The sequence below is a fragment of the Loxodonta africana genome, unplaced genomic scaffold (assembly GCF_030014295.1).
Source record: "Loxodonta africana isolate mLoxAfr1 unplaced genomic scaffold, mLoxAfr1.hap2 scaffold_67, whole genome shotgun sequence".
Taxonomy (NCBI): Eukaryota; Metazoa; Chordata; class Mammalia; order Proboscidea; family Elephantidae; genus Loxodonta; species Loxodonta africana.
In genome coordinates this window covers 6,066-249,858 of record NW_026975400.1, presented here as the reverse complement: position 1 = coordinate 249,858, position 243,793 = coordinate 6,066, and the positions used below count along the sequence as shown (strand labels likewise).

Here is a 243,793-nt window from a genome sequence, read left to right as displayed (position 1 = left end):
TAGTGTTCAACATGTCAAATCTATTCTTGAGATGGTCTCTAAATTCAGTTGGGACATACTCAAGGTCATACTTTGGCTCTCATACACTTGTTCTGATTTTCTTCGGCTTCAAGTGGAACTTGCATATGTGTAGTTGACTGTTCTGTAGTTGGTCCCGGCCATGTTCTGACTGATGGTATTGAGCTTTTCCATCATCTCTTTCCACACAGGTAGTCAGTTTGATTCCTGTGTATTCCATCCGGTGAGGCCCACACTTATAAAAAAAAAAAAAAAAACTTGCTGTTTATGTTGTGGAAAAAGTTATTTGCAATGAAGAAGTCGTTTGTCTTGCAAAATTCTATCATGTGATCTCTGGTATCATTTCTATCACCAAGGGCATATTTTCAACTACTGATCCTTCTTTGTTTCCAATTTCTCATTCCAGTAACGAGTAGTTATCAATGCATCCTGATTGCACATTCCATAAATTTCAGACTGTAGTAGTTGGTAAAAATCTTCAATTTCTTCATCTTTCTCCTTAGTGGTTGGTGTGTAAATTTGAATAGATTGTATTAACTGGTATTCCTTGTAGGCGTATGAATATTATGCCATCACTGGCAGTGTTGTACTTCTGGATAGATCTTGAAATGCTCTTTTTAGTGATTAGTGCACAGCTATATTCATTGCAACACTGTTTACAAAAGCAAAAAGATGGAAACAACCAAGATGCCCATCAACAGATGAGTGGACAGATTATGGTATATTCACATAATGGAATATTACACAGTGATAAAGAACAACGATGAATCCATGAAACATCTCATAACATGGAGGAATCTGGAAGGCTTTATACTGAGGGAAATTAGTCACAGAAGGACAAATATTGTATGAGACCATTTTTATAAGAACTCAAGAAAAGATTTAAACACAGTAGAAAACACTCTTCGATGGTTGCCAGTGTGGGAAGGGATGGAGAGGGTTTTCACTAATTAGATAGTAGATAGAATTATTTTAGGTGAAGGGAAGGACAACACACAATGGAGGGGAAGTCAGCACAATAGGACTTATCCAAAAGCTAAGAAGTTTCCAGGATACAACCAAACATTTTGAGGGACAGAGTAGCAGGGCGGAGGTCTGGGGACCATGGTTTCAGGGGACATCTAGGTGAATTGGCATAACAAAGCATATTAAGAAAACGTTGTGCATCTCACTTTGTTGAGTGGCATCTGGGGTCTTAAAAGCTAGCAAACTGCCATATGAGATGCATCAATTGCTCTCAAGCCATCTGGAGCAAAGGAGAATGGAAAACACCAAAGACACAAGGAAAATATTAGCCCAAGAGAAAGAAAGGGCTACATAAAGCAGAGACTCCATCAGCCTGAGACCAGAAGAACCAGATGGTGCCTGGCTACCACCAATAACTGCACTGAAACGGAACATGGCAGAGAATCCCTGATGAAGCAGGAGAAAAGTGGGATGCAGACCTCAAATTCCAGTAAAAAGACCAGACATAATGGTCTGAGATGGAGGTACCCCAGAGGTCATGACCCCCAGACTGTCTGTCAGCCAAAACTAAAACCCATTCTTGAAACCAACTCTTCAGACAAAGATTAGACTATAGGACCTAAAATGATACTGGTGAGGAGTGTGATTCTTAGCTTAAGTAGACACATGAGACTATATGGGCAGCTCCTATCTGGAGTCAAGGTGAGGAGGGAGAGGAGAACAGGAGCTGGTTGAATGGACACAGGAAACACAGGTGGAGAGAAGGAGTGTGCTGTCACATTGTAGTGAGAGCAACTAGGGTCACATAACAATGTGTACATAAGTTTTTGTATGAGAAACTGACTTGGATTGTAACTTTTCACTTAAAGCACAATAAAAAAAAATAAAAGAAAATCTAGTATAGACTCATGAACAACTTTTATGACCTTTGGGAGATGATGCTTTTCTTCTAAATTTATATCCTAAGATTTGCTGAAGCAGTGCATCAGCTCCCATTGAGGAGCTGTATTTCTTCCTTGGGTGTTCTGTGCACAATAATGCCAAAGCAAACTTTCTTGAAGTCAGGTATCATTACCTGGATCTTCTCCTCAGAAATCCACGATGAATTACCATTGTCAATTACTAGCTACACAAAGTTATTTTAATTCACATATATATACATATATACATATATCTTCAGTTTCTCTGCTATGCATTCCTTTCTACCCCCTCATCCAATTTCCAAAGTTCTAGTTAACCAGACCTTTTACTGGAGTGTCTATATGACATGGTCATTGTAGCTGCCATGACTCTGCTCAAGCTTTGCGCAAAGAAGAAGTGCATTCTGTCACTCTGGTTCCCTGATGCCCGGCTGACACAAAGTATTGCACAGCGGCGCCTTCTCTTACTCATTTCTCTTTTTTTGAATTTTTTTTTTGTATTTAAAACTCAAGTTATATGATAATTAAGTAATAGAAATGTTATAAATTTAAAAAGAAAAAGTATAGAGAGTATAAAGAGATTAAGAATGAGAGCATGAGATGAGACAGTGAAAGATTTCAGGCCCTTCCCGCCTCCCTGTCACAGCTGGCAACCCCCAATAATCTTTGGTTTGTATAAATTTGCTTATTTCATATAAGTAAGATCATACAGTAGTTGTCTTTTTGTGACTAACTTTCTTCAATCAGCATGATGTTTTCAAAGCCTAGCAAGAAAGAATTTTCAAATTCCAACTATAGCTAACCTCAGTTTCTGCTATCATTCCCAGTTCTCCATCCTTTCTCCAACTAGTGTACCCCCTTTGTCTCTTCTGTTGCTGCCCCATTCTGCCTTTCAGTGGCTGAGCCCTGCTTTCTGCTCTCTCCTTGGTCTCTGTATCCCTCTTACACACTGCTGGCAGGTTCCGTCTCTGGATCTTGTCTCTGGAGCTTTCCCTCCATCCAACACACACGACCTAGCTCTATCTCTTTCTGGATCCTGAAGTCTACAGTCCTTCCCACATATTCACAAACATACACAGACCTTTAGGTTGACATAGGCAACCCACCCAGACACAACCAGTCAAGGTGGTTGTGTGCTGTCTATCTGAGGTTTCTGGCATCAGGTTCTCAGATACGGACATCTCTTTCTGCCTCACGCTGAAGGAGTTTCTCTAATAAGGACAAGGGCTTCTATTCTGAGAAAAGCAATTTTAATCCCCTACTGTAGCTTGGTTAAGAAGGGTACAAGAAAGAGGTATGCATGTAAGAGTCTTAACTAAATATACGCATTCTTCTCTTTAAGTATAACTTCTCCGTAAAACAGCCTTTCAGTAAAAGAGGTTGAAAAGAGATGAGCATTGCTCTCGTTTGAGTGCTTACACCCCAAATTTACTAAGAAAATCACCCTTATAGAAAACTTCTTTCAATGACGTCACACATTTATTATGAAGTTATAGGGGAATGAGGTCATTTCTAAGTTCCAAAGGAACAAGTTCATTGGAATTCAATAAATGTGGAATTAAAGAAAAATAACTTCTTAAAAAATGAACTACCATAAACAGTGCCACTTTACAATGGAGATTTTGTCTTCCACAGCAGTGCCCCCAAAAGGTGGTGGGTCTTTGGGGAAGAAGAAAGAAACCATGGGGTCTGCAGAGGTGGAGGATGTGGTGATGGAGAGGCCTCCAGGGGTCCCTATGACCAAAGCTTTGGGCTCACAGGTGAGAATAAGTACCCTGAAAGCTCAACTAAATCTACTCTCTATTCTCAGAGGTCTCTACCAGAGGAAAATGCCCAAGAGTCAACAACATCCCAAACAAAAAGTCAAAGCTCCAGGCACAGGAAGATTCCAAAACAATCCGAGAGCTCTTTTCCTTCATCTTCCACCAAGCAGACCTCTCACTCCTCTAGCTACGGGGCTACTTCAGAGAAGCAATGGGTCAGGTGTGCACATTTCACCCAGGTGCACACAGTCAAGGGGGTGGCGGTCGCCTGGCAGACCAAAACCTCCTTTGCCCCCGTGGGCAAGATGCCCCAGGTCTTTGAGGCCGAGCTCTCTGAGGAGAGCACCATCGGCTCTGCCCCCAGACTGGCCAACACTGAGTCCCTGGTCAGCAACCTGGAGCCCTGGCAGGAGGGGCCCCAGACCTGTACCCAGGAGCCCACCGACCAAGAGAAGGAGCATTGGGAGAGCCCCCGCGCAGCCACCCCGGAGTGGCTGGTGACCCGTGAGCACGGCTTCCGCTGCGTGGCCTGCTGTCACGTGTTCGAGTCCCAGGAGGCCCTGGTTGCGCACGCGGCGCATGCTGTGAGCCAGGGCTTCAGCTGCCAGGTCTTCTTTGAAGAGCTGCTGGAGAGGCGGCTGCCAAGCTCAGTCCAGCGCAGGCCCCAACGCTGCCACCAGCTGGCCAGGCGTTACCTGATGGCCTCCAAGAAGAGGGAGGTGAGGGAGAAGAGAGCGGTCTGCAGGCACCTGGAGGAGCAGCTGGAGAAGCAGAGAGAAGAACTGAAGAGGCTGAGGCACCAGCTGGACAGGCTGCAGAGGCAGGCCAGGCTGCAGAAGGCACAGCACCAAGGCCAGAGGGGGAAGCACCTAAAGACCTGCTAGCACCCTGGGACTAGGAGGAGCAGGGCCTTTGGGCTGGAAACCTAGGCCCTTCAGGAGAGACCTCCATTCAGGTTCGTTTAACCCAGCTTCCCTGGAAGATCCTACCCTCCTTCCCCTCTGATCACCAGTCTTCCACCCCAAGGGCACAAAGAGCTCCAGCCCTAAGGGGGATCTGGATGGAAGAAGCCCCACATAGCTGACCGCAGACACCAGGTCCCCTCAGAGGCTCCCCTGGCCCAGAAGAGGACAGGACAGGCCTCATCTTGATGGTGAGATCTTGGGACCCTAAGGATGAGCACAGCATAAGTAGGGAAAGGGAAATGGGATTTCAGTGGGACTTGGGAGGCTAAGGGGGACCCTGTTGAGGTGTGATGGTGAAGGGGGTATCACTGAGTTCTTTGGAGGAGAAGGAATCAGAGAGATGGCAGGGTGTCAGGAAACCTGCCTGCAGGTGAGCAGTGGGCATAAAGCCCTAAACCAAGGACTCTGGGTCCCTTCCCAGCAGCATACAGGCAGAGAAAGAGGTAGGGCTTGGCAGGAGGAGTGGAGGGCCCGATGAAGGAAAATGAATTCACCCCAGCCATGTCTTCTGGTCTCCCAGGGTGAATTTGGGGTTATGATTAGGAAGCATTGTTGTTGCCTCATTAGGGGAATGTAACTGGGAGGTGGTGTAAAAAAATCCCCCTGGGTGTTAAGAGTTGATCCAGCGCTTGCAGGGTATTTCTTGTAGAGTATGTCCTCGGGTAAGGGGTAGAGCTTTGGAACTTTTTCATCTCCTTTAAATAAAGCTGTACATTCTGGTTCTTGACACGTCAATAAATGTTGTTAATTTTTTTTTTTTCCTGTGGTCAAATCTGACCTGTCCCGAGGTCAAAGAAATGGAAGAAAAAGGCCCTCTGAGGTGAAAGAAGCAAAAGAAAGGAGAGGCTTCTGAACCTGGGGAGAACAGCGAGAACACAGGTGACCAGAGGTATGGATGGAAGAGGCAAATTCAGGCCCAGACTCAACAGTGGACAAAAAAGACCAAGTCTCAGTCACAACATCAAATCCCAGGTGTGGGGAAGCCCTGGACATGACAGGGATGCATCCATCTCTCTGGGCCATGAGACCACAGAGGGCAGAGGAAAAGGAGGGCAGGGCCTCTAGGATGGGCACCTCCATCCACAGTCTGTCCTGTGTGTATGCCTCAGAGTGACAGAGACAGCTCCTGTGAGGGAGAGGGTCACAGGCAGAGAAAAGCCAAGGTGTTCAGGCCAGGTAAATTCTGCAGTCTCCTAAGGATCCAAAACAAAAATCAGAGATTCTCAGAGGTATCAGGGTGGGAGGGGTTGGCATTCCCAGGCTGGGGAGAGGCTGGCTGGGGAGGTACTGCTTTCTGAAATCTTTTCATCAACATCTTCTTAAAAGCTACCTTCCCAGTTGATGTCCTCTTTTATGCTCTAGGCTCAGACCTCAAAGGGCCTCGAATGCACAAAGGCGGGTTATACAGTGGGTCAAGGCAGGGAGGAGGTGGTACCAGCACATCCAGGAAAGAGAATTTTCTGGAGCGCCATGAGTTACCTAGTGAATCGCACATGGTGTCCAGCCTTCTACATTTAGCTGTAGACATGTGCTTGCAAACGTGTTTGGGGGTTAATTCTACTGAGTTCCCAAAATTATTTTTGGTCATTTCCAGTTATAGAGACCAGAAGAGCTCACTGGTTCCAGGAACAAGAAATCCACTGGATCTGATTATTACTGTCTGTGGTGTGCTCTCCTTCCAGTGATTAAAATCTTTTGTCTGTCATTATAGAAAATTTTCACCTATTTAAAATATCTAACGAAACACATTAAAATATACATGTATCTATAATGTTTATCAATTTCCAAAGTTCTGAAATTATTTTTTATTTTCAAGATTACAGATTTGTATGACAAAAAAGTTATGTCAGGGTCCCACCCTCATATGTAATTTGCTCCCGCTCCCACAAGGTATCCAATGTTAATAGACACATGTGTCCTTTCCTACACCTCTCTGCAGGGACACATACACACAGTCACAGGTACACAAGTACATCTGCTGGGGTGTTTGCTTTTATGGAGACTTCGTCTCACTCTACCCACATTGCTCTCGCCCCTTCTTTCACTTGACATTCTACCTTGATTCTCTGTAAGTCATTAGATATGGCACTAACACTATATTTTGGGGTCTTCAACTTACATGAATAATTTAAATAGATGGTATCAACTCAGTACACTTTATCTGGACTTATATATGTTGTTGTTAAAAGCTATCAAGTCAGTTCTGAGTCACAGTGACCCTAGGCACCACAGAACAAAACTCGGTCCGGTCATTGCAATCCTAATAATCGTTGCTATATTTGAGCACACTGTTGCAGCCACTGTATCAATCTCATTGAGGGTCTTCCTCTTTTTCCCTGGACCTCTGCTTTACTAAGCATGATGTTCTTTTCCAGGAACTGGTCCCTCTTGATAAGATCTCCAAAGCCATCCTTACTTCTAAGGAATATTCTGGCTTTCTCTGCTCAAGACAGATTTATTTGTCCATACACAACACTACTAATACAGAAGCATTATCATCCATGCTTTTTAAGTCCACTCTTCCTGCATGTTCTAATTCTCCTCCCCCTGTTCTTTCCCACAAGTGAATCCAAGGTAATTCAGGTTAACAATGTGGTAAGTCGTTTCTCCTATCCTTGCTTAAACAAGCACACACAGACATACATGTATCCTCATCTTCTCACTTATACACACACATAAACATCAACAGGTATTCAAGCATATTCAAACAATTGATATTGTTTAACCCAGATGTGCTCATTTTATATACACTTCTCTGCACCTTGATTGTTTCAGTAATACTTCCATAATACTTCATAGAGATTTCTCCCACTCAACTACTACAACTCTTTTTCATTCTAAGGACTCCCTGTTTTATTGAGGATGTAGCTTTACCATAAGTTCTCTATCATTCCACCATCAATGGACAAAGTTTCCTCATATTAATAATAACTATCCTTTCTATACTATAGGATTTGTTTCTGTGGAATAGACTCCACAGAGTGAGATTTTCAATTCAAAGGATGTTAAAAGTACAGAGCCACGGCCATGTCTTTCCCCTAGAGGCTGCCATAATGCACCTCTCCAGCCACGTCTCAGGGCATCCTTCTCCCCACAGCCCAGCCAGCCATAGGTGGTGCTGATTTTCCAATTCTGCCAGTTTCACTGGCAGTTTGATATTTTCTTAACTTGGACTATGTTTACTGGGCATGTGGATTTGCTCTGAATGAACTGTTTGAATTCACTGCTCATTGTTCAAGTGCTTAACTTTTATCCTTCTGTGTAAAATGGAAATTGTTATTAAGCCTTGTCATCTCCATTTCACATGATTTTCCAAATCTATCATTTGTGTATCACATTTTTGCAAGTTTGGCCCCCAGAACAATCACTTGAGTCAGCACCATTTATTAAATAAATATAATTTTCTTGAAATGCTACCTTTGTAAGTTATTGTGACTTCTTAACAGATTTTCTGTTTCATTGGTCGACTTGTCAGCTTCTATGCTATATAATATCAATTTGTTCTGTTACCCGAAGAGATAGACACCTGTTACTATCCTGCTTTTTCATGTTTTACTTTGGTAAAACCGCCCTGGTTTTGCAGCGATTAAGTGCTCAACTGCTAATCCAAAGAAAGTTTGGCAGGTCGGACCCACCAGGTGGCTCCAAGGGAGAAAGACCTGGTGTTCTGCTCCCGTAATGATTACGACCTAGAAAACCCTATGGGGCAGTCAGATGGGATCGCTTTGAGTCAAAAATCGTCTCCAAGTCTCATAACAACAGGAATATTCTTTGTTATCTACTGTACTATTTGTAGCATATGATTACTGTATACAGTTCAAAACAACTATCTTAATATTCCGGCTAGAAATGCATTCCACTTATATATTAGTTTTAGGGACCTCCATTTAATTGACAAGACATTCCATTTGAAAATATGGCATATTTTTGCATATATTCAGGTTTCATTTTATGTACTTTAATACATTGTCTTCCCTCATAGAGGTCCTTTGCTGCTCTGGTTAAAACAATGTTTTGCTAAATATTTTACAGTTTTGGACACAGTGTGATACAGTCAAGTAGTAGGGGAAAGAGAAGGGTCTGCCCTTCCCACCCTTGCCAATTTTAGACCCTTATTCTATACTGGAGAGAAACCATTGATTTTGATGCATTTGTCTTTTATGCAGGTATGTAATTATATCATCATTATTTTAAATATCTTTTAATACCTGTACTAGTTATTTAAATTTTCTAGTTCATTCCTTCACCTAAAAACTATGTTGAGTGATACCAAAATTTTTGTCTACTTCCAAATTTATCGGAATGGGTTTAATATTTTTCCATTTATCTCACACCTGATAAGTTTGGGGATTTGTTATGCGCCAATAGATAACTAATACTCTGAGCTACTGACCTTTATGGTAATCTACACACAACTTGTTTGTGACAGTTAAGTACTTCCACCTGGCCTCTGTTCAGCTGGGATACCATGATTTACATTGCTACTAGGCTGCCCAGCCTCCACTAAAACCTGAGCCTATAGAGAATTGTTCTTGTTAGCTGTCATCGAGTCCTTTCTGACTCATGACCACCCCATGTGGGCATAGTAGAAGTGTTCAGTAGGGTTTTCAAGGCTGTGATCCTTTAAAAGCAGATCGTCAGGACTGTCTTCTGAGGTGCCTTTGAGTAGGTTCAAACCACCAAACTTTCAGCTAGTATAGAACACTTAACTGTTTGTGGCATCCAGGGACCCCCTGCAAAGGTACATATTGGTAAGCTCCATGTTGCTGGTGCTCCCCTCAGCTCTACATTCCTTATTCTTTTAATGAAATGGGTGTCCTTCAGGACCTCCAAGAAATGGTCTTATAGAAGACTAACTCAGACATGCCCACATATTGGAGGCTTTTATTCCCTCTTCCAACACCTGACACAGTAGGTCTGGTATTTCGATTTCATAGAATGTGGGCCGCTGCCTTTTCCAAACTTCCAAAAGCAATCCCACAGCATATTAAACCCATTTCCAGAACCCTTGCTATGGCAATAAATCCTTGTCAACAAACAAAGTCTACATAAGAATTAGAGTGTTTCCTTGAATGGACAACATTTTACATGCCTCCATAAAGAAAATGCCTCAAGGGCAAAGTTTAAGAGTAAACCAAGGCATTTCCCATCACTCCTTACCTGAGAGGCTCTTCGTGAGGATTTCCTGACACACATGGCAAAGGACGTAGTAGACACTGCCTTCTTTTTTACCTCTTCCCTCCTAAACAAACAGAAACCTTTGCTAAGATGTCAGGTGTCAATTCCCAACTCCTCTTCTTATCCTGTATGTAAGTTCTGTAATGAGACCAGGACCCAGGCAGTATTTCCCATCTTTCAAAGTTTGGAGGTCCAGTGAAATCCTGTTACAAGTCACTAGAGCAGCCCAGGAGCTGGAAGACTGAAATTCCTGGTCCTCTGACAAGTGGGAAGGGCAGGGTGGGATTGGGCAGAGCCTCCTTGACCATCACTTGCCCCAACAGACTCTGGAGGCTGCTTCATGTTATAAGTCAAAGGCCCTTCCAGCCCAGTCGCATAAGAGCAGGGAAAGGCTTTTTCCATTGAAAGAAAAGATGGGCTCAGGAGCAGCAGGTTTGAGGCCATTCAGCTTCGGTCAGCTTTGCGGCTTCAGGACATCCTGGCCGCTGGTCACCTTCACAGCTGGGCCTTTATACCTTTTCACCTCTCTCCCATTTTTCTCCCAGTACCATGGGCTGTGGCTTCTGCTAGTTTCAAAGATTTCAGTGTTTCTGTAGCTCCTCGTCCCGCTCAGAGGAGGCAGGTTTGCAGGGTGTGAGGGACAAACCCATAGTGCTGCTTAGGTGTCCTTCAACAGAAACCCTCCTGAGGTGACAAACTGTCCTGACTGATCCTGACACCAAGACAGAGAGAAACTCAGTGAAAGGGTCATTGGCTTCTGCAAGTGTCAGCGCTCTCAGGGTCATGTCCTGGGGTCATGCCCAATTGCAGGAAAAATGAACTGACTCTGAACCAGTACACAGGCCCCGGAAGCCTCAGGAGGATTCTGTCTTAGTCTAACTCAGCACTGGGGAAATCCTCATGGGGTGGGAGCAGTGATATTCCTGGGATCTTTATTCTAAATTTTCAGAGCAGTTGATACAGTCTTGAGGTAGGAAAAGAGAAAGCTTGGGACCACAGGAGGGTGGCAAAAGAAGGAGCCTCTTATCACTCACTCCCTCTGGGGTCTTGTTCAGGTTTTTTTTTTTAATGCAACTTGGGCTCCAGGCAGGCACTTATTTCTAAAGTTGTATTTCTCTGTTTTAATTTATGATATCTAAGTCAAATCTGGAGTCTGGAGCTCATTTTGATAATTCGTCTTTAGTCTGTGCAGACAAGAGTCCGCTCACACCCATAATGAGAGCAGAGGAAATAAATTCCTCTTGCTCCTCAAACTAAGAGTACCACACTTGGGGAGCTCTCCTAGGGCAGCGCAGGCGGTGAGTCCACTCTGGGGCCCTGGGAGGGGGATGGGGTGGGTGCCAGGCAGTGTGGCTTCTGTGGCTTCACCTTCTTCTCCGGGAAGTGCATCTCGAAGGCCTCCACATTCGGATCCTGACGCTAACCACAAGTTCCCACCCTTCTGTGTCCACTGTCTGGACCCAAGTCCTCACATGCCTCCTCTGCCCTCCTATCCCATCATATGCGCTGTGATCAGGCTCAAGTGTGTACCCTGGGTCTCGCCCTCTATGGCCTTATGCTTCCCCTAGTTCTGTTGGGACCTGCCAGCCTGGTGGGTCTGAGGTCCAGGTGGGGCTGGGTGGGCTGGGACTGTCACAAAAGGCTCCTGAAGCCAGCTCTTTCCTGCTCCCCGCCAGCTTGTGGCAGGGCTGCCTGGGACCTCGCGCCTCCCCTGGGTGCCCCTCTCTGAGCATCCCTGCCGCCCCCTCCCCTAGTTCTTGAGGCGCCTTCTCTTGATGCACAGGTGCAACTGGGCACCCCACCGCACTGAACCCGAAGTCAGTTCTCAGCTAGATTATACACCTGAACCTGAAATGCACAACCTTAAAACCACTAGAACCAATAACTTGTTGTCATCTAATCCATTCCAACTCATAGGAACCATAAAGGGCAGAGTAGAACTGCCCTATAGGGTTCCCAAGGAGCGCTCGGTGGACTTGAACTGCCAACCTTTTAGTTAGCAGCTGTAGCTTTTAACCACTACTCCACAAGGTTTCTTAAAACTGCTAGATAGGTGTGAAATGAAAAAAGGAAAATTAAAAAAATTAAGAAAAAAAAAAATTACAGAATATGTAAAAGAAAAAAATAACAAAAGAAAAAAACAACTACAAAAAAATCACATAATATGAGACTGTAACCTCACATTATGGACTCAAGGAGGCTGGGTTGTATCTTTCTTTGCAAATAAGTCTTAGATAAGGGAATTGGTACCAGGAGTAGATACACACTCTCACTTCAGGAAAATGGAAAATCTGGGATTAATTGACCTGGATCAGGTGGAAAACAGTGATAACCACATAATATTTAAAGATGAAATCCTAACAGCCTAAAACATGCAGTGGAAATTTTTCTAAGGAAAGTAGCATCAGAAGAGGCCTTTAATCACTACACAAAATGGGTCAGTAGTTCGAGATCTCCCTACAAAGATGGAATCAACTCGATGGCCAACTGGTTTTGGGTTTGGTAGATCACTTTTAGGCAGGTTCCAGCAAACATGCAAAAAACAGATCATTTCAACCTTGTACACAGTCAATAAAGAAGAGAAAGCTATGAGATGCTCCCCAACTTGTTCCCTAAGGCTACTTTAATATTGATACCAAATTAGAAAAGGAAGGTATAAGAAGAGTTACAGGACAAGCACACTAAGCAACTGAGATGCAAAAATCTACATAAAATGCTGGCAAAGAAATCCAGCAAAGTATAAAGCACGTAATATGCGAGCATCAAGGGGGTTTATTGTCAGCATACAAGCTTGAGTGAACTTTAAAGATTTAATAATTTAATTCACCACATGTGTAGGTTAAGGAAGAAAAGACATAGGTTCACCTCAAGAGACGGTGAAAAAGCAGTGATAAAATCCAACCACACTGAGACATAAGAACTCTGAGCAAACATGGAACAGAAAAGGAGTTCCCGAATGTGGAAAACTACAACTAGCATGATAGTTCCTGGTGAAATGTGGGACATTCTCTTTAAAATTAATTAGAAATAAAATCAGGATGCTTTCTCTCATTATTTCTATTAAATATTTAACACTGGAGTACAAAAAGAAAAACATATAACTCTTATTATTCATAGATTATAGGAATGTCTCCACAGAAAAATTTAAAAACCATAGAAAATATTGGAATTAATATTAGTAAATCATAAATTTTTTTTTTTTTATAAATACGAAGTAAAAAATAAAGTGAATGTCTATGCAGCAGCATCAAGGCAACTCTGTCATAGCTCTCAGTGAAAGCAGAGGGCACTGACAGGGAAACAGCAGGATTCAGGTGGGCTAGACCAAGGAGGGGAGAGCACTATTTTACACTGGGCTGGATTTATAAGGACCGGTATGTGTGTTAGTTACCTAGTGCTGCCGAAAGAAAAAAAAAAAAAAAAAAAACACAATTGGGTGGCTTTAAAGAACAGAAATTTATTTTCTCACAGTTCAGGAGCCTACCTGTCTGAATTCAGGGCATGGCTTACGTCTACATCAGCTTCTAAAAGCTTCCAGCCACCCTTTGTGTTCCTGGTCTTGTAGATGCATCTGCTCCGTTGTCTGTCTTCCTCTGCCACTGAGTGTGTCTGTGTCTATTCTGCTCTTTGTATAACTCAGAAGGGACTAGGTTTAGGACGCAACCTACGCTAGTATGGCCTCATTAATATAATTTTAAAATCCCCTATATCCAAATCAGGTCACATTTACTGGTACAGTGGTTAGGATTTCAACATACCTTTTGGGGTTACACAATTCAGTCCATAATAGTGCCCTCACCAGATACTCTGGACTGAGAATACTACCATGAGCAGTTGAGAGTGGTTCTATTTTTTTTTCTGCATTAGTTGTTTGTAACTTGTCTCAGTGGTCACTCATATGAACTTTGGAGCAACTTTTATGAAGACCCTGACCAACCTTTTGTACCCATGTCCATTGTGTGGAAAAACACACAGACTCCCATCACTGAAGCCTTGGGAAATTCATTGATAAGTGTGGGGAATGGAGTTGGGACCAGAATTGTTTTGTGGCCTTGATAACATGGCATAGCTGTTAGATACCCACATGGAAATATCAGGTAATAATACTAACAGCTAACACTTACTGAGTACATGCAGTGGTGCCAGGATTCTTGTAAGGGCTTCTCCTTTCCTAAGATATTTGTTCTGCATGATAGCCCTATGCGGAATGTATCATTATAATGCACATTTTATACATGAAGAGGCCGATACAGAGATTTAAGCTGATATTTGAGTATAAGTCTGGACCCAGGAGGAGTTGAAATGGCTGGAGGTGTAAATCTCACATCCTCAGCTACAGACCGATGGCTGTGGACTCACTGAGGTATCTCAGAGAGAGGGTGTCAACACAGAGAGAGGACTAAACACCGAGCCCTAGGGCACCCTGACGCCTACAAGCTGGCCAGGTGAACCACAGCCAACAAAGCTCTCTGAAGGCCAGTGTGGTTCCTGGAAGGTGGTCTGTCCTTTCTCTAGGCCGAATTTCCCCACTGTCCTTCCCACCTGCACTGCCTTGTCCCCTTCCTAATGGCAGGGACAGTGTGTAACTTTCACCACTGCCCAAGATTCCAAGGTTACAATAACATTGGTATGGAAAGCAGAATGATGGAGTCAGGAAGCCTGGTGGTCACATGCAACCAGTTGGAAACAGAAAAGAGCAAATAAAGACGGGGAGAAGACCGTGAGCCAGAGGAGTAGGAGAAATGAATATTTCCTGAGTGCTAAGTAAGGCTGGGCGTCTGCTAGTGGCATGTAGTTCCTCATTTAAACTTCAGAGGGACACAATTAGTGGAATAGACATTGCTATCCACTTTCATCATGCAAACATTTTATTATCTTTAATTTTAACAGTAACTTCTTACAAAAACAAATGAGAAAATAGAAAAGAGTATAATAAAAGAATAAAAAAAGAAAACATCTCATCAATTCAGTACTATCATTTTGCCTCAGCAGCTACACATTTTTGTTGTTGATGTAAATATAACACACAACCTTTGCCAAGTGAACGAGTTGTATAGGTGTATACATTACTGACAGGAATTACATTAATCGGCTGTGCAACCCTACCCTTAATCTGTGTGATTTTTCCATAATTGTAAACAGAAGCTCAGTTTCCATATGCAATAAAAAAAAAAATACAATAACACCCCTTTATTCCCTCCCTCCTGTCCCTGGGAACCCCTATGAACTTTCATCTCTATACATTTGCCTGTTTTTGTAAAAGGCATGCTTTTTAATTTGAAAGTTCATGACAAGCTACAAGGGTGAATTCATGTGGAAGCAGAAGTTATTTGCAATACATACATCCTACTACAAACTTGGTTCTAAAATATACAAAGGATGATTCATAAAGAAAAAAAAGAATTCAATAGAAAGACAAGTAAATATTTGAACGCTCTCTAAAAGATTTCTGTATGGCCAACATCCATATGGAAAGGGACTACATCAGTTATCAGAGGAATTCTAATAAAAGCTCACAATGTGATCCTAATCCTGCACACCAGAATGGCTAAAATAAAAAAATAAAAAAAAAATGGAAATACCAACTATTTGGTAGAACATGGAGCAACTGGAATTCTAATCTACTGCTAGTGAAAGTGCAATTTGGTACAACCACTTTAAAAATGCTTTGGCCATATCTACTAAAGCTGTGAACATCCATATATTCTATGACCCAGCAATTCTACTTCTAGATACATACCCGATAGAAATGGGTACATATGTTCACCAAAACACATAAGTCTAACCATCTGCTAAGGAATGAACACCCTCCTTCTGAATGCCTAACTTTTGTTTTTAATTGTTCTTTAGATGAAGGTTTACAGAGCAAACTAGCTTCTCATTAAACAGTTAGGACGTATATTGTTTTATGACATTGGTTACCAACTCTAAGACATGTCAACACTCTCTCTTCTTGACCTTGGGTCCCCTATTACCAGCTTTCCTGTCCTCTCCTGCCTTCTAGTCCTTGTTCCTGGGCTGGTATGCCCCTGGAGTCTCATTTTGTTTTATGGGCCTGTCTAATCTTTGGTTAAGGGTGAACCTCAGGAGTGACTTCTTTATTGAGCTAAAAGGATGTCTGGGGGTCATATTCTCAGGGTTTCTCCAGTCTCTGTCAACCTAGAATTCTGGGGTTTTTTTTTTTTTTTTGAATTAGGATTTTGTTCTATATTTTTCTCCAGTTCTGTCCTGAATGCCTCACTTAAAAAGCACTATTCTCGTCTGTTCTAAGGTGATGGCCATATATAATGATAAGCTTATAAAGAAAAGTCTAGAGCTTTCTGTGAAATGCAGCAGCAAATCTCTAGAGGCTCATGTTCTTATAGCTTCTGTTCCCTCTGGAGCTACTGCTTCTGTCTGTCCTTCTGCTGGGCTGCACCACATGGAACCAGTTATAAAATTCAACCTCATCTTATAAATTCACAGGAGTCCTACTCACACAAAATTTTTATTAGCTATGAGAACAGGTGTGTAGAGGAGGTATAGAAGGGATTTCTATTGTAGCAAAGCAAAACCTTAAAATGAAATGGCTGGGAATGGCGGGCCTCCTTCTGTAAAAATGCTTTTCTACATGGAATATGGGAAAATGCAGTTAAGATATGGCTTATGCAGAAAGGCAAAACGGAGTGCTTGCAGCAATTTGGTAATCATTTAGATCACCTGTAAAAATATTTTCATCCTTTTTCTCATAGCTTACAGGAAATGAAATTCCAAAAGGATCGCATATTTAAAAGTAAAATACGTCACCATACAAATTTCAGAAGAAACTATGAGAGGTTTTGTTTTGCTTTTTGTTGGTAAAAGAGAAAGATTTTCTAAAAATCCCAAAGCTGTGAAGGCTCAAACTGGTAAGATACAGATATAGATGTTTGGCATATGAAAAACTATATGAAGAAAGCAAAAATACAGGCAAAAATCTGAAGAAAAATTCATAGGTTAAGGATTTGGAAGATATAGAAATGGTCAATAATCACATGATAAGAAGATCAACCTCATTAGTCATTAGGGAAATGCGAATCAAAACCAAAACGCACTATTATTTCAAAACCACTGAGATGGCTCAAATCAACAGGATGGACAACACAAGTGGTGAGGATGTGGAGAAACTGGAACCCTCATACATTGCTGGTGGACATGAAACATGATCCAATCGCTTTGGAAAACAGTTAGGTGCTTGCTCAGAAAGGTAAACATAGAGTTAGCATGCAACATAGCAATCCCACTCCTAGGTATGCATCCAGGACAACTGAAGCACGTTCACATAATAACTTACAAAAGAATTTTCATAGTAGAATTATTTATAAATAGCGAAAATGTGGAGAGAATCCGAAAGTCATGAACTGATAAACTGTGGTATACTCGTAAAATGGAATATTACTCAGCCATTAAAAGGCATCAGGTACTAATACATGGCACTATATGGACAAACCTTGAGAACGTTATGCTAAGTGAAAGAAGCCAAACAGAAATGACTGCGTGGTACATGATTCCATTTACATGAAATATCCAGAACAGACAAACCAACACAGACAGGAAGTAGATTAGCAGTTGCTATGTCTTGGAGGAAAGGAGTAATGAGATGACTACTAATATGTAGGGCGTTTATTTACAGGGTACTGAAAATATCCTGAAGCTAGACAGTGGTGATTGTTGCACAACTCTGTCCATATACTAGCAACCACAGAATTGTGCACATTATAAAAGGCAATGTTATGGCCGGTGAATTATATCTCAATAGAAATATTTGTGACTCCCGAAAGACTAACATTTCAGTTAAATATATAGAACCCATAAATCAGTAGGCGAAAAGAACCCATTTTACCATATCTCTCTCCAGCCAAAGTGAAGGGGGTACATTCTATTAATACATCTTATTTTTTTATCTCTTCATTAACAAGTTCTGTTCTCATTATACATAACTAGTCTCCATTTCTAATCATACATAACTAGTCTCCATTTCCTTATGTCAGTTTTCACTATTGTAACTACATAAACAGAGCACTTCCATAGTTTTTATAAAAACCCACCCACTCATTCAATCAGACATATCATTTTTGGAAGCTTCTTAGGTGCCAGAAACTAGGATACTCTGACCAACACAGCAGACAAGGTCCTGCCTGCATGGGCCTTCTATTTTTGTGGAGCACTCAGATGATAAACCAGCCAAACAGTATGTAATGTTACCTAACATCAGGAGGGAGGCGTATAATTTTGGAGGTGTCCCAACCTGTGTCTCTCTCATGAAGAGTTCCCTCTTGCCTCTGAACCCAGTGGAAAGTAAACACTTTGAAGGAACTGTGAGGTCAGTAAGTGTGAAAAAAGACATTTCATTTCAGTTTCATTTTGTTGGTATTACCTGCTACGCTGTCCACATTTTTTTAAACACTATCCTGCAGCTGACATCAACCAACCCCCCAAAAAACAAAAACAAAACCCGATGCCATGCAGTCGATTCCGACTCACAGCGACCCTGTAGGACACAGTAGGGTCTCCAAGGAGTTCCTCGTCTTAGGACACAAATAATTCCTGCTTATGAGAATCTGAAATTTGTTCACTGTGGATGTGTGAGGGACTCAGTAACACTTGCAGAGATTCCATGTGGGTGTGGTGCTCAAGTGTGAGCATTGGGAGGAATGGACCCCATGTGCACTTTGCATCCTTCTGGAGATTATGATACAACAAACATTCCCTCTTCATTGTCCTGCATCTTGTAAGAGAACAGAGGGAATTGTTAGGCAGAACCATTTGAAAATGCATGGCAAGAAATTTTATTGAAACATTAAATTCAAAATAAAATCTTCCTATGTTTTTCAACCTTCCCTACCTCATTTCAAGAGGTAACTGGACTCACAGAGTTAAAGCCCTGAAACTTCGAGACTCTGAAGAGTCTGTTGGAAGAGTCTCAGCTCATTGCAGTAATCACATTGAGTGAACTGGAAACCAAGGGAAGAGTGGGAGTCAGACAGCAGAGACCTACACATTGGGAAGGGGTGAGGCCTGCTTCTTGATAATGCCCTAGGCTAGGTGGCAGCACCTCAAAGGGTAATGCAGGCACACAAGTAGACAAACCACATTATGGTGTTCCCAGCCCTGCCAAGGTTCTCATGCTCCATCTGGGAATGGAAGCAGCAGAGACAATGCTTCTAGAGAGATCACCCACATAGGCTGAGGCGATGGGTGTGTTAAAGATCTCTAAACCTTGGTCCTTCTTTAGACCCCGGGGTACCTAGAAAATAAACCAACACCAAATATACCCCTACAAAGAAGTAAGGTTAAAATTTTACCCCAATTTTGTAAGCCGAGAGCTCTGAGTTGGAATTCAGTTTATTTAAAGAAATATCAAGTTTTCTTGCACACATGAATTTGTGCTGATTCACTTACAATTCATATTATTCATTCATCCACGAAGTCAGCAAACATTAACACTATAACAGCTACATGTGAGACCCTATGGCAGTTGCTCTTGATGATGAAATGACTCAGAGAATTTCCCTCAATGCCTGGTGAGAGAAACAGCCAAGTTAACAGTTGTATCAGTCATGTATTGCTGTGTAACAAATGACCCCAAATTGTCGTGTCTTAAAAGAGCAACAATTTACCAGCTCACAATTTTTCAAGTTGTCAGTTTGGAGCTCTTCTGATCTGGGTCAGCCTCAGTGGCTCACAACACGGCTTCCTCATGTGTCTACAATTTGCTTCCAGGTAGCTGGGAGCCAGTTCATAACATCAAGTCAGTGAAACCGCTGGATCCTCCCTCCATTGGTCTTCCATCATCTAGCAGGCTGGCCTGAGGGTGTTCCCATGAGTTCTCAGGGTTTAAGAGCAACAAAAGGGAAGTCTCAACGTAAAGTCTTTCAACTCTCTCATTTTATCAGGTTTTCTACCATCCCAATGTCCAAAACAATAACGTCAGCCCCAACTGAGGGATGGAGAAAGACTCCTACTGCTAATGAAAGGCGCTCCAGAGTCTCATAGAAGGCATGGGCACAGAGAGAGGATAAATGTGTAGACATTTCTTACATCAACCACAAAAAGTAAATGCAATTGTGTTTTATGCTGTGGTAAAGGGTTTTGCAGGTACAATGGAGTAGGGAGCAAGAAGTGAACAAATCTACCAGGAGGATATTTAGGGAAGTGATGTCTGAACCAAGTTGAGAATATGATTGGATAGTTAAGGTGTGAAAAAAGCCCCGGGTCCAGGAAGCCCCATGTCTTCTCCAGAGAGAAGTCTGAGGAGACAGGCTGAAGCCACTTAGGCATTTGGTACATTTGTGACCAGATGCAGATCATCTTTTGTTCTACTGTTTTCCAACCACTCGTCCCTATTTATAGTTTGGAGTCATACAAGAGTAGACCCTAGCATTTCCCTGTTGAAAATTTATTTTCCTCTGAGAAGTCATCACCACCCCAATGTTCTTAATTGCTTCCTCAAATGCTGTCTCCATTTAGCAGCTCCTTTTCTAAATGGGCTCCAGAGTGAAAGCAGAGCCTGGAAGATGCACAGGTCATGGACTTTCCCCAAGTCAACTCCTAAACCTCCCATTCTGGCTGGCCACAAATTCCTGAGTCTTAGCATTTTATGGTGAGCTCATAAGCCCAATCTGTTCCAATGGGGTCAGTTCTCTTAACCACCATGCTTCACCAGAGAGTAGGCCATCAGATGGGATGGGAGAGAAAATCTAGTCACGGGGAAGAGCCTGTGTGAAGCCTCAGAGGCTAAGGAGACCTGAGAGGTGTTCAGAGTGGACATTGTATGACCAGGGCTGGAGAGACATGATTCCAAGAGAGTCAAATGAGAAGTTTTGGACAAATCAACTCCTGGTCACACTGTAACGATTCCCTGTACTCTCTCTCTCCCCACCAAGGGATAGTAACGACATGGAGTGCAGAGAAAAGTTGCAATTCCTTTTTTATATCTAAGCCCCCTTTTCCCAGTCTGGGACTGGCAGTATTCAAGCTCCTACTTGAACAGTTCCATATTTTTCTTTTTGCTGTGTTTCTATTTAAAGTGGACCCATGGAACTGAGCAATGTCAGGAATGATGTCGCACAGGGTTATGGAAGCCATGCCATTCATGCTGATCTCACCTACTCTTTTGGAGAGGGTGTCGATCTGAGATCCTGTGGGAGAGCACCTGGAACTACTCTATCACAGAAATTCTGGACTAAACCGGAGTCCCCAAGTCACCAAACGGTCATGCATCATGAAGAACTGGGAAAAGGGATAAAGATCCTTCAGAACATCATTATGATTGGACATCTTCACCCGGAGAGGATGAAACAGTGATATACAAGGAAGAGGCCTTTCTCTAAGACTCTAGATAAGGGTGAGAGGAAAAATTGTCCCAGATTGATGTGTGTTATGGAACAAAGGGTCTGGTTTCCACCAGAAAAGACAGCCATGATAGGACAAGATGAAGGAATTGGGAATGGATAAGGTCATAAGGAGGAGCGTCCTGAGAAAGCATTTCCTGTCATTTGGTTGGCAATTAAGCAAATTCTTATATCAATAAGAAATGTAGGAATAAGTGAGGGATCAAGCTACAGAATTCATTGGGAGTTCGAGAGCTTTCCAGGCACTCTGTTGTTTAGGATCTGTACCTGGTGGAAAGGAAGGAAGCCAGTGCATAACTAGGGCAGAGAGTATAGGATGGGGGAAAGGGTGGTTAGAGAGAAGCATACTTATTATATTTTCTAATGACATGATATTAATGTACTATGTGAAGAATTAAGAAAATATCTCAGGAGGTTCTGGCAGTGAGAAGTTGAAGGAGCCCAGAGCCCACATCATTGAGGGCAGAAGATGGCTTGCAGACTCCTCCCCTAGATTCAGGAACTCCCCTTCTCCTCCTATGTCTTCTCCCCACATCTCCCGAAGGGCCTAAAAAACCCTCACAGCAAAGAGAGCTATAGGATAGAATTTTTTTACATTCCTTCTTTTCTGAACCTGAATTTTGTCTAGAATCTTTAATTTGCCACTCCTTTCAGGGCAGTTTTGTTGCCCTCTCCACTACCATTATTTTTGCTGCCCCCCACCACTACTCCAGTGCTGCCCTCCACTGGCCCTATTTCCTTTTGCTTCCTAGGTTTCTAACTGGCCTCTAAAACCCTCTTGAGAGATCCCCTGCTGCAACTTCTGTCACGGAGTCTGCACTCCACTCCCAAGATGCTTCCATCTCTTTCTTCCTTAACTCGCCAATCCTACCTTCATACTCAGAAAAATACAGACCCTTATGTTGACATATACAACCCACCCACACACACAGTTGATGTGGTTGTGTCTTGGCTACTGAGATTTGTACCATCGGACTCTCAAATATGGACATCTCTTTCGGCCTCACACTGAAAGAGTATTTCTCATAATGACATGGTGAGAGCTTTCTGTTCAGGGAAAGGCAATCTTAAAGGAGAAGCTTTAAATTATACATAAATATACAAATTTTCCTCTAAGTATAATTCTTTGAATAACAGGTCTTCCCTTAATGGCCACGTAAACCAGAGACGCCATCAGCCTGAAACCAGAAGAACTAGGTGGCGTGCAGCTACAGTCAATAACTGCCCTGACAGAGGATACTAGCTAGTTATAAAAATGATGGTACCCTCAAATACAGCCCTTATACTGAAAGAAAAGACCAATATGAATGTCAGAGATACTCTGAAACTTGCTCTTGAACGTAAAGTAGCTAAAGGAAATGAAAGAAATGATGAAGTAGAAGAGCTGAAGAGAAGATTTACAAAGGGCGGCTTGAGAAGACAAAGTATGATAATGACATGTGCAAAGACTTGGCGTTAGAAAAACAAACGGGAAGAACATGCTTGGCATCTCTCAAGCTAAAGGAACTGAAGAAAAAAATCCAAGCCTCGAGATGCAGTAGTGAAGGATTGTACGGGCAAAATATTGAACAACACAGGAAGCATCAAAATAAGATGGAAAGAATACACAGGGTCACGGCACAGACACACACACACACACAAAAGCATGGGTCGATGTTCAACCATTTCAGGAGGCAGCATGTTATCAAGAACTGATGGTACTGAAGGAAGAACTCCGAGCTTCACTGAAGGCATTGGCAAAACAAGACTCCAAGAACTGACAGGTACCAATTGAGATGTTTCAACAAACAGATGCAGCACTGGCTGAATAATTTAGCCAACCGATTGGAAGAGATCCATGTTTGTGCACATTCCAAAGAAAGTGATTCAACAAAATTCAGAAACTATCAAACAATATCATTAATATCAAAACCCAGTACAATTTTGCTGAAGATCATTAAAAAGAAGTTGCAACAGGAATTCAAGTCAGATTCAGAAGAGGATATGGAATCAGGAATATCATTACTGATGTCTGATAGATCTGGGCTGAAAGCAGAGAATACCAGAATACCAGAAAGATGTTTCCATGCGTTTTATTGACTATGAAATGGCATTATACTGTGTCAATCATAATAAACTACGGGTAACACTTCAAAGAATGGAAATTCTAGAACACTTAAGTTTGCTCATGTGAAACCTGTACATAGACCACGAGGCAGTTTTTCAGAGAGAACAAGGGGCACTATGTGGTTTAAAATCAGGAATAGTTTGTGTCAGGGTTCTATCCTTTCATCACATTTATTCGATCTGTATGCTGAGCAAATAATCCAAAAAGCTGCACTCTATGAAGAAGAATGTGGCATTAGGTTTAGAGGAAGATTCATTAACAACCTACGATATGCAGATAACACAAACTTGGTGAAAGTGAAGAGGACCTGAAGCACTTAGTGGTGAATATCAAAGACTACAACCTTCAGTATGGGTTGCACCTCAACATAAAGAAAACAAAAATCTTCGCAACTGGACCAATAAGCAACATCATGATAAACAGAGAAAAGATTGAAGTTATCAAGGATCTCATTTTATTCGGTTCCCCAGTCCACGCTCATGGAAGCAGCAATCAAGGAATCAAATGATGTATTTCAAATCTGCTGCAAAAGAACTCTTTAAGCTGGTGACAAGCACAGATGTCACTCGGAAGGCTAAGGTGTGCCTGACACAAGCCATGACATTTTCAAACGCCTCATACGTATGTGAAAGCTGGACAATGAATAAGGGAAACCGAAGAAGAAGTGCTGCCTTTGAATTATGGTGTTGGTGAACAATATTGAATATACCATAGACTGCCAGAAGAACAAACAAATCTGTCTTGGAAGAAGTACAGCCAGAATATTCCTTACAAGCACAGATGGTGAGTGTTTGTCTCACATACTTTGGACATGTTATCAGGGGAGACCAGGCCCTGGAGAAGGACATTATGCTTGGTAAAGTAGAAAGTGAAAAAGAGGAAGACTCTCAGTGAGATGGATTGACACAGTGGCTGCAACAATGGGCTCTAGCATAATAACAAGTGTGAGGATGGCACAAGACTGGCCAGTGTTTTGTTCTGCTGTATATAGGGTCACGATAAATTAGAACTGACCTGATGACACCTAACAACAACAATACCCAGTTCGGCTCACTGCCTGTCTCTTAGTTTGCTGTACTGTGGTGGTTTGGATGTTGCTATGATGCTGGAAGCTAGGCCACCAGTATTTTAAATACCAACAGGGTTATCCATGGTGGACAGGTTTCAGTGGAGCTTCAAGACTAAGACACACTAGGAAGAAAGACCTGGAGATTTACTTCTGAAAATTGGACAATTAAACCCTTACAGATCACAAGAGAATACTGTCCAATTCACTTGCTTTGGACATGTCATCAGGAGAGATTAATCAGTCCTAGAGGAGAATATCATGGTTGGTGAAGAAGAAGGCCAACAAGGCTGTAGGAGACCCTTGGTGACATGGACTGGCACATTAGCCATAATGATGGAATCTAAATTGCTGGCACTTGTGAGGATGACACAGGACCTGGCAACCTTTAGTTCTGTGGTACCTAAGTTCACCATTAGTCGGAGTCACCTCAATGGCAGCTAGCAAAAAATTACTGTTTGAGAGGAGAACTGAGATATGAACTTGATACAATATACCAAATATTAAAATGTTCAAAGATCTCATGTTTACTATAAAAGAATAGGAATTGAAAATACAACTTTCAAATCGCTAGAAGGAAAAAGAAAGAGAAATTTCATCATTCCAATAAAAAAAGAAACAGGAAAAGCAGAATAATAATAATAAAAAAAAGAACAGTGAATATGAAGTATAATATTGGAATTATGTCTAAATGTATGAGTAATAGCAAGAAAAAGGGATTAATACCTAAGGAAAAAACATGTACACTCAGCTTAGACTTGCAAATCCACCCATATCTTACTTATAAAAGAAAGTTAAAACATAATGTTAGAAACTTTTAAATTATGTAAATGAAGAAATTTCTACTGTCTATGAACAACCCTCTGCCAGATACTGTTGATACAGAAATGATTAAGAAAAGATTCCTTGCAGTCTGGTGAGAGAAACAGCCCAGTTAACAAATCAGTTATCAATTGCTGTATAAGAAATGACCCAAAAATGAAGTGCCTTAAAAGAACAAGCAGTTACTTCGCTCACAGTTTTGCGGGTTGGCAGTTTGGGGTTCTTCTGGTCTGGGGCAGACTCAGCCGCTCTCGGCTGGGCTCCCTCATGTATCGGGAATCAGCCACGATGTCAGCTGGTGGGCAGCCTGAAATCTTCTCAGCTGGATTCTCTCTCTAATGGTCTCTTGTCATTTATTAGGGTGGCCTGGGATGTTCCCATGGGTTCTTAGTGTTTGAAGAGCAGCAAGAGGGCAAGGAGGAGCCCTGGTGGTGCAGTGATTAAGGGCTCAGTTGCTAAAGGAAAGGTAATCAGTTTGTACCCACCAGCTGCTCTGCAGAAGAAAGACATGGCACTCTCCTTCTGTAAAGATTACAGCCTTGGAAACCCTATGGGGCAGTTCTACTCTGTCCTTCAGGGTCACTATGAGTTAGAATATACTTGAGAGTGGTGGGTTTCGTTTTTGGTAAGAGAGCAAGTCACGATGTGTCTAATTATATTCGGTCTCTGCTTCTATTGGTCTTTGTACTGTCCCAAAGGCCAAAGCAATCATAGATCAGTCCAAATTCAAGGACTGGAGGAAGAATCTTGCTCTTGAGAAAGGGAGCTGTAGGTCATATAATATGTATGGATACATACATATTAGAACATGTGGCCATTTTTGCTATCCATCACAACATGTAAATGCAATCAAGTTTGTCCCTAGTTGTGGCAGAAGCGTTTCTTAAATACAATAGAGTGTGGAGCAGGGTGGGAAATTCTACCAGGTGTAGGGTTGGAAAGGCTTCCACCAGGAAGTGATGCTTGACCTAAATTTTGAAATACGAGTGGATGGTTAGGAGATTTTCTTTTTTTATATATTTCCAACCACTTGCCCACATTCTACCATCTGTCATCACACAAAGCGAGCCCTCTGCTCCCATGTTGACATCTTTCATTTTCCTTCAAATCCTCAGGCTCTCCTCTACCTACCAAGCACAACTTCCCAAACCCTGCTTAAAATGTTTCAACAATTTGCTTCTTCCTTTTCTAATTGCCCCCTGGACAAAAAAGGAGATCAAGCAGAGGACAGTGGACCTTTCCCCGAGGGCTCACCTAAGCCTCCCAGGCAGGTTGACCATAGACGTCGTCCGGAGTCTCAGTGCTTTTCTGTGTTGATGTAATCCTACCCTTTTTAGTGGCTCCAAGGGAGAAGCATGTGGACAGGCCAAGAGGCTTCACAGGGTTGAGAGTCAGGAGGTCAAGAGAGAGTGGCCTAGACACCACCACTGAGTGATGGTACCTCCAGGCAACAGACCAAAAACCCCATTCTGCACGGATGGCTACGAAGGGTGAGTCTTTTGAAAGAGTTTTCTTTTATTTAACCAATAGATATATATTGGGTATCTCCTATGGGTGGGGTTCTGTCTCACTTTCTGGGACTGCCAAATATGAGGCAGACCTTGTCTTTGTCCCCAAGTTATTTACAACACATTTGGAAGACACAAATTGGAAATTGAGCATCTCCTATGACTCAGTGCTATGATGGAGGATTACTAAAAGATTACTAGGTGCTCTGAATACATAAACCAGAAGCACAGACTGGGTACCTTGGAGGAGGAACCAGTCAACAGGAAGGGAGAGAATGTCTACTAGTCAGAGGGAACGGCCTGTGTGAAGCCTAAGTGGCAAAGGAGGCCTGAGAGGTGTTCAGAGTGGACATTGTGTTTCTAGGGCTGGAGAGATTTGATTCAGGGCCAGAGAAGAGGTTTGGGAGAAATAGCGACTCATTATACTCTTCTATTTCCTCAACTCACAGTTTCCTTCCTCTTAGATGTTGACTTCTTTAAGTGAACATTTCAATTCATTTTTAAGATATAATTTCCCTCCTCCCAGCCTCCTAGCCTCTCCCACAACAGTTGCCATATTTTTTCCTAGTGCGCTGTTTAGATTCAAACTGGGCCCTTGGAACTGAGCGATGTCAGCGATGATGTCACACAAGAGTTACTGGAAACCTTGGTGCTCACTCAGATCCCAACTGCTCTTTGTGGGTCTGAGGTCTCCTGTGGGAGAGCGACTTTGGATACCAAATTACAAACGGTTCTGCCTAAATCAAGGTCCCCAACTTGTGAGAGTTTGGGACATCATCTCTACGTGGGAGGAGGAGAAACAGCTTGCCGTTGACCATCCTTCGTGGTTCATCTTCACCCAGCCAGAATGGAGCGTCAATATATGAGGAAGAGGCCTTTCTCTAAGGCCCAAGGTAAGGGTGGGAGGAAAATTCAGTCTGTGCGATGGGTGCTGGGCAGCAAGGGGTTTGATTCACCCCGGAAACAAGGACCACAAGGGATCATCGAGGCTTTCACCTGAAAAAACTTCCTGTCAATTAGTAAACAGTAAGAAATTATAGTGTGAATAAATAAATGAAGGAATAACTATGTGAGTGAAATATAGAATTCTACTGTCATCTGAGGGGCTTTCCATAACCGTAGCAGACAAGTCAGATTTGTGAACTCTCCTGCTTTGTTAGCGGAAAGAACGCAGGTGGGCAACTGGGGCAGTGGGTATAGAACCAGGGAGAAGGGTGGTTACAGAGACTTGTACTTCATTTTTTCATGAGAATGAATTAATATATCATGCGAATAAAAAAAATATATCAAATTTATCAGGAGGTTTTGGGAGTGGGTGGTGTGATGGAGCACAGTACCACACGTTCATTCAGAGTTCCCAGTCAATGTAAGCTGCCACAGTCCTCAGCCTGGACGCAGGCAGAAGAAGGTCCAGGAAGGCCCTGCCCCTCTAGCTCTAGGGATTTCCCTTCTCCTCCAAGGTCTCCTGACCATCTTTACCGAAGGGTTTGACATTTCTTCTAGGTAAAGACAGCTATAGTATAGATCGTTTTTTATTCTCTTGTAATTGCAAAGTTTTATTTTTTTAATTGTGTTGAAAATATACATAAAACATAACTGAATAATTTCTAATGTATGAGTCAGTGATACTCATTACATTCTTCAAGTCATATAACCATTCTCAATACCTTTCTCCAAACTTTTCTACAACCATTAACATAACCTCAATGCCCCAATGGAAAAACTGCCCCTTCCCCCTGCCCACAACTGGCAACCACCAATAATCCTTGCTTTCTATATATTTGCTTATTTCATGTAAGTCAGATCGTACAGTATTTGCCCTATACTTAGGGCAAATACTAACTTATTCCATTTAGCATGATGTTTTCAAAGTCTAGCAGGAAAGAATTTTAAAATTCCAACTATAGCTAACCTCAGTTTCTGCTATCATTCTTAGTCATCCATTCTTTCACCGACTAGTGTGCCCCCGCCTTGTCTTCTTTGTTGCTGCCCCATTCTGCCCTTCAGTGGCTGAGCCCTGCTTTCTGCTCCCTCCTTGATCTCTGTATCCTTCTAACCAACTGCTGGCATGTTCCATCTCTGAATCTTGTCTCTCTCTCAAGCTTTCCCTCCATCCAACGCACCCGACCTAGCTCCATCTCTTTCTGCATCCTGAACTCTGCAGTCCTTCCCACAGATTCAGAAACATACACAGACCTTTAGGTTGACACAGACAACCCACTGAGACATACACAGCGGAGGAGGCTGTGTGTTCTCCATCTGAAGTTCTCACATCAAGGTTCTCAGATACGGCCATCTCTTTCTGCCTCACTTCATCTACTAAGGACTGGGCTTCTATTCCGAGAAAAACAATTTTCATCTTCTACTGTGGCTGGGTTAAGAAGGGTGCAAGGAAGAGGTACACATGTAAGAATCATAACTAAATATACACATTCTTCTCTTTACATATAACTCCTCTATAAAAAGCCTTTCAGTAAAAAGAGGATGAAAAGAGGTGACCATTGCTCTGGAGTGTTTACCCTCCAAATTTACTAAGAATATCACTCACATACAAAACATCAAGTCACACATTTATTATGAAGCTTCATGGGAATGAGGTCATTTCTAAGTTCCAAAGGAACAAATTCATTGGAATTCAATAAAGGTGGAATTAAAGAAAAATAACTTCTTAAAAAATGAACTACCATAAACAGTGCCACTTTACAATGGAGACTTTGTCTTCCACAGCAGTGCCCCCAAAGGGTGGTGGGTCTCTGGGGAAGAAGAAAGAAACCATGGGGTCTGCAGAGGTGGAGGATGTGGTGATGGAGAGGCCTCCAGGGGTCCCTATGACCAAAGCTTTGGGGTCACAGGTGAGAATAAGGACCCTGAAAGCTCAAGTAAATTAACTCTCTATTCTCAGAGGTCTCTATCCAAGAGGAAAATGTGCAACAGTCAACAACATCCCATGAAAAAAGTCGAAGCTCCAGGCCCAGGAAGATTCCAAAACAATCCGAGAACGCTTCTCCTTCCTCTTCCACCGAGCAGACCTCTCACTCCTCCAGCTACGGGGCTGCCCCAGGAAACCCATGGGTCAGGTGCGCATATTTCACCAAGGTGCGCACGGTCAAGGGGGTGGCGGTCTCCTGGCAGACCAAAACCTCCTTTGCCCCCGTGGGCAAGATGCCCCAGGTCTTTGAAGCCGAGCTCTCTGAGGAGAGCACCATCGGCTCTGCCCCAAGTCTGGCCAACACTGAGTCCCTGGTCAGCAACCTGGAGCCCTGGCAGGAGGGGCCCCAGACCTGTACCCAGGAGCCCACCGACCAAGGGGAGGAGCATGGGGAGAGACCCCGCGCAACCACCCCGGAGTGGCTGGTGACCCGTAAGCACGGCTTCCGCTGCGTGGCCTGCTGCCGCGTGTTCGAGTCCCGGGAGGCCCTGGTTGCGCACGCGGAGCATGGTGTGACTCAGGGCTTCAGCTGCCGGGTCTTCTTTGAAGAGCTGCTGGAGAGGCGGCTGCCACGCTCAGTCCAGCGAAGGCCCAGACGCTGCCACCAGCTGGCCAGGCGTTGCCTGATGGCCGCCAAGAAGAGGGAGGTGAGGGAGAAGAGAGCGGTCTGCAGACGCCTGGAGGAGCAGCTGGAGAAGCAGAGAGAAGAACTGAAGAGGCTGAGGCACCAGCTGGACAGGCTGAAGAGGCAGGAGACCAGCCTGCAGAAGGAGCAGGTGCACCACCGAGGCCAGAGGGGGAAGCGCCTGAAGACGTGCTAGAACCCCGGGACTAGGAGGAGCAGGGCCTTTGGGCTGAAAACGTGGGCCCTTCAGGAGAGACCTCCATTCAGGTTCGTTTAACCCAGCTCCCCTGGAAGATCATACCGTCCTTCCCCCTGTGACCCCAACCCTCCCAACCCAAGTGCACAGAGAACTCCAGCCCTAAGGGGGATCTGGATGGAAGAAGTCCCAGATAGCTGACCGCAGACACCAGGTCCCCTCAGAGGCTCCCCTGGCCCAGGAGAGGACAGGACAGGCCTCATCTGGATGGTGAGATCTTGGGACCCTAAGGATGAGCGCAGCATAAATAGGGAAAGGGAAATGGGATTTCAGTGGGACTTGGGAGGATTGGGGGGGGGCCCTGCTGAGGTGTGATGGTGAAGGGGGTGTCACTGAGTTCTTTGGAGGAGAAGGAATCAGAGAGATGGCAGGCTGTTGGGAAACATGTCTGCAGGTGAGCAGTGGACATAAAGCCCTAAACAAACAACTCTGGGTCCCTTCCCAGCAGTATAGAGGCAGAGAAAGAGACAGGGCTTGGTAGGAGGAGAGGAGGGCAGGTTGAAGGAAAATGAACTCACCCCAGCCATGTCTTCTGGTCTCCTAGGGTGAATTTGGGTTTATGATTGGGATGCATCCTTTCTGCCACATTAGGGGAATGTAAGTGGGAGGTGGTGTAGAAAAATCCCCCTGGGTGTTAACCATTTCTGGATAAGAGTTGATCCAGGGCTTGCAGGATATTTCCTGTAGAGCATGTTCTAGGGTAAGGGGTAGAGCTTTGGAACTTTTTCTTCTCCTAAATCAAGCTATACATTCCGGTTCTTGACATGTCAAACAAACATGCTAATTTTTTTTTGTTTTCCTGTGGTCAAATCTGACCTGTCCCGAGGTCAAAGAACTGGAAGAAAAAGGCCCTCTGAGGTGAAAGAACCAAAAGAGAGGACAGGCTTCAAACCCAGGGAGAACAGCGAGAACACAGGTGATCAGAGGTAATGGTGGGAAGGGGCAGATTCAGGCCCAGACTCAACAGTGGACAACAAAGCCCCAGTCTCAGTCACAACATCAAATCCCAAGTCTGGGGAAGCCCTGGACATGACAGGGGTGTATCCACCTCTCTAGGAAATGAGACCACAAGTATCACAGGGAACCCCCCAGGGGCAGAGGAATGGAGGGCAGGGCCTCTAGGATGGGCACCTCCATCCACAGTCTGTCCTGTGTGTATTCCTCAGAGTGACAGAGACGGCTCCTGCGAGGCAGAGGGTCACAGGCAGAAAAGAACCAAGGTGTTCAGACCAGGTAAATTCTGCAGTCTCCTAAGCATCCAAAACGAAAAATCAGAGATTCTCAGAGGTATCAGGGTGGGAGGGGTTGGTATTCCCAGGCTGGGGAGAGGCTGGCTGGGGAGGTGCTGCTTTCTGAAATCTTTTCATCAACATCTTTCTTCTTAAAAGCTACCTTCCCAGTTGATGTCCTCTATGATCTATGCTCAGACCTGAATGGGGCCTAAAATGCACAAAGGTGGGTTATCCAGTGGGGCTAGGCAGGGAGGAGGTGGAAGCAGCATATCCAGGAAAGAGAATCTTCTAGAGGCGCATGAGTTACCTAGTGAATTGCACATGGCGTCCAGCCTTCTACATTTAGCTGTAGACGTGTGCTTGCAAGACGTGTTTGAGGGGTAACTCTACTGATTTCCCAAAATTATTTTTGGTCATTTCCAGTTATAGAGACCAGAGGAACTCACTGGCTCCAAGAACAACAAGAAATCCACTGGATCTGATTATTACTTTCTGCGGTGTGCTCTCCTGCCAGTGATTCAAATCTTTTGTCTGTCATTCTGGAGAATTTTCACCTATTTTAAATATCTAACAAAACATGTTAAAATATACATATATCTATGATGTTTATGAATTTCCAAAGCTCTGAAATTGTTTTTTATCACATTTGCAAGATCACAGATTTGTATGACAAAAAAATTAATGTCAGGGTCCCACCCTCATATGTAATTTGGTCCTGCTCCCCCAGGGTATCCAATGTTAATAGACACATGTGTAACCTTCCCTACACCTCTCTGCAGGGACACATATACACAGTCACAGGCACACAGGTATATCTGCTGGGGTGTTTACTTTTATGAAAGCCTGGTCACACTCCACCCACATTGCTCTCGCCCCTTATTTCACTTGATATTCTACCTTGATTCTCTGTAAGTCATTAGATATGGCACTGCCACTATATTTTTTGATCTTTTAACTTACATGAATAATTTAAATAGATGATATCAATTCAGTACACTTTATCTGTACTTCTACATGTTCTTGTCAGAAGCTATCAAGTCAGTTCTGACTCACAGTGGCCCTTTGCACCACAGAACAAAACACCACCCGGTCATGTGCAATCCTAATAATCTTTGCTATATTTGAGCACACTGTTGAAGCCACTGTATCAATCTCATTGAGGGTCTTCCTCTTTTTCACTGGACCTCTGCTTTACCAAGCATGATGTCCTTTTCCAGGGACTGGTCCCTCCCTCTTGATAACATGGCCAAAGCCATCCTTGCTTCTAAGAAATATTCTGGCTTTCTCCCTTTAAGACAGATTTGTTCGTTCATACATAACACTACTAAAATGGAAACATTATCATCCATGCTTTTTAAGTCCACTCTTCCTGCGTGTTCTAGCTCTCCTCCCCCTGTTCTTTCCTGCAAGTGAATCCAAGATAATTCAGGTTAACAATGTGGTAAGTAGTCTCTCTTATCCTTGCTTAAACAAGGACACAGACTTATACACACACACAGAAGGATAAAAGTTAAGCACGTGAAAAATGAGCAGTGAATTCAAAAGGATCGTTTATGTGTATAACACTCATAAACATAAACAGGTATCCAAGCATATTCAAACAATTGATATTGTTTAACCCAGATGTGCTCATTTTATATACACTTCTCTGCACCTAGATTTTTTCAGTAATACTTCAATAATACTTCACAGATATTTTTCCCACTCAACTACTACAACTCATTTATTGATGATGTAGCTTTACCATAAGTTATCTATCATTCAACCGTCAATGTACAGTCAACGTTTGGTCAACACTAATAATAACTATCCGTTGTATACTACAGGATCTGTTTCTGTGCAATAGACTCCATAGAGTGAGATTTCCAGCTCAAAGTATGTTTTAAAAGTACAGAGCCATGACCATGTCTTTCCCCTAGAGGCTGTCCTAAAGCACCTTTCCAGCCATGTCTCAGGGTATCCTTCTCCCCACAGCCCAGCCAGCCATAGATGGTGTTGATTTTTAAATTGTGCCAGTTTCACTGGGACTTTGATATTTTCTTAACTACCAGTGTTTTTGAGCAACTTGGACTATGTTTATTGGGCATGTGGATTTCCTGTGAACGATCTTTTTGAATTCACTGCTCATTTTTCAAGTGCTTAACTTTTATCCTTCTGTGTAAAATGGAAATTGTTATTAAGCCTTGTCATCTCCATTTCACATGATTTTCCAAATCTATCATTTGTGTATCACATTTTTGCAAGCTTTGTCCCCCAGAACGGTCACTTGAGTCAGCACCGTTTATTAAATAAATATAATTTTCTCAAAATAGCGCCTTTATATCAATGTTTATTGTGACTTCTTAGCAGATTTTGTTTCATTGGTCGACTTGTCAGTTTCTATGCTATGTAATATCAATTTGTTCTGTTACCTGAAGAGGTAGACACCTGTCAGTATCCTGCTTTTTCATGTTTTTCTTCTCTATACCTTTTAAAGCAGCCGTAGTGTTGCAGTGATTAAGTGCTCATCTGCTAATCCAAAGAAGGTTTGGCAGGTCGAACCCACCAGGGGGCACTGAGGGGAAAGACCTGTTGTTCTGCTCCCATAATGATCACAGCCTAGAAAACCCTATGGGGCAGTGAAATGGGATCACTATGAGTCAGAAATGGACTCCAAGTCTCCTAACACCAGCAACATCCTCTGCTATCTACTGTACTATTTGTAGCATATGATCACTGTATACAATTCAAAAACAACTATCTTAATATTCCAACTGGAAATACATTCCACTTATATATTAGTTTTAGGGACCTCCATTTCATTGACAAGACTTCTCATTTGAAAATATGGCATATTTTTTGCATACATTCAGGTTTCATTTTATGTATTTTAGTACATTAGTTTTCGTCATAGAGGTCCTTTGATGCTCTGGTCAAAACAATGTTTTCCTAAATATTTTACAGTTTTGAACACAGTTTGATCCAGTCAAGTAGTAGGGGAAAGAGAACGGTCTGCCCTTCTCACCCTTGCCAATTTGAGACCCTCATGTCTATACTGGAGACAAACCATTGATTTTGATGTATTTGTCTTTTATTCAGGTATGCAATTATATCATCATTATTTGAAAAATCTCTTATTATACTTATACTAGTTATTTAAATTTTCTAGTTTATTCCTTCACCTGAAAACTATGTTGAGTGATACCAAAATTTTTGTCTAGTTCCAAATTTATCAGAATGAGTTGAATATTAATTTTCCATTTATCTCACACCTGCTAAGTTTGGGGAGAATCTATTATGCCCCAATAGATAACTACTACTGTGACCTGCTGACCATTATTGGAATCACACACAACTTGTTTCTGACAGTTAAGTACTTTCACCTGGCCTCTGTAGAGCTGGGATCCCATGATTTGCATTGCTACTAGGCAGCCCAGCTCCCACTAACAACCTGAGCCTATAGACAATTGTTGCTGTTAGTTGTCATCAAGTCATTTCTGACTCATGACCACCCCATGTGGGCATAGTAGAACTAACTGTTCAATAGTGTTTTTAAGGCTTTCATCCTTTAGTAGTTGATGGCCAGGACTGTCTTCCAAGGACCCTCTGAGTACGTTCAAACTGCCAGACTTTCAGATAATAGTCAAGCACTTAACTGTTTGTGGCGTCCAGGGACTCCCTACAAAGTATACATATTGGTAAGCTCTATCTTGCTGGTGCTCCCCTCATCTCCGCATTCCTTATTCTTTTGATGAAATGGGTATCCTTCAGGACCTCCAAGAAATGGTCTTATAGAAGACTAACTCAGACATGCCCACATATTGGAGGCTTTTAATCCCTCTTCCAACATCTGACCTAGCAGGTCTGGCATTTCCATTTCAGAGAATGTGGGCCATTGCCTTTTCTAAGCTTCCAAAAGCAATCCCACAGCATATTAAACCCATTTCCAGAACCCTTGCTACGGCAATAAATCCTTGTCAACAAACTATCCTTGACCCAACTTTATATTAAACTCCCCTTGACTCAGCACCTTCAGCACCCACTCCTCAGCACACCCCCGTCCTGCTCACACAAGGCAGCCAGGTCTTGCAGCTCCTTCAGTGTACAGTCTCTCCCCCCTCAACCACAACAGCACTGCCCCCGGTGGCTATGCTGGTATCTGACAACTAAGTATCTGGACAAATGCATGGGACACTATCTCAGGACTCTGCAAAGGAAAGTGTTGAAGGTGGATGGGGGCAGGGCAGAACCAGAACATAAAGTATGAACATTCTAGAGGCTGAAATTAAATGAGCCCAAATCTCACAGCTGCACACCCGTTGTGGACAGAAACAGCCCCGAGAGAAGCCCTCTCTCATATAAATGGGATAGAAGGTCCGTAAAGGAGAGAGACAGGCAGCTGGGCAGGTGGGCAGACACCTGAAACTCTGGCAGAGGAGAATCCTTCTCTCTGACCAGAGTATGGAAGAACCAAATATTGTAGAGAAAGCTCCATTACATTTTCTCTCTCTCTGCTGTTAACTGACACCTAGTCAATTCTGCCTCAAAGGGTGAGACTTTTCAAAAGCAGATCACCAGGTTTGTCTTCTGAGGCGCTTCTTGACACGTTCAAAGTGCCAGCCTTTTGGCTGGTTGTCCGGTGCTTTGGCCCCATAGGCAGAACCAGTCACTGATGTGCACAACAGAATGAGGAGATTAAAGCCCCGGCATTCCCGCCAGTGGGCCAGGAAAGCACTCCTTCTGAACTCAGAGAGCAGAAGAGAAAGAGGAGGCTGTGCAAGAAAGAGATTCTGCAGACTTGCTATGAACTCCTGGTTCACCCCCCAGGTGCGTATCCATTGCCCTGACCCTAAGAAGCATTATCAAATCCTTTAAGACCCGCACTATGGGTTAGAATGCCATCAAGGTTCCATACTGAGTGGCGCTCACATAGGTTAGACCTAAATACACCTGCAAACCCTTCAAAAATTGAACTAACATTTGAACCATAGAATACAAAAGATGGGACAGAACTTGGAGCCTGAACATAACTGGGTCAATCGACTGCTAAAAACAAAAAAATTCTCCATAAAATTTAAGCAGGACTTGTACTCTCAAAATCATAAGAAACAGATTTTGAAATGCTATTCTAATCCAAGAAATAACAGGGACACTTTTTAAATAAATGGAAAGATAATAGGTGCTATTTGCAAATGAAAATTTTACATGTTAAAAGTACAATCGTAGGAATAAAAAATTCAGTTGATATTTTCACAATAGCAGAATGGTGATGACAGAGAAAAAAACTAAATACTTGAAATAGATCAGTAGAAAATATCCATTCTGCAAACAGAGAGGAAAATATGGAAAAAAATGGACAGTGCCTCAAGAACTAGACAAAAAGCTTATTTATTGGAACTCCAGAAGAAGTGGACAAAATGTGTGGTGAAGAAAATAGTATTTGAAAAAATACTGGCTGAACACTTTCCAAATGTGGTGAAAGACATAAACTTACAGATTCAAGAAGTTCAGCAAACCACAGCAAGTTAAAGAATTCCATGCCCCAATACCGAATTTTCACAAAAATATTCTGTGGGTTATGGGTTTTTTGCCAACCCAGTGGGCCTTACCCCACATCCCAAGTATATTTGTAAGTACATTACTCTAATTTTTTTTTTTTTTTTTAACAGCAGCATGTAAAAAGAAAAAAACAGTATACTGTACTCAAAGACACACCCGGGAGGGGAAAAACAGTTCACACATATATATATATATATAGAACATGGGTTACTTGCATAAAAATACCATACATCATAATCAACTGCAGAATAACAAAGGTCAAGAAAATACTCAGGAAGGAGGTAGAGAGAAAACAACACATTTCACCTGAGAAAAATAATTTGAATGACTCTGTATTCACTATCAGAAGCCATGGAAGCCAAAAAAAAAAAAAGATTGTGAAACATCATTTTTTCAACCCTGAAAGATGGAAATATTAACCCAGAATTCTATGTCCAATCATTACCTTCAGGAGTAAAGCACAAATAATGCCATTCTTAGGGGAAAGAAAACTGAGAGAATTCATCACCACCAGACTTCTAAGTGAAACACTAAAGGAAGTACTTCAGGTGGTAGACTTGGAATTTCAGTTGTATTTATGGAAAGCAGAAAACGTGGAAACTATGTGGATAAATATACTATGTCAACACTGTAGTTACTGCACAACATGGCACTGAACAAGCCTCTTTGGAAAGTTTTTCCAGTCTCTTGGAAATGCTTGGAAATACATCCTGGCAAATCATTATTAGAGAATGGAATTAATTTTGACAATACCTGAGAGATGTCTGTAGTCAAGTCTAGTGAACAAACTGGAAAATAAATTTACTGACTGAAACTAAGGTGTGGTAACAAAACATGAGTCTCAGTTCCCGTGTGGCCATGAGCTGGTTCTGAAGGCCAACCTTCCCCAGAGAGGCACTTCAAGCACATGGGGGGCAACGGCTTCCTGTTGATATTGCTAGGTGCCATCGAGTGGGTTTCTGAGTCATTGTGGCCCAGTGTAAAAGGAGAACTTCCCCGATAGGGTTTCCTGGTTTGTAATCTTAACGGAAGCAGTTCGCCAGGTCTTTACTCCTTAGAGCCTTTTGGTGGGTTCAAAAAACTAACCTTCGGTTAACAGCCGAGTGCTCAAACTTGGCACCACCTGGGCTCCTTGGAGCAATGGCAGCACCACAGAATTTCGTAGAAACCTTCCCATAGGCCTTCTCTGAGAGGTAACCCCTTGCTTAAGGACCAAGTTTAGGTTTTATATATACTCATTCTACATAAAGTCTAGATAAGAACTACAGTGCTTCCTTGAGCGGACAACATTGTATATGCCCTCCATAAACAAAATGTGTCAAGGGCAAAGTTTAATATTAAACCAAGGCATTTCCCGTCAGTCCTTACCTGAGAAGGTCTTCGTGAGAATTTCCTGAGACTCTTGGAAAAGGATTTAGTAGACACTGCTTTCTTTTTACCTCTTCGCTCCTGAACAGAAACCTCTGCTAAGAGGTCATGCGTAAAGCTCCAAATGCCTCTTCTTATCCTGAATGTAAGCCGTGTAATAAGACCAGGAACTAGGCATTCAGCTGGGTGAAGAAACCCAGGAGTACTTCCTGTCTTCAACACCTTCCAGTTCCAGAGAAATCCTGTTACAAGTCACTAGATCAGCCCAGGAGCTGGAAGACTGAAATTCCTGGTCCTCTGACAAGTGGGAAGGGCAGGGTGGGGTTAGGCAGAGCCTCCTTGACCATCACTTGCCCCAAGAGGCTCTGGAGGCTGCTTCATGTTCTAAGTCAAAGGCCCTTCCAGCCCAGGCACATAAGAGCAGGGGAAGACTTTGTCCATTGAAAGAAGAGATGGGCACAGGAGTAGCAGGTTTTAGGGCACTCAGCATTGGTCAGCTTTGCGACTTCAGGACATCCTGGCCCATGATCACCTTCACAACTGAGCCTTTATAGCCTCTTCACCTCTCCGTCCTTCCCAGTTTTCTCCCAGCACCATGAGCTGTGGCTTCTGCTAGTTTCAATGATTTCAGTATTTCAGTAGCTCCTCACCCCACTCAGGGGAGGCAGTTTTGCAGACTGCAGGACACAAATCCACAGTGCGGTTTACGTGTCCTTCAGCAGAAACACTTCCGAGGGTACAAGTTGGCCTCAGAGATTCTGAGACCCATGCAGAGAGAAGCCCAGGGGGAGAGTCACTGGCTTCAGTAAGTGTCAGCACTCTCAGGGTCATGTCCCTGGGGTCATGCCCAACTACAGGAAAAACGAAGTGGGCTCTGAGGCTCCGTGTGCTGACCGTCCAGTACACAGGCCCTGGAAGCCTTGGAAGGATTCTGTCTTACTCTAACCCAGCACTGGGGAAATCCTCACAGGGTAACAGCAGTGATATGCCTGGGGATCTTTATTCTAAAAGTCTCAAAGCAGTTGATACAGTCTTGTGAGGTGGGAGATGAGAAAGCTTGGGACCACCGAGAGAGGGTGGCAAAAGAAGGAAGACTTTATCACTCCCTCTGTTCAAGTTTTTTTTTTTTTAATTCCAACTGGGGCTCCAAACAGGTCTTTGTTGTTAAAGTTGTATTTCTCTGTGTTAATTTATGATCCTTAACTCAAATCTAGAGTTTCGAGCTCATTTTGATAATTCCTCTTTAGTCTGTGGAGACAGGAGTCTGCCTTCAGCCAGTGGTGAGAGTGGAAGAAATAAAGTCCCTGGTCCAGACTGGGGCAGGCTCTGCTGCTCCGCAAACTAGGGGTGCGGTCCCTGAAGAGCCCTTCTGAGGACAGCACAGGAGGGGCGTCCCGCCTGGAGAAAGGGCGGAGGGGGGTGGGGGATTGCTGTGTGAGCAGTGTGGCCTCTGTGGCTTCCCCTTCTCCTCCTGGAAGTGCAACCTGGGGCCCTTCACGTGCGGAGCCAGAGTCCTAGAGTGACCACAACTCTCCCACCCTTTCTGGGTCACCCTCTGGACCCAAGTCCCCATACGCCTCCTCTGCCCTACTATCCCAGCATAAGCACTGTGACTGGGCTCAGGGGTGTACCCTGGGTCTTGACATCGGTAGCCTCAGGCTTCCCCTAGTTCTGGTGGGACCTGTGAGCCTAGCGGGTCTGAGTTCAGGCCAAGGCTGGGTGGGCTGGGACTCTCGTGAAAGGCTCCTGCAGCCAGCTCCTTCCTGATGCACGTGAGATTGTGGTGGGGCAGCCTCCGACCTGGCACCTCCCCTGGGCGTCCCTCTCCACACAGCCCTGCCCAGTTCCCTCCCCCGCCCCCGCAACCGCCCAACCACCTCCTCCTGCCTCCTAGTTCTAGAGGAGTGCTCTTTTGATGTCCATTTGCAACTAGCACCCCATGGCCCTGCACGGAGTCAATCCAGCTAATGACCTCAACCTTAACTGCACAACTTTGAAACTGCTAGATAGGTGGGAAATGAACAAAAAAAAAAAAAAAAAAAAGAGGAGAAACACTTAACAACAGTTACAAAAAAAGTTATATGGGACTGTATTCTCACATCATGGACTCAAAGATGCTGGGTTGTATTTTTGTTTGCAAACAAGTCTTAGATAAGGGAATTGCTGCCAGGAATAGAGGTAGAGTCTGACTTTGGAAAAATGAGGGAAAATCTGGGATTGATTAATTGACGTGGATGAGACTGAAAATCGTGATAACAACATAACATTTAAAGATGAAATCCTAGCAGCCTAGAACATGCAGTGGAAATTTTTCTAAGTAGCACCAGAAAAGACCTTTAATCACTACACAAAATGGGTCAGTAGTTCAAGATCTCCCTAAGAAAATAGGAGGCCGAGACCACTTTCATTCAGGTTGCAGCAAACAGGCAAGAAACAGAGCATTTTAATCTTGTGCAAAGTCAGAAAAGAAGAGAAAAAGATGAGATGCTCCTCTACTTCATCCCTAAGGCTAGTTTAATATTGACACCAAATTAGACAAGGATGATAGAAGAAGAGTTACAGGGCAAGCACACCAAGTAACTGGGATGCAAAAACCTACATAAAATACTGGCAAAGGAAATCCAGCAAAGTATAAACCATGTAATACGCCATCATCAAGGGGGTTTATCGTCAGCATGCAAGCTTGAGTGAACATTAAAGATTTAATAATTTAATTCACCATAAGCATAGATGGAAGAAGAAAAGACATGCTCACCTCAAGAGATGGGGACAAAGCAGTTGATAAAATCCAATCACACTGAGAGATAAGGACTCTGAGCAATCATGGACCAGAAAAGGAGTTCCTTAAGTTGGAAAAATACAACTGGCATGATAGTTCATGGGAAAATGTGGGACATTCTCTTTAAAATTAATTAGCATTAAAATAAGGATGCTTTCCCAATTTGAAGACTGGCGTCTGGCATCTTAAACATTAGAAAGCAGCCATCTTAGGTGCATCCATTGGTCTCAACCCACCTGGATCAAAGGAGAATGAAGAACACCAAGGACACGAGGTGATTACGAGCCCAAGAGACAGAAAGGGCCACGTGAATCAGCTACTACATCATCCTGAGACCAGAAGAACTAGATGGTGCCCGGCTACTACCAATGACTGCCCTGACAGGGAACACAACAGAGAAACCCTAAGGGAGCAGGAGAACAGTGGGATGCAGACCCCAAATTCTCATAAATTCATACTTAATGGTCTTACTGAGACTGGAAGGATCCCGGTGGTCATGGCCCCCAGACCTTCCGTTGCCCCAGGAAAGGAACCATTCCCGAAGCCAACTCTTCAGACATGGATTGGACTGGACAATGGGTTGGAGAGGGATGCTGGTGAGGAGTGAGCTTCTTGGATCAGGTGGACACTTGAGACTATGTTGGCATCTCCTGCCTGGAAGGGAGATGAGAGGGTGGAGGGGGTTTAGAAGCTGGCGAAAAGGACACGAAAAGAGAGAGTGGAGGGAGAGAGCAGGCTGTCTCATTAGGGGGAGAGTAATTGGGAGTGTGTAGCAAGGTGTATACACGTTTTTGTGTGAGAGACTGACTTGATTTGAAAACTTCCACTTAAAGCACACACAAAAATATTAAAAAAATAAGGATGCTTTCTATCATTATTTATATTAAATATTTAACACTGGAGGTCCAAGCTAGAACAAAATGACAACAAAAAGAAGGAAAAGCTGCAACTGCTATTACTCATAGATTACAGAAATGCCTCCACAGAAAAATTTACAAACCATTGAAATTAATGCTAGTCAATCATAAATATAAACTAAAAAATAAACTGCATTTCTATGCATCAGCATCAAGCCGACTCTGTTGTAGCTCTTAGTGAAGGCAGAGGACACTGATAAGGAAATAGCAGGATTCAGGTGGGCTAGACAAGGAGGGGAGAACGCTATTTTACACCAGGCTTCATGTATAGTCATGGGTATGTGTTAGTCATCTAGTGCTGCCATAAGAAAAAAATAACACAATTGGGTGGCTTTAAAGAACAGATATTTATTTTCTCACAGTTCGGGAGGCTAGAAGTAGGAATTCAGGGCATGGCTCGTGTCTACTTCAGCTTCTAGCAGCTTCCAGCCACCCTTTGCGTTCCTGGCCTTGTAGATTATCTTCCCCTTTGTCTGTCTCCCTCTTCCCCTGTTTGTGTCTGTGTCTATTCTGTTCTTTTTGTAACTCAGAAGGGATTAGGTTTAGGACTCACCCTACACTGGTATGGCCTCATTAAAATAATTTTAAAAATCCCCTATTTCCAAATCAGGTCACATTTATAGGTACAGTAGTTAGGATTTCAACGTACCTTTGGGGTTACACAATTCAGTCCATATAGTACCCTCACCAGATATTCTAGGCTGAGAGTACAAATATGAGCAGCTGAGAGTTCTATTTTTTGTCTATATTAGTTGGCTATCACTTGTCTGAGTCCACCCATATAAACTTTGGAGCAACTTATTATGAAGGACCAGGCCAACCTTTATTAGCCATGTCCATTATGTGGAAAAATGCACACATTCCCATCACTGAAGCCCTGAGAAATTCATCGATAAGGGTGGAACGGGGTTGGGACCAAGAATTGTTTCATGGCGTTGGTAACATGGCATAGCTGTCAGACATCTACGTGGAGATGGCAGGTAATAATACTGACAGCTAACACTTACTGGTGCCAGGACTCTTGTGAGGGCTTCTCCTCTCTTAAGATACTTGCTCTGCATGATACCCATGTGAGGAATGTATCATTATAAGGCACATTTTACAGATGAAGAACTCGGTACACAGAGTTACGCTGACATTTGAATAGAAGTCATGAACCAGGAGGAGTTGAAATGGATGGAGGTGTAAACATCACATCCTCAGCTACAGACAGACAGCCACCGACTCCCTGAGGCATCCTAGAGAGAGGGTGTCAATAGAGAGAGAGGACTAAGCACTGAGCCTGAGGGCACTCTGACATCTAGAAGCCGGACAGATGAACGGCAGCCAACAAAGCTCTCTGAAGTCCAGTGTGGTTCCTGGAGCATGGTCTGTCCTTTCTCTGGACTGCATTTTACCAGTCCCCCTCCCACCCGCACTGGGTGTCCCCTTCACAATGGCAGGGACAATGTGTACTTTCACCACTGCGTCCACATGATGTAGACTATTCCTGGCACGTGGAATCTTTATCTGAAATTCCACAGCACATCTCTAGAGGCTCATGTTCTCATAGCTTCTGTCGCCTCTGCAGCCCTTGCTTCTGTCTGTCCGTCTGCTGGGCTGCACCACACGGAACCAGTTATGAAATTCAAGCCCATCTTACACTCGCCAAGGTCCTACTCACACAAAATTTGTATTAGCTTAAAAGAAAAGGTGTGTAGATAAGATACACAAGGGATTTAATTGCAGAAAACAAACCTTAAAATGAAATGGCTGGGAATGGTGGCCTCCCTTTGTAAAAAGGCGTCTCTGTACAGACTACGGGAAAATGCAGTTAAGATATGGGTCACGGGAAAAGGAGCGTTTGTAGCAATCTGGTAATCACTCAGACCACCTGTAAAAATGTTTTCATCCTTTTTCTCATACCTTACACAAAACAAAATTCCAGATGGATCGAATATTTAAAATTAAAATATGCAACCATAAAAATTTTAGAAGTTTTTATTTTCTTTTTATTGATAAAAGAGAAAGACTTTTTAAAAATCCCAAAATATGAAGGCTAAAACTGTTAAGATCTATAGATCTTTGGCATATCAAAAAGTATATGAAGGGAGTAAAAATACAGGCAAAGAGCTGAAAAAAAGCTTGCAGGCTAAGGATTTGAATAGAGATTTCTCGAAATCAGATGTAGAAACTCTCAACAAGCACAGGAAAAGAAGCGTAACCTCATTAGTCATCAGGGAAATGCAAATCTAAACTAAAGTGCACTATTATTTCAAAACCACTAAGATGGCTAAACTCAACAGGATGGACAACAAGTGTCGGCGACGATGTGGAGAAGCTGGAATACCGCTGGTGGAAATGTAAAATGATCCAGTTGTTTTGGAAAATGGTTTGGCAATTCTGCAGACAGTTAAACACAGAATTCCCATACAACACTGCAATTGCACACCTAGGTCTGTACCCGGAGAATCAAAAGCATGTTCACACACAAACTCACACAGAGGATTCCTAGTAGTGTTATTCGTAACAGCCAAAATGTGGAGAGAACCCACATGTCATGACCTGATAGACAGGATGTGGTATATTCATAGACTGGAATATTACTCAGCCACAAAAAGGCACCAAGTACTGATACATGCCACAACATGGACGAACCTTGAGAACATTACGCTAAATGAAAGAAGCCAAACACAAATGACCGCATCGTGCATGATTCCATTTACATGAAATGTCCAGAACAGACAAACCAACACAGACAGAAGTAGATTAGTGGTTGCTACGGCTTGGAGGAAAGGAGTAATGAGGATGACTGTTAATACGCCTTTATTAACAAGGGCCTTTATTTACGGGGCACTGAAAATATTCTGAAGCTAGACAGTGGTGACTGTTGTGCCAAGTCTGTCCATATACTAAAAGCCACGGTATTGTGCATATTTTCAAAGGCAGTGTTACGGCAGGTGAATTGTATCTCAATAGAAGTATTTGTGATTCCTAAAAGACTAACTTTTCAATTAACATATAGAACCTATAAATCAGTAGGGAAAAAACAATCCAATTTTAAAACGTCTCCCTCCAAAGCAAAGGGAAGGGGGTACATTCCATCCGTACAGCTTATTTTTTTTATCTCTTCATTATTCAACTTCTATTCTCATCTTATGTAACTCTAAATTATACAAATAATTGTCTCCATTTTCCTTATCCCTGTTTTCACTATTTAACTAAATAAAGACAGCAACACAGTGTTTTTTATAAAAACCCACCCACATTCACTCAAATCATTTTTTAGCACTTCTTAGGTGCCAGTTACCAGGATGCTCTGACAAACACAACAGACAAGTTCCTCCCTGCATGGGCCTTCTATTTTTGTGAAGCAGGCAGATGATAAATCAGCCAACCAGCTCTTAATGTAACCTAACATTAAGGAGGGAAACATGTAATTTTGGAGCTATCTCAAGCTGTTGTCTCTCTCACAAAGATTTCTCCGAATCTAGTGAAAAGTAAACACGTCGAAGGAACTCTGTGGGGCCAATAAATGTGAAAAAGCCATTACATTTCAGTTTTGTTTTGTTGCTTTCACCTGCCACCCTGTCATTATTTTTTAATAACATGATTATGGAGCTGACATCAAACTCTCACCACTCGGCTGAAAGAAAAAACCAAACCCGTAGCCATCTAGTCAATTCTGACTCAGAGACCGTATAGGACAGAGTAGAACTGCCCCATAGGGTTTCCAGGGAGCAGCTGGTGTTAGGACACAATTCCCTCTTATAAGAAACTGAAAGCTGTTCACTGTGGATGTGGGAGGGACTCAGTAACACTTGCAGAGATTTCCACGTGGGTGGGGTGCTCTAGTGTGAGCATCGGGGGAATGGACCCCATGTGCACTTTGCAGCCTTCTGCAGATTATGACACAACAAACATTCACTCTTCATCGTCCTACATCTTGGAAGAGAACAGAGGGAATTGTTAGGCAGGACCCTTCGAAAATGCAGGGCAAGAAATTTTATTGCAACATTAAATGGAAAATAAAATCTTCCTACGTTTTTCCTCCTTCCCTACCTCATTTCAAGGAGATAGCTGGACTCACAGTGTTGAAGGCCTGAAACTTCAAGACTCTGAAGAGTCTGTGGTAAAAGCCTCAGCTCACTGAGGTGATCACACTGAGTGAACTGGAGCCCAGGGGAAGAGTGACAGTGAGATAGTAGGGTCCTAGACATTGGGAAGGGGTAGGACCTCCTTCTTGATAGTGCCCTGGAGGGGGTTACAGCACCTCAAAGGCTGATGCAGGCACATAAGTAGACAAACCCTATTATGCTGTTGACAGCCCCACCAAGGTTCTCATGATCCAGCTGAGAATGGAAACAGCAGAACGAATGCTTCTAGAGAGATCACCCACATACGCTGAGGCAATGGGTGTCTTCAAGGTCTTCTCCAAGCACTGGTCCTTCATTAGACCCTGGGAATCATTGCATATCTGGAGGAGGGAGTACCCTAAAAGTAAGTGAGGTTAAAAACTCCCCTCAATTTTGTAAGCAGGTAGTTCTGAGCCTCAATTCATTTTATTTTTTAAAAAATCATGCTTTTATTCATATATGATTTTGTGCAGACTCGCACATAAAATTCGTATTACTCATTCATGCATTAAGTCAACAAAGATTTCCTGTATAAACAGCTACATGTCAGACCCTAGGCCAGATGCTCTTGGTGATGAAATGACTTACAGAAGCTGCCTCACTGCCTGGCGAGAGAAACGGCCAAGTTAACAGGTGTATCAGTCACGTATTGCTGTGTAACAAATGACTCCAAAATGTAGTGTCTTAAAAAAACAACCATTTACTAAGCTCACAATTTTTCAGGTTGTCAATTTGGGGTTCTTCTGATCTGGGCCAGCCACAGCGGCTCACAGCAGGGCTTACTCATGTGTCTACAATTTGATTCCAGGTCACCTGCGAGCCAGTTTCATAAAATCAACTCAGGGAAACCGCTGGATCCTCTTTCCAATGGTCCCTCATCATTCAGCAGGCTGGCCTGGGGTCACTCCCACAGGTTCTCAGGGTTTAAGAGCAACAAAAGGGCAAGACTCAATGTAAAATCTTTTCAATTCTCTCCTTGTATCATCTCTGCTACTATTTCAATGGCTGAAGCAACCGTAAGGTCGGCCTTCAACAGGTAGAAGAAGACTCCTACTGCTAATGAAAGGTGCTCTGGAGTCTCATAGAAGGCGTGGGCACAGAGAGAGGAAGAATGTGTAGTAAATGCAATTGTGTTTTATGCTGCAGTAAAGGGTTTCCTGGGTACAATGGAGTACAGAGCAAGAAGTGGACTCATCTACCAGGAGAAGATTCAGGCAAGACTACAACCAGGAAGTGATGCCTGAACCAAGTTGGGAATATGACTGAATAGTTAAGGGGTGAAAAAAGGCCGAGCATCCAGGAAGCCTCAGGTATTTTCCAGAGGCTTCAGTAAAAGGGGAGGGATGGCTTGATGAGAAAAGTCTGAGGAAACAGGCTGAAAACACTGGGGCATTTGTTACATTTGTGAACAGGCACAGATTATCTTTTGTTCTATTGTTTCCCTACCATTCCTGCCTCTTCTCTCCTTTGGGGTCACACAAAACAAGCCCCTACCATCCCCATGTGGAAACTTTTATTTTCCTTGGAGAAGACTCCTCCTTCCTCATCACCACCCCAACCTTCTTAATTTCCTCCTCAAATGGTCTCCCCATTTGCTGCTTTCTCTTCTAAATGGCCTCCTAAACAAAAGCAGTTCCCCAAGTCAACTCCCAAACTTCCCATTCTGACTGACCACAAAACTCCTGAGTCTTAGGGCTTCTTGGTGAAGTCATGAGCCTAATCTTTCCAATGGGGACAGTTTTCTTCACCTTCACGCTTCACCAGGGAGAGTAGGCCAGCAGACGGGAAGGGAGAGAACATCTCCTAGTCAGAGAGCAGAGCCTGTGTGAAGCCTCAGAGGCTAAGGAGACCTAAGAGTGGCTCAGAGTGGACATTTTATAACCAGAGCTGGAGAGACATGATTCCAACAGAGTCAAATGAGAGGACTGGGAGAAAGCAGCTGCCCATTATACTGTTATCATTCCCTGTGCTCTCTTTACCCACCAGGGGATAGTAACCCCTTACACGGCACGGAAAAGTTGCAATTCATTTTTAGTATCTAATCTCCTTCTTCCCACATTGGCACTAGCACTTCTCAAGTGCCTACCTGACAGTTTCATGTTTTTCTGGTTGCCCTGTTTAGCTTCAAACTGGGCCCATGGAACTCAGCACTGTCAGCAATGATGTCACACAGGATTACGGAAGCCTTGGTGCTAACTCAGATCTCAGCTGCTTTTTGAAAAGGGTGCCGATCTCAGTTCTTGTGGGAGAGAAACCTTAGCTACTGAATCAAGGAAATTCAGGAGCAAGCCAGAGTCCCCAGGTTATCAAAGGGTCCTGCTGGGAGAAGGGATAAATGTCCTTCAGAGACCATTATGTTTGGACATCTTCACCCAGGCAGGATGAAACAGTGATACACGAGGAAAAGGCCTTTCTCTAAGACTGTAGATAAAGATGAGGAAAAATCGACCCAGATTGATGAGTGCTACAGAACAAAAGGTCTGACTTCCACCAGAAAAGAGAGCCATGGTAGGACAAGACGAAGGATTTGGGATGAATGGATAAGGTCATAAGGAAGATTCTCCTGAGAAAGCACTTTCTGTCATTTAGTAGATAATTAACCAAAGTTTATTTTGTCAATAAGAAATGTAGGAATAAATGAGGGATGAAACAAAAGAATTCAATTGTAAGTTTGAGAGCTTTCCAGAATAGCTGCAGACAAGGCACTCTTTTGTTCTGGATCTGAACATGATGGAAGGGAAGGAAGCCAGTGGGCAACTGGGGCAGAGAGTATAGGATGGTGGAAAGGGTGGGTAGGAAGAAGCGTACTTCATTATTATATTTTCTACTGAGATGGAATTAATATACCATGTGAAGAACTAAGGAAATTATTCAGGAGGTTCTGGGAGTAGTAGGTTGAACAGCCCAGAACCCATATCATTGAGGGCAGAAGAAGGGCTGTAGACTCCTCCCTAGATCCAGGAACTCCCCTTCCCCTCCTGTGTCTCCTGCCCACCTCCCTCAAGAGCCTAACAACCCCTAACCACAAACATGGCTACAGGATAGAATTTTTTATTTTCCTACTTTTCTCAACCTGAGCTTCATCTAGGATCAGTCATGTATCACTCTTTTCAGGCCAGTTTTGTTCCCCTCCCCACTACTATTACCTCTGCTGTCCTCCTCCACCCAGTGCTGCCCTCCACTGACCCTGCTTCCTGCTGCTTCCTGCTTTTCTGACTGGCCTCTAATACCCTTTGAGAGATCCCCCACCCCATCTTCTGTCTGTCACTGGAGCTTACATTCCCCTCCCAAACTCCTTCTCTTTCTTCCTTAACTCGCCAATCATTCCCTCATACTCAGAAAAATACTGACCCTTATGCTGACATATTCAAGCCCTGCCCCCCGCCCCCCCCCCCCCACCCACAGGAGGCATGGTTGTGATTTGGCTGCCCTCAGTCTAACCAACACTGAGTTCCTGGTCAGCATCCTGGAGTCCTGGCAAGAAGAGCCAGGTATCTCCAGGAGCATATGGAGGAGGAGACAGGGGCTGAAGAGGCTACCACACCTACTGGTGCTGCTACACATGTGGGAGACCTGGCTGCAGAGGGTGCAGGCATGGCCTCAAAGTCAAAGGAGAAAGCACATGAAGACATGCTAGGACTCTCAGACTGAGAGAAGCAGGATGTGTGGACTGCAAAATATGCACCCTTCAGGGAAGAACTTCATTCAGGCTTCTTAAACCCACCTCACCTGGAAGATCCATCCTTTTAGCCTTGTGCCCCTTCCACGCCCCCTCTAGTACATGGAGAGATCCAGCCCCAGAGCACCAGGGTGGAAGAAGCCCCAGGATAGCTGTCTGAAGACATGAGGTCCACTCAAAAGCCAAGGAGAGAAGAGGACAAGACTCACCTGCAGATAAGGTCTCGGGGCCCTGAGAATGAGCACAATGTTTGTAAGGGAAGAGAAATGGGATTTCAGTGGGACATGGAAGTCTGAGAAAGAGCCTCTGCAAAGGTAGCTCTAAGGGAGGTGTGATTGTGAAGGTGGGCTGGTCACTGAGTTCTTTGTAGTACAAGGTACCAGACAGAACCCAGACTCTGGGGGGAACCTGCCTGCCGGTGAGCAGTGGGCATAAAACCCTAAACCAATGAGAATCGAATCCCTTCCCAGCAGCTTCTGCACAGATCAGTGATGTTTGCTTGGTCTTTCTCTTTTCTGTGGTCTAACCTGATCTGTCCTGAGATCAGAGAGTTGGAATAGAAAAGCCTGACTGAAATGAAATGAGCAAAGAGAAGACAAGGCCTCCTAAATCTGGTGAAGACAGAACACAGATAACCAAAGGTGAGGATGGGAAGAAAGAGATTGAGTTCCAAGTCCCATCCACAGTATCCCAGGGCCTGGGAATCCCTGGAAGTGCCAGAGGTGTGTACTCCCTGGGAGATGTGACCCCAAGTGTCAGAGGAAGCCCTACGGAGCAAGGAAGGGAGGGCAGGGTCTCTAGGATGGGCACTTCCATACAGGCTGCCCATGTGAATTTCTCAGAGTGACCGTGACAGATCCTGAGAGGGACAGTTTGAGGCAAAGGAAAGTAAGTTTTCTGAAGAGGGGTGAATTCCACAGTCTCCTGATAATGAAACAGAAATCCTGTCCTGCTCAGAGGTACTGAGTAGGAGGGATTGTGAATTCCCATCCTGCACAGAGGCTGGCTGGGAAGTTTGACTGTCTAAAGACAATGTGGCCAAAGTCTTTTTTATCTTTCAAAGATATATCTTCAACTTCCTGCAAATTCAATCCTGGAAAAAAGCCTAGAATATACAAGTGTGGGTTTTTCAGGAGAGCAACAAGGGGAGAAGGTGATAGTGGCATATCAGAGAAGGAGAACAACAGTCTAATAGTCCCTGTGTTACTTAATGAATCACACATGGTGTCCAGCATTCTTCCTTATCTGTAGACATGTAAATGCAGTAGATGTTTTAGCAATAACTGAATTAATCCTCACAGAATTCGTTTTGGCCATTTCCAGGTACAGAGACCAGAAGAAGTCATTAGTTACAAGAGCAAGCAATAATTCGCTGGTCTGAATTTTGTTCAATTTCTGTGTTTGCCCTTCATAGATGGATAAAAGTCTCTGAATCTGGCATTGAAGACAGTGTTTTCTCTATTGTTATGGATTGAATAGTGTCCCCCCAAATGTGTGCCCACCTGGCCAGACCATGATTCCCAGTATTGTGTGGTTGTCCTGCATTTTGTGATCTGATGTAATTACTTATGTGTTGTAAATTCTAACCTCTGTGATGTTAATAAGGCGGGATTAGAGACAGTTAGGTTAATGAGGGAGGACACAATCTACAGGATTAGGGTGAGTCTTGAGTCAGTCTCTTTTGAGATACAAAGAGAAGAGTGAGCGGAAATGAGAGGGACCTCATACCACCAAGGAAGAAGTGTCTGGAGTGGAGCACGTCTTTTTGACCCAGTGTCCACACGCTGAGAATTTCCTAGGCCAGGGGAAGATAGATGACAAGGACCTTCCCCCAGAGCCACAAAGAGAGAAAGCTTTCTCCTAGACCTGGTGCCCTGACTTCAAACTTGTTGCTTCTTAAACTGTGAGAGAATAAGTTTCTGTTTGTTAAAGCCATCCACTTGTGGTATCTCTGCTATAGCCACACTAAAAAAAAAACTAGATAACTAAAAAACACATATATAAAATAGTAAAAAAAAAAAAAAAGTTTCAAATACACACACATACACGTATGATGTTATTAAACTTTAAAAGCTTTTACATTCTTATAACACATTTAACAATAGAGATTTGTATATAGAAGTTTTAATAAGAGCCATCCCCACATAAGTATATTGTACCTGCTCCCCTGAAGTGTCCAGTGTCCAAAGATACATATGTACCCTTTTACACACTTCTTTTTGCCGGGACACATGTAAGTACATTCATTTCTTTGTTTTTATGGAAATTAGGTCACACTCTACCCATGTTTTTCTCTGAATCACTCTTCACTTGGTCAATATCATGAGTCAGAATCAGGCCAGGGGCTGACTGCAGAACAGATGATCAGTTGCTCATATTCACGTTCAAGTTGAAGCTGAAGAAAATTAAAACAAGTCCATGAGTCAAAGTATGCCCTTGAGTATATCAAACCTGAATTTAGAGAGCATCTCAAGAATAGATTTGATGCACTGCACACTAATGATCGAAGACCAGATTAGTTGTGGGATGATAGCAAGGACATCATATATGAAAAAAACAGTCATTAGAAAGACAGGAAAGAAAGCAAACACCAAAGAGGATGTCACAAGAGACTCTGAATCTTGCTCTTGAATGTACAGTAGCTAAAGAGAATGGAAGGAAAAATAAAGTAAAAGAGCTCAATAGAATACCTGAAAGGGAAGCTGGAGAAGACAAAGTATGATAATATAATGTGAACAGATCTGGAGTTAGAAAACCAAAAGGGAAGAAAACACCTGGCATTTCTCAAGCTGAAAGAACTGAAGGAAATATTCAAGCCTCTAGGTGCAATACTGAAGGATTCTATGGGCAAAATATCGAACAACACAGGAAACATCAAAAGTAGATGGAAGGAATACACAGACTCAATACACCAAAAACAATTGGTCGACGTTCAACCATTTCAGGAGGTAGCATAGGATCAAGAGCTGATGGTACTGAAGGAAGAACTCCAAGCTGCACTGAAGCCATTGGCAAAAAACATGGCTCCAGGAATTGATGGCGTACCAAATGAGATGTTTCAACACACGGACGCAGTGCTGGAGGTGCTCACTTGTCTATTCCAATATATTTGGAAGACAGCTACCTGACCAAATGACTGAAAGAGATCTATATGTGTGCCCATTCCAAAGAGAGGTGGTCCAACGGAATGCGGAACTTATCGAGCAATGTCATTAACATTACATGCAAGAAAAATTTTGCTGAATATAATTTAAAAACAGTTGCAGCAGTACACAGACAGGGAACTACCAAAAATTCAAGCTGGATTCAGAGGAAGACATGGAACGTGGGTTATCATTTCTGATGTCTGATGGATCTTGGCTGAAAGTAGAGACTATCACTAAGATGTTTACCTATTTTTGTTTACTATACAAGCACACTCAACTGTGTGGCTCATGACAAATTGAATAGCTTACTAAAGAATGGGAATTCCAGAACACTTAACTGTAGTCATGCGGAATATCTACGTAGACCAAGAGGCAGTCATTTGAGTAGGGCAAGGGGATACCGTGTGGTTTAAAATCAGAAAGTTGTGTGTCATGGCGGTATCCTTTCACCATACTTACTCAATCTGTATGCTGAGCAAATAATCTGAGAAGCTGGTCTGTAAGAAGAAGAACATGGCATTAGTTTTGGAGAAAGATTCACTAACAACCTATGATATGGAGCTGATACGACCTTGCTTGCTGAAAGTAAAGAGGACTTGAAGCAGTTACTGATGAAGAGCAACCACTACAGCCTTCAGTATGGATTACACCTCAACATAAAGAAAACAAAAATTCTCACAACTGGACCAGTAAGCAACACCATGATAAATAGGGAAAATGCTGAAGTCATCAAGCATTTCATTTAACTTGAATCCATAATCAATGCCCACAGAAGCAGCAGTCAAGAATTCAAACAATGTATTGCATTGGGCAAATCTATTGCAAAAGACCTCCTTAAAGTGTTGTGAAGGAAAGATGTCACTTTGAGGACTAAGGTGTGCCTGAGCAAAGCCATGATATTTTCTATCACCTCACATGCTTGAGCAAGTTAGACAATGAATACGGAAAACCAAAGAACTGATTCATTTAAAATATGGTGTTGGCAAAGAATACTGAATATACCATGGACTGCCAGAAGAATAAACAAATCCATCTGGGAAGAAGTACACCCAGAATGCACCTTAGAAGCAAGGATGGCGAGACTTCGTCTCACGTGCCTTGGACATATTTTCAGGAGGGACCTGTCCCAGGAGAGGCTCATCATGCTTGGAAAAGCTGAGGGTCAGAAAAAAAGAGGAAGGCGCTCAACAACATGAACTGACACAATGGCTGCAAGAATGGGCTCAAACATGGCAATGATTGTGAGGATGGTTCAGGATCAGGCAGTGTTTCATTCTGTTTTACACAGGATCGATGGCCTCTAAGAGCCACAACTAACATATGTAAGCATATGTGTGTGTGTGTGTGTGTGTGTGTGTATACCCATTGCCGTCGAGTCGGTTCCAACTCATAGTGACCCTACAGGACAGAGCAGAACTGGCCCACAGAGTTCCCAAGGAGCGCCTGGTGGATTCGAAATGCTAACCTTTTGGTTAGCAGCTATAGCTATTAACCATTATGCGACTAGGGTTTCCATATAAAAAAAAAAAAATTTATATATATATATATATATACACACACGTATATATATACACACACTCTTTTTTTTTTTTCATATATATGTGTGTATATATATATTCTGTTCACCAGTTTTGCATCTCTAGAGATCCCAGGCTAAGATATTTGGTACCTACAGTGGTTCCAGAGGAACCAAATCTTAAGGACGAGTTTTCTGAATTGATTCTCAAGTCTGGCTAATCTTAAAGGCACTGATGACTGCCTCCAGTAGTAAACAGGCTATTGCTAATCCATGGTGGGAGGTGACAATAGAAATACGCAAAATACTACTACCACTGGATCAAATATTTGTGAGAGACAAGGCTCTGCCTGATTACATATTTGATACTTTTCTATAATTTTGTCAGAATAAGAATAATAAGGAAGCTGCTTGGTTGGTCCTGCTTTTGCTAGCCACACTGGTGAATGAAAGAAAAGGACTCAAAGCTCAAGCACCACATACAAGACCTGAAAGCTGCCACTTGTGCCCAGAAAGAAAACCGTATTTCTTATAGTAACAAGGCTAATGCTGCCAAAAATAAACTCAGATTCTTATCATAAGAGTGACTGAATTAAAGCGCCAGTTGAATATCCAACCTCAAATGGTTTCTGAAGTTAAAGTAAGGGCACTGATTGGGAAGAAATGGGATCCTGAAACTTGGGATGAGGACATATGGGCAGATAGTCAGGAAGTGGGGGACAATGAACCTCCAATTTCTGTTGAATCGCTCTTCCTAACAGAACCAGACCTCTTACTCCATCTGAAGAGATTCTCTAACTTTGCCTGCTAAGGCACCCTTCCCAGTAAAACAATTATCCCTTCCACCTCCATCTGATGAGATTACCCCAGCTGTGCCTGAAGTGTCTTGTTTGAGTTGTCTCCTGGGGTGGTGTCTGGGGCATTGCCTGGGGCATCACCTTAGGCAGATGCCTTATAAGACACGGCTGAACATCCCACTGCCACTGCCCATTTTTCCTTCTAGACCTATACCTAGGCTTCAGTCCCAACAAGCCCCAAAAGGTGAGCTATGAAGTGTGACCCAGGAAAAGCTATGCTAAACTCCAAAAGAACTGCTTGATTTTTCTAATATATACATACAGAAACCTGGTGAATATGTGTGGGAATGGCTATTATGGGTGTGGGATAACGGTGCAAGCAACATAAAGGTGGATTAGTCTGAGTTTATTGATATAGGCCCAGGAAGCATAGATTCTTCACTCAGTGTTTCAGCTTGAGAGGTTAGAAAAGGATCTCATAGTTTATTTGGCTGGTTTACTGAAGCATGGATTAAGTGGTGGCCTAAAATAAATCAAGTGGAAATGGCAGATCTGCCATTGTATACTGTAGGAGAAGGTATCCAAAGGCTGAGGGAAATTGGCATGTTAGAATGGATTTATTAGGCTGGACCCACAGACCCACACACGGAGTGCCCAGAGGGCTCTCTTTTTACCATAGCAGTAAGGTACAAATTTGGGAAGCAAGCCCCAGCATTATTGAAGACTTCTGTGGTTGCTATTTTATGTAAGTAAGAGTCCACAGTGAGAACTGCCCTAACTGAATTAAGACACCTGACTACAATGCAGTTGACTGGACCCCATGGTGGTAGCAGCCAAATGGTAGCACTCAATCAACAAAGACAAGGTGGGTGTGGTTACCATAACAGACAGTAGAGTCAAAGCAGTAATCAGAACAGTCTGCTCGCATGGATTTATGGCATTGGCTACTTAGTCATAGTGTCCCTGGGAGTGAAAGAGCTGGGAAATGTACATCTCCTGGTACCTAGCGTCTTAGATATCCAGTGCTCCTGTAACAGAAATACCACAAACGGATGACTTTAACAAAGAAAATTATTCCCTCACAGTCTAGAAGGCTATAAGTCCAAATTCAGGGTGCCAACTCCAGGGGAAGGCTTTTTCTCTCTGTCACTCCTAGGGGAAGGTCTTTGTCACCAATCTTCCCCTGGACAAGAAGGTTCTCAGCACAGGGATCCTAGGTCCAAAGGATGCACTGCTCCTGACACTTCTTTCTTGGTGGTACTGAGGTCCCCCTGTCTCTCTGCTCTTTTCTCTTTTATATCTCAAAAGAGATTGACTTAAAACACAACTTAATCTTGTAGACTGAGCCCTGCCTCCTTAACATAACTGCTTCAAATCCTCGATCATTAACATCATAGAGGTATGATTTACAATACATTGGAAAATCACATCAGCTGACAAAATGGTGGATAATCGCACAATACTGAGAAGCATGGCCTAGTCAAGCTGATATATACATTTTGGGAAGACAGAGTTTAATCCGTAACACCGAGTATGCAGCTATCGACCTGTTAATGCCTTTTTCTCCATACCTGTTTCAAAGTATCACCCGAAACAGTGTGCCTTCTCTCTGACCTAAGTATATAAGGACCAAATAATGTACAGGAATCTCTGTTACATTTTCTCCATCTTACCATTATTTGGCCTCATACGCAGACCCAGTCACTTAATTGCGCAGCAGAATGAAGAGATTAAAGCCCCAACATTCTTGCCAGTGGACCAGGAAGGTAGCTGCTCAGACATCAGAGAGCCTCAGAGAGACAGAGACCAGGCGGCTCAAGAGAGGGATACCATAAAGTTGTTTTTCATACCCCTCCCCACTCCCACAGTTGCATATGCTTTGCTCTGACCCTAAGAAGTAGATCAATCCTTTGAGAACTGCATTATGGGTTAGAACACCAACAAGGTCCCAGACTGAGTGACACTCCCATAGATTACATCCAAATATCACTGCAAAGTCTTCAAAATCTGAACTGACATCTGAGCCACAGCACACAGAAGTTGGGAAAGAACCTGCAGCCTGAACATAACTGGGTCAAGTGATTCCTAAAACAAACAACATCGACATTTTCTGTAAGATTGAAGTAAGACACAGTCTTGGAATCACAGACAAAAACTTTAAAAAGCTACTTTAACCATGCTCAAAGAAGTAACAGGCACAACTTAGAAAAATAGAAAAATACATAGAAACCATTCACAAATGAAAATTTTAGACAGGAAAAACAGAAAAATAGAGATAAAAAATTCACTTGATCAGCTCTACAGCGGAATGCTGTTGACAGACAAAAGGATCAGTGAGATGAAAACAGTTCAATTGAAAATATCCAATCTGAAAACAGAGAACAAATATTGAAAAAAAATGAACAGAGCCTCAAAAAAATTCAAAAATATCTAACATTTATTTATTGGAATTCCATACGGTGTAGAGAAAATATGTGGTGTAGAAAAAAGTATCTGAAGAAATACTGGCTCAACACTTTCCCAATTTGTTGAAAGACATAAACTTACAGATTCAAGAAGCTATGCAAACTCCAACAAGTTAAACTCACATAATTTTACGCCCAAATGCCTCATTGTCAATTGTGGAATAACAAGGACCAAGAAAATATCTTCAAAGAAGCTAGAGAGAAAACAACTCATCTCACACAGGAGAAACAATTGGAATGACTCTGTATTCATCATCAGAAGCCATGGAGGCCAAAAGGCTGTGAAAACAACATTTTTTCAACACTGAAAGAAAAGAAACATTAACCCAGTGTTCTATAGGCTGTTATTTCCTTCATGAGTAAAGGAAAAATATTGACATTCTCAGGTGAAAGACGCTTAAGAGAATTCATCGCCACCAGACTTGCTCTAAATGAAACACTAAAGGAAGTTCTTCAGGTGGCAGGCTTGGAATTTCAGGAATTATGGCAAGCAACAAAGTGGAAAGTATCTTCGGAAGTTCGCCCTCCACCAAAGATTAGACAGGTCTATAAAACAAACAATAACACACGTGAAGAAAGTGTTTCTTAGTTCAATCATGTGTATGAGACCAAAAGTACAAAACCAGCCCAAAAGCACTGAAAAGAGGGCAGGACGGAACAGGAATCATGGCGGATGGAAACGGGGAACTGGAGCACAGGAGAGGACAATATTGACACATCATGAATATTGCAACCAATGTTACAAAACAATTGTGTATAAACGGTTGAACAAGAAAGTAATTTGCTCTGTAAAGTTTCAAATAAAGCACAATAAAAAATAAAAAAAAGTGGTAGGTATCTGGGTAAACATATTATGCCAACCCTGCTGTCACTGCACAACATGGCGCAGGACTCCCCTCTTTGCAAAGACTTTCTAGCCTATTGGAAAAACTTTGGAATATACTCTTGGTGGCAAATTAGTATTAGAGAATGGGGTTAATTTTGAAAATATGAGATGTCTGTACTCATGCCTGGTGAATAAACTGGATAATAATATTTTCAGAGCGAAATGAGATGTTCTAACAGAAAAATAGGCCTGAATTCCCACGTGGGCCATGAGCCTACTACTCTGAAGGCCTTTCCCAGAGAGGCATTTCAGGCACTTCTAGAGCAGCAGGAGCGCTGGGGAATGCAGGTGTCAACCTCCCCCAGGGCCTTCTCTGAGGGGTAAGTACCTGCTTTAGTACTGAGCTTAGTGGTTCATAAATAGTCATTCTGCATAAGGTCTTCAGGTTCAAGTCTGTAATCCAGCTGGGACTCTGTGTGTGCTGCATCTCTGCATCAAAAGAACATGCTTCTAGAAGCAGAATGCCAGGAGAGAGGCGGTTGGGCAGTTGGCGTTGGGGGGTGCTGCGCAGACAGGGGTGCCCGAGGGAGGCACAATATAGTCATTCTGCAGGAGGTCTAGTCCTTCTGCACAAGAATTAGAATGCTTCTCAATGCACAATAGTTTACATGCAGGACATAAACAAAGTGACTGAAGGACAAAGTTGAATAGTAAACCAAGCCACTCCCTGTCAGTCCTTACCTGAGAGGGTCTTCATCAGGACTTCCGGGGATGGAGAAGGAAACAGTAAACGCTGATTTATTTTACCTCTTCCTTCCTCAAGAAACAGGAACTGGTGTTAAGATGTCAGGTGTCAAGCCCCAAACTCCTCTTCTGGTCTGTATTTAAGCTGTATAATAAAACTGGGAATCAGGCAATCAGCCATGAGCAGACAGACCCAGGAGTATTTCCAGTGCCCCACATCTTTGAGCTCCAGTGAGATCCAGTTCTTAGTCCCTAGATTAGGAGAGGAGCTGAAAGACTGAAATTCCGTGTTTTCAGGCAACTTGGGCTTCAAGCAGGCACTTATTGCTAAAGTCGTATTTCTCTGTGTTAATTTATGATCCTTAACTCAAATCCGGACTTTTAAGCTCATTTTGATAACTCCTCATTAGTCTGCCTAGACAAGAGTCTGCTCACAGTCAGTGATGACAATGGAGGAAACAAAGTCCCTAGCCCAGAGGAGGGACTGTTTCCCAGATTTGGGGCAATGCCCCTGGGGAGCATCGGCGAGGTGCACTGTGGCCTCTGTGGCTTTGCCTTGTGCTCCTGGAATTGCACCCTGGGGGGGCGTCCATATGCAGACGCAGAGTCCGTGGGTGACCACAACTCCTGCCCTTCTGGGTCATCGTCCGGACGCACGTTGCGATATGCTTCCTGCCCCCCTTCCCAGCATAAGTGCTGCGATCACACGTGGCAGAACCAGTTCCCAGGTCCAGACCCTAGGTCTTGCCCTCCTTGGCCTCAGGCTTCCCCTAGTCCTGGGGGAACCCGCAAGCCTGGCGGGTGCGAGGTTAGCACCCGGCTGGGCGGGCTAGGGCCTGTCTCAAAAGGCTCATGGCGCACGCAGGTTCCGCCCCCTTGGAGTCTGCAGGCTTGCAGTGGGCAGCCCGGCATCTCCTGCCTCCCTCGGACGCCCTCTCTGGGCAGCAGCTCCCCTCCCCCCGCCCCGCCAACCACCCAACAGTCCCACTGCCTGCTTACTGCTTCTAGAAGCGTGTTCTTTTGATGCACACATGCAGCACACACAGAATCCCAGCTGGATTACAGACTTGAACCTGAAACGCACAACTTTAAAACTACTAGACTGGGGGGGGGGCGGTATTGGCAGTGAAAAAAGGAAAAAAAAAATAAGAAAGAGAACAATTACAAAAAAAGTATTAGAAGACTGTAACCTCACGTTATGGACTCAAGAAGGCTGCGGATACACAACTGCGTAGATAGCATACTGTTGTCTCTTTCTTTGCAAATAAGTCTTAGATGAGGGAATTTGGTACCAGGAATCGTTGCAGGGCCTGACTTTGGGGAAATCTGGGATTGATTAATTGGCTTGCATGAGGCTACAAGCCCTGATAATCAATATTTAAAGATGAGATTCGAGCAATCTAGAACATGCATCAGAATTTTTTACAAGTAAATTAGCACCAGAAGAGGCCTTTAACCACTAAATAAAATGGGTCAGTAGTTCAAGATCTCCCTACAAAGAAAATGGCAGACCTAGATCGTTTCCAGTCAGGTTCCAGCAAACATGCAAGAAACAGTCATTTTAATCTAGTACATAGTCAACAGAGATTAGAAAACCATGAGACACTCCCCTAACTTGATCCTTATGGCTAGTTTAAAAATGATAACAAATTAGAGAAAGAAGGTAGAAGAAGAGTTAGAGGACAAGCACACTCAGTAACTGAGATGCAAAACCCTACACAAGATGCCAGCAAAGGAAATCCAGCAAAGGGTAAACCACGTAACATGCCATGATCAAGGCGGTTTATTGTAGGCATACAAATTTGAGTGAACATTAAAGATTTAGTAATTTCATTCACCACATGCATAGGTGAAAGAAGAGAAGACATATGCTCACCTCAAGAGATGGGGGCAAAGCAGGTTGATAAAATCCAATCACACGGAGAGATAAGGACTAGGAGTAAACATGGAACAGAAAAGGAGTTCCCGAACGTGGAAAACTACAACTAGCATGATAGTTCATGGTGACGTGTGGGACATTCTCTTTAAAATTAATAAACAATAAAATAAGGATGCTTCTATCATTATTTTTATTAAACATTTAACACTGGAAGTGTAAGCTAATACAAAAAAAGTATAACTGCTATTCATAGATTATAGGACTGTCTCCATTGAAAACCGTAGAAAATATTGGAATTAATAGTAATCATAAATAAAAAATAAATTGAAATTTCAATGCGTCAGCATCAAGCGGACTCTGTCATAGCTCTTAGGTGAAAGCAAAGGACACTGATAGGGAAAGAGCAGGTTCAGGTGGGCTAGACCAAGGAGGGAAGAAAACTGTTCTGCACTGGGCTGAACTTATAAGCACGGGTATGTGTGTTAGTTACCTAGTCCCTCCATAACAAAAAATAACACAACTGGATGGCTTTTAAAGGACAGAAATTTATTTTCTCACAGTTTAGCAGGCAGTAGTTCGAATTCAGGGCATGGCTGTAGTGGGAGGTCCTTCCTTGTCTACCTCAGCTTCTAGTAGATGCCAGCAATCATTTGTGTTCCTGGCCTTCTAGAAGCATCTGTCTTCTTTGTCTGTCTTCCTTTTCACCCGTTTGTGTCTGTGTGTATTCTGCTCCTTTTATAACTAAGAAGAGTTAGGCTTAGGACCCGCCCTACATTGGTATGACCTCATTCACATAATAAAAGCAGGCCCCTTATTTCCAAACAAGGTCAGAATTACAGGTACAGGGGTTAGGATTTCCACATACATTTTGGAGGGACACAATTCAATCCCTAACAGTCGACTTACCAGATATTCTGGATTGAGAGTAGTCACATGAACAGCTGAGAGTAGTTCCAATTCTTTGCTACATTCAGTGGCTGAAACTTGTCTCAATGGTCACCCATAGGAATGTTGGAGCAATTTATTGTGCAGGACCTGGCCTACCATTCCTAATCATGTCCATTGTGTGGAAAAACACACACTCCCATCACCGAAGCCTTGAGAAATTCATCGATAAGAACGGAATGGTGGTTGGAACCAAGAATTGTTTCATAGCCTAGATAACATGGTGCAGCTGTTAGATACCCACATGGAGATGTCAGGTAATAAAACTTCACCCCACACGGAGATGTCAAGAATAATACCAACAGCTAATGTTCATTGAGTACCTACACTGGTGCCAGGCACTCCTGTGCTTTCCTTTCATGTTTGCTTTTCATGATGGCCATATGAGGAATGTATCATTATAATGCATAAAGAGGTCATTACAGAGAGTTAGGCTGACATTTGAATATATGAGTCTGGACCCAGGAGGAGTTTGAATGGATGGAGGTATAAACCTCACGTCCTTAGCTACAAATAGACAGCAGTAAACTCACTGAGGCATCCTAGAGGGAGGGTGTCAATAGAGAGAGGAGTAGGCACCAAGCCCAAGGGTACTCGGGTATCTAGAAGCCTGCCAGGTGAACAGCAGCCAACAAGCCTCTCTGAAGTCCAGTGTGGTTCCTGGAGGGTTGTCTGTCCTTGCTCTCAGCTGCATTTCCCCAGTGCTCCTCCCACCTGCACTGGGTTGTCCCCTTCATGACGACAGGGACAGTGTGTACCTTTCACCACTGTATCTGCATAACATAGACTACTTCTGGCCCATGGAATACACTGACTGAATGAAAAATAAACAAACGATAAGGACGTAAAATCCTTCGTAGTTGATACCTTGAAATACATTAAGGGGCTTCATGAGTAAGAGGGAGAAAAATTGATCAGGGCTGCTTCTGAGACCATCCCTTAGGCGTAATGAGTGTTAAACAACACTTAAACAAAGAGATTTAATGGCAGAGATGTATGTTAAAAAGATGTAAGTATAGCTTAAAGATTACTAGAAACATGCACATTATTGCAACTATAGTCAAATCGCTAAAAAACATATACTACATGCACACAGAATATTATAAAGTAATTTAATGCCCTCATTAAAAAAAAACAAAAAAAATTACCATGAAAAGACTAATGTTGAATGAAAATATCAGGATATAATATCTGTGTTAATATACATAACTGTGTGTGCTAATACACACATAAAACCAGTTGCCACTGAGTCAGTTCTGATTCATGATGACACCAGTGTGCCAGAGTAGAACTGTACTCCATAGGGGTTCCAATGGCTGAGTTTTCGGAAGTAGGCTGCCAGACCTCTCTTTCATAGCAATTCTGGGTGGACCTGAACTCCAACTTTCTGTCAGCAGCTCAAGATATTAACCATTTGCATCAACCAGAGGCTCTAATACACATACATGCCAATATAAGCAAGAAAATAGACATATCGGAACGTTAATAATTTATTCTATGCATTACGTATGTTTTCTTGTTTTTTTTTTGCATACTTTCCCATTGCTTCCAAGTTTTTGAGGAATAGAATGTACTTCTGGAAAAATTCATGAGAGATTTTTAAGTAATGAAATAATTAACAGAAACAGAATGAGTAAATCTGTGGCAAGGCAGCCCAGGAACCCAAGATTACAGTAACACTGGTATGAAAAGCAGAATTGTGGAGCCCTGAAGCTCAGTGGTTCCATGCATCCATCAGGAAAGAGGGAAGAGCAAATAAACAAGGAGAAAATACAGTGAGCCAGAGGAGTGGGAGCCCTCTGTTGTGGGCACAGTTTTCTCATGAAACTTTAGATGGACACAGTGGGTGAGATTATCCACTTCCATCATACAAACATTTTTATTACCCTTGATTTTAACAGAACTATGTTATAAAAACAAATAATAAAATAAAGTATAATAAAAGAATAAATCTCATCAGTGGACTACTATCATTTTCCCCAGCCACTGAGGAGGGCAGGAGACACACAAGGGAAAGAAGATGGAGCAGTGTGAAAACTCATGCTAAGTGGGGAGGAGAGTGTTTCTGAGACAGGCCTTAGCTGCTACCACCTAGGGAAGTAGGCAGCCATGCACAACCAACTGGAAGAAATGGTACATTATTTCTGAGACCTACTCCAGCTCATAACAAATTATGGATAACATGGGGAAGAATGAGATTTCCAGGACACTTAACTGTTTTTATGAGAAACCTGTACATAGAACAAGAGGCAGTCATCTAAACAGAACAAGGAATACAGCATGGTTTAAAGTCAAGAAAGGTGTGCATCACCGTTGTATCCTTTCACCATATGTATTCAACCTGTATGCTGAGCAAATAATCTGAGAAGCTGGTCTGAAGAAGAAGGCATCAGAATTGGAGGAAGACTCATTAATAACCTGAGATATGCAGATGATACAATCTTGCTTGCTGAAAGTGAAGAGGCCTTAAAGCATTTACTGCTGAAGATCAAAGACTACAGACTAACAGCCTAACAACTGGACCAATAAGCAACATCATGATAAACGGAGAAAATGTTCACGTCATTAAGGGCTTCATTTTTACTTGGATCCACAATAAACACCCACGGAAGCAGCAGTCAAGAAATCAAACGACACATTGCATTGGGCAAATCTGCTGCCAGAGGCCTCTTAAAGTGTTCAAAAGTACAGATGTCACCTTGAAAACTAATGTGTGCCTGACTCAAGCCACGGTGCTTTCAGTCGTCTCATACGCACACGAAAGGTGGGCAATGAATAAGGAAGACCAAAGAAAAATTGAAGGCATTGAATTACGGTGTTTGCAAAGAATATTGAATATACCACGGACTGCCAAAAGAATGAACAAATCTGTCTTGAAAGAAGTACAGCCAGAATATTCCTTAGAAGCAAGAATGACGAGGCTTCATCCCACATATTTTGGACATGTTGTCAGGAGAGATCAGTCCCTGGAGAAGCAGGTCATACTTGGTAACAAGTGGCCACAACAATTGGCTCAAACATAACGACAACTGTGAAGGTGACGATAGGTAGTTTAACATACATTTTGACCCATATGAATTAAAATTTAAACAATTATTTCATGCCTTTTTGTAGGGGTTTTAGAATACACGATTAAAATAAATGTAAACAATTAATAGAAAAAATCTCTGAAAATAAAATTTAATTTTTTTACATCACTGCTCCATACCCCAAATCTAAATGGCTTGATATACAGCACTGGTCTTTGTGATTCACAAAAAGCAGGTACCAATTCCTGAACAAGAACTGAAGTGACAGGAGAAACTCCCCATGCTGTTATAGCCCGGAGTATGGGCCCTAATCCAGTGATCTGTCTTCATTAATTCCTTTTCATTTCATCTCTGTGGAAGAGGGGAGGGAGAAGGTGAGAGAGGGTTACATGTGCCTATTCTGTTCTTTAGCATCTAGTTCACTGCCAGGAACAAGTATTCGTAAGAGTCTAAAAAACGTTAAAGTACAAATAAGGAGGAAAACCTCCTAGTATATATATGTATTAGGTGGCACAAAGAGTTAAGTGCTCAGCTACTAACTGAAAGGTTGGCAGTTTAAATACACTCAGAGTTGCCTTGGAAGAAAGGCCTGGCAATCTACCTCCAAATAGTCACAGCTATTGAAAACCGTATGGAGGGCAGTCCTACTCTGAAAACTCACGGGGTCGTCATGAGTGAAAATCTCCTCAACGGCAACTGGATTGGTAATCTATATATGGCATAAATGTTCGGAAAATTAGTTTCTGAACATATACACGGCATACAGAATACACTGCACATTAGTATTATGTGCCAAAACCCACTGTCATCAAGTCGATTCTAACTCACAGTGACCCCAAAGGACAGAGTAAAACTGCCCCATAGGGTTTTCACTGAAGCAGACTGCCACATCTGTCTCCTACAGAGAGGCTGGTGGGTTCGAACCACTGACCTTTCAGTTAGCAGCCAAGTTCTTTAACCACAGAGCCACTAGGGCTCACTGCTGTCATGTACAGTGATTACATAAGCAAATTCTGAAACAAACTGCCTGGGTTTAAATCCTAACTCAATTTATCAGCTGGGTGATCTGGGCACGTTACTTTACCTCTCACTGCCTCAGTTTCCCATTTCTAAAATGGGTCTTATGCAAAAGGTTGTTACGCAGGTTAAATAAAACACACAAGGCACTTAGAAAAAGGCCTTACACACAGAATGAACACAATAATTTTTAGCTTTCATAATTATTAAGGGAATACAAACAAATGGCTAGGTTGAAGGAACTTCCATTGAAAAAGAGTTGAGTTCCAAAATTCATGTGTAAAGTCATTTACATCAACTGTTAAAGTTGTATGTTTAGATTCAAGTGATTACTGAGGTGTGTTATGATCTTGAACAGAGTTCTGGGGACTATACAGGCAGACTCTGCATGCCCTTCTCCTGCACATCCATTCCATCTCCCTTGGAGCCCAGACGTCATGTTATCAATTAAACCCCTCCCACGCTGGTGGTGTACTGTTTAAGAGCTACGGCTGCTAACCAAAAGGTCATCAGTTCAAATCCACCAGGCGCTCCTTGGAAAGTCTATGGCACAGTTCTGCTCTGCCCTATAGGGCCGCTATGAGTTGGAATAGACGCAGTGGCAATGGGTTTTTAACGGGTATGAGGTAACTGTTCAGTGCTTAAAGACGTACCAAAAGCAACCACTAACACAAAAGTATAGTAAAAGGTTCTTATTTCAGAGTAGCAAAACCTTAGTTTCTAACACAGTGGTGAATTAGGGTGGACTGTGGATCAAGAGGAGCTCTGGTGGCATAGTGGTTAAGAGCTCAGCTGCTAACCAAAAGGTCAGCAGTTCGAATCCACCAACTAGTCCTTGGAAACTCTATGGAATAGTTCTATTCTATGCTATAGGGTCTCTATGAGTTCAAATCAACTAGGGTCTCTATGAGTTGGAATCAACTTGATGGTGACAAGTTTGGTTTGGTGGGTGTCATGGATTGAATTATGACCCTAAAAAATGTGTGTCTCAACTTGGTTAGGCCATGATTCCCACTATTGTGTAGTTGTCCTCCATTTTGTGATTGTAATTTTACTGTAAGAGGATTAGGGTGGGATTGTAACACCACCCTCACTCAGGTCACCTTTCCCTGGGGTGTGGCCTGCACCACCTTTTATCTCTCCAGAGATAAAACGAAAGGGAAGCAAGCAGAGAGTTGGGGGCCTCAGACTATCAAGAAAGCAACACCAGGAGCAGAGCACGTCCTCTGGACCCAAGGTCCCTGCACCTGAGAAGGTCCTTGACCATGGGAAGGCTAAGGACAAGGACCTTCTTCCAGAGCCGAAAGAGAGAGAAAGCTTTCCCCTAGAGCTGATGCCTTGAATGTGGACTATTAGCCTACTTTAATGTGAGATATTAAATTTCTCTTGGTTAAAGCCATCCACTCATGGTATTTCTGTTATGGCAGCACTAGATGATGAAGACAGTGGGTCAAGGTGGAAGGGGTGGATGAAGGACAAAAAAAGAAAAATGGACAACAGGAGAAATATAAGAATTCAGAGAACTGTGAAAATTTAATTCCTGAATATACTTTCTTTCTCCTCCCTATAACTGGAAGGACTTTTCTCATATACAGCGTATATAAGTAAATCCTTGCAATATTTAAAACACTTAGATTTTTGTAAAACTCATTCTCTGAAAACTCATGGTGGCCCCATTAATTTCTGGCTTAAAAACAACTCAGAACTAAAAAGAAGCATAAATAAATAAATAAAGGCACTGCTGTCATTTGCGGGTGATGTTCTTTTCCTGCTATCCACAACCCACACACTCGGGTTAATTTTCCAGGGTCAGTGTTCATAGACCATCCTCTTTCTCTTACCACCACCCCACCACCCTTAATTATTTAGAAAAGGCAGGGCCAGTCAGTGCTCCAAACATCAAGTTTTCTCTCCAAAATGCCAACTGGCACTTGGGGAGCAGGCTACATTCTCAGCTGTCAGCACTTCCACTAGCCCCTGCAGATAAGGAATGTGTCTCCACTGAACTGTTCATTGTAATTAAAAAAAAAAAAAAAGTAAAAAACTGTTTCTTAAAAAAAACCAGGCATTTCCCTATTACCCACCCACCCCACTCTCCCACACCCAGTGCTCCCTCACCACACACACACTCAAATATTTCCTACCAAGGGTGTGTCCCAAGCACGGGGTCTGGCTCCGCTCTTCTTTTACACCCCTTGGAGGCCTCTGGAGAAACCATACCTTTGGTTGGCAATTCCCTGAACCCTGCCTATTCAAGCTGGCACTTATTCAAAAAGGCAGGTGAGTCTTCAAGTCAGGTTTTTAAAAGGAGTTTAAGAGGAGCCAGGTGATATGCCTACTCACCCTCAAATTTCTCAAAGGTAATAATTTCTTCAAATGTTTACAATGTCTCAACTATGGGTTAATTAAATCCCTTAGGATGGTGGGCATAGGAAAATCCTCCATCTCAATGCCCCCCATTTCGAAAAAAAAAGAGGGGAATCTCCAAAATTACAAATTTCAATTTCTACATACTTGATTGAACTAAGGAGTAAGTTCCTCACATGTGTTATTCTTGGTCTGAGTCCTGGTGGTGCAGTGGGTAAGAGCTCAGCTGCTAACCAAAAGGTCTGCAGTTTGAATTCATCAGCTGCTCCTTAGAAACCGTATGGGGTAGTTCTACTCCGTCCTATAGGGTTGCTAAGAGTTAGAATTCACTGGATGACAATTGGTTTGTTTGCTTTTCAATCTTTGGCTGAAAGATGGACTTTGTTATCAATTTATTAAATCAACTGGTAATTTGCTGGATATTTCTCATACAGGAACTTATGATGTCTTCAAATCCAGCTAATCAGGTTTAGGGAGAGAGAAACTTCTCTACCTTAGCTTCCCTCCCATTCCCACACCTTTTTCATTGATTTCCATGCCCTGTTTAAGTAACGTCACTCATCACTTCTCACTGTCTAGGTTATCTGAGCCAATTCATGGCAGTCAATTCCACCTGAGCCCTAGGATACCCTCATTTACATACTCTGCCCTGTTCCTTCACCAATGGCTGACCTCACATCTCCCCTTGAATGTCTACTAGGCATCTCAAACTTAATGTGGTTCAAACAAAATTCTTCGTCCAAGTGTCTTATCTACCTCCCAGTCTTCCTTATCTCAGCAAATGTTCTCACTATCCTCTGGGTCGTTCAGGACAAAAACCTAGAAATCATCCTTGATTTCTCTCCTTTATTCAAATCTTGCATCCAATCCATTGACATATTCTGGACTCTTGGCACTACCTTAACATAAATCCTGACTCTATCCACTTCTCACTACCTCCACCTTACATCCACCATCATCTCTTGGTTAAAACTGGACTCCATGCACCGATCTTCCCTCTTACAATCTACATAACAGCATCATTTCAGTGGCTTCTCATGGCAATTAGGAAAAATTCCCAAATCCTTCCCATGGTCTTTCATGATGCGGGGCTTGCTCACCATACTAACCTCATTTCCTAACAGTCTTCCCTCGGTTCACTCCACACTAGCCATGACTTCTTTCCTGAGCTTCCTCAAACGTGCCAAAACACTTGGTTATTTAAGGGCCTCAGAAACAACTCTTTCCTTTATTGGCAATATCCCTCCCTTCAGAACTTCATACAGCTATTCTCTCCTTTGATATAGGTCAGTTATCTCCTCAAATATCCTGCTCCCAGAAGCCTTTACTATTAATCTAAAACAGCTCACCCCACTCATTCCCTCACATGCAACTCTGTCTTATTTTCAAAATATTTAGCTCTCCTTGACATTTTTTGTTAATTATTACCTGTATTTTTTCTGGTTGAGAATATATGCAGCAAAACATACACCAACTCAACAGTTTCTACCTGTACAATTTAATAACACTGGCTACATTCTTGAAGTTGTGCAACCATTCTTACCCTCCTTTTCTGAGTTGTTCCTCTGTCATTAACATAAACCCACTGCTCCTTAAGGTTCCTATCTAATCTTTTCAGTAGCTGTTGTCAATCTGATGCCATGTAGACAGTTCTTAAAAGAGCATATGCTCAAGGTAGACCATTTTTATTAGTTAAGTAAGCTAATGTTCTGGAGCCCTCATGGCACAGTGGTTAAGTGATACGGTAGCCAAGCAAAAGAAGAGCAGTTTGAATCCACCACCTGCAGCTTGGAAACTCTATGGGGCAGTGCTATTCTGTCTTACAGAGTCTCTGAGTTGGAATCAACAGCAACAGTTTGGTTTTTTCTTTTTCATACTTCGGTTTTAAGATGATTCAAGGGAATGCTTTTGGTGTAATGTTTAAAGATTATCTCACGGCAATAGTTTCAGGAGTTCATTCACCCTCAGTGGCTCCAAAAAGTCTAGGGTTCATTTGAAATTCTGTTCTGCATTTTCCCCCTTTTGATCAGGGCTTTTCTATGGACTCTTTGATCAAAATGTTCAGCGACAGCAGCCGGGAACCTTCTGGTTCTTCTGGTCTCATGGCATGCTAGACGTTCTTTTAAAAAACATGAGTGGATGCTGAAGGTTATCAAATACTTATTTTATTACACCTATTAATATAATCACATTTATTTTTCCTGTACATATGGCAAATTATACTGATTCATTTTCGAATGTTAAACTAACCTTGAATTCTTGGGATAGACCCAACTTGGTCATAATATATTCTTCTTTAGAGTATTGCTGGATTTGTTTTGCCTATTTATTTTTATATTTTGCATCTATGTTCATCAGTGACATTGGCCTGTAATTTTCCCATCTTCTGCTTCTCTTGTCAGGTTTTGGTATCAATATTCATTCTACAAGCTTTATAAAATGAGTTTGGGTATATATTTCATTTTATATTGAAGAATTTGTGAAATATTTCTTGAATATTTGGCAGAATTTGCAGGAAAAGCCATCTGATATGAAGTTTTCTTTTTGAGAATAGTTTGAGCTCTAATTCAATTCTATTAACAGTTGTGGAATTACTTTTGCTTCCTGTTTCTTCTTGAATCGTTGTTATTAACTTACATGGTATGATACGTTTGCCTACTTTACCTAAATTTGCAAATTTATTGGCTAATACGGTTCATAACATTCTCACATTATCTTTATGTTCTGCAAGATCTGTAGTCATTTTCTTTCTAATTCCTGATATTCGTTTTTTATATCTTCATTCTTTTTCACTTGATCAATCTTGCCTAAAGTTTGTCAATTTTACTAGCATTTTCTAAGAATCAACTTTAGTCTTTGTTGATCGTCTGTTGCATGTATTCAATCATTAATAGAAACAAAAATTCCTATGAATGTTCGTTTCTGGTTTTTTCCCAACATTTTGAATGGATGTTTAACTCACTTATTTTTCAAGATTTGTTCTTTCCAATTATATTTTTAAGGCTATAAGTTTCCTATATTATATTGTCTGTACTGCACAAATTTTTATATGCACTATGTTCATAATTGTTCACTTCAAAATGTATTCTAATTTTCATTATGATGTCTTTTTTGACTCATAGTATTTTAAAATATCCGAGCACATGGAGATTTTGTATTTTCATTTTCTAAGATGTTTTTTTTTTTTTTTAATTATGGTGTACTTACATAAAAAAAAATGGAGATTTTGTATTTTCATTTTCTAAGATGGTTTTTTTTTTTAATTATGGTGTACTTACATAGTATCCTCTATGTTATTGCAGACTCTTGAAATTTGTTGAGACTTGCTTTATAACACAGTATACAGTTAATTTTTATACACACTATGTATGTGCATGAGATGAATGTATATTCTTTCATGGTTAGATAATACACACACATACACATATATCAATTTGGTATTTTTTTACATGTTAAATCTTCTGTATCCTTGATAATTTATGGACTTCTATGTTTCTGAGGGGTGTGTTAAAAATCTATTATGATGCATGATGTCAAAAGGAGCCCCAGTAGTGCAGTGGTTAAGCACTCAGCTGTTAAACCTTTTGATTTGATCCACCAACTACTCCACAGGAGAAAGATATGACCGTTCCCTTCCATAAAGATTACAGCCTTAGAAACCTTTGGAGAAGTTCTACTCCATCCTATATTCACTATGAGTCAGAATTGACTCAACAGCACACAAGAAAAAATGTATAATGTGATGGAAACTCAGAAGTACGAAGCTAAAAAGAATTGGTCCTACCTCCAGGGTCAAAGGATGAAGGACAGAGAAAACAGCAGAGACATCCAAAAGCTTGGAAAAAGGGCTGAGAGGACAATGGTTGGTGGTTTAAGGGCTTTGAAGGGCTACCATATATACTGAGGAATCTGAAGTGCAATGTTCTTGCCTAAGGATGAAGATATGCTCATAAAGATCCTGACAAAGCTTTAGGCTTGCACCTCTGGCTGATCTTTGGGCTCCATGGGGGCAGGAAGTGAAGGCTAGGGCAGAGTTTTAGGCACTCTTGCTTAGCATTGAAAGAACGCGCCAGTTCAGAGCCAATCTGCAAAGACTGGGATAATGTTACTTTTTCTTTTTGGCTACAAGCGTTTAAAGAAAGCACTGTCAGGTCATGAACTGACTGCTGAGATAACAGAACAGAACTTCAGTGTCCACACATGAGAAGACATACAATCTCTGCAGAAATAGTTTGGAAACATCACTAAGCAAATGGATGACTGGCCCTCAACAATTAAAAAAAAAAAAAAAAAGCAAACCCTAATGACAGGAGGGAATCTGATTTCCAGAGTTACATTATAATATTTAAGATATCCAGTTTGCAACACACTATTCTAAGTCATAAAAAGAAAAAAGAAAAGGATGGTTCATTTGTTAAGAAGAAAGAAAGAAGAGAAATGAACAGAAAGCATCCCTAAGGAAACACAGATATTGGGATTACTAGACAAAGATTTTAAACCAATTGTCTTAAATTTCCTCAAAGAGCTAAACAAACCATAGACACACACACAAAAAAAGGAAACCAAGAGAAGAATGTATGAACAAGTAGAAAACATTAATAAAGAAATATTATACAAAAGAACCAAATAGAAATTATAGAGCTGAAAAGTTGAATAGCTGAAATAAAAATTTCATTAGAGGAGCTCAACAGCAGATTTGAGCAAGAAAGCAGGAAAATGTAAACTTGAAAAAGCACAACTGAAATTGTTCTAACTGAGGAGCATAAAGGAAAAAGAATGAAGAAAATGAACAGAGCCTAAGGGACCTGCGGGACAACATCAAGCATACCAACATACTCATTAAGGAGTCCCAGAAAGGAAAGAAAGATGAAAGGACAGAAAGAATATTTAAAAATGTAATGACTGGAAGTTTCCCAAATGTCATCTAGATATCCAAGAAGCTCAATAAACTCAAAGGACAGTAAATACATAGATATCCACAGACAGACATAATCAAAATGTCAAAAGACGAAGATAGAAACTTGAAAGCAGCGACAGATAAGTGACCCCTAATGTACAAAAAAAATTTTTTTTTTAATGTACAAGAGAGTCTCAACAAGTTTAACTGTTGATTTTTCATCAGAAACCATTGAGACAAGAAAATAGTCGAATGATGTATTTAAGGTACTGGAAAAAAAATACAGAAACAAAACTATGAACCAAGATGTCAATATCTAGCAAAACTATCTTTCAAAAATGAAGGTGAAATTAAGACATGCCCAGATACACAAAACCTGAGGGAGTATGTTAGCAGCAGAACTGCCTTATGAGAAATGCTACAGGGAATCATCCTGGCTGGCACGGAAGGACACTAGACAGTAACTTGAAGCCATAAAAAGAAACGAAGACTCTGTAAAGGTAACTACTTAGATAAAACAAAGTCAGTAATATTTTTATATCACGCCTCTCTTTTTCTCATATATGATTTAAAGCACAAATGCATAAAAATACTTATACATCTCTCTTAATGGACACACAATGTATAAAGATGCAATTTTTGTAACAGCAACGTAAGTAGGGGAGGTAACTGAGCTGAATAAAAGCAGAATGTTGTATACTGTTGAAGCTAAATTTGTATTAATTAAAAGAAGATTGTTATAAACATAAGATATTAATTGTAATCCTCATGATCACCACTAAGAAGTTAAAAAATATAAGGAAAGGAAATAAGGAGAGGATCAAAATTGTACACTTGAAAAAAATCAGTCAAACACGAAAGTGGACGGTAGTGAAGAAAATGAGAAACAAAATACGTATATGACCTACTACAAAGTAGAAGACATAAGTCCTTCCTTATCATTAATCGCTTTAAATTTAAATAGATTAAATTCACAATTGGGATCATTAAAGTTGTGTGTCAACTTTGTTGGACCATGATTCTCAGTGCTTTGGCAGTTATGATGTAGTTTAGCAGTCGTATAACGATGCAATCATTTCCATGATGAGATGTGATATAATGTGATTACCTCCATGATGGGATCTGCTGTGAGTAGCCAATCAGATGTAAGGGAGTTTCCTCGGGGGTGTGGACTGCATCCAATATAGGTGGACTTTCTGGCAAGGCTCTTGAGTTTTTGCTCACTCGGAATCCTGCAGCTGGCTCCTCTTCATCTGATCTCAAGTTTTTGGGACTTGAACTCTCAGCTTACCTTCCAATTTTGGGATTCACCAGCCTCCGCAGTCTGTGAGCCACGGCCTGCCAGCTTACCTGCCGATCTTGAGATCTGTCAGCCTTTGCAGCCTGTGAGCCACAGACCTGTTGTATGACCTGCAGATCTTGAGTTCTGCAGTCCCTGCATCTATGTGAGTCAGGAGAAGCCACAAGCCTGACCCATGGACTTGAGACTTACCAGCCTCTACAGCCTCGTGAGCCATTTTCTTGATATAAAGCTATTTATATATAAATATATATATATACACCTCACTGGTTTTGTTTCTCTAGAGAACCCAGCCTAAGATACCAATTAAAAGACAAACATTGGCAGAATGCATAAAAAAATCATTCGATTGCTATCAAGCTGATCTGACTCATGGTGACCCCTCCCCTCATGTGTGTCAGAGTAGTACTGACACACAAGTGTGTCAGTTCAATGGCTAATTTTTCAAAAGTAGATCACCAAGCCTTTCTTCCAAAGTGCCTCTGGGTGGACTCAAACCTCCAACATTTTGGTTAGCAGCTGAATGCATTAACCGTTTGTACCTCCCAAGGACTACAACATGTATCTATGTTTATTTCTGTATTACTTCTCTTTATACTATATACATACATACACACATACACACACATAGACATCCATGAGTGGTTCATACAGATGCTTTGGACTTCAACTAGCAGGGCTCTATTAATTATTGATAGAAAAGTACTGATACCAGTTATAAATGCGTATTTGTCCATTTCCCCTTTCAGATTTATTAGTTTTTGTATTTTGGAGCCCTGTTGTTAGACACGTACACATTTAGGAGTGTTGTATCTTTTTGGAGAATTGAACCTTTATTATGTTATGTCCCTACTTATTCCCAATAATACTCCTTTTTCTGAAGTATAATTTGTCTGATATTAATACAGCCACTGCAGTAGAACTGGATAATTTTCAACCATTTCAAGAGGTAGCATAAGATCAAGAACTGATGGTATAAAAGGAAGAAATCGAAGCTGCATTGAAGGCATTGGTGAAAAACTATCCTCTCTCCACCATCTTCACTAACTCTGACACCAACTGTCCCTCACACAGCACTCCCTACTTCTCTGCTGGGTTCAATAACTCATTGCAATGGCCACACAGAACTCATAGTCCATATTCACGATTATGGGGTTTATTAGGGAAGTAACAGTTATAGCTCAGGCTCAAAGACACTCAGAATACAGTTCTTCTATCAGGACAGCCTCTTCCCTCCTGTGCTCATAGGCGTGCCTCTGCCTGGCCTTGGGCCGGCCTCTCTCCAAAGGCACTCAGCTTTCCTTCTCCCTGGGCCATCATCTCCTATAGCCAGGTCCCTGTTGCTCGGTCTCTCCTGCCATGGCATCTTACCATCTTCAGGGTTACAGCTTCCTCTCTCTATCTCACTCTCCTGCTTCTAGGAGCTTCTCAGTGCAGGGATCTCAGGTCCATAATATACGCTCGGCTCTTGGCTGTTCTTCCTTGATGGGAGTTGAATCCTCCTCTTTGCTCTGGAACTGGTTCTCTTTGAAGGGAAAATAAACAATCCCCTTGGTGAGCCACAATTACCCTATCACACAGTCCTGCCCAAGCACCAGGGTGGATGTTATAAGACCATGGCTAGAAAGGCCACACAAAGTAAACAATCACATCACAGTACCTTGGACTCATTTTTCAAGTGAAGTACCAAAAATCCCATACAAACAGATTGGTAAAGAACATAATCAATAGCAAGAACATTTTCATACTTATGTTTTCTGTATTTGGAAGAAATCTATAGCACTATTCTTATTTTGCCAATTCACAGGGATCACAGAGATTAGTGGTAGATGTTGCAGTACCAGAAAACTCTCTGGTGAAACAGTCTGTGAGCAGTCTTACAAACATGGATATTCCACTAGAGTCAAAAGAATGACGTTACATATCATCAAAGAGAACATTTCAAGATCTAGCCTGAAGTACAATGTTGTCACTAATAGGCTAAAATCCATACACTTACAAGGAAGACTAGTTTATACGACTATTCAAATTGATGCACCAACCACTAATGCCAAAGATAAAGAAATTGAAGATTTTAAACAACTTCTGCAGCCTGAAATTGATCAAACATGCAATCAAGATGCATTGATAATTACTGGTCATTAGAATGTTAAAGTTGGAAACAAAGAAGGAAAAGTAGTTGGAAAATACAGCATCGCTGAAATAAATGACGCCAGAAATCTCATGAAAGAATTCTGCAAGACCAGTGACTCATCCACTGCAAATATTTTTTTTCAACAACATAAACGGCAGCTATACGCGTGGACTTTACCAGATGGAATACACAGGAATCAAACTGACTACATCTGTGGAAAGAGAAGATGGGAAACCTCATATCATCAGTCAGAACAAGGCCAGGGATCGATTGTGAAACAGACTGTCAATTGCTCATATGGGAGTTCAAGTTGAAACTGAAGAAAATTAGAATAAGTCAAAAGGGGCCAAAATATGACCTTGAGTATATCTCACCTGTATTTAGAGACCACCTCAAGAACACATTTTACGTGTTGAACACTAACGACTGAAGACCAGACGAGCTGTGGAATGACATCAAGGACATCACACATGAAGAAAGCAAGAGATCCTTTAAAAGACAGGAAAGAAAGAAAAGACCAAAACGGATGTCGGAAGAGACTCTGAACGTTGCTCTTGAATGTCGAGTAGCTAAAGTGAAAGGAAGAAATGATGAAGTTTTGAGTATTGAGACGCCACCAGTGATCCCTCTTACAAAAAAAGACCAGAAAAAACAAGTGAAGCGATTATATTTATGACAAGCTAGGAGCCCTGAACACCAAAGGTAAAGTTAGAAAATGGACTCAGCGGCAGGGGGAGGGAGAGACTATTCAGAAGTGGAGAGGAGTTACTGGACCTGAATAGCCAGGAACCCTCAGGCACCATTCCCTGGAGCGACTGCAGTGGGGCTGGCAGTAGCGTTACAGAGACGCTTCGCTCACGGAAAGACAGCTAGTTGCACAGACCACTCACACCTCCAGAACAAGAGAAGAACAGCACTCTCGGCAAAAGCTAATTACTTGTGTTTATTTTACCACGCCCCCAGCCCCCAAGCCGGCTTCAGTGGCTGTCAACTTCCCTGGGCCTGAGATAGGCCCTGGTACCACTCTGAGCCATTTTTCCATCCTTGAAGAAGGTATAAGTTCGCAACTGGGGGAAAGATAATCTGCCAGCTCAATTAAGCTGGGGAGCTCAGGACAGAAGCAGCTCTTGTTCAGGCACAAACAGTCCATGGGCTTTGAATACCTTTCACCCCAGCACGGACCTCTGTGGGCCCATTTCAGGAGAATAGGCCCTTGTTGCCAGACTGCAACTGTTTCAGGTGGACGGTGGAAAGATGGGTGTTTGATGTTTGACACTGCTTTGCCTATTAAACAGGGTCTTCACCTACCCACATCAGGGGCCTAAGGACTGGTGGCTCCACCCACAATACCTAGCCACCTGTGACAGGGCTCCAAGGATAAGTAGTACCGCCCAGAACTTACAACCAAAAGCATTGGGTGCCCATCGCCCTTCTGCAGAACCCACCCGTGTGCTCTACAGAACAGGGATGCACTTTCCTCACAGACACTCAGAGCACAGCTGTCAGCCCCCTGCCTTGATCAGACTCTGACCCCCTACTGCAGCCAGATACTTCTGCCTACACCAATAACCCCTGCCCCTCTAAGACTGTAGGACAGAGCCTGTACCACACACTTTATGAACAACTACCTGGGCACCTGAGTTGAATCCATACAAGAAAAGTAAATGAACTCCTAGGCTCATATGCCTGGTAACAGTGCTAGCCATCTGGTGATAGTATATTAGAGCTTCAAAGGTGAAAGTAATCAACCTAGTGCACTCAAGCAGCTTATTTGGGTATACCAAAACTAAACAAAGCAAGAAGCTAGGATACAAAAAGCAAGCATAAAATAAACTAATACAATAACTTATAGATGGCTCAGAGACAACAGTCAATATCAAATCACATAAAGAGGCAGACACGGGGGCAGGACCAAGATGGCTGACTAGGTAGAAGATTCCGCTTATCCCTCTTGAAACAAAGACTCGAAAAAACAAGTGAACTGATTACATAAAGGACAATCTACAAACCCTGACCATCAAACACAGAACTAAGGAGTTGACCTGAGTGACGGGGGAGTGAAAAGCCACGCTGCAGCAGGGACCGCTTCCAGAGCCAGTGTCCCACGCCACAGCCTTGAGCCCTCGCGGTTTCCTGGTGTCAGAGTGGTGGGGCTGATTGTGGCTTACTGAGACAGGGAAGAACAGATATAGGCCCAACCCTCAGGACCAACCTCAGAGGGGACCCAGGCAGCACACACAGGCTCCACACAGACGCGGCTGACAGGGAAACGAAAAACTATAGGGAAGCAGCGACTGGTTTTGGAGCCTGGAGTGCAGAGTCCCAGAAAGGAAACCCTGGTGCTGGGCTTTGGACTAAGTGTGGGGGAGCCAATTGTGGATTCCTGAGACGGTGTGAGCATGGACGCAGCCCTAACCCTCTGGGACAGTCTCAGCAGGGATCCAGCCACCACACACGAGCGACACAATGCTCTGGAATCTCAGAAAAAACAGTCCTCACCAAACAACATAAGTAACTTTCTATATTTTGCCAGGCTACTCTCTTCTATATATCTGATTCCACCCCTCATTGCCCCAGCCAGCTTCATTAACATTGGAATTCTCTGTGCCAGAGAGTGAAGTGCACTGCTGGATTTTTTTTCTTCTTTCTTTTCTAACCCATTCTCCTGGCCTGAGAAAAGCAGCATTTAACAATCAAAGAAAAAATCCTTCCCTGACTTCCCTAAACTGAAATAACAATACAGAATCAGCTCCATCCAGGCATTAACAGACCCATAGTCTTTGGCTTTCACCCTACAGGTAACTAGGTGGCTATTACAATGTAAAGGCAATTCTGATAGAGATCTGACCATAATTGTTTTAGCTCAGCAGTGGAAAGGCAAGTTTTGGAGGTCAGATACCTCTCTACCTATTAAACAGAGCCCTCGCTGATCCGCACCAGCGAACTGAGGGCTGAGACTCCACCCACATCACCTAGCCACCTGCTAGAGGGGTCTGAGAATAGTGACGCCTACCCAAGCATTGGGTGCCTAAGATACAGCTGCAAAGCCCGCGCACCAGAGTGCTCTAGAGAATAGAGCCACACCTACCTCACTGTCACTTGAAGGAAGGCTGTCAGCATCCTGCCCTCCTCGAAATGTGACCCCATGCCACTAATAGAAACTGGTGCATACAACCATCACCACTACTCCTCTAAGATAATACGTGAGAGCCTACACCACACACTAGGTGACCAGCTATCAGGACACCTGAGCTGATTCTATTCAAGAATAGTGAATGGACTCATACACTTATATACCTGGTAACAGCTCAGGCAAGCTGGTAATAGGACGTAAGTGATTCAAAAGCTACATCAATCACGATACCACAATCTAGTAGCCCATCTGGGTGTATTGTAACAAAACAAAATAAGAAGATAAGACTCAGTGAGCAAATATAAAAGAAAATATTACAATATCTTATAGATGGCTCAGAGACAGCAGTCGACATCAAATCACATGAAGAAGCAGACCATGATTGCTTCTACAAACCCCCAAATCAAAGAATCAAAATCATTCCCAGATGTAGATACATTCCTAGAATTGCCAAATGTAGAATATAAAAAAATTATATACAGAATTCTTCAAGACATCAGGAATGACCTCACAAATGAAATAAGGCAATCTACAGAAAACACCAAGGAATACACGGATAAAGCAGTTAAAGATATCCAAAAGATTATTCAACAACATAGTGAAAAAATTAATAAGCTGTAAGAATCCATAGAGAGACAGCATTCAGAAATCCAAAAGATTAACAATAAAGTCACAGAATCAGACAACTCAATAGGAAGTCACAGGAGCAGAATCGAGGAACTGGAATGAAGAGTGGGGGAGCTGGAGGATAAGACAATTGACACAAATATAGTTGAAGAAAAATCAAATAGAATTTAAAACTATGAAGAAACCCTAAGAATCATGAGGGACTCTATCAAGAGTAATTTGCGTGTGATTGGAGTTCCAGAACAGGGAGGGATAACAGAAAATACAGAGAGAACAGTGGAAGATCTGATGGCAGAAAAATTCCCTGGCATTGTGAAAGATGAAAAGATATCTACCCAAGATGCTCATCGAACCTCATACAAAACAGATCCCAAAAGAAAATCACCAAGACATATCATCAAACCTGCCAAAACCAAAGATAAAGAGAAATTTCAAAAGCACCCAAGGATAAACGAAAAGTTACCTACAAAGGAGAATCAATAAGTTTGCACTACTCGGCAGAAACCATGCAGGCAAGAAGACAATGGGATAACATATATAGAGCACTGAAAGAGGAAAAACTGTCAGCGAACAATCATATATCCAGCAAAATTCTAAAACATGAAGGTGAAATTAAGATATTTACAGATAAACACAAGCTTAGAGAATTTGCAAAAACCAAACCAAAACTGCAAGAATTACTGAAGGAAATTCTTTGGTCAGAAAATCAATAATATCAGATACCAACACAACACAAGGTCACAGAACAAAACATCCTGATATCAACCCAGATAGGGAAATCACAAAAACAAAATAAGATTAATTAAAAAAATTACTCAAAACAGGGAATCATTGATGTGATTATGTAAAAGATTACGATAGTGAAAAAAGAGGGACTAAATACAGGAGGCTTAGAAATTACATATGGAGAGGAAACCAAGGCGATACAGGGCGAAACAACTTAGGTTTTTACTTACTCAAACCAGGGTAAATATTAAGGTAACCACAACAAGGTCTAACAATTCCATACTTCAAAATAAAAACCAAGATAAACATAACGACTCACCAAAATAAATTCAACTACTATAAAAAGGAGGAACACACATTCTACAAAGAAAAACTCAGCACAAAAAAGTAAATGGAAAATGAAATTGTCAAAAACAGGCATCAAAATGACAGCACTAAACTCATACTTATCTATAATTACACTTAATGTAAATGGACTAAATTCACCAATAAAGAGACAGAAAGTTGCAGACTGGATAAAAAAACACGATCAGTCTGTATGCTTCCTAAAAGAGACACGCTTTAGAGTTAAGAGACACAAATAAACCAAAACTGAAAGGATGGATAAAAATATATCAAGCAAACAACAATCAAAAAAGAGCAGGAGAGGCAATATTAATTTCCAACAAAATAGACTTTAAAATTAAATCCACCACAAAGGATAAAGAAGGACACTACATAAAGATTAAAGGGACAATTTACCAGGTACATATAACCGTATTAAATATTTATGCACCCAATGATAGGGCCGCAACATTCATAAAACAAATGTTAACAGAATTAAAAAGTGAGATAGACACCTCCACAATTATAGCAGGAGACTTCAACACAACACTCTCGGTGAAGGATAGGAAATGCAGTAAGAAGCTCAATAGAGACACGGAAGATCTAAGTGCTACAATTAAACAACTTCACTTCATAGACTTATACAGAACACTCCACCCAACAGCTGCAAACTATAATTTCTTTTCTAGTGCACATGAAACATTCTCTAGAATAGATCACATATTAGGTCATAAAACAAGCCTTTGCAGAACCCAAAACATTGAAATATTATAAAACATCTTCTCTGAACAAAAGACCATAAAAGTAAAAATCAATAACAGAAAAACCAGGGAAAAGAAATCAAATGCTTGGAAACTGCACAATACCCTGCTCAAAAAAGACTGGGTTATGGAAGACCTTAAGGAGGGAATAAAGAAATTCACAGAATTCAACAAGACTGAAAACACTTCCTATGAAAACCTTTGGGACATGGTGAAAGCAGTGCTCAGAGGTCAATTTATATCAATAAAGGCACACATATTAAAGAAGAGCCAAAATGAAAGAACTGTCCCTACAACTTGAACAAAGAGAAAGAGAGCAACAAAAGGAACTGTCAGGCACCAAAAGAAAGCAAAAAATAAAAACTACAGCAAAATTAAATGAATTAGAGAATAGAAAAACAATTGAAAGAGTTAACAAGGCCAAAAACTGCTTCTTTGAAAAAATGAACAAAATTGATAAACCATTAGCCAGACTGACTAAAGAAATACAGGAAAACAAACCAATAATCCAAATAAGAAATGGGATGGGCCATATCACAACAGATCCAACTGAAATTAAAACAATCATATCAGATTACTACAAAAAATTGTATTCTAACAAATTTGAAAACCTAGAAAAAATGGATGAATTCCTAGAAACACACTACCTACCTAAACTAACACAAACTGAAGTAGAACAACTAAATAGACCCATAACAAAAAAAGAGATTGAAAAGGTAATCAAAACACTCCCAACAAAAAAAAGCCCTGGCCCTGATGGCTTCACTGCAAAGTTCTACCAAACTTTCAGGGAAGACTTACCACTACTACTGAAGGTATTTCAAAGCATAGAAAAGGACGGAATACTACCTAACTCCTTCTATGAAGCCAGCATAACCCTGATACCAAAACCAGCTAAAGACAACACAAAAAAAGAAAATTACAGACCTATATCCCTCATGAACATAGATGCAAAAATCCTCAACAAAATTCGAGCCAGTAGAATTCAACAACATATCAAAAAAATAATCCACCATCACCAAGTAGGATTTATACCAGGTATGCAAGGTTGGTTCAATATTAGAAAAACAATTAACGTAATCCACCACATAAAAAAAGGACAAGAACCACATAATTTTATCAATTGATACAGAAAAGGCATTTGACAAAGTCCAACACCCACTCATGATAAAAACTCTCAGCAAAATAGGAATAAAAGGAAAATTCCTCAACATAATAAAGGGTATTGATACAAAGCCAATACCCAGCATCATCCTAAATGGAGAGAGCCTGAAAGCATTTCCCTTGAGAACGGGAAACAGACAAGGATCCCCTTTATCACTGCTCTTACTCAGCATTGTGCTAGAGGTCCTAGCCAGAGCAACTGGGCTAGACAAAGAAATAAAGGGCATCCAGATTGGTAAGGAAGAAATAAAATTATCTCTATTTCCAAAGACATTATCTTATACACAGAAAACCCTGAGGAATCCTCAAGAAAACTAATAGAAGGGTTCAGCAAAGTTTCAGATTACAATACAAACACACAAAATCAGTTGGATTCCTCTATATCAACAAAAAGAACATTGAAGAGGAAATCATCAAATGAATACCATTCACAGCAGCCCCCAAGAAGATAAAATACTTAGGAATAAACCTTACCAAAAATGTAAAAGAGCTATACCAAGAAAACTACAAGGTACTACTGCAAAAAAAACAAAAGGGACCTACGTAATTGGAAAAACATATCTTGCTCGTGGATAGGAAGACAACATTGTAAAATTGTCCATTCTATCAAAAGCCATCTATAGATACAATGCACTTCCGATCCAAATTCCAATGACATTTTTTAAACAGATGGAGAAACAAATCACCAACTTCATATGGAAGGGAAAGAAGCCGCGGAAAAGTAAAGCATTACTAAAAAAGAACAAAGTGGGAGGACTCACTCTGCCTGATATTAGAACAAATTATACTGTCACAGTACTCAAAACAGCCTGGTACTGGTACAGCAACAGACACATAGACCGATAGAACAATATTGAGAATCCAGATATAAATCCATCCACATATGAGCAGCTGATATTTGCCAAAGACCCAGTGTCAGTTAATTGGGGAGAAGATAGTCTTTTTAACAAAAGGTGCTGGCGTAACTGTATAGCCACCTCCAAAAAATGAAACAGGACCCCTACCACACACCATGCAAAAAACTAACTCCAAATGGATCAAAGACCCAAACATAAAATCTAAAACGATAAAGATCATGGAAGAAAAAATAGGGACAACATTAGGAGACCTAATACATGGCATAAACAGAATACAAAACATTACCAAAAATGATGAAGAGAAACCAGATAACTGGGAGCTCCTAAAAATCAAACACCTATGCTCATCTAAAGACTTCACCAAAAGAGTAAAAAGACCACCCACAGACTGGGAAAAAGTTTTCAGCTAAGACATCTCCACCCGGTGCCTGATCTCTAAAACCTACATGACTCTGCTAAAACTCAACCACAAAAAGACAAACACCCCAATTAAAAAATGGGCAAAGGATATGAACAGACACTTCACTAAAGAAGACATTCAGGCAGCTAACAGATACATAAGGAAATGCTCTCGATCATTAGCCATTAGAGAAATGCAAATCAAAACTACAATGAGATTCCATCTCACTCCAACAAGGCTGGCATTAATCCAAAACACACAAAAAAATAAATGTTGGAGAGGCTGTGGAGAGACCGGAACACTTATACTCTGCTGGTGGGAATGTAAAATGGTATACAACCACTTTGGAAATCAATTTGGTGCTTCCTTAAAAAGCTAGAAATAGAACTACCATACAACCCAGCAATCCCACTCCTCGGAATATATCCTACAGAAATAAGAGCTTTTACACAAATAGATACATGCACTTCCACGTTTATTGCAGCACTGTTTACAATAGCAAAAAGATGGAACCAACCAAGGTGCCCATCAATGGATGAATGGATAAATAAATTATGCTATATTCACACAATGGAATACTGCACATCAACAAAGAACAGTGACGAATCTGTGAAACACTTCATAACATGGAGAAACCTGGAAGGCATTATGCTGAGTGAAATTAGTAGCAAAAGGTCAAATATTGTATAAGACCACTATTATAAGATCTTGAGAAATAGTTTAAACTGAGAAGAACATATTACTTTGTTGTTATGAGGGGGGGAGGCAGGGAGGGTAGGAGAGGGGTATTTACTAAAGAGATAGACAAGAACTACTTTCGGTGAATGGAAGAACAACACTCAACACAGTGGAGGTCAGCACAACTGGACTAAACCAAAGCAAAGAAGTTTCCTGAATAAACTGAATGCTTCGAAGGTCAGCAAAGCAGGGGCAGAGGTTTGGGGACCATGGTTTTAGGGGACATCTAAGTCAACTGGCATAATAAAATCTATTAAGAAAACATTCTGCATCCCACTTTGAAGAGTGGCATCTTAAATGCTAGCAAGCTGCCATCTCAGATGCATCAATGATTCTCAGCCCACCTGGATCAAGGGAGAATGGAGAACACCAAGAACATAAGATAATAACGAGCCCAAGAGACAGAAAGGACTACATGAACTAGAGATTACATCATCCTGAGATCAGAAGAACTAGACAGTGCCGGGCCACAACCAATGACTGCCCTGACGGGGAACATAACAGAGATCCCTTGAGGGAGCAGAACAGTGGGATGCAGACCCCAAATTCTCATAAAAAGACCAGACTTAATGGTCTGACTGAGACTGGAAGGACCCCAGTGATCATGGCCCCCACACCTTCCGTTTACCCACTACGGGAACCATCCCCAAAGCCAGTTCATCAGACATGGGTTGGACTAGACAATGGGTTGGAGAGGGATGCTGGTGAGGCGTGAGCTACTTGGTTTGGGTGGACACTTGAGACTATGTTGGCATCTCCTGCCTGGAAGGGAGATGGGTGGGTAGAGGGGCTTAGAAACTGGCAAAATGGTCACGGAAAGAAAGAGTGGAAGGAGGGAGTGGGCTGTCCCATTGGGGGGAAAGTAATTGGGAATATGTAACAAGTTGTGTATAAGTTTTTATGTGAGAGACTGCCTTGATTTGTAAACTTTCACTTAAAACACAATAAAAATTATTAAAATAAAAAAAAAAGAAGCTGACCCATGATTGCTTCAACAAGCTCTCAGAACTAAGACTCAAGGAATCTTCTCGATGAAGGTGCAATCCTGGAATTACCAGATACAGAATACAAAAGATTAATATACAGAACTCTCAAAGATATCAGGAAGGAAATGAGGCAAAATACAGAACAAGCCAAGGAACGCAAAGATAAAGCAGCTGAAGAAATTAAAAAGGTTACTCAAGCACATAATTAAAAATTTAATAAGCTGCAAGAAACCATAGAGAGACTGCAATCAGAAATTCAGAAGATTAACAATAAAATTACAGAGTTAGAAAACTCGATAGAAAGTAAGAAGAGCACAACTGAAGAACTGGAAGGCAGAATTACTGAGATAGAAGATAAAACTCTTGGGACCAATATATTTGAAAAGAAACCAGATAAAAGAATTTTAAATGAAGAAATCCAAAGAATCATGTGGGACTTTATCAAGAGAAATAACTATGAGTGATTGCAGTACCAGAACAGGGAGGGCTAACAGAAAATACACAGGGAACTGTTGAAGATTTGTTGGCAGAAAACTTCCCTGATATCATGAAAGATGCTCATCAAATTCCACATAAGGTGATCTCAAAAGAAAGTGACCGAGACATATAATAATCAAACTTGCCAAAATCAAACATAAAGAGAATTTTAAGAGAGGCTAGGGATAAAGGAAGTCACCAAAAAAGGAGAGTAAATAATGATAAACTTGGACTACTCAGCAGAAATCATGGAGGCAAGAAGGCAATGGGATGACTTATACAAAATATTGAAGGAAAAAAATTGCCAACCAGGAATCAAACCATAACCCTGGCCCTCTGGCCTTAGCCCTCTAACTCTAGCCCCTAAGCCCTAAGTCCCAAAGCCCCTAAGACCCTAAGCCCTTAGGTCCTAACCCCAAGGCCCTAAACTCTAACCCTAACCCAAACTCTAACCCCTATACCCTAAACCCTAACACCTAACCCCTAACCACCCTAACCTTAACGACCCTAACCCTAACCCTAACACTCGAACCCTAACCCTCTAACGCTAACCTGAAACCCTAACCCTCTAACTCTAACCCTCTAACCCTAGCCCTCTAATCCTAGCCCTAAACCTAACCCCAACCCCCAAACCCAACGCCAAACCCTAAACCTCAAATCCCTAGCCCTAAACCTAAGAATGAGTCTAAGCCTAACCCTATCACTTAACCCTAAACTGTAAACCCTAACACTTAAAACCCTAACACCCTTACCCCTAACACATTCAACCCTAACACCCTAAATGCCAAAACCCTAAACACTAACACCCTTAACCCTAACCCCTAAACCCTAAACTTAAACGCTAAACCATCTAACCCTCTAACCCTAATACCCTAACACTAAACCCTAAACCCTAACCCCAGCCCCCAGCCCTAACCCTCACTCTAAGCCTTAAACCCTAAACCTTAAGTCCTAAACCCTAGGCTCTAAGCCCTAAGCCCTAAACCCTAAGTCCTGAAACCCTAAACTCTAAGCCTTAAGCCCTAAACATAACCCTCTAACCCTAAACCCTAAAACCTTACCCCAGACCCATCCCACACCCCTAAACCTGAACCCCTAAACCCTAGCCCTAACCCCTAACCCTAAACCTCTAAACCATACCCCTAATCTTCTAACCCTAAACCTCCAACCCTAACCCTCTAACCCTAACTCTCTAACCCTAACCACAACACCAACCCCAACCTCTGAACTCTGAAACCCTAACCCCCTAACCCTAAGCCTCTGAACCCTAAGCCTAAACCCTCTAACCCTAAACCCTAACCTTCACCCCCTCACACCCTCACCTTCTCACTCCCTCACTCTATAATCTTCTCAACCTCTAACCCCCTCACCCTCTAACCCCTCACCCTCTAACTCCCTCAATCTCTAACCCCCAAACCTCTAACACCCACCCTCTTACCCCAAACCACATATCCCAAACAAACCCAACACCAACCCCAACCCTAAACCTAAATCCTGACCCCTAAAACCTAACCCAAACCCTACCGACTAAACCCCAAAACCCTAAACCCCCAAAACTGTAAACCCCAAACTGCAACCCCTAACACCTAACCTGTAAATCCAAACTCTAACCTCAAACCCTAAACCTAACCCTAACACCTAACCCCAACCGAAAAACCCTAACCCAAACCCTAACAACCCTAACCCTAACATCCCTAACCCCAAAACCCTAACCCCAACCCCTAACCCCAAACCCTAACAACCAGAACTCTAACAACCCTAACCCTAACATCCCGAACCTCAAACCCTAACCCTTTTTGTTAGCAGCCGTAGCACTTAACCACTAGCCACCAGGGTTTCCATGAGCAGTCACAGGAATAGACATATGCACACCCGTGTTCACTGCGACATTATTCACAGTAGCAAAAAGATGGAAACAACCTAAGTGCTCATCCACGGAGGAATGGATAAACAAACTACGGTACATACACACAGTGGAACACTACACGACAACGAAGACCAATGATGAATCTCTGAAACATCTCACACCATGGATGAATCTGGAGCGCATCATGCTGACTAAGTCAATCACAAAACGACATATACACTAAGAGACCACTATCATAAAAACTCATGAAAACATTTACACACAGAAACAATCCTTGATGTTCACCAGGCAGACGGAGAGTGGGTAGAGAAAAGCTAACTAAACAATAACCAAAAAAAACAAACCACCGCCATCGAGTCGATTCCAGCTCATAGAGACCCTATAGGACAGATTAGAACTGCCCCATAGAGTTTCCAAGGAGCGCCTGGTGGATTCGAACTGCAGACCTTTGGTTAGCACCGGTGGGTCTTAACCACTATGCCATCAGGGTTTCCAACCAAACGACAGATATGTGGTAACTCTGGTGAAGGAAGAGACGGTACACAAGACTGGGAATCAACCTCAGCCTCACTCTAACCCTAACCATAACCCTAAACCACTTGTGCCCTAGCCTAGTAACCCCAGCCCTAACCCCGACCCCAGCCACCTAAAACCTATACCCCTAAACCTAACTCCCAAACCTCTAACCCCCCAACCTGAACCCCTAACACCAAACCCTAACCCCTAACCCTAATCCTCTAACCCTTCTGCATCTCTGGGCCTCTCGACTCTCCGTCTATTTCCTCCCTCCAAATCCTACTAACACTCAGTGGAATTTTGAAGTTTCAGCTGTGCTTTGCTTCTTGTTGTCTCCACCGGTCCCATCAAGGCACTGCATCATTTCTTTGCTCTGCTTCACTATTGAGTTCCAAAACCATGGCTTAGAATCACCTGACACTGAACCTCAGCGATTGGGGGCAAGGCCGCGAGAGGGCGTGCGCACCGCCGGTTCTGTTCTGCCCACCAGACCCTCCGAGCATGGGAACCTCCTGGACCTAAGACGGGACGAACTGGGTACCGCTCCAGTGGCGACAGCAGAAGCTTTTCTTCCCGAGGGACCCAACGCCCCAGGACGCTCTCTCAATACTCCCATTAATGCTGATTATCCTAACCCACTCCGTCTGCGAGACCTAGTGGGTCCTCGACCAGGCCCAGCCTTCACGACCCGCACCCCCCTGCCGTGGTCATGTACAGGAACCTGCAGGGCCGCGCCCTCCCCGCCCAAGCTCTGCCCCTCCACACCCTGATGCCCTGCAGGCCTCTACTAGGTCCCCGCCCAGGGGAGAGCTGTCGCCCCGCACGGGGAGGGGGGTGGGCCACGAGGAAACATTCGGAAACCACCCCCCAGGCACGAAGCCGACTGCCCGTATTGAGACCGTGTGAGCAGGGCTGCCCCGCCGACTGGAGCCTGCAGGGCATCACTCACGTTTGTCAGCTTCTCACCGCCCTCTAGGCTCAGGGTCCCAGAGCAGCCAACCCCCCCCGGGGGGGGGGCGGTCAGTCCGCAGGGGCTGGAAGATCGGGTTGGTGCCCATGGCTGGAGCGCTTAAAACCCTTACAAGCCCTCATAAACCGTCAGCTCCAGACCTTCAAATGTCAGCCCGAGAGACACCTAATCTCCAACCTAAAAAAAAAAACCACACCTGTTGCCATCCAGTCAATTCTGACTCATAGCGACCCTATAGGACAGAGTAGAACTGCCCCACAGAGTTTCCAAGGAGCGCCTGGTGGATTCAAACTGCCAACCTTTTGGCTAGCAGCCTTAGCACTTAACCACTACGCCACCAGGGTAACCCACTGAACCCACTGCCACCAGGGTAGAGGCTCCAAATCCCACCAGTTTGAGGAACCCTCAAATCCCCTCAGCACCAGAGACCGCGTCCACAGCTACCGCTACACAGCGCCGCACAAACGTTTAAGTTAACAAACAACATGGTTGCTCAGGACCCCTTCCTGCTACCCCCACCCCCGCCACCCAGAGGGGGAGCGGGACCCGGCACCCACACTGTTAACACACACTGAATCGCTGCTGCTTCCACAAGGAGTAGGATCCCCGCACTGCTCCACAGATTCCCAGGACCCCTTCCTTTCCAGGTGGGGCTGGGGCCGCGCCGACGCCCCAGCCCCGAGAGTAGACCAGCCGGGCGCGGGCGCGGGCGCGGGGTACCTCAGCCTCACAGGCACAGCGCCCAAAACAGTAAGGGGCAGTGGGGCCTTGGGCGGGGGATCGCTCTCTCCCCGCCCCTGGCACCCTACGGAGTCTGGTGGGGGTGGGACGACGAACGGGGGCGAGTGCCCCGTCCTCAGTCTGGAGTCTCACCCCCCCGGGCGAACTCTGGGCCTTCGTTTCCCCCCCCCCGGCACAGGGAGCAGGTGGGGGGCGGGGGGGCAGGCGCCCATCCCCCAGCTTGGCCCGCAAACCCGCCCCGGGCAGAGGAGGGACCTGGGCGCAGCCCTGGACACGGCCTTTCTCCCCAAGCCCTTCAAGCCTCCAGGCCCGAGGGCACTCCGCAGCTGGATCCCGCGGCTGGACCCCCCCCCGCCACAAATCCATGGGGATGAAATTTCGCAGACCAGCTGCGTCTCCCGGGCCAGAGGCTCCCTCTCGCAGCCCTTAGAGTGGCTGCGTCCGCCTGGCCCCGAGCCGCGTCCGCCCCTGGGGATCACTCGAGACGGGGTACGCCGGAGGGGGCGATGCCAGCTGCTAACCCAACGTCCGGACTCTCCAACCTCTGGAGCCCACGGGCTGCTGGGACTGGAAACCGCCCTCCTGGCACCTTCCCTCCACACCTTCGAGGGGCCGGGCTTGTTCAGTCTGGGAGCGGGTCCCTCCACCCAGCTGCCGGAGTTTCATACCTTTCAGAAAACACGGCACGGAAAGCAGCACGAACACCACCCTCTCTAAGAAGCGCCATCGGCCCGGGCCCCTCACCACCCGTCCCAGGGCTTCCGGGAGTAACTGGCTGGACGGCGAGGAACATGGCTGCCGGCCCCGCCCAGCGGCCCGGGTGTGGGGCGGGCGTGGGGGGGTTGGGCCTCCAGAGGGGACGGTGGGGTCTAGAAGCAAGGACAACGCCAAGGTGTGAGGGATGAGGAGACAGGAGACGTCAGGAGAGGGCCCTCTCGCGCGCAGAGTTAAGTATTGGAGGTGCAAAGGTTAAGTGCTTCGCTAACTGAAAAGTGGGCCGTTGGAACCCACCAGCTCAGGGGTTGAAAAGATCTGGAGATGGGCTCCCATAAAGATTCTAACCAAACAAAATCCCAAACCAGTTGCTGTTGTATCATTTCTGACTCAGAGTAGAACTGCCCCACAGGGTTTCTGAGGCTATAAGTCTTTACAGAAGCAGACTGCCATGTCTTTCTGCAAAGAACCAACTGGCGGATTCGAACTGTCCACCCTTTGGTTAGCAGCCGAGCTCTTAACCACGGGTGCCACCAGGGCTGCGCCATAAAGACTGCAACCTAGGAAACCTTGTGAGGCAGTTCTAAGTTGTCATACAGGGTTGATATGAGTCAGAATCTCTTGATGGCACACAACCATGATTGTACTAAGAAAAATTCCTCCAGGTATCTGTCTACATGACCCCTGAAGCACACATGCATGCACGCTATCAAAGCAGTGCGGCCAAAGACAGGAAATTGGGATAGAGACATTATAGACTGCACACTGAAGTGATTTCTGAGGGGCATGCAGCTCAAGCGGAGGAGGTAGCATACAACTAAATGCCCTTCTACTTCTATTGTTCAATGGACTTGAGAAAGAATGTGTCCCAGGAGTTAACTGTAGCCCAGGAGAACTTGAAGACAGCAAATACAGAGGACCAGTCAGGATGCTTCTGCAGTGGTCAGGGTGAGGAGTGACGGTGGTAGTGCAGGTGGGAACAGTGGGCAGGCTTGAGGTGTACTTTGGAGCTTGAGCTGCCAAGAATTGCTGGTGGATCAGATGTATGGGATGAGGGGAATGGAGAATCAAAGGAGACTTCTAGAATTCAGGCTACCATGACAGCATGGTCACCAGAGGCATCCTCTACCACGTGGAAAACCATGGAGGAACAAACTTGAGAAACTGAGCAAAAGATTTTTTCTAGACATGTTAGATTTCGATGTCTGAGTTCGTCCAAGTGTGGAGAACAGTTCCCAGCTGTGGATACCACTCTGAGGTAGAGTAGTTTTCTGGGTTCTAAGAATTTGGAGATCATCAGCCTATAGCTGATTTGAAAGCCACTGGTGGTGCGATGATTATGCACTTGGGTGCTACCAAAAGGTCTGCAGTTTGAATCTACCAGTCGCTCCTTGGAAACCCTGTGGGGAAGCTCTACTCTGTCCTATAGGGTCCCTATGAGTCAGAATCCACTCGACAGCGACTTTTTTGTTTTGTTTTAATACTAAGCTCAGAAAAGTTGTGTGTCAGGGTTGTATTTTTTCACAATACTTATTCAAGCAGTTCGAATCTACCAGCCACTCCTTGGAAACCCTATGGGTCAATTCTACTCTGTCCTTTAGGGTCGCTATGAGATAGAATTGACCCAACAGCAAAGGACTTAGAACTTGGACTTAGAGGAGCCCTTTCTTTGTCAAAGCTGAAAGTTTTACTTCATACATTTTAAAAACTGCCATGTCTCGTGCTACACGGCTACCCTTACAGGAGCATTTTTGGTGCTAACTTGACTTGTTCTTGGTGAAGGGCTCTGTATTCATTTTCTAGGGCTGCCGTAGTAAATTACCAAAAACTCAGTGTCTTTAAAAAAACATATAATCCATACAGTCCAAGAAGCTGGACTCTATGAAGAAGAAGGGGCACCAGGATTGGAGGAAGACTCATTAACAGCCTAGACATGCAGATGACACAACCTTGCTTACTGAAAGTGAAGAGGACTTGAAGCACTTACTGATGAGGATCAAAGACTTCAGCCTTCAGTATGGATTACACTTCAACATAAAGAAAACAAAAATCCTCACAACTGGAACAATAAAAAAATCACAATAAAGAGAGAAAATACTGAAGTCGTCAAGGATTTCATCTTACTTGGATCCACAATCACCACCCATGGAAGCACACTTCGAGAAATCAAATGACATATTTTATTGGGCAAATCTGCTACAAAAGACCTCTTTAAAGTGTTAAAAATCAAAGATGTCACTTTGAGGACTAAGGTGTGCCTGAACCAAGCCATGGTATTTTCAATCGCCTCATATGCAGCTAGAGCTGGACAATGAATAAGGAAGACAAAAGAACTGAAACTTGAATTATGTTGTTGGTGAAGAATAATGAATATGCCATGGACTGCCAGAAGAATGAACACACCTGTCTTGGAAGAAGTACAGCCAGAATGCTCCTTAGAAAGGTAGGTAGCAAGACTTGGTCTCACGTACTCTGGACATATTATCAGGAGGGATGAGTCCCTGGAAAAAGACATCATGCTTGGTAAAACAGAGGGTCAGTGAAAAAGACAAAGATCCTCAATGAGACAGATTGAGACAGTGGCTGCAACAGTGGGCTCAAACATTGCGATGAGAAAGGCCCAGGGCTGGGCACTGTTTCGTTCTGTTGTACATAGGGTCACTATGAGTTGGAACTGACTCAACAGCACCTAACAACAACATCATAAACTCACTGGATCTCCTGGGGATAGAATGTCATATTCACTGTAGAGTAGATTGTTTGTTTGTTTGTTTACCATATTTACTAATACTATGATTTACGCTTGATAACTTCCACAATCTGTTGGATCGCTTTTCTTTGGAATGGACACAAACGTGCATCTCTTGCAGTCTGTTGGCCAGGTAGCTAGCTTCCAAATTTCTTTGCATGGTTCAGTGGGCATGTACAGGGCTGCATCTGTTTGTTGAAACAACTCAGTGGGTATTCTGTCAGCTCCTGGAGCCTTGTTTTTCGCCAGTGCCTTCAGTGTAGCTTGGACTTCTTGCTTCACTACTACCAGTTCTTCATCATATGCCACCTCATGAAACGACTGAAAGTCGACCATTTCTTTTGGTACTGTGACTCTGTGTATTCTTTCCATCTTTTGTGTGTGTGTGCTTTAAGTGAAACTTTACAAATCAAGTCAGTCTCTCATACAAAAATTTGTGTACAGCTTGTTATGTACTCCTAGTTCCTCTCCCACTAATGAGACAGCACACTCCTTCTCTCAGCCCTGTATTCCCCGTATCCATTCAGACACTTTCTGTCCCCCTCTGCCTTCTCACCTCCCCTCCAAACGGGAGCTGCCCACATAGTCTCATGTGTCCACTTGAGACCAGAAGGTCACTCTTCACCACTATCATATTGTATCCTATAATCCAGTCCAATCCCTGTCTGAAGAGTTGGCTTTGGAAATGGTTCCAGTCGTGGGCCAACAGAAGGTCTGGGGACTGTGACCTCCAGGGTTCCTCTAGTCTCAGTCAGATCATTAAGTCTGATTTTTTTATGGGACTTTGAGGTCTGCATCTCACTGTTCTCGTGCTCCGTCAGGGATGCTCTGTTTCGTTCCCTGTCGGGGCAGTCTTCGGTTGTAGATGGGCACCATCTAGTTCTTCCGGTCTCAGGCTGATGTAGTCTCGGATTTACGTGGCCATTTCTGTCTTTTGGACTCATAATTACCTTGTATCTTTGGTGTTCTTCATTCTCCTTTGCTCCAGCTGGGTTGAGACCAATGGATGCATCTTAGATGGCCGCTTGATAGTGTTTTTAAGACTGCAGACGCCACTCACCAAAGTGGGATGCAGAATGTTTTCTTAATAGATTTTATTATGCCAATTGACCTAGATGTCCCCTGAAAACATGATCCCCCAACTGCTGCCCCTGCTACTCTGGCCTTTGGAGCATTTGGTTTATTCAGGAAACTGCTTTTGGTTTAGTCCAGTTATGCTGACCTCTCCTTTATTGTATGTTGTCTTTCCCTTCACCTAAAATAGTTCTTGTCTACTACCTAAATTTGCAAATATCCTTCTCCCTCCCTTTCTCCCCACCCTCATAACCATCAAAGAATATTTTCTTCTCTGTTTAAACTATTTCTTGAGTTCTTATAATAGTGGTCTCATACAATATTTGTCCTTTTGCAACTGACTAATTTCACTCAGCATAATGCCCTCCAGATTCCTCCAAGCTATGAAATATTTCACGGATTCATCATTGTTCTTGATCTGTGTGAAGTATTCCATCGTGTGAATGCACCACAATTTATTTATCCATTCATCTGTTGATGGGCACCTTGGTTACTTCCATCTGTCTGCTATTGTAAACAGTGCTGCAATGAACATGGTTTTGCATATATCTGTTCATATAAAGGCTCTTATTTCTCTAAGATATATTCCAAGGAGTGGGATTGCCATATGCTATGGTAGTTCTATTTCTACTTTTTTAAGGAAGTGCCAGATTGATTTTCAAAGTGGCTGCACCATTTTAAATTCCCACCAGCAGTGAATAAGTGTTCCAGTCTCTCTACAACCTCTCCAACATTTATTATTTTGTGATTTAGGATTAATGGCAGCCTTGTTGGAGTGAGATGGTATCTCATTGTAGTTTTGATTTACATTTCTCTAATGGCTAATGATTGTGAGCATTTCCTCATGTATCTGTTACCTGCCCGAATGTCTTCTTCGTTGAAGTGCCTGTTCCTATCCTTTGCCCATCTTTAAAATGGATTATTTGTCTTTTTGTTATTGAGTTTTTGCAATATCATGTAGATTTTAGAGATCAGAGGCTGATCGGAAATGTTATAGCTAAAAACTGTTTCCCAGTCTGTAGGTAGTCAGTTTACTCTTCTGGTGAAGGCTTGGGATGAGCATAAGTGTTTGATTTTTAGGAGTTCTCTTTTCTCTTTGAGTGCTTGCACATTGTTAGCAATGTTTTTTGTACTGTTTATGCTATGTATTAGGGCTCCTAGTGTTGTCCCTGTTTTTTCTTCCATGATTTTTATCATTTTAGATTTCATATTTAGGTCCTTGATCCATTTTCAGTTAGTTTTTGTGCATGGTGTGAGGTATGGATCTTGTTTCATTTTTTTGTGGAGGGATATCCAGTTATGCCAGCACCATTTGTTAAAGAGGCTATCTTTCCCCCATTTAACTGACTTTGAGCCTTTATCAAATATCAGCTAATAAGTGAATGGATTTATGTCTGGTTTCTCAATTCTGTTCCATTGGTCTATGTGTCTGCTGCTGTACCGGTACCAGGCTGTTTTGACTACTATGGTGGTATAATAAGTTCTAAAATTAGGTAACGTTTTGCCTCCCACTTTGTTCTTCTTTTTCAGTAATCCTTTATTTATCTGGGGCCTCTTTCCCTCCCATATGAAGTTGGTGATTTGTTTCTCCATCACCTTAAAAAATGTCCTTGGAATTTGGATTGGAATTGCAGCATATCTATGGATCGCTTTCAGTAGAAGAGATACTTTTACAATGTTCAGTGTTCCTGTCTATGATCAAGGTATGCTTGTCCACTTACATAAGTCTCTTTTGGTTTCTTTTAGTAGTGTCTTGTAGTTTTCTTTGTTTAGGTCTTTTATGTCCCTGGTTACAATTATTCCTAGTATTTTATCTTCTTGGGGGCTACCGTAAATGGCATTGATTTGGTGATTTCCTCTTTGATGTTCTTTTTGTTGGTGTAGAGGAATCCAACTGATTTTTGTAGGTTTATCTTGTATCCTGATATTCTGCTGAACTCTTCCATTAGTTTCAGTAGTTTTCTTGAGGATTCTTTAGGGTTTTCTCTGTATAAGATCATGTCATCTGCAAATAGAGATACTTTTATTTCTTCTTTACCAATCTGGATGCCCTTTATTTCTTTCTCTGGCCTAATTGCTCTGGCTAGGACCTTCAGCACACTGTTGTACAAGAGTCGTGATAAAGGGCATCCTTGTCTGGTTCCCGATCTCAGGGAATGCTTTCAGACTCTCTCCATTAAAGGTGATGTTGGATGTTGGCTTTATATAAACGCCCTTTATTGTGTTGAGGAATTTTCCTTCTATTCCTATTTTCTGAGAGTTTTTATCATGAATGGGTGTTGAACTTTGTCAAATGCCTTTTCTGCATCAATTGATAAGATCATGTGGTTCTTGTCCTTTGTTTTACCTATATGGTGGATTACTTTGATTGTTCTTCTAATGTTGAACCATCCCTGCATACCTAGTATGAATCCCACGTGGTCATGGTGAATTATTTTTTTGATATGTTATTGAATTCTATTGTGTAGAATTTTGATGAGGATTTTTGCATCTAAGTTCGTGAGGAATATAGGTCTGTAATTTTTTTGTGTGTGTGGTGTCTTTACCTGGTTTTGATATCAGGGATATGCTGGCTTCATAGAATGAGTTTGGTAGTATTCCATCTTTTTCAATGCTCTAAAATACCTTTACTAGTAGTAGTGTGAACTCTTCCCTGAAAGTTTGGTAGAACTCACCAGGGAAGCTGTCAGGGCCAGGGCTTTTTTGTTGTTGTTGTCGGGAGATTTTTAATTTTTTTAATTACCTTTTTCAACCTCTCCTTCTGTTATGGGTTTATTTAATTGTTCTACCTCTGTTTCTGTTAGTTTAAGTAGGCAATGTGTTTCTAGAAATGTATCCATTTCTTCTAGGTTGTCAAAGTTGTTAGAGTATGATTTTTCATACTAATCTGATATGATTCTTTTAATTTCAGTTGGGTCTGTTGTGATGTTGGGTAATTTGCTTCCTCTCCTGTTTTTCTTTTGTCCGTTTGGCCAATGTTTTAGCAATTTTGTTAATTTTTTCAAAGAACCAGCTTTTGGTCTTGTTAACTCTTTCAATTTTTTTTTCTGTTCTCCATTTCATTTAATTCTGCTCTACTTTTTATTATTTAATTTCTTCTGATGCCTGAGGGTTTCTTTTGTTGCTCTCTTTCTATTTGTTTAAGTTGTAGGGATAATTCTTTGATTTTGGCCCTTTCTTCTTTTTGGATGTGTGCATGTATTGCTATAAATTGACCTCTGGGCACTGCTTTACCTGTGTCTCAAAGGTTCTGGTAGGAAGTGTTTTCATTCTCATTGGATACTTTGAATTTCGTTATTCCATCCTTAATGTCCTGTATAACCCAGTCATTTTTGAGCAAGGTATTGCTCAGTTTCTGAGTGTTTGATTTCTTTTCCCCGCTTTTGTTGCTTGTTTGTTTTTGATATCTACTTTTATAGCTTCATGGTCAGAGAAGATGCTTTGCAATATTTTGATGTATTGGATTCTGTTAAGGTGTGCTTCATGGCCTAATACGTGCTCTCTCCCAGAGAATGTTCCATATGCATTGGAAAAGAAAGTATACTTGGCTGCTGTTGGGTGGAGTGTTCTGTATATGTATGTGAAGTCAAGTTGGTTGATTGTGGCATTTAGATCTTCAGTGTCTTTACTGAGGTTCTTTCTGAATGTTCTGTTCTTCACCAAAGTGGTATGTTGGAGTCAGCTAATATTGTTGTGGAGCTGTCTATCTCACTTTACAATGCTGTTAGCGTTTGTTTTATGTATCTTGAAGCCCTGTCATTGGGTGTGTAAATATTTAATATGGTGATATCCTCCTGGTATGTTGTCTGTTTAATCATTATATAGTGTCCTTCCTTATCCTTTTTGGTGAATTTAACTTTAAAGTCTATTTTGTCAGAAATTATTGCCACTCTTGCTCTTTTTTGATTGTTGTTGCTTGATATATATTTTTTCCATCCTTTGAGTTTTAGTTTGTTTGTGTCTTTAAGGAGTGTCTCTTGTAGGCAGCATATAGATGGATCGTGTTTTTTGATCCATTCTTTCACTCTCTGTCTCTATTGGTACATTTAGTCCATTTACATTCAGCGTAATTATGGTAGTTATGAGTTTTGTGCCATCATTTTGATATCTTTTTTTGTATGTTGTCGAGTTTCTTTTTTCTGCTTAATTTTTTGTACTGAGTAGTCTTTCTTTGTATATTGCCTTTTCCTCTTATTCATTGTTGATTTTTTTTTTCTGAGTTATGTTTTTCTTGTATTTTATTTCGATGTGTAGCATTGTTAGTCTCCTTTTTGGTTACCTTAATATTTGCCATTATTTTTCTAAGTTTAAACCTAACTTTTATTTCTTTCTATCCCCTTGACTATCTCTCTGTATGAAAGATCTATGACTACATTTTTCAGTCCCTCTTTATTATTTTAGTATTGTCATCCTTTACATAATAACATCACTGTTTCCCTGTTCTGAGCATTTTTTTATCTTGATTTCTTTTTGTAATTTCCCTACCTGGGTTGATATCTGGTTGCTCTGTCCTGCATTCTAGTCTTGGGTTGATATCTGATATTGTTGATTTTCTAAACCCTCTTTAGTATTTCTTCTACCTTTTTTTTTTTTTTTTTTACAAATTCCCTAATCTTCTGTTTATCTGGAAATGTCCTAATTTCACCTTCATATTTGAGAGACAGTTTTGCTGTGTATATGATTCTTGGCTGGCAATTTTTTTCCTTCATCACTTTATATAACTCATCCCATTGCCTTCTTCCCTGCATGTTTTCTCTCGAGTAGTCTGAGCTTATTCTTATTGAGTCTCCTTTGTAGGTGACTTTTCATTTATTCCTAGCCGCTCTTAAAATTCTCTGTCTTTGGTTTTAGCAAGTTTCTTTATAATATGTCTGGGTGACTTTCTTTTGAGATCTACCTTATGTGGGGTTCAATGAGCATTTTGGATAGATATCTGCTGCTCATCTTTCATGGTATCAAGGAAGTTTTCTGCCAACAAATCTTCAACAATTCTCTCTGTTTTTTCTGTTATCCCTCCCTAATCTGATACTTCAATCACTCATAGGTTATTTCTCTTGATAGAGTCCCACATGATTCTTAGGATTTCTTCATGTTTTTTAAAAATAATTTTCTCTGATTTTTCTTCAAATATATCGGTGCCACGTTATTTATCTTCAATCTCATTAATTCTGCTTTCCATTTCCTCAATACCGTTCCTCTGTCTACTGAGTTGTCTAATTCTGTAATTTTATTGTTAATCTTCTAAATTCCTGATTGCTTTCTTTCTATGGATTGTTGCAGCCTATTAAATTTTTCTTTATGTTCTTGAGTAACCTTTTTAATTTCTTCAGCTACTTTATCTGTGTGTTCTTTGGCTTGTTCTGCATTTTGCCTGATCTCCCTGATCTCTTGAAAGTTCTGTATATTAACCTTTTGTATTCAACATCTGGTAATTCCAGGAAAACCCCTTCATCTGGACGATTCCTTGATTCTTTGTATTGAGAGATTGTTGAAGTGATCATGGTCTGCTTCTTTACGTGATTTGATATTGACTGCTGTCTCTGAGCCATCTATAAGTTATTTTATTTTATTTTTTACTTTTGCCTACTGTATCCTAGCTTTTTGCTTTGTTTTGTTTTGATATGCCCAAATAGGGTGCTTGAGTGAGCTTGCTTGATCATTTGCAACTTTCAAGATTTAACATCCTGTCACCAGATGGCTAGAGCTGTTACCAGGTATATGAGCCTAGGAGTCCATTCACTTTTCTTGTATAGATTCAGCTCAGGTGTCTAGGTAGCTGGTCATCAATTGTAGGTCATCAAGTCCTATAGTCTTAGATGGGGAGGGGTGATTGTTGTAGACACAGGTATCTGGTTGCAGCAGGGGGTCACACTCTGAACAAAGGCAGTGGGCTGACAACCATCTCCCAAGTGTCTGTGAGGAAAGTGCACCCCTGTTTTCTATAGTGCACGGGTAGGTGGGTTCTGCAGTCAGACCACAGGCACCCTATGCTTTTGTTTGTAAGGACTGGGAGGCACCTGTTATCCTTGGACCCCTGTTGTGGGTGTCTAGATGATGTGGGCGGAGCCACCAGTTCTCAGGCCCCCAGTGTAGGTAGGTAAGGACCCTGTTTAATAGGCAGAGCAGTGTCAAACATCAAAAACACACCTCTCCACTGCAAGGTAAAACAGTTGAAGTTGGATACCCAGCACATACACCATTGCAGTAACAAGGGCCTAATCTCCTGAAATGGGCCTACACAGGTCCATGCAGGGGTGAAAGGTATTCAAAGTCCGTGGACCATTTATGCCTGGAAAGGAGCTTCTTCTGTCCTGAGCTTCCCAGCTTAGTGGAGCTGGCAGATTCTCTTTTCCCCCAATTGTTAATTTATTCCTTCTCCAAGGCCAGGAGAATGGCTCAGGCTGCACAGCAACACCTATCTCAGGTGCAGGGAAATCTACAGCTACTGAAGCCGTCTTGGGGGCTGAGCGCACAGTAAAACAAATGCAAGGACTTAGCTTTTGCCAACAGCACTGTTCTTCTCTGATTCCAGAGTTGTGAGTAGACTGTGAGACTTGCTGTCTTCCCCTGAGGAGACTGCATCCTGAATGCTACTGTCAGCCCTACCACTGTCCCTCCAGGGGACTGTGTCCAAGGGGTGCCATTTCTCACCAAGTCAGGTCCGGCAACTGCTCGCCACTTCTGAACCGTGTCTCCCTCCCCCAGCCACTCAGTCTGATTTCCTAACTTTGCCTTTGATGTTCAGGGCCCTTATCTTGTCATGTATAAAATTGTTCCACTTGTTTTTTCAGGTATTTGTTTTTTTTTTTTTTTTTTTTTGGTTTTTGTTGTAAGAGGAATCACTGGAAGTGTCTGACTACTGTGCAATCTTGACTCCACCTCTCTCTATCTTCTTTTGATGCTTTCTGCGTCACTTAATATTTTCCCTGTAGAATTCTTCAATATTGCAACAAAAGGCTTGAATTTTTTCTTCAGTTCTTTCAGTTTGAGAAATGCTGAACATGTGCTTCCCTTTTGATTTTCTAACTCCAGGTCTTTGCACGTTTCATGATAATATTTTACTTTGTCTTCTTGAGGTGCCCTTTGAAATTTTCTGTTCATCTCTTTTACTTCATCATTTTCTTTTTGCTTTAGCTACTCTACATTCAAGAGTAAATTTCAGAGTCTTTTCTGACATCCATTTTGGTCTTCTTTTTTTCTTTCCTGTCTTTTTAATGACCTCTTGCTTTCTTTTTTTTCTGACAGATATACATATATATTTTATTTTATATCTTTATTGTCATACTTTAGATGAAGGTTTACAGAACAAACTAGGTTCCCATTAAACAATTAGTTCACATATTGTTTTGTGACACTAATTACCAACCCCACAATATGTCAACACTCTCCCCTTCTTGACCCTGGGTTCCCTATTACCAGCTTTTCTGTCCCCTCCTGCCTTCTAGCCCTTGCCCCTGGGCTGGTGTGCCCCTTCAGTTTTGCTTTATGGGTCTGTCTAATCTTTGTCTGAAGGGTGAACCTCAGTGGTGACTTTATTACTGAGCTAAAAGTGTGTCCAGGGGACATATTCAGCATTTCTCCAGTCTGTGTCAGGCGAGTAATCTGGTCTTTTTTGTGAGTTAGAATTTTGTTCTACATTTTTTCTCCAGCTCTCAGACCCTCTATTGTGATCCCTGTCAGAGCAATGACCTCTTACTTTCTTCAAGTATGATGTCCTTGATGTCACTGCAGAACTCATCTGGCCTTCAATCATTAGCCTTCAATTCATCAAATCTATTCTTGAGATAGTCTCTAAATTTGGGTGAGATATAATCAAGGTTGTACTTTGGCTCTCGTAGACTTGCATATGAGAAACTGATGGTCTGTTCCACAGTCAGCCCCTGGTCTTGTTCTGACTGATGATATTGAGCTTTTCCATTGTCTCTTTCCACAGATGTAGACATTTGATTCCTGTATATTCCATCTGGTGAAGCCCATGTGTATACTCACCATTTAAGTTGTTGAAAAAAGGTATTTGCAATGAAGAAGTCATTGGTCTTGCAAAATTCTATCATGCTGTCTCCAAGGACAGATTTTCCAACTACTGTTCCTTCTTCTTTGTTTCCAACTTTCACATTGCAATCATCAGTAATTATCAATGCATCTTGATTGCATGTCTGATCAATTTCAGACTGCAGAAGTTGGTAAAAATCTTCAGTTTCTTCATCTTTGGCATTAGCAGTTGGTGCACAAATTTGAATAATAGTCATATTAACTGCTTGTCATAGATTGAAATGTGTCCCTAAAAAATATCTGTCAACTTGGCTAGGCCATGATTCCCAGTATTGTATGATTGTCTACCATTTAGTCATCTAATGTGATTTCCCTATGTGGTGTAAATCCTATCACAATGATGTGATGAGATGGATTAGTCGCAGTTATGTTGATGAGATCTATAAGATTAGATAGTGTCTTAAGCTAATACCTTTTGAGGTATAAAAGAGATAAGCAAGCAGAGAGATATGAGGACCTCATAACACCAAGAAAGCATCCCCAGTAGCAGAGCATGTCCTTTGGACCCAGGGTCCCTGCACCTGAGAAGCCCCTTGACCAGGAGAAGATTGATGATGGAGACCTTCCCACAGTGCTGACAGAGAAAGTTTCCCCTGGAGCTGACGCCCTGAATTTTGAATTCTAGCCTACTAGACTGTGAGAAAATAAATTTCTCTTTGTTAAAGCCACCCATTTGTGGTACTTCTGTTATAGCATCAGTATATGACTAAGACACTGGTCTTCCTTGTAGGCATATGGATATTATCCTATCACTGACAGCACTGTACTTCAGGATAGATCTTGAAATGTTCTTTTTGATGATGAACTCTCTTCGATTTGGCACAGTCGTCCATAAAAAAAAAAAGTCCATATGATTGTCCAATTCAAAATGGTGAATATCAGTCCATTTCAGCTCACTAATGCCTAAGATATTGATGTTTATGTGTTCCATTTCATTTTTTAATGATTTCTAATTTTCCTAGATTCATACTTCATACATTCTATGTTTCTATTATTAATGGATGTTTGCAGCCGTTTCTTCTCCTTTTGTGTCATGCCACATCAGCAAATGCAGGTCTCGAAAGCTTGATTCCATGCATGTCATTGAGGTCAACTCAGAGGAGTGTGTGCGGTTTTGTTCTTCTGTAACTTGTATCTTTTAAAATAAATCTTATAAAGCTTTTGTTTAATTAAATGGTTTTGAAAATTCATCTAAAATCATTGCTAAGCTTTCTGTTACAATTCTTCAATTGCATTTAATTTCTATTAGGTTTTCTGCTTAGACTATTGTATAAACTTCAATAATAATTTTTATATCAATTCACAACCATTATAATTTCTTTTTCTTTTTTGGGGGGTGTTTAAATCTGAAATATAATTATGAATAGAAGTGTTAATAGCAGATATTATTTTCTCGTTTCTTCTGTTAAATAAACGTTTGAACTTAAAACTGTTGGATGATCTGTTTCATCTAAAAAACTCCACCTTTTTTTTTAAGAAATAAACTATTAGTCTTATTTTGTTTATTTATTACATATATATAACTATATACGTCTTTCTTTACTCTCTGGTTCTTTTTAAGATTTTTTATTGTATTTATGTACTGAAGTTTCACTACATTATATCTTGATTCAGATTTATTTTTACTTTGCCCTCTTGGGATATCTTTGCCTTCCCTAATCTAAGGATTGATATGTTTCATTGTTTTTAGTCACTAGTTCCCCAAATGTTTTTTCCTATATTTTTGAAGGGATAGAATTCCTCCACGTTTTGTGAATATATGTACGTCATATTTACAATCACATTTTTAAAATGATTTTGACCACGAGGTAGCTAATATTTTCCTAAATTAAAGAAGTGGGGAAAACAGCACAATACAGAAATAATGAATGCCACATCAGATCAGTTATTTGATGCCATGTCTTATGACTGCCAATGGAACATATTGTTTTTTATCCATGTCTCCCTGTTTATGTGCTAGTATCCTGTCCTGTGAACTCATTTCAAGGGCTGTGTGCCTGACCCGGAAGCAGCTTTCAGCATTTTCCCCAGGTCTAAATAGAAGAGGATGTTTTTTCTTCTGTAAAAAGAAATCCAAATAGGTTTTTTTTTTGTCCCTTTTATTTTTATTTTATCCATTGAAAGAGAAATAAATATTTATTTGTAGTCTATTTACAAAACTTTTTCACCTGTCTTTATTTTTAATTTTCCCCCATCATTTTGTGATATGGGTATTAGCATTTATTACATTATACACAAAAAGAAAGGACAAGGAGAAAAAATTCTGATGATAATTTCAGAGAAGAAACAAAAGTGGGAGAAACAAGCCTTAAATCTGGACCATGACCATACATGGAAGGTAAAACTTTTATTCACCACCTTCACTGGGTGACACCTAAAATATTTCAGGATTTGTGTCAGGATTAAATTGTAGTTTATACTTCACACAACCTCTTAAGGTTGATATCACCACTGACATTTTATAGATGATAAAATTGATATGAGGAGATTTTAAGTAGTTTTCCCTAAATGTCCAGCTTAATTATATATGTATATAAAACCTTTTAAAATACATACCCTGTAAACCAAACCCATTGCCATGGAGTTGATTCCAACTCACAGCTACCCTATATTATCTCTCAACTATTTGAAACTGGTGAATCTAAAGGGTGGTACACTTTTTAATGACATAGAACAGAAAGAGAGAGAGAAAGGAAAGAAGTAAAGGAAGGGAGGGAGGGAGGAAGAGAAAGAGAGAGGGAGGAAGGACGGAAGGAAGGTAGGAAGAAAGAAAAGTTATTAAAATAGAAATTCTCTGTATATAGTAGAGGATCAACAATATATATAAATGAATTTTTATTCCCAGATGAAATTGTTTTAGTGTTAAAAATTTATTCATTTTAACAAATTCTTGTGTTTATATTTCGTCATATGTCCTGGCTCTAACATATTCTCATTCAACAGTGAGTTATTCTAAAACAAATGAATGATAGAAGAAGACATATACACTATCACAGAAAAATGGCTTCTCAGAGCCTCCTAACGAACTCCAATTAAAGTATTGCTCCCAATTCAAAAGTATCTGTTCTTAGGAGATTTTGCTTACAAAGAAACACCCATGTTGTCTCCTTAGTAAGTCAGGGTGTACATATTATGTAAAGGAATATCCTCCAATGGCTTCCAAGTTTGAAATAAATTACATATCATCATGACATGTATTGCCTTGCATTGTTGTTGTTGTTAGTTCCCTCAAGTCAATTCCAAGTCATAGTGGCACTATGTACAACAGAATGAAACACTGCCAGGTCCTGTGTCTTCTTAGGTCTTCCTTACTCATTGTCCAGCTTTCACGTGCATATGAGGCAATTGAAAACACCGTGGCTTGGATCAGGGACACTTTAGTCTTCAAGGTGACATCTTTGCTTTTTAATGCTTTAAAAATTTCTTTTGCAGCAGATTTTCCCAATGCAATGCATCATTTAATTTCTTGACTGATGTTTCCATGGGTGTTGACTGTGGATCCAAGTAAAATGAAATCCTTGACAATTTCAATCTTTTTTCCATTTATTATGATGTTGCTTATTGCTCCACTGATGAGAATTTTTGTTTTCTTTATGTTGAGGTCTAATTCATACCTAAGTCTTTACAGTCTTTGGTCTTTATCAGTAAGTGCTTCAAGTCCTGTTCACGTTCAGCAAGCAAGGCTGTGCCATCCGCATATCACAGGATGTTAATGAGTCTTCTTCCAATCATGATGCTTTGTTCTTCATATAGTTCAGTTTTTTGGACTATGTGGACTGCATACAGATTGAATAATTATAGTGAAAGGATGATGCACACCTTTCCTGACTTTAAACCATGCAGTAGCCCATTGTTCTGTTTGAATGACTGCCTCTTGATCTATGCAGAGGTTCCCCATGAGCACAATTAAGTGTTCTGGAATTCCCGTTTTTTGTGATGTTATCCATAATTTGTTATGATTCACAGAGTCAAATTCCTTTGCATAGTCAATAGAACACAGGTAAACATCTTTCTGATATTCTCTGCCTTCAGCCAGGATCCATCTGACATCAACAATGACTTACCTGTTCCCACGTCCTCTTTTGAATCTGGCTTGAATTTCTGACAGTTTCTGTCAATGCACTGCTGCAGCCACTGTTGAATGATCTTCAGCAAAAATTCACTTGCGTGTGATACTGATGATAATTTCTGCATTTGTTTGAAACACCTTTCTTTGGAATAGGCATAAATATGGATCTCTTCCAGTCAGTTGGCCAGGTAGCTGTATTCCAAATTTCTTGGCATAGACATATGAGCACTTCCAGTATTGCATTTGTTTGTTGAAACATCTCTATTAGTATTCCATCAATTCCTGGAGCCTTGTTTTTCTCTAATGCCTTCAGTACTGCTTGGACCTCTTCCTTCAGTACCGTTGCTTCCTGATCATATGCTGCCTCCCGAAATGGTTGAACATCTACCAATTCTTTTTGGTGTAGTGACTCAGTGTATTCCTTCCATCTTCTTTCGGTACATTCTGAGTTGTTCAATATTTTCTCTGTAGAATCCTTCACTATTGAACTTGAGGCTTGAATTTTTTCTTTGGCTCTTTCAGCTTGAGAAATGCTGAGGGTGTTCTTCCCTTTCGATTTCTAACTCCAGATCTTTGTATATGTCATTATAATACTTTGCTTTGTCTTCCATAGCTGCTCTTTGAAACCTTCTGTTTAACTCTCTTACTTCATCATTTCTTCTGTTCTTTTTAGCTACTAGATGTTCAAGAGCACATTTCAGAGTCATAAATCTTATGACATCCATTTTGATCTTTTCTTTCTTCCCCTTTTAATGACCTCTTGTCTGATGTCCTTGATGTCACTCCACTACTCATCTGGTCTTTGGTCATTAGTGTTCAACATGTCAAATCTATTCTTGAGATGGTCTCTAAATTCAGTTGGGATATACTCAAGGTCATACTTTGGCTCTCATACACTTGTTCTGATTTTCTTCGGCTTCAAGTGGAACTTGCATATGTGTAGTTGACTGTTCTGTAGTTGGTCCCGGCCATGTTCTGACTGATGGTATTGAGCTTTTCCATCATCTCTTTCCACACAGGTAGTCAGTTTGATTCCTGTGTATTCCATCCGGTGAGGCCCACACTTAGAAAAAAAAAAAAAACTTGCTGTTTATGTTGTGGAAAAAGTTATTTGCAATGAAGAAGTCGTTTGTCTTGCAAAATTCTATCATGTGATCTCTGGTATCATTTCTATCACCAAGGGCATATTTTCAACTACTGATCCTTCTTTGTTTCCAATTTCTCATTCCAGTAACCAGTAGTTATCAATGCATCCTGATTGCACATTCCATAAATTTCAGACTGTAGAAGTTGGTAAAAATCTTCAATTTCTTCATCTTTCTCCTTAGTGGTTGGTGTGTAAATTTGAATAGATTATATTTACTGGTATTCCTTGTAGGCGTATGAATATTATGCCATCACTGGCAGTGTTGTACTTCTGGATAGATCTTGAAATGCTCTTTTTAGTGATTAGTGCACAGCTATATTCATTGCAGCACTGTTTACAAAAGCAAAAAGATGGAAACAACCAAGATGCCCATCAACAGATGAGTGGACAAACAGATTATGGTATATTCACATAATGGAATATTTCATTGCAGCACTGTTTACAAAAGCAAAAAGATGGAAACAACCAAGATGCCCATCAACAGATGAGTGGACAGATTATGGTATATTCACATAATGGAATATTACACAGTGATAAAGAACAACGATGAATCCATGAAACATCTCATAACATGGAGGAATCTGGAAGGCTTTATACTGAGGGAAATTAGTCACAGAAGGACAAATATTGTATGAGACCATTTTTATAAGAACTCAAGAAAAGATTTAAACACAGTAGAAAACACTCTTCGATGGTTGCCAGTGTGGGAAGGGATGGAGAGGGTTTTCACTAATTACATAGTAGATAGAATTATTTTAGGTGAAGGGAAGGACAACACACAATGCAGGGGAAGTCAGCACAACAGGACTTATCCAAAAGCTAAGAAGTTTCCAGGATACAACCAAACATTTTGAGGGACAGAGTAGCAGGGCGGAGGTCTGGGGACCATGGTTTCAGTGAACATCTAGGTCAATTGGCATAACAAAGCATATTAAGAAAACGTTGTGCATCTCACTTTGTTGAGTGGCATCTGGGGTCTTAAAAGCTAGCAAACTGCCATATGAGATGCATCAATTGCTCTCAAGCCATCTGGAGCAAAGGAGAATGGAAAACACCAAAGACACAAGGAAAATATTAGCCCAAGAGAAAGAAAGGGCTACATAAAGCAGAGACTCCATCAGCCTGAGACCAGAAGAACCAGATGGTGCCTGGCTACCACCAATAACTGCACTGAAACGGAACATGGCAGAGAATCCCTGATGAAGCAGGAGAAAAGTGGGATGCAGACCTCAAATTCCAGTAAAAAGACCAGACATAATGGTCTGAGATGGAGGTACCCCAGAGGTCATGACCCCCAGACTGTCTGTCAGCCAAAACTAAAACCCATTCTTGAAACCAACTCTTCAGACAAAGATTAGACTATAGGACCTAAAATGATACTGGTGAGGAGTGTGATTCTTAGCTTAAGTAGACACATGAGACTATATGGGCAGCTCCTATCTGGAGTCAAGGTGAGGAGGGAGAGGAGAACAGGAGCTGGTTGAATGGACACAGGAAACACAGGTGGAGAGAAGGAGTGTGCTGTCACATTGTAGTGAGAGCAACTAGGGTCACATAACAATGTGTACATAAGTTTTTGTATGAGAAACTGACTTGGATTGTAACTTTTCACTTAAAGCACAATAAAAAAAAATAAAAGAAAATCTAGTATAAACTCATAAACAACTTTTATGACCTTTGGGAGATGATGCTTTTCTTCTAAATTTATATCCTAAGATTTGCTGAAGCAGTGCATCAGCTCCCATTGAGGAGCTGTATTTCTTCCTTGGGTGTTCTGTGCACAATAATGCCAAAGCAAACTTTCTTGAAGTCAGGTATCATTACCTGGATCTTCTCCTCAGAAATCCACGATGAATTACCATTGCCAATTACTAGCTACACAAAGTTATTTTAATTCACATATATATACATATATACATATATCTTCAGTTTCTCTGCTATGCATTCCTTTCTACCCCCTCATCCAATTTCCAAAGTTCTAGTTAACCAGACCTTTTACTGGAGTGTCTATATGACATGGTCATTGTAGCTGCCATGACTCTGCTCAAGCTTTGCGCAAAGAAGAAGTGCATTCTGTCACTCTGGTTCCCTGATGCCCAGCTGACACAAAGTATTGCACAGTGGCGCCTTCTCTTACTCATTTCTCTTTTTTTGAATTTTTTTTTTGTATTTAAAACTCAAGTTATATGATAATTAAGTAATAGAAATGTTATAAATTTAAAAAGAAAAAGTATAGAGAGTATAAAGAGATTAAGAATGAGAGCATGAGATGAGACAGTGAAAGATTTCAGGCCCTTCCCGCCTCCCTGTCACAGCTGGCAACCCCCAATAATCTTCGGTTTGTATAAATTTGCTTATTTCATATAAGTAAGATCATACAGTAGTTGTCCTTTTGTGACTAACTTTCTTCAATCAGCATGATGTTTTCAAAGCCTAGCAAGAAAGAATTTTCAAATTCCAACTATAGCTAACCTCAGTTTCTGCTATCATTCCCAGTTCTCCATCCTTTCTCCAACTAGTGTACCCCCTTTGTCTCTTCTGTTGCTGCCCCATTCTGCCTTTCAGTGGGTGAGCCCTGCTTTCTGCTCTCTCCTTGGTCTCTGTATCCCTCTTACACACTGCTGGCAGGTTCCGTCTCTGGATCTTGTCTCTGGAGCTTTCCCTCCATCCAACACACACGACCTAGCTCTATCTCTTTCTGGATCCTGAAGTCTACAGTCCTTCCCACATATTCACAAACATACACAGACCTTTAGGTTGACATAGGCAACCCACCCAGACACAACCAGTCAGGGTGGTTGTGTGCTGTCTATCTGAGGTTTCTGGCATCAGGTTCTCAGATACGGACATCTCTTTCTGCCTCACGCTGAAGGAGTTTCTCTAATAAGGACAAGGGCTTCTATTCTGAGAAAAGCAATTTTAATCCCGTACTGTAGCTTGGTTAAGAAGGGTACAAGAAAGAGGTATACATGTAAGAGTCTTAACTAAATATACGCATTCTTCTCTTAAGTATAACTTCTCCGTAAAACAGCCTTTCAGTAAAAGAGGTTGAAAAGAGATGAGCATTGCTCTCGTTTGAGTGCTTACACCCCAAATTTACTAAGAAAATCACCCTTATAGAAAACTTCTTTCAATGACGTCACACATTTATTATGAAGTTATAGGGGAATGAGGTCATTTCTAAGTTCCAAAGGAACAAATTCATTGGAATTCAATAAATGTGGAATTAAAGAAAAATAACTTCTTAAAAAATGAACTACCATAAACAGTGCCACTTTACAATGGAGATTTTGTCTTCCACAGCAGTGCCCCCAAAAGGTGGTGGGTCTTTGGGGAAGAAGAAAGAAACCATGGGGTCTGCAGAGGTGGAGGATGTGGTGATGGAGAGGCCTCCAGGGGTCCCTATGACCAAAGCTTTGGGCTCACAGGTGAGAATAAGTACCCTGAAAGCTCAACTAAATCTACTCTCTATTCTCAGAGGTCTCTACCAGAGGAAAATGCCCAAGAGTCAACAACATCCCAAACAAAAAGTCAAAGCTCCAGGCACAGGAAGATTCCAAAACAATCCGAGAGCTCTTTTCCTTCATCTTCCACCAAGCAGACCTCTCACTCCTCTAGCTACGGGGCTACTTCAGAGAAGCAATGGGTCAGGTGTGCACATTTCACCCAGGTGCACACAGTCAAGGGGGTGGCGGTCGCCTGGCAGACCAAAACCTCCTTTGCCCCCGTGGGCAAGATGCCCCAGGTCTTTGAGGCCGAGCTCTCTGAGGAGAGCACCATCGGCTCTGCCCCCAGACTGGCCAACACTGAGTCCCTGGTCAGCAACCTGGAGCCCTGGCAGGAGGGGCCCCAGACCTGTACCCAGGAGCCCACCGACCAAGAGAAGGAGCATTGGGAGAGCCCCCGCGCAGCCACCCCGGAGTGGCTGGTGACCCGTGAGCACGGCTTCCGCTGCGTGGCCTGCTGTCACGTGTTCGAGTCCCAGGAGGCCCTGGTTGCGCACGCGGCGCATGCTGTGAGCCAGGGCTTCAGCTGCCAGGTCTTCTTTGAAGAGCTGCTGGAGAGGCGGCTGCCAAGCTCAGTCCAGCGCAGGCCCCAACGCTGCCACCAGCTGGCCAGGCGTTACCTGATGGCCTCCAAGAAGAGGGAGGTGAGGGAGAATAGAGCGGTCTGCAGGCACCTGGAGGAGCAGCTGGAGAAGCAGAGAGAAGAACTGAAGAGGCTGAGGCACCAGCTGGACAGGCTGCAGAGGCAGGCCAGGCTGCAGAAGGCACAGCACCAAGGCCAGAGGGGGAAGCACCTAAAGACCTGCTAGCACCCTGGGACTAGGAGGAGCAGGGCCTTTGGGCTGGAAACCCAGGCCCTTCAGGAGAGACCTCCATTCAGGTTCGTTTAACCCAGCTTCCCTGGAAGATCCTACCCTCCTTCCCCTCTGATCACCAGTCTTCCACCCCAAGGGCACAAAGAGCTCCAGCCCTAAGGGGGATCTGGATGGAAGAAGCCCCAGATAGCTGACCGCAGACACCAGGTCCCCTCAGAGGCTCCCCCGGCCCAGAAGAGGACAGGACAGGCCTCATCTTGATGGTGAGATCTTGGGACCCTAAGGATGAGCACAGCATAAGTAGGGAAAGGGAAATGGGATTTCAGTGGGACTTGGGAGGCTAAGGGGGACCCTGTTGAGGTGTGATGGTGAAGGGGGTATCACTGAGTTCTTTGGAGGAGAAGGAATCAGAGAGATGGCAGGGTGTCAGGAAACCTGCCTGCAGGTGAGCAGTGGGCATAAAGCCCTAAACCAAGGACTCTGGGTCCCTTCCCAGCAGCATACAGGCAGAGAAAGAGGTAGGGCTTGGCAGGAGGAGTGGAGGGCCCAATGAAGGAAAATGAATTCACCCCAGCCATGTCTTCTGGTCTCCCAGGATGAATTTGGGGTTATGATTAGGAAGCATTGTTGTTGCCTCATTAGGGGAATGTAACTGGGAGGTGGTGTAGAAAAATCCCCCTGGGTGTTAACCATTTCTGGGTAAGAGTTGATCCAGCGCTTGCAGGGTATTTCTTGTAGAGTATGTCCTCGGGTAAGGGGTAGAGCTTTGGAACTTTTTCATCTCCTTTAAATAAAGCTGTACATTCTGGTTCTTGACACGTCAATAAATGTTGTTAATTTTTTTTTTTTTTCCTGTGGTCAAATCTGACCTGTCCCGAGGTCAAAGAAATGGAAGAAAAAGGCCCTCTGAGGTGAAAGAAGCAAAAGAGAGGAGAGGCTTCTGAACCTGGGGAGAACAGCGAGAACACAGGTGACCAGAGGTATGGATGGAAGAGGCAAATTCAGGCCCAGACTCAACAGTGGACAAAAAAGACCAAGTCTCAGTCACAACATCAAATCCCAGGTGTGGGGAAGCCCTGGACATGACAGGGATGCATCCATCTCTCTGGGCCATGAGACCACAGAGGGCAGAGGAAAAGGAGGGCAGGGCCTCTAGGATGGGTACCTCCATCCACAGTCTGTCCTGTGTGTATGCCTCAGAGTGACAGAGACAGCTCCTGTGAGGGAGAGGGTCACAGGCAGAGAAAAGCCAAGGTGTTCAGGCCAGGTAAATTCTGCAGTCTCCTAAGGATCCAAAACAAAAATCAGAGATTCTCAGAGGTATCAGGGTGGGAGGGGTTGGCATTCCCAGGCTGGGGAGAGGCTGGCTGGGGAGGTACTGCTTTCTGAAATCTTTTCATCAACATCTTCTTAAAAGCTACCTTCCCAGTTGATGTCCTCTTTTATGCTCTAGGCTCAGACCTCAAAGGGCCTCGAATGCACAAAGGCGGGTTATACAGTGGGTCAAGGCAGGGAGGAGGTGGTACCAGCACATCCAGGAAAGAGAATTTTCTGGAGCGCCATGAGTTACCTAGTGAATCGCACATGGTGTCCAGCCTTCTACATTTAGCTGTAGACATGTGCTTGCAAACGTGTTTGGGGGTTAATTCTACTGAGTTCCCAAAATTATTTTTGGTCATTTCCAGTTATAGAGACCAGAAGAGCTCACTGGTTCCAAGAACAAGAAGAAATGCACTGGATCTGATTATTACTGTCTGTGGTGTGCTCTCCTTCCAGTGATTAAAATCTTTTGTCTGTCATTATAGAAAATTTTCACCTATTTAAAATATCTAACGAAACACATTAAAATATACATGTATCTATAATGTTTATCAATTTCCAAAGTTCTGAAATTATTTTTTATTACATTTTCAAGATTACAGATTTGTATGACAAAAAAGTTATGTCAGGGTCCCACCCTCATATGTAATTTGCTCCCGCTCCCACAAGGTATCCAATGTTAATAGACACATGTGTCCTTTCCTACACCTCTCTGCAGGGACACATACACACAGTCACAGGTACACAAGTACATCTGCTGGGGTGTTTGCTTTTATGGAGACTTCGTCTCACTCTACCCACATTGCTCTCGCCCCTTCTTTCACTTGACATTCTACCTTGATTCTCTGTAAGTCATTAGATATGGCACTAACACTATATTTTGGGGTCTTTAACTTACATGAATAATTTAAATAGATGGTATCAACTCAGTACACTTTATCTGGACTTATATATGTTGTTGTTAAAAGCTATCAAGTCAGTTCTGAGTCACAGTGACCCTAGGCACCACAGAACAAAACTCGGTCCGGTCATTGCAATCCTAATAATCGTTGCTATATTTGAGCACACTGTTGCAGCCACTGTATCAATCTCATTGAGGGTCTTCCTCTTTTTCCCTGGACCTCTGCTTTACTAAGCATGATGTTCTTTTCCAGGAACTGGTCCCTCTTGATAAGATCTCCAAAGCCATCCTTACTTCTAAGGAATATTCTGGCTTTCTCTGCTCAAGACAGATTTATTTGTCCATACACAACACTACTAATACGGAAGCATTATCATCCATGCTTTTTAAGTCCACTCTTCCTGCATGTTCTAATTCTCCTCCCCCTGTTCTTTCCCACAAGTGAATCCAAGGTAATTCAGGTTAACAATGTGGTAAGTCGTTTCTCCTATCCTTGCTTAAACAAGCACACACAGACATACATGTATCCTCATCTTCTCACTTATACACACACATAAACATCAACAGGTATTCAAGCATATTCAAACAATTGATATTGTTTAACCCAGATGTGCTCATTTTATATACACTTCTCTGCACCTTGATTGTTTCAGTAATACTTCCATAATACTTCATAGAGATTTCTCCCACTCAACTACTACAACTCTTTTTCATTCTAAGGACTCCCTGTTTTATTGAGGATGTAGCTTTACCATAAGTTCTCTATCATTCCACCATCAATGGACAAAGTTTCCTCATATTAATAATAACTATCCTTTCTATACTATAGGATTTGTTTCTGTGGAATAGACTCCACAGAGTGAGATTTCCAATTCAAAGGATGTTAAAAGTACAGAGCCACGGCCATGTCTTTCCCCTAGAGGCTGCCATAATGCACCTCTCCAGCCACGTCTCAGGGCATCCTTCTCCCCACAGCCCAGCCAGCCATAGGTGGTGCTGATTTTCCAATTCTGCCAGTTTCACTGGCAGTTTGATATTTTCTTAACTTGGACTATGTTTACTGGGCACGTGGATTTGCTCTGAATGAACTGTTTGAATTCACTGCTCATTGTTCAAGTGCTTAACTTTTATCCTTCTGTGTAAAATGGAAATTGTTATTAAGCCTTGTCATCTCCATTTCACATGATTTTCCAAATCTATCATTTGTGTATCACATTTTTGCAAGCTTTGTCCCCCAGAACGATCACTTGAGTCAGCACCATTTATTAAATAAATATAATTTTCTTGAAATGCTACCTTTGTAAGTTATTGTGACTTCTTAACAGATTTTCTGTTTCATTGGTCGACTTGTCAGCTTCTATGCTATATAATATCAATTTGTTCTGTTACCCGAAGAGATAGACACCTGTTACTATCCTGCTTTTTCATGTTTTACTTTGGTAAAACCGCCCTGGTTTTGCAGCGATTAAGTGCTCAACTGCTAATCCAAAGAAAGTTTGGCAGGTCGGACCCACCAGGTGGCTCCAAGGGAGAAAGACCTGGTGTTCTGCTCCCGTAATGATTACGACCTAGAAAACCCTATGGGGCAGTCAGATGGGATCGCTTTGAGTCAAAATCGTCTCCAAGTCTCATAACAACAGGAATATTCTTTGTTATCTACTGTACTATTTGTAGCATATGATTACTGTATACAGTTCAAAACAACTATCTTAATATTCCGGCTAGAAATGCATTCCACTTATATATTAGTTTTAGGGACCTCCATTTAATTGACAAGACGTTCCATTTGAAAATATGGCATATTTTTGCATATATTCAGGTTTCATTTTATGTACTTTAATACATTGTCTTCCCTCATAGAGGTCCTTTGCTGCTCTGGTTAAAACAATGTTTTGCTAAATATTTTACACTTTTGGACACAGTGTGGTACAGTCAAGTAGTAGGGGAAAGAGAAGGGTCTGCCCTTCCCACCCTTGCCAATTTTAGACCCTTATTCTATACTGGAGAGAAACCATTGATTTTGATGCATTTGTCTTTTATGCAGGTATGTAATTATATCATCATTATTTTAAATATCTTTTAATACTTGTACTAGTTATTTAAATTTTCTAGTTCATTCCTTCACCTAAAAACTGTTGAGTGATACTAAAATTTTTGTCTAGTTCCAAATTTATCAGAATGGGTTTAATATTTTTCCATTTATCTCACACCTGATAAGTTTGGGGATAATTTGTTATGCACCAATAGATAACTAATACTCTGAGCTACTGACATTTATGGTAATCTACACACAACTTGTTTGTGACAGTTAAGTACTTCCACCTGGCCTCTGTTCAGCTGGGATACCATGATTTACATTGCTACTAGGCTGCCCAGCCTCCACTAAAACCTGAGCCTATAGAGAATTGTTCTTGTTAGCTGTCATCAGGTCATTTCTGACTCATGACAACCCCATGTGGGCATAGTAGAAGTGTTCAATAGGGTTTTCAAGGCTGTGATCCTTTAAAAGCAGATCGTCAGGACTGTCTTCTGAGGTGCCTTTGAGTAGGTTCAAACCACCAAACTTTCAGCTAGTATAGAACACTTAACTGTTTGTGGCGTCCAGGGACCCACTGCAAAGGTACATATTGGTAAGCTCCATGTTGCTGGTGCTCCCCTCAGCTCTACATTCCTTATTCTTTTAATGAAATGGGTGTCCTTCAGAACCTCCAAGAAATGGTCTTATAGAGGACTAACTCAGACATGCCCACATATTGGAGGCTTTTATTCCCTCTTCCAACACCTGACACAGTAGGTCTGGTATTTCGATTTCATAGAATGTGGGCCGCTGCCTTTTCCAAACTTCCAAAAGCAATCCCACAGCATATTAAACCCATTTCCAGAACCCTTGCTATGGCAATAAATCCTTGTCAACAAACAAAGTCTACATAAGAATTAGAGTGTTTCCTTGAATGCACAACATTTTACATGCCTCCATAAAGAAAATGCCTCAAGGGCAAAGTTTAAGAGTAAACCAAGGCATTTCCCATCACTCCTTACCTGAGAGGCTCTTCGTGAGGATTTCCTGACACACATGGCAAAGGACGTAGTAGACACTGCCTTCTTTTTTACCTCTTCCCTCCTAAACAAACAGAAACCTTTGCTAAGATGTCAGGTGTCAATTCCCAACTCCTCTTCTTATCCTGTATGTAAGTTCTGTAATGAGACGAGGACCCAGGCAGTATTTCCCATCTTTCAAAGTTTGGAGGTCCAGTGAAATCCTGTTACAAGTCACTAGAGCAGCCCAGGAGCTGGAAGACTGAAATTCCTGGTCCTCTGACAAGTGGGAAGGGCAGGGTGGGATTGGGCAGAGCCTCCTTGACCATCACTTGCCCCAACAGACTCTGGAGGCTGCTTCATGTTATAAGTCAAAGGCCCTTCCAGCCCAGTCGCATAAGAGCAGGGAAAGGCTTTTTCCATTGAAAGAAAAGATGGGCTCAGGAGCAGCAGGTTTGAGGCCATTCAGCTTCGGTCAGCTTTGCGGCTTCAGGACATCCTGGCCGCTGGTCACCTTCACAGCTGGGCCTTTATACCTTTTCACCTCTCTCCCATTTTTCTCCCAGTACCATGGGCTGTGGCTTCTGCTAGTTTCAAAGATTTCAGTGTTTCTGTAGCTCCTCGTCCCGCTCAGAGGAGGCAGGTTTGCAGGGTGTGAGGGGCAAACCCATAGTGCTGCTTAGGTGTCCTTCAACAGAAACCCTCCTGAGGTGACAAACTGTCCTGACTGATCCTGAGACCAAGACAGAGAGAAACTCAGTGAAAGGGTCATTGGCTTCTGCAAGTGTCAGCGCTCTCAGGGTCATGTCCTGGGGTCATGCCCAATTGCAGGAAAAATGAACTGACTCTGAACCAGTACACAGGCCCCGGAAGCCTCAGGAGGATTCTGTCTTAGTCTAACCCAGCACTGGGGAAATCCTCATGGGGTGGGAGCAGTGATATTCCTGGGATCTTTATTCTAAATTTTCAGAGCAGTTGATACAGTCTTGAGGTAGGAAAAGAGAAAGCTTGGGACCACAGGAGGGTGGCAAAAGAAGGAGCCTCTTATCACTCACTCCCTCTGGGGTCTTGTTCAGGTTTTTTTTTTTAATGCAACTTGGGCTCCAGGCAGGCACTTATTGCTAAAGTTGTATTTCTCTGTTTTAATTTATGATATCTAAGTCAAATCTGGAGTCTGGAGCTCATTTTGATAATTCGTCTTTAGTCTGTGCAGACAAGAGTCCGCTCACACCCATAATGAGAGCAGAGGAAATAAATTCCTCTTGCTCCTCAAACTAAGAGTACCACACTTGGGGAGCTCTCCTAGGGCAGCGCAGGCGGTGAGTCCACTCTGGGGCCTTGGAGGGGGATGGGGTGGGTGCCAGGCAGTGTGGCTTCTGTGGCTTCACCTTCTTCTCCGGGAAGTGCATCTCGAAGGCCTCCACATTCGGATCCTGACGCTAACCACAAGTTCCCACCCTTCTGTGTCCACTGTCTGGACCCAAGTCCTCACATGCCTCCTCTGCCCTCCTATCCCATCATATGCGCTGTGATCAGGCTCAAGTGTGTACCCTGGGTCTCGCCCTCTATGGCCTTATGCTTCCCCTAGTTCTGTTGGGACCTGCCAGCCTGGTGGGTCTGAGGTCCAGGTGGGGCTGGGTGGGCTGGGACTGTCACAAAAGGCTCCTGAAGCCAGCTCTTTCCTGCTCCCCGCCAGCTTGTGGCAGGGCTGCCTGGGACCTCGCGCCTCCCCCGGGTGCCCCTCTCTGAGCATCCCTGCCGCCCCCTCCCCTAGTTCTTGAGGAGCCTTCTCTTGATGCACAGGTGCAACTGGGCACCCCACCGCACTGAACCCGAAGTCAGTTCTCAGCTAGATTATACACCTGAACCTGAAATGCACAACCTTAAAACCACTAGAACCAATAACTTGTTGTCATCTAATCCATTCCAACTCATAGGAACCATAAAGGGCAGAGTAGAACTGCCCTATAGGGTTCCCAAGGAGCGCTCGGTGGACTTGAACTGCCAACCTTTTAGTTAGCAGCTGTAGCTTTTAACCACTACTCCACAAGGTTTCTTAAAACTGCTAGATAGGTGTGAAATGAAAAAAGAAAAAAAAAGGAAAATAAAAAAATTTAAGAAAAAAAAACAATTACAGAATATGTAAAAGAAAAAAATAACAAAAGAAAAAAACAACTACAAAAAAATCACATAATATGAGACTGTAACCTCACATTATGGACTCAAGGAGGCTGGGTTGTATCTTTCTTTGCAAATAAGTCTTAGATAAGGGAATTGGTACCAGGAGTAGATACACACTCTCACTTCAGGAAAATGGAAAATCTGGGATTAATTGACCTGGATCAGGTGGAAAACAGTGATAACCACATAATATTTAAAGATGAAATCCTAACAGCCTAAAACATGCAGTGGAAATTTTTCTAAGTAAAGTAGCATCAGAAGAGGCCTTTAATCACTACACAAAATGGGTCAGTAGTTTGAGATCTCCCTACAAAGATGGAATCAACTCGATGGCCAACTGGTTTTGGGTTTGGTAGATCACTTTTAGGCAGGTTCCAGCAAATGTGCAAAAAACAGATCATTTCAACCTTGTACACAGTCAATAAAGAAGAGAAAGCTATGAGATGCTCCCCAACTTGTTCCCTAAGGCTACTTTAATATTGATACCAAATTAGAAAAGGAAGGTATAAGAAGAGTTACAGGACAAGCACACTAAGCAACTGAGATGCAAAAATCTACATAAAATGCTGGCAAAGAAATCCAGCAAAGTATAAAGCACGTAATATGCGAGCATCAAGGGGGTTTATTGTCAGCATACAAGCTTGAGTGAACTTTAAAGATTTAATAATTTAATTCACCACATGTGTAGGTTAAGGAAGAAAAGACATAGGTTCACCTCAAGAGACGGTGAAAAAGCAGTGATAAAATCCAACCACACTGAGACATAAGAACTCTGAGCAAACATGGAACAGAAAAGGAGTTCCCGAATGTGGAAAACTACAACTCGCATGATAATTCCTGGTGAAATGTGTGACATTCTCTTTAAAATTAATTAGAAATAAAATCAGGATGCTTTCTCTCATTATTTCTATTAAATATTTAACACTGGAGTACAAAAAGAAAAACATATAACTCTTATTATTCATAGATTATAGGAATGTCTCCACAGAAAAATTTAAAAACCATAGAAAATATTGGAATTAATATTAGTTAATCATAAATTTTTTTTTTTTTATAAATACGAAGTAAAAAATAAAGTGAATGTCTATGCAGCAGCATCAAGGCAACTCTGTCATAGCTCTCAGTGAAAGCAGAGGACACTGACAGGGAAACAGCAGGATTCAGGTGGGCTAGACCAAGGAGGGGAGAGCACTATTTTACACTGGGCTGGATTTATAAGGACAGGTATGTGTGTTAGTTACCTAGTGCTGCCGTAAGAAAAAAAAAAAAACAAACACAATTGGGTGGCTTTAAAGAACAGAAATTTATTTTCTCACAGTTCAGGAGGCTACCTGTCTGAATTCAGGGCATGGCTCACGTCTACATCAGCTTCTAAAAGCTTCCAGCCACCCTTTGTGTTCCTGGTCTTGTAGATGCATCTGCTCCGTTGTCTGTCTTCCTCTGCCACTGAGTGTGTCTGTGTCTATTCTGCTCTTTGTATAACTCAGAAGGGACTAGGTTTAGGACGCAACCTACACTAGTATGGCCTCATTAATATAATTTTAAAATCCCCTATATCCAAATCAGGTCACATTTACTGGTACAGTGGTTAGGATTTCAACATACCTTTTGGGGTTACACAATTCAGTCCATAATAGTGCCCTCACCAGATACTCTGGACTGAGAATACTACCATGAGCAGTTGAGAGTGGTTCTATTTTTTTTTCTGCATTAGTTGTTTGTAACTTGTCTCAATGGTCACTCATATGAACTTTGGAGCAACTTTTATGAAGACCCTGACCAACCTTTTGTACCCATGTCCATTGTGTGGAAAAACACACAGACTCCCATCACTGAAGCCTTGGGAAATTCATTGATAAGTGTGGGGAATGGAGTTGGGACCAGAATTGTTTCGTGGCCTTGATAACATGGCATAGCTGTTAGATACCCACATGGAGATGTCAGGTAATAATACTAACAGCTAACACTTACTGAGTACATGCAGTGGTGCCAGGATTCTTGTAAGGGCTTCTCCTTTCCTAAGATATTTGTTCTGCATGATAGCCCTATGCGGAATGTATCATTATAATGCACATTTTATACATGAAGAGGCCGATACAGAGATTTAAGCTGATATTTGAGTATAAGTCTGGACCCAGGAGGAGTTGAAATGGCTGGAGGTGTAAATCTCACATCCTCAGCTACAGACCGATGGCTGTGGACTCACTGAGGCATCTCAGAGAGAGGGTGTCAACACAGAGAGAGGACTAAACACCGAGCCCTAGGGCACCCTGACGCCTACAAGCTGGCCAGGTGAACCACAGCCAACAAAGCTCTCTGAAGGCCAGTGTGGTTCCTGGAAGGTGGTCTGTCCTTTCTCTAGGCCGAATTTCCCCACTGCCCCTCCCACCTGCACTGCCTTGTCCCCTTCCTAATGGCAGGGACAGTGTGTAACTTTCACCACTGCCCAAGATTCCAAGGTTACAATAACATTGGTATGGAAAGCAGAATGATGGAGTCAGGAAGCCTGGTGGTCACATGCAACCAGTTGGAAACAGAAAAGAGCAAATAAAGACGGGGAGAAGACCGTGAGCCAGAGGAGTAGGAGAAATGAATATTTCCTGAGTGCTAAGTAAGGCTGGGCGTCTGCTAGTGGCATGTAGTTCCTCATTTAAACTTCAGAGGGACACAATTAGTGGAATAGACATTGCTATCCACTTTCATCATGCAAACATTTTATTATCTTTAATTTTAACAGTAACTTCTTACAAAAACAAATGAGAAAATAGAAAAGAGTATAATAAAAGAATAAAAAAAGAAAACATCTCATCAATTCAGTACTATCATTTTGCCTCAGCAGCTACACATTTTTGTTGTTGATGTAAATATAACACACAACCTTTGCCAAGTGAACGAGTTGTACAGGTGTACACATTATTGACAGGAATTACATTAATCGGCTGTGCAACCCTACCCTTAATCTGTGTGATTTTTCCATAATTGTAAACAGAAACTCAGTTTCCATATGCAATAAAAAAAAAAATACAATAACACCCCTTTATTCCCTCCCTCCTGTCCCTGGGAACCCCTATGAACTTTCATCTCTATACATTTGCCTGTTTTTGTAAAAGGCATGCTTTTTAATTTGAAAGTTCATGACAAGCTACAAGGGTGAATTCATGTGGAAGCAGAAGTTATTTGCAATACATACATCCTACTACAAACTTGGTTCTAAAATATACAAAGGATGATTCATAAAGAAAAAAAAGAATTCAATAGAAAGACAAGTAAATACTTGAACGCTCTCTAAAAGATTTCTGTATGGCCAACATCCATATGGAAAGGGACTACATCAGTTATCAGAGGAATTCTAATAAAAGCTCACAATGTGATCCTAATCCTGCACACCAGAATGGCTAAAATAAAAAAATAAAAAAATAATGGAAATACCAACTATTTGGTAGAACATGGAGCAACTGGAATTCTAATCTACTGCTAGTGAAAGTGCAATTTGGTACAACCACTTTAAAAATGCTTTGGCCATATCTACTAAAGCTGTGAACATCCATATATTCTATGACCCAGCAATTCTACTTCTAGATACATACCCGATAGAAATGGGTACATATGTTAACCAAAACACATAAGTCTAACCATCTGCTAAGGAATGAACACCCTCCTTCTGAATGCCTAACTTTTGTTTTTAATTGTTCTTTAGATGAAGGTTTACAGAGCAAACTAGCTTCTCATTAAACAGTTAGGACATATATTGTTTTATGACATTGGTTACCAACTCTAAGACATGTCAACACTCTCTCTTCTTGACCTTGGGTCCCCTATTACCAGCTTTCCTGTCCTCTCCTGCCTTCTAGTCCTTGTTCCTGGGCTGGTATGCCCCTGGAGTCTCATTTTGTTTTATGGGCCTGTCTAATCTTTGGTTAAGGGTGAACCTCAGGAGTGACTTCTTTATTGAGCTAAAAGGATGTCTGGGGGTCATATTCTCAGGGTTTCTCCAGTCTCTGTCAACCTAGAATTCTGGGGTTTTTTTTTTTTTTGAATTAGGATTTTGTTCTATATTTTTCTCCAGTTCTGTCCTGAATGCCTCACTTAAAAAGCACTATTCTCGTCTGTTCTAAGGTGATGGCCATATATAATGATAAGCTTATAAAGAAAAGTCTAGAGCTTTCTGTGAAATGCAGCAGCAAATCTCTAGAGGCTCATGTTCTTATAGCTTCTGTTCCCTCTGGAGCTACTGCTTCTGTCTGTCCTTCTGCTGGGTGCACCATGGAACCAGTTATAAAATTCAACCTCATCTTATAAATTCACAGGAGTCCTACTCACACAAAATTTTTATTAGCTATGAGAACAGGTGTGTAGAGGAGGTATAGAAGGGATTTCTATTGCAGCAAAGCAAAACCTTAAAATGAAATGGCTGGGAATGGCGGGCCTCCTTCTGTAAAAATGCTTTTCTACATGGAATATGGGAAAATGCAGTTAAGATATGGCTTATGCAGAAAGGCAAAACGGAGTGCTTGCAGCAATTTGGTAATCATTTAGATCTTCTGTAAAAATATTTTCATCCTTTTTCTCATAGCTTCCAGGAAATGAAATTCCAAAAGGATCGCATATTTAAAAGTAAAATACGTCACCATACAAATTTCAGAAGAAACTATGAGAGGTTTTGTTTTGCTTTTTGTTGGTAAAAGAGAAAGATTTTCTAAAAATCCCAAAGCTGTGAAGGCTCAAACTGGTAAGATACAGATATAGACGTTTGGCATATGAAAAACTATATGAAGAAAGCAAAAATACAGGCAAAAATCTGAAGAAAAATTCATAGGCTAAGGATTTGGAAGATATAGAAATGGTCAATAATCACATGATAAGGAGCTCAACCTCATTAGTCATTAGGGAAATGCGAATCAAAACCAAAACGCACTATTATTTCAAAACCACTGAGATGGCTCAAATCAACAGGATGGACAACACAAGTGGTGAGGATGTGGAGAAACTGGAACCCTCATACATTGCTGGTGGACATGAAACATGATCCAATCGCTTCGGAAAACAGTTAGGTGCTTGCTCAGAAAGTTAAACATAGAGTTAGTATGCAACATAGCAATCCCACTCCTAGGTATGCATCCAGGACAACTGAAGCACGTTCACATAATAACTTACAAAAGAATTTTCATAGTAGAATTATTTATAAATAGCGAAAATGTGGAGAGAATCCAAAAGTCATGAACTGATAAACTGTGGTATACTCGTAAAATGGAATATTACTCAGCCATTAAAAGGCATCAGGTACTAATACACGGCAGTATATGGACAAACCTTGAGAACGTTATGCTAAGTGAAAGAAGCCAAACAGAAATGACTGCATGGTACATGATTCCATTTACATGAAATATCCAGAACAGACAAACCAACACAGACAGGAAGTAGATTAGCAGTTGCTATGTCTTGGAGGAAAGGAGTAATGAGATGACTACTAATATGTAGGGCATTTATTTACAGGGTACTGAAAATATCCTGAAGCTAGACAGTGGTGATTGTTGCACAACTCTGTCCATATACTAGAAACCACAGAATTGTGCACATTATAAAAGGCAATGTTATGGCCGGTGAATTATATCTCAATAGAAATATTTGTGACTCCCGAAAGACTAACATTTCAGTTAAATATATAGAACCCATAAATCAGTAGGCGAAAAGAACCCATTTTACCATATCTCTCTCCAGCCAAAGTGAAGGGGTACATTCTATTAATACATCTTATTTTTTTATCTCTTCATTAACAAGTTCTGTTCTCATTATACATAACTAGTCTCCATTTCTAATCATACATAACTAGTCTCCATTTCCTTATGTCAGTTTTCACTATTGTAACTACATAAACAGAGCACTTCCATAGTTTTTATAAAAACCCACCCACTCATTCAATCAGACATATCATTTTTGGAAGCTTCTTAGGTGCCAGGAACCAGGATACTCTGACCAACACAGCAGACAAGGTCCTGCCTGCATGGGCCTTCTATTTTTGTGGAGCACTCAGATGATAAACCAGCCAAACAGTATGTAATGTTACCTAACATCAGGAGGGAGGAGTATAATTTTGGAGGTGTCCCAAGCTGTGTCTCTCTCATGAAGAGTTCCCTCTTGCCTCTGAACCCAGTGGAAAGTAAACACTTTGAAGGAACTGTGAGGTCAGTAAGTGTGAAAAAAGACATTTCATTTCAGTTTCATTTTGTTGGTTTTACCTGCTACGCTGTCCACATTTTTTTAAACACTATCCTGCAGCTGACATCAACCAACCCCCCAAAAAACAAAAACAAAACCCGATGCCATGCAGTCGATTCCGACTCACAGCGACCCTGTAGGACACAGTAGGGTCTCCAAGGAGTTCCTCGTCTTAGGACACAAATAATTCCTGCTTATGAGAATCTGAAAGTTGTTCACTGTGGATGTGTGAGGGACTCAGTAACACTTGCAGAGATTCCATGTGGGTGTGGTGCTCAAGTGTGAGCATTGGGGGGAATGGACCCCATGTGCACTTTGCATCCTTCTGGAGATTATGATACAACAAACATTCCCTCTTCATTGTCCTGCATCTTGTAAGAGAACAGAGGGAATTGTTAGGCAGAACCATTTGAAAATGCATGGCAAGAAATTTTATTGAAACATTAAATTCAAAATAAAATCTTCCTATGTTTTTCAACCTTCCCTACCTCATTTCAAGAGGTAACTGGACTCACAGAGTTAAAGCCCTGAAACTTCGAGACTCTGAAGAGTCTGTTGTAAGAGTCTCAGCTCATTGCAGTAATCACATTGAGTGAACTGGAAACCAAGGGAAGAGTGGGAGTCAGACAGCAGAGACCTACACATTGGGAAGGGGTGAAGCCTGCTTCTTGATAATGCCCTGGGCTAGGTGGCAGCACCTCAAAGGGTAATGCAGGCACACAAGTAGACAAACCACGTTACGGTGTTCCCAGCCCTGCCAAGGTTCTCATGCTCCATCTGGGAATGGAAGCGGCAGAGACAATGCTTCTAGAGAGATCACCCACATAGGCTGAGGCGATGGGTGTGTTAAAGATCTCTAAACCTTGGTCCTTCTTTAGACCCCAGGGTACCTAGAAAATAAACCAACACCAAATATACCCCTGCAAAGAAGTAAGGTTAAAATTTTACCCCAATTTTGTAAGCCGAGAGCTCTGAGTTGGAATTCAGTTTATTTAAAGAAATATCAAGTTTTCTTGCACACATGAATTTGTGCTGATTCACTTACAATTCATATTATTCATTCATCCACGAAGTCAGCAAACATTTACACTATAACAGCTACATGTGAGACCCTATGGCAGTTGCTCTTGATGATGAAATGACTCAGAGAATTTCCCTCAATGCCTGGTGAGAGAAACAGCCAAGTTAACAGTTGTATCAGTCATGTATTGCTGTGTAACAAATGACCCCAAATTGTCGTGTCTTAAAAGAGCAACAATTTACCAGCTCACAATTTTTCAAGTTGTCAGTTTGGAGCTCTTCTGATCTGGGTCAGCCTCAGTGGCTCACAACACGGCTTCCTCATGTGTCTACAATTTGCTTCCAGGTAGCTGGGAGCCAGTTCATAACATCAAGTCAGTGAAACCGCTAGATCCTCCCTCCGTTGGTCTTCCATCATCTAGCAGGCTGGCCTGAGGGTGTTCCCATGAGTTCTCAGGGTTTAAGAGCAACAAAAGGGAAGTCTCAATGTAAAGTCTTTCAACTCTCTCATTTTATCAGGTTTTCTACCATCCCAATGTCCAAAACAATAACGTCAGCCCCAACTGAGGGATGGAGAAAGACTCCTACTGCTAATGAAAGGCGCTCCAGAGTCTCATAGAAGGCATGGGCACAGAGAGAGGATAAATGTGTAGACATTTCTTACATCAACCACAAAAAGTAAATGCAATTGTGTTTTATGCTGTGGTAAAGGGTTTTGCAGGTACAATGGAGTAGGGAGCAAGAAGTGAACAAATCTACCAGGAGGATATTTAGGGAAGTGATGTCTGAACCAAGTTGAGAATATGATTGGATAGTTAAGGCGTGAAAAAAGGCCCGGGTCCAGGAAGCCCCATGTCTTCTCCAGAGAGAAGTCTGAGGAGACAGGCTGAAGCCACTTAGGCATTTGGTACATTTGTGACCAGATGCAGATCATCTTTTGTTCTACTGTTTTCCAACCACTCGTCCCTATTTATAGTTTGGAGTCATACAAGAGTAGACCCTAGCATTTCCCTGTTGAAAATTTATTTTCCTCTGAGAAGTCATCACCACCCCAATGTTCTTAATTGCTTCCTCAAATGCTATCTCCATTTAGCAGCTCCTTTTCTAAATGGGCTCCAGAGTGAAAGCAGAGCCTGGAAGATGCACAGGTCATGGACTTTCCCCAAGTCAACTCCTAAACCTCCCATTCTGGCTGGCCACAAATTCCTGAGTCTTAGCATTTTATGGTGAGCTCATAAGCCCAATCTGTTCCAATGGGGTCAGTTCTCTTAACCACCATGCTTCACCAGAGAGTAGGCCATAAGATGGGATGGGAGAGAAAATCTAGTCACGGGGAAGAGCCTGTGTGAAGCCTCAGAGGCTAAGGAGACCTGAGAGGTGTTCAGAGTGGACATTGTATGACCAGGGCTGGAGAGACATGATTCCAAGAGAGTCAAATGAGAAGTTTTGGACAAATCAACTCCTGGTCACACTGTAACGATTCCCTGTACTCTCTCTCTCCCCACCAAGGGATAGTAACGACATGGAGTGCAGAGAAAAGTTGCAATTCCTTTTTATATCTAAGCCCCCTTTTCCCACTCTGGGACTGGCAGTATTCAAGCTCCTACTTGAACAGTTCCATATTTTTCTTTTTGCTGTGTTTCTATTTAAAGTGGACCCATGGAACTGAGCAATGTCAGGAATGATGTCACACAGGGTTATGGAAGCCATGCCATTCATGCTGATCTCACCTACTCTTTTGGAGAGGGTGTCGATCTGAGATCCTGTGGGAGAGCACCTGGAACTACTCTATCACAGAAATTCTGGACTAAACCGGGGTCCCCAAGTCACCAAACGGTCATGCATCATGAAGAACTGGGAAAAGGGATAAAGATCCTTCAGAACATCATTATGATTGGACATCTTCACCCAGAGAGGATGAAACAGTGATATACAAGGAAGAGGCCTTTCTCTAAGACTCTAGATAAGGGTGAGAGGAAAAATTGTCCCAGATTGATGTGTGTTATGGAACAAAGGGTCTGGTTTCCACCAGAAAAGACAGCCATGATAGGACAAGATGAAGGAATTGGGAATGGATAAGGTCATAAGGAGGAGCGTCCTAAGAAAGCATTTCCTGTCATTTGGTTGGCAATTAACCAAATTCTTATATCAATAAGAAATGTAGGAATAAGTGAGGGATCAAGCTACAGAATTCATTGGGAGTTCGAGAGCTTTCCAGGCACTCTGTTGTTTAGGATCTGTACCTGGTGGAAAGGAAGGAAGCCAGTGCATAACTAGGGCAGAGAGTATAGGATGGGGGAAAGGGTGGTTAGAGAGAAGCATACTTATTATATTTTCTAATGACATGATATTAATGTACTATGTGAAGAATTAAGAAAATATCTCAGGAGGTTCTGGCAGTGAGAAGTTGAAGGAGCCCAGAGCCCACATCATTGAGGGCAGAAGATGGCTTGCAGACTCCTCCCCTAGATTCAGGAACTCCCCTTCTCCTCCTATGTCTTCTCCCCACATCTCCCGAAGGGCCTAAAAAACCCTCACAGCAAAGAGAGCTATAGGATAGAATTTTTTTACATTCCTACTTTTCTGAACCTGAATTTTGTCTAGAATCTTTAATTTGCCACTCCTTTCAGGGCAGTTTTGTTGCCCTCTCCACTACCATTATTTTTGCTGCCCCCCACCACTACTCCAGTGCTGCCCTCCACTGGCCCTATTTCCTTTTGCTTCCTAGGTTTCTAACTGGCCTCTAAAACCCTCTTGAGAGATCCCCTGCTGCAACTTCTGTCACGGAGTCTGCACTCCACTCCCAAGATGCTTCCATCTCTTTCTTCCTTAACTCGCCAATCCTACCTTCATACTCAGAAAAATACAGACCCTTATGTTGACATATACAACCCACCCACACACACAGTTGATGTGGTTGTGTCTTGGCTACTGAGATTTGTACCATCGGACTCTCAAATATGGACATCTCTTTCGGCCTCACACTGAAAGAGTATTTCTCATAATGACATGGTGAGAGCTTTCTGTTCAGGGAAAGGCAATCTTAAAGGAGAAGCTTTAAATTATACATAAATATACAAATTTTCCTCTAAGTATAATTCTTTGAATAACAGGTCTTCCCTTAATGGCCACATAAACCAGAGAGGCCATCAGCCTGAAACCAGAAGAACTAGGTGGCGTGCAGCTACAGTCAATAACTGCCCTGACAGAGGATACTAGCAAGTTATAAAAATGATGGTACCCTCAAATACAGCCCTTATACTGAAAGAAAAGACCAATATGAATGTCAGAGATACTCTGAAACTTGCTCTTGAACGTAAAGTAGCTAAAGGAAATGAAAGAAATGATGAAGTAGAAGAGCTGAAGAGAAGATTTACAAAGGGCGGCTTGAGAAGACAAAGTATGATAATGACATGTGCAAAGACTTGGCGTTAGAAAAACAAACGGGAAGAACATGCTTGGCATCTCTCAAGCTAAAGGAACTGAAGAAAAAAATCCAAGCCTCGAGATGCAGTAGTGAAGGATTGTACGGGCAAAATATTGAACAACACAGGAAACATCAAAATAAGATGGAAAGAATACACAGGGTCACGGCACAAACACACACACACACAAAAGCATGGGTCGATGTTCAACCATTTCAGGAGGTAGCATGTCATCAAGAACTGATGGTACAGAAGGAAGAACTCCGAGCTTCACTGAAGGCATTGGCAAAAAACAAGACTCCAAGAACTGACAGGTACCAATTGAGATGTTTCAACAAACAGATGCAGCACTGGCTGAATAATTTAGCCAACCGATTGGAAGAGATCCATGTTTGTGCACATTCCAAAGAAAGTGATTCAACAAAATTCAGAAACTATCAAACAATATCATTAATATCAAAACCCAGTAAAATTTTGCTGAAGATCATTAAAAAGAAGTTGCAACAGGAATTCAAGTCAGATTCAGAAGAGGATATGGAATCAGGAATATCATTACTGATGTCTGATGGATCTGGGCTGAAAGCAGAGAATACCAGAATACCAGAAAGATGTTTCCATGCGTTTTATTGACTATGAAATGGCATTATACTGTGTGAATCATAACAAACTACGGGTAACACTTCAAAGAACGGAAATTCTAGAACACTTAAGTTTGCTCATGTGAAACCTGTACATAGACCACGAGGCAGTTTTTCAGAGAGAACAAGGGGCACTATGTGGTTTAAAATCAGGAATAGTTTGTGTCAGGGTTCTATCCTTTCATCACATTTATTCAATCTGTATGCTGAGCAAATAATCCAAAAAGCTGCACTCTATGAAGAAGAATGTGGCATTAGGTTTAGAGGAAGATTCATTAACAACCTATGATATGCAGATAACACAAACTTGGTGAAAGTGAAGAGGACCTGAAGCACTTAGTGGTGAATATCAAAGACTACAACCTTCAGTATGGGTTGCACCTCAACATAAAGAAAACAAAAATCTTCACAACTGGACCAATAAGCAACATCATGATAAACAGAGAAAAGATTGAAGTTATCAAGGATCTCATTTTATTCGGTTCCCCAGTCCACGCTCATGGAAGCAGCAATCAAGGAATCAAATGATGTATTGCAAATCTGCTGCAAAAGAATTCTTTAAGGTGGTGACAAGCACAGATGTCACTCGGAAGGCTAAGGTGTGCCTGACACAAGCCATGACATTTTCAAACGCCTCATACGTATGTGAAAGCTGGACAATGAATAAGGGAAACCGAAGAAGAAGTGCTGCCTTTGAATTATGGTGTTGGTGAACAATATTGAATATACCATAGACTGCCAGAAGAACAAACAAATCTGTCTTGGAAGAAGTACAGCCAGAATATTCCTTACAAGCACAGATGGTGAGTGTTTGTCTCACATACTTTGGACATGTTATCAGGGGAGACCAGGCCCTGGAGAAGGACATTATGCTTGGTAAAGTAGACAGTGAAAAAGAGGAAGACCCTCAGTGAGATGGATTGACACAGTGGCTGCAACAATGGGCTCTAGCATAATAACAAGTGTGAGGATGGCACAAGACTGGCCAGTGTTTTGTTCTGCTGTATATAGGGTCACGATAAATTAGAACTGACCTGATGACACCTAACAACAACAATACCCTGTTCGGCTCACTGCCTGTCTCTTAGTTTGCTGTACTGTGGTGGTTTGGATGTTGCTATGATGCTGGAAGCTAGGCCACCAGTATTTTAAATACCAACAGAGTTATCCATGGTGGACAGGTTTCAGTGGAGCTTCAAGACTAACACACACTAGGAAGAAAGACCTGGAGATTTACTTCTGAAAATTGGACAATTAAACCCTTACAGATCACAAGAGAATACTGTCCAATTCACTTGCTTTGGACATGTCATCAGGAGAGATTAATCAGTCCTAGAGGAGAATATCATGGTTGGTGAAGAAGAAGGCCAACAAGGCTGTAGGAGACCCTTGGTGAGATGGACTGGCACATTAGCCATAATGATGGAATCTAAATTGCTGGCACTTGTGAGGATGACACAGGACCTGGCAACCTTTAGTTCTGTGGTACCTAAGTTCACCATTAGTCGGAGTCACCTCAATGGCAGCTAGCAAAAAATTACTGTTTGAGAGGAGAACTGAGATATGAACTTGATACAATATACCAAATATTAAAATGTTCAAAGATCTCATGTTTACTATAAAAGAATAGGAATTGAAAATACAACTTTCAAATCGCTAGAAGGAAAAAGAAAGTAAGAGAAATTTCATCATTCCAATAAAAAAAGAAACAGGAAAGGCAGAAAAAAAAGAACAGTGAATATGAAGTATAATATTGGAATTATGTCTAAATGTATGAGTAATAGCAAGAAAAAGGGATTAATACCTAAGGAAAAAGATGTACACTCAGCTTAGACTTGCAAATCCACCCATATCTTATTTATAAAAGAAAGTTAAAACATAATGTTAGAAACTTTTAAATTATGTAAATGAAGAAATTTCTACTGTCTAATGACTACATGAACAACCCTCTGCCAGATACTGTTGATACAGAAATGATTAAGAAAAGATTCCTTGCAGTCTGGTGAGAGAAACAGCCCAGTTAACAAATCAGTTATCAATTGCTGTATAAGAAATGACCCAAAAATGAAGTGCCTTAAAAGAACAAGCAGTTACTTCGCTCACAGTTTTGCGGGTTGGCAGTTTGGGGTTCTTCTGGTCTGGGGCAGACTCAGCCGCTCTCGGCTGGGCTCCCTCATGTATCGGGAATCAGCCACGATGTCAGCTGGCGGGCAGAGGGCCTGAAATCTTCTCAGCTGGATTCTCTCTCTAATGGTCTCTTGTCATTTATTAGGGTGGCCTGGGATGTTCCCATGGGTTCTCAGTGTTTGAAGAGCAGCAAGAGGGCAAGGAGGAGCCCTGGTGCTGCAGTGATTAAGGGCTCAGTTGCTAAAGGAAAGGTAATCAGTTTGTACCCACCAGCTGCTCTGCAGAAGAAAGACATGGCACTCTCCTTCTGTAAAGATTACAGCCTTGGAAACCCTATGGGGCAGTTCTACTCTGTCCTTCAGGGTCACTATGAGTTAGAATATACTTGAGAGTGGTGGGTTTCGTTTTTGGTAAGAGAGCAAGTCACGATGTGTCTAATTATATTCGGTCTCTGCTTCTATTGGTCTTTGTACTGTCCCAAAGGCCAAAGCAATCATAGATCAGTCCAAATTCAAGGACTGGAGGAAGAATCTTGCTCTTGAGAAAGGGAGCTGTAGGTCATATAATATGTATGGATACATACATATTAGAACATGTGGCCATTTTTGCTATCCATCACAACATGTAAATGCAATCAAGTTTGTCCCTAGTTGTGGCAGAAGCGTTTCTTAAATACAATAGAGTGTGGAGCAGGGTGGGAAATTCTACCAGGTGTAGGGTTGGAAAGGCTTCCACCAGGAAGTGATGCTTGACCTAAATTTTGAAATACGAGTGGATGGTTAGGAGATTTTCTTTTTTTATATATTTCCAACCACTTGCCCACATTCTACCAGCTGTCGTCACACAAAGCGAGCCCTCTGCTCCCATGTTGACATCTTTCATTTTCCTTCAAATCCTCAGGCTCTCCTCTACCTACCAAGCACAACTTCCCAAACCCTGCCTTAAAATGTTTCAACAATTTGCTTCTTCCTTTTCTAATTGCCCCCTGGACAAAAAAGGAGATCAAGCAGAGGACAGTGGACCTTTCCCCGAGGGCTCACCTAAGCCTCCCAGGCAGGTTGACCATAGACGTCGTCCGGAGTCTCAGTACTTTTCTGTGTTGATGTAATCCTACCCTTTTTAGTGGCTCCAAGGGAGAAGCATGTGGACAGGCCAAGAGGCTTCACAGGGTTGAGAGTCAGGAGGTCAAGAGAGAGTGGCCTAGACACCACCACTGAGTGATGGTACCTCCAGGCAACAGACCAAAAACTCCATTCTGCACGGATGGCTACGAAGGGTGAGTCTTTTGAAAGAGTTTTCTTTTATTTAACCAATAGATATATATTGGGTATCTCCTATGGGTGGGGTTCTGTCTCACTTTCTGGGACTGCCAAATATGAGGCAGACCTTGTCTTTGTCCCCAAGTTATTTACAACACATTTGGAAGACACAAATTGGAAATTGAGCATCTCCTATGACTCAGTGCTATGATGGAGGATTACTAAAAGATTACTAGGTGCTCTGAATACATAAACCAGAAGCACAGACTGGGTACCTTGGAGGAGGAACCAGTCAACAGGAAGGAAGAGAATGTCTACTAGTCAGAGGGAACAGCCTGTGTGAAGCCTAAGTGGCAAAGGAGGCCTGAGAGGTGTTCAGAGTGGACATTGTGTTTCTAGGGCTGGAGAGATTTGATTCAGGGCCAGAGAAGAGGTTTGGGAGAAATAGCGACTCATTATACTCTTCTATTTCCTCAACTCACAGTTTCCTTCCTCTTAGATGCTGACTTCTTTAAGTGAACATTTCAATTCATTTTTAAGATATAATTTCCCTCCTCCCAGCCTCCTAGCCTCTCCCACAACAGTTGCCATATTTTTTCCTAGTGCGCTGTTTAGATTCAAACTGGGCCCTTGGAACTGAGCGATGTCAGCGATGATGTCACACAAGGGTTACTGGAAACCTTGGTGCTCACTCAGATCCCAACTGCTCTTCGTGGGTCTGAGGTCTCCTGTGGGAGAGCGACTTTGGATACCAAATTACAAACGGTTCTGCCTAAATCAAGGTCCCCAACTTGTGAGAGTTTGGGACATCATCTCTACGTGGGAGGAGGAGAAACATCTTGCCAGTGACCGTCCTTCCTGGTTCATCTTCACCCAGCCAGAATGGAGCGGCAATACATGAGGAAGAGGCCTTTCTCTAAGGCCCGAGGTAAGGGTGGGAGGAAAATTCAGTCTGTGCGATGGGTGCTGGGCAGCAAGGGGTTTGATTCACCCCGGAAACAAGGACCACAAGGGATCATCGAGGCTTTCCCCTGAAAAAACTTCCTGTCAATTAGTAAACAGTAAGAAATTATAGTGTGAATAAATAAATGAAGGAATAACTATGTGAGTGAAGTATAGAATTCTACTGTCATCTGAGGGGCTTTCCATAACAGTAGCAGACAAGTCAGATTTGTGAACTCTCCTGCTTTGTTAGCGGAAAGAACGCAGGTGGGCAACTGGGGCAGTGGGTATAGAACCAGGGAGAAGGGTGGTTACAGAGACTTGTACTTCATTTTTTCATGAGAATGAATTAATATATCATGCGAATAAAAAAAATATATCAAATTTATCAGGAGGTTTTGGGAGTGGGTGGTGTGATGGAGCACAGTACCACACGTTCATTCAGAGTTCCCAGTCAATGTAAGCTGCCACAGTCCTCAGCCTGGACGCAGGCAGAAGAAGGTCCAGGAAGGCCCTGCCCCTCTAGCTCTAGGGATTTCCCTTCTCCTCCAAGGTCTCCTGACCATCTTTACCGAAGGGTTTGACATTTCTTCTAGGTAAAGACAGCTATAGTATAGATCGTTTTTTTTTCTCTTGTAATTGCAAAGTTTTATTTTTTTAAATTGTGTTGAAAATATACATAAAACATAACTGAATAATTTCTAATGTATGAGTCAGTGATACTCATTACATTCTTCAAGTCATATAACCATTCTCAATACCTTTCTCCAAACTTTTCTACAACCATTAACATAACCTCAATGCCCCAATGGAAAAACTGCCCCTTCCCCCTGCCCACAACTGGCAACCACCAATAATCCTTGCTTTCTATATATTTGCTTATTTCATGTAAGTCAGATCGTACAGTATTTGCCCTATACTTAGGGCAAATACTAACTTATTCCATTTAGCATGATGTTTTCCAAGTCTAGCAGGAAAGAATTTTAAAATTCCAACTATAGCTAACCTCAGTTTCTGCTATCATTCTTAGTCATCCATTCTTTCACCGACTAGTGTGCCCCCGCCTTGTCTTCTTTGTTGCTGCCCCATTCTGCCCTTCAGTGGCTGAGCCCTGCTTTCTGCTCCCTCCTTGATCTCTGTATCCTTCTAACCAACTGCTGGCATGTTCCATCTCTGAATCTTGTCTCTCTCTCAAGCTTTCCCTCCATCCAACGCACCCGACCTAGCTCCATCTCTTTCTGCATCCTGAACTCTGCAGTCGTTCCCACAGATTCAGAAACATACACAGACCTTTAGGTTGACACAGACAACCCACTGAGACATACACAGCGGAGGAGGCTGTGTGTTCTCCATCTGAAGTTCTCACATCAAGGTTCTCAGATACGGCCATCTCTTTCTGCCTCACTTCATCTACTAAGGACTGGGCTTCTATTCCGAGAAAAACAATTTTCATCTTCTACTGTGGCTGGGTTAAGAAGGGTGCAAGGAAGAGGTACACATGTAAGAATCATAACTAAATATACACATTCTTCTCTTTACATATAACTCCTCTATAAAAAGCCTTTCAGTAAAAAGAGGATGAAAAGAGGTGACCATTGCTCTGGAGTGTTTACCCTCCAAATTTACTAAGAATATCACTCACATACAAAACATCAAGTCACACATTTATTATGAAGCTTCATGGGAATGAGGTCATTTCTAAGTTCCAAAGGAACAAATTCATTGGAATTCAATAAATGTGGAATTAAAGAAAAATAATTTCTTAAAAAATGAACTACCATAAACAGTGCCACTTTACAATGGAGACTTTGTCTTCCACAGCAGTGCCCCCAAAGGGTGGTGGGTCTCTGGGGAAGAAGAAAGAAACCATGGGGTCTGCAGAGGTGGAGGATGTGGTGATGGAGAGGCCTCCAGGGGTCCCTATGACCAAAGCTTTGGGGTCACAGGTGAGAATAAGGACCCTGAAAGCTCAAGTAAATTAACTCTCTATTCTCAGAGGTCTCTATCCAAGAGGAAAATGTGCAACAGTCAACAACATCCCATGAAAAAAGTCGAAGCTCCAGGCCCAGGAAGATTCCAAAACAATCTGAGAACTCTTTTCTGTCGTCTTTCACCGAGCAGACCTCTCACTCCTCCAGCTACGGGGCTGCCCCAGGAAAGCCATGGGTCAGGTGCGCATATTTCACCAACGTGCGCACGGTCAAGGGGGTGGCGGTCTCCTGGCAGACCAAAACCTCCTTTGCCCCCGTGGGCAATATGCCCCAGGTCTTTGAAGCCGAGCTCTCTGAGGAGAGCACCATCGGCTCTGCCCCCAGTCTGGCCAACACTGAGTCCCTGGTCAGCAACCTGGTGCCCTGGCAGGAGGGGCCCCAGACCTGTACCCAGGAGCCCACCGACCAAGGGGAGGAGCATGGGGAGAGACCCCGCGCAACCACCCCGGAGTGGCTGGTGACCCGTAAGCACGGCTTCCGCTGCGTGGCCTGCTGCCGCGTGTTTGAGTCCCGGGAGGCCCTGGCTGCGCACGCGGAGCATGGTGTGACTCAGGGCTTCAGCTGCCGGGTCTTCTTTGAAGAGCTGCTGGAGAGGCGGCTGCCACGCTCAGTCCAGCGAAGGCCCAGACGCTGCCACCAGCTGGCCAGGCGTTGCCTGATGGCCGCCAAGAAGAGGGAGGTGAGGGAGAAGAGAGCGGTCTGCAGACTCCTGGAGGAGCAGCTGGAGAAGCAGAGAGAAGAACTGAAGAGGCTGAGGCACCAGCTGGACAGGCTGAAGAGGCAGGAGACCAGGCTGCAGAAGGAGCAGGCGCACCACCGAGGCCAGAGGGGGAAGCGCCTGAAGACGAGCTAGAACCCCGGGACTAGGAGGAGCAGGGCCTTTGGGCTGAAAACGTGGGCCCTCCAGGAGAGACCTCCATTCAGGTTCGTTTAACACAGCTCCCCTGGAAGATCATACCGTCCTTCCCCCTGTGACCCCAACCCTCCCAACCCAAGTGCACAGAGAACTCCAGCCCTAAGGGGGATCTGGATGGAAGAAGTCCCAGATAGCTGACCACAGACACCAGGTCCCCTCAGAGGCTCCCCTGGCCCAGGAGAGGACAGGACAGGCCTCATCTGGATGGTGAGATCTTGGGACCCGAAGGATGAGCGCAGCATAAATAGGGAAAGGGAAATGGGATTTCAGTGGGACTTGGGAGGATTGGGGGGGGGCCCTGCTGAGGTGTGATGGTGAAGGGGGTGTCACTGAGTTCTTTGGAGGAGAAGGAATCAGAGAGATGGCAGGCTGTTGGGAAACATGCCTGCAGGTGAGCAGTGGAGATAAAGCCCTAAACAAACAACTCTGGGTCCCTTCCCAGCAGTATAGAGGCAGAGAAAGAGGCAGGGCTTGGTAGGAGGAGAGGAGGGCAGGTTGAAGGAAAATGAACTCACCCCACCGATGTCTTCTGGTCTCCTAGGGTGAATTTGGGTTTATAATTGGGATGCATCCATTTTGCCACATTAGGGGAATGTAAGTGGGAGGTGGTGTAGAAAAATCCCCCTGGGTGTTAACCATTTCTGGATAAGAGTTGATCCAGGGCTTGCAGGATATTTCCTGTAGAGCATGTCCTAGGGGAAGGAGTAGAGCTTTGGAACTTTTTCTTCTCCTTTAAATCAAGGTTCTTGACATGTCAAACAAACTTGCCAATTTTTTTTGTTTTCCTGTGGTCAAATCTGACCTGTCCCGAGGTCAAAGAACTGGAAGAAAAAGGCCCTCTGAGGTGAAAGAACCAAAAGAGAGGACAGGCTTCAAACCCAGGGAGAACAGCGAGAACACAGGTGATCAGAGGTAATGGTGGGAAGGGGCAGATTCAGGCCCAGACTCAACAGTGGACAACAAAGCCCCAGTCTCAGTCACAACATCAAATCCCAAGTCTGGGGAAGCCCTGGACATGACAGGGGTGTATCCATCTCTCTAGGAAATGAGACCACAAGTATCACAGGGAACCCCCCAGGGGCAGAGGAATGGAGGGCAGGGCCTCTAGGATGGGCACCTCCGTCCACAGTCTGTCCTGTGTGTATTCCTCAGAGTGACAGAGACGGCTCCTGCGAGGCAGAGGGTCACAGGCAGAAAAGAACCAAGGTGTTCAGACCAGGTAAATTCTGCAGTCTCCTAAGCATCCAAAACGAAAAATCAGAGATTCTCAGAGGTATCAGGGTGGGAGGGGTTGGTATTCCCAGGCTGGGGAGAGGCTGGCTGGGGAGGTGCTGCTTTCGGAAATCTTTTCATCAACATCTTTCTTCTTAAAAGCTACCTTCCCAGTTGATGTCCTCTATGATCTAGGCTCAGACCTGAATGGGGCCTAAAATGCACAAAGGTGGGTTATCCAGTGGGGCTAGGCAGGGAGGAGGTGGAAGCAGCATATCCAGGAAAGAGAATCTTCTAGAGGCGCATGAGTTACCTAGTGAATTGCACATGGTGTCCAGCTTTCTACATTTAGCTGTAGACGTGTGCTTGCAAGACGTGTTTGAGGGATAACTCTACTGACTTCCCAAAATTATTTTTGGTCATTTCCAGTTATAGAGACCAGAGGAACTCACTGGCTCCAAGAACAACAAGAAATCCACTGGATCTGATTATTACTTTCTGCGGTGTGCTCTCCTGCCAGTGATTCAAATCTTTTGTCTGTCATTCTGGAGAATTTTCACCTATTTTAAATATCTAACAAAACATGTTAAAATATACATATATCTATGATGTTTATGAATTTCCAAAGCTCTGAAATTGTTTTTTATCACATTTGCAAGATCACAGATTTGTATGACAAAAAAATTAATGTCAGGGTCCCACCCTCATATGTAATTTGGTCCTGCTCCCCCAGGGTATCCAATGTTAATAGACACATGTGTAACCTTCCCTACACCTCTCTGCAGGGACACATATACACAGTCACAGGTACACAGGTATATCTGCTGGGGTGTTTACTTTTATGAAAGCCTGGTCACACTCCACCCACATTGCTCTCGCCCCTTATTTCACTTGATATTCTACCTTGATTCTCTGTAAGTCATTAGATATGGCACTGCCACTATATTTTTTGATCTTTTAACTTACATGAATAATTTAAATAGATGATATCAATTCAGTACACTTTATCTGTACTTCTACATGTTCTTGTCAGAAGCTATCAAGTCAGTTCTGACTCACAGTGGCCCTTTGCACCACAGAACAAAACACCACCCGGTCATGTGCAATCCTAATAATCTTTGCTATATTTGAGCACACTGTTGCAGCCACTGTATCAATCTCATTGAGGGTCTTCCTCTTTTTCCCTGGACCTCTGCTTTACCAAGCATGATGTCCTTTTCCAGGGCCTGGTCCCTCCCTCTTGATAACATGGCCAAAGCCATCCTTGCTTCTAAGAAATATTCTGGCTTTCTCCCTTTAAGACAGATTTGTTCGTTCATACATAACACTACTAAAATGGAAACATTATCATCCATGCTTTTTAAGTCCACTCTTCCTGCGTGTTCTACCTCTCCTCCCCCTGTTCTTTCCTGCAAGTGAATCCAAGATAATTCAGGTTAACAATGTGGTAAGTAGTCTCTCTTATCCTTGCTTAAACAAGGACACAGACTTATACACACACACAGAAGGATAAAAGTTAAGCACGTGAAAAATGAGCAGTGAATTCAAAAAGATCGTTTATGTGTATAACACTCATAAACATAAACAGGTATCCAAGCATATTCAAACAATTGATATTGTTTAACCCAGATGTGCTCATTTTATATACACTTCTCTGCACCTAGATTTTTTCAGTAATACTTCAATAATACTTCACAGATATTTTTCCCACTCAACTACTACAACTCATTTATTGATGATGTAGCTTTACCATAAGTTATCTATCATTCAACCATCAATGTACAGTCAACGTTTGGTCAACACTAATAATAACTATCCGTTGTATACTACAGGATCTGTTTCTGTGCAATAGACTCCATAGAGTGAGATTTCCAGCTCAAAGTATGTTTTAAAAGTACAGAGCCATGGCCATGTCTTTCCCCTATAGGCTGTCCTAAAGCACCTTTCCAGCCATGTCTCAGGGTATCCTTCTCCCCACAGCCCAGCCAGCCATAGATGGTGTTGATTTTTAAATTGTGCCAGTTTCACTGGGACTTTGATATTTTCTTAACTACCAGTGTTTTTGAGCAACTTGGACTATGTTTATTGGGCATGTGGATTTCCTGTGAACGATCTTTTTGAATTCACTGCTCATTTTTCACGTGCTTAACTTTTATCCTTCTGTGTAAAATGGAAATTGTTATTAAGCCTTGTCATCTCCATTTCACATGATTTTCCAAATCTATCATTTGTGTATCACATTTTTGCAAACTTTGTCCCCCAGAACGGTCACTTGAGTCAGCACCGTTTATTAAATAAATATAATTTTCTCAAAATAGCGCCTTTATATCAATGTTTATTGTGACTTCTTAGCAGATTTTGTTTCATTGGTCGACTTGTCAGTTTCTATGCTATGTAATATCAATTTGTTCTGTTACCTGAAGAGGTAGACACGTGTCAGTATCCTGCTTTTTCATGTTTTTCTTCTCTATACCTTTTAAAGCAGCCGTAGTGTTGCAGTGATTAAGTGCTCATCTGCTAATCCAAAGAAGGTTTGGCAGGTCGAACCCACCAGGGGGCACTGAGGGGAAAGACCTGTTGTTCTGCTCCCATAATGATCACAGCCTAGAAAACCCTATGGGGCAGTGAAATGGGATCACTATGAGTCAGAAATGGACTCCAAGTCTCCTAACACCAGCAACATCCTCTGCTATCTACTGTACTATTTGTAGCATACGATTACTGTATACAATTCAAAAACAACTATCTTAATATTCCGACTGGAAATACATTCCACTTATATATTAGTTTTAGGGACCTCCATTTCATTGACAAGACTTCTCATTTGAAAATATGGCATATTTTTTGCATACATTCAGGTTTCATTTTATGTATTTTAGTACATTAGTTTTCGTCATAGAGGTCCTTTGATGCTCTGGTCAAAACAATGTTTTCCTAAATATTTTACAGTTTTGAACACAGTTTGATCCAGTCAAGTAGTAGGGGAAAGAGAACGGTCTGCCCTTCTCACCCTTGCCAATTTGAGACCCTCATGTCTATACTGGAGACAAACCATTGATTTTGATGTATTTGTCTTTTATTCAGGTATGCAATTATATCATCATTATTTGAAAAATCTCTTATTATACTTATACTAGTTATTTAAATTTTCTAGTTTATTCCTTCACCTGAAAACTATGTTGAGTGATACCAAAATTTTTGTCTAGTTCCAAATTTATCAGAATGAGTTGAATATTAATTTTCCATTTATCTCACACCTGCTAAGTTTGGGGAGAATCTATTATGCCCCAATAGATAACTACTACTGTGACCTGCTGACCATTATTGGAATCACACACAACTTGTTTCTGACAGTTAAGTACTTTCACCTGGCCTCTGTAGAGCTGGGATCCCATGATTTGCATTGCTACTAGGCAGCCCAGCTCCCACTAACAACCTGAGCCTATAGACAATTGTTGCTGTTAGTTGTCATCAAGTCATTTCTGACTCATGACCACCCCATGTGGGCATAGTAGAACTAACTGTTCAATAGTGTTTTTAAGGCTTTCATCCTTTAGTAGTTGATGGCCAGGACTGTCTTCCAAGGACCCTCTGAGTACGTTCAAACTGCCAGACTTTCAGATAATAGTCAAGCACTTAACTGTTTGTGGCGTCCAGGGACTCCCTACAAAGTATACATATTGGTAAGCTCTATCTTGCTGGTGCTCCCCTCATCTCCGCATTCCTTATTCTTTTGATGAAATGGGTATCCTTCAGGACCTCCAAGAAATGGTCTTATAGAAGACTAACTCAGACATGCCCACATATTGGAGGCTTTTAATCCCTCTTCCAACATCTGACCTAGCAGGTCTGGCATTTCCATTTCAGAGAATGTGGGCCATTGCCTTTTCTAAGCTTCCAAAAGCAATCCCACAGCATATTAAACCCATTTCCAGAACCCTTGCTACGGCAATAAATCCTTGTCAACAAACTATCCTTGACCCAACTTTATATTTAACTCCCCTTGACTCAGCACCTTCAGCACCCACTCCTCAGCACACCCCCGTCCTGCTCACACAAGGCAGCCAGGTCTTGCAGCTCCTTCAGTGTACAGTCCCTCCCCCCTCAACCACAACAGCACTGCCCCTGGTGGCTATGCTGGTATCTGACAACTAAGTATCTGGACAAATGCATGGTACACTATCTCAGGACTCTGCAAAGGAAAGTGTTGAAGGTGGATGGGGGCGGGGCAGAACCAGAACATAAAGTATGAACATTCTAGAGGCTGAAATTAAATGAGCCCAAATCTCACAGCTGCACACCCGTTGTGGACAGAAACAGCCCCGAGAGAAGCCCTCTCTCATATAAATGGGATAGAAGGTCCGTAAAGGAGAGAGACAGGCAGCTGGGCAGGTGGGCAGACACCTGAAACTCTGGCAGAGGAGAATCCTTCTCTCTGACCAGAGTATGGAAGAACCAAATATTGTAGAGAAAGCTCCATTACATTTTCTCTCTCTCTGCTGTTAACTGACACCTAGTCAATTCTGCCTCAAAGGGTGAGACTTTTCAAAAGCAGATCACCAGGCTTGTCTTCTGAGGCGCTTCTTGACACGTTCAAAGTGCCAGCCTTTTGGCTGGTTGTCCGGTGCTTTGGCCCCATAGGCAGAACCAGTCACTGATGTGCACAACAGAATGAGGAGATTAAAGCCCCAGCATTCCCGCCAGTGGGCCAGGAAAGCACTCCTTCTGAACTCAGAGAGCAGAAGAGAAAGAGGAGGCTGTGCAAGAAAGAGATTCTGCAGACTTGCTATGAACTCCTGGTTCACCCCCCAGGTGCGTATCCATTGCCCTGACCCTAAGAAGCATTATCAAATCCTTTAAGACCCGCACTATGGGTTAGAATGCCATCAAGGTTCCATACTGAGTGGCGCTCACATAGGTTAGACCTAAATACACCTGCAAAGCCTTCAAAAATTGAACTAACATTTGAACCATAGAATACAGAAGATGGGACAGAACTTGGAGCCTGAACATAACTGGGTCAATTGACTGCTAAAAACAAAAAAATTCTCCATAAAATTTAAGCAGGACTTGTACTCTCAAAATCATAAGAAACAGATTTTAAAATGCTATTCTAATCCAAGAAATAACAGGGACACTTTTTAAATAAATGGAAAGATAATAGGTGCTATTTGCAAATGAAAATTTTACATGTTAAAAGTACAATCGTAGAAATCAAAAATTCAGTTGATATTTTCACAATAGCAGAATGGTGATGACAGAGAAAAAAACTAAATACTTGAAATAGATCAGTAGAAAATATCCATTCTGCAAACAGAGAGGAAAATATGGAAAAAAATGGACAGTGCCTCAAGAACTAGACAAAAAGCTTATTTATTGGAACTCCAGAAGAAGTGGACAAAACGTGTGGTGAAGAAAATAGTATTTGAAAAAATACTGGCTGAACACTTTCCAAATGTGGTGAAAGACATAAACTTACAGATTCAAGAAGTTCAGCAAACCACAGCAAGTTAAAGAATTCCATGCCCCAATACCGAATTTTCACAAAAATATTCTGCGGGTTATGGGTTTTTTGCCAACCCAGTGGGCCTTACCCCACATCCCAAGTATATTTGTAAGTACATTACTCTAATTTTTTTTTTTTTTTAACAGCAGTATGTAAAAAGAAAAAAACAGTATACTGTACTCACAGACATACCCGGGAGGGGAAAAACAGTTGACACACACATATATATATAGAACATGGGTTACTTGCATAAAAATACCATACATCATAATCAACTGCAGAATAACAAAGGTCAAGAAAATACTCAGGAAGGAGGTAGAGAGAAAACAACACATTTCACCTGAGAAAAATAATTTGAATGACTCTGTATTCACTATCAGAAGCCATGGAAGCCAAAAAAAAAAAAAGATTGTGAAACATCATTTTTTCAACCCTGAAAGATGGAAATATTAACCCAGAATTCTATGTCCAATCATTACCTTCAGGAGTAAAGCACAAATAATGCCATTCTTAGGGGAAAGAAAACTGAGAGAATTCATCACCACCAGACTTCTAAGTGAAACACTAAAGGAAGTACTTCAGGTGGTAGACTTGGAATTTCAGTTGTATTTATGGAAAGCAGAAAACGTGGAAACTATGTGGATAAATATACTATGTCAACACTGTAGTTACTGCACAACATGGCACTGAACAAGCCTCTTTGGAAAGTTTTTCCAGTCTCTTGGAAACGCTTGGAAATACATCCTGGCAAATCATTATTAGAGAATGGAATTAATTTTGACAATACCTGAGAGATGTCTGTAGTCAAGTCTAGTGAATAAACTGGAAAATAAATTTACTGACTGAAACTAAGGTGTGGTAACAAAACATGAGTCTCAGTTCCCGTGTGGCCATGAGCTGGTTCTGAAGGCCAACCTTCCCCAGAGAGGCATTTCAAGCACATGTGGGGCAACGGCTTCCTGTTGATATTGCTAGGTGCCATCGAGTGGGTTTCTGAGTCATTGTGGCCCAGTGTAAAAGGAGAACTTCCCCGATAGGGTTTCCTGGTTTGTAATCTTAATGGAAGCAGTTCGCCAGGTCTTTACTCCTTAGAGCCTTTTGGTGGGTTCAAAAAACTAACCTTCGGTTAACAGCCGAGTGCTCAAACTTGGCACCACCTGGGCTCCTTGGAGCAATGGCAGCACCACAGAATTTGGTAGAAACCTTCCCGTAGGCCTTCTCTGAGAGGTAACCCCTTGCTTAAGGACCAAGTTTAGGTTTTATATATACTCATTCTACATAAAGTCTAGATAAGAATTACAGTGCTTCCTTGAGCGGACAACATTGTATATGCCCTCCATAAACAAAATGTGTCAAGGGCAAAGTTTAATATTAAACCAAGGCATTTCCCGTCAGTCCTTACCTGAGAAGGTCTTCGTGAGAATTTCCTGAGACTCTTGGAAAAGGATTTAGTAGACACTGCTTTCTTTTTACCTCTTCGCTCCTGAACAGAAACCTCTGCTAAGAGGTCATGCGTAAAGCTCCAAATGCCTCTTCTTATCCTGAATGTAAGCCGTGTAATAAGACCAGGAACTAGGCATTCAGCTGGGTGAAGAAACCCAGGAGTACTTCCTGTCTTCAACACCTTCCAGTTCCAGAGAAATCCTGTTACAAGTCACTAGATCAGCCCAGGAGCTGGAAGACTGAAATTCCTGGTCCTCTGACAAGTGGGAAGGGCAGGGTGGGGTTAGGCAGAGCCTCCTTGACCATCACTTGCCCCAAGAGGCTCTGGAGGCTGCTTCATGTTCTAAGTCAAAGGCCCTTCCAGGCCAGGCACATAAGAGCAGGGGAAGACTTTGTCCATTGAAAGAAAAGATGGGCACAGGAGTGGCAGCTTTTAGGGCACTCAGCATTGGTCAGCTTTGCGACTTCAGGACATCCTGGCCCATGGTCGCCTTCATGACTGGGCCTTTATAGCCTCTTCACCTCTCCGTCCTTCCCAGTTTTCTCCCAGCACCATGAGCTGTGGCTTCTGCTAGTTTCAATGATTTCAGTATTTCAGTAGCTCCTCACCCCACTCAGGGGAGGCAGTTTTGCAGACTGCAGGACACAAATCCACAGTGCTGTTTACGTGTCCTTCAGCAGAAACACTTCCGAGGGTACAAGTTGGCCTCAGAGATTCTGAGACCCATGCAGAGAGAAGCCCAGGGGGAGGGTCACTGGCTTCAGGAAGTGTCAGCACTCTCAGGGTCATGTCCCTGGGGTCATGCCCAACTACAGGAAAAACGAAGTGGGCTCTGAGGCTCCGTGTGCTGACCGTCCAGTACACAGGCCCTGGAAGCCTTGGAAGGATTCTGTCTTACTCTAACCCAGCACTGGGGAAATCCTCACAGGGTAACAGCAGTGATATGCCTGGGGATCTTTATTCTAAAAGTCTCAAAGCAGTTGATACAGTCTTGTGAGGTGGGAGATGAGAAAGCTTGGGACCACCGAGAGAGGGTGGCAAAAGAAGGAAGACTTTATCACTCCCTCTGTTCAAGTTTTTTTTTTTTTTAATTCCAACTGGGGCTCCAAACAGGTCTTTGTTGTTAAAGTTGTATTTCTCTGTGTTAATTTATGATCCTTAACTCAAATCTAGAGTTTCGAGCTCATTTTGATAATTCCTCTTTAGTCTGTGGAGACAGGAGTCTGCCTTCAGCCAGTGGTGAGAGTGGAAGAAATAAAGTCCCTGGTCCAGACTGGGGCAGGCTCTGCTGCTCCGCAAACTAGGGGTGCGGTCCCTGAAGAGCCCTTCTGAGGACAGCACAGGAGGGGCGTCCCGCCTGGAGAAAGGGCGGAGGGGGGTGGGGGATTGCTGTGTGAGCAGTGTGGCCTCTGTGGCTTCGCCTTCTCCTCCTGGAAGTGCAACCTGGGGCCCTTCACGTGCGGAGCCAGAGTCCTAGAGTGACCACAACTCTCCCACCCTTTCTGGGTCACCCTCTGGACCCAAGTCCCCATACGCCTCCTCTGCCCTACTATCCCAGCATAAGCACTGTGACTGGGCTCAGGGGTGTACCCTGGGACTTGACATCGGTAGCCTCAGGCTTCCCCTAGTTCTGGTGGGACCTGTGAGCCTAGCGGGTCTGAGTTCAGGCCAAGGCTGGGTGGGCTGGGACTCTCGTGAAAGGCTCCTGCAGCCAGCTCCTTCCTGATGCACCTGAGATTGTGGTGGGGCAGCCTCCGACCTGGCACCTCCCCTGGGCGTCCCTCTCCACACAGCCCTGCCCAGTTCCCTCCCCCCTCCCGCAACCGCCCAACCACCTCCTCCTGCCTCCTAGTTCTAGAGGAGTGCTCTTTTGATGTCCATTTGCAACTAGCACCCCATGGCCCTGCACGGAGTCAATCCAGCTAATGACCTCAACCTTAACTGCACAACTTTGAAACTGCTAGATAGGTGGGAAATGAACAAAAAAAAAAAAAAAAGAGGAGAAACACTTAACAACAGTTACAAAAAAAGTTATATGGGACTGTATTCTCACATCATGGACTCAAAGATGCTGGGTTGTATTTTTGTTTGCAAACAAGTCTTAGATAAGGGAATTGGTGCCAGGAAGAGATGTAGAGTCTGACTTTGGAAAAATGAGGGAAAATCTGGGATTGATTAATTGACGTGGATGAGACTGAAAATTGTGATAACAACATAACATTTAAAGATGAAATCCTAGCAGCCTAGAACATGCAGTGGAAATTTTTCTAAGTAGCACCAGAAAAGACCTTAATCACTACACAAAGTGGGTCAGTAGTTCAAGATCTCCCTAAGAAAATAGGAGGCCGAGACCACTTTCATTCAGGTTGCAGCAAACAGGCAAGAAACAGAGCATTTTAATCTTGTGCAAAGTCAGAAAAGAAGAGAAAAAGATGAGATGCTCCTCTACTTCATCCCTAAGGCTAGTTTAATATTGACACCAAATTAGACAAGGATGATAGAAGAAGAGTTACAGGGCAAGCACACCAAGTAACTGAGATGCAAAAACCTACATAAAATACTGGCAAAGGAAATCCAGCAAAGTATAAACCATGTAATACGCCATCATCAAGGGGGTTTATCGTCAGCATGCAAGCTTGAGTGAACATTAAAGATTTAATAATTTAATTCACCATAAGCATAGATGGAAGAAGAAAAGACATGCTCACCTCAAGAGATGGGAACAAAGCAGTTGATAAAATCCAATCACACTGAGAGATAAGGACTCTGAGCAATCATGGACCAGAAAAGGAGTTCCTTAAGTTGGAAAAATACAACTGGCATGATAGTTCATGGGAAAATGTGGGACATTCTCTTTAAAATTAATTAGCATTAAAATAAGGATGCTTTCCCAATTTGAAGACTGGCGTCTGGCATCTTAAACATTAGAAAGCAGCCATCTTAGGTGCATCCATTGGTCTCAACCCACCTGGATCAAAGGAGAATGAAGAACACCAAGGACACGAGGTGATTACGAGCCCAAGAGACAGAAAGGGCCACGTGAATCAGCTACTACATCATCCTGAGACCAGAAGAACTAGATGGTGCCCGGCTACTACCAATGACTGCCCTGACAGGGAACACAACAGAGAAACCCTAAGGGAGCAGGAGAACAGTGGGATGCAGACCCCAAATTCTCATAAATTCATACTTAATGGTCTTACTGAGACTGGAAGGATCCCGGTGGTCATGGCCCCCAGACCTTCCGTTGCCCCAGGAAAGGAACCATTCCCGAAGCCAACTCTTCAGACATGGATTGGACTGGACAATGGGTTGGAGAGGGATGCTGGTGAGGAGTGAGCTTCTTGGATCAGGTGGACACTTGAGACTATGTTGGCATCTCCTGCCTGGAAGGGAGATGAGAGGGTGGAGGGGGTTTAGAAGCTGGCGAAAAGGACACGAAAAGAGAGAGTGGAGGGAGAGAGCAGGCTGTCTCATTAGGGGGAGAGTAATTGGGAGTGTGTAGCAAGGTGTATACACGTTTTTGTGTGAGAGACTGACTTGATTTGAAAACTTCCACTTAAAGCACACACAAAAATATTAAAAAAATAAGGATGCTTTCTATCATTATTTATATTAAATATTTAACACTGGAGGCCCAAGCTAGAACAAAATGACAACAAAAAGAAGGAAAAGCTGCAACTGCTATTACTCATAGATTACAGAAATGCCTCCACGGAAAAATTAACAAACCATTGAAATTAACGCTAGTCAATCATAAATATAAACTAAAAAATAAACTGCATTTCTATGCATCAGCATCAAGCCGACTCTGTTGTAGCTCTTAGTGAAAGCAGAGGACACTGACAAGGAAATAGCAGGATTCAGGTGGGCTAGACAAGGAGGGGAGAACACTATTTTACACCAGGCTTCATGTATAGCCATGGGTATGTGTTAGTCATCTAGTGCTGCCATAAGAAAAAAATAACACAATTGGGTGGCTTTAAAGAACAGATATTTATTTTCTCACAGTTCGGGAGGCTAGAAGTAGGAATTCAGGGCATGGCTCGTGTCTACTTCAGCTTCTAGCAGCTTCCAGCCACCCTTTGCGTTCCTGGCCTTGTAGATTATCTTCCCCTTTGTCTGTCTCCCTCTTCCCCTGTTTGTGTCTGTGTCTATTCTGTTCTTTTTGTAACTCAGAAGGGATTAGGTTTAGGACTCACCCTACACTGGTATGGCCTCATTAAAATAATTTTAAAAATCCCCTATTTCCAAATCAGGTCACATTTATAGGTACAGTAGTTAGGATTTCAACGTACCTTTGGGGTTACACAATTCAGTCCATATAGTACCCTCACAAGATATTCTAGGCTGAGAGTACAAATATGAGCAGCTGAGAGTTCTATTTTTTGTCTATATTAGTTGGCTATCACTTGTCTGAGTCCACCCATATAAACTTTGGAGCAACTTATTATGAAGGACCAGGCCAACCTTTATTAGCCATGTCCATTATGTGGAAAAACGCACACATTCCCATCACTGAAGCCCTGAGAAATTCATCGATAAGGGTGGAACGGGGTTGGGACCAAGAATTGTTTCATGGCGTTGGTAACATGGCATAGCTGTCAGACATCTACGTGGAGATGGCAGGTAATAATACTGACAGCTAACACTTACTGGTGCCAGGACTCTTGTGAGGGCTTCTCCTCTCTTAAGATACTTGCTCTGCATGATACCCATGTGAGGAATGTATCATTATAAGGCACATTTTACAGATGAAGAACTCGGTACACAGAGTTACGCTGACATTTGAATAGAAGTCATGAACCAGGAGGAGTTGAAATGGATGGAGGTGTAAACATCACATCCTCAGCTACAGACAGACAGCCACCGACTCCCTGAGGCATCCTAGAGAGAGGGTGTCAATAGAGAGAGAGGACTAAGCACTGAGCCTGAGGGCACTCTGACATCTAGAAGCCGGACAGATGAACGGCAGCCAACAAAGCTCTCTGAAGTCCAGTGTGGTTCCTGGAGCATGGTCTGTCCTTTCTCTGGACTGCATTTTACCAGTCCCCCTCCCATCCGCACTGGGTGTCCCCTTCACAATGGCAGGGACAAAGTGTACTTTCACCACTGCGTCCACATGATGTAGACTATTCCTGGCACGTGGAATCTTTATCTGAAATTCCACAGCACATCTCTAGAGGCTCATGTTCTCATAGCTTCTGTCGCCTCTGCAGCCCTTGCTTCTGTCTGTCCGTCTGCTGGGCTGCACCACACGGAACCAGTTATGAAATTCAAGCCCATCTTACACTCGCCAAGGTCCTACTCACACAAAATTTGTATTAGCTTAAAAGAAAAGGTGTGTAGATAAGATACACAAGGGATTTAATTGCAGAAAACAAACCTTAAAATGAAATGGCTGGGAATGGTGGCCTCCCTTTGTAAAAAGGCGTCTCTGTACAGACTACGGGAAAATGCAGTTAAGATATGGGTCATGGGAAAAGGAGCGTTTGTAGCAATCTGGTAATCACTCAGACCACCTGTAAAAATGTTTTCATCCTTTTTCTCATACCTTACACAAAACAAAATTCCAGATGGATCGAATATTTAAAATTAAAACATGCAACCATAAAAATTTTAGAAGTTTTTATTTTCTTTTTATTGATAAAAGAGAAAGACTTTTTAAAAATCCCAAAATATGAAGGCTAAAACTGTTAAGATCTATAGATCTTTGGCATATCAAAAAGTATATGAAGGGAGTAAAAATACAGGCAAAGAGCTGAAAAAAAGCTTGCAGGCTAAGGATTTGAATAGAGATTTCTCGAAATCAGATGTAGAAACTGTCAACAAGCACAGGAAAAGAAGCGTAACCTCATTAGTCATCAGGGAAATGCAAATCTAAACTAAAGTGCACTATTATTTCAAAACCACTAAGATGGCTAAAATCAACAGGATGGACAAGTGTCGGCGACGATGTGGAGAAGCTGGAATACCGCTGGTGGAAATGTAAAATGATCCAATTGTTTTGGAAAATGGTTTGGCAATTCTGCAGAAAGTTAAACAGAGAATTCCCATACAACACTGCAATTGCACTCCTAGGTCTGCACCCGGAGAATCAAAAGCATGTTCACATACAAACTCACACAGAAGATTCCTAGTAGTGTTATTCGTAACAGCCAAAATGTGGAGAGAACCCACATGTCATGACCTGATAGACAGGATGTGGTATATTCATAGACTGGAATATTACTCAGCCACAAAAAGGCACCAAGTACTGATACATGCCACAACATGGACGAACCTTGAGAACATTACGCTAAATGAAAGAAGCCAAACACAAATGACCGCATCGTGTATGATTCCATTTACATGAAATGTCCAGAACAGACAAACCAACACAGACAGAAGTAGATTAGTGGTTGCTACGGCTTGGAGGAAAGGAGTAATGAGGATGACTGTTAATACGCCTTTATTAACAAGGGCCTTTATTTACGGGGCACTGAAAATATTCTGAAGCTAGAAAGTGGTGACTGTTGTGCCAAGTCTGCCCATATACTAAAAGCCACGGTATTGTGCATATTTTCAAAGGCAGTGTTACGGCAGGTGAATTGTATCTCAATAGAAGTATTTGTGATTCCTAAAAGACTAACTTTTCAATTAACATATAGAACCTATAAATCAGTAGGGAAAAAACAATCCAATTTTAAAACGTCTCCCTCCAAAGCAAAGGGAAGGGGGTACATTCCATCCGTACAGCTTATTTTTTTTATCTCTTCATTATTCAACTTCTATTCTCATCTTATGTAACTCTAAATTATACAAATAATTGTCTCCATTTTCCTTATCCCTGTTTTCACTATTTAACTAAATAAAGACAGCAACACAGTGTTTTTTATAAAAACCCACCCACATTCACTCAAATCATTTTTTAGCACTTCTTAGGTGCCAGGTACCAGGATGCTCTGACAAACACAACAGACAAGTTCCTGCCTGCATGGGCCTTGTATTTTTGTGAAGCAGGCAGATGATAAATCAGCCAACCAGCTCTTAATGTAACCTAACATTAAGGAGGGAAACATGTAATTTTGGAGCTATCTCAAGCTGTTGTCTCTCTCACAAAGATTTCTCCGAATCTAGTGAAAAGTAAACACCTCGAAGGAACTCTGTGGGGCCAATAAATGTGAAAAAGCCATTACATTTCAGTTTTGTTTTGTTACTTTCACCTGCTACCCTGTCATTATTTTTTAATAACATGATTATGGAGCTGACATCAAACTCTCACCACTCGGCTGAAAGAAAAAACCAAACCCGTAGCCATCGAGTCAATTCTGACTCAGAGACCGTATAGGACAGAGTAGAACTGCCCCATAGGGTTTCCAGGGAGCAGCTGGTGTTAGGACACAATTCCCTCTTATAAGAATCTGAAGGCTGTTCACTGTGGATGTGGGAGGGACTCAGTAACACTTGCAGAGATTTCCACATGGGTGGGGTGCTCTAGTGTGAGCATCGGGGGAATGGACCCCATGTGCACATTGCATCCTTCTGCAGATTATGACACAACAAACATTCACTCTTCATCGTCCTACATCTTGGAAGAGAACAGAGGGAATTGTTAGGCAGGACCCTTCGAAAATGCAGGGCAAGAAATTTTATTGCAACATTAAATGGAAAATAAAATCTTCCTACGTTTTTCCTCCTTCCCTACCTCATTTCAAGGAGATAGCTGGACTCACAGTGTTGAAGCCCTGAAACTTCAAGACTCTGAAGAGTCTGTGGTAAAAGCCTCAGCTCACTGAGGTGATCACACTGAGTGAACCGGAGCCCAGGGGAAGAGTGACAGTCAGATAGTAGGGTCCTAGACATTGGGAAGGGGTAGGACCTCCTTCTTGATAGTGCCCTGGAGGGGGTTACAGCACCTCAAAGGCTGATGCAGGCACATAAGTAGACAAACCCTATTATGCTGTTGACAGCCCCACCAAGGTTCTCATGATCCAGCTGAGAATGGAAACAGCAGAACGAATGCTTCTAGAGAGATCACCCACATACGCTGAGGCAATGGGTGTGTTCAAGGTCTTCTCCAAGCACTGGTCCTTCATTAGACCCTGGGAATCATTGCATATCTGGAGGAGGGAGTACCCTAAAAGTAAGTGAGGTTAAAAACTCCCCTCAATTTTGTAAGCAGGTAGTTCTGAGCCTCAATTCATTTTATTTTTTAAAAAATCATGCTTTTATTCATACATGATTTTGTGCAGACTCGCACATAAAATTCGTATTACTCATTCATGCATTAAGTCAACAAAGATTTCCTGTATAAACAGCTACATGTCAGACCCTAGGCCAGATGCTCTTAGTGATGAAATGACTTACAGAAGCTGCCTCACTGCCTGGTGAGAGAAACGGCCAAGTTAACAGGTGTATCAGTCACGTATTGCTGTGTAACAAATGACTCCAAAAGGTAGTGTCTTAAAAAAACAACCATTTACTAAGCTCACAATTTTTCAGGTTGTCAATTTGGGGTTCTTCTGATCTGGGCCAGCCACAGCGGCTCACAGCAGGGCTTACTCATGTGCCTACAATTTGATTCCAGGTCACCTGCGAGCCAGTTTCATAAAATCAACTCAGGGAAACCGCTGGATCCTCTTTCCAATGGTCCCTCATCATTCAGCAGGCTGGCCTGGGGTCACTCCCACAGGTTCTCAGGGTTTAAGAGCAACAAAAGGGCAAGACTCAATGTAAAATCTTTTCAATTCTCTCCTTGTATCATCTCTGCTACTATTTCAATGGCTGAAGCAACCGTAAGGTCGGCCTTCAACAGGTAGAAGAAGACTCCTACTGCTAATGAAAGGTGCTCTGGAGTCTCATAGAAGGCGTGGGCACAGAGAGAGGAAGAATGTGTAGTAAATGCAATTGTGTTTTATGCTGCAGTAAAGGGTTTCCTGGGTACAATGGAGTACAGAGCAAGAAGTGGACTCATCTACCAGGAGAAGATTCAGGCAAGACTACAACCAGGAAGTGATGCCTGAACCAAGTTGGGAATATGACTGAATAGTTAAGGGGTGAAAAAAGGCCGAGCATCCAGGAAGCCTCAGGTATTTTCCAGAGGCTTCAGTAAAAGGGGAGGGATGGCTTGATGAGAAAAGTCTGAGGAAACAGGCTGAAAACACTGGGGCATTTGTTACATTTGTGAACAGGCACAGATTATCTTTTGTTCTATTGTTTCCCTACCATTCCTGCCTCTTCTGTCCTTTGGGGTCACACAAAACAAGCCCCTACCATCCCCATGTGGAAACTTTTATTTTCCTTGGAGAAGACTCCTCCTTCCTCATCACCACCCCAACCTTCTTAATTTCCTCCTCAAATGGTCTCCCCATTTGCTGCTTTCTCTTCTAAATGGCCTCCTAAACAAAAGCAGTTCCCCAAGTCAACTCCCAAACTTCCCATTCTGACTGACCACAAAACTCCTGAGTCTTAGGGCTTCTTGGTGAAGTCATGAGCCTAATCTTTCCAATGGGGACAGTTTTCTTCACCTTCACGCTTCACCAGGGAGAGTAGGCCAGCAGACGGGAAGGGAGAGAACATCTCCTAGTCAGAGAGCAGAGCCTGTGTGAAGCCTCAGAGGCTAAGGAGACCTAAGAGTGGCTCAGAGTGGACATTTTATAACCAGAGCTGGAGAGACATGATTCCAACAGAGTCAAATGAGAGGACTGGGAGAAAGCAGCTGCCCATTATACTGTTATCATTCCCTGTGCTCTCTTTACCCACCAGGGGATAGTAACCCCTTACACGGCACGGAAAAGTTGCAATTCATTTTTAGTATCTAATCTCCTTCTTCCCACATTGGCACTAGCACTTCTCAAGTGCCTACCTGACAGTTTCATGTTTTTCTGGTTGCCCTGTTTAGCTTCAAACTGGGCCCATGGAACTCAGCACTGTCAGCAATGATGTCACACAGGATTACGGAAGCCTTGGTGCTAACTCAGATCTCAGCTGCTTTTTGAAAAGGGTGCCGATCTCAGTTCTTGTGGGAGAGAAACCTTAGCTACTGAATCAAGGAAATTCAGGAGCAAGCCAGAGTCCCCAGGTTATCAAAGGGTCCTGCTGGGAGAAGGGATAAATGTCCTTCAGAGACCATTATGTTTGGACATCTTCACCCAGGCAGGATGAAACAGTGATACACGAGGAAAAGGCCTTTCTCTAAGACTGTAGATAAAGATGAGGAAAAATCGACCCAGATTGATGAGTGCTACAGAACAAAAGGTCTGACTTCCACCAGAAAAGAGAGCCATGGTAGGACAAGACGAAGGATTTGGGATGAATGGATAAGGTCATAAGGAAGATTCTCCTGAGAAAGCACTTTCTGTCATTTAGTAGATAATTAACCAAAGTTTATTTTGTCAATAAGAAATGTAGGAATAAATGAGGGATGAAACAAAAGAATTCAATTGTAAGTTTGAGAGCTTTCCAGAATAGCTGCAGACAAGGCACTCTTTTGTTCTGGATCTGAACATGATGGAAGGGAAGGAAGCCAGTGGGCAACTGGGGCAGAGAGTATAGGATGGTGGAAAGGGTGGGTAGGAAGAAGCGTACTTCATTATTATATTTTCTACTGAGATGGAATTAATATACCATGTGAAGAACTAAGGAAATTATTCAGGAGGTTCTGGGAGTAGTAGGTTGAACAGCCCAGAACCCATATCATTGAGGGCAGAAGAAGGGCTGTAGACTCCTCCCTAGATCCAGGAACTCCCCTTCCCCTCCTGTGTCTCCTGCCCACCTCCCTCAAGAGCCTAACAACCCCTAACCACAAACATGGCTACAGGATAGAATTTTTTATTTTCCTACTTTTCTCAACCTGAGCTTCATCTAGGATCAGTCATGTATCACTCTTTTCAGGCCAGTTTTGTTCCCCTCCCCACTACTATTACCTCTGCTGTCCTCCTCCACCCAGTGCTGCCCTCCACTGACCCTGCTTCCTGCTGCTTCCTGCTTTTCTGACTGGCCTCTAATACCCTTTGAGAGATCCCCCACCCCATCTTCTGTCTGTCACTGGAGCTTACATTCCCCTCCCAAACTCCTTCTCTTTCTTCCTTAACTCGCCAATCATTCCCTCATACTCAGAAAAATACTGACCCTTATGCTGACATATTCAAGCCCTGCCCCCCGCCCCCCCCCACCCACAGGAGGCATGGTTGTGATTTGGCTGCCCTCAGTCTAACCAACACTGAGTTCCTGGTCAGCATCCTGGAGTCCTGGCAAGAAGAGCCAGGTATCTCCAGGAGCATATGGAGGAGGAGACAGGGGCTGAAGAGGCTACCACACCTACTGGTGCTGCTACACATGTGGGAGACCTGGCTGCAGAGGGTGCAGGCATGGCCTCAAAGTCAAAGGAGAAAGCACATGAAGACATGCTAGGACTCTCAGACTGAGAGAAGCAGGATGTGTGGACTGCAAAATATGCACCCTTCAGGGAAGAACTTCATTCAGGCTTCTTAAACCCACCTCACCTGGAAGATCCATCCTTTTAGCCTTGTGCCCCTTCCACACCCCCTCTAGTACATGGAGAGATCCAGCCCCAGAGCACCAGGGTGGAAGAAGCCCCAGGATAGCTGTCTGAAGACATGAGGTCCACTCAAAAGCCAAGGAGAGAAGAGGACAAGACTCACCTGCAGATAAGGTCTCGGGGCCCTGAGAATGAGCACAATGTTTGTAAGGGAAGAGAAATGGGATTTCAGTGGGACATGGAAGTCTGAGAAAGAGCCTCTGCAAAGGTAGCTCTAAGGGAGGTGTGATTGTGAAGGTGGGCTGGTCACTGAGTTCTTTGTAGTACAAGGTACCAGACAGAACCCAGACTCTGGGGGGAACCTGCCTGCCGGTGAGCAGTGGGCATAAAACCCTAAACCAATGAGAATCGAATCCCTTCCCAGCAGCTTCTGCACAGATCAGTGATGTTTGCTTGGTCTTTCTCTTTTCTGTGGTCTAACCTGATCTGTCCTGAGATCAGAGAGTTGGAATAGAAAAGCCTGACTGAAATGAAATGAGCAAAGAGAAGACAAGGCCTCCTAAATCTGGTGAAGACAGAACACAGATAACCAAAGGTGAGGATGGGAAGAAAGAGATTGAGTTCCAAGTCCCATCCACAGTATCCCAGGGCCTGGGAATCCCTGGAAGTGCCAGAGGTATGTACTCCCTGGGAGATGTGACCCCAAGTGTCAGAGGAAGCCCTACGGAGCAAGGAAGGGAGGGCAGGGTCTCTAGGATGGGCACTTCCATACAGGCTGCCCATGTGAATTTCTCAGAGTGACCGTGACAGATCCTGAGAGGGACAGTTTGAGGCAAAGGAAAGTAAGTTTTCTGAAGAGGGGTGAATTCCACAGTCTCCTGATAATGAAACAGAAATCCTGTCCTGCTCAGAGGTACTGAGTAGGAGGGATTGTGAATTCCCATCCTGCACAGAGGCTGGCTGGGAAGTTTGACTGTCTAAAGACAATGTGGCCAAAGTCTTTTTTATCTTTCAAAGATATATCTTCAACTTCCTGCAAATTCAATCCTGGAAAAAAGCCTAGAATATACAAGTGTGGGTTTTTCAGGAGAGCAACAAGGGGAGAAGGTGATAGTGGCATATCAGAGAAGGAGAACAACAGTCTAATAGTCCCTGTGTTACTTAATGAATCACACATGGTGTCCAGCATTCTTCCTTATCTGTAGACATGTAAATGCAGTAGATGTTTTAGCAATAACTGAATTAATCCTCACAGAATTCGTTTTGGCCATTTCCAGGTACAGAGACCAGAAGAAGTCATTAGTTACAAGAGCAAGCAATAATTCGCTGGTCTGAATTTTGTTCAATTTCTGTGTTTGCCCTTCATAGATGGATAAAAGTCTCTGAATCTGGCATTGAAGACAGTGTTTTCTCTATTGTTATGGATTGAATAGTGTCCCCCCAAATGTGTGCCCACCTGGCCAGACCATGATTCCCAGTATTGTGTGGTTGTCCTGCATTTTGTGATCTGATGTAATTACTTATGTGTTGTAAATTCTAACCTCTGTGATGTTAATAAGGCGGGATTAGAGACAGTTAGGTTAATGAGGGAGGACACAATCTACAGGATTAGGGTGAGTCTTGAGTCAGTCTCTTTTGAGATACAAAGAGAAGAGTGAGCGGAAATGAGAGGGACCTCATACCACCAAGGAAGAAGTGTCTGGAGTGGAGCACGTCTTTTTGACCCAGTGTCCACACGCTGAGAATTTCCTAGGCCAGGGGAAGATAGATGACAAGGACCTTCCCCCAGAGCCACAAAGAGAGAAAGCTTTCTCCTAGACCTGGTGCCCTGACTTCAAACTTGTTGCTTCTTAAACTGTGAGAGAATAAGTTTCTGTTTGTTAAAGCCATCCACTTGTGGTATCTCTGCTATAGCCACACTAAAAAAAAAACTAGATAACTAAAAAACACATATATAAAATAGTAAAAAAAAAAAAAAGTTTCAAATACACACACATACACGTATGATGTTATTAAACTTTAAAAGCTTTTACATTCTTATAACACATTTAACAATAGAGATTTGTATATAGAAGTTTTAATAAGAGCCATCCCCACATAAGTATATTGTACCTGCTCCCCTGAAGTGTCCAGTGTCCAAAGATACATATGTACCCTTTTACACACTTCTTTTTGCCGGGACACATGTAAGTACATTCATTTCTTTGTTTTTATGGAAATTAGGTCACACTCTACCCATGTTTTTCTCTGAATCACTCTTCACTTGGTCAATATCATGAGTCAGAATCAGGCCAGGGGCTGACTGCAGAACAGATGATCAGTTGCTCATATTCACGTTCAAGTTGAAGCTGAAGAAAATTAAAACAAGTCCATGAGTCAAAGTATGCCCTTGAGTATATCAAACCTGAATTTAGAGAGCATCTCAAGAATAGATTTGATGCACTGCACACTAATGATCGAAGACCAGATTAGTTGTGGGATGATAGCAAGGACATCATATATGAAAAAAACAGTCATTAGAAAGACAGGAAAGAAAGCAAACACCAAAGAGGATGTCACAAGAGACTCTGAATCTTGCTCTTGAATGTACAGTAGCTAAAGAGAATGGAAGGAAAAATAAAGTAAAAGAGCTCAATAGAATACCTGAAAGGGAAGCTGGAGAAGACAAAGTATGATAATATAATGTGAACAGATCTGGAGTTAGAAAACCAAAAGGGAAGAAAACACCTGGCATTTCTCAAGCTGAAAGAACTGAAGGAAATATTCAAGCCTCTAGGTGCAATACTGAAGGATTCTATGGGCAAAATATCGAACAACACAGGAAACATCAAAAGTAGATGGAAGGAATACACAGACTCAATACACCAAAAACAATTGGTCGACGTTCAACCATTTCAGGAGGTAGCATAGGATCAAGAGCTGATGGTACTGAAGGAAGAACTCCAAGCTGCACTGAAGCCATTGGCAAAAAACGTGGCTCCAGGAATTGATGGCGTACCAAATGAGATGTTTCAACACACGGACGCAGTGCTGGAGGTGCTCACTTGTCTATTCCAATATATTTGGAAGACAGCTACCTGACCAAATGACTGAAAGAGATCTATATGTGTGCCCATTCCAAAGAGAGGTGGTCCAACGGAATGCGGAACTTATCGAGCAATGTCATTAACATTACATGCAAGAAAAATTTTGCTGAATATAATTTAAAAACAGTTGCAGCAGTACACAGACAGGGAACTACCAAAAATTCAAGCTGGATTCAGAGGAAGACATGGAACGTGGGTTATCATTTCTGATGTCTGATGGATCTTGGCTGAAAGTAGAGACTATCACTAAGATGTTTACCTATTTTTGTTTACTATACAAGCACACTCAACTGTGTGGCTCATGACAAATTGAATAGCTTACCAAAGAATGGGAATTCCAGAACACTTAACTGTAGTCATGCGGAATATCTACGTAGACCAAGAGGCAGTCATTTGAGTAGGGCAAGGGGATACCGTGTGGTTTAAAATCAGAAAGTTGTGTGTCATGGCGGTATCCTTTCACCATACTTACTCAATCTGTATGCTGAGCAAATAATCTGAGAAGCTGGTCTGTAAGAAGAAGAACATGGCATTAGTTTTGGAGAAAGATTCACTAACAACCTATGATATGGAGCTGATACGACCTTGCTTGCTGAAAGTAAAGAGGACTTGAAGCAGTTACTGATGAAGAGCAACCACTACAGCCTTCAGTATGGATTACACCTCAACATAAAGAAAACAAAAATTCTCACAACTGGACCAGTAAGCAACACCATGATAAATAGGGAAAATGCTGAAGTCATCAAGCATTTCATTTAACTTGAATCCATAATCAATGCCCACAGAAGCAGCAGTCAAGAATTCAAACAATGTATTGCATTGGGCAAATCTATTGCAAAAGACCTCCTTAAAGTGTTGTGAAGGAAAGATGTCACTTTGAGGACTAAGGTGTGCCTGAGCAAAGCCATGATATTTTCTATCACCTCACATGCTTGAGCAAGTTAGACAATGAATACGGAAAACCAAAGAACTGATTCATTTAAAATATGGTGTTGGCAAAGAATACTGAATATACCATGGACTGCCAGAAGAATAAACAAATCCATCTGGGAAGAAGTACACCCAGAATGCACCTTAGAAGCAAGGATGGCGAGACTTCGTCTCACGTGCCTTGGACATATTTTCAGGAGGGACCTGTCCCAGGAGAGGCTCATCATGCTTGGAAAAGCTGAGGGTCAGAAAAAAAGAGGAAGGCGCTCAACAACATGAACTGACACAATGGCTGCAAGAATGGGCTCAAACATGGCAATGATTGTGAGGATGGTTCAGGATCAGGCAGTGTTTCATTCTGTTTTACACAGGATCGATGGCCTCTAAGAGCCACAACTAACATATGTAAGCATATGTGTGTGTGTGTGTGTGTGTGTGTGTGTGTGTATACCCATTGCCGTCGAGTCGGTTCCAACTCATAGTGACCCTACAGGACAGAGCAGAACTGGCCCACAGAGTTCCCAAGGAGCGCCTGGTGGATTCGAAATGCTAACCTTTTGGTTAGCAGCTATAGCTATTAACCATTATGCGACTAGGGTTTCCATATAAAAAAAAAAAAATTTATATATATATATATATACACACACGTATATATATACACACACTCTTTTTTTTTTTTCATATATATGTGTGTATATATATATTCTGTTCACCAGTTTTGCATCTCTAGAGATCCCAGGCTAAGATATTTGGTACCTACAGTGGTTCCAGAGGAACCAAATCTTAAGGACGAGTTTTCTGAATTGATTCTCAAGTCTGGCTAATCTTAAAGGCACTGATGACTGCCTCCAGTAGTAAACAGGCTATTGCTAATCCATGGTGGGAGGTGACAATAGAAATACGCAAAATACTACTACCACTGGATCAAATATTTGTGAGAGACAAGGCTCTGCCTGATTACATATTTGATACTTTTCTATAATTTTGTCAGAATAAGAATAATAAGGAAGCTGCTTGGTTGGTCCTGCTTTTGCTAGCCACACTGGTGAATGAAAGAAAAGGACTCAAAGCTCAAGCACCACATACAAGACCTGAAAGCTGCCACTTGTGCCCAGAAAGAAAACCGTATTTCTTATAGTAACAAGGCTAATGCTGCCAAAAATAAACTCAGATTCTTATCATAAGAGTGACTGAATTAAAGCGCCAGTTGAATATCCAACCTCAAATGGTTTCTGAAGTTAAAGTAAGGGCACTGATTGGGAAGAAATGGGATCCTGAAACTTGGGATGAGGACATATGGGCAGATAGTCAGGAAGTGGGGGACAATGAACCTCCAATTTCTGTTGAATCGCTCTTCCTAACAGAACCAGACCTCTTACTCCATCTGAAGAGATTCTCTAACTTTGCCTGCTAAGGCACCCTTCCCAGTAAAACAATTATCCCTTCCACCTCCATCTGATGAGATTACCCCAGCTGTGCCTGAAGTGTCTTGTTTGAGTTGTCTCCTGGGGTGGTGTCTGGGGCATTGCCTGGGGCATCACCTTAGGCAGATGCCTTATAAGACACGGCTGAACATCCCACTGCCACTGCCCATTTTTCCTTCTAGACCTATACCTAGGCTTCAGTCCCAACAAGCCCCAAAAGGTGAGCTATGAAGTGTGACCCAGGAAAAGCTATGCTAAACTCCAAAAGAACTGCTTGATTTTTCTAATATATACATACAGAAACCTGGTGAATATGTGTGGGAATGGCTATTATGGGTGTGGGATAACGGTGCAAGCAACATAAAGGTGGATTAGTCTGAGTTTATTGATATAGGCCCAGGAAGCATAGATTCTTCACTCAGTGTTTCAGCTTGAGAGGTTAGAAAAGGATCTCATAGTTTATTTGGCTGGTTTACTGAAGCATGGATTAAGTGGTGGCCTAAAATAAATCAAGTGGAAATGGCAGATCTGCCATTGTATACTGTAGGAGAAGGTATCCAAAGGCTGAGGGAAATTGGCATGTTAGAATGGATTTATTAGGCTGGACCCACAGACCCACACACGGAGTGCCCAGAGGGCTCTCTTTTTACCATAGCAGTAAGGTACAAATTTGGGAAGCAAGCCCCAGCATTATTGAAGACTTCTGTGGTTGCTATTTTATGTAAGTAAGAGTCCACAGTGAGAACTGCCCTAACTGAATTAAGACACCTGACTACAATGCAGTTGACTGGACCCCATGGTGGTAGCAGCCAAATGGTAGCACTCAATCAACAAAGACAAGGTGGGTGTGGTTACCATAACAGACAGTAGAGTCAAAGCAGTAATCAGAACAGTCTGCTCGCATGGATTTATGGCATTGGCTACTTAGTCATAGTGTCCCTGGGAGTGAAAGAGCTGGGAAATGTACATCTCCTGGTACCTAGCGTCTTAGATATCCAGTGCTCCTGTAACAGAAACACCACAAACGGATGACTTTAACAAAGAAAATTATTCCCTCACAGTCTAGAAGGCTATAAGTCCAAATTCAGGGTGCCAACTCCAGGGGAAGGCTTTTTCTCTCTGTCACTCCTAGGGGAAGGTCTTTGTCACCAATCTTCCCCTGGACAAGAAGGTTCTCAGCACAGGGATCCTAGGTCCAAAGGATGCACTGCTCCTGACACTTCTTTCTTGGTGGTACTGAGGTCCCCCTGTCTCTCTGCTCTTTTCTCTTTTATATCTCAAAAGAGATTGACTTAAAACACAACTTAATCTTGTAGACTGAGCCCTGCCTCCTTAACATAACTGCTTCAAATCCTCGATCATTAACATCATAGAGGTATGATTTACAATACATTGGAAAATCACATCAGCTGACAAAATGGTGGATAATCGCACAATACTGAGAAGCATGGCCTAGTCAAGCTGATATATACATTTTGGGAAGACAGAGTTTAATCCGTAACACCGAGTATGCAGCTATCGACCTGTTAATGCCTTTTTCTCCATACCTGTTTCAAAGTATCACCCGAAACAGTGTGCCTTCTCTCTGACCTAAGTATATAAGGACCAAATAATGTACAGGAATCTCTGTTACATTTTCTCCATCTTACCATTATTTGGCCTCATACGCAGACCCAGTCACTTAATTGCGCAGCAGAATGAAGAGATTAAAGCCCCAACATTCTTGCCAGTGGACCAGGAAGGTAGCTGCTCAGACATCAGAGAGCCTCAGAGAGACAGAGACCAGGCGGCTCAAGAGAGGGATACCATAAAGTTGTTTTTCATACCCCTCCCCACTCCCACAGTTGCATATGCTTTGCTCTGACCCTAAGAAGTAGATCAATCCTTTGAGAACTGCATTATGGGTTAGAACACCAACAAGGTCCCAGACTGAGTGACACTCCCATAGATTACATCCAAATATCACTGCAAAGTCTTCAAAATCTGAACTGACATCTGAGCCACAGCACACAGAAGTTGGGAAAGAACCTGCAGCCTGAACATAACTGGGTCAAGTGATTCCTAAAACAAACAACATCGACATTTTCTGTAAGATTGAAGTAAGACACAGTCTTGGAATCACAGACAAAAACTTTAAAAAGCTACTTTAACCATGCTCAAAGAAGTAACAGGCACAACTTAGAAAAATAGAAAAATACATAGAAACCATTCACAAATGAAAATTTTAGACAGGAAAAACAGAAAAATAGAGATAAAAAATTCACTTGATCAGCTCTACAGCGGAATGCTGTTGACAGACAAAAGGATCAGTGAGATGAAAACAGTTCAATTGAAAATATCCAATCTGAAAACAGAGAACAAATATTGAAAAAAAATGAACAGAGCCTCAAAAAAATTCAAAAATATCTAACATTTATTAATTGGAATTCCATACGGTGTAGAAAAAATATGTGGTGTAGAAAAAAGTATCTGAAGAAATACTGGCTCAACACTTTCCCAATTTGTTGAAAGACATAAACTTACAGATTCAAGAAGCTATGCAAACTCCAACAAGTTAAACTCACATAATTTTACGCCCAAATGCCTCATTGTCAATTGTGGAATAACAAGGACCAAGAAAATATCTTCAAAGAAGCTAGAGAGAAAACAACTCATCTCACACAGGAGAAACAATTGGAATGACTCTGTATTCATCATCAGAAGCCATGGAGGCCAAAAGGCTGTGAAAACAACATTTTTTCAACACTGAAAGAAAAGAAACATTAACCCAGTGTTCTATAGGCTGTTATTTCCTTCATGAGTAAAGGAAAAATATTGACATTCTCAGGTGAAAGACGCTTAAGAGAATTCATCGCCACCAGACTTGCTCTAAATGAAACACTAAAGGAAGTTCTTCAGGTGGCAGGCTTGGAATTTCAGCAATTATGGCAAGCAACAAAGTGGAAAGTATCTTCGGAAGTTCGCCCTCCACCAAAGATTAGACAGGTCTATAAAACAAACAATAACACACGTGAAGAAAGTGTTTCTTAGTTCAATCATGTGTATGAGACCAAAAGTACAAAACCAGCCCAAAAGCACTGAAAAGAGGGCAGGACGGAACAGGAATCATGGTGGATGGAAACGGGGAACTGGAGCACAGGAGAGGACAATATTGACACATCATGAATATTGCAACCAATGTCACAAAACAATTGTGTATAAATGGTTGAACAAGAAAGTAATTTGCTCTGTAAAGTTTCAAATAAAGCACAATAAAAAATAAAAAAAAAGTGGTAGGTATCTCGGTAAACATATTATGCTAACCCTGTTGTCACTGCACAACATGGCGCAGGACTCCCCTCTTTGCAAAGACTTTCTAGCCTATTGGAAAAACTTTGGAATATACTCTTGGTGGCAAATTAGTATTAGAGAATGGGGTTAATTTTGAAAATATGAGATGTCTGTACTCATGCCTGGTGAATAAACTGGATAATAATATTTTCAGAGCGAAATGAGATGTTCTAACAGAAAAATAGGCCTGAATTCCCACCTGGGCCATGAGCCTACTACTCTGAAGGCCTTTCCCAGAGAGGCATTTCAGGCACTTCTAGAGCAGCAGGAGCGCTGGGGAATGCAGGTGTCAACCTCCCCCAGGGCCTTCTCTGAGGGGTAAGTACCTGCTTTAGTACTGAGCTTAGTGGTTCATAAATAGTCATTCTGCATAAGGTCTTCAGGTTCAAGTCTGTAATCCAGCTGGGACTCTGTGTGTGCTGCATCTCTGCATCAAAAGAACATGCTTCTAGAAGCAGAATGCCAGGAGAGAGGCGGTTGGGCAGTTGGCGTTGGGGGGTGCTGCGCAGACAGGGGTGCCCGAGGGAGGCACAATATAGTCATTCTGCAGGAGGTCTAGTCCTTCTGCACAAGAATTAGAATGCTTCTCAATGCACAATAGTTTACATGCAGGACATAAACAAAGTGACTGAAGGACAAAGTTGAATAGTAAACCAAGCCACTCCCTGCCAGTCCTTACCTGAGAGGGTCTTCATCAGGACTTCCGGGGATGGAGAAGGAAACAGTAAACGCTGATTTATTTTACCTCTTCCTTCCTCAAGAAACAGGAACTGGTGTTAAGATGTCAGGTGTCAAGCCCCAAACTCCTCTTCTGGTCTGTATTTAAGCTGTATAATAAAACTGGGAATCAGGCAATCAGCCATGAGCAGACAGACCCAGGAGTATTTCCAGTGCCCCACATCTTTGAGCTCCAGTGAGATCCAGTTCTTAGTCCCTAGATTAGGAGAGGAGCTGAAAGACTGAAATTCCGTGTTTTCAGGCAACTTGGGCTTCAAGCAGGCACTTATTGCTAAAGTCGTATTTCTCTGTGTTAATTTATGATCCTTAACTCAAATCCGGACTTTTAAGCTCATTTTGATAACTCCTCATTAGTCTGCCTAGACAAGAGTCTGCTCACAGTCAGTGATGACAATGGAGGAAACAAAGTCCCTAGCCCAGAGGAGGGACTGTTTCCCAGATTTGGGGCAATGCCCCTGGGGAGCATCGGCGAGGTGCACTGTGGCCTCTGTGGCTTTGCCTTGTGCTCCTGGAATTGCACCCTGGGGGGGCGTCCATATGCAGACGCAGAGTCCGTGGGTGACCACAACTCCTGCCCTTCTGGGTCATCGTCCGGACGCACGTTGCGATATGCTTCCTGCCCCCCTTCCCAGCATAAGTGCTGCGATCACACGTGGCAGAACCAGTTCCCAGGTCCAGACCCTAGGTCTTGCCCTCCTTGGCCTCAGGCTTCCCCTAGTCCTGGGGGAACCCGCAAGCCTGGCGGGTGCGAGGTTAGCACCCGGCTGGGCGGGCTAGGGCCTGTCTCAAAAGGCTCATGGCGCACGCAGGTTCCGCCCCCTTGGAGTCTGCAGGCTTGCAGTGGGCAGCCCGGCATCTCCTGCCTCCCTCGGACGCCCTCTCTGGGCAGCAGCTCCCCTCCCCCCGCCCCGCCAACCACCCAACAGTCCCACTGCCTGCTTACTGCTTCTAGAAGCGTGTTCTTTTGATGCACACATGCAGCACACACAGAATCCCAGCTGGATTACAGACTTGAACCTGAAACGCACAACTTTAAAACTACTAGACTGGGGGGGGGGCGGTATTGGCAGTGAAAAAAGGAAAAAAAAAATAAGAAAGAGAACAATTACAAAAAAAGTATTAGAAGACTGTAACCTCACGTTATGGACTCAAGAAGGCTGCGGATACACAACTGCGTAGATAGCATACTGTTGTCTCTTTCTTTGCAAATAAGTCTTAGATGAGGGAATTTGGTACCAGGAATCGTTGCAGGGCCTGACTTTGGGGAAATCTGGGATTGATTAATTGGCTTGCATGAGGCTACAAGCCCTGATAATCAATATTTAAAGATGAGATTCGAGCAATCTAGAACATGCATCAGAATTTTTTACAAGTAAATTAGCACCAGAAGAGGCCTTTAACCACTAAATAAAATGGGTCAGTAGTTCAAGATCTCCCTACAAAGAAAATGGCAGACCTAGATCGTTTCCAGTCAGGTTCCAGCAAACATGCAAGAAACAGTCATTTTAATCTAGTACATAGTCAACAGAGATTAGAAAACCATGAGACACTCCCCTAACTTGATCCTTATGGCTAGTTTAAAAATGATAACAAATTAGAGAAAGAAGGTAGAAGAAGAGTTAGAGGACAAGCACACTCAGTAACTGAGATGCAAAACCCTACACAAGATGCCAGCAAAGGAAATCCAGCAAAGGGTAAACCACGTAACATGCCATGATCAAGGCGGTTTATTGTAGGCATACAAATTTGAGTGAACATTAAAGATTTAGTAATTTCATTCACCACATGCATAGGTGAAAGAAGAGAAGACATATGCTCACCTCAAGAGATGGGGGCAAAGCAGGTTGATAAAATCCAATCACACGGAGAGATAAGGACTAGGAGTAAACATGGAACAGAAAAGGAGTTCCCGAACGTGGAAAACTACAACTAGCATGATAGTTCATGGTGACGTGTGGGACATTCTCTTTAAAATTAATAAACAATAAAATAAGGATGCTTCTATCATTATTTTTATTAAACATTTAACACTGGAAGTGTAAGCTAATACAAAAAAAGTATAACTGCTATTCATAGATTATAGGACTGTCTCCATTGAAAACCGTAGAAAATATTGGAATTAATAGTAATCATAAATAAAAAATAAATTGAAATTTCAATGCGTCAGCATCAAGCGGACTCTGTCATAGCTCTTAGGTGAAAGCAAAGGACACTGATAGGGAAAGAGCAGGTTCAGGTGGGCTAGACCAAGGAGGGAAGAAAACTGTTCTGCACTGGGCTGAACTTATAAGCACGGGTATGTGTGTTAGTTACCTAGTCCCTCCATAACAAAAAATAACACAACTGGATGGCTTTTAAAGGACAGAAATTTATTTTCTCACAGTTTAGCAGGCAGTAGTTCGAATTCAGGGCATGGCTGTAGTGGGAGGTCCTTCCTTGTCTACCTCAGCTTCTAGTAGATGCCAGCAATCATTTGTGTTCCTGGCCTTCTAGAAGCATCTGTCTTCTTTGTCTGTCTTCCTTTTCACCCGTTTGTGTCTGTGTGTATTCTGCTCCTTTTATAACTAAGAAGAGTTAGGCTTAGGACCCGCCCTACATTGGTATGACCTCATTCACATAATAAAAGCAGGCCCCTTATTTCCAAACAAGGTCAGAATTACAGGTACAGGGGTTAGGATTTCCACATACATTTTGGAGGGACACAATTCAATCCCTAACAGTCGACTTACCAGATATTCTGGATTGAGAGTAGTCACATGAACAGCTGAGAGTAGTTCCAATTCTTTGCTACATTCAGTGGCTGAAACTTGTCTCAATGGTCACCCATAGGAATGTTGGAGCAATTTATTGTGCAGGACCTGGCCTACCATTCCTAATCATGTCCATTGTGTGGAAAAACACACACTCCCATCACCGAAGCCTTGAGAAATTCATCGATAAGAACGGAATGGTGGTTGGAACCAAGAATTGTTTCATAGCCTAGATAACATGGTGCAGCTGTTAGATACCCACATGGAGATGTCAGGTAATAAAACTTCACCCCACACGGAGATGTCAAGAATAATACCAACAGCTAATGTTCATTGAGTACCTACACTGGTGCCAGGCACTCCTGTGCTTTCCTTTCATGTTTGCTTTTCATGATGGCCATATGAGGAATGTATCATTATAATGCATAAAGAGGTCATTACAGAGAGTTAGGCTGACATTTGAATATATGAGTCTGGACCCAGGAGGAGTTTGAATGGATGGAGGTATAAACCTCACGTCCTTAGCTACAAATAGACAGCAGTAAACTCACTGAGGCATCCTAGAGGGAGGGTGTCAATAGAGAGAGGAGTAGGCACCAAGCCCAAGGGTACTCGGGTATCTAGAAGCCTGCCAGGTGAACAGCAGCCAACAAGCCTCTCTGAAGTCCAGTGTGGTTCCTGGAGGGTTGTCTGTCCTTGCTCTCAGCTGCATTTCCCCAGTGCTCCTCCCACCTGCACTGGGTTGTCCCCTTCATGACGACAGGGACAGTGTGTACCTTTCACCACTGTATCTGCATAACATAGACTACTTCTGGCCCATGGAATACACTGACTGAATGAAAAATAAACAAACGATAAGGACGTAAAATCCTTCGTAGTTGATACCTTGAAATACATTAAGGGGCTTCATGAGTAAGAGGGAGAAAAATTGATCAGGGCTGCTTCTGAGACCATCCCTTAGGCGTAATGAGTGTTAAACAACACTTAAACAAAGAGATTTAATGGCAGAGATGTATGTTAAAAAGATGTAAGTATAGCTTAAAGATTACTAGAAACATGCACATTATTGCAACTATAGTCAAATCGCTAAAAAACATATACTACATGCACACAGAATATTATAAAGTAATTTAATGCCCTCATTAAAAAAAAACAAAAAAAATTACCATGAAAAGACTAATGTTGAATGAAAATATCAGGATATAATATCTGTGTTAATATACATAACTGTGTGTGCTAATACACACATAAAACCAGTTGCCACTGAGTCAGTTCTGATTCATGATGACACCAGTGTGCCAGAGTAGAACTGTACTCCATAGGGGTTCCAATGGCTGAGTTTTCGGAAGTAGGCTGCCAGACCTCTCTTTCATAGCAATTCTGGGTGGACCTGAACTCCAACTTTCTGTCAGCAGCTCAAGATATTAACCATTTGCATCAACCAGAGGCTCTAATACACATACATGCCAATATAAGCAAGAAAATAGACATATCGGAACGTTAATAATTTATTCTATGCATTACGTATGTTTTCTTGTTTTTTTTTTGCATACTTTCCCATTGCTTCCAAGTTTTTGAGGAATAGAATGTACTTCTGGAAAAATTCATGAGAGATTTTTAAGTAATGAAATAATTAACAGAAACAGAATGAGTAAATCTGTGGCAAGGCAGCCCAGGAACCCAAGATTACAGTAACACTGGTATGAAAAGCAGAATTGTGGAGCCCTGAAGCTCAGTGGTTCCATGCATCCATCAGGAAAGAGGGAAGAGCAAATAAACAAGGAGAAAATACAGTGAGCCAGAGGAGTGGGAGCCCTCTGTTGTGGGCACAGTTTTCTCATGAAACTTTAGATGGACACAGTGGGTGAGATTATCCACTTCCATCATACAAACATTTTTATTACCCTTGATTTTAACAGAACTATGTTATAAAAACAAATAATAAAATAAAGTATAATAAAAGAATAAATCTCATCAGTGGACTACTATCATTTTCCCCAGCCACTGAGGAGGGCAGGAGACACACAAGGGAAAGAAGATGGAGCAGTGTGAAAACTCATGCTAAGTGGGGAGGAGAGTGTTTCTGAGACAGGCCTTAGCTGCTACCACCTAGGGAAGTAGGCAGCCATGCACAACCAACTGGAAGAAATGGTACATTATTTCTGAGACCTACTCCAGCTCATAACAAATTATGGATAACATGGGGAAGAATGAGATTTCCAGGACACTTAACTGTTTTTATGAGAAACCTGTACATAGAACAAGAGGCAGTCATCTAAACAGAACAAGGAATACAGCATGGTTTAAAGTCAAGAAAGGTGTGCATCACCGTTGTATCCTTTCACCATATGTATTCAACCTGTATGCTGAGCAAATAATCTGAGAAGCTGGTCTGAAGAAGAAGGCATCAGAATTGGAGGAAGACTCATTAATAACCTGAGATATGCAGATGATACAATCTTGCTTGCTGAAAGTGAAGAGGCCTTAAAGCATTTACTGCTGAAGATCAAAGACTACAGACTAACAGCCTAACAACTGGACCAATAAGCAACATCATGATAAACGGAGAAAATGTTCACGTCATTAAGGGCTTCATTTTTACTTGGATCCACAATAAACACCCACGGAAGCAGCAGTCAAGAAATCAAACGACACATTGCATTGGGCAAATCTGCTGCCAGAGGCCTCTTAAAGTGTTCAAAAGTACAGATGTCACCTTGAAAACTAATGTGTGCCTGACTCAAGCCACGGTGCTTTCAGTCGTCTCATACGCACACGAAAGGTGGGCAATGAATAAGGAAGACCAAAGAAAAATTGAAGGCATTGAATTACGGTGTTTGCAAAGAATATTGAATATACCACGGACTGCCAAAAGAATGAACAAATCTGTCTTGAAAGAAGTACAGCCAGAATATTCCTTAGAAGCAAGAATGGCGAGGCTTCATCCCACATATTTTGGACATGTTGTCAGGAGAGATCAGTCCCTGGAGAAGCAGGTCATACTTGGTAACAAGTGGCCACAACAATTGGCTCAAACATAACGACAACTGTGAAGGTGACGATAGGTAGTTTAACATACATTTTGACCCATATGAATTAAAATTTAAACAATTATTTCATGCCTTTTTGTAGGGGTTTTAGAATACACGATTAAAATAAATGTAAACAATTAATAGAAAAAATCTCTGAAAATAAAATTTAATTTTTTTACATCACTGCTCCATACCCCAAATCTAAATGGCTTGATATACAGCACTGGTCTTTGTGATTCACAAAAAGCAGGTACCAATTCCTGAACAAGAACTGAAGTGACAGGAGAAACTCCCCATGCTGTTATAGCCCGGAGTATGGGCCCTAATCCAGTGATCTGTCTTCATTAATTCCTTTTCATTTCATCTCTGTGGAAGAGGGGAGGGAGAAGGTGAGAGAGGGTTACATGTGCCTATTCTGTTCTTTAGCATCTAGTTCACTGCCAGGAACAAGTATTCGTAAGAGTCTAAAAAACGTTAAAGTACAAATAAGGAGGAAAACCTCCTAGTATATATATGTATTAGGTGGCACAAAGAGTTAAGTGCTCAGCTACTAACTGAAAGGTTGGCAGTTTAAATACACTCAGAGTTGCCTTGGAAGAAAGGCCTGGCAATCTACCTCCAAATAGTCACAGCTATTGAAAACCGCATGGAGGGCAGTCCTACTCTGAAAACTCACGGGGTCGTCATGAGTGAAAATCTACACAATGGAAACTGGATTGGTAATCTATATATGGCATAAATGTTCGGAAAATTAGTTTCTGAACATATACACGGCATACAGAATACACTGCACATTAGTATTATGTGCCAAAACCCACTGTCATCAAGTCGATTCTAACTCAGTGACCCCAAAGGACAGAGTAAAACTGCCGCATAGGGTTTCCAAGGCTCTAAGTCTTCACTGAAGCAGACTGCCACATCTGTCTCCTACAGAGAGGCTGGTGGGTTCGAACCACTGACCTTTCAGTTAGCAGCCAAGTTCTTTAACCACAGAGCCACTAGGGCTCACTGCTGTCATGTACAGTGATTACATAAGCAAATTCTGAAACAAACTGCCTGGGTTTAAATCCTAACTCAGTTTATCAGCTGGGTGATCTGGGCACGTTACTTTACCTCTCACTGCCTCAGTTTCCCATTTCTAAAATGGGTCTTACGCAAAAGGTTCTTACGCAGGTTAAATAAAACACACAAGGCACTTAGAAAAAGGCCTTACACACAGAATGAACACAATAATTGTTAGCTTTCATAATTATTAAGGGAATACAAACAAACGGCTAGGTTGAAGGAACTTCCATTGAGAAAGAGTTGAGTTCCAAAATTCATGTGTAAAGTCATTTACATCAACTGTTAAAGTTGTATGTTTAGATTCAAGTGATTACTGAGGTGTGTTATGATCTTGAACAGAGTTCTGGGGACTATACAGGCAGACTCTGCATGCCCTTCTCCTGCACATCCATTCCATCTCCCTTGGAGCCCAGACATCATGTTATCAATTAAACCCCTCCCACGCTGGTGGTGTACTGTTTAAGAGCTACGGCTGCTAACCAAAAGGTCATCAGTTCAAATCCACAAGGCGCTCCTTGGAAAGTCTATGGCACAGTTCTGCTCTGCCCTATAGGGCCACTATGAGTTGGAATAGACGCAGTGGCAATGGGTTTTTAACGGCTATGAGGTAACTGTTCAGTGCTTAAAGACGTACCAAAAGCAACCACTAACACAAAAGTATAGTAAAAGGTTCTTATTTCAGAGTAGCAAAACCTTAGTTTCTAACACAGTGGTGAATTAGGGTGGACTGTGGATCAAGAGGAGCTCTGGTGGCATAGTGGTTAAGAGCTCAGCTGCTAACCAAAAGGTCAGCAGTTCGAATCCACCAACTAGTCCTTGGAAACTCTATGGAATAGTTCTATTCTATGCTATAGGGTCTCTATGAGTTCGAATCAACTAGGGTCTCTATGAGTTGGAATCAACTCTGATGGTGACAAGTTTGGTTTGGTGGGTGTCATGGATTGAATTATGACCCTAAAAAATGTGTGTCTCAACTTGGTTAGGCCATGATTCCCACTATTGTGTAGTTGTCCTCCATTTTGTGATTGTAATTTTACTTTAAGAGGATTAGGGTGGGATTGTAACACCACCCTCACTCAGGTCACCTTTCCCTGGGGTGTGGCCTGCACCACCTTTTATCTCTCCAGAGATAAAACGAAAGGGAAGCAAGCAGAGAGTTGGGGGCCTCAGACTATCAAGAAAGCAGCACCAGGAGCAGAGCATGTCCTCTGGACCCAAGGTCCCTGCACCTGAGAAGCTCCTTGACCATGGGAAGGCTAAGGACAAGGACCTTCTTCCAGAGCCGAAAGAGAGAGAAAGCTTTCCCTTAGAGCTGATGCCTTGAATGTGGACTATTAGCCTACTTCAATGTGAGGTATTAAATTTCTCTTGGTTAAAGCCATCCACTCATGGTATTTCTGTTACGGCAGCACTAGATGATGAAGACAGTGGGTCAAGGTGGAAGGGGTGGATGAAGGACAAAAAAAGAAAAATGGACAACAGGAGAAATATAAGAATTCAGAGAACTGTGAAAATTTAATTCCTGAATATACTTTCTTTCTCCTCCCTATAACTGGAAGGACTTTTCTCATATACAGCATATATAAGTAAATCCTTGCAATATTTAAAACACTTAGATTTTTGTAAAACTCATTCTCTGAAAATTCATGGTGGCCCCATTAATTTGTGGCTTAAAAACAACTCAGAACTAAAAAGAAGCATAAATAAATAAATAAAGGCACTGCTGTCATTTGCGGGTGATGTTCTTTTCCTGCTATCCACAACCCACACACTCGGGAGTTAATTTTCCAGGGTCAGTGTTCATAGACCATCCTCTTTCTCTTACCACCACCCCACCACCCTTAATTATTTAGAAAAGGCAGGGCCAGTCAGTGCTCCAAACATCAAGTTTTCTCTCCAAAATGCCAACTCGCACTTGGGGAGCAGGCTACATTCTCAGCTGTCAGCACTTCCACTAGCCCCTGCAGATAAGGAATGTGTCTCCACTGAACTGTTCATTGTAATTAAAAAAAAAAAAAAAGTAAAAAACTGTTTCTTAAAAAAAACCAGGCATTTCCCTATTACCCACCCACCCCACTCTCCCACACCCAGTGCTCCCTCACCACACACACACTCAAATATTTCCTACCAAGGGTGTGTCCCAAGCACGGGGTCTGGCTCCGCTCTTCTTTTACACCCCTTGGAGGCCTCTGGAGAAACCATACCTTTGGTTGGCAATTCCCTGAACCCTGCCTATTCAAGCTGGCACTTATTCAAAAAGGCAGGTGAGTCTTCAAGTCAGGTTTTTAAAAGGAGTTTAAGAGGTGCCAGGTGATATGCCTACTCACCCTCAAATTTCTCAAAGGTAATAATTTCTTCAAATGTTTACAATGTCTCAACTATGGGTTAATTAAATCCCTTAGGATGGTGGGCATAGGAAAATCCTCCATCTCAATGCCCCCCATTTCGAAAAAAAAAGAGGGGAATCTCCAAAATTACAAATTTCAATTTCTACATACTTGATTGAACTAAGGAGTAAGTTCCTCACATGTGTTATTCTTGGTCTGAGTCCTGGTGGTCCAGTGGGTAAGAGCTAAGCTGCTAACCAAAAGGTCTGCAGTTTGAATTCATCAGCTGCTCCTTAGAAACCGTATGGGGTAGTTCTACTCAGTCCTATAGGGTTGCTAAGAGTTAGAATTCACTGGATGGCAATTGGTTTGTTTGCTTTTCAATCTTTGGCTGAAAGGTGGACTTTGTTATCAATTTATTAAATCAACTGGTAATTTGCTGGATATTTCTCATACAGGAACTTATGATGTCTTCAAATCCAGCTAATCAGGTTTAGGGAGAGAGAAACTTCTCTACCTTAGCTTCCCTGCCATTCCCACACCTTTTTCATTGATTTCCATGCCCTGTTTAAGTAACTGGTCACTCATCACTTCTCACTGTCTAGGTTATCTGAGCCAATTCATGGCAGTCAATTCCACCTGCGCCCTAGGATACCCTCATTTACATACTCTGCCCTGTTCCTTCACCAATGGCTGACCTCACATCTCCCCTTGAATGTCTACTAGGCATCTCAAACTTAATGTGGTTCAAACAAAATTCTTCGTCCAAGTGTCTTATCTACCTCCCAGTCTTCCTTATCTCAGCAAATGTTCTCACTATCCTCTGGGTCGTTCAGGACAAAAACCTAGAAATCATCCTTGATTTCTCTCCTTTATTCAAATCTTGCATCCAATCCATTGACATATTCTGGACTCTTGGCACTACCTTAACATAAATCCTGACTCTATCCACTTCTCACTACCTCCACCTTACATCCACCATCATCTCTTGGTTAAAACTGGACTCTATGCACCGATCTTCCCTCTTACAATCTACATAACAGCATCATTTCAGTGGCTTCTCATGGCAATTAGGAAAAATTCCCAAATCCTTCCCATGGTCTTTCATGATGCGGGGCTTGCTCACCATACTAACCTCATTTCCTAACAGTCTTCCCTCGGTTCACTCCACACTAGCCATGACTTCTTTCCTGAGCTTCCTCAAACGTGCCAAAACACTTGGTTATTTAAGGGCCTCAGAAACAACTCTTTCCTTTATTGGCAATATCCCTCCCTTCAGAACTTCATACAGCTATTCTCTCCTTTGATATAGGTCAGTTATCTCCTCAAATATCCTGCTCCCAGAAGCCTTTACTATTAATCTAAAACAGCTCACCCCACTCATTCCCTCACATGCAACTCTGTCTTATTTTCAAAATATTTAGCTCTCCTTGACATTTTTTGTTAATTATTACCTGTATTTTTTCTGGTTGAGAATATATGCAGCAAAAAATACACCAACTCAACAGTTTCTACCTGTACAATTTAATAACACTGGCTACATTCTTGAAGTTGTGCAACCATTCTTACCCTCCTTTTCTGAGTTGTTCCTCTGTCATTAACATAAACCCACTGCTCCTTAAGGTTCCTATCTAATCTTTTCAGTAGCTGTTGTCAATCTGATGCCATGTAGACAGTTCTTAAAAGAGCATATGCTCAAGGTAGACCATTTTTATTAGTTAAGTAAGCTAATGTTCTGGAGCCCTCATGGCACAGTGGTTAAGTGATACGGTAGCCAAGCAAAAGAAGAGCAGTTTGAATCCACCACCTGCAGCTTGGAAACTCTATGGGGCAGTGCTATTCTGTCTTACAGAGTCTCTGAGTTGGAATCAACAGCAACAGTTTGGTTTTTTCTTTTTCATACTTCGGTTTTAAGATGATTCAAGGGAATGCTTTTGGTGTAATGTTTAAAGATTATCTCACGGCAATAGTTTCAGGAGTTCATTCACCCTCAGTGGCTCCAAAAAGTCTAGGGTTCATTTGAAATTCTGTTCTGCATTTTCCCCCTTTTGATCAGGGCTTTTCTATGGACTCTTTGATCAAAATGTTCAGCGACAGCAGCCGGGAACCTTCTGGTTCTTCTGGTCTCATGGCATGCTAGACGTTCTTTTAAAAAACATGAGTGGATGCTGAAGGTTATCAAATACTTATTTTATTACACCTATTAATATAATCACATTTATTTTTCCTGTACATATGGCAAATTATACTGATTCATTTTCGAATGTTAAACTAACCTTGAATTCTTGGGATAGACCCAACTTGGTCATAATATATTCTTCTTTAGAGTATTGCTGGATTTGTTTTGCCTATTTATTTTTATATTTTGCATCTATGTTCATCAGTGACATTGGCCTGTAATTTTCCCATCTTCTGCTTCTCTTGTCAGGTTTTGGTATCAATATTCATTCTACAAGCTTTATAAAATGAGTTTGGGTATATATTTCATTTTATATTGAAGAATTTGTGAAATATTTCTTGAATATTTGGCAGAATTTGCAGGAAAAGCCATCTGATATGAAGTTTTCTTTTTGAGAATAGTTTGAGCTCTAATTCAATTCTATTAACAGTTGTGGAATTACTTTTGCTTCCTGTTTCTTCTTGAATCGTTGTTATTAACTTACATGGTATGATACGTTTGCCTACTTTACCTAAATTTGCAAATTTATTGGCTAATACGGTTCATAACATTCTCACATTATCTTTATGTTCTGCAAGATCTGTAGTCATTTTCTTTCTAATTCCTGATATTCGTTTTTTATATCTTCATTCTTTTTCACTTGATCAATCTTGCCTAAAGTTTGTCAATTTTACTAGCATTTTCTAAGAATCAACTTTAGTCTTTGTTGATCGTCTGTTGCATGTATTCAATCATTAATAGAAACAAAAATTCCTATGAATGTTCGTTTCTGGTTTTTTCCCAACATTTTGAATGGATGTTTAACTCACTTATTTTTCAAGATTTGTTCTTTCCAATTATATTTTTAAGGCTATAAGTTTCCTATATTATATTGTCTGTACTGCACAAATTTTTATATGCACTATGTTCATAATTGTTCACTTCAAAATGTATTCTAATTTTCATTATGATGTCTTTTTTGACTCATAGTATTTTAAAATATCCGAGCACATGGAGATTTTGTATTTTCATTTTCTAAGATGTTTTTTTTTTTTTTTAATTATGGTGTACTTACATAAAAAAAAATGGAGATTTTGTATTTTCATTTTCTAAGATGGTTTTTTTTTTTAATTATGGTGTACTTACATAGTATCCTCTATGTTATTGCAGACTCTTGAAATTTGTTGAGACTTGCTTTATAACACAGTATACAGTTAATTTTTATACACACTATGTATGTGCATGAGATGAATGTATATTCTTTCATGGTTAGATAATACACACACATACACATATATCAATTTGGTATTTTTTTACATGTTAAATCTTCTGTATCCTTGATAATTTATGGACTTCTATGTTTCTGAGGGGTGTGTTAAAAATCTATTATGATGCATGATGTCAAAAGGAGCCCCAGTAGTGCAGTGGTTAAGCACTCAGCTGTTAAACCTTTTGATTTGATCCACCAACTACTCCACAGGAGAAAGATATGACCGTTCCCTTCCATAAAGATTACAGCCTTAGAAACCTTTGGAGAAGTTCTACTCCATCCTATATTCACTATGAGTCAGAATTGACTCAACAGCACACAAGAAAAAATGTATAATGTGATGGAAACTCAGAAGTACGAAGCTAAAAAGAATTGGTCCTACCTCCAGGGTCAAAGGATGAAGGACAGAGAAAACAGCAGAGACATCCAAAAGCTTGGAAAAAGGGCTGAGAGGACAATGGTTGGTGGTTTAAGGGCTTTGAAGGGCTACCATATATACTGAGGAATCTGAAGTGCAATGTTCTTGCCTAAGGATGAAGATATGCTCATAAAGATCCTGACAAAGCTTTAGGCTTGCACCTCTGGCTGATCTTTGGGCTCCATGGGGGCAGGAAGTGAAGGCTAGGGCAGAGTTTTAGGCACTCTTGCTTAGCATTGAAAGAACGCGCCAGTTCAGAGCCAATCTGCAAAGACTGGGATAATGTTACTTTTTCTTTTTGGCTACAAGCGTTTAAAGAAAGCACTGTCAGGTCATGAACTGACTGCTGAGATAACAGAACAGAACTTCAGTGTCCACACATGAGAAGACATACAATCTCTGCAGAAATAGTTTGGAAACATCACTAAGCAAATGGATGACTGGCCCTCAACAATTAAAAAAAAAAAAAAAAAGCAAACCCTAATGACAGGAGGGAATCTGATTTCCAGAGTTACATTATAATATTTAAGATATCCAGTTTGCAACACACTATTCTAAGTCATAAAAAGAAAAAAGAAAAGGATGGTTCATTTGTTAAGAAGAAAGAAAGAAGAGAAATGAACAGAAAGCATCCCTAAGGAAACACAGATATTGGGATTACTAGACAAAGATTTTAAACCAATTGTCTTAAATTTCCTCAAAGAGCTAAACAAACCATAGACACACACACAAAAAAAGGAAACCAAGAGAAGAATGTATGAACAAGTAGAAAACATTAATAAAGAAATATTATACAAAAGAACCAAATAGAAATTATAGAGCTGAAAAGTTGAATAGCTGAAATAAAAATTTCATTAGAGGAGCTCAACAGCAGATTTGAGCAAGAAAGCAGGAAAATGTAAACTTGAAAAAGCACAACTGAAATTGTTCTAACTGAGGAGCATAAAGGAAAAAGAATGAAGAAAATGAACAGAGCCTAAGGGACCTGCGGGACAACATCAAGCATACCAACATACTCATTAAGGAGTCCCAGAAAGGAAAGAAAGATGAAAGGACAGAAAGAATATTTAAAAATGTAATGACTGGAAGTTTCCCAAATGTCACCTAGATATCCAAGAAGCTCAATAAACTCAAAGGACAGTAAATACATAGATATCCACAGACAGACATAATCAAAATGTCAAAAGACGAAGATAGAAACTTGAAAGCAGCGACAGATAAGTGACCCCTAATGTACAAAAAAATTTTTTTTTTAATGTACAAGAGAGTCTCAACAAGTTTAACTGTTGATTTTTCATCAGAAACCATTGAGACAAGAAAATAGTCGAATGATGTATTTAAGGTACTGGAAAAAAAATACAGAAACAAAACTATGAACCAAGATGTCAATATCTAGCAAAACTATCTTTCAAAAATGAAGGTGAAATTAAGACATGCCCAGATACACAAAACCTGAGGGAGTATGTTAGCAGCAGAACTGCCTTATGAGAAATGCTACAGGGAATCATCCTGGCTGGCACGGAAGGACACTAGACAGTAACTTGAAGCCATAAAAAGAAACGAAGACTCTGTAAAGGTAACTACTTAGATAAAACAAAGTCAGTAATATTTTTATATCACGCCTCTCTTTTTCTCATATATGATTTAAAGCACAAATGCATAAAAATACTTATACATCTCTCTTAACGGACACACAATGTATAAAGATGCAATTTTTGTAACAGCAACGTAAGTAGGGGAGGTAACTGAGCTGAATAAAAGCAGAATGTTGTATACTGTTGAAGCTAAATTTGTATTAATTAAAAGAAGATTGTTATAAACATAAGATATTAATTGTAATCCTCATGATCACCACTAAGAAGTTAAAAAATATAAGGAAAGGAAATAAGGAGAGGATCAAAATTGTACACTTGAAAAAAATCAGTCAAACACAAAAGTGGACGGTAGTGAAGAAAATGAGAAACAAAATACGTATATGACCTACTACAAAGTAGAAGACATAAGTCCTTCCTTATCATTAATCGCTCTAAATTTAAATAGATTAAATTCACAATTGGGAGCATTAAAGTTGTGTGTCAACTTTGTTGGACCATGATTCTCAGTGCTTTGGCAGTTATGATGTAGTTTAGCAGTCGTATAACTATGCAATCATTTCCATGATGAGATGTGATATAATGTGATTACCTCCATGATGGGATCTGCTGTGAGTAGCCAATCAGATCTAAGGGAGTTTCCTCGGGAGTGTGGACTGCATCCAATATAGGTGGACTTTCTGGCAAGGCTCTTGAGTTTTTGCTCACTCGGAATCCTGCAGCTGGCTCCTCTTCATCTGATCTCAAGATTTTGGGACTTGAACTCTCAGCTTACCTTCCAATTTTGGGATTCACCAGCCTCCGCAGTCTGTGAGCCACGGCCTGCCAGCTTACCTGCCGATCTTGAGATCTGTCAGCCTTTGCAGCCTGTGAGCCACAGACCTGTTGTATGACCTGCAGATCTTGAGTTCTGCAGTCCCTGCATCTATGTGAGTCAGGAGAAGCCACAAGCCTGACCCATGGACTTGAGACTTACCAGCCTCTACAGCCTCGTGAGCCATTTTCTTGATATAAAGCTATTTATATATAAATATATATATATACACCTCACTGGTTTTGTTTCTCTAGAGAACCCAGCCTAAGATACCAATTAAAAGACAAACATTGGCAGAATGCATAAAAAAATCATTCGATTGCTATCAAGCTGATCTGACTCATGGTGACCCCTCCCCTCATGTGTGTCAGAGTAGTACTGACACACAAGTGTGTCAGTTCAATGGCTAATTTTTCAAAAGTAGATCACCAAGCCTTTCTTCCAAAGTGCCTCTGGGTGGACTCAAACCTCCAACATTTTGGTTAGCAGCTGAATGCATTAACCGTTTGTACCTCCGAAGGACTACAACATGTATCTATGTTTATTTCTGTATTACTTCTCTTTATACTATATACATACATACACACATACACACACATAGACATCCATGAGTGGTTCATACAGATGCTTTGGACTTCAGCTAGCAGGGCTCTATTAATTATTGATAGAAAAGTACTGATACCAGTTATAAATGCGTATTTGTCCATTTCCCCTTTCAGATTTATTAGTTTTTGTATTTTGGAGCCCTGTTGTTAGACACATACACATTTAGGAGTGTTGTATCTTTTTGGAGAATTGAACGTTTATTATGTTATGTCCCTACTTATTCCCAATAATACTCCTTTTTCTGAAGTATAATTTGTCTGATATTAATACAGCCACTGCAGTAGAACTGGATAATTTTCAACCATTTCAATAGGTAGCATAAGATCAAGAACTGATGGTATAAAAGGAAGAAATCGAAGCTGCATTGAAGGCATTGGTGAAAAACTATCCTCTCTCCACCATCTTCACTAACCCTGACACCAACTGTCCCTCACACAGCACTCCCTACTTCTCTGCTGGGTTCAATAACTCATTGCAATGGCCACACAGAACTCATAGTCCATATTCACGATTATGGGGTTTATTAGGGAAGTAACAGTTATAGCTCAGGCTCAAAGACACTCAGAATACAGTTCTTCTATCAGGACAGCCTCTTCCCTCCTGTGCTGATAGGCGTGCCTCTGCCTGGCCTTGGGCCGGCCTCTCTCCAAAGGCACTCAGCTTTCCTTCTCCATGGGCCATCATCTCCTATAGCCAGGTCCCTGTTGCTCGGTCTCTCCTGCCATGGCATCTTACCATCTTCAGGGTTACAGCTTCCTCTCTCTATCTCAGTCTCTTGCTTCTAGGAGCTTCTCAGTGCAGGGATCTCAGGTCCATAATATACGCTCGGCTCTTGGCTGTTCTTCCTTGATGGGAGTTGAATCCTCCTCTTTGCTCTGGAACTGGTTCTCTTTGAAGGGAAAATAAACAATCCCCTTGGTGAGCCACAATTACCCTATCACACAGTCCTGCCCAAGCACCAGGGTGGATGTTATAAGACCATGGCTAGAAAGGCCACACAAAGTAAACAATCACATCACAGTACCTTGGACTCATTTTTCAAGTGAAGTACCAAAAATCCCACACAAACAGATTGGTAAAGAATATAATCAACAGCAAGAACATTTTCATACTTATGTTTTCTGTATTTGGAAGAAATCTATAGCACTATTCTTATTTTGCCAATTCACAGGGATCACAGAGATTAGTGGTAGATGTTGCAGTACCAGAAAACTCTCTGGTGAAACAGTCTGTGAGCAGTCTTACAAACATGGATATTCCACTAGAGTCAAAAGAATGACGTTACATATCATCAAAGAGAACATTTCAAGATCTAGCCTGAAGTACAATGTTGTCACTAATAGGCTAAAATCCATACACTTACAAGGAAGACTAGTTTATACGACTATTCAAATTGATGCACCAACCACTAATGCCAAAGATAAAGAAATTGAAGATTTTAAACAACTTCTGCAGCCTGAAATTGATCAAACATGCAATCAAGATGCATTGATAATTACTGGTCATTAGAATGTTAAAGTTGGAAACAAAGAAGGAAAAGTAGTTGGAAAATACAGCATCGATGAAATAAATGACACCAGAAATCTCATGAAAGAATTCTGCAAGACCAGTGACTCATCCACTGCAAATATTTTTTTTCACCAACATAAACGGCAGCTATACACGTGGACTTTACCAGATGGAATACACAGGAATCAAACTGACTACATCTGTGGAAAGAGAAGATGGGAAAACTCATATCATCAGTCAGAACAAGGCCAGGGATCAATTGTGAAACAGACTGTCAATTGCTCATATGGGAGTTCAAGTTGAAACTGAAGAAAATTAGAATAAGTCAAAAGGGGCCAAAATATGACCTTGAGTATATCTCACCTGTATTTAGAGACCACCTCAAGAACACATTTTACGTGTTGAACACTAACGACTGAAGACCAGACGAGTTGTGGAATGACATCAAGGACATCACACATGAAGAAAGCAAGAGATCCTTTAAAAGACAGGAAAGAAAGAAAAGACCAAAACGGATGTCGGAAGAGACTCTGAACGTTGCTCTTGAATGTCGAGTAGCTAAAGTGAAAGGAAGAAATGATGAAGTTTTGAGTATTGAGACGCCACCAGTGATCCCTCTTACAAAAAAGACCAGAAAAAACAAGTGAAGCGATTATATTTATGAGAAGCTAGGAGCCCTGAACATCAAAGGTAAAGTTAGAAAATGGACTCAGCGGCAGGGGGAGGGAGAGACTATTCAGAAGTGGAGAGGAGTTACTGGACCTGAATAGCCAGGAACCCTCAGGCACCGTTCCCTGGAGCGACTGCAGTGGGGCTGGCAGTGGCGTTCCACAGGCGTTTAGCTCAGGGAAGGACAGCAAGTTGCACAGACTACTCACACCTCCAGAACAAGAGAAGAACGGCACTCTCAGCAAAAGCTAATTACTTGTGTTTATTTTACCACGCCCCCAGCCCCCAAGCCGGCTTCAGTGGCTGTCAACTTCCCTGGGCCTGAGATAGGCCCTGGTACCACTCTGAGCCATTTTTCCATCCTTGAAGAAGGTATAAGTTCACAACTGGGGGAAAGATAATCTGCCAGCTCAATTAAGCTGGGGAGCTCAGGACAGAAGCAGCTCTTGTTCAGGCACAAACAGTCCATGGGCTTTGAATACCTTTCACCCCAGCATGGACCTGTGTGGGCCCATTTCAGGAGAATAGGCCCTTGTTGCCAGACTGCAACTGTTTCACCTGAACGGTGGAAAGATGGGTATTTGATGTTTGACACTGCTTTGCCTATTAAACAGGGTCTTCACCTACCCACATCAGGGGCATAAGGACTGCTGGCTCCACCCACAATACCTAGCCACCTGTGATAGGGCTCCAAGGATAAGTAGTACCGCCCAGAACTTACAACCAAAAGCATTGGGTACCCACTGCCCTTCTGCAGAACCCACCCATGTGCTCTACAGAACAGGGATGCACTTTCCTCACAGACACTCAGAGCACAGCTGTCAGACCCCTGCCTTGATCAGAGCCTGACCCCCTACTGCAGCCAGATACTTCTGCCTACACCAATGACCCCTGCCCCTTTAAGACTGTAGGACAGAGCCCGTACCACACACTTTATGACCAACTACCTGGGCACCTGAGTTGAATCCATACAAGAAAAATAAATGAACTCCTAGGCTCATATGCCTGGTAACAGTGCTAGCCATCTGGTGATAGTACATTAGAGCTTCAAAGGTGAAAATAATCAACCTAGTGCACTCAAGCAGCTTATTTGGGTATACCAAAACTAAACAAAGCAAGAAGCTAGGATACAAAAAGCAAGCATAAAATAAACTAATACAATAACTTACAGATGGCTCAGAGACAACAGTCAATATCAAATCACATAAAGAGGCAGACACGGGGGCAGGACCAAGATGGCTCACTAGGTAGAAGATTCCGCTTATCCCTCTTGAAACAAAGACTCGAAAAAACAAGTGAACTGATTACATAAAGGACAATCTACAAACCCTGACCATCAAACACAGAACTAAGGAGTTGACCTGAGTGACGGGGGAGCGAAAAGCCACGCTGCAGCAGGGACCACTTCCAGAGCCAGTGTCCCACGCCACAGCCTTGAGCCCTCGTGGTTTCCTGGTGTCAGAGTGGTGGGGCTGATTGTGGCTTACTGAGACACGGAAGAACAGATATAGGCCCAACCCTCAGGACCAACCTCAGAGGGGACCCAGGCAGCACACACAGGCTCCACACAGACGTGGCTGACAGGGAAACGAAAAACTATAGGGAAGCAGCGACTGGTTCTGGAGCCTGGAGTGCAGCGTCCCAGAAAGGAAACCCTGGTGCTGGGCTTTGGACTAAGTGTGGGGGAGCCGATTGTGGCTTCCTGAGATGGTGTGAGCATGGACGCAGCCCTAACCCTCTGGGACAGTCTCAGCAGGGATCCAGCCACCACACACGAGCGACACAATGCTCTGGAATCTCAGAAAAAACAGTCCTCACCAAACAACATAAGTAACTTTCTATATTTTGCCAGGCTACTCTCTTCTATATATCTGATTCCATCCCTCATTGCCCCAGCCAGCTTCATTAACATTGGAATTCTCTGTGCCAGAGAGTGAAGTGCACTGCTGGATTTTTTTTCTTCTTTCTTTTCTAACCCATTCTCCTGGCCTGAGAAAAGCAGCATTTAACAATCAAAGAAAAAATCCTTCCCTGACTTCCCTAAACTGAAATAACAGTACAGAATCAGCTCCATCCAGGCATTAACAGACCCATAGTCTTTGGCTTTCACCCTACAGGTAACTAGGTGGCTATTACAATGTAAAGGCAATTCTGATAGAGATCTGACCATAATTGTTTTAGCTCAGCAGTGGAAAGGCAAGTTTTGGAGGTCAGATACCTCTCTACCTATTAAACAGAGCCCTCGCTGATCCACACCAGTGAACTGAGGGCTGAGACTCCACCCACATCACCTAGCCACCTGCTAGAGGGGTCTGAGAATAGTGACGCCTACCCAAGCATTGGGTGCCTAAGATACAGCTGCAAAGCCCACGCACCAGAGTGCTCTAGAGAATAGAGCCACACCTACCTCACTGTCACTTGAAGGAAGGCTGTCAGCATCCTGCCCTCCTCGAAATGTGACCCCATGCCACTAATAGAAACTGGTGCATACAACCATCACCACTACTCCTCTAAGATAATACGTGAGAGCCTACACCACACACTAGGTGACCAGCTATCAGGACACCTGAGCTGATTCTATTCAAGAATAGTGAATGGACTCATACACTTATATACCTGGTAACAGCTCAGGCAAGCTGGTAATAGGACGTAAGTGATTCAAAAGCTAAATCAATCACGATACCACAATCTAGTAGCCCATCTGGGTGTCTTGTAACAAAACAAAATAAGAAGATAAGACTCAGTGAGCAAATATAAAAGAAAATATTACAATATCTTATAGATGGCTCAGAGACAGCAGTCGACATCAAATCACATGAAGAAGCAGACCATGATTGCTTCTACAAACCCCCAAATCAAAGAATCAAAATCATTCCCAGATGTAGATACATTCCTAGAATTGCCAAATGTAGAATATAAAAAAATTATATACAGAATTCTTCAAGACATCAGGAATGACCTCACAAATGAAATAAGGCAATCTACAGAAAACACCAAGGAATACACGGATAAAGCAGTTAAAGATATCCAAAAGATTATTCAACAACATAGTGAAAAAATTAATAAGCTGTAAGAATCCATAGAGAGACAGCATTCAGAAATCCAAAAGATTAACAATAAAGTCACAGAATCAGACAACTCAATAGGAAGTCACAGGAGCAGAATCGAGGAACTGGAATGCAGAGTGGGGGAGCTGGAGGATAAGACAATTGACACAAATATAGTTGAAGAAAAATCAAATAGAATTTAAAACTATGAAGAAACCCTAAGGATCATGGGGGACTCTATGAAGAGTAATTTGCGTGTGATTGGAGTTCCAGAACAGGGAGGGATAACAGAAAATACAGAGAGAACAGTGGAAGATCTGATGGCAGAAAAATTCCCTGGCATTGTGAAAGATGAAAAGATATCTACCCAAGATGCTCATCGAACCTCATACAAGATAGATCCCAAAAGAAAATCACCAAGACATATCATCAAACCTGCCAAAACCAAAGATAAAGAGAAATTTCAAAAGCACCCAAGGATAAACGAAAAGTTACCTACAAAGGAGAATCAATAAGTTTGCACTACTCGGCAGAAACCATGCAGGCAAGAAGACAATGGGATAACATATATAGAGCACTGAAAGAGGAAAAACTGTCAGCGAACAATCATATATCCAGCAAAATTCTAAAACATGAAGGTGAAATTAAGATATTTACAGATAAACACAAGCTTAGAGAATTTGCAAAAACCAAACCAAAACTGCAAGAATTACTGAAGGAAATTCTTTGGTCAGAAAATCAATAATATCAGATACCAACACAACACAAGGTCACAGAACAAAACATCCTGATATCAACCCAGATACGGAAATCACAAAAACAAAATAAGATTAATTAAAAAAATTACTCAAAACAGGGAATCATTGATGTGATTATGTAAAAGATTACGATAGTGAAAAAAGAGGGACTAAATACAGGAGGCTTAGAAATTACATATGGAGAGGAAACCAAGGTGATACAGGGCGAAACAACTTAGGTTTTTACTTACTCAAACCAGGGTAAATATTAAGGTAACCACAACAAGGTCTAACAATTCCATACTTCAAAATAAAAACCAAGATAAACATAACGACTCACCAAAATAAATTCAACTACTATAAAAAGGAAGAACACACATTCTACAAAGAAAAACTCAGCACAAAAAGGTAAATGGAAAATGAAATTGTCAAAAACAGGCATCAAAATGACAGCACTAAACTCATACTTATCTATAATTACACTTAATGTAAATGGACTAAATTCACCAATAAAGAGACAGAAAGTTGCAGACTGGATAAAAAAACACGATCAGTCTGTATGCTTCCTAAAAGAGACACGCTTTAGAGTTAAGAGACACAAATAAACCAAAACTGAAAGGATGGATAAAAATATATCAAGCAAACAACAATCAAAAAAGAGCAGGAGAGGCAATATTAATTTCCAACAAAATAGACTTTAAAATTAAATCCACCACAAAGGATAAAGAAGGACACTACATAAAGATTAAAGGGACAATTTACCAGGTACATATAACCGTATTAAATATTTATGCACCCAATGATAGGGCCGCAACATTCATAAAACAAATGTTAACAGAATTAAAAAGTGAGATAGACACCTCCACAATTATAGCAGGAGACTTCAACACAACACTCTCGGTGAAGGATAGGAAATGCAGTAAGAAGCTCAATAGAGACACGGAAGATCTAAGTGCTACAATTAAACAACTTCACTTCATAGACTTATACAGAACACTCCACCCAACAGCTGCAAACTATAATTTCTTTTCTAGTGCACATGAAACATTCTCTAGAATAGATCACATATTAGGTCATAAAACAAGCCTTTGCAGAACCCAAAACATTGAAATATTATAAAACATCTTCTCTGAACAAAAGACCATAAAAGCAAAAATCAATAACAGAAAAACCAGGGAAAAGAAATCAAATGCTTGGAAACTGCACAATGCCCTGCTCAAAAAAGACTGGGTTATGGAAGACCTTAAGGAGGGAATAAAGAAATTCACAGAATTCAACAAGACTGAAAACACTTCCTATGAAAACCTTTGGGACATGGTGAAAGCAGTGCTCAGAGGTCAATTTATATCAATAAAGGCACACATATTAAAGAAGAGCCAAAATGAAAGAACTGTCCCTACAACTTGAACAAAGAGAAAGAGAGCAACAAAAGGAACTGTCAGGCACCAAAAGAAAGCAAAAAATAAAAACTACAGCAAAATTAAATGAATTAGAGAATAGAAAAACAATTGAAAGAGTTAACAAGGCCAAAAACTGCTTCTTTGAAAAAATGAACAAAATTGATAAACCATTAGCCAGACTGACTAAAGAAATACAGGAAAACAAACCAATAATCCAAATAAGAAATGGGATGGGCCATATCACAACAGATCCAACTGAAATTAAAACAATCATATCAGATTACTACAAAAAATTGTATTCCAACAAATTTGAAAACCTAGAAAAAATGGATGAATTCCTAGAAACACACTACCTACCTAAACTAACACAAACTGAAGTAGAACAACTAAATACACCCATAACAATAAAAGAGATTGAAAAGGTAATCAAAACACTCCCAACAAAAAAAAGCCCTGGCCCTGATGGCTTCACTGCAAAGTTCTACCAAACTTTCAGGGAAGACTTACCACTACTACTGAAGGTATTTCAAAGCATAGAAAAGGACGGAATACTACCTAACTCCTTCTATGAAGCCAGAATAACCCTGATACCAAAACCAGCTAAAGACAACACAAAAAAAGAAAATTACAGACCTATATCCCTCATGAACATAGATGCAAAAATCCTCAACAAAATTCGAGCCAGTAGAATTCAACAACATATCAAAAAAATAATCCACCATCACCAAGTAGGATTTATACCAGGTATGCAAGGTTGGTTCAATATTAGAAAAACAATTAACGTAATCCACCACATAAAAAAAGGACAAGAACCACATAATTTTATCAATTGATACAGAAAAGGCATTTGACAAAGTCCAACACCCACTCATGATAAAAACTCTCAGCAAAATAGGAATAGAAGGAAAATTCCTCAACATAATAAAGGGTATTGATACAAAGCCAATACCCAGCATCATCCTAAATGGAGAGAGCCTGAAAGCATTTCCCTTGAGAACGGGAAACAGACAAAGATCCCCTTTATCACTGCTCTTACTCAGCATTGTGCTAGAGGTCCTAGCCAGAGCAACTGGGCTAGACAAAGAAATAAAGGGCATCCAGATTGGTAAGGAAGAAATAAAATTATCTCTATTTCCAAAGACATTATCTTATACACAGAAAACCCTGAGGAATCCTCAAGAAAACTAATAGAAGGGTTCAGCAAAGTTTCAGATTACAATACAAACACACAAAATCAGTTGGATTCCTCTATATCAACAAAAAGAACATTGAAGAGGAAATCATCAAATGAATACCATTCACAGCAGCCCCCAAGAAGATAAAATACTTAGGAATAAACCTTACCAAAAATGTAAAAGAGCTATACCAAGAAAACTACAAGGTACTACTGCAAAAAAAACAAAAGGGACCTACGTAATTGGAAAAACATATCTTGCTCGTGGATAGGAAGACAACATTGTAAAATTGTCCATTCTATCAAAAGCCATCTATAGATACAATGCACTTCCGATCCAAATTCCAATGACATTTTTTAAACAGATGGAGAAACAAATCACCAACTTCATATGGAAGGGAAAGAAGCCGCGGAAAAGTAAAGCATTACTAAAAAAGAACAAAGTGGGAGGACTCACTCTGCCTGATATTAGAACAAATTATACTGTCACAGTACTCAAAACAGCCTGGTACTGGTACAGCAACAGACACATAGACCGATGGAACAATATTGAGAATCCAGATATAAATCCATCCACATATGAGCAGCTGATATTTGCCAAAGACCCAGTGTCAGTTAATTGGGGAGAAGATAGTCTTTTTAACAAAAGGTGCTGGCGTAACTGTATAGCCACCTCCAAAAAATGAAACAGGACCCCTACCACACACCATGCAAAAAACTAACTCCAAATGGATCAAAGACCTAAACATAAAATCTAAAACGATAAAGATCATGGAAGAAAAAATAGGGACAACATTAGGAGACCTAATACATGGCATAAACAGAATACAAAACATTACTAGAAATGACGAAGAGAAACCAGATAACTGGGAGCTCCTAAAAATCAAACACCTATGCTCATCTAAAGACTTCACCAAAAGAGTAAAAAGACCACCCACAGACTGGGAAAAAGTTTTCAGCTAAGACATCTCTGCCCGGTGCCTGATCTCTAAAACCTACATGACTCTGCTAAAACTCAACCACAAAAAGACAAACACCCCAATTAAAAAATGGGCAAAGGATATGAACAGACACTTCACTAAAGAAGACATTCAGGCAGCTAACAGATACATAAGGAAATGCTCTCGATCATTAGCCATTAGAGAAATGCAAATCAAAACTACAATGAGATTCCATCTCACTCCAACAAGGCTGGCATTAATCCAAAACACACAAAAAAATAAATGTTGGAGAGGCTGTGGAGAGACCGGAACACTTATATTCTGCTGGTGGGAATGTAAAATGGTATACAACCACTTTGGAAATCAATTTGGTGCTTCCTTAAAAAGCTAGAAATAGAACTACCATACAACCCAGCAATCCCACTCCTCGGAATATATCCTACAGAAATAAGAGCTTTTACACAAATAGATACATGCACTTCCACGTTTATTGCAGCACTGTTTACAATAGCAAAAAGATGGAACCAACCAAGGTGCCCATCAATGGATGAATGGATAAATAAATTATGCTATATTCACACAATGGAATACTGCACATCAACAAAGAACAGTGACGAATCTGTGAAACACTTCATAACATGGAGAAACCTGGAAGGCATTATGCTGAGTGAAATTAGTAGCAAAAGGTCAAATATTGTATAAGACCACTATTATAAGATCTTGAGAAATAGTTTAAACTGAGAAGAACATATTCCTTTGTTGTTATGAGGGGGGGAGGCAGGGAGGGTAGGAGAGGGGTATTTACTAAAGAGATAGACAAGAACTACTTTCGGTGAATGGAAGAACAACACTCAACACAGTGGAGGTCAGCACAACTGGACTAAACCAAAGCAAAGAAGTTTCCTGAATAAACTGAATGCTTCGAAGGTCAGCAAAGCAGGGGCAGAGGTTTGGGGACCATGGTTTTAGGGGACATCTAAGTCAACTGGCATAATAAAATCTATTAAGAAAACATTCTGCATCCCACTTTGAAGAGTGGCATCTGGAATCTTAAATGCTAGCAAGCAGCCATCTCAGATGCATCAATGATTCTCAGCCCACCTGGATCAAGGGAGAATGGAGAACACCAAGAACATAAGATAATAACGAGCCCAAGAGACAGAAAGGACTACATGAACTAGAGACTACATCATCCTGAGATCAGAAGAACTAGACTGTGCCGGGCCACAACCAATGACTGCCCTGACGGGGAACATAACAGAGATCCCTTGAGGGAGCAGAACAGTGGGATGCAGACCCCAAATTCTCATAAAAAGACCAGACTTAATGGTCTGACTGAAACTGGAAGGACCCCAGTGATCATGGCCCCCACACCTTCCGTTTACCCACTACGGGAACCATCCCCAAAGCCAGTTCATCAGACATGGGTTGGACTAGACAACGGGTTGGAGAGGGATGCTGGTGAGGCGTGAGCTACTTGGTTTGGGTGGACACTTGAGACTATGTTGGCATCTCCTGCCTGGAAGGGAGATGGGTGGGTAGAGGGGCTTAGAAACTGGCAAAATGGTCACGGAAAGAAAGAGTGGAAGGAGGGAGTGGGCTGTCCCATTGGGGGGAAAGTAATTGGGAATATGTAACAAGTTGTGTATAAGTTTTTATGTGAGAGACTGCCTTGATTTGTAAACTTTCACTTAAAACACAATAAAAATTATTAAAATAAAAAAAAAAGAAGCTGACCCATGATTGCTTCAACAAGCTCTCAGAACTAAGACTCAAGGAATCTTCTCGATGAAGGTGCAATCCTGGAATTACCAGATACAGAATACAAAAGATTAATATACAGAACTCTCAAAGATATCAGGAAGGAAATGAGGCAAAATACAGAACAAGCCAAGGAACGCAAAGATAAAGCAGCTGAAGAAATTAAAAAGGTTACTCAAGCACATAATTAAAAATTTAATAAGCTGCAAGAAACCATAGAGAGACTGCAATCAGAAATTCAGAAGATTAACAATAAAATTACAGAGTTAGAAAACTCGATAGAAAGTAAGAAGAGCACAACTGAAGAACTGGAAGGCAGAATTACTGAGATAGAAGATAAAACTCTTGGGACCAATATATTTGAAAAGAAACCAGATAAAAGAATTTTAAATGAAGAAATCCAAAGAATCATGTGGGACTTTATCAAGAGAAATAACTATGAGTGATTGCAGTACCAGAACAGGGAGGGCTAACAGAAAATACACAGGGAACTGTTGAAGATTTGTTGGCAGAAAACTTCCCTGATATCATGAAAGATGCTCATCAAATTCCACATAAGGTGATCTCAAAAGAAAGTGACCGAGACATATAATAATCAAACTTGCCAAAATCAAACATAAAGAGAATTTTAAGAGAGGCTAGGGATAAAGGAAGTCACCAACAAAGGAGAGTAAATAATGATAAACTTGGACTACTCAGCAGAAATCATGGAGGCAAGAAGGCAATGGGATGACTTATACAAAATATTGAAGGAAAAAAATTGCCAACCAGGAATCAAACCATAACCCTGGCCCTCTGGCCTTAGCCCTCTAACTCTAGCCCCTAAGCCCTAAGTCCCAAAGCCCCTAAGGCCCTAAGCCCTTAGGTCCTAACCCCCAAGGCCCTAAACTCTAACCCTAACCCAAACTCTAACCCCTATACCCTAAACCCTAAACCCTAACACCTAACCCCTAACCACCCTAACCTTAACGACCCTAACCCTAACCCTAACACTCGAACCCTAACCCTCTAACGCTAACCTGAAACCCTAACCCTCTAACTCTAACCCTCTAACCCTAGCCCTCTAATCCTAGCCCTAAACCTAACCCCAACCCCCAAACCCAACGCCAAACCCTAAACCTCAAATCCCTAGCCCTAAACCTAAGAATGAGTCTAAGCCTAACCCTATCACTTAACCCTAAACTGTAAACCCTAACACTTAAAACCCTAACACTCTTACCCCTAACACATTCAACCCTAACACCCTAAATGCCAAAACCCTAAACACTAACACCCTTAACCCTAACCCCTAAACCCTAAACTTAAACGCTAAACCATCTAACCCTCTAACCCTAATACCCTAACACTAAACCCTAAACCCTAACCCCAGCCCCCAGCCCTAACCCTCACTCTAAGCCTTAAACCCTAAACCTTAAGTCCTAAACCCTAGGCTCTAAGCCCTAAGCCCTAAACCCTAAGTCCTGAAACCCTAAACTCTAAGCCTTAAGCCCTAAACATAACCCTCTAACCCTAAACCCTAAAACCTTACCCCAGACCCATCCCACACCCCTAAACCTGAACCCCTAAACCCTAGCCCTAACCCCTAACCCTAAACCTCTAAACCATACCCCTAATCTTCTAACCCTAAACCTCCAACCCTAACCCTCTAACCCTAACTCTCTAACCCTAACCACAACACCAACCCCAACCTCTGAACCCTGAAACCCTAACCCCCTAACCCTAAGCCTCTGAACCCTAAGCCTAAACCCTCTAACCCTAAACCCTAACCTTCACCCCCTCACACCCTCACCTTCTCACTCCCTCACTCTATAATCTTCTCAACCTCTAACCCCCTCACCCTCTAACCCCTCACCCTCTAACTCCCTCAATCTCTAACCCCCAAACCTCTAACACCCACTCTCTTACCCCAAACCACATATCCCAAACAAACCCAACACCAACCCCAACCCTAAACCTAAATCCTGACCCCTAAAACCTAACCCAAACCCTACCGACTAAACCCCAAAACCCTAAACCCCCAAAACTGTAAACCCCAAACTGCAACCCCTAACACCTAACCTGTAAATCCAAACTCTAACCTCAAACCCTAAACCTAACCCTAACACCTAACCCCAACCGAAAAACCCTAACCCAAACCCTAACAACCCTAACCCTAACATCCCTAACCCCAAAACCCTAACCCCAACCCCTAACCCCAAACCCTAACAACCAGAACTCTAACAACCCTAACCCTAACATCCCGAACCTCAAACCCTAACCCTTTTTGTTAGCAGCCGTAGCACTTAACCACTAGCCACCAGGGTTTCCATGAGCAGTCACAGGAATAGACATATGCACACCCGTGTTCACTGCGACATTATTCACAGTAGCAAAAAGATGGAAACAACCTAAGTGCTCATCCACGGAGGAATGGATAAACAAACTACGGTACATACACACAGTGGAACACTACACGACAACGAAGACCAATGATGAATCTCTGAAACATCTCACACCATGGATGAATCTGGAGCGCATCATGCTGACTAAGTCAATCACAAAACGACATATACACTAAGAGACCACTATCATAAAAACTCATGAAAACATTTACACACAGAAACAATCCTTGATGTTCACCAGGCAGACGGAGAGTGGGTAGAGAAAAGCTAACTAAATAATAACCAAAAAAAAACAAACCACCGCCGTCGAGTCGATTCCAGCTCATAGAGACCCTATAGGACAGATTAGAACTGCCCCATAGAGTTTCCAAGGAGCGCCTGGTGGATTCGAACTGCAGACCTTTGGTTAGCACTGGTGGGTCTTAACCACTATGCCATCAGGGTTTCCAACCAAACGACAGATATGTGGTAACTCTGGTGAAGGAAGAGACGGTACACAAGACTGGGAATCAACCTCAGCCTCACTCTAACCCTAACCATAACCCTAAACCACTTGTGCCCTAGCCTAGTAACCCCAGCCCTAACCCCGACCCCAGCCACCTAAAACCTATACCCCTAAACCTAACTCCCAAACCTCTAACCCCCAAACCTGAACCCCTAACACCAAACCCTAACCCCTAACCCTAATCCTCTAACCCTTCTGCATCTCTGGGCCTCTCGACTCTCCGTCTATTTTCTCCCTCCAAATCCTACTAACACTCAGTGGAATTTTGAAGTTTCAGCTGTGCTTTGCTTCTTGTTGTCTCCACCGGTCCCATCAAGGCACTGCATCATTTCTTTGCTCTGCTTCACTATTGAGTTCCAAAACCATGGCTTAGAATCACCTGACACTGAACCTCAGCGATTGGGCGCAAGGCCGCGAGAGGGCGTGCGCACCGCCGGTTCTGTTCTGCCCACCAGACCCTCCGAGCATGGGAACCTCCTGGACCTAAGACGGGACGAACTGGGTACCGCTCCAGTGGCGACAGCAGAAGCTTTTCTTCCCGAGGGACCCAACGCCCCAGGGCGCTCTCTCAATACTCCCATTAATGCTATGATTATCCTAACCCACTCCGTCTGTGAGACCTAGTGGGTCCTCGACCAGGCCCAGCCTTCAAGACCCGCACCCCCCTGCCGTGGTCATGTACAGGAACCTGCAGGGCCGCGCCCTCCCCGCCCAAGCTCTGCCCCTCCACACCCTGATGCCCTGCAGGCCTCTACTAGAGCTGTCGCCCCGCACGGGGGGGGGTGGGCCACGAGGAAACATTCGGAAACCACCCCCCAGGCACGAAGCCGACTGCCCCTATTGAGACCGTGTGAGCAGGGCTGCCCCGCTGACTGGAGCCTGCAGGGAGGGCATCACTCACGTTTGTCAGCTTCTCATCGCCCTCTGGGCTCAGGGTCCCAGAGCAGCCAACCCCCCCCGGGGGGGGGGGCGGTCAGTCCGCAGGGGCTGGAAGATCGGGTTGGTGCCCATGGCTGGAGCGCTTAAAACCCTTACAAGCCCTCATAAACCGTCAGCTCCAGACCTTCAAATGTCAGCCCGAGAGACACCTAATCTCCAACCTAAAAAAAAAAACCACACCTGTTGCCATCGAGTCAATTCTGACTCATAGCGACCCTATAGGACAGAGTAGAACTGCCCCACAGAGCTTCCAAGGAGCGCCTGGTGGATTCAAACTGCCAACCTTTTGGCTAGCAGCCTTAGCACTTAACCACTACGCCACCAGGGTAACCCACTGAACCCACTGCCACCAGGGTAGAGGCTCCAAATCCCACCAGTTTGAGGAACCCTCAAATCCCCTCAGCACCAGAGACCGCGTCCACAGCTACCGCTACACAGCGCCGCACAAACGTTTAAGTTAACAAACAACATGGGCGCTCAGGACCCCTTCCTGCTACCCCCACCCCCGCCACCCAGAGGGGGAGCGGGACCCGGCACCCACACTGTTAACACACACTGAATCGCTGCTGCTTCCACAAGGAGTAGGATCCCCGCGCTGCTCCACAGATTCCCAGGACCCCTTCCTTTCCAGGTGGGGCTGGGGCCGCGCCGACGCCCCAGCCCCGAGAGTAGACCAGCCGGGCGCGGGCGCGGGCGCGGGGTGCCTCAGCCTCCCAGGCACAGCGCCCAAAACAGTAAGGGGCAGCGGGGCCTTGGGCGGGGGATCGCTCTCTCCCCGCCCCTGGCACCCTACGGAGTCTGGTGGGGGTGGGACGACGAACGGGGGCGAGTGCCCCGTCCTCAGTCTGGAGTCTCACCCCCCCGGGCGAACTCTGGGCCTTCGTTTCCCCCCCCCCCGGCACAGGGAGCAGGTGGGGGGCGGGGGGGCAGGCGCCCATCCCCCAGCTTGGCCCGCAAACCCGCCCCGGGCAGAGGAGGGACCTGGGCGCAGCCCTGGACACGGCCTTTCTCCCCAAGCCCTTCAAGCCCCCAGGCCCGAGGGCACTCCGCAGCTGGATCCCCACCCCCCCGCAAATCCATGGGGATGAAATTTCGCAGACCAGCTGCGTCTCCCGGGCCAGAGGCTCCCTCTCGCAGCCCCTAGAGTGGCTGCGTCCGCCCGGCCCCGCACCGCGTCCGCCCCTGGGGATCACTCGGGACGGGGTACGCCGGAGGGGGCGATGCCAGCTGCTAACCCAACGTCCGGACTCTCCAACCTCTGGAGCCCACAGACTGCTGGGACTGGGAACCGCCCTCCTGGCACCTTCCCTCCACACCTTCGAGGGGCCGGGCTTGTTCAGTCTGGGAGCGGGTCCCTCCACCCAGCTGCCGGAGTTTCATACCTTTCAGAAACCACGGCACGGAAAGCAGCACGAACAGCATCCTCTCTAAGGCGCGCCATCCGGCCCGGACCCCTCACCACCCGTCCGGGCGCTTCCGTGAGTAACTGGCTGGACGGCGAGGAACATGGCTGCCGGCCCCGCCCAGCGGCCCGGGTGTGGGGCGGGCGTGGGGGGGTTGGGCCTCCAGAGGGGAGGGTGGGGTCTAGAAGCAAGGACAACGCCAAGGTGTGCGGGGTGAGGAGACGGGAGACGTCAGGAGAGGGCCCTCTCGCGTGCAGAGTTAAGTATTGGAGGTGCAACGGTTAAGTGCTTGGCTAACTGAAAGGTGGGCCGTTGGAACCCACCAGCTCAGGGGTTGAAAAGATCTGGAGATGGGCTCCCATAAAGATTCTAACCAAACAAAATCCGAACCAGTTGCTATTGAATCAATTTCGACTCATAGTGACCCTATAGGGCAGAGTAGAACTGCCCCATAGGGTTTCTAAGACTATAAGTCTTTACAGAAGCAGACTGCCATGTCTTTCTGCAAAGAACCAACTGGCGGATTCGAACTGTCCACCCTTTGGTTAGCAGCCGAGCTCTTAACCACGGGGCCACCAGGGCTGCACCATAAAGACTGCAACCTAGGAAACCTTGTGAGGCAGTTCTAAGTTGTCATACAGGGTTGATATGAGTCAGAATCTCTTGATGGCACACAACCATGATTGTACTAAGAAAAATTCCTCCAAGCATCTGCCTACATGACCCCTGAAGCACACATGCATGCACGCTATCAAAGCAGTGCAGCCAAAGACAGGAAATTGGGATAGAGACATTATAGACTGCACACTGAAAAGTGATTTCTGAGGGGCATGCAGCTCAAGCGGAGGAGGTAGCATACAACTAAATGCCCTTCTCCTTCTATTGTTCAATGGTCTTGAGAAAGAATGTGTCCCAGGAATTAACTGTAGCCCAGGAGAACTTGAAGACAGCAAATACAGAGGACCGGTCAGGATGCTTCTGCAGTGGTCAGGGTGAGGAGTGATGGTGGAAGTGCAGATGGGAACAGTGGGCAGGCTTGAGGTGTACTTTGGAGCTTGAGCTGCCAAGAATTGGTGGTCGATCAGACGTATGGGATGAGGGGAATGGAGAATCAAAGGTGACTTCTAGAATTCAGGCTACCATGAGCGCATGGTCACCAGAGCCATTCTCTACCATGTGGAAAACCATGGAGGAACAAGCTTGAGAAAATGACCAAAAGATTTTTTTCTGTACATGTTAGATTTGGATGTCTGAGGTCATCCAAGTGTGGAGAACAGTTCCCAGCTGTGGATACCACTCTGAGGTAGAGTAGTTTTCTGGGTTCTAAGAATTTGAAGATCATCAGCCTATAGCTGATTTGAAAGCCACTGGTGGTGCAGTGGTTATGCATTTGGCTGCTACCAAAAGGTCTGCAGTTTGAATCTACCAGTCGCTCCTTGGAAATCCTGTGGGGAAGCTCTACTCTGTCCTATAGGGTCCCTATGAGTGAGAATCCACTCAATAGCGACTTTTTTTTTGTTTTGTTTTAATACTAAGCTCAGAAAAGTTGTGTGTCAGGGTTGTATTTTTTCACAATACTTATTCAAGCAGTTCGAATCTACCAGCCACTCCTTGGAAATCCTATGGGTCAATTCTACTCTGTCGTTTAGGGTCGCTATGAGATAGAATTGACCCAACAGCAATGGACTTAGAACTTGGACTTAGAGGAGCCCTTTCTTTGTCAAAGCTGAAAGTTTTACTTCATACTTTTTAAAAACTGCCATGTCTCATGTTACGTGGCTACCCTTACAGGAGCATTTTTGGTGCTAACTTGACTTGTCCTTGGTGAAGGGCTCTGTATTCATTTTCTAGGGCTGCCATAGTAAATTACCAAAAACTCAGTGTCTTTAAAAAAACATGTAATCCATACAGTCCAAGAAGCTGGATCATATGAAGAAGAAGGGGCACGAGGATTGGAAGAAGACTCATTAACAGCCTAGACATGCAGATGACACAACCTTGCTTACTGAAAGTGAAGAGGACTTGAAGCACTTACTGATGAGGATCAAAGACTTCAGCCTTCAGTATGGATTACACTTCAACATAAAGAAAACAAAAATCCTCACAACTGGAACAATAAACAGAGAAAATACTGAAGTCGCCAAGGATTTCATTTTACTTGGATCCACAATCAACACCCATGGAAGCAGACTTCGAGAAATCAAATGACATGTTTTATTGGGCAAATCTGCTACAAAAGACCTCAAAGTGTTAAAAATCGAAGATGTCACTTTGAGGACTAAGGTGTGCCTGAACCAAGCCATGATATTTTCAGTCGCCTCATGTGCAGCTAAAGCTGGACAATGAATAAGGGAGACAAAAGAACTGAAACTTGAATTATGTTGTTGGTGGAGAATAATGAATATACCATGGAGTGCTAGAAGAATGAACACACCTGTCTTGGAAGAAGTACAGCCAGAATGCTCCTTAGAAAGGTGGGTGGCAAGACTTGGTCTCACGTACTCTGGACATATTATCAGGAGGAATCAGTCCCTGGAAAAAGACATCATGCTTGGTAAAGTAGAGGGTCAGTGAAAAAGACAAAGATCCTCAATGAGACAGATTGAGACGGTGGCTGCAACAGTGGGCTCAGACACAGCAATGAGAAAGGCCCAGGGCTGGGCACTGTTCCATTCTGTTGTACACAGGGTCTCTATGAGTTGGAACTGACCCAACAGCACCTGACAACAACATCATAAACTCACTAGATCTCCTGGGGATAGAATGTCATATTCACTGTGGAGTAGATAGTTTGTCTGTTTGTTTACCATATTTACTAATACTATGATTTACATTTGATAACTTCCACAATCTGTTGGATCGCTTTTCTTTGGAATGGACACAAACATGCATCTCTTGCAGTCTGTTGGCCAGGTAGCTAGCTTCCACATTTCTTTGCATAGTGGAGTGGGCATGTACAGGGCTGCATCTGTTTGTTGAAACAACTCAGTGGGTATTCTCTCAGCTCCTGGAGCCTTGTTTTTCGCCAGTGCCTTCAGTGTAGCTTGGACTTCTTGCTTCACTACTACCAGTTCTTCATCATATGCCACCTCATGAAGCGACTGAGAGTCGACCATTTCTTTTGGTACTGTGACTCTGTGTATTCTTTGCATCTTTTGTGTGTGTGTGCTTTAAGTGAAACTTTACAAATCAAGTCAATCTCTCATACAAAAATTAGTATACAGCTTGCTATGTGCTCCTAGTTCCTCTCCCACTAATGAGACAGCACACTCCTTCTCTCAGCCCTGTATTCCCCGTATCCATTCAGCCACTTTCTGTCCCCCTCTGCCTTCTCACCTCCCCTCCAAACGGGAGCTGCCCACATAGTCTCATGTGTCCACTTGAGACCAGAAGGTCACTCTTCACCACTATCATATTCTATCCTATAATCCAGTCCAATCTCTGTCTGAAGAGTTGGCTTTGGGAATGGTTCCAGCCGTGGGCCAACAGAAGGTCTGGGGACCGTGACCTCCAGGGTTCCTCTAGTCTCAGTCAGATCATTAAGTCTGATTTTTTTATGGGACTTTGAGGTCTGCATCTCACTGTTCTCGTGCTCCGTCAGGGATGCTCTGTTTCGTTCCCTGTCGGGGCAGTCTTCGGTTGTAGATGGGCACCATCTAGTTCTTCCGGTCTCAGGCTGATGTAGTCTCGGATTTACGTGGCCATTTCTGTCTTTTGGACTCATAATTACCTTGTATCTTTGGTGTTCTTCATTCTCCTTTGCTCCAGGTGGGTTGAGACCAATTGATGCATCTTAGATGGCCGCTTGATAGTGTTTTTAAGACTGCAGATGCCACTCACCAAAGTGGGATGCAGAATGTTTTCTTAATAGATTTTATTATGCCAATTGACCTAGATGTCCCCTGAAAACATGATCCCCCAACTGCTGCCCCTGCTACTCTGGCCTTTGGAGCATTTGGTTTATTCAGGAAACTGCTTTTGGTTTAGTCCAGTTATGCTGACCTCTCCTTTATTGTATGTTGTCTTTCCCTTCACCTAAAATAGTTCTTGTCTACTACCTAAATTTGCAAATATCCTTCTCCCTCCCTTTCTCCCCACCCTCATAACCATCAAAGAATATTTTCTTCTCTGTTTAAACTATTTCTTGAGTTCTTATAATAGTGGTCTCATACAGTATTTGTCCTTTTGCAACTGACTAATTTCACTCAGCATAATGCCCTCCAGATTCCTCCAAGCTATGAAATATTTCACGGATTCATCATTGTTCTTGATCTGTGTGAAGTATTCCATCGTGTGAATGCACCACAATTTATTTATCCATTCATCTGTTGATGGGCACTTTGGTTACTTCCATCTTTCTGCTATTGTAAACAGTGCTGCAATGAACATGGTTTTGCATATATCTGTTCATATAAAGGCTCTTATTTCTCTAAGATATATTCCAAGGAGTGGGATTGCCATATGCTATGGTAGTTCTATTTCTACTTTTTTAAGGAAGTGCCAGATTGATTTTCAAAGTGGCTGCACCATTTTAAATTCCCACCAGCAGTGAATAAGTGTTCCAGTCTCTCTACAACCTCTCCAACATTTATTATTTTGTGATTTAGGATTAATGGCAGCCTTGTTGGAGTGAGATGGTATCTCATTGTAGTTTTGATTTACATTTCTCTAATGGCTAATGATTGTGAGCATTTCCTCATGTATCTGTTACCTGCCTGAATGTCTTCTTCGTTGAAGTGCCTGTTCCTATCCTTTGCCCATTTTTAAATGGATTATTTGTCTTTTTGTTATTGAGTTTTTGCAATATCATGTAGATTTTAGAGTTCAGATGCTGATCAGAAATGTTATAGCTAAAAACTGTTTCCCAGTCTGTAGGTAATCAGTTTACTCTCCTGGTGAAGACTTTGGATGAGCATAAGTGTTTGATTTTTAGGAGTTACCTAATTTCTCTTTGGGTGCTTGCACATTGTTAGTAATGTTTTTGTTACATCCCACCCTAATCCTCTTTAACATAAAATTACAATCACAAAATGGAGGACAGCTACAGAACACTGGGAATCATGGCCTAACCAACTTGGTACACACATTTGGGGGGGGACATAATACAATCCATGACATCCACCTTTTAGTATATTTTGGGGACTGGCTCTTTTAGTCAGAAACAGGTAGAATAAAAGTGCTTCCTTACCAGCAGTTTCCCAGCAGTGTTGGTGACGGATCCCCAGTTGGATACACACAATCACACTGACTGCATTTGCAGTGCCTCAGCAAGTCCCACTTGCCTTCATAACACTGATCTCTACAACAAAACACAGCTCTGTAAGCAAGTCAGTTAAAAATAAAGGCATTGGATATTGAACATCACTAAAGACATAAGTGCATATTGGTTCTGTGCTGGTTGCCGGAATCTAATTCTCTTAATTAATTCGTATTTTTTGTAGATATTTTTCTTGCTCCATATACCCAGAGTTTTGTGTACATATAATGAACATTCTACACGTAGTTTTCTCACAAATATTACCCAATATCATTCATTTTTTTGACCATTCACTCAATGTTCAAGAATAAATTGAAGTATAGGAAATATTCTTATGGTTATTTAACTCTAAGGATGAAGAAATTGCATAGCGGGTCTTGGCTCCCTTTAGAAATTCTCTACCTGATGCAGTTCCGCACAGCAACACGGACCTTCATCTCAGCACAGGAAGAAAGACAGCTTTGTCTCAATATTTGCCACTGCTCTTCACCTTCTACTAAGGTAAAAATTCTTCAGCCTGCCAAGAGCATTGTTCAAGAATTGGCTCCAAATCTCTCCTTGAAAATTACAGTGAAAAATCTTATAAAAATGTTAAGTTTTATTATTAGGCAAACCACTATTTCATCAAATCATCGTCTCTATATAAATTTTTCACCACTATGTTTTTTTTTTAATGTGGCTTAAGACAACAATCAGGTGTGTAATAATGTGTATATCATTACATTTCAAATTATAAAGTGATGTTCCAATGGTTTAAAGAGTTGGAGGGACTATTGTGGCTAGAGAATACTGAATCAAAAAATATTTTGACATGAAAGTTTCAACAACAAATATGTTCCATAACTATAGGTGTACTTGTAGGTAAATGTTTAATGTAATAATTCGGATGGTTAAAAAAGACAAAAACAAATAAAAACACATTAAACGGCAGAATAAGTCAATAGATATCTATTGTCATGACAGATACAAACAGAAAACAAAGAATAAAAAATAAGTGCAGCAGAGGTTACCAGCGTTATGTAAAAGAGAGGAGCATCTTGACACCGAAATAAAATAGCTAGATGCTTCAAAATGTGCATCCAGCAGCTTTTCTCTTTAGCAGGTGTTGCAATTTCTGATTTATTGGAATTAAACTAGTTGTCCATGTCATTCAAGTATTATTTTAATGCAATAAATCATTTTACAAGTCCCATGCTGTAGAAAAAATGCTTAAATCATTACATAAACATAGCTTTGCTCACAACTCTTCCCATTCTGAATGCATTACTTTTCCCTTTACCACTTCCTAAATAGCTGTGAAAATCTTCACAGTGCTGTAAACCCAAGTTCTAGTCCCACCACCATTTTATGTGATACTGATCACTGTGTGTCCCTGTGAAGTCTTTTTTTTTTTTTAACATCCTATATATATATATATATATTTTTTATAGCACTATGGTCACTATTGTCGACTCAACATGTTTACTGCCTTATTGCGCTCTTTACCTGTTGTTGAAGCCTTGTTATTTACTTTTAAATGTCTTTCTTATTTCTCTACCTTAACACTTAAAACAGTGTTTCATTTTATTTGCTGTTGTTGTTTTCTTTTATTATATTCTTGTCCACTCAGAGTTCAGGCATGATTAAAAAGTAATTACATTTTTGTGGAGACAGAATGGGATTTAGAATCAAGTTTCAATTACCTGGGTTTTACTTCCTTCATTGACTAGCTGTATATCGGCAATACTTACTGACTATAAAACTTAATTTCAACATTTGTAAAACAGGTTACAATCTATCTATGCTTTTTTTAGATATATACATTTCTTTTTAATTTCAAAATATAAATTCACCAAAAATGATGTTAACATTTAGATTTTTCTTGTGTTAAAAAAAACTAAACCAAACCTGTTGTCATCAAGTTGATTCCAACTCATACCGACTCTGTAGGACAGAGGAGAGCTGCCCCATAAGGGCTTCCAAGGAGTGGCTGGTGGATTTGAACTGTAGGCCTTTTGGTTAGCAGCCAGGTTGGAATCCGCTACATCACCAGGATTCCTTTCTTGTAATAAGTCAGATAAATTGATAAGCTTATATTCCAGCTATGTATTTAGTGCATGAAATATGTCAAAGAGAATTATGTAATGTTTAAAATTTTAAATGTAAATTGATCAAAAATTATAATAAATTCCAAATAAGTAAGATCAAATGATTAGCTCCAGTTCTCAGTAGGGGTTTAAATGCCTTTGAGACCAGTTGGTGCTCCTGTTTTCACCCATTCTCAATGGCACAAACTCAGCATCAGTCTCTGAGTAGTGATTATGATACTAACACGGTAGACAGTCAGGAGTGGTTGGGCTACTATTTTCACATGTTTTGCTGGCTAATAGATTTAAATTATCTTTACTGTCTAATATTTCTTATCTTTTACTTTTGGAGAACGAAGTCAATTGTTCATGTCGTATTATGTATGGTACAGCCCAGAGTGTTTGTAGTGTTCAATACTTTAAATTTCTCACCACTTTCATCATTACTTTTTTGTATAGGAAACTCAGGAATCAAATAGGTATTTTATACTGTCCAGCAATGCTTACATTGTAAGTATAAAGTGGGAGCCATTATAACGTTAAGGGAAATATCATTGATACAATGTTGGCTTTTTAATTACGCAGATTTGTATTTGTAATCCCACTCTGCCCTTAATTGGCTGATGACTTTAAGTATGCTTCTTTACTTTCTGTAGCCTTGATTTACTCACCCACAAAATGGGATGATGACCCTCATCTGGAAAGAATATACATATATATATATATATATATATATATACATACATACGTATGAAACTTACTTCTGACAATGGATGAAACAAAGCCACTACTAACAAATATTGCTATTTCTTCTACCTGCCTTCTTTACTCACTCCAAGCTTCTAGACAGTTTGCTCAGATACGTTTCCTTCCTTCCCGTCTTCTTTCTTTCTATGCTACCTCTTTTTGTTTCCCTTTCAGTTTCATTGTGAATTCACAAACACTAGGTTGAATTTCAGTGTTTATATGCTATTGGGGGTATGCATCTAAGTAAGCAATTTACCTTCCTGAAATTAAAATATAGATAATTCCTGCACTGCCTGCCTCACATGGCATGCGAAAGTTATTTAAAATAGTAAGAAAATATAAATATGTTACTTATTATCTATTGAATCCATACATCAGGCTAGATAATTTAACTGTCATGTTGAAGTGATAAATTTATAAATATAGATATTAATATTTTGTTATTAATGTAAGAAGAGTAAGTTAGAAACCTAATATGAAGAGCAGGTGAGGATTTCAAAAGGATTGGTTCTCAGAAGGGTAGGACTAGAACAGTAATAATCAAACAAAATGTAAAATATGTTCATAGCAGGAACATACAGAAGGTTGCTTCTACAATGGTGTTTAAAATAGAATAATGTATATTTGATTAGACAATCATTTATGGGAATAAAAAGATTAAGAAAATTTATCCTTACCTGCAAAATCTTAGAACCAAAAAACCAAACCAAACCCAGTGCCGTCGAGGTGATTCCTACTCATGGCGACCCTATAGGACAGAGTAGAACTGCCCCATAGAGTTTCCAAGAAGCGCCTGGCAGATTCTAACTGCCGACCCTTTGGTTAGCAGCCATAGCACTTAACCACTATGTCACCAGAGTTTCCACAAAATCTTAGAAGCAACAATATATTCATCATATTTCATCCAGAACATTCCTGATGTCCTGCAGTCATGCATTTGAACTCATTTGTGCAGAAACATTCATTTTTATAGCTACTTACCTTCCTGGTGGTTACATCATTGGCTCCTAAAGACCAGAAAAAGAACCAAATGCAATTTGGCTGTCTTGACTGGGCCCCAAAGAAGACTCTTAAAGTTAAACAAATGAACAGAAATATCTTGAACAAGCAATATCTTCTAGGTGCAACTGCTTGTGTGTGGCACGAGGAAAATAAACACTAATCAAGGTAACTTAATTCTCAGTGAAATGAAACCTCATATGGAAACATGGGAATTTTACTCTTCCTTGATAATTACATCATCTAGAATCATCTCATGTGAGATTTTTATCATAAAGGAAGGGTTCATGGAAAGGAGATGCCTGACTGGAGCCAGCTGTGGATTATTCTTAATTGCCTCTCCACTCTCACATTCCCAAAAGGAAGGAGGATATCAGGGCTTAATATGACTCAAGTAAAGCATGAGAAAATGGAATGTGTTTACAAATGTCAACACAACTATTTGTAAAATAATTCGATATTTATTAAATCTTTTTGTGAGAAATGAAGTGGCTCTAATCAGACTTAAATAAATGGGTTGACTAATTTTTTTTTTGTTAATATTTGAATGTACCATGCAACTAGGTTGATGGAAGTTGTATATAAAAGTTATCCAAATCACTCAGTAGGATGATTTCGAAGAATCTGAAAAAAGTTAGGAAAATAAATTTGAAATACTGTGGCACTATGAGTCAACCAGAATTACAGAGCGTTCAGTAAATTGGAGTTAAAAAGAACTGAAGGTATCATTTTCAAATTGATTGTTGTTGTTAGGTGCCATCAAGTCAGTTCTGACTCATAGCCAACCTATGTATCACAGAACAAAACACTGCCTGGTCCTGTACCATTCTTAAAATCGTTACTATCCTGGAGCCCATTGTCGCACCCACTGTGTCAATCTCTCTCTTTGAGGGTCTTCCTTTTCTTCCGCTGATCCTGTACTTTACCAAGCATGATGTCCTTCTCCAGGAACTGATCTTTCCTGACAACATGTCCAAAGTATGTAAGACACAGTCTCGCCATCCTTGCTTCTAAGGAGCATTCTGGTTGTACTTCTTCCAAGACAGATTTGTTCCTTCTCTTGGCAGTGCATTCAATATTCTTTGCCAACGCCACAATTCAAAGGCGTCAATTCTTTTTTGGTCTTCCTTATTCATTGTCCAGTTTTCACATGCATATTGGGCGATTGAAAACACAATGCCTTGGGTCAGGCACACCTTAGTCTTCAAGGTGACATATTTGCTTTTCAACACTTTAAAGAAGTCCTTTGCAGCAGATTTGCCCAATGCAATGTGTCTTTTGATTTCTTTCTTCTTTTTTTTTTTTTTTAATTTTTGTTGTGCTTTAAGCGAAAGTTTACAAATCAAGTCAGTCTCTCACACAAAAACTTATATACACCTTGTTACGTACTCTCAATTGCTCTTCCCCTAATGAGACAGCCTACTCCCTCCCTCCACTCTCTCTTTTCATGTCCATTCCTCCAGCTTCTAACCCTCTCTACCCTCTCCTCTTCCCTCCAGACAGGAGATGCCAACACAGTCTCAAGTGTCCACCTGATCCAAGAAGCTCACTCCTCACCAGCATCCCTCTCCAACCTATTGTCCAGTCTAATCCCTGTCTGAAGAGTTGGTTCCTGTCCTGGGCCAACAGAAGGTCTGGGGGCCATGACCACCAGGGTCCTTCTAGTCTCAGTCAGACCATTAAGTCTGGTCTTTTTACGAGAATTTGGAGTCTGCATCCCACTGCTCTCCTGCTCCCTCAGGGGTTCTCTGTGTTCCCTGTCAGGGCAGTCATCAGTTGTAGCTGGGCACCATCTAGTTCTTCTGGTCTCAGGCTGATGTAGTCTCTGGTTTATGTGGCCCTTTCTGTCTCTTGGGCTCTTAATGACCTTGTGTCCTTGGTGTTCTACATTCTCCTTTGATCCAGGTGGACTGAGACCAGTTGATGCATCTTAGATGGCCGCTTGCTAGGGCCGAAGACTCCAGATGCCAATCTCCAAAGTGGGATGCAGAATGCTTTCTTAATAGATTTTATTATGCCAATTGACTTAGATGTCCCTTGAAACCATGGTCCCCAAACCCCTGCCCCGGCTACTCTGGCTTTCGAAGCGTTCAGTTTATTCAGGAAACTTCTTTGCTTTTGGTTTAGTCCAGTTGTGCTGACCTCCCCTGTATTGTGTGTTGTCTTTCCCATCACCTAAAGTAGTTCTTATCTACTACCTAATTAGTGAATATCCCTCTCCTTCCCTCCCTCCCTCCTATCTCTCTTAACCATCAAAGAATATTTTCTTCTCTGTTTAAACTATTTCTTAGTTCTTATAGTAGTGGTCTTATACAATACTTATTCTGTTGTAACTAATTTCACTCAACATAATGCCTTCTAGGTTCCTCCATGTTATGAAATGTTTCACAGATTCATCACTGTTCTTTATCAATGCGCAGTATTCTGTCATGTGAATATACCATAGTTTATTTATTCATTCATTCATTGATGGGCACCTTGGTTGCTTCCATCTTTTTGCTATTCTAAACAGTGCTGCAATGAACATAAGGATGCATATATCTGTTCCTGTAAAAGTTCTTATTTCTCTAGGATATATTCCAAGGAGTGGGATTGCTGGATCTTATGGTAGTTCTATTTGTAGCTTTTTAAGGAAGCGCCAAATTGATTTCAAAAGTGGTTGTACCATTTTACATTCCCACCAACCATATGTAAGTGTTCCAATCTCTCCACAACTTCCCCAACATTTCTTGTTTTGTGTTTTTTGGATTAATGCCAGCCTTGTTGGAGTGAGATGAAATGTCATTGTAGTTTTGATCTGCATTTCTCTAATGGCTAACGACCATGAATATTTCCTCATGTATCTGTTAGCTACCTGAATGTCTTCTTTAGTGAGGTGTCTGTTCATATCTTTTGACAATTTTTTAATTGTGTTATTTGTCTTTTTGTAGTTGAATTTTTGCAGTATCATGTAGATTCTAGGGATCAGGCACTGATTGGAAATGTCATACCTAAAAACTTTTCCTCAGTCTAGGTAATCTTTTAACTCTTTTGGTGAAGTCTTTGGATGAGCATAGGTGTTTGATTTTTAGGAGCTCCCAGTTACCTGGTTTTTCTTCTGCATTATTAATAATGTTTCATATACTCTTTATGCCATGTATTAGGGCTCCGAACAGTGTCCCTATTTTTTCTTCCATGATCTTTATCATTTTAGATTTTATATTTAGGTCTTTGATCCATTTTGAGTTTGTTTTTGTGCATGGGGTGAGGTATGGGTCTTGTTTGATTTTTTTGCAGATGGATATCCAGTTATGCCAGCATCATTTGTTAAAAAAAAAACTGTCTTTTCCCTATTTAACTGTTTTGGTACCTTAGTCAAATATCAACTGCTCATATGTGGATGGATTTATGTCTGGATTCTCAAATCTGTTCCAGTGGTCTATGAACCTGTTGTTGTAGGAGTACCAGGCTGTTTTGACTACTGTGGCAGTATAATATGTTCTAAAATCAGGTAGAGTGAGGCCTCCCACTTTATTCTTCTTTTCCAGTAATGCTTTACTTATCATTAAAAAATGTCATTGGACTCATTAGACATGGATTGGACTGGACAATGGATTGGAGAGAGAGTTGATGAGGAGTGAGCTACTTGTATCAGGTGGACACCTGAGACTATGTTGGCATCTCCTGTTTGGAGGGAAGATGGGACGGTTAGAAGCTTACAAAATGGTCACCAAAAAAGAGACTGGAAGGAGGGAGCGGGCTGTCTCATTGTGTAGTAAGGCGTATATTATAAGTTTATATGTGAGAGACTGACTTGATTTGTAAACTTTCACTTAAAGCACAATACAAATTATTTTTAAAAAGTTGGAATTTGGCTCAGAATTGCATTAAATCTATAGATTGCCTTTGGTAGAATAGACATTTTTATAATGTTAAGTCTTCCTATCCATGAGCAACGTATGTTTTTCCACATAGGTAGGTCTCTTTTGGTTTCTTGCAGTAGTGTCTTCTAGTTTTCTATGTTTAGGTATTTTACATCTCTGGTAAGATGTATTCCTAAGTATTTTATCTTCTTCGGGGCTATTGTAAATGGTATTGATTTGGTGATTTCCTCTTTGATGTTCTTTTTGTTGGTGTAGAGGAATCCAACTGATTTTTGTATGTTTGTCTTGTATCCTGATACTCAGCTGAACTCTTCTATTAGTTTCAGTAGTTTTCTGGAGGATTCCTTAGGGTTTTCTGTGTATAAGATCATGTCATCTGCAAATAGAGATACTTTTACTTTTTCCTTGCCAATCTGGATGCCCTTTATGTCTTTATCTAGCCTAATTGCTATGGGTAGGACCTCCAGCACAGTGTTCAATAAGAGTGGTGATAAAGGGCATCCTTGTCTGGTTCCCTATCTCAAGGGGAATACTTTCAGGCTCTCTCCATTTAGGATGATGTTGGCTATCGGTTTTGTATCAATGCCCTTTATTATGTTGAGGAATTTTCCTTGTATTCCTATTTTGCTAAGAGTTTTTGTCATGAATGGTGTCGAACTTTGTCAAATGCCTTTTCTGCATCAATTGATGAAATCATGTGATTCTTGTCTTTTGTTTTATTTATATGATGGATTACATTAATGGTTTTTCTAATGTTGAAACATTCCTGTATACGTGGTATGAATCCCACTTGGTCATGGTGAATTATTTTTTTTTTGATATGTTGTTGAACTCTGTTGGCTAGAGTTTTGTTGAGGATTTTGGCATCTAAGTTCATGAGGGATATAGGTCTGTAATTTTTTGTGTGTGTGTGATGTCTTTACGTGGTTTTGGTATCAGGGATATGGTGGCTTCATAGAATGAGTTTGGGAGTATTCTGTCCTTTTCTGTTCTCTGAAATACCTGTAGTAGTAGTGGTGTTATCCCTTCTCTGAAAGTTTGATAGAACTCTTCAGTGAAACTGTCCGGGCCAGAGCTTTTTTTGGGGGGGGCAGTTTTTTGATTACCCTTTTCGCTTCGTCTTTTGTTATGGCTCTATTTAGTTGTACTACCTCTGTTTGTGTTAGTTTAAGTAGGTAATGTGTTTCTAGGAATTCATCCTTTCTTCTAGGTTTTCAAATTGTTAGAGTACAATTTTTCAGAGTAATCTGATATGATTCTTTTAATTTCAGTTGGGTGTGTTGTAATATCGCCCATCTTATTTCTTATTCGGGTTATTTGGTTCCTCTCCTGTTTTTCTTTTGTCAGTTTGGCCAGTAGTTTATCAATTTTGTTGATTTTTTTCAAAAAAACTAGCTTTTGGTCTTATTAATTCTTTCAATTGTTTTTCTGTTTTCTATTTCATTTAGTTCTGCTCTAATTTTTATTATTTGTTTTCTTCTAGTGTCTGTGAGTTTTTTTTGTTGCTCTGTTTCTATTTCTTCAAGTTGTAGAGATAATTCTTTCATTTTGGCCACTTTTTCTTTTTGTATGTGTGCATTTATTGATATAAATTGGCCTCTGAGCACCGCTATTGTTGTGTCCCAAAGGTTCTGTTAGGAAGTGTTTTCATCTTAATGGATTCTATGAATTTCTTTATTCCATCCTTATTTTTTTTTTTTTAATGTCTTCTATAATCCAATCTTTTTTGAGCAGGGTATTGTTTAGTTAGTGTTTGATTTCTTTTTCCTGCTTTTCCTGTTATTGATTTCCACTTTTATGGCCTTCTGGTCAGAGAAAATGCTTTGTAATATTTCAGTGTTTTGGATTCTGCTAAGGCTTGCTTTATGACCTAATATGTGGTCTATTCTATAGAATGTTCCATGTGCACTAGAAAAGAAAGTTTAGTTGGTTGCTGTTGGGTGGAGTGTTCTGTATATGTCTATGAGGTCATGTTAGTTGATTGTGGCATTTAGATCTTCCGTGTCTTTACTGAGCTTCTTTCTGGATATCCTGTTCTTCAGCGAAAGTGGTGTGTTGAAGTATCCCAGTATTATTGTGGAGCTATCTATCTCACTATTCAATGCTGATAGAGTTTGTTTTATGTATCTTGCAGCCCTGTCATTGGGTGTGTAAATATTTAATATGGTTATAGCTTCTTGGTGTATTGTCCCTTTAATCATTATATAGTGTCCTTCCTTATCTTTTCTGATGGATTTAACTTTAAAGCCTATTTTGTCAGAAATTAATATTGCTACTCCTGCTCTTTTTTGCTTATTGTTTGCTTGATATATTTTTTTCCATCCTTTGAGTTTTAGTTTGTGTCTCTAAGTCTAAGGTGTGTCTCTTGTAGGCAGCATATAGACAGATCGTGTTTCTTTATCCAGTCTGAGACTCTCTGACTCTTTATTGGTGCATTTAGTCCATTTACATTTAGAGTAATTATGGATAGGTGTGAATTTAGTGCTATCATTTTGATGTCTTTTTTTGTGTATTGACAGTTTCTTTTTCCCACTTGATTTTATGTGCTGAGTAGATTTTCTTTATATATTGTCCTTTCCTCATATCTGTTGTTGTTGATTTTGTTTCTGCTGAGTCTCTATTTTTTTTTTTTTTTTAATGGGTAGGATAGCTTGTCTCCTTTGTGGTTACCTTATTATTTACCCCTATTTTTCTAAATTTAAATGTAACTTTTATTTCTTTGTATTGCCGTATTTTCCACTCCATATGGAAGGTGTATGATAACATTTCTTACTCCCTCTTTATTATTCTAATGTTGTCTTCTTTTCTATGATAACATTGCTGTTCCCCTGTTTTGAGGGTTGTTTTTTTTTTTTTTAATAATCTTGCTTTGTATTTTTGGATTTCCCTGTCTGGGTTGACTTCTGGTTGCTCTGCCCAGTGTTCTAGTCTTGGGTTGATACCTGATATTATCAATTTTCTAGCCAAAGAACTCCCTTTAGTGTTTCTTGTAGTTTTGCGTTGGTTTTTATGAATTCTCTAAACTTCTGTTTACCTGGAAATGTCTTAATTTCACCTTTATATTTGAGAGACATTTTTGCTGGATATATGATTCTTGGCTGGCAATTTTTTCCTTCAACTTTTTATATGTCATCCCATTGCCTTCTTGCCTGTGTGGTTTCTGCCTAGTAATCCAAGCTTATTCTTATTGGCTCTCCTTTCTAGGTGACTTTTCCTTTATCCCTAGCTGCTCTTAAAATTCTTTCTTTATCTTTGGTTTTGGCAAGTTCAAGTATAATCTGTCTTGGAGACTTTCTTTTGACATCTGCCTCATGTTCAGTTAGACGAGTATCTTGGATAGATATCTTCTCCTCTTTCATGATATCAAGGAAGTTTTCTGCTAAAAAGTCTTCAACAATTTTCTCTGTATTTTGTGTTATCCCTCCCTGTTCTGATACTCCAATCATTCGTAGGTTATTTCCCTTGATACAGTCTGCCATGATTCTTAAGCTTTCTTCATTTTTTTAAAATTCTTTTATCTGATTTTTCTTCAAACATATGACTGCCAAGTGCTTTATCTTCAAGTTCAGAAATTCTGCCTTCCATTTGCTCAAATCTGCTTCTCTGGCTTTCTATTGAGTTGTCTATTTCTTTATTTTTATTGTTAATTTTCTGAATTTCTGATTGCTGTCTGTCTATGGATTTTTCCAGCTTATGAAATTTTTCATTATGTTCCTGAATAATCTTTTTAATTTTTTCAATCGCTTTATCTGTATGTTCCTTGGCTTGTTCTGCACATTGCCTTATTTCCTTCTTGATGTCTTGAAAGGTTCTGCATATTAATGTTTTGTTTTCTGCCTCTGGTAATTCCAGGAATGCACTTTCATCTAGAAGATCCCTTGATTCTTTGTTTTGAGAGTTTGTTGAGGTAATTATGGTCTGTTTCTTTATGTGACTTGAAATTGACTGTTTTTTTTTTGAGTCATCTATAAGTTATTGCATTAGTTTATTTTATGTTTGCTTACTGTGTCATAGCTTCTTGCTTTGTTTTGTTTTGATATGCCCAGATGGTTGCTTGAGTGAGCTAACTTGATTATTTTCACTTTTGGAGCTCAGATGTCCTCTCACCAGATGGTTAGAGCTGTTATCAGGTAGATCAGTCTAGGAGTGCATTCACTTTTCTTGTATGAATTCAGCTCAGGTGTCTAGGTAGCTGATCATCAAGTGTGTGGTGCAGGCTGTGTCCCACACCCTTGGAGGGGCAGGGGTGATTGGTGCAGGTACCTGTATCTGGTTGTAGCAGATGGTCGTACTCTGAACAAGGCAGGGGGCTGAGAATCATCCCCCAAGTGTCTCTGAGGAAAGTGTGCCCCTATTCCCTAGAGTGTACAGTTGGGTGAGTTCTTCAGACGGACCATGGGCACCCAATATTTTTGGTTGTAAGGACTGAGAAGTACCAGTTATCCTCGGACCCCTTTTGCGGGTGGCTGGGTGACCTGAGTGGAGCCATCTGTCTTTAGGCCCCTGATATGGGTAGGTGAGGACCCTGTTTAATAGGCAAAGCAATGTCAAACATCAAACACCCACCTCTCCACCACACAGCTGAAATAGTTGGTGTTTGCCAACAGGGGCCTATTCTCCTGAAATAGGCCCAGACAGGTCCATGCAGAGGGGAAAGGTTGTCAAAGTCCACAGACCGTTTATGTCTGATCAGGAGCTGCTTCTGTCCTGAGCTTCTCCAGTTAATGGAGCTGGTAAATTATGTTTTTCCCCAATTGCAAATTTATTCCTTCTCAAAGCCCATGAGGATAGGTCTAGGCTCTCAACAGGACCTATCTCAGGCCCAGGGAAGTCAGCCACTGAAGCCATCTTGGGAGTAGGGGGGGCAGGGGGGCAGAGTGGGGGGTGCAGTGAAATATATGCAGGTAATTAGCTTTCGCTGAGAGCGCCATTCTTCTCTGGTTCCAGAGGTCTGAGTAGGCTGTACGGCTGGCTGCTTCTCCCTGAGGAAACTGTGGCCGAACACTAGTACCAACCCGCCACTGCAGCTCCTGGGAATGGGGCCTAAGGGCTCCCCATGATTCAGGTCTGGTAACTCCTCTCCACTTCTGAACCATCTCTTCCTCCCCCTGCCCCTCAGTTCTTTTCCTAAGCTTGCCTTTGATACTCAGGGCTCCTAGCTTGTCATAAATATACTTGTTTCACTTGTTTTTTTCAGGTGTTTGTTGTAAAGAGAGCTCGCTGGAAGCGCCTGTCTATTCTGCCACCTTGGCTCTGCCTCTGGAAATAGCATCTTTTGATTTCTTGATTGCTGCTGCTATGGTATTGATTGTGGATCCAAGTAAAATGAAATCCTTGACAACTTCAATCTTTTCTCTGTTTATCATGGTTTGGCTTATTGGTCCAGTTGTGAGGATTTTTGTTTTTTTGTGTTGAAGTGTAATCCATAATGAAGGCTGTAGTCTTTGATTTTCCTCAGTAAATGCTTCAAATCCTCTTCACTTTCAGCAAGCAAGGTTGTGTCATCTGCATAATGCAGGCTGTAATGAGTCTTCCTCCAATTCTGATACCTCATTCTTCTTCATACAGTCCAGTTCCTCAGATTATTTGCTCAGCATAGAGATTGAATAGGTATGGTGAAAGGACACAACCCTGACATTCACCTTTCTTCACGGTAAACTACTCAGTCTCCCCATGTTCTGTCTGAACAATTGCCTCTTGATCCATGTACAGATTCCTGATAACACAATTATGTGTTCTGGAATTCCCATTCTTCACAATGTTATCCATAATTTGTTATGATCCACACATAGTCGAATGCCTTTGCATAGCCAGTAAAACACAAGTAAACATCCTTCTGGTATTCTCTGCTTTCAGCCAGGATCCATCTGACATCAGCAATGATATCCCTGGTTCCACTCCCTCTTCTGAATCTGGCTTGAATTTCTTGCAGATCCCTGTTGTTATACTGATATTCAAATCTATTAATGTCCCGTTTATCTTACCATTAATAAGGACCAGTTATAAAAATATATAAATGGTCACCTAATGGTATTAAAAATATGATATTCAAGTCAGCTATTATAGGGACATCTTTGGTTTAGGGTCTGTCAAAACCAATATGCCTATTGTTCATAGGAGACACCTGTGATATCTCACTGGTTTCTAGTCACGCTTGTAGAGCAAGTCAAAATTTCACCCAAGCTCCTGTCAGTATTAATTATATAAAATACATATGGGTTGGGACGGGTGTATATCATCACCATTATCATCAGCAGCAGCACTTTTTTTGCATTATCACTAAATCAGTTAAAATTTGTGTTAACTGGGTTAAAAAAAAAAAAAATCCTGAGTTCAAACTTGTATAATAATTACAGGTGCATGAACCCCTTCTAGAATAAATAAACAGTTGACCTAATTAGACAACATCTGGTTTAATTCATGCTCCAGAAATAATCACGACAAATGTGATTACTGTTATTGGTGAAATGGTTGGGTTATATCCTTGGAACTGGGCTTGAACTCTATCCTAGTTGATTGACAATCCACAAGTTTCATTGACTTAAAATGTGGGGATATTTCTCATTTATAATACCTCTTGGGTGTGAGTCAAGTGCAAATCTGCTCTGTATTATCATCTTTCCTATTTCATTTCTGGTTAGCAGCTCTTATGTTAGTCACTATCCTGGCAAATGCATAGGAATATGGATGGAACCAGGTAAATGGCACTTAATTCTTCTGTTTGAATGTGGAATCTTTCACTTCATTCATATTCCATTTGCCCAGCAAGTCATATGGCAAATCCTGATGTGGAAGAGATGAGAAATACCCCGCTACTCAGGATGCACCAAGGATAACCCTTTCCCTTGTTTCTAGGTATAGTGAATTAATCATATACTTCATATACCATTAGGTCTGTATTTGGCTTCCATATCACGTTCCTATATTAGTCATGGAATCGACTCGAAGGCACTGGGTTGGGATATTAGTCAGAATTTTACTACAATAATGATGCATAAAAGACAACCACAAAATCTTAGTGACACGTAGTAAAAAGTATTTCATGCAACTCTACAGATCAGCTAGGTTTTGAGTTCAGGTTGTTTCCATGCATCTCTTAATTTCCTTGGACAAGTTGAAGGGGCGGCAGACACTTGAGGCAAGTTCATCTCATGGTAGAACTTCAAGCTTTCAGAGGAGAAGTCTCTTACACACTAGGCTGGGAAACACCACACTCACACTCATATCCACATTCCATTAACCAAGTAACATGGCCAAGACTAGTGTCAATGGGTCAGGAAATATACTCCTCCCATGAAGACAGTGTAGGTCTGTGGGGGGGGGGGGCAAGCAGGGGAATAATGTCAATATTTGGTGACTAATAATCTAATCTACACAAGTTGCATTCACTCATCCAAGAAATACTTTCTGGACACAAATATTTTTTTCAGATACCAAAGCAGGATGTCAAAGTATATGCATTCTAGTTGTTGTTAGCTGCCATCAAGTTGGTTCTGAGTTACGGTGACTTTATGCATAATAAAATGAAAGATTGCCATGTCCTGGAACCTCTTCATGATCTTTGGTATTTTGAGTCCATTGTTGCAGCTATTGGGTTATTCCGTCTCACTGAGGGTTTCCCCCATTTTGGTTGGCTCTCTACTTTACCAAACATGGTACCTTTTCCTAGCAATTGGTTTTTCCTGATGACATGTCCAAAGTAAGCAATTTGAAGTCTCACCAGCTGTCATGGATTGAATTGTGTCCCCCCCCAAAATATCTGTCACTTGCCTAGGTCATGATTCCCTTGTCCGATTCTATGATTGCCTATCATTTTACGATCTGATGTGGTTTCGCTAAGTGTTGTACACCCTATCACTATGATGTAATAAAATGTATTAGCAGAAGTTATGTTGATGAAATCTATAAGATCAGGTAGTGTCTTAAGTGGATCTCTTTTGAGATACAAAAGAGAGAAGTGAGAAGAGAGACATGGGGGCCTCATACCACCAAGAAAGGAGTGCTGGAGCAGAGCATGTCCTTTGGGTCTGAGATTCCTGCACTGAGATGCTCCCAGACCAAGGGAAGATTGATGACAAGGGCATTCCTCCAGAGCAGACAGAGAGAGAAAGCCTTCCCCTGGAGCCGACGACCTGAATTTGGACTTGTAGCCTACTAGACAGTGACAGAATAAATTTTTCTTTGTTAAAGCCATCCTCCTGTGGTATTTCTGATATAGCAGCATTAGATGACTGAAACACCATCCTAATTTCTAAGGTACATTTTGGTTGTATTTCTTCTAAGACTGCATGAGTAAACATTCATTCTATTGGGAGTCTATGGTATATTCAATATTCTTCATCAACACTGGAGTTTGCATGCATCAATTCTTTTTCTAGTAGTAGACAGAAATAGATACACATAATTACATATATAGTTAGATGGTGCCTTGCTCTCTGAAGAAAAATTAAAAAAGTAGGGTAAAGGACAAGATAGTAACTGGTTCAGGGATGAAGTCTCTCTATCATTTCTAGAAGCAGACTGCTCAAAGCAAATGAACTGGCTGAAGCCCTGAAATAAGAGATGAGTTAGTATCCAAAGAAGAAACCTCAGCAAAATATAGCTGTAATACAGTGAAAGAGCCCAGTGATGTAATAGGAATTGAGGAGCACACAACAATGGAAGCCAGGTGGAGTTGGGCCCTGAGTTTAATTTTAAAAGCTTTCCATTCAACTCAGGTTTTTGTAAAATTGAATAGAACCGTAATAAAATCTAACATACTTTAAATGGATTATTCCATGTGCTTTATGGTACAAAGATGGGCACAGTAAGACAATTTAGATAGATATTACAAAAGTACAGGTGAGTAAGTATGATGACTTGAACCATCAAGTATGGAAAATAGCAAAAGTAGCAAAATCCTGAAGACAATGAGCAAATGCTGAACAATGCATTCTTTGAGAGAACAGTGGAGTCAGGGATGCTACTAAAGCTTTGGTTGAATAAAGGCATCATTTATTGATAGGATGAAGATAGAGCAGGAAAATATCTTGGAGAGCCTAATCAACCTTTAAACTTCAAATACATCAACTTTGAATACTTGACATATATCCTCATGGAGATATTAACTTGGAAGTTGATATTCAACCATAGATTTCAGGGAAGAGATTCTATTTGGAGATATAAATTTGGTAGTTGTAAACATAGAGATAGAAATTAAACAATGACATAAACGATTTAGTCAAATGAGAAGTCTGTTTATTTAAATAAGGACACAGCACTGTTCATTTATTACAAAATGTCAGGTATCTGGTAGGGGCTGTTACTTATTTTTTAGTATTACTCTAGCTACTATTGGGCCTTTACATACCTACGTAAGTTTTAGAATTAGTTTGTCATTTTCTTTACAAATTTTGTTGTGATTTTTATTAGATTTGCATAGAATATATAAACAGTATTGATGGAATTTAGTCTTCTTAACCATTAACTTTCTATATCTCAAGAATTATTGAGATCTACCTTCATGTCAATATTATAATTTTATCCGTGAAATCCTTGAGTGGATATGTGTGTTCATGAGTGTAGGAGTGTGTGCATGCATGTGTGCGTTCATATACACGCGTGTAAGTCTGTTCACAGATATACATTAACAAAATATAATCAATAAAATACGAAAAAAACACTGAATAGAAAATACCTAAACTAGAAAGCTACTGAACCATTAAAATCCAAAGCAAATCACTGTCATATAATTTTTATGTTACTTTTATCAAAATAGCAAGAAACTTGCAATTCTTATACTTTGTAATATATTGCAGACACAGGGCATAGTGAGGGTAAGGAGTTTCCAGGGGCAATCTCTAAGTTCAGCCTTTTCCTATCCCAAATTTCAAGATGAATAGATGTTGATGAGTCAGCAGAAATGCCTTCCCCCTCTTGTCTGGCTTTCGTATTTGTGGTGCCTAAAAGCATTCTGTACCTTGTCTGCTGCACCCTTGGACTTGGACCCTGGGGCATGTGCCCTCCTCTGCCCCCCTTTTGCTATGCTTCTGTTTAGACAATGGAGAATATAAAATAGAACAAAACCATGTGATTAATAATAATCATACAAATTCTAGTTGCATGACCAAGAACAAGTTACTTAACCTCTCTGAGCCTCAACTTTGTCATATGTACAATGGCAGTAACAACAGTAACAGATTCAATAGAAGTAATAGGTTTTGATGTTGTGAGGATTAACTAGTTGCCATCCAACTGATTTCATCTCATGGCAAACCCATACTCTGTAGGGCTTTCAATTGCTGTGACCTTTTGGAGGTAGATCACTAGGTCTTTCTTCTGAGGTGCCTCTGGGCAGACTGAAGCCACAAATATTTTGGTTAACAGCAAAAAAAAAAAAAAAAAAAAAATTTTTTTTTTTTTTTAGTGCAACTAGGGACTCTCTGTGAAAGTTAAGTGACTTATTATAAACAAAATGTGTAGAACACTGCTTGGTATATTGTAGTTGCTACTTAATTGTTATCAGAAATTGTTATCAATATATCATGAATGTTTATGGCATTATCACTGAAACATTTGATAAAAAGAACAAAAATATAAAGTTGGACAAGCCTCACTTATGCATATTATTTAATACCATAAATCAAATCCCAGAAAATGAATGCTGTCAGTAGATAAAAAAGATACTGTATTTTAAACATATATTTGTAATTACAAAATTCCTAAGATGGCCCTACAATAGGACCAGTACAATAATCCATTCATTAAAAAATATTAAGTAAGTGCATATTGTTTGTCAACTGCTGTTTCAGGTCCCATAGAAACAGAAGTAAACCATCAGACAAATCTCTGCCCATCAGAAACTTACATTCCAATGTAGAAATACACAAAAAATGCATATACAAATAGAGATACAGTAAAATTCAAAGTAATGCTAATGCTTACAAAATGAGCAAGGCATTGAAGTAGAATGTTAATTTATAGGTTAAATTAGTTGGTCAGCAAAGTCCTTTCTTAAGAGTGGTATCTGAGCAGAGATCTGAAAGAAAGGGGAGAGACAACCAACAGGAAAATATGCAAAAAAAAGAAAAAAATGCTAGGAGAGAGAACCAACCCCAGTCCAAAGGCCTGGAGGCAATGAAACAAAACAAGGAGGATGCACAACAGAAATCAAGGGAGAGAGGGGTGCTCTGTAGTGAGGTGAGAGATATGTCCAAAAGACTATCATGGCAGCCTAAAGGACTTGGATTTATTTAAAATCTTTGAAAAGATTTGATCAGAGAGACATGTCCCCTGAGTAATGTTTTAAGAACTTCCCCCTGGTTGTTGTCTGATTAGACTCTAGAGGGAAAAATTGAAGGTTGGGAGAGCAGTTAGGAGGCCCTTGCAGTGTCTGAGCAAGCTGTAATGGCAGCCAGGCCCAGGGTGTAGGCAAGGGAGTAATTTAGAAGTGGGCAGATATGGAATCTATTCTGAAGATACAACCAACAGAAAGTGTTGTATATAAGATGTTAGAGAAAGAGAGAAGTCAATGATGACTCCAAATTAGAGAAAAACCCTGACATCACATAAGTGGGGGATAAACATTTTTGGTAAAAAATAATGCAAATTCCCATAGAACACTAAATACAAACATACTAATTTTTTTTTGATAGTCTAGAAGAGGCAGAAAAAAATCTGTAATATGATAAAATGCATACATAGTTTAAATGGAAAATAAAACACTGTTAATGTTTTCCATCAATGTTACAATCAAACATTAAGGATCAAATACTCAACATTTTTCTTGGAAATTGTAGACCTGGATATCATGGCAAACAACACTGGAACCAAAAATATCTTACCTTTGAAAAGCTAGCAAAAACGAATGGTATTTACGTATGATATAATCAACCTGAAACACTATTAGACTCAACTGAAAAATCATATGAACTAAAAAGAATGCTCAGAAAGTATAATTGGCACCCCATTAATATAGATAAAGTATAACCCTGAAGAGTTACAAATTTTATTTTCTCATAAATAAAAAATGCAAAAAAATTTATACATTTCCTAAATATAAATTATCAGTTTAGATTTAGGAAATGTATTTTGTGATATTTATATAAAACATTTTTTCCTTGAACTCCACTTAAACCAAATGAAACCCATTGTTATTGAGTTGATTCCAACTTACAGCAACCCTATAAGAGAGATGTAACTGCTCAGTAGGATATTCTTGCTGTACTTCTTCCAAGACAGATTTTTTTCTCCTTTTGGCAGTCCACGGTACATTAAATATTCTTCACTAAAACTATTATTCAAAGGCACCAACTCTTCTTTGATCTTCCTTACTCCTTGTCCAGCTTTCACACACATATAAGGCAGTTGAAAACACCATGGCTTGGATCAGGCACTCCGTGGTCCTTAAAGTGACATCTTTGCTTTTTAACACTTTAAGGAAGTCTTTTGCAGCAGATTTGCCTAAAGTAACACGTCATTTGATTTCTTGAATGCTGCTTTGATTGTCACTCCAAGTAAAATGAAATCCTTGACAAGTTCAATATTTTCTCCTTTTATCATGACGTTTCTTAGTGGTCTGGTTGTGAGGATTTCTGTTCTCTTTATGTTGAGGTGTAATCTATAATGAAGGCTGTGGTTTTTGATCTTTATCACTAAGTACTTCAAGTCCTCTTCACTTTCAGTAAGCATCGTCTTGTCATCTGCATATCACAGGTTGTTAATGAGTCTTCCTCTAATCCTGATGCCAAATTCTTCTATACAGTCTGGCTTCTCAGGTTACTTGGTCTGCATACAGATTGAATAAGTATGGTGAAAAGATACAAACCTGATGCACATCTTTCTTAACTTTAAACCATGAAGTATCCCCTTGTTCTGTTGGAACGATTGCCTCTTGATCTATGTCCAAGTTTCTCATGAGCAAAATTCAGTGCTCTAAATTCCCATTCTTTGCTATGTTATCCGTAATTGGTTATGATCCACACAGTCGAATGTCTTTGCATAGTCAATAAAACACAGGTAAACATCTTTCTGGTATTCTCTGCTTTCAGCCAGGATCCATCTGACATCAGCAATGATATCCCTCATTCCATATCCTCTCCTGAATTCATCTTGAACTTCTGGCAGTTCCCTGTCAATACACTGCTACAGCCACTTTTGAATGATCTTTAGCAAAATTTTGCTTGTATGTGATATTAATGATATTGTTCAAGAATTTCTGCATTTGATTGGACCTCCTTTCTTGGGAATAGGCATATATATTGGCTCTCTTCCAGTTGGTTGGCCAGGTAGCTCTCTTCCAAATTTCTTGGCATAGACAAGTGAGCACTTCCAGTGCTGCATTTGTTTGTTGAAACATCTCAGTTGGTATTCTATCAGTTCCTGGACCCTTGTTTTTTGCCATGCCTTTCAGCATAGCATGGACTTCTTCCTGCAGTACCATTGGATCTTGATCATATGCTACATCCTGAAATGTTGAACATTGGCCAATTAGTTTTGGTATAATGACTCTGCGTATTCCTTCCATCTTTCTCTCGATGTTTCCTGAGCTGTTCAATATTTTGCCCATAGAATCCTTCAATATTGCGACTTGCAGCTTGAATTTTTCTTCAGTTCTTTTGGCTTGAGAAATACTGAGAGTTTTCTTCCCTTTTGATTTTCTAGCTCCAGATCTTTGCACAGTTCATTATAATATTTTATTTTGTCTTTCAAGCTGCCCTTTGAATCTTCTGTTCAGCTCTTCTACTTCTTAATTTCTTCTATTCCCTTTAGCTACCGGATATTTTAGAGAAAGTTTCGAAGTCTCTTTTGACATCCATTTTGGTCTCTTCTTTCCTTCCTATCTTTATGATACATATAAACCAAGTCATTGAGTCAATTTTGACAGAGTGGAACTGCCCCATAGGGTTTCCAAGGAGCACCTGGTGGATTCAAACTGCCGACCTTTTGACTGGCAGTCATAGCTCTTAACCACTATGCCACCATAGCACTCCTCAAATCAACATAAAAGTATAAAAATGAGCAAAATATATGTCAGGAGAGTCCAGTAGAAGATAAGAAGGCACTAATATATTCATGGAAATTTATCTAATTTCACTAAAAAATAAATTTAAATTAAAATGGCAGCTGGAATTCATCGTTTTTCCAAATGGTTTATCAGCTATTGGAAGACTTAAAAATAGTAATAGAAATGGTCCAAGGGAAAGCAGGTGCCCTCAACCATTGTTGCAAATATGGATTGTGAAACTTTGTGATGATATATTTGCAGTTGTTTTCAATATTTATATTTATGCTAGAAATAATCCAAGTTAGGAATTCATAAAATGCAAATAAACAATTTTACATACTTTTCTTCATTACATTTTATAAGAGGATTTTTTGAATCAAAAAAAAAAAAAAGGAAAGAATTCCCATGACTGTGAATTTCCATCAGTCAGGCATGAGAACATAATGTCTACTTTGAAAGCATGAGGAAAACTTATGTTCTAACCTAGAAAAGTATCTATCAAATATAGCTAGACAAGAATGCATCAGATGCAGGCAGGGCCAAGATAGTGGAGTAGTCAGATGCTTCTGATAGTCCCTCTTACAACAAAGACCTGAAAAAACAAGTAAATTGATTATATATATGACAAGCTAGGAGCCCTGAACATCAAAGGCAAAGTTAAGAAATTGGACTTAGCAACAGAGGGAGGGAGATATGGTTCAGAAGCAGCAAGAAGTTGCCGGACCTAACTCAGTGTGAACCAGCGCCCCTCATCCCTGATCTGCTGGTGTGACTGCAGAGGGGCTGGCAGTAGCTTTCTGTACACGGTTTCCCTAGCCACAGAGAGCCAGTGGCACAGAGTCTACTCACGCCTCCAGAATCAGAGAAGAACAGCGCTCTCGGCATAAGTGCTAGCATTTAATTCACTGCACAGATCAAATACCTCCCCTTTCAAAAGAACTCTCTCCCATTTATCTGATCCCTCACCCTCTGTCCCAGGCCCCCAAGCTGGCTTCAGTGACATTCGATTTCCCTGGGCCTGAGATAGGTCCTGGCATGCAACCAGAGCCATTGGAGAAGGAGCAAATTAACAAACAGGGAAAAAATAATCTGATGGCTCCTCTAAGCTGGAAACTCAGGGCAGAAGCAGCTCCTGTCCAGGCACAAGTGGACCATAGACTTTGAATGGCTTTCACCCCTGCATAGAACTGTGTGGCCCATTTCAGGAGCTGGGTTCTTGTTACAGTGCAAGGGTGTGTGGCCTAAGGTCTGACTTTAACAGTTTCAGCTGTGCAGTGGCGAGGTGGGTTCTTGATGCTTGACACTGCTCTAATAAGCAGGGTCCTCACCTACCCAAATCAGGGGCCTGAGGACTGGTGGCTCCACCTGCACCACCTAGCCACCCATGTCAGGGGTACAAGGATAAGTGGTGTCTCCCAGTCCTTACAGTTAAAAGTATCGGGTGTCAATGGTATGGCTGCAGAGCCCACCCACTTGTGCACTCTAGAGAACAGGGACATGTCTTCCTCACAAACACTCAGGGAAAGGTTGTCAACCCCCTACCTTGCTCAGAGTGTGACCACCTGATGCAACAAGAGACCTGTGCATACACCAATCACCACTGCTCCTCAAAGACAGTAGGTGGGAGCCTACACCACACACTTGGTGACTAACTACCTGGAAATATGAGCTGAATCCTTACAAGAAAACTGAATGGACTTCTAAGCTCATATATCTGATAACAGCTCTAGCCATCTGGTGACAGGACATTAGAGCTTCAAAGGCTCCATTAATCAAACCAACTAATTTGAGCAGCCTATTAAGTATTTCAAAACAAAACAAAGCAAGAAGCTAGGACACAGTATGCAAACATACAGAGACAACAGTCAATATCAAATCACATAAAGAAGCAGACGATGATCATGTCAGCAAGCTTCCAAAGCAAAGAATTGAGGAATCTTCCAGATGAAGATATATTCCTAGAATTACCAGAGATAGAATACAAAATAATAATATACAGAACTCTTCAAGATATCAGGAAAGAAAAAAAAATAAAAAAGAGATCAGGCAAAATGCAGAACAAGCCAAGGAACACACAGATAAAGCAGTTGAGGGAATTAAGAAGGTTATTCAAGAGAATAACGAAAAATTTAATAGGCTTCAAGAATCCTTAGAGACACAGCAGTCAGAAACTCAGAAGATCAACAATAAAATTTCAGAATTAGACAACTCAGTAGAAAGTCAAAGGAGCAGAATTCAGGAAAGTGAAGTCAGAATTAGTGAGACTGAAAATAAAATACTTGGCACCAATATATTCAAAGAAAAATCAGATAAAAGAATTTTAAGAAATGAAGAAACCCTAAGAATCATGTGGGACTCTATCAAGAGAAATAGCCTACAAGTAATCAGAGTACCAGAACAGGGAGGAAAAACAGAAAATACAGAGAAAATTGTGGAAAATTTGTTGGCAGAAAACCTCCCAGATATCATGAAAGACGAGATCTCTTTCCAAGATGCTCATCTAACCCCACAGAAGGTAGATCTCAAGAGAAAGATATCAAGACATATTATAGTCGATCTTGCCAAAACCAAAGATAAAGAGAATTTTAAGAGCAGCTAGGGATAAACAAAAAGTCACCTGTGAAGGACAGTCAGTAAGACTAATCTCGGACTACTCAGCAGAAACCATGCAGGCAAGAAGGCAATGGGAGGACATATATAAAGACTTAAAGGGAAAATAATTGCCAGCCGAGAATTATATATCCAGCAAAACTGTCTCAGATATGAAGGTGAATTATGGCATTTCCAGATAAACAGAAGTTGAGGGACATTGCCAAAACCAAACCAAAATTACAAGAAATTCTAAAGGAAATCCTCCAGTTAGAAACTCAATAACATCAGATAACAATCCAAGACAAGAACAGAGGACAGGGAAACCAGATATCATTCAAGACAGAGAAATCACAAAACTAAATCAAAGCTAAAACGCTCAGAACAGGGAAACAGACATCATGAAGTAAAAGATGACAACATTAACTCAAAAAAGAAGGACTAAAAGATATAGTCATAGATCTTTCATATGGAGTATGAAAATAGGGGTAAATTTATCAAGGTAATCACAAAGGAAAATAACAATCCTGCACATCAAAATAATAATAAAAAAGAAAAACATGAAGACAGCAAAAACAAAAGCAACAACACTGGAAAAGAGGAAAAGATAATACATAAAGAGAAATTACTCAGCACAGAAAATTCAGTGGAAAAAAGAAACTGTCAACAACCAAAAAAAAAAGGCATCAAAATGACAGCACTAAACACATACCTAGACATAATTACGCTGAATGTAAATGTACTAAATGTACCAATAAAGAGACAGAGAGTGGCAGAATGGATTAAAAAAACAAGATCTGCCTATATGTTGCCTACAAGAGACATACCTTAGACATAAAGATACAAACAAACTAAAACTCAAAGGATGGAAAAGAGATACCAAACAAACAACAACCAAAAAAAGAAGAGTGGCAATATTAATTTCTAACAAAATAGACTTTAAAGTAAAATCTACCACAAAGGATAAGGAAGGACCCTTTTGTGCAGCCAATGACAGGGCTCCAAAATACATAAAATGAACTCTAAAAGCACTGAAAATAGAGATGGGCAGCTCTACAATAATAGTAGGAGGCTCCAACACACTACTTTTGGTGAAGGACAGAACATCCAGAAAGAAGCTAAATAAAGACAGTGAAAGTCTAAATGCCGCAATCAACCAACTTCATCTCATAGGCACATACAGAACACCCCACCCAACGGCAGACAAGCATATTTTCTTTTCCAATGCACATGGAGCGTTCTCCAGAATAGACCACATATTAGGTCATAAAGCAAGTCTTAACAGAATCCAAAACATCAAAATATTTCAAAGCATCTTTTCTGACCATAAAGCCGTAAAAGTAGAAGCCAATAACATAAAGCAAGTGAAAAAAAAACCAAACGCACAGAAACTGAACAACACCTTGCTGAAATACTACTGGGTTATAGAAGAAATTAAGGGTGGAATAAAGAAATTCGTAGAATCAAATGAGAATGAAAACACTTCCTACCAGGACCTGTGGGACACAGCAAAACAGTGCTCAGAGGTCAATTTATAGCAATAAATGCACACATCCAAAAGAAGGAAAGGCCAAAATCAAAGAATTATCCCTACAACTCAAAGAGATAGAAAGAAAGCAGCAAAAGAAGTCCTAGGGTACCAGTAGAAACAAAATAATAAAAATTAGAGCAGAATTAAATGAAATAGAAAAAAGAAAAACAATTGAAAGAGTTAACAAGACCAACAGCTGGTTCTATGAAAAGATCAACAAAATCGATAAACCATTGGCCAAATGGACAAAAGAAAAATAGGAGAGAAAGCAAATAACCCGAATAAGAAATGAGATCGGCAATATTACAACAGACCCAACTGAAATTAAAAGAATCATAACAGAATATTATGAAAAATTGTACTCCAACAAATTTGAAAACCCAGAAGAATTGGATAAATTTCTAGAAACACACTACCTACCTAATCTAACACAAACAGATGTAGAACAGCTAAATAAACCTATAACAAAAGAAGAAATTGAAAAGATAATTAAGAATTCCCAATAAATTAAAGCCCTGGCCCTGATGACTTCACTGGAGAATTCTACCAAACTTTCAGGGAAGTGTTAACACCACTACTACTAAAGGTATTTCAGAACATACAAAAGGATGGAATACTCCCAATCTCATTCTATGAAGCCAGCATAACCGTCATAACAAATCCAGGTGAAGACACCACAAAAAAAGAAAATTACAGACCAATATTCCCCATGAACTTAGACACAAAAACCCTCAGCAAAATTCTAGCCAACAACATATTGAAAAAGTAATTCACCTTGACCAAGTAGGATTCATACTAGGTATGCTGGGATGGTTTAACATTTGAAAAACAATCAATGTAATCCATCATATAAATAAAAGACAAGAACCACATGGTCTTATGGGTTGATGCAGAAAAGGCATTTGACAAAGTCCAACATCCATTCATGATAAAGACTCTCAGCAAAATAGGAGTAGAAGGAAAATTCCTCCACATAATAAAGGACATTTATGTAAAGCCAACAGCCAACAGCACCCTAAATGGAGTGAGTCTGAAATCATTCCCCTTGAGAACGGGAACCAGACAAGGATGCCCTTTATCATCACTTTTATTCAACATTGTTCTGGAGGTCCTAGCCAGAGCAATTAGTCTAGGGAAAAAAAAAAAAAAAAGCATCCAAATTGGTAAGGAAGAAATAAACTATCTCTATTTGCAGATGATATGATTTTATACACGGAAAACCCTAAAGAATCCACAAGAAAACTACTGGAACTAATAGAAGATTTCAGCAAAGTATCAGGATACAAGATAAACATGTAAACATGCAAAAACCAGTTGGATTCCTCTATATGAGCAAAGAGAAAGTCGAAGGGGAAATCATGAAATGAATACCATTTACAATAGCCCCAAGAAGATTAAATACTTAGGAACATATCTAACCAGAGACATAAAAGACCTATACAAAGAAAACTATGAGACACTACTGCAAGAAACCAAAAGAGACCTACGTAAGTGAAAAAACATACCTTGTTCTTCAATGGGAAGACTCAAGATTGTGAAAATGTTTATTCTACTCCAAGCAATCTATAGATAAATGCAAGCCTGATCCAAACTCCAATGGCATTTTTTAATGAGATGGAGAAACAAATCACCAAGTTCATATGGAAAGGGAAGAGGCCCTAAATAAGTAAAACAGTACTGAAAAATTAGAACAAAGTGGGAGGCCTCACACTACCTGATTTTAGTACATATTACAACACCAGGGTAGTCAAAACAGCCTGGTACTGGCACAACAGCAGGTACATAGACCAATGGAACAGAATTGAGAATTCAGACATAAATTCATCCACGTATGAGCAGCTCGTATTTAACAAAGGCCCAAAGTCCATTAAATGGAGAAAAGACAGTCTCTTTAACAAATGGTGCTGGAATAACTGGATACCCATCTGCAAAAAAATGAAACAAGACCCATACCTCTCACACCATGCAGAAAAACTAACTCAAAATGGATCAAAGACCTAAATATAAAATCTAAAATGATAAAGATCATGGAAGAAAAAATAGGAAGAACTCTAGTAGCCCTCAAACATAGCATAAACAGTATACAAAACATTGCCAGCAATGCACAAACACTGGAAGGTAAAGTCGATAACTGGGAGCTTCTAAAAATGAAACACTTATCCTCATCCAAAGGCCTCACCAAAAGAGTAAAAAGACTACCTATAGACTGGGAAAAAAAATTGGCTACAACAAATCCGATCAGTGTCTAAATCTTTAAAATCTACAAGATACTTCCAAACTTCAACAACAAAAAGACAAATAAACCAATTAAAAAATGGGCAAAGGGTATGAACAGAAACTTCACCAAATAAGACGTTCAGGCAGCTAACAGCTACGTTAGGAAACGCTCATGATCAATAGCCTTTAGAGAAATGCAAATCAAAACTACAATCAGATACCATCTTACCACAACGAAGCTGGCTCTAATCTAAAAAACACAAAATAATAAGTGTTGGAGAGGTTGTGGAGAGACTGGAACACTTATACATTGCTGGTGGGAATGTAAAATGGCACAACCACTTAGGAAATCGATTTGGCGTTTCCTTAAAAAGATAGGAGTACCATACGATCCAGCAATCCCAGTCCTTGGAATATAGTGTAGAGAAATAAGAGCCCTACAAGAATAGATATATGCACACCCATGTTCACTGCAGCACTGTTACAATAGCAAAGAGATGGAAACAATCAAGGTGCCCACCAATGGATAATGGATAAACAAATTATGGTATATTCACACAATGGAATACGATGCAACAATAGAGAAAAACAATGAATCCATGAAACAGCTCATAACATGTAGGAATCTGGAAGGCATTATGCTGATTGAAATCAGTCAGTCGCAGGACAAATATTGCATGAGACCACTATTATAAGAACTCAGGAAAAGGTTTAAACACAGAAGAAAACATTCTTTGATGATTACGAGAATGGGGAAGGAGGAAGAGGGATATTCACTAATTACGGAGTAGACAAGAATCATTTTAGGTGAAGGGAAGGACAACACACAATACAGGGGAAGTCAGCACAACTGGACTAATCCAAAAGCTAAGCAGTTTCCTGAATACAATGACACTTCGAGGGACAGAGTAGCACGGCGGGGGGGGCAGGGTCTAGAGACCATGGTTCAGGGGACATCTAGGTCAACTGACATAACAAAATGTATTAAGAAAGTATTCCACATCCCACTTTGATGAGTGGTGTCTGGGGTCTTAAAAGTTAGCAAGCGGCCATATAAGATGCATCAATTGATCTCAATCTGCCTGGAGCAAAGGAGAATGAAGAACACCAAAGACTCAAGGAAACATGAGCCCAAGAGACAGAAAGTGCCACTTAAACCAGAGACTCTAACAGCCTGAGACTGGAAGAACTAGATGGTGCCCGGTTACCACCAATGACTGCACTGAAAGGGAACACAACAGAGAATCTCTGATGGAGCAGGAGAAAAGTGGAATGCAGACCTCAAATTCTAGTAAAAGAGACCAGGCTAAATGGTCTGACTGAACACTGGAAGGACTCCAGAGGTCATGGCCCTTGGACTCTCTGTTAGCCCAAAACTAAAACCATTCTGAAGCCACTTCTGCAGACAAAGGTTAGACTGGTCTATAAGACATAAAATGAAACTGGTGAGGATTGTGCTTCTTAGCTCAAGTAGACACATTGTGACCGTGTGGGTAAAGCTCTCTGGAGGCGAGATGAGAAGGCAGAGGGGGACAGGAACTGGATGAATGGACACAGGAAATACACAGGGGAGAAAGAAGGAGAGTGCTGTCACATTGTAGGGAGAGCAACTAGGATCACCTTAACCATGTCTGTATAAGTTTTTGTATGAGAAACTTACTCGAATTGTAAACTTTCACTTAAAGCACAATAAAAAGAATACTTAATATTAAAAAAAAGAATTGTTATCCATACACATTTTCTAAATATTTACTTCTGAAAAGCTTCCATATACCATAACTTCCCCATTACCCTCACTCTGTTTATGATTTTTAAAATAAGCTTAAAAATTTCAATTTAGAACAATTTTATATCTTGCTATTATGATTTCACTTAAAGTAAATTTATTGCCAATCATAGCTTTTATAACAAAATATTAATTCTTTTTCCCTTGCAAATAATTCATTTGATTGGACTATGTATATATATATATACATTTTTTCTCAATGAGTCCATGTTTAAATTTCTTGTTTATAATTTCTTTTCTTATCCACTCCAAGCCTGGAAATACAATTTGCAGAATGTAGTAGCAAGTTTTGATATAAGACCGTGGATTCACTTTGGAAACCGTGGAAACATAGCGGTTAAGAGCTACAGCTGCAAACCAAAAGGTTAGCAGTTCAAATCCACCAGGTACTCCTTGGAAACCCTATGGCACAGTTCTACTCTGTCGTATAGGGTTGGTCGGAGTCAGAACCCACTCGATGGCAACGGGTTTTAGGGAACTTACTTTATGCAACATAAAAAAAGAAAATATAGCCATCAATTTACATATTATTTAGGTCAACAGTTAGGTTATCAAACACTTATCATTTATTAGTCACCGTGCAGGTCATGGTGCCATGAATAGTGATGTTTATGGTCTCCAGATACCAAAAGAAAAATGAGTAGTGATGGTGAACATTTAGAAATTTATTTCATCTAATAAAAAGGAAATACTTTTTTTCTGATTTTTGATGCTCTACCCACTTTTTTTTTTTTTACCCACTATCATCTGATGCCTACAGCCACGTTTTCTTAGCATTAGAAATATTTGTTTGTTTTTCTGTGAAAGTAATTTACAAGTGAGAACAACTTTCGTGAGGGAAGGGGTCATGAGCATCCTCTGAGGGAGGCTGAGGAATATACTCAGCATTGCATAATCCAGTATATTGGCTGATGCCTTATTGTTTTCCTTGGCAATTTTATTGCATACTCCCAGAAATAAAACAAATTAAGAGAACAGTTTATTGTGATACACTCAGTGATTATTTTTGAAAGCTGGAAGGATATATTTATTTTTACCTTTCAAATATTTTTGATATGAAAATAAAATGGCAGAAATCTTAATGAAAAGTATAATTTCTGAGATTATTCTATAAAATATGAAAAGAACAAAAGAATTTATTTTGTATTCCCCTATGTAATTTCCATCTATCCTATATCAGTATTTTTGAAGATTGGGTTACTTCAGAGTCTATGTCTTATTTTGTTAGAAAAAAATTTTAAAAACTACCAAATTATTTTAACATTGGTCTTTACCACTTATACACAAATCTAATTCCCCTTCAACACTGAAATTTTACCCTCTGTGTACTTAGCTACATTCCCAAATTTCTCACTGGAATGACAAGATTTTGTTAATTTTAGATGAGTGGAATCACAAACATGAATTTTTGTCTAGAATGTGGGCAATTAGTTATAATATTCTAGTTTATGCTGTGGTATAACACCAGTGATTAAAAAAAACTCTATCATAAAACCACAATAGTGGATTTCTGGATCACGCTGCATGTTATCTTGGGATTTGTCCTCCCTCAGGGACACAGGCTGATGGTGCTTCCCTCATTGTGAAGCAACAGCAATTTATGGAAGGTGTAAAACCCAAAACCCAGTGCCGTCGAGTCGATTCCGACTCATAGCGACCCTATAGGACAGAGTAGAACTGCCCCATAGTTTCCGAGACGTAAAGAACATGGAATTTCACTCGCTGGCTCTTAATTCTTGCCATGGGTTATGCATGCCACTTGCACTAATGTTTCACAGTCCACACCTAACTTCAGAGAAAAGGGAAGTGTAATCTAAACTTGAGCCAGGAAGGATGAAGATCAGATGATTAACCAACATTCCTAATCAAGTAGTTCACCCATCTGGGTCCCAGCTCCTCTCCAAAGGAGACAACCAAATGTCCCGTTCAGTCATGGAATAAGCTCAAAGCCCAGGATCTCTTGGTGATAAGCAGTCACCAATAAGGTCCATCTTTTATCTGATGACCTGTGAATTATCTAAATTTCCCAGTTATCCAAATATCCAGCATGTCTTGGTTGGACAGGGACAGGATAACGGAAATAAACACTGGTATTAGGAAAGAAAGAATGAGATATCCACAAGAATCGTGGGTCCCCAGAAATTCTGAAATTCCATTAGGCAGACATTTAAAGGCCGACTATATTTCTGATGAGGAATAGTCACTGATAAGGCCACTTTTCTGCCTCCTTGGAGTAGTTTTCACATTCATTTTTTTGATAGCATAGCCTCTGGATCTTCTCTCTGAGATATGCTTTTTAAAAGATTCATATTGCCTTATCTGCCATGATGCAAAACCCCAAAAAACCCACTGCTGTTGAGTCGATTCTGCCTCATAGCGACCCTATAGGACAGAGTACAACTGCCCCATAGAGTTTCCAAGGAGCGCCTGGTGGACTCGAACTGCCAACATTTTGGTTAACAGCCATAGCACTTAACCACTACGCCACCAGGGTTTCCTATCTGCCATGATAATTGTGGAATATACTCTTATGGTTGCTAAAGAGTTTTTTCAACTAACTTTCTGCCCATGGTGTTTGGAGTCTGTGATAAAGAGACTATCATTTGACAAGTATTTACTGCCTTCTGCTGATCACATGAGGAGCACACTTCTTCACTCCATCACGCGTTAACCTAGTGATTTGATAAAAGTTTGCTCAATAGCATGTGGCTGAAAGTGTCTGTATACCACTTCCAAGCCTAGAGTTTCAGCGATATTATATTTTCGTATTTCTCTATTGTTTCTTCCATCATCATGAGAAGAAAATGTCTCCAGTAGGTTGTCTCTTTCAAAAACTTTTTTCTAAGCCTAATTTCCTCATCTAAAAATCAGTTATCAGGAGAGAGATCACTAGCTATTTCAAAAGAGAGAACAGAATTCAGATAAGTACTTCAATAGGAGATGAAGGAATCAAGGAACCAAACAAGGGAAGCTGAATCAACTTAGAGACTCCCATCAGTATGTTGCTTCCAACACCCAGAAAACTGTCAAACAGCAGGACAAGGTGGCTTCCAGGACCCCATGGGTGGGGCCCTCATGCAGAACCCAGAACCAAGGTGAGGACCAGCAGACAATATTTGAAACCATGAAGAGAGTGGCTATTTATTCAAAGTGAAATCATGGCGAGCCACGGTTACTTCCAGGAACTATAGTTGAAGTGGGGAAAGAGACAAGGAGAAATTTGCTGACTTCTGTCCTATAGCCTTTCTAATCTTCTGACAGTCTTACATTGTGATTTCCTACAAGAAATATGCTGGCAAAGGATCTTGGGAAATGTAGTTCTCCTTGGTATAGAGTCAAATAAAGTCAGTGAAAGTATCTGAAAACCAAGGCGCATTACAAAACATGCTGGCTAATATGAAAAAATAAAAACCAATCATGTTGAGTCAATTACAACTCATAGCAACCCTATAGGGTGAAGCAGAACTGCCTTGTAGGATTTTCAAGGAGCAGCTGGTGGATTTGAACTGCCAACCTTTTGATAAGTGTCAGCTTTTAACCACTGCACCACCAGGACTCCAAGCTAATAATCCAAAAAATAGAGCCTGTCTTATATGGTGTGTGTGAGCATCTTCATATCTAGAGTTTTTTTCTTAAAATCTGCTTTGTTTAATATTTTATAGCTAAACCATATTTCCTTTTAATTAATATTTGTCTTACGTATCTTTTTGACCTTTTAAATTTCATATATTCTTTGTCTTTATATTTAAATATGCCTCCTTAAAATTTCACTCAAGTAAAATTTTGCTGAAGATAATTCAAAAATGGCTGCAGCAGTACATCAACAGGAAACTGCCAGAAATTCAAGCCGATTCAGAAAAGGATGTGGAAACTAATGGGCCACAACTACCACAGCCTCCACCAGACTGAGTCCAGCATAACTAGATGGTGCCCAGCTACCACCAACGACTGCTCTGACAAGGATCACAATAGAGGGTCCAGGACAGAACTGGAGAAAAATGCAGAACAAAACTATAACTTACAAAAAAAGACCATACTTACTGGTCTGACAGAGACTGGAGAAACCTCGAGAGTATGGCCCCTAAGTGTCCTTTTAAATCAGTACTGAAGTCACTCCGAAGGTTCACCCTTCAGCCAAAATTTAGACAGACCCGTAAAACAAATCAAGACTAAATGGGCACACCAACCCAGGGGCAAGGATGAGAAGGCTGGAGGGAACAGGAAAGCTGATAATGGGGAACCCAAGGTTAACAAGGGTAGAATGTTGACATGGTCTAGGGTTGGCAACCAATGTCACAAAACAGTATGTGTATTTATTGCCTAATGAGATATTAATTTGCTCTGTAAACCTTCATCTAAAACATAATTAAAAAAAAAAAGAGAAAAATCAAAATATCTACCTGATAACATTTGGGAATTACTGTTATTTCCATCATTGCTATCACATAATAACAATTATAACATGTGCATTGTTAATTATAATTACAACATTTATTGTGCACTGTCAGGAACAGTACCAAGTACTTTTCATACATTGCTCATTCCATGCCCGTATTAACCCCATGAAGTAGGTGCTATTATCACATCCAGAGTCCTGTGGATAGTAATGGGTAGGAATGTAAACCTAGGTTGAAATTCTTAACCACTGTTACATTAACTTCAGTTCTACTTCTGGCCACGGTGGTTCTGTTTTTATATATTAATTGATTAAATGTATTGAAGAAGACTGAGACTATAAACCTAGAGAGATAAATTTGAATATGTAAGTATATAGCCAGTGGAAGGATTTCAAAGAATAATGGAATCAGGGTATTATAATGAAGAAAGATCTGGATCATTGGGATGGCAGACCAAAGAGTAAGAAACACTAACTCTTCAGATGAACTATGTGAGCACTACCCAACTGGCACAATGGTAAGTTCCATCACTTGCCTTGTCAAAGAAGATATGACATACTGAAGCCATATACAGCTGTATTTCTGTATGACTTGATTCTGATCCATTGGGCAGACAACCATGTATAATGACTCTGATCTACAAGAAATATGTGCTCTGTGTGCTAGGCTTTGGGTACACAGATATATGTTCCCTTTCTTTTCTTTTCTTTTTTAAAAATAAGTTGTGGTTAAATAAATATTAAAATAGAAAAATCCTGATTTGAAAGAAAAAAAATAAAGAAAATGACACGGAAGGAGGGATATAATTGCTGATGTCCAGTGGATCTTGGCTAAAAGCTGAGAATACCAGAAAGATGTTTATTGTTGTTGTTATTAGGTGCAGTGGAGTCGCTTCCGACTCATAGCGATCCTATGTACCACAGAAAGAAGCACTGTCCGGCCCCGTGCCATACTTACAATCGTTGTTATGCTTGAGCCCGTTGTTGCAGACACTGTGTCAATCCATCTCATTGAGGGTCTTCCTCTTTTAAGCTGACCGTGTACTTTACCAGGCATGATGTCCTTCTCCAGGGACTGATCTCTTCTGACAACATGGCCAAAGTATGTTAGATGCAGTATCACCATCCTGGCTTCTAAGGAGCATTCTGGCTGTACTACTTCCAAGACAGATTTGTTTGTTCTTTTGGTATATTAAATATTCTTTGCCAACACCACAATTCAAAAGCATCTATTCTTCTTCAGTCTTCCTTATTCATTGTCCATCTTTCACATGCATATGAGGCAATTGAAAATACCACTAATGCTTGGAACCTGAAATATACCAAGTATGAATCTAGGAAAATTGGAAATCTTCAAAAACGAAATGGAACACATAAGCATCGATATCCTAGGCATTAGTGAGCTGAAATGGACTGGTATTGGCCATTTTGAATCGGACAACACATAGCCTACTACGCCAGAAATGACAACTTGAAGAGGAATGGTGTTACATTTATGGTCAAAAAGAACAATTCGAGGTCTATCCTGAAGTACAGTGCTGTCAGTGATAGGATAATATCCATAGGCCTATAAGGAAGACCAGTTAATATGACTATCATTCAAATTTACGCAGCAACCACTAAGAACAAAGTTGAAGAAATTGAAGATTTTTTTCAGCTTCTGTAGTCTGAAATTGATTGAACGTGCAATCAGGATGCATTGGTAATTACTGGTGATTGGAATGTGAAAGTTGGAAACAAAGAAGAACAATTGGTAGTCGGAAAATATGGCCTTGGTGATAGAAACAATGCCGGAGATTGAATGATAGAGTTTTGCGAGACCAATGACTTCTTCATTGCAAATACCTTTTTTTCACCAACATAAACGGCAACTATGCACATGGCCCTCGCCAGATGGAATACACAGAAGTCAAAACGACTACATCTGTGGAAAGAGACAAAGGAAAAGCTCAATATCATCAGTCAGAACAAGGCCAGGGGCTGACTGTGGAACAGAAAGATCTTTCTGTGTTAATTATTGACTATTCAAAGGCATTTGACTGAGTAGATCATAACAAATTTTGGATAACATTGCAAAGAGTGGGAATTCCAGGACACTTAATTTTGCTCATGCGGATTCTCTACATAGACCAAGAGGCAGTAACTGGAACACAACAATGGGACACTGCTTAGTTTGAAGTCAGAAAAGATGTGCATCAGGATTGTATCCTTTCACCATACTTATTCAATTTGTATGCTGAGCAAATGATCTGAGATGGACTATATGAAGAAGGCAGCATCAGGATTAGAGAAAAACTCATTAACAACCTGCAATATGCAGAACACACAGCCTTGCCTGTTGAAAGTAGAGAGGACTTGAAGCACTTGCTGATGAAGATCAAAGACGTCAGCCTTCAGTATGAATTACATCTCAAAATAAAGAAAACAAAAATCCTCAAAACTGGACCAGTAACCAACATCGTGATAAATGGAGAAAATACTGACGTTGTCAAGGATTTAATTTTACTTTGATCTACAATTAACTCCAGTGGAAGCAGCGGTCAAAAAATCAAAGGATGTATTGCATTTGGCAAATTGGCTACAAAAGCCCTCTTTAAAGTGTTAAAAAGCAAAAATGTCGCTTTGAGGACTAAGGTGCACCTGACCCAAGCCATTGTATTTTCAGTTGCCTTTTGCCACTTCTGCATGTGAAAGATGGACAACGAGTAAGGAAGACCAAAGAAGAATCGATGCCTTAGAATCACGGTGTTGGTGGAAAATATTGAATATAAAATGGACTGTCAAAAGAATGGTCAAATTTGTCTTGGAAGAAGTACAGCAAGAATGCTCCTTAGAAGCGAGGATGGCGAGATTTCGTCCCATGTAATTTGGACATATTATAAGGAGGAACCAGTCCCTGGAGAAGGACATCATGCTTGGTGAAGTAGAGGGTCAGCAAAAATGAGGGATTAACACACTGGCCGCAATAATGGGCTCAAACATAGAAATGATAGTTAGGTTGGGGCAAAATGGGGCAGTGTTTCATTATGATGCACATAGGGTTGCTCTGAGTAGGAACCCACATGAAGGAACCTAACAACAACAATTAAAATACGAAAAGGTTTTCTCCAGTCTAGATTCTTTGCTCGGAATATTTAG

General features: G+C 41.6%; 1 long non-coding RNA gene across 9 annotated transcripts; it reads right to left on the bottom strand.

Moving 5' to 3' along the window:
- Positions 1-1,156: 1,156 nt before the first annotated feature.
- On the bottom strand, positions 1,157-201,311 carry LOC135229951 (uncharacterized). 9 transcript variants are annotated; one of them, XR_010320620.1, is made up of 7 exons: positions 201,200-201,311; positions 199,780-199,978; positions 185,490-185,643; positions 168,664-168,811; positions 76,423-76,576; positions 59,615-59,762; positions 49,858-52,518 (listed from the first exon to the last, which is right to left on the bottom strand). It is a non-coding gene; the product is annotated as an uncharacterized LOC135229951 (long non-coding RNA). The 9 variants fall into 9 exon arrangements; XR_010320622.1 differs by lacking the exons at positions 49,858-52,518; positions 199,780-199,978; positions 201,200-201,311 and adding exons at positions 1,157-4,428; positions 9,793-9,874 and having other exon boundaries at positions 185,490-188,633; XR_010320623.1 differs by lacking the exons at positions 199,780-199,978; positions 201,200-201,311 and adding an exon at positions 201,134-201,195.
- Positions 201,312-243,793: the final 42,482 nt, after the last annotated feature.